This window comes from Eulemur rufifrons, chromosome 25 (genome assembly GCF_041146395.1).
Source record: "Eulemur rufifrons isolate Redbay chromosome 25, OSU_ERuf_1, whole genome shotgun sequence".
Lineage (NCBI taxonomy): Eukaryota > Metazoa > Chordata > Mammalia > Primates > Lemuridae > Eulemur > Eulemur rufifrons.
The window spans coordinates 21,443,015-21,731,372 of NC_091007.1; the positions used below are offsets into that span (position 1 = coordinate 21,443,015).

At 39.0% G+C, this 288,358-nt stretch overlaps 1 protein-coding gene across 5 annotated transcripts; it reads left to right on the top strand.

Annotated features, from left to right (window-relative positions):
• Nucleotides 1-5,925: 5,925 nt before the first annotated feature.
• Nucleotides 5,926-203,236, top strand: ZEB1 (zinc finger E-box binding homeobox 1). Of its 5 annotated transcripts, none has more exons than XM_069458678.1 (9): nt 5,926-5,983; nt 123,877-124,077; nt 169,378-169,440; nt 175,565-175,726; nt 187,060-187,262; nt 191,166-191,271; nt 196,494-198,304; nt 200,263-200,443; nt 202,538-203,236. In XM_069458678.1, the coding sequence occupies exons 1-9, from the start codon at nt 5,926-5,928 to the stop codon at nt 203,143-203,145; spliced, it is 3,393 nt and encodes a 1,130-aa protein (XP_069314779.1). In that variant the 3' UTR covers nt 203,146-203,236. The 5 variants fall into 5 exon arrangements, with proteins under 5 accessions (XP_069314779.1, XP_069314780.1, XP_069314781.1 ...); XM_069458679.1 differs by having other exon boundaries at nt 169,381-169,440; XM_069458680.1 differs by lacking the exon at nt 169,378-169,440.
• Nucleotides 203,237-288,358: the final 85,122 nt, after the last annotated feature.

The following is a 288,358-nucleotide window of genomic DNA, read 5'->3' on the forward strand; positions in this document are numbered from 1 at the left end:
CCATTGTGCCAAACGCTTGCGGTTGTCAAAAGGAATCCATTTTTCATCACATGTCACAATATGGTGTAGAAATGGTTTGCCTTTATGTCATGACAGCGGAGAAAGGCAAGCTTCCAGACAATTTCTCTTCTGACACATTTAATTCATGTGGTACCCATCTATCCAGCTTCTTTACCTTGCCCATATGTTTCAAATGGCCCAATATTGTTGGAATAGTAACGTCCAACCTTGCTCCTAGTTCACATGTAAGTTGAGATGAATTCGCTTCCACTACAGCTTTCAGCTCATCATTATCCACCGGGGTCTCGGGTGCCCACGTGGCTCATTTTCAAGATTGAAATCACCAGAACAGAACTTTTCAAAACATCGATGTACTTTGTGTTCATCAGCCACATCCTTCCCAAACACTTTGTTGATATCTCGAGCTGTCTGTGCTACATTGGTTCCATGATGGAACTCATATTCTAAAATAACACAGATTTTTGACTTATCCAGGGTTTCACAAAAATTGCTGTAAAAAGAAAAAATTGAAAGATAATCTCAAGCCAAAACATGCATTTGAAAGACTAAGGATGTACCTTCACAATAAACATAAAACAAGAAGTGTCAAAGTGAAATGTCAGCAATAACACCTGTCAAACTTAGTACTTAAGGAAATTGGACATTTTATACTTAATAACCTAATATTTGCCAGATTTTACATGCACACACATTAGAATATGAGTATGTACTTGCTCAACAAATGATACAGAACATTTACATCATATTCAAACTTCAGTATTGTAATTAATGGAAATAGCAGAATTCTTGGTTGATTAAGAAATAATGTTAAAAAACACTTTATTTCTATATATGTCTTACTCAGAGGCCTAGCAGGAAGAATATGGCACACTCAAATGGTAAACTACAGAGAGTTTAACAGAGACTATTTACAGAGGTGTGGACAGGTTTCAAGGGAAGGATGACAAAACATCCAACCAATGCCACCCCCTAGGTGTGAAGACACAGAAGGAGGAAGCAGTTTCTGGAACTTGGCAAGACCTGTGGCCACAGGACAGGGCTGTCTGACAGGCGCCATGGGCCTTGGTAGAGGAATGAAGTTATAGCTGCAGCCAGGCAGGAGGCAATGCAATAGCCTGACCTCTCTCTCTTTCCTTCCTCTGATCATTTGCCAATGCCTCCAAATTGGCTGAAACCAAATAGAAACCAGAGGGCAAAGGAGCCCAGGTGATGTGGTCCACAGAAGTCACCCTCCGAGCACAGAAAGGCAGAGAATAACAAGCATAATATGAAACGGCAAAGCATTTCACAGAGTTGGAACAATTCAAAAAATCTTGAACAAAAAGAGAAAGGGAAATGATCCAAACAGAGATAGGGCAAAGCAAGATAGAGGAAGAGAATGATTAAAAAGTAAAACAGTGGGGTAGGACACAACGTCTGATCTACTTACGTAAGTGGGATAGACAGAATGAGCAAAGAAACAGAGGCATGAGGTCTGAAGAGGATAAGATGGGTCTGACGAGGGAACTCAAAAGTTGTGGATCTAATTGAACACAGGGCATTTCTGATGGCCAGCTTTTTCATGTGAGTTTAACACAATGGTGGAACATCTAAAACCTGTTACTGACTGCAAATATTTTAAATATATACATTCCAAGGATTTAACAGTGGCAGTGATTGTAACTGAGGATCTGTGGATTACAGAAGGCCAGCATTGTAGGTCAAAGAAACAGCCACACTCTGTAACAGAACCAGTCAGCTGCTAAAAGAAGTCAAGATGCCAGAGGAAAAAAATACATAGAGACAAAAGAGAGGAAAAAAAGCAGTAGAAACCAGATATCAGACCCTTGATATCATGGTGAATATTTAAAATTCATTTAAATCAAAAATACACATGTTGCTTTCTCTTTAGTGTAAATTACCTACCTATAGTTCTAAGTATGGAAAAAAATTAAATGTTATTCATGTTCATATGTAATATTAATAATAAAAATTATAATCTATCTTATGAGGCAGTCTTTGAAAGCAATCCATTTTAATTACTGTCGTTTTATGGAAAAGATTAGTTTTACTCTTTGGATGTTCAATGACATCCTGTAAACATCTCTTTCTACGTATATCTATCTCTCTCTATATTAGACATGGTTCTGAAAAATTGCCCCTCAAATAAGAAGTTCCATGTGTTAACATTTAATGAAATGTTGTATTAAAGATAAGAGCCTTATTCCTTGGAGAAGGAAAAACTGTTCTCTGATAAAATATGTAATATGGGGAAAACATTTGTCCCTTTGATCACCTCCTGGGAGGCTTTATTAGAAGAGCTGACATGGGTTCTGAGAACAACTGTTGGTTCTGCATCACCCGGTAGTCATGTTTCCTTCCCGACTCAGTGATTGCAGAATTTGGTGAAACTGCAGCAGTGAAATGATCATTGCTCTCTTTTGTAGCACTGTGAACCACAAATCCAGAATCACAATCAAGCCATGGACTGAGGAGTAGCTTTAGGGGACCTTTATATTATGTACTTTGAGGGATAAGGTAACAAATTTATTCTTTTCCCTTAAAAAATCTACAATTAAAATTAAGTATTGAATTGAGGAGTAGCATCAACATGCTATCCTTCAATGAAATTAACCAACTTTTAATTTTGATGAAGATTACAGAAGCATAAATGGCATTTCTTAAAAGTGTTTTGGAAGTGAAAAAAGTGAAGAATGTGGAAATCACATGCTTGATGTGGAACATTATGAAATATCTACATTTTAAACTTAAAATAATTTTATGTCAAATTTTATCCTAATTTATACATGAATCTTACATGGAAAGCAAATAGCAGGTGCAAAGGGTTTATGAAAAATTTATAGAAAAACTCAATATTGAAAATATTCTACCATTTACATTTTTCCCTGTAAATTTGGAAAAGATTGTATAGTAATTCATTTTTAGAATCTCTCTCCTTCAGTCTAGATGGTCCCAGTGCTCAGCAGAAGCAGTGTTAACATTTCTTTGACATATTAAAAATAGAAGTATACACTGAATTAATATTGTATAATGGCACAATTATTGAAAACCAAGAATGTAGGATACATGTTAAACTCTTAGTATCTCCTACACTGTTTAAAAATCTCAATTTTAGTTTGTTTCTTTTATGAATTGATTCTTAACATTTTTTTCCAATTCTTTATATTTCAGAGATAAGAAGCAACCATCACACGTGCATCAGATTTAAAGTGGCAATTTATTCTGAGATTTACTTTTGCCTGCTTTCTTTGCAGGTAGATTTCACAATTTTTGAGAACGTTACAGTAAATAAAGTATATTAATCAAATATTCAACTTATGATACATATAATTATAAAATTGAAAATTTTACATTAGAAGGTTCGGGCTATCAATATTTCCTGTGCATATTTCAAAAGTAGGAGTGAGCAGAGTTATCATTTAGGAAAAAAGATTATGGAAAAACTAAAATTAAGAGCAATCAGTTTAGATATAAATAACAGTAATGACTTTCATATCCATGACTTTGACTATTCCTAAGGATGAATGTGATGAATGCAGATTATTTTATTTATTTTACTTATTTCATTGCCAAGAACAGGTTTGGGAAAGCTCAAGAATATTAGTTTATTTCAGAAATATTTATTAAGCATCTACTACGTGGCTAGGTACTCTGCAAAGTGCTGAGGACACAGAAATGAACAAGGAAAAAAAAACATTACCTGAAAAGGTACTTGTCTATACAGTTACATGAAATCTGGCCCAAGTTAAGTAAACCAGTGACCGCTAAAGGAAGAAAATGACTTCTCAGTTTGTCTCTTCAGTTTGTCTTTTCATGATTTTGAAGTGAATATGAACACAGAAGGAAGCATGGGAGGCATATATAATACTTCCTAAGTATTAAGCGTAGGTAAAATAAGTGCTAGAGGTAGAAAGTAATTTTTTCCTTTCTGGCAGGAAATCAGAGAAGCTGTAAAAATATTGGTGGTGGGTGTGGGGAGAAATTGCTGGCAAAAGGTAAAGTCTATGACCTGATTCAGAAGGCAATTGAGGAACATCATACAAATCTTAAGAGAGGAGGAAAAGATCACCATTGAACCAAGCAAAGCAAGGACACAGTTGTGACACGTACAAGTTTCAGTTAACATGGTATTGGGCAAGGACTGCCTGTACTTAAAATGATCATTGAGAATAATGATTCTAGTTTTGGCTCTAAGGATGAATGTAGATATACAGACATAATGCATAGCAAAGAGTATTTACAGTCACATTTCATGCACCAATAAATAATGCATTTACTTCTCAAAATGCCAAAGCAAATGTGGGAGAGAAAATTTTCATCTATATTCAGGATTAAACTTTCTAATTTTAAATTACCAGGCTTGAGCTGTAAATTTACTTCCGTTGAAAGGTTTGAAGAGATTATTAATGAATCTTCTAAAATTCTGGAAGGTGTTTAAAAGATTACTTTAACATAATCAAGAATCCTGCCATAGATATGGCAAAAATTAGAGGCATAAATTTGTTGAGTACCTACTAAGTGTCTACTGTCCACGTGTCAGTGTTCTCAATTTCTCTATCAATAACTTTTAAATTGTTAACTTATATCTACATTATTTGAAATACAGCTCAGCTCGTTTATTCCATAAAGTTGGTCCCAAAGGCATTTCCTCATTTCAAAGAGGCAGGAAGCAGGAAGAGAAAGCTAAATCCAAATCTCACTGAAAACTGAAGATGACTTTCTCGTGTTTGTGTTGTTATCTACATGGTCTTTCAGAAATCCCCAAACTTGTTAAAAGTCAAGGACTTAAGATAAAATCAGCAATTTATCAGTTTCAGAGGCCACATCTGTCAGCCAGTTTCTTGCCTTAAGGTCTTACATGGCGATGACCGCTCGTCTAGGTAGGAAACCAGGGCCTGTGGATACCTTAACACCCAGTCTCCACGCCTACGATCCGGGTCTACCCAGCGAGGAGCGCGGGAGGACAGGCAGACAGCAAGGGCTGGCCGGGGGCGGGGAGAGGTGGGGACGAGGTGACAGCAGGTGAGAGCCGGTGCGGATGGGGAAGTGAGACAGGCACAGCGTGGCTATTACTCATTTCGCTTTACTGGCGAGGTTGCTCACAAGCGGAACTTCTGGCCTCTCTTTCGGTCCAGCCGAAGTGCAACCTAATTGAAGCCACTTCCCATCCTGGTTCGCTTGGGGGGAAACCGTGCGTCCGAACGAGGGAAGGGACTGAGGACCGAGCAGGTCAGGTACCACTCTCGTGACGCCGCGTGTCTTCGCCGTCAAAGGCCGAGCTTCCCGATCAGTACCTCGCGGTTCCCCGAACCTGCCCTTCCCCAAGTCGAGGGGACTCCCGGGAGTCCAGAGCACTACCCTTCCCTCGGCCCGGGTGCGCCGAGGGGACAGCCAGCGTGGGATCACAGTTCACCCTTCGGCGAGGGGGCAGCCTGGCCCCCGGAACTCGCGAGGGGCCGCTCCAAGGCCGCGGGGTGCAGAGAGGATCGCCAGCGCGGTCCGCGCCCCAGGCCGCCGCGGCGGGTGTGGCCGCTTGGAAAGCGGAACGCGGCCGAACTTCCAACTTTACCTTTCCTACTGCGACGGCCTGCCGCCCCTCTGCCCACGTCCCCACAGCTTCCCAGCACCCTCCTTCCCTCCTCGTCACACCTGAGGAAAACTTTTCCCTCTCCCCTCAATTCAAACTCAGCAGTATCTACGGTTGCCGCAAACCGTCCCGTCCCTAGCAACAAGGTTCCGGCCGTAGAGCGAGCGCCTCTAGGTGTAAGGAAGGTGATGTCGTAAAGCCGCGAGTGTCGTAAACCAGGTGCGGTGGGGAGGGGGAGGGGTGGAGGCGGAGGGGTGGGGGGAAGGGGGAGGGAGGGGAGGAGGTGACTCGAGCATTTAGACACAAGCGAGAGGATCATGGCGGATGGCCCCAGGTGTAAGCGCAGAAAGCAGGCGAACCCGCGGCGCAATAACGGTGAGTGGCGGCGGGGACCGGGGAGCGGCGGAGTCAGGGGGAGCCGCGCGGCCGGGGCGCCCGGAGCGAGGGGGCGAGCCGGGCCGGGGGCGGCCGGGCAGGGCGGGCAAAGTGGAGTGGGAAAGTAGAAAGTAGTGCTCTCTGCCCCTCCGCCGCCGCCGCGCCGCGGCCGCCCGCTCTCCCTGAACCGTTATGTCTCTTACCTGGTCTCTCCGCCTAGCGGCTCCTGCCGCCCTCGCCGCCCCTGGACCGTTAGCCGCCGCCGCATCCCCGGCGCAGGGCGGGCGGCCGGGACGCGCCGGCCACTTTTCTGGTCCCGGGTGGAGCGGCTGTTGCTTCTTTCCGCACTTTTCCCCACTCTCTCGCCCTCCGGCGCCTCCCTCTCCCCTCCTCCTCAGCCCTCAGCGCTCCTCGCCTCAGCGCCGAGGCCGCGGGAGCCGAGGAGCAAACTTGTGCCCGGCGCTGACCGTGCAGAGTGGCTTCCGCGGCCGCGGCCGGCGCTGTCGCTGTGGCCCCGCGGCTCGGGCGGCGGCGGGACGGGGCGGCCGCGGGCTGCGTGTCGTCCGTGCGCGCGTGTGCGCGGGCGCCGGCGGTGCGCGCCGCGGGCGGACCGGGCTCGGCCGGCGGTAAAGTTGGGACGGCGGGCGAGGCGCGCTCGCGGCGCGGGTCCCTAAGCGCCCTCCTCCCCCGGCCGCCCCGGCCCGAAGCCCGGCCTGGGGGCTCCGGGGCGAGCCCTGCGAGGGAGCCCCGTTTTGGGGGGAGCCGGCGGGCGGCGGGGGCCTGGCAGGCGCGGGCACCTACTTGCCGCCGCGAGCTCTGGACGGCGGCGTTTGCGGAGTTGTTACCTGGGTTTAGAGACCGGGACACCCCAGACAGGTCCCTTCGGCGCAGACTCGCGCTGCGCGCCGGACAGGGCTGTGTGCGTCCGCCTCTGTCGTCTCTTTCGGTTTGGGGAAGTTGTTACCTGGGCCGGACGCTCGGAGCGCTGAAGCCGGATAATGGAGCGCGGCTGGCGCTGGGGTCCGGGGTAGGGTGGGGGAGGGGCGGGCGGACCGACGGTCGCGGGGTGCGCCCGGCTGCGGCGGGCTGTGCGGCTTTGTGCCGCGGTGCCGGCGCAGACCCCCGCTGCCTGGCGTGAGAGTTAGGAAAGAGGGAGGGAGATCGAGACCCGAACATGCGGTGGTGGCTTCACGGTCGCCTTTTCCAGTTCGGAGCGGCGTTGTAAGTTGATTGTGCCTCTGCTTATCTCGAGCGACCCTGTGCCTTCGCCCCCGCGCTCGGCGGCGAAGCGCTGCTGGCCGGTATTGTCTGGACGCCCCGCGGCGACAGGGGCGACTGCCGCGGGGCCCGCCCGGTACCTGCTCGCGCGACGACGGGCGCCGGGCCCTGCCGCCGCGGCCCAGGCTATATAAGGAATTACACGTTCGTGTCGGACCGGGGGCTCGCCTGGGCTCCTGCGTTATTTTTAAAACGAGTTTTGAGAGTGGGGAAATTAATGCGCCTATGGTGGGATGGCCGTGGCGTCCAGAAAATGAGGAAATACGTGTTTAAGTGAAAACTCTCCGTGCTGCCCCGCCCCACCCCCCGCGCCTGGGCTCCCTTTCTCCCTCCCTCCGGGATGCGAAACGCAAGCTTTTGTAACCTTTCCTGGCAATTTTAGATTTTGTGTGGGATTTCCTGTCTAGAAACAGATACGAAGATTTTTAAGCTGTTCCAAGATGTTTCCTTCCAAAACGTAAACATATTTTTAATATATTTGAGGCGACCTTAAAATCACTGCTTTCATGAGTGATTTTAATTATTCAAATAAACATTTGCATTTTAAAAACGTCTGTTAGTTATGATTGAAAGGTACGTTGGTGTCCTCATTGTGGAGAGATGACTTGTTATATAGCAAGGAGCGGAGCCTAGGCTACTGCAATTTTAATTTCCTGTTTTAGCGTCAAATGGTGTGTGTTCTATATTGAGCTGTTGCCGCTGTTGCTGATGTGGCTTTATGAAAGGTAAGTTGGTTCGGAAAGGGCCGTTCGCTTTTTACCTTATTTAAAATGTTGATCGCCAGAGAAAGGGGCTTTTCTTGTTGCTGACGACATGTGTGTGACATGTGAGTCTGAACCACCCAGCGTCTGTGCAGCTGCTGTAAACATGTTTACCTGACCAGGAAGGAATGGATTTTTCTCCTAAAGGTTCTGTGATATGAATATTATACTCGTAAGGCATATCAACAGATGACTAAAGGGGGAAAACAGCTATCCTGAAAGGTACTCGACATCAACAGGAAAAAGGTTCTTGATCGCTGCAGCAAATGGCAACTTGTGCAGGTAGAAAAAAGATGGTGTTTAGTTTTCTCCTGCATGTATGTCAGCCCCCTCCTGTCTGCTGCTTTCATTCTCAAGGGAGGGATTTATTTACCACGCTTGCTGTCAGTGTTTTTCCTTTGTGTTTGATATTAGAAAAACAGATTTGGGGCTGTTTAGCACAAACGTCTTGTCTGCAGTATGCATTACTTCCAGAAAACAAAAGGTGTTTAAGATAGCACTGTACTACTACAGGTACCTTCCATTTTCATCACTTTCAGCTCTGTCCTTGTATTTCTTTTTGTTCTCAAATCCATTTCATCCATTGCTGATGATTACAGCCATGCTGTTTGATTTAGCCTTAAATTTTGCGAATTAAAAATGAAGTTATATCCCATTGTGTTGTGAAACCTTAGGATAGGTGCTGGTTAATATTTCTTAGCAATGCAGTCGTATTTAAGTTGCAGATGTTTATTGCAGAGAATTGCTTGGAAAATGTTAAATCTTTTTAATGAAGAAACGTGATGTATACAGTGGGAGGTAGTCATAGAGATACTTTATGTTATGTGTATGTAAATAATATTTTTATTCATTTTGAAATAAGGTATGAAGATTTTACTGCTAAGCCTTCAGTAAAACATTTTAATTTCCTTTCTGGAATATATCTGAGGGTAGGATATTAATGGGAGTATCAAGTAATGTAACTTGACAGGGGTAAGCCAATTGAGCAAGGTTTGGCCAAAGCATCAAACCTTGTGTGGTAACTTTATGGTAATGATGTCAGTCATCTATAAAGGAGTGACATTAGAATTGCTTGAATTGGTTTTTGCCATTTATAATTTAATGCCTTGCTTGTTGTATTTTAAAAAGGTCTTTTCTCTTTTTCCACTTTCTGTGTGATTTTCTTTCTTTTGTTTTGTTTTGTTTTCTTTTCTTTTTTTTAATTGTTTTGGAGAAATGTCCTCTGGCTACTAATGACCACATGCTGATTAATTCACTTTAGATGGAATAGCAGGTACATATCTTCCTGTTATTACCACCATTTCCCCTTGCTGTCATTGGAAACCACCAGTAGAGGATGCTAACAAAAATGATTATTGGTACAGTAGTATAAGTCTCTCTGTCTCCTGTGTTGATTGGGACTTTCAGTATAATTCTGAGTCTTATTGTTGCTTAAAACTAGCCCTTGGTAAATTAGGCTTAAGCATTTTTCTAGTTTGTTAAGACTAGAAGTAGAAATGTTTTAACTTGAATAAATATAATTATTTATTCTATAAATATAAATTTTAGTTATTTAAATTTTGAATTGAGATTGCTATTCTTGCTTTAGAGCAGTTGTATTACTCTTTTTTTTTAAAAAAAGATTTTATGCTCTTAGATTTGGAGAAGAATATGTAATGGCCAATATTTATTTTGCATATTTACTATACTTTTAAATCTCTTCCTTTTAATTCATAGTGGGATCCCTGAAAATATATATTTTTAGATGTTAAAAGATTTAAATGGTTAAATATGTAAGGAAAATTGCAATTAGTTGATTGATAATACTCTTTAATTATTTTTCCATAACTTGTGTAGACTTAGATTGTAGATGGGTTGGCAGACAGCTACTAAAGGAGGTATTAACCAGCAGTCACTCAGATGTTAGTGATTTTTAGGTTTTATCTTTTCCATCCCCTGCAAGTCCCTTTCCTACTGGTGGTCCTCCCCTATTCCATCTCTTTACGTAAGAATCAGGTACTGTATGAATTTTAAATTTACCACTTGTAAACTAAGGAATATGTTTGCTCTGAGGTTTTAAATACAGTGAAAACTCTCTGTAGTTTGTTCATTGTTCTGTGCTTTTATTCAAAGAATTCCTACTTTCGACAAACCATGTAAAATGAAATAACTTTTACATATAAATAATTGCATGAAATTTGATATATTTAGTTATGACTATTTGTTTTGTGTCCATATAGTCATGTTAAACTTTAACCCTTTTATTAAGTGGAATGTTAGAGGTATTTATTTCCTTATTATTTTTAATGGTGTTTCAATAAATGTACCAATACCAGTACCATAATGCAATAGTCATGCTGTTTGTCTTGAATTAAGTAGGAATTACCTGAATTATCAGGTAAGCCTGCATGAATTTCTCATTTTATGGTGTCATGGTTCTTCGTGTGTGTGTGTATGTGTGTGTGTATATAAATATAGTTTTTCATATCTTGACAGGTATTTCTTTAATATGGTATTCTCCTAATTCCTGAGAGCTCAGTAGTGAATAGGTGTGATTCATTTACTTTTCTTAATGAACTGAGGAACTTTACCACAAAGTCGTGAGATAATAATTGTAGCATAGAGCTAAACATAAAGTACCTTATACATTGAAAACATAAATCATTTGTTAAGATAACTGATATACAAGGCATATATTTGGTTAATGCTTTTTTCTTCGTTTCTCTTGTCTCCAGTATTTTTGAAGTGACGGACCATCCTATGTTTGTAATTTTAGTAGCTTTGAAGCATGTGGTGAGAAGCTTCTATCAAATTGAGAATGATATTTTTAAAATAACAGCATAATTATTTCTCATAGTTGTGTTTTTGTTTTTCCCCCCTTTTTACATTCCTCTGTGTAAATCACTTCTAAGCATGTGATTAGAGCCAGATGTAAACACAGATGTAGTATCATGTGGAATTATATTGTTAGCTACTTTTAACTACCTGTATTGAATTGCAGCAGAGGAGAAAAATTATGCAAATATTGGAAGAACATAAGTATTAGTGTGCAAAAATGCAATGAGAGGTTAGAGAACTCGATAGAATTGTAGAAATAATATTTAGGATTGAAGAAGATTTTCTAATCTTTGCAGCATGATCACTAATTTATCGGGAAATTCATGTTGTTCGTTTCTAATAGAGGTATAAGCTAAAATAAAAGTGTATTGTTGATCAAAAACTCAAAAAATTTTAATCTAGAAAAGTGTCCTGATTGGGAATATGGCAAAGTGGTTTTTAAAAATACTTCTGAAAAGGGGAGATGATAAATAATTATTGAACTAGGCATAAGCTAAAAGTAAAAATAAATTGGTATGCATGTAGTAGAAAAAGTTTTGTAGCATCCCTAGTTAAAATTAAATCTGATTTATTATGTAGGAATAGGAAATCATCGTTCTTTTGGATGGGACAGTGTTTTGGGTATTGTATTGCTCAAGTAAGGATTCTTAGGACATCAATTTTAGTAAATAAAATTTTTCAGCATGATGTGAGCATGTCTGGATCTTAACTTTGATGTGGGTAGCTAATTCTGTTAGCCTGAAATGGGGTTGCTTGAAAATGTGGCAATATAGGATAGTACTTAAATAACAAAATACTCTAATAAGTAAAATTTGCCTTAAGATTGTTTTCAGAGAAAAATATTTAGTATTTAGAACTTTATTGATTTTGTTAAAACATAATGCAAAGTCTATAATAGGGGTGTAGATAAATTGAAAGATTCTGAAAGAAGATCAGAAAAAAAAGTTGAGATACTTACAGGTATGAAACTTTCTTGTTCTTATTTTTTCATTAGGAAGCTATTTTTCTGTCATTCATTTCTTCAAACAGCTTCCTGCTATTTAACAAGTTTGCTTTATACATAGTGATTGCATTTATCTGTCCATATACACTTTTCTCATAATCAGCATTATGCATATGAGACTTGATACATGGAGTTTGAAGTGTAAACTATGGCTGTTGGTAGAAAACCTTATAGTAAGGCAACCTGGGAAAATCTTCATCTCTTTTGTAGTAACAACTACATCTGTGCTGAAATTATTAGTAACAGATGTTTTGTGATCTCTTAATTCCCACCCTTCTCTCTCCTTCCCCTCCCTCATCCATATTTAAAATTACATGTGAATGGAATATAAGTCTACAAATATGTTAATTTCTCATGTTTATTGTTGTGAATTCTATATTGAAAGTCCTGTTTTCTCTTTTAAAATAGTCTAATTTTCAAATTTTTTAGATATTTTAAATAGTCAGATTTCAGTTTTCTTTTTGTAAAATGTGTCACCATTATTCTTTAGATATTTCAGTTTCTATTCATGGTCACCAGTCTACAGTATATTCTGATTTACCTTACTGTTAAGGTCTTTATATTCATTTTATTCACAATTCCAACAGGATGCTTGGTTTCGTGAGGTTTTTGTTTGTTTAAGTGATGATGCTAAGTGTAACTAGTTTGCTGATCTAAAAAAAAACCTCATAATTTTTTTGGAATTATACATTTTTAATGTGGAAGATTATCTTGTCCAAAATCATGTTTTATCTGATACATAGAAGCTGAAATTTAGGGCCTTTTAGAGTAAACTCTATGAGAGACTTGAACATGTGTTTTGAGAAGGGGTAATGAAATAGCATATGCTAAAATCCTTCACGTAGTAGATTTTCTGAACCTGGGCTCACATTAACCTTACTTTGCCTTGGATTCTTGAAAAGACTGGGGAAATCACTGTGTCTCCTTAATGTTTTCTCCTTTCTACCCTAAAACTAAGTTGCTATTCACTCCCATTGCTACATCATTTTTCTGAATTTCTTTTGATACTCTTGTTTTTTTGCATTTTGGGGGGGGAGGGGAAGACAGGGAGGGAGGAGTTGGAGTAGAGAGAAAATAATTTCATATGAATAAATATTAATTAAGAAAATAAAGTTAGATAACTTTGGAGCAGGAGGAGTTTGGAAGAATAATCCAAAGACATTTTTGCAGAAAAGCAAACATTCAAAGAGATAAAATGACTTTGCCAAGCGTACGTTGGTAGTTAGCTTGGACTAGGTCGCAGCGTTTCAGGTTCCTGGTTCAGTATTCCTTTCATCAGACCATCTGAGCATATTTATCCATGATGGTAACAGGCAAGAACTAGATGCCATGAATTATCAAATTTATCGTAGTTAAAACCAAAATGTGTAGAATGCTCATTCATCTTAGAAAAAGGTATTTCTAATACTTTTGCATAAATCTATCAAATTTAGTAGTTGATATGATTGTATCACTTAAAACATTTCTGATGCAGAGAGTTAGTATTATTAATATTCAGAGACATTCTCTCATCTGGGTCATATTTTTGGTTATGATTCCCAGTCTCAACTCTCATAACTCTGCCCTTCCTACTCTTGACTTGCACACAATCTAATGTGTTTTATATATGTTCTTGGTTAGGTAGCTATCCTTGTAAAATTTTGTAGTTCTTTGTGTGTTTTGCATTTACGTAACTACTTTGGTATATAATTTACTTACTTTACTTAGCATCGTTTGAGGTCTGTTCGTGTTGCTGTATGCACATCTAGTTCATTGCTTCTAACTATACAGTAAATACAAATTTCTTATCAATTCCCCCAGTAATGGATGCTCAGGTTGACTCTAATTCTCAGCTACGAATAATTCTGTAATAAACATTCTGTGTGTTGCTAATGGCTGTGGAAGGGTGTCTTTGGGGACATACATTCATACGTGGTATTGCTAAGTATAGGACTGTCACATATTCAGTATCACTAAATTCTTCCAGATTATTTTAAACAGCAACACCAGTTTTTACACTCACCAACAATGTAGAAGAAGTCCTATTTTTCCACATTTTTGTCAGCCTTTGGTATTATACAACATCCTACATTTTCCTAATTTGTCAGTTACATAGAATCTCGTGGTGGTTTTAATTTATGTGTCTCTGTTTACCAGGAAGTTTGATTATTTCTTCATATCCTTGCTAGCCTTTTTTGGGTTTCCCTTTCCTTGTCTGGCCTGTTTCTACCCTTTGCTGATCTTTTTGATTGAGTTTCCACTTCTTGTTGGTTTCTCACAATTCCTTGTGTGTTTGAAGTAATAATTCCCAGTGTGTCAATCATCTGTTGACTTTGTGGTACAGTCATCCTTAATTTTAATGTATTTAAATCTATCAAACTTTGGAATTTGTAGGTAATAAGTCCTTCATGATCTGTAGATTACAGATATATTTTCTTAGATTTTCTTCTATTGGTTTCATAGTTTTACCTTTCATATTTATGTCTTTAATGCATCTGGAGTTCACCTTTTGAGTATAGCACTTCTTTATTCTTAAGAGGGACAAATATAGTAGTTAAGAGTTTGAGTTGATCCTGTAATTCACTAGCTGTATCACCTTGGCCAGATTACTTAGTCTCCCTGTGCTTGGGTTTGCCTATATGTAAATTGGGCACGATAATTTGAGAACTGGGAAGACTAAATGAGGCATATGAAGCATTGTGCCTAGTACATCTTTAAAGTGTTAAATACATGTTCATTTAAAATTTTACTTCTTAAATTAAGTTTATTTATTTTAAATATATCTTGCATCAACTGATAATTTCTTGTCCTGTTGTCCAGTATTAACTCTGACAAATGTAACTACTTAGATCTAAAAGGATGTTGCTATAAAATTCATTCATTGTTTCTGTAGCTTTGATCTTTAACATTGCTTAGTTGCTCTGACCTTAGACAAGGCTGTTTGTTAAATCAGCAGTAGACTAGTAATACACACGGAAGCTTCAGCTTCACACTGCTTGTGATAATGTCTTTCAGCTTTTAAGAAGGCTTCTTTGCATTCTTTTTTAAGGTGTACTCTATTGAAAGAGACCTCACCATATCACTTTTTTAAAGGTGTGCCATATTGAAAGAGACCTCACCATATCACTTTTATGTATAATATTGAATGGACTTCAAGGATAATGTCTCATTGTTATTCCGTTGCATAGATCAAAGAAGCCAACCCCAAGAAAGCTAACCTGTATATTTGATATGGGAATAGCCTAAGCAGTATGGATTCTGCAGCTTTTCATACATCTATTTGACTTGCAATATATTTAAGAAGATGGTTGTCTTACTATGTTCCTATGGTATAGATCAGGGCATCCTAAGACGAAAGTTAAAATTGTACCCTGGTGTATGTTTGTTTTATTAATAATAAAATTTATTGAGGCATAATTTACATACAATAGGATATATCACTGTGCATGCATATTTTGATGAGTAACTACCACCATAATCAAGATATAGAACATTTCCATCATTCTAAAAAGTTCCTGTGTACTCAGTCTCAGCCAGTCATCCCCACCTCTGGCCCCAAGCAATCAGTGATCTGCTTTTAGTCACTAGAGATTAGATTTATTGTTTCTAGAGTTTCATATAAATGGAATCATATGGTATGTACTCTTTTGTCTATTTTTCTCAGCATAATATTCTTGACATTCATAGCATCAGTAGTTCATTCCTTTTGTATTGCTGAATAGTATTTCATTGTATGAGTATACTTCAACTTGTCTAGCTGTTCACCTACAATGGACCTATTAATTTGGGTTGTTTGTATTTTTTTGCTATAATGAATAAAGTTGCTGTTAACAGTCACATAAAAATTTTTATGCATATATATGCTTACATTTCTCTTGGGTAAATACTTAGGAGTACAATTACTGAGTCATATAGTAAGTATATGTTTAATTTGGTAAGAAATTAGGAAACTGTAAAGTGCTTGTAACATTTTTACATTTACAGCAGCATGTATGAGAGTTCTGGGTGCTCCATGAAGACATTTGTCCATGTTTTAAATTTTAGCCATTCTAGTAGGTGCGTGGTAGTATCATTTTGGTTTTAATTTGGATGTTTGAAGATCTTTTGGTGTACTTTCTGGCCATTTGTATATTTTCTTTTGTGATATGTCTGTTCAAATCATTTGTCCCTTTTTAAGTGGGTTGCTTGTCTTTTTATTATTGAGTTGTAAGAGTTCTTTGTATATTCTGGACCCCAGTTCTTTTTTGGATATAGCTATTTAACATGTTTTCTCCTTTTCTGTGGCTTGTCTCTTAATTTTCTTAATGGTGTCTTTGAAGTGCAGAAGTATTAAATTTTGATGAAGTCAAATTTATAATTTTATTCATTCAGGCTTTGTGCTTTTTGTATCCTTTCTAAGAAATCTTTGTCCACTCCAAGGTGAAGATTTGCTCCCAGTTTTTCTGTTTTTTTTTTTTTTTTTTAAGAAGTTTATAGCTTTAATATTTAGGTCTGTGATACATTTCAGGTTAATTTTTGTCCATCCACTGTTTTTTTTTTTTTTTTTTTATCTTCATCCATAGTCCTGCCTGAGGTAGCCTTCAGTAACTTCCAAGAGACAAAAGCTTGGTCTTAACTCAACAAAGTTTGGCATAATAATTTGTATTTCAATTAAAAAAATTTTTTTTTCATGGTCCAACTAAGAAACAATGCTCAGGATTGTAGAGGAACACAAATCCTACTTCCCTGGTTTTAAACATTTTTAAATGAGAGCAATTGCATTGTGCCTAGTCAGTGTTTTCAAGATTTTTTATGTCCTTGACACATTTTTAATATACTGAGACATACTTTTGTAAGGCTAAAGTTTCAGAGAAAGATGCCTGAGGAAAGTGGCCAAAATTAAGCAGAATGTGAATATTGTCTTCATGGTCTTTTATTTCCTACATGGTTTAACGGGTTCAGGACTATACCAGATATTTTTCAAATTACATAGCATTTATCTTTACATTGGGAGTTTGTTTAAACCTACCATTTATATTGAGTTTGTTAAGGGACATAATTTTATCTTTGACATATGTGCTTGATCTTATTGATTTTAGCTACATATTTACCCGTCACTTTGTTATAGTTAAAGAAAAAATTTGTAGTTACTTTGAACTTTTAAGTTGATGTATTTATTTACTAACTCATATTTATATTTTTCATTTCCTAAAAAATTTAGATGTCATACTAATTCCCATGTATAATAATACTTTATTTTTAAGATAGTTTTATCCATTTGACTTTTCTATTCCTTTTCATCACCCATTCCTATTCCTTGAAAATCTGTTGTAACTAACTTGTGTCTTATTTTTGTTTTCAATGATCTCTTTTTTTATATACTCCTTTTAGGTCTGGGTCTCTGTCTTGATATTAATGCGTAATTCCTTCTGATACTCTTAGGTGCACTTATAGAAAGAACATTGAACTGGGAGGTAGAAGTCTTAGATTCTAATATTGAATCTGCCATTAATTGGCCTATGAAATTGAGAAAATATTTTAATTTCCTAGGCCTAAGTTTGTTCATCTGTGGAATGAATGTGATGGATTACTGTGTGCTAGGCAATGAGTCTCTGAAAATGAAAGATACATACAGTACCTTGTCTTAAGGAGCTTACAGTATAGTAGGGAAGAAAAATAGGAAGGGAAACCTTTAGGTTGGTAACTGATGTGATATTCTATCATATATGCATAGAAGGGTTGGTGCGTAAGTGGAGTCTTACTGGATGTATGTGGGTTATCCTAGTAAAGAGATGGAAAATATGGTGCTGGGAGAATTGGTTAGCCACTTGTAGAAGACTGAAACAGGACCCACAGCTTTCACCTCTCACAAAAATCAAATCACGGTGGATAACAGACTTAAACCTTAGGCGTGATACAATCAGAATTCTAGAAGAAAATGTAGGAAAGACTCTTACAGACATTGGCCTAGGCAAAGAATTTATGAAGAAGACCCCCAAGGCAATCACAGCAGCAACAAAAATAAATGAATGGGACATGATTAAATTAAAAAGCTTCTGCACAGCCAAAGAAACAGTCCAGAGAATAAACAGACCACCTACAGAATGGGAAAAAATTTTTGCATACTACACATCAGATAAAGGACTGATAACAAGAATCTATTTAGAACTCAGGAAAATCAGCAAGAAAAAATCAAGCAACCCTATCAAAAAGTGGGCAAAGGACATGAATAGAAATTTTTCAAAAGAAGATATAAAAATGGCTAACAAACATATGAAAAAGTGTTCAACATCTCTAATCATCAGGGAAATGCAAATCAAAACCACAATGAGATATCACTTAACCCCAGTGAGAATGGCCTTTATCAAAAAAACCCAAAACAACACATGTTGGCGTGGGTGTGGAGAGACAGGAACACTAATACACTGCTGGTGGGACTGCAAACTAGTGCAACCTCTGTGGAAAGCATTATGGAGGTATCTTAAACAGATTCAAGTAGACCTGCCATTTGACCCAGCAATCCCATTACTGGGCATATACCCAAAGGAAAAAAGGTCATTCTGTAACAAAGGCACGTGTACCCAAATGTTTATAGCAGCACAATTCACAATAGCAAAGATGTGGAAACAACCCAAATGCCCATCAATACATGACTGGATTAGTAAACTGTGGTATATGTATACCATGGAATACTACTCAGCTATAAGGAATGATGAAGATACAACATCTCTATGGTTCTCCTGGAGAGAGTTGGAACCCATTATATTAAGTGAAGTATCCCAAGAATGGAAAAACAAGCATCACATGTACTCACCAGAAAATTGGTTTCCTTGATCATCACCTAAATACAAATCTGGAAACGACACCAATTGGACATCAGACTGAGGTGGGGGGTGGGGGAGGGGATGGGGGTATGCCTACACAATGAGTGCATTGCGCACCGTTTGGGGAGTGGTAACACTTGAAGGTGCTGACTCGGGAAAGGGGGGGTGGGGAAAAAAATATGAAACTATTGTTTTTAACTTGCACTGTTCACTTAATAATTTATCATGAATATTTCCCATATTATTTCATATCATTGTACAAGAAATAATGTATACATTATGAGGACATACTGTATCTAACAAGATATACTGTTAGACTCTTTGATTCTGTAAAATAAAAAAAAAAAAAAAAAAAAGAGATGGAAAATAATATTCCATACAGGGAGAACAGTATGTGCAAAAGGAACACACACAGACACACACTCACACTCACTTTATGGGACCTGTGAGCTGCAAGTCACGTCTGGTAGAACTGTGTAGGGTGAGTGGAGGAATGGCTAGAGATTAGACTAGAGAATTAGATGGGAAACAAATGAGAAAGCTTTATATTGCGTTGCTGAGTTTAGATTTTATCTTGGATGTGACAGGAAATTGCCAGAGGTCTTGAATCAGGGAGTGACATGATTATATTTATATAGAGTAATTCATAATTTTATATTTCTTTATATATTAAGTTTTAATTTTTTTTTATTTCATCTTATTGTTATGGGGGATACAGAATTGCAGGTTACATACGTTGCCCATGTACCGCCTTTCTCCCCAAGTCAGAGCTCCAAGTTTTAAGATGATTAAAAATTTATGAATATATATGCTTGCTTTACTAAAAGTGGGAAAAGATACAAAAATAAAAATGGATTCATCCAAACTCAGCTTTCCTGAGTTTTTGCTTATCAATTCTATTGATAATGCTAATAGAGTCACATAGTAATTGCTTTGAAGTAGTGCTGCCGCCACCATCACTTGTCACTGCCACCGCTTTTACCATCATCGTAATATCAGGAAAAGGCCTACACCACTAGGAGCACAAGTGGCTTAGGTTAGAGCTGGTGGCTGAAATCTACGCATGAAGTTGACTGTGCATTTCTGTGCTCTGCACTCTTATGGGTAACTGTATATTTTTATTGTTTTCTTTCTTCCAGTTCACTAAATTGCAACCCAAACAAATGTGTTGTGGATTTACAGTACTGTGGAAAAGTTTTACTGCCTTTAATTATGGGTCTCTAAAGATGTAAAATATTCTTCATTTATTACTGGTAGATAATTTTCTGGGTTGTTTCTGGCATTTATTAATGGTTCTGTGTATAGCTCCACGCTGTGAACCTGTCATTCTACTTTGATATCAGTGCTCTACCATAGATATTTAATAAAATACAGTTAGATGATTCTTGCCATTCGTTAAGCTGGCATGATCCGGTACCTGATTGCCTATGATAAATGAGGCTAATAAGTAAACTGGCTATTTTTTGTGTTTATTAAAATATCTAGGCATCTACAGAATGTGCAGATCAAAACAAAAATTTATTTACCTGAATGTTTCTCATTCAAAATAGCTGTAATTCAGGCCTGGTATATGTATTTCATATTTAAAAAAATTGAAGCTTTTTTTGGAAGTTATGCTGTATGCTACAAGATAGATTAAAACTAGTTCCTTTTTTAAGACCAAGTTCTGTGGAAATACACTTTATCATGTTTCAACCTGTAAGTTTAATAATTCTTATATAAAAATTAGTGCCTTATTTATGCATCAGCTTTCTAAATATTTCACATGTGACCTACTTTATATGTTAATTAGGGGCTTTTGTGTTCTATGTTATGCACTGTATGTTTTTTTGATAGCAAATTTAAAAATTAACCTTATTTTACTAGTATTCATTTACACCTTAGTGTATATCTTGTTCGTATGCCTCAGTTGCCTTATGTATTATTAATATGTGTGACACTAGTGAAGTTGAATGGTTATAAAGTGCTATGTGATTTTAACTTTCATCAAGTCAAGCTGATTTTTTTGGTAGGGGATATCGTCTTCCCTTTTTTCATAATAAACAGAGAGTTTTACTGTACTAATTCCATTTTTGTATTAAGCATGTGGGGAGAAAAACAAGATGTTAGTTTAAGGTTTCATGGCAACACTAACCCCCATCTTGTTCACTTTCACCTGAGTCATGTAGAGCCTGGGAATTGCTATCTGTCTTTAAGGTGAAGTCTGTAGTATGAGCAATAATAGTAATCTTAACTTCTACCATTACACTCTTGAGTGCCTGATCACCACCTTCTCACAGGTAAGGAGAGTGGTTGCAGGTGGAAGGTCTGAGTAGTAAGAAGGATAAAGAACGCAGGAAGTGGTAAATATGGGTGGGTATAGATAGACACTGAATAAAATTTGTGAAGAGAGTGAAATTATTGATTATCTGTAGGCTTTGGTAACTTACATATGCATGTTAAAGTTTCTGAGATAAAGAATAAAAATATAGAAATGGTGTATCTTACTAGTAGAGAGGGGAAATATGAGAAAAAGTTTCAATCTGGAAAATAAAGGTGAAGAAGAAGAAGAAACAGACAAGTAGAAAGCACGAAATCAGATAGTGGTAATAAAATGCAAATATATTAGTACTTACAGTACATATAAGTTGACAGAATGCTCCAGCTAACAGAAACTGGTTGTTGGATTAGATAAAATAACAAAATCCATTTATATGCTATTTATAAATGAGACACCTTAAAAGCATATAGAAAGCTTAAAAGTAAAAAAGACAAAAAAGATATGCCTGACAATACTAACCAAAAGAAAAGTTGTGTGGCTATATTAATATCTTACAAAGTTGACCTTGAAATAAAAAAAAAAACCTGCCTTAGAGAGTGAGAGTCACTAAATAATGATTAAAGGGAGGTATAATTTTAAATTAGTATGTATCTGATATTATACTTTCAAAATATATTAAGTAAAAAATAAGATTATAGAAGAAATAGGCAAATTCATCATTATTGTGAATTATTTAAAATAATCTCTCTTAATTCAGAATAAGCAAAAAAAATCAACAAAAATACAGAAGAAGATTTTAATGGGATTCATAAACCTGCTGTCGTGGGCATGCATTGAAGACTGCACCTCTCCACTGTGGCATTCTTTTAAAGTACACAGGGCACATTCACACTAATGGGTCACATTCCAGTCAAATACAAGTTTTAACAAATTTCAGTGGATCAACATCATACTGTATTCTCTCTTTACAATGCCATTAACTTAGATATAAGGTAACAAAATAATGTCCTTGTATGTTTGAAAATAAGATGTTTATTTCCAAATAACTTGTGGGTCAAACAAAAACTTGTAAGGAAAGTGAGAAAGTGTTTATAATCATAGCAATAATAAAATACTATATATCCAAACTGCCATATAGCTAAAGTGATACTTTATGGAAATTTATAGATTTTAATACTTACAGGAATAAAGGCTGAAGAAGAGGAATCACGCATTCTTAAGAACTAGAGTAAGAATAATTGAATACTTCCCTAATTGAAATGAAAAGGAAATAATAAAAATGAGGGCATAAATTAATGAACTTGAGAAAATAAAAGTAATTCAGAGAGGAAGCAATGCAACTAAAAATGGATTTTTTTGAGAATGACAAAATTAACAAATCACTGGCAAGATTAATCAGAGGAAAAGAGATGTCACAAAGAAGTATCTGGAATGAAAAAGGGGATGTTACTATAGATGTTTCAGGAATGATCAACTTTATGCTAATATAGTTGAAAGCTTAGATTAAATGGACGAATTTCTAGAAAAATATAGCTCAGACTGACTCAAGAAGTAATAGATAATTGAATTGCCTTAAAACATAAAAGGAAAAATATTCTCACAAAGGAAAATATCAGTTCCAGAGAGGTTTACCAGCAAGTTCTACAAAACATCCAAGGAACAATAATTCAAGTCTTACAGAAAGTATGTCACAGTTTTGAAAAAGAGATAACAGTTCCCAACTCATTTTATGAAACTAGAAGAAAAGTATGAGAAATGAAAATTGCAGAACTATCTGTAGCTCAAACATAGGTACAAAAATTCATTAATTAGATATCATCATACAGTAGTCCCCCCCTTATCAACATGGTTTCAGTTACCTGTGGTCAATTGTAGCCCAAAAAATTAAATGAAAAATTCCAGAAATAATTCCTACATTTTAAATTGTGTGCTGTTCTGAATAGCAAGGTGAAATCACTCTGTCCCACTGGGTCCACCCTGTCGCACCCAGAATGTGAATCATCCCTTTGTCTAGCATTAGTCACTTAGTAGCTGCCCGTTAGTCACTTAGTAGCTGTCTTGGTTATTAGATAAAAAACAAAAAAATACTCTATATAGGGTTCAATGCTATCCACGGTTTCAGGCATCCATTGGAGGTCTTGGAACATATCCGTGCTGATAAGGGGGGAACACTGTATTTGATCCAGCAGTTTATAAGAAAGTATCACATCATAACCAAGTTGGGTTTATCCTAGAATTTCAAAGTTGGTTTTATATTATAAAATCAATTTATAGAATTTACCACATCAGCTGTTCAAAGGAAAAGAATCATGTGAGCATCTCAATAGATCCATCTGTAATAAAACTCTTATAAAATTAGTGAATAAAAAGGCCCCTTATTAACCTGATGAAGGCATTTTTTCCAAAGAAAATCTCCAGCCCTGCCTTCATTACACTCAATGGTAAAGTATTGAAGGTATTCATTCCCTTTGATTGAAGACAAGAGTGCTTGTGAATGCCACTTTTAGTCAACATTGTACTAGAAGTATAGCTAGTGCAGTAAGTAAAAAAAAAAAAAAAAAAATAGAGATTAGAAAAATAAAAGTATCATTATTTGAAGATAAATATGATTATCTGTGTTGCCCAGAAAAAATCCACAGACGAATTACTAGGATTACTCCAACTTTAAATTTGGTTGCAGAATTATTATACAAAAGTCAGTTACATTTTCAGACCCTTTTCTTGCATCTAGAAATGCAATTATATAAAATGATGTGAATAAATCTAATAAACAACATGCAGTGTATTTGTGGAGAAATTGTAAAACATTGGAAGACCTAAAGAAAGTTCTAACTAAATGGCATAAATGTACTATGTTCATGGAAGAAAACTTGATATTGTAATGATGTCAGTTCTCCCCAATTTTATCCATAGGTCAATTTTATGCCATCTGATCAAAATAGCAATAGAGTTTTGTGGAACTTGACAAACTGGCCCAAAAATTTATAGGGAAGAACTAAAAGATAGTAGAAAGATACTCATCAAGGAAACTTGATTTATGATGGCACCAGAATTGCCAATCAATGGAAACAGGATGACCCTTTCAATAGTTTGTGTTGTTGATTAAATGGGAAAAAATTGAATTGGACTGCTAGCTCACATCATTGAGAGAAATCAATTCAGCTGGATTATAGATCTGAATCTATGGGTAAGTAAAACTATAACATGTTCTAAACATAATAGAGTAGAATATCTCTATGAATAAACAAGATAAAAAGGCATAAAACAGCAAAAGATTGGCAAATATGATAATATGAAAATTAAGTTTCTTTTCACTAATACCATAAAGAGAGTAGGGGCTTGGTATTTAGCACATATAAAAATCTACCAGTCAGTGAAATAAAGACAGACAACCTAATAAAAAACTGGGAAAAGGACTTGAATAGGCACTTTGTAAAAGAATAAACTCTTTTAGCCAATAAGCATATTATAAGATATTCAACCTCATTAGTAATTAGGAAAATGCAAATTAATTAAAACTAAAATGAGAAGGCATTTCACATGTCCTATATTCTCAAAAATTAAAAGCCAGATGATATCACTGTTGGTGTGGACGTGGAACAACTGGAACACAGTCTTAGGCAGGCAGTGCTGGTGCTAATGTAGATTGGCACATCCACTGGAAAATAATTTGGCATTATTAAAGTTGATGCACACACACTACACTATGATCCAGTATTTCTAAGTATATGTCTTAGAGAAACCTCTATACAGATGTACCAGATGATGTATTTAGTTGTTCATACAGTACTATTCGTAACAGAAACAACAAAATAACTCAAATATCCATCAGTAGTAGAGTACACAAATCATGTGGTATATGTACACAATGGAATGCAGTAGAGTACTAACAATGAATGAATTATGCCTATGCTCAGCAACTTGGATTATCTTGGGAATGTGATGTTTAAACAAAACAATTCATTGAAAAATATACAACATGATTTGCATTTATATAAATTCAAGAACATGCAAAATTAAGTAATGTTTAAGGATACAAATATATTTATACGTTGTACGAATCTAAAGGGAATGATAAAATTTAGAGATGGAGTAAGTTTGGACACAGTAGATATCAGAGGTCAGGTAGTGTTTTTTTCTGCTTTAAATAAACTGGTGAATACTCATATTTATGGTATTATTCTTTATACCTTAAACTTATTTTATAGAATTCTTTAATGTTTGATGTTAGTAATTATGATAATAATTGATAGCTGCTGATAATCAATATTTAATTAAAAATAGTAACTGAAAAAAGAAAAGTCAGTCATTTGGGGGAAAGTACTGTATTTGCTATGTATTTCCTACGTATGTACATTTAATCCTTGTGAGTTCACAAATGTAATCAATTTCTTTTGAGTAGCCTTAGTTTTTTTATATGATCTTTGCATTTATTAGAGCACAATAATCTTTAACTCTGTGTGATGCTCCAAAATGTATTCACTTATTTCAAGGGGTACAGGCTTTTTTAATTCTTTCACATTTTTCTAAGCACTAAATATACATGGTTTCTACCTTTATGTATTTTGTTTATTGACCACATTTTAGGAAGTTTGAGAAAATTGTACCTTACCTTATATTTTTTTCTAACTTAAAACATGTATATTTTATTCTTATTGCATTTGTGGATATAATGTTTTGTTTCAGAATATTATGATTTTATTTTGTTTTATTTATCAAACATTTAATAGCATTCATGTATCAGGTCCCATTCTAAGCACTTTTAAAATATTAACTCATTTACTCTTCTTTACAACTATTTGAGGAAGATATTGTTATCTTTGTTTGATAGGTCAAGAGAAACTGAGGCACAGAAAAATAATTGCCTAATGTCACATCGGTAGTAAATGGAGCCTGTATTCAAACCTAGCCAGTCTAGCTCCATAGTCTGTGCACTTAACCCACTAAGCTATAAAAAAAAAAAAAAGACTATATGAAGTAAATCTCTAAGGGGAGTATACCACCTTTTTCAGTATTTAATAAACAGGGTACTCTTTTTAAAGGTTGCCAGCATATTGTCAGATTATGATGAATTATATGATTCCTCTCTTTTATCTGAGAATATAAAAAGTAATTGTGGTAAATTATATACTGGACATTGCTTAAATTTACTTATAAATGAATTTTGTGTCCATATGTTCATTAGATGAGAAAAGTAGATAGGCAAAAGTACCTGTTAGTCTAATTTCAGATCTGGCCATAATGCACAAATGGTGATAGTAACCTTGTAACCTTTCTTTCTTCTTCTGAAGATGGGTTGACGAAGTTGTAATTTAACATAATAAAGTTTAATGGTAGTGGGAATAAATTTGAGAGAGTGATATTTGATTCAGTGATATTGACATGATACCTTTGGGGAAATCTTATAGTAAAATAGTTAGACTGAAATAGAGAAAATTAGGTTAGTAGTAACAGTCTTAAGTGAGGCACCGGGAGTAAAGAGAGAAGAATCAGACAAATCCTTTAGAGCAATAGTCCTTCACCCATTCAGCGTCACACTCCACTTACAGCCTTTAATCTGGAGGTTCTTTCTTGAGAGAAGATCTCATCCTATGGCATATGCTCATGATACGTATCATCTCTAAGAATTGCAGCTCTTTTTGTGCTGCATTTTGTTAGCTACTTTAAACAGCTTAACTTTTGGTGACATGTGGTTATATTGGGCAAAACACATGACCGTTAATGATTTTTCCTTTAGAGCAGAAACAATGTATATGGCCTAAATTCACATTTAGAGATTCTTCAAAAAGATATTATTTTCTATTTAATTTACTTAAGTGGACTGTTTTTCTTTTGTAAGATTAAGCATGTGTGGCATATTATAAAAACTTACTTTTAAGTCATAAGGAAAGCTCTTGCAACTGAGTAAAGACATTTATTTATTTATTTATTTATTTGGAACACAAAACTCTCCTTTATTATTTTTGGTGACAAATTAATCTTTGACTTTCTCTTTCCCTTTCATTCTCTATTCAGAGTCGTTAAGACTTACTATTTTCCTTTGACATATATCCTACATCTGTTCTTTCCGTTCTGTTCTCATTGTGACCAACCACTTTTCTTATTATCATGTCATCTTAAAATACTACAGCCAACCTATTTTGGGACTATTTGCCTTAAAAAAAAAACACTACTACCCAAAGTTAAACAAAATTCAAACATTACCAGAATACAGTTTATCAAATGCCTTTTTCAGCAATGATTAAGATAATTGATTTTGTTCTTTTTAAACTATTAATGCTGTAGAGTATACTTATAAAATCTTTTTTTTTTTTTTTTTAAGAACTCATATAAATGTACAGTTGTGCCCATCAACTCAGATTGTTTGGGATGTTCACGAAGAGCTCTGGATAATTATGATGTGTACTGTCTACATCTGGTATTTGTTTTGCTCCACTTCTCTATGAGGGAGAGTAGGTCATATAATGTATGGTGTTTTTGTATTACTTTAGATTAATCCATCTTAACATAGCACAGGAGAACAAATTATACTCCTGGAAGATTTGGGGATATAAAGTGAGAAATATTTTTTGATTGTATCTTTATAATTAATGCAAAATTGCTGTGTGACTCCATAATTTATTTGTGTGCATTTATATAAGGACCACAGATATTTGTATTACATTTTTCCTTTTAAAAATTGGGTTAAATGAATCCTCTAGGATGATTACATTATTTAATCTGTGACTTCAAGTCTCTATGTTACTGTTCCCTTTCCCTACCAAGCATATCCTGCTTTGGGCACAGGATATATGTCTTTCAGATGTCAAAACATTTAGGGATACGTATTCTGAATTATTAACTCATTTTTTAGTACAAACTTGAAACTGTTTAGAGGCTTAACTCTCTAGCAGTATGTAAGACTGGTTTTGTTGAGAGGAGTGGCAGCGAATCTTTAAGACCCACTAATAACATTTTTAGTAATAGCACTTAACCTTCAGAAAGGAAAAATAAATCATCCAACTTCTCTTTCAGTTTTATGTAACTTTACAATTTGGTACTTGATGACTTACTATTCTTGGTATGAGATGAGATAGTATAATGTAACAAACATTTAATCATTGCCTACCATGTTCAGGTGCTGTGCAAATTGCTAGGGATACAACGATAGATAAAGCTGTGGTTCTATACCTAAGGAATTCCCGGTGATGGATAGGGTTACAAAACAGATGTTTTTATATAGTACAGTCACTATAATACAGAGAAATGGAAAGACTGGCCAAAGAAAGCTTACTCAAAGAGATAATGTCTGAACTGAATATTAAAGGAAGGCAAGCATAGGGAGGAAGAACGGGGAAATTGATCTTGATGAGATTGATTGTGTGTGTATATATGAGAGTTGAGGTGAGGAGGACAGAGGGGAATGGGAACAGAGGACCAGCCTAAAGGAGAACAGGACCAAAGGCACAGGGGTGAGAAACAGCGTGAAGTATTCTGAAAGTATTAATACAAGCAGGTCTGTGTTGGTAAGAGTATAAAATAAGAGGCAGAGAGTGATGAGAGATGAGTCTGGAGAGGGTTTCTATGTCATGTTTAGGAGGTTGAACTTCATCCCTTTGTGCTTTGGGAAGCCATTGAAGGGTTCTAAGTAAGGGCCTGATTTCGTTGTATTTAGGTTTAATAGATTACTCTGGTAGCAGTTGTGGAGGATAAATTTGAAGGGGAAAAATTTGGAGGCAGGGAGGCCATATGGGAAGTAGTTGGCTTGATAAGAGCTGATGCCGGCTTAAGCTAAGATTGTGTTAATAGAGAAGAGGAAGCAGATTTCAGATTCTGTACAATTTTTGTTGGAAGATAATAAATTCAGTAGGGCTTGATGCTTGGAAATGACCATTGGGGGAGAAAAAGTAAACAAGATAAACTCCAGAGTTTCCAGCTGGGGTGACTGCACGGATGGTGATGACACCAAAGAGTAAATACATGAAAAGTCAATTGAGGAGATGAAGATGATAAAGCAGTTAGTTTCAGATATTTTGAGTTTGAGATGGCTGTGACATAACCAGTGGGGGAGCCTCTAACAAGGCAATTGACTTTTGAATCTGATGCTGTGGGATTTAAATGGGGGTTTGGGGATGGAAATTCAGGTTTAAGAATTTACCAGTTTGTAAGAGGTGATTGAAACCATAGGACCATCTAGGGAGGATGTGGGTTGAAGAGGGAAAAGGGCAGAAAATAGGATTTGGGGGAGCATCAGTGTTTCAGAGTAGAGAAAAACAAGCCCCACAAAGGAGATAAGAGAAGGAGCTGACCAAAAATAGATAATCAGAGTACCTGAGAATCCAACTGAGACTAGAAACCACACATTTTTAATGGAACAGATCTCTACAGCTGTAATTTCCTTAGATGCTTTCTGTGGCCTAAATGAGTGAAGGAGTCAGAATGTAGCATTAATCAAGGATTAATCTAAGTTTTACCAGCTGGTACAGTAAAAGTTGTGAGTGCAGGGAAACTAAGGTGTTGACGTTAGAGCAGTTTAATCAGCTGTGCCAGTGTTGCATATTAAGTGATACGCATTATTCTTTTCATTTTTAATGCTTAATTCTCACGCCAGCCACAATTATTACAGAAGAGTCAAGAATGTAAGTTCCATGAGAGCAAGGAGGTAAGTTTTTATTGTCTATTGTAGTCTCAGTGCCTAACATATAGAATGGGCTCAAATACTTGTTGAATAAGTGAGTGAATATGAGGTCCATACTATTGTTTTCATTTTACAGATGTGGAAACTGGGCAAGGAGAGGTTAAGTAACATGACTGTGTAGTGGCAGAGCCAGTTGGCAAGGGAGCCCAGAATAGGGAGCTGGTAGAAAATTGATGGATTCCAGCACTAGAGATCTCTTTGAGATGTAGTGAAAATGAAGGCATAAGAGATGTAGAAGGGGAGAAAGTTATGATCAGAGGATAAAATGTTGGAGTTCATGATTATTTGAGATGGTGCTGTTTGGGATGGTGACAAAGGGTCATCTTAGCAATGGAATGGAATAGAGGATCTTTATCATTGAACCTCTGTAGGCATCTATGTACATGCTGAAAGCTCCTGGGGTTATAATAGAAGTTTGGGTAGAGAGAAGGATTATGATACTGTCCTCAGTAAATGAGGAGGTATAATTGGAGAGCTATAGATAAGGAGCAGTAGAAAGTGGAATAGATAAATATCATTTTCCTTCTTTGAGCTCTAGCTTTTTAAACATAGGTTGAGGTTAGATCTGGTTTGCTGAAAAGACAGGGATAAACTGGGTTTGCTGAATATGATTTATCCTCTGTCTCATGTGGATAAGCTTGTTGGAAAGCTGCAAAAGTATTCAGAATATAAATACAAAAGTTTTAAATTTTACCTAGTATGCCAGCCATATTTAAGGTATGAATTCTAAATGTTATATCTCTCCCCTGCAAAAAGAGCCCTCGCTATTTTTATGTAGTATAACAGTAGAATAAAATTTGTGTGTGTGTTTATGGCAGCACATCTCATGCTTTTTTGTTTGGTAGCTGTTGGGTACACATGCCAAGGACAGTCGAAACAAAATGCACTTGCTCTTCTAAATTGTCAGCCCCCGCCCAGTAGATCGCCATTTGTTCCCAGTTCCCCAGCTGACCCTCCTACCCTCCCCTCCCCTTCCCCAGTCTCTGTTTGAATGCTTTTGTTTCAAGAAGCTCTTGAGAGCCTTTTTTCTACGTTATGTTGTGGCACAGGAAAAACTTAAATTCATTTAACACTAAACTATAGTTAACATTTTAAGTTGATTATTTTTAGAACATTTTGATAACTACAATCAATCCTGTTTCATTTTTAAAAGATTATTCAACTGATATTTCATTTGCTTTAAAAGGCTCTAATTTCTTTTCATGCATTTAGAAAGCATTGTAATTTTTGTCCTGAATGTTTTCCTTCAGAGAAATATAGAAATCCAGTAATGTATTATAGGATTGTGTTAAACCTAAGATTTCATTATTTATCACTAAATCACAGCCTTTGATTTATAGAATTTTTCATCCTGTATGGTTATGCCTGCTTATCATTTGGTTTCTCTGTGTGTATATTTTTCCCACAAATTAGTATCACCCTATGATAGCTCTTAGGAGATTCAAAGTTAATCGAATATGTTATAAAATATGTTTGTATGATGAAAAGGTTGGAGGAGATGATTTCCAAAGATGTCTTTTAGAATAGATGTATTATAATTTTGTGGCTCTCTGTGCTCTGCCCAGAGCAGAGCAATCTTCAATCTTAGTAGGCAGCAGCTGAAATACTGCTAAGTGACCTTTGACACGGAACCCATGAATGCCCCAAGTATGATTTCATTTCACCATGTTCTTTGTAAACCTAAATGCTTGTCAAATCAGATGTGTGTTTAGATCTTTTTACTGAATGTGCCTAGAGCAGGAGAACAAAGCTGGGGGTCAACTTGGCAAAATCCCCACGTTCATCTTTTTCTATTATAGAGGTTTCTTGGGGGATGCGGTGGCAGTTCTTTCCAAGGAGAAAGTGCAAGCTGAATGTAGGGGGACTTGCTCTCTTCATACTTTCGCCAGCAGCCTCACTGGGTCCTGGTGATTTTCATACATATTAAATCAGAGTAGATGGGTTGCTGGTTAGTAATTTTGGTTCCCATTGGATCCAAGTATCTCTGTTACATTACAGGCGTGTGAACTGACAAATTATATTGAATAAATAAATATATATCCATGGGCACTGTATGTGTCCCACTTTTACTTTATCAATAAATTAGACTGTCTTACAGTAGTTAATATCATAAGTTTTTCATGTATTCGTGTATGTATATAGTACATATTAAAAGATTATTTGTGGGGTTTGGGTGTAAAGTTTTGTAAATTTGATAATTTGACAATTTGTCAACTCAAGTATAAAGTACTAAAAAAACTTAAATATAAATATACTTAAATAAGCATTTAATGTTTAACAAGTGTCTTAATTTTACAGTAATAAAAATGGAAAATTCTTGAATATTATTCTTTTAAGCTTTCTGATTTAGGCTCTGATAATCTGTTTGAAAATTAGGAATGCGCTTAGGCTCACTTGACTTTTCATAGCAGAAACTATTATATCCTTACTGGTTAGAAGCTGCAAACAGTCATTTATTGTTAAAATATAAGAAGGTTGTAGGGAACCATATGACAAAAGAACTAGTTACCTTTACAGTTTGTTCGCTGTACCTCATACACTTTGTTTCAGAAGAAAAGCTCTATTCAGTGCCTTGGGTGAAAAGACCCTACCTCCCTTTAGACTCAAATTGTGGGAAATTTCTTGCTAACTTGGACATTTCAACTTGTTCAGCGTTATTTTGAACATATAGAACTCGTGAAATGGTTGAGTATTTAACAATTCATGTTTTCTTGTTTTGCTGAATCAATAGTTTAGTGATTAAATCTTATGTTCTTTTAATAGATTTATTTTAATAAAGAAGAAAGATTAATTTGAAATTTGAATTAATGAAAAGTATTACATAGAGAAGATGTCTAATAATTTGATATGGGAAAACACAGAAAATAAAAATAAATATTTATCCAGATGTTAATATATTAGAAGTTTTCTACCAGAAGAATTTGTTTTGATTTAACAATTTGAGGAAGGAAGGGAAGGGAGTTGGGGAGGTAGGTGGTCCATCCCAGATTAGCAGGTTGAATATCCAAATCCACAGGCATTTCAATAAACCATTTATGTGTTTAGCATTTTTGTTGACTAGCCTTTTCATTTACAGATTCTTAAGCCACCCCATTTAGCTGAAGATCCAAGTATACATTATGATAGATGAAAACAGATTTTAGGGGTTGGTACTGTATATTGTAATAAATCCTATTAAAGTTTTTAAAAATAGAAACATTGATTTCACCTTTTAGAATTGGTGATGGGAGCATAGACTGGTAACCTAACATTAATTTTTTTTCTCTAGATTTGCTGCATTTTTCAGCTAACGTGACTATAGATCCTAAGTGCTATGAGTTGTCCACCTATACAGCACTACTTTCCAGAATCCTTGATGTTCCCATAAAGGTATAAAGACAAAACTCAATCAAATCCTAACACTTTTTATGGGAGAGAAACTCTGTTAAGGGTTATGAGGCTCATTTTGGCCAGGCAGGAGACCTAGGGAACCTGCCCAGTTGGAACTAGGGGCCGGTAGTCTACAAGGAGAGAATGGTGAAAAGGAGACTGTGAGCAGAGACAGTGTCATTCAATTATAGGGATCATCTTGTTAGAAGGGAAATGAGCTTCTCTAGATCCCGGGGCAGGGGTATTGAAAATGCTAGGAGAGCCTAGAAAACTTTTCTGTGCAGACTAACAGAAAAAGGTGAAAACGTTTTCTTTTACTGTCAGTGCCTTACCACCTTTGAAAAAGATTTTTAAAAGACTGAGAAACAATGAAATATAGATTCTTGAAGTGGATTAAAGTGGAAAGGGACCTTAAAAATCCATCTGGATAGATTGAAGCAGAAGCTACAATTTTCTTACTGGGTTTGGTTGGTTAGAAGTGTGAACAGACATCGTTAAAATGTAAAGAGGTTATAGGGGGCTTTATGACAAAAGAACTAATTCACTTTACAATTTGTTCTCTGTACCTCATCCACTTTGTTTCAAAAGAAAAGCTCTATTCTGTGCCTTTTGTGAAGAACTTTTACCTCGCTATAAACAGAATTATATGAAATTTCTTGCTAACTTGGGTATTTCACCTACTTCAGGATTATTTTAAGAAAACAGTTGTTTTTTTCAGAATATTAGTTACAGGAACTTAATAGCAAAACAGTATTAAGAATTGTTGATATGTAGAAACCTTAAATCCAAAATAAAGGTAGCATGATATGAGTTTAGTACTTACAAATTTGAATGAAACATTACCTTTCTGAAGTATTTCAGGAGTTACTCTTAATAATTTATCTTAATTTAGATGGCTTTGGGAGTAATAATATCTGTTTTAGCAAAAAAAAATATATATAAGTGAAACTTCTGTACATCTAGTATTTTCTTCTTATTGAGGTGGATAAAGCATTCTAATGTTCTTCCTGTTATGTCTTGATAAATCAGGAACAGGCCACTTACTGAAGATACTAATGAATAATAGAAATAGTAATGAAATAGAACAAAAATCCAGTTACGAAGAAAAAGCAACCTTTTCCCACTGCCTTTTAATCTGTTCTTCATTGTGTGAAGGTAACTTAACAATCTTATCAAATTACATCGTAAGTCCCATTTCTTTTTTAAAAGTATATCCATCCATGTTCAATGATGTTAGTTATGTTCCTCAGATTGTACTTCTGCTGACTCAGTCTTTTCCTTTGGGTTAAGATTAGACAAGATTTACAGATTTTTTTTTTTTTTTTTTTTTTGAGACAGAGTCTCACTCTGTTGCCCAGGCTAGAGTGAGTGCCGTGGCATCAGCCTAGCTCACAGCAACCTCAAACTCCTGGGCTCAAGCGATCCTCCTGTCTCAGCCTCCCGAGTAGCTGGGACTACAGGCATGCACCACCATGCCCGGCTAATTTTTTCTATATGTATTTTTAGCTGTCCATATAATTTCTTTCTATTTTTAGTAGAGATGGGGTCTCGCTCTTGCTCAGGCTGGTCTCGAACTCCTGAGCTCAAACGATCCGCCCACCTCGGCCTCCCAGAGTGCTAGGATTACAGGCGTGAGCCACCACGCCCGGCCAAGATTTACAGATTTTTAAGAGTGGAAAGCCTCCAACTCCTGAGGATGGCTTAGAGCTTTCATAGATGAGAACTAGTGCTTTAAAGGAGGATACATTTTTAATCTCTCAAAACACTTCCTGCTCTGACTCAGGGGGATGGGCGGTATGTGGGCAACGTATGTAACCTGAACTTTTGTACCCCCATAATAAGCTGAAATAAAAAATAAATAAAAAACACTTCGTAGACATTTATTACAATTCTCTGAAGTAAGTGCAGTTCAGCTTTAATAATGAGGACCTTGAAGTTTTTTCGGGGGGGGGGTAGGAAACTCATTTTATTCCTACTATAAAGTGATGAGCAATGCAGTTGTTTGTTCCCCATAAAATAATAGAGGAAGAAAATAAATTGTGTAATACCATTTAAAAAAAATTAAAGCAAATGTATTTCTTAGGAAAAGTAGATCATTCTCCCGCTGTGTAACTGCCATATATTTAAAAATAAGATTCCAGTCTCATCTGTCAGTCTTAATGTGATAGAATCTCACTCAATAAAGATCTAAGGATTTATTTGATCAAAAACATTTGTTTTATGTACATTCATGTATTTTTATTACATGCATTGTTACAGACACTTGACATAGAAAAATGTATCTTTTTACACCCTTATGAAATTTTAATAAACATGTTAAATTGCTCTGTTATAGTAGATGTACCATCTCCTCTTATTGGACATCCTTTTAAAAAATTTTATCATAAATACTTGACATGAATATTTGCATATAAAGCTTGTCTAACAATTGGATTTTTATCCCAGGGTAGAGTCCCAGGAGACTCACTGGGTAGCCCTTTTAAGCCTCACGGTACATGTTGCTAAAGTGCGTTCCAAACGGCTTTATCAGTTTATACTCCCCAATATGAATTCCAGGATTCTTTTGGGGAGTTGGTGGGAACTTGTAGCAGCAAGCACCACATGGTGTCTGGAAACATGGTTTCTAATCTTTGCTATGCCACATTCTAGTTGTAGATATCTGGGTTAATAACATACCTTGTGTGGGCCTTGCTTTCCTCACCATAACACTTAGGTGAATTCTATTTTCTGTCAGCCCTAATTCTCATACTATAAAACATGGGTTTAATTAAGGAGAATTAATGCTGATATCTTACCAGGTGATTTGCCTGGGACGAAAGCGGAAGCAGGGAGAATCAGATATACCCAGAGAAGGGAGGAAGTTAGATCAAATGCACAAGATATCTGATTTATTCTTCTGGTTTTTTTTTTTTTAATCTTATGAAGAGTCCAATAAAATTATGTAGACATTTCTGCTGAGACTTAGGAATTTTAAGACAATTTCAAATAGAGAATGAAAATGTAAAGAGACAGTTGTGTCACTTTCCAAAAGAAGTTGTGTTTAGCGGAGGTTACAGAATGACTCAGTCCAAGCAAAAAAAAAAAAAAAAAAAAAAAATGCTAAAGATTTATTCATTCATTCACACATCAAGATAAAATATTTTTCTTCCTCTCTTTAAATTGATAAAATTATATGTATTTATGGTATACAGCATGTTGTTGTGATATATGTACACATTGTGGGATACTTAAGCCAATTAACATAAGCATTACCTCACATACTTATTTATTTTTTGTGGTGAGAACACTTAAAATCTACTCTTAGAAATTTTCAAGCATACAATGTATTATTATTAATTAAGAGCACCATTTGTATCCTTTAACCAGCATCTCTCCAACTCCTTCACCCTTCAGCCTCTGATAACCACCATTCTACTCTCTGCTTCTATGAGTTCAACTTTTTTAGATTCTACATTTGAATGAGATCACTTGGCATTTTTCTTTGTAGGACTGGCCTATTTTACTTAATGTAATGTTCTGCAGGTTCATCCATGTTGTTGCAAATGTCAGGATTTCATTCCCTTTTAAGGCTGAATAGTATTCTGTTGTGTGTATACCATATTTTCTTTATCCATTCCTCCATTCGTGGGCACTTAGGTTGATTCCATGTCTTGGCTATTGTGAATAATGTTGCAGTGAACGTGGCAGTGCAGATATCTCTTCAACATACTAATCTCATTTCCTTTGGTTGTATAACTAGTGGTGAGATTGCTAGATTATATGGTAGTTCTATTTTTAGTTTCTTGAGGAACCTCCGTATTTTCCATAATAACAGTACTAATTTACATTCCTAGCAACAGTGTGCAGTGTGCGAGGGTTCCTTTTTTTCAACATCCTCACCAATACTTGCTGTCTTTCATCTTTTTGATAGTAGCCATTCTAACAGGTGTGAGGCAATATCTTACTGTGGTTTTAATTTGCGTTTCTCTAATTATTAGTAATGAGTGTTTTTTTCATATACTTCTTGGCCATTTGTATGTCATCTTTTGAGAGATGTCTAGGTCCTTTGCCTATTTTTTTATTTGAGTTGTTTCCCCACTATTGAGTTCTTTGAGTTCTATATATATTTTGGATATTAACCCCTCATCAGATATATGGTTTGCAAATATTGTTTCCCATTCCATAGATTGTCTCTTCACTCTTGATTGTTTTCTTTCCTGAGCAGAGCCTTTTAGTTTGATGCAGTCCCATTTTTTTCCTTTTGCTTTTGTGTCTTGTACTTTAGGAGTCATATCCAAAAAATCATTGCCAAGGCCAATGTCAGGGAGCTTTTTTCCTATGTTTTCTTGTGGAGTTTTACAATTTCAGGTTTTATGTTTAAGTCTTTAATACATTTTGAGTTTATTTTTGCATATGGTATGAGATAAGGGCCCTAATTTCATTCTTCTTCATGCGGATATCCAATTTTCCAACACTATTGAGTAGACTGTTCTTTCTACATTGTGTGATGTTGGCATCTTTGTGGAAAATTAATTGACTGTAAATGCCTGGGCTCTCTATTCATATTCCATTCATATATTTAAAGCAAATTGTTTTGTGATTAGAAAGGTGGCAAAAATTGTATGTCATCTCAGATATGTAGGGAAGGGTAATTTGGGCACAGATTAGACCCGATTATTTCTCTTTTCAAGATCAAGAACCTTATCTTTGTCTTTATTGAAAGGAAACTTAGTCTCTATTAATAATTTAGGCAACCAAACGTCATTACTGGTTCTAGGAGAAATCTGACTCTAGTCTGTTTATGCTGATCAAGAACAAGGCCTACCTTCCAGAGACTTCAGTAAAATAAATCTCAACAGCACTCACCAGTGGAGAAAGATTTTCTTGAAACAGTTTTCTTGAACTAGTTTAAGATATTTGATTATCCACTGGAAAAATACTGGCAAAAAGTTTTGTAAATTAGCATATGATAGTTAGCTTCCTACACTAAGAATAACAAAAAATGAGTAGTTTGTTAATTTCTGATGGCCTGCAATGAACGTTATTAGCTGACTTTTTTTTTTTTTTTTTGGGTCAGTTTTAAAAATTGACACTTTGGATCTGATTTATAAAATTTATGATTAGAAATCCAAATTATTGGGTAAAATATAATTTACATTACTAAAAATGTTTTCGAGTAGAAGAAAATCACAAGTTCGCCAAATAGTGATCATTTTTAAACTTTCTTAGTCTTTGAGTTCACTATTTAGAGTTCTCTGATAGATTGCTAGAGTTAGAAATAGTGAGTTCATTGCATGACTGAATAAATAATTCATATGGCACAAAAGCAGCTTTTTCTTTCTCCCCAGTTCCTTTCTCCTCCATTATGTTCACTTTCTCTCTTTTAAAAGGCTCCTTTACAGCCAAAGAGCAACTTTGTGTGAATGTGTAAGGGCTTGGGCATAGTTTCAACCTCAGTGTTAGCTAAAAATCTGGGGTCACGTAAGAGAATGAAGAATCTGTCTTGAATGTATATTCTCCAGTAGCAACTGAAAAGAAATATAGTAGTTATAAATTGTTAGACTTTACCCTGATGGTAGAGTTCTCCTGGAAATTTCTTTTAGTAAAATACATTTTTATTTCTGGATATAGACTCTTTCTTAGTGTCTGTCTCAAAAACAAAATTAAGTTTTAAAATTTAGTAACTAATTGAATTTCTTCTAGTTTTTCAGAATCCTTTTTATTAGATTAAATAACATTGTCAGCATTAGTCTGATAAAACATGAGATTTTTAAAATTCTGTACTTGCCATTTTAGAATTACTTTCTAAGAAGCATGAAGATTATATTAATGTGGACTTCCATTTTTATCTACCTTTTATTATAGCACAAAAGTAGGAATTATGCCAGATTATTTTCTCTCTGCTATATAAATCATTGTCTAGCTCAGTAATCTTTGACAGTAACACTACTGGAGATGATGTTTATCCTTCATAAATCAGCTATGCCCTTATTTCTAATAATAAGTTATTATCTGATATCATTAAGTGGTTATGTGAAAATATTTTTTGAAATTTGCATGTATTCACATTTTATGGTATAACAAGACTTTTATGTTAATATAACAAATCTAAAGTAAGGCAAGAGACTGTAATCTAGACCCCTTTCAACTGTAAATATTTGTAAATTGGCATTTTACTGCTTTTCCAGTATACTGAATCTTTACAAAGTTTCTAAATAAGATGAAATATCATGTTTAGTATAATTCAGTGTTGTATATTCTATTGTATGCTAATTCTTCATATGACAATAATACATAGGCTATATATACATGTAATGTTTAAAATAATTCATAATACATAGGATAAAAATCTAATATAGAACCTCTATTTTGATATAACCATACTCTTTTCTGTTACCTATTTGCCTTTTTCAAATTTCAAGTTATGCCCTTATTTTCTTAAGACTTCATGATTCAGTCAATTTTAACTTTATCCATAAACAGTCATCGTGATTTTATGACACATTGTGATTTTAAGTGCTGAACCGTGTTGTTTTCTATCTAAACTAAGTGTAATCTTTAGTAATCATTTTACTATGGTTTTTCATAATGCTATTTCAGTAATCACAGAAACTAAATATTTGGGTTTTTATTGGTCATTTAAGTGCTGACACTGGTATTGTTAAAATACATTTCTAAAGAGGATAGTGTTTCAATTATCAATTGCTTCATAACAAGCCACTTCAAAGTTTAGTGGATTAAAACAACAGTAAATTTATTATTTCTCATAATTTTTTTGAAGGTTGACTGGTGAGTGTTCTGCTCTGTGTGGTCTTGGCGGGGGTGCTAGGAAAGCGGGGCAGTCCAAAATGGCCTCATTCACATGGCTGGCAGTGGATGCGGGCTGCCAGCTGGGAGCACAGTTGGGGCTGGTCCTGGGGCCGTGGTTCTCCTTAAGCATGCCTCTCTGTGAAGTTACTTGGGCTTCCTGACAGCATGGTAGCTGGATTGCAAGAAGGTATGTTCCAGAAGGCAAAGGCAGAAGCTGTAGCTCTTTTAAAGTCCAGATTCTGAAGTTACCTAGAGTTATTTCCTCCCATTTTGCTGGTCAAAACAGGCCAGCCCAGATCCAGAGGAAGGAAAATAGCTTCATTTCTTGATGAGGGGTCAGCAAGATCACTGTAATAGGCAGATGGGGCAGGATATGTTGTTGCAGCCATCTATGGAAACACACACTACCAGAGGGAGTTGCAGTTTTTGCTGAGCGTGTGTGGTTGCTATATTTCAGAAACTGGCATAGTCAGACACATGTGGATTTGAGCACTAGCTTTGCACTAGAGTCACTTAAGAGCTGTTAGCCATTTCCTTCTCATCTGTACAATAGCAACCTCACAAGCTCGACAGTTAAGTGAGATAATTTGTTTGAAAGTACACAGCATATTGCTGGAAATTCCATTATTTCCATCCTGTCGTTTTTTTCCCTGTCCTTCATGTTTGATTAATCTATGTTTGTGATTATAGTAGTTAAAGATATGTTTTTAATGATAAACCATAATTCAGCTAAAGTCTTTACCAGTCTTATCAAGACATTTTGATAGTTACAATCTAAATAAAGTTTATAAAAGTCACATAATTTATAGGTCTTCTAATCCAAGCATTGACCTAATGCTAGAATTATTTATAAATTATTCAATATAGGCTACTTAAGTAAGCTACTGGTTGGTAGAAATGTTTAAACAAATTGGCTGACTATACGTATTTGTCATAGTTCTATTCTACCTTCCATTTTGCAGGAAAATCCTGTGACTTTCCTAAGCAGTCTTTTTAGGTCAATTCCAGAATTTGTTTATGATCTAGATGATAAGTTCCTTGCCCTAGGAATCAAGATAATGAATCAGAGAAAGAAGTCTGAAGAGATAAATAATTTTTTGATGGTCATTGCTAAGGAAGGCATAGAGATAGAATACTTTCTTTGTTGAAAAAAGCATGGTATGAAATAGTCAAAGCAAAGATTTTATGCTTTATGAGTCATTTGTTTGTTCTAGTCTCAGTAGTCTCCAGCACCGCCAACCTGTCATATTGTCGATCCATAGTTTTAGTCGCCAAGTAAGGGAATCGTGGAACACTGGTACTACTTATAGAAAAATAAGTGAAAGCACATGTCCTTATTTGCTCTTTATGATAAGATTGAGGAGAATATTGATTTTAAACAGTATCTACAAAAGACAAAACCAAGTAAAATATTACATTAGAACACAATGAAAGAGTAAAGATAGACATAAAGAACATTTGGACAGTACTAATGATTAGGTATTAGAGTAACCAGGAGACTAGTGTAAAGAATTTAACATATGACAGCATTATGGATTATGTGAGCGGTGCTGAGAGGGGAAACAGGGCAAAAGTGGTAGACTTAGTTTTGTCATGTCTGTCTATTGAAAGTTAGGGGGATTTTTTTAATTTCCTCTAAATAAATCAATGTCATTGGCACCTCATTTCATCTTCTCATTTTCAGGTATTGATTTTATAAGTGATTTTTGGGAGAAGGTTTTAAGTTTTATGTATAGCACATTTTTTTGCACATAGCAAATGGTGGGCACCTTTAAAATTACCTATTTGCGTAGCACTTAATTTCACATATATTACTATATTTTCTTGACTCTAAGAGATCATCAATTGTGGGATACATTCTTTAATTTTGACAAATTTTTTTCTTTATTTTTGGAAAAAATCAAACACTTTGCTCAGGGGAGGAGGAACATTTGATCTAAGGATTATTCTGAATTACTTTTGGCCATAGGCAGTGTTGCCATATGCTGCTCTTCTTAACCTCTAACACTTTTAGGATTGATGGCATAATTCTGAGGCACGTCCAGGAATTACTTTGGCTAGGTTTCCATTTCCTATTTAATTAAATTTATTTTTTACTAATTATATTACATATCATTAGAAGTTAAATAACTTCTCTTGAAAGTCATCCAGAAGACTTTAACAGACAGATATTTGGTATCTGCTCAGAATTATCATTTAGTAAACCTTCACTAAACATAAATATGCCAAGTCATGGGCAGTTTTGCATACATAATAACTGTTTGTTTCAATGTTGCATTATAGTGATCTTTGTAAAGATATTTTAAGAGGTAATTAAGGATTTAAAATTAAGTTAAAATTCAACTGTGTATAGTTCTATTGATGCAGATAACTGAAGTGACAGATAAAAGGTATATTCTTAGTCACTGTCTTAAGTTCACATGTTGATACAAGGATACATGTGAATATAACACAAAGTATTTTAACATTATTTGTAATGCCTGGCAAGGTTCTTTTGATATCTCCTGTAAGACTTCTCTTGATTTGAAAAATGTCAAAGTGAAAATGCCTTTTAGAGTTGAGAAAGTAGATTATTTCCTTTTTTTCTTCCCAACTGTGTAAGGAAGACAGCAGGCATTGGATAATATTCTTATTAAGGTAAAGAATCTGAGTGTTTGAGACATAAGGTCACACAGTGAGTGGTAGATCTGGGATTATAAACCAGGTCTTCAGGACCTCCAGATATTTGTACTGTCTGCTGTACTGTGGTACCTTTCAACAATAATTCATTTAGCTATGGGTTATATTCAATTTAATGAGATTCATTTATTCAGCAAATATTTATGGTATGCCAGGCATTGTGTTAAATGATAGTGTAAGACAATAAACAAGACAGATGTGGTCTGTGAAGCCATATCTCATGAAATCAACAACTGTGAAAAAGACTGAAACTAACAAAGAGTTACAGCTAAGATGAGTGTTAAGGGAGAAGTTGTAAGGTGATAGAGAATTTAATAGGCAGTCTGGGATGGTGCGGGGTGCGGGGACATTGATGGTGAAGTCAGGAAAGGACAAGAGAAATAACTTTAAGGCTGAGATCGGAAAACTCAGTGTTAGTTGGCTAAGCCTAGGAATTGGGAGAAGGGTTAGACATAAAACATTGCACATAACAAGTAACATCTACAAAAGTAAAAGGAAGAAGTAAAAGGATTCTAATGTGACTTGGCATTGAGGAGAAGGAGAAATGAGTTGGAGAGGAATGCAGGGAACAGATGATGCATCTTGTTCAGGATTTTGATTTGTATCCTGAGGGATATTGGGACACCGTTGAAAGGTATTAAGCACAGGGGTATGCCATGATTAAACTTTCATTTAAAAAACATGAATCTGACTACAGTAAATTTACAAGCAGTGTTGCTAGAAGCCATTTCTGTTAAGGCCAGCTTGGAGATAATGGGTACAGAAGTAGAGTTGGAGAGAGGAGAATAGATTTGAAATTTGAGATGTGGACAAATATGGTACTTGACAGACTTATAAAACTAGTATCGTTATTGTTCCATCTATAGAATTTGAGCATAAAATAATCTGTAAAATCCTTTTAGTAATTTGTGCTTAATGTTAGGAATTGGCTATATTATAAAATACAATTTAAAAAGGATTGTTTCTTAAAAAATAATTTGTGAATTGAGCTAATTCCTATTATTTTTTTATTGGACTCCATTAAATGGAATAGAGAGAACTTAGTGTTAAAAGAAAATTTGGCATTCTAATTTGTATGTCAAAACACATAAGTAATTTTGTGCCTACAAGATGAGCAAGTCATCTTGCTCATACCATTTATTAATATCAGATTTGAAAGGGCGATTTAGGATTTAAGATTTTCCTATTGTTGGTTGATTGGTTGAAACTTAGATGAGGAATTTAAACCATTTTGTGTCAGAGAGCATTCTATTAGGAAACTCTTTTTTCATTATTTTTGTAAGAATTTATTGCTGCATCATTGGCTCTAGAAATAGACTCCTAGTTAAATTAAAAGATTTAGGAGGAAAACATTTTAGAAGCCGACTTCCCTGAATTCCTTATGAGCTGCTGTAGTTTCTCAACCAACAGTACTTCTTGTGTATACCTGTGGCTATTATTAGTCTGGTTTATCAGGGATGGCGTAGTCAGATACCTATAAGGGCCTTAACTATGAAGAATTGGGCCAGTTAAGGAAATAATATAGTCTGGTGCTCTAGAGAATCTGTGCCCATCTAAGTGGGTAAGGGGACAGCTAATATTTTACTCCACCTGATTTTGGCCATGCAAGTATTCTGGGCTCAAGTGATCCTCCTGCCTCAGCCTTCCAAGTAGCTGGGACTACAGGCACTCGCCACCACACTCAGCTAATTTTTCTATTTTTAGTAGAGACGGGGTCTCACACTTCTTCAGGCTGGTCTCAAACTCCTGACCTCAGGCTCTCCTCCCGCCTCGGCCTTCCAGAGTGCTAGGATTGGTTATAGGCGTGAGCCACCGCGCCTGGCCTGAAATACAGATTTTTAGGTAAATTAGTTGGTAAGTAATTCAAGTGTCTTAAAAAACACTCTGACCATCACTGCACAAGGTAAAATACACCTGTGGAATGTGCTTGGCCCACAGTTCTTCATTTTACAGCCCCTGCCTTATAGAAGTCTTCAATATCTACTCAAAGGTAAGAAGAGATCAAAATTATTTCTGGGTAAAGTAAATGTCAAAAGAATGAAGGAAAGTAGGAAGGGAGAAAGGGAAGGAGTTTTTTAATAAGAAGTACAAAACTAGTTATCTAGGTTACATTTTTTAGTTTAAACTAAGTTCAAAGAGAAATTCACTGTCCCCAGAATAATTTTCATATGCTTCAGAGCATACATCTAGCAACTTCAACCATCTGAACTGGGAACTCAAGAGTGGGATGAGAGTGTGTATGGTGGAGAGTGCCAGTGAACTGCAGTTTAGAGTCCAGTGTGGTTCTCAGACTGTTAAGGCTAAAGTATAGCATGAACAAGAGACAGTTGATAATCAGAGCAAAATCATGGCAATATGACTACATCATGGGCCCATGAAAGCATTACTTTACTAAAAGGATAATTTGACTTATTTTGATGATCAAGAAGAGGTCAATTTGTTTGGTACACCCAGATGTTTTAAATATCCCCCAACATATATAGTAAATAATCATTGTAGGAAATTAGGAAAATATAGAAAAGTAATACATAGTTCTTTTTAAAGCCAGGAATAGGTAAAATAGATTTTATAATTTTCTAAAGTAATTAAATAGAACTTGGCAATTCTTAATTTCCTAATAGCTAACTAATATCAAAATTAGTGTAATTTTGGCTTACCTATTATAAAATGAATATATGTTGGCTCGTATAAGAAAATACCACAAGTAGGACATACATTAGGGTTAGTTATGCCAGTGGCTCCATGGTTTTTTTCAAATCTCAGTTTGTTTTTCTATGCAGTGTCATCTTTACTTACACTGTGATTACAGAATGGCTGCTGGTTGCAATCAGGATTGTGTGTTTCCTACTCCAGATCCAAAGGGAGAAGAATTAGCTTCTTTGGCTTCCTCATGAGGAACATAGCTTCTTTTCCCTAAGGAGTTCCTGTTCACCCTCATGTTCAGCTTGCTCCTCATTGGCTTAGATTTGTTTAATTCCAGATATACCTTAACTGATCATTGGCCAGAGGGATGAGCTTACCATAATGGATTAGACTAATTGTGGTCTACCCTTGCAGCTCAGGGCAGTCAGCTTCCCCTGAGGGACGTTGACTACTGCAGGAGATGTGGATATAGAAATCAAACCATGGATCGTTAGGCAAAAAGAAGCATTGGATAGGCACTCAACATGGTTCACTATCAGTGCCTTCAGGATTAGGATTGCCTACGTGAAACACCGCTTTCCCCATCCACCTTGTAAGTGTGAGGTTGAACCCCTGGAGAATCCACTGTCTCCTGTGTTCCAGCACCATGTTAATAATAACAGAGCTTCTGAATTGATGTTTTTTTTTTTTTCTAAAAATTCTCCTCATATAATAGACATCTCTCTGTAGAATAAACCATGGGGACCATAAATGGAGCAAAGGTAGTTCTTAAATAAGTGTTACTTAAAAAATGTATTCACTCTTTCTGCTCTTCAAAGGATTTTTTTTGTCATCATCTCTGTAGTAAATAGTATCATCCTTATTTTCTGATTATAAAAGTGAAGTGTAATTTATGGGATCACTTATAAAGCAAATGAAATTTTTAAAACCTTTGTATAGAAAATGCTAATTATTTAAGTACCTAAATAATTTGACTAAAATATTTAACCAGCTGACCATATATTTTATTTCTCTCAGTTGTTAGATTTCTGAATATTAACCAAATATTTTAGTATCTGGGTCACACAGTCATTACAAACAGATCTAGGCCACAATGGCTTATGCTTCCCGGTTGCCAGCTTAGCTCTCTCTTTGACCATGCTCTGACTTTTCCTTATTTGGCTCCGTTTCCACCAAACTTTACTTACTTATATTTGCACAGTGCTGTGTTTAATTCATTGTGTAGAACTGCTCTTCTTGTGTCCTTTTTTTTTTTTTAACCTTAAATCAAGGTAACAAAGCACATAAATGACTACGCTCTTGGCTGCTGTTTTAGAATTGTCATACAAAGGGTCACACATGTTAAATTACCTACTGCAGTGCTAATTATTGTGAAACCTTGTTTAAATGCCACAGAGATTGTGTTTTGGCACTTCTGTAACATTTTTTAAAGATCTGACATGTATTCAGTTTGGTATTGAGAACCTCAAAACTTCTAAAGACCCTAGGTAAATTTAAAATGTAAAGTTTTTCCACCTTTTCATACTAAATGGTATAGCATTTTTCTTCAAGTAAGATGAGAGTTCGTAAGTGTCATGATGTAAGGATAGGGAGAGGGAAAGAAGAGAGGAGTAAATTGGAGTAACAAAAATTTCATTTTCATTTATGAAATGCTGTAGGCTCTAAAATTCCATTCTGAAACACTCTTTTAACTTTGAAAGGGATATGTTTACTGTCAGCTTCTGTTACTATAGGACCCATAGTTTTTCTTTTCTTAAAAATAAGAATTTTCTGCCTTTTGGAATTTTTAATATTGTTTTTGTCCTGTAAGTTTCCAATGCTTGGTTTTGTATACTGTATCCTGTTTGGAAGGTATAAAATGATAGCATAGATACTTCCTAAAGGTTTCTGTAAAAATTAATACTTTATTCATCTAGCATCATTGGACATTCAGTTAATAAATTTTCCAGATAATAAATGCTTATCTTTGAATGCTGGAACATTTCACCTCAACCATTCTTATTGTAAAATATCAGCCTTATGTATTTTAATGACTCATGATTGTTGATGAATATTTGTTAATACAGTGTCTTCAGGGGCCACTGAACTATGTCATAGGACTATTTTTTCTTTCAAGAAACAATTCTTGGCCAGGTGCGGTGGCTCACGCCTGTAATCCTAGCACTCTGGGAGGCCGAGGTGGACGGATCACTCGAGGTCAGGAGTTCGAGACCAGCCTGAGCAAGAGCGAGACCCCCATCTGTACTAAAAATAGAAAGAAATTATATGGACAGCTAAAAATATATAGAGAAAAAATTAGCCGGGTATGGTGGTGCATCCCTGTAGTCCCAGCTACTCGGGAGGCTGAGGCAGGAGGATCGCTTGAGCTCAGGAGTTTGAGGTTGCTGTGAGCTAGGCTGATGCCACGGCACTCACTCTAGCCTGGGCAACAGAGTGAGACTCTGTCTCAAACAACAAAAAAAAAAAAAGCATCTCTGTTTTCAAAGCTTGATATTAATTCGTATAGCTTTTAGTGTGCAGAGAAGGGTATCTGTGAATAAAGTAAGAGAAAGAAGGTTTTAATAGACTTGAAGAGCACTTCAATGAATGAAGTACTTGGGCTTTAGGATGTTTGCTTTTACTTCACTTTACTTTATTTAGCACCTCCCCTCTGCCCCAAACCCCTGCCCCTTATGCCCTAGCCTCTTGTTTAACATGGTATTTGGCAGTGTTCCACATAGTTACGTAAGAAGGGGGACCTTACACTTCGGAGCTAGACCAACATGATGGGAATTACAACTGGATTATTTAATACCTCTGGGACCTCAAGCAAGTTCACAACTGTAAAATGGGTACACCTATCTCCCAGGGTTATGAGTAAAGATTTAAAATAATGGATATTAAAAATGTAGGAAGTATTTTAACAAATCCCTTTCCTTATACTTTAAGATAAGTGACTGACTTACTTTGGAAATGGCATTTGCTTATTTTATTATAATGCTATAAGGATTAATGAGTCAAGATCCCTAAACTATGATAGCTTTTAAGATCTCTTTAATTATTCTGAAATAAATGTTATATGACAAGATAGTATTAGTTAATTTCGTTGATCAAATGAATAAAATGTGCTAGAATATTTTTGAAGATTGAAAATATAAATTTAGATGCAATAAAAATATTTTAAATAAAATAATAGAACATTTTTCAGCCAATAATTCTAATCACATTGAAATATTTTATTAATACCTCCAAAGAGTTCATAAGCTACTGAGTGCTATTTTTTAATGCAAAGGTAAAGGGTAATATTGAAACCATCTTTATATATTTAAAAAAAAAATCACAGAGTTTTCAAGGCTGTTTTGCATTTATGATACTAATGCCACAGCAGTGGTGCCTCCTATTGCAGTGAGCGTCAGAAACCTGAAACAATACTGCATAGGTGCTCTAGTAAACCACGTACCTATGTGTATGAAATTTTATAATTGTTCATGCCTTCTGTTTCACCTATTTACAGATCAGATTATAGGATAATAATTCATTTAATAAATGTACTAAATACATATCTAGTGCCACTGAGTTTTGGTAGTACCAGAGGGAAAAAAGAAAAAAGCATAGCCTCTGCCTTTAAGGAGCTGTTCCACAGTAGTATGAGCCACTTGATTGACAAGATCCATGTGTATAACATAGCAGAATTCTACAAAAACTTTTTATTAAAGTTTTTGAAAATGTGGAGTGGGAGTGAATGAGAATCACAGATATGATTGTGTTTTAAAACCTTTCTTATGTTTAAGATTAATGATGTGAAAATTAAAAGTGAGTTCAGTCTAACAAAAGTGTTCCCACTTCCGTAGGAGGGAAATTAGCTTTGTTTATTATTAAAGTTTGTCTATAAGTACTTGAAATGTTTATTCGTACAGAATATAGCAAGGCTTTATTGTTGATCCTTTTTGTTAGACAGGCTGATATTTTGAATATTTTATATACTTTACATTACAAGGTGTATCAAAATACATTTGTATGCCCTACTAAATATAGGGAACTTATACCTGTTCCCTGTCATCAAGGCTTGTGATGTGCTTGGTGCACTTTTATAGGCAGTTTGCAATTATTGACTTACCTAATGTTCACAACAAGCCTATATGCTAAGATGCTATTGTTATCTGGAGAAACTGAGGCAGAGGTAAATTAAGTAACGTACCCCCAAAATAACTTCCTTATAAACATGGTAAGAATCCATGAAAAGAATGAGGTATATTTATTTGATTTTTAAAAACCCACTTTCTAAAGGATTGCTGTAAGTAATGTGAATGATATGAATGTAAGCTGGTTCTTATATAAACTGGCATATCAATATGCTAACTCTATATAGAATACTTCAACAACTAGACCTAAGTATAGATACTTGCTATTGTTTTTAGGAAGCCTGTCACAATTCTAGGTGAAAAAGTAGGCACACACATACAAACTTAGCACCTTGAGGAAAACTTTATTACACCTTCTAAAAAACTCGCATGATTTTAGGAAGACTGTCCTTTACTATATATACACACACATGTATTTTCTTTCTCTCTTTCTGTACATACGTATGTATATACATACATATCCACACACACAGTCATCTTTCACTATTCTCAAGGATTGGTTCCAGGACCCACTTGGATACAAAAATCTGAGGATGCTCAAGTTCCAATATAAATTGGCATAGTATTTGCTTATAACCTATGCGCATCCTCCCATATAACTTAAATGATCTCTAGATTACTTAAAATACCTAACGCAATGTAAATGATAAATAAACATGTTATACTATATTGCTTTTTAATTTCTATTATTTTTATTATTTTTTATTTTTTTTCACCAAAATATTTTCAGCCTGTGGTTGGTTGAATCAGTGGATGTGGGACCCATGAGTGCAGAAAGCGGACTCTGTGTGTGTGTGTGTGTGTGTGTGTGTACGCGTGCATATTGAGATGGTACTTTGTGGCCTAATAGAATATAAGTTAGACTCCCTAAGCATATGGTTTTTGTTTTAACAGCATGAGATAAATCTTGGTTTTATATGCTAAAATATTTTATTGTCTTTTTAATAATGGTAAAAATATTTTATGGCCTTTTGTTTCCCAGGCTCTGGGCAGTGGGGTGGGGGGTGAAAGCCAGGCTGTGGTGGTGGTAGGGTGGAACTAATTTGTTTAACAAGGCTGCCTGTTCAAAAGAGTTTTGGTCGGTGATTTAGGTGTTGCCTAATGAATGCTCTGACTTTTGAGATCACTTGAACTAAAAAGCATGCTGTGCTCTACTAGAGACATCTTGTGAGTTCTGACTTTGAGTAGACAATGGAATCTCTGTAGTAGACTCAATGAGATAGAAATGGGCTCAGTTTTATCTTTACAACTAAATCTAAAAAGTGTTTCAACTATTTTTTAAAATACCGTGTTTTATTTTTTAAATTAACATTGTTTTTGATTGACAAATCATAATTATATGCATTTATGAAATACAGTGTGATGTTTTGATGTATGTATAAAATATGACATACTTAAATCAAGCTAATTAACATATCCATCACCTTACTTACCTATCATTTTTTATGGTGAGACATTTGAAATTTACTTTCTTAGACATTTTGAAACATATAATGTATTATTATTGACTCCGGTCACCTTTGTATACAGTAGATCTCAAAACCTGTTGAGTGTCTGTCTGAAACTTTGTACTCTTTGATCAAAAACTCCTCACTCCCTCCTTCCTTACCCCTCACTGCCCTACTCCCAGCCTCTGGCAACCATCATTCTACTCTACTTCTGCGAGTTCAGCACTACTAGATTCTACAAATAAGTGAGCTCACACAGTGATCTTTCTATGCCTGGCTTATTTTACTTAACATAGTATCCTTCAGATTTACCCATGTTGTCACAAATGACAGGATTTCCTCCCTTTGTAATGCTGAATAGTATTCCATTGTATATATATGCACCACATTTTCTTTATCTATCTGTTGCTGGACACTTAGGTTGTTTCCATATCTCAGGTATTGTGAACAGTGCTGCAAGGAACTTCACGGGAGTACAGATATCCCTTTGACATAGTGATTTCAGTTCCTTTGGATCTATTCCTAGAAGTGGAATTAGTGGATTATATGGTAGTTCTATTTTTAGTTTTTTGAGGAACCTCCATACTGTTTTTCATAAGGTCTGCACTAATTTGCATTCCCACCAACAATGTACTGTATAAGAATTCCCTTTTCTTCCCATCCTCTCCAACAATTATCTTTTTGATAAAAGCCATTCTAACACATGTGACGTAGTATCTCATTGTGGTTTTTATTTGCAATTCCCTAATGATTAGTGATGCTCAGCATTTTTTCATGTACCTGTTAGCCATCTGTATGTCTTCTTTTGAGAAATGTCTGTTCAGGTTCTTTGCCCATTTTTAAAATTTTTTATTTTTGTTTTAGAGACAGGGTCTTGCTCTGTTGCCCAATGTGGAGCGCAGTGACATCATCATTACTCACTACAGTCTCACACTACCGGGCTCAAACGATCCTCCTGCCTCACCTCTTCAGTAGCTGGGACTACAGGCGAGCCACCACACCCAGCTAATTTTTCTATTTTTCGTAGAGATAGTATCTTGCTATATTGCTCAGGCTGGGCTTTGCCTATTTTTAGTCTGGTTATTTGTTTTATTGCTATTGAGTTGTTTGAGTTACTTACATATTTTAGATATTAATCCATTATCAGATGTATGCTTTGGAAATATTTGTTTTTATGTTTCCCATTCATAACTTTTCTCACATATATATAGTTGGGATGAGTTATATCCCATGAAACAGCCAAGATAAAACTGTATTTCTAATGCTATCCGTGTGGCATCCATAAATTGTTAGACAATCCTATGAAAAACTGGATAAAATAGGGTTCCAGGAAGTGAAAAAAAACAAAACAGATGTCGTGCCATGGAAAATTCTAGGCAATTACCCCTTTTAGAGAGAGTTTTGATAAAATTTTACATATTTTTCAAACTCATGGTCTTAGTCTGTAAGAGTTGAGTTTAAGGCTGAGTGTCTGCCTTAAAGCTGATAGTATAAAAAAGGGAGGTATTGGGTATAAGCTAATCATGCACCTTTCTTTCCCTAACTGTATGAATTGATTCTTTGCATTTTCTGAGGTTGATGATCTGAATGTTTGAGATTTAGCATGGAGGTTAAAAAGTTGAAATTTTCCTAGTAAAATTATATCTTCTTCTGAAGTATAATTATTTCCTTCCTTGATTATAATAAACGTGTGGTTCATAAGGGGTCTTGATTTTGCTGCTGACTAGTTGTATGACTTTGGGCAAATAATGTCATATTACTGGACCTGTTTCTTCATTTGTAAAATGTGAGGTAGTGTTAAATTCTAAAACTCTTATAAGTGGATTAGGAGAATATCTTTAAAATTATATAAAAACACAAGTCATTTGCTGCTCATCATCTGGTGGAATGTGAAAGTAGCTTTCTTGTGTAGGTGTGTTACCAGTAATGTTATTCACACCAAGGGAATCATTCTGTGCTTTTTGATTCATGATTTTATTAATCTGATAGTGACTTTTCAGTACATCTTCTGTATTAAAAATTAAATTACTGCCACAGTGATCGAAATCATTGATATGAGTGAAATGAACATACTTAGAATTGTTTCTCTTGAGTTGAACCTGATTTTTTTTTTAAGGATACCTCCATGTTCTGTAATTTCTTTTGGCCAAGGAATTTATCTTTGATCTTTCACAGTGAGGACATGAATACTTCCGTAGCCATATTCTATATTTAATCTCTGTTTGCTTTGTGGGTTTCATTATGCTAAATAAGAAAAAAGTAGTTGTCTATTTTCTGCTTTAAAAATGCTTCTTGATTTAAAATCTTCTTAGAGATCAGTCTCATACATGATGAACCCATTCAAATGATTTAAGATACCCCAATGTGCTTCTTTCTCTCTTGGAAATCTAGCCATTTATGTGTCTTTACGTACCACCCCTTCTCTCCCATCACGTTTTAGATTACAAGCTCCTGGAGAAAGAAGCTTGACGTTTCCTTGGTATGTCATAGCACCAGGACAAAACTCCGTTAATCTCTGAATAGGTTATAAGTGTTTTTGCTATTGAGCATTTTGGATTAAAATTGTTGGGTAGAATAGAATAATCCTGTTTCTAGGGTAATCTAACTGGGGGTCAGTGTGATGAACTCAAAGACATAGCAGTTTTATTAAGCTCTAGGCTTTCTTTCTGAAGTCAGTTTCTTATTTAATCATAAGCTGATTATTCACCTTGTATTTTCTCCAATACAATACCTTGGTATCAGGTTATTGATAGGGAAATGTCTTTCAGGTTGTCGGTTGGATAGAGGTACATGTACGTGTACACATGTACACGTTTGTGTAAAAACGAGGACTGTGCTTAGAATATATGAGAATTGGAAGTATGTGTCATGTTTAGAACTCAACTGAGTCTTACATAGTTATCTAGTTATGTGCACTTGGTTTTTAACCTATTGACATTCAGAAACAATTTTTAAGGAAGATAGTGATATGTTCATGTTTTCATTTTAGCTTTATTCTCTTATATTTTTGCTAAAGACTTAAATTGTTAAGGATAAATAAGACCTATTGAAATGGGGCAATTTATAGCTAGACAGAAATGGTATTAGGGCACTGAGGTATATCTTAACAACATTTGGGAACAATTTAATATAGCTTATATTTGAGAAGCATCAAAACTGTATAACCCAGTAATCATAAAGCCTAATTGTCAAAAATCATGTAAATGGGCAGACGCTACAAAAAGTAGTTACAATAATTAAGAGGAACAAAGCCTAAATTGATGCAGAAAAGGGGCTATTTTTACTATAATTAGAAGTTGGTAGCCATAAATTTTGTTTTCTCAATATCAAAACTGTTTACAGGCAGAGCATATCTCTTCAGTATGATCTTTAACGTCTTACAGTATGTACTATTACAAGTAGTTGATGATTTAATAAATATAAACATTGATGATACTGTCAGAGTATTTCCAAGTTACAAGAGGTTTTTAAGAGAAGGCAATACTGTACGGAATTTAAATTTGTGACTCCATAATTTACTATGTCATTGAATAAATGTCATCTGTATCATGTGTTAATTTGAGTTACAGGATAATTGAGGGAACTTTGAGGGGAGGGATGAAATTTACTTAAAAGTGTTCTTAGAAATATTAGAAGTTTAGGAGATTTTTTTATCATAGCATTTCTTCTCAAATATATTAATAATATGACTGCTTGAAAGGATGTAAATCATATTCAGTCAATTTATTTTCCAGTTTTGAGTTGTTGCTCATTGTCAGTTGGTGGGTGTGGGAACAACTTAATAAAGTTTGGGTAATTTAGTTTCCAGTTTAAATTCTCGACTGGCAATTGGCCGAAAACTGCCGTCTGAAGACCTGGGCATCCAAAAGTCATTTTGTGATTTGTCTACTGTCTGCTTGACATAGGAAAGCACTATCAAGAAAGACTAATGGAGTGACTAAAAGGAAATCAATGGTAAGAGCTTTCATTTAAATTACTGTGTGTGTGTGTGTGTGCGTGTGTGTGTGTGTAAAGCCTACCAATTTATTATATTTGAATTAAAATTTTAGAGCTTTTAAATCTAGGGCATAAAGCCAAATGTTTGAATTGTATATGTCTATTACTTGCATTTTTAATAAAATAAATGCAAAGAATGGTTTTATAGAGAAGAGATTTTATATACTTGATAAGAAAATAGTATAAACGTGTGAAAATCAATTTTATAATTTACATTCAGCTTAACAATTTCAAGTTTTTGATATCCTTTTGTAGTCAATTATCTTTAAAAATAGCATATTATAAATATTGCTTGAGTAAAGTTTAACTTTTAAAAAAAATTATGATAAACTGAATTTATTCAATTTCATAGGTGCTTTTTACTTAAAGTAGACATCATAAATTTTGCAATAGTCTGCTGAATACTATATTATTTTTACAGCCATTGTAAAATAATAAGGGGAAAGAAAAAGGTAAAATCTCGTATACTAAAATCCATTTAGTTTAACATTTAGACCTTTAAAAATGTATGATTCCTACTTTACCTCTATGGGAAATATTAAATTTGCAAGATGAGATGTTTATACTATATAGCCAAAACAAAGTGGAGTAGCTATTCATAGGAAGGTACAGTATGAAATTTTGGTGATAAAATCAGATATCTCTCCTTGCCTTATACATGTTTACACTGAGAAAATAATTTTTAAATTTGGCTACATTTTTATATGCTTCAAATTACCTTAAACTTACATTTTTCTCCTGAATGTATTTGGTTCCTATATATTCTCTTTTTGGACATCTATGTCCTACCCAGATCCATGATTAGTTTTGTTAACTGTGGACAGGAGTGGAGGTAGTAGCTTATAAATTTTGAAATCTAAAATCTATTTGATAAGTTTATCAGAGCTTATTCCAGTATCTCCACCAACATAGTAGCTTTGTGATAACGAGATAATGGCTGATGAAGATTAGCATATTAATAACAAATTACGATTCTATTGACCATTCTATTGTCAGTCTCATGATTTTTGAGATTGACATATTTTGAGTAATTTTCTTGCCTAGTTAAAATGATTTCTTGGCTTGTCAAACTGATATTAATTGAATCTAGCCATGTTCTTAGCTGTTTTCTAGAGCTTGATAACAAACACTTCAGGACTAGTACTCATGACAAGCACCTAGACCAGCATCTGTCATCATGTAAGCATGCAAATGTTGCCAGTGAACTAAGTATTCTAGATGGCAACATCAATCCTTCAATTCATATATGTAGTTATTCAAATTTTTTTTTTTATTTTATTTTTTTTTATTTAATTTTACAGAATCAAAGAGTCTAACAGTATATCTTGTTAGATACAGTATGTCCTCATAATGTATACATTATTTCTTGTACAATGATATGAAATAATATGGGAAATATTCATGATAAATTATTAAGTGAACAGTGCAAGTTAAAAACAATAGTTTCATATTTTTTTCCCCACCCCCCCTTTCCCGAGTCAGCACCTTCAAGTGTTACCACTCCCCAAATGGTGCGCAATGCACTCATTGTGTAGGCATACCCCCATCCCCTCCCCCACCCCCCACCTCAGTCTGATGTCCAATTGGTGTCATAGACTATCTACTATGTTCCATCCATTCAGCTAAGAGCTGAGGATACAATGGTGCAATTAAAAATAGAGAAGTATTCCTAACCACTCTTGAACTTCCAGTATAGATGATATTTAGTAATTACGGTGTGGATTTAATTATGCAGAAAAATATGAATTGCAATTGGAACCAATACTAGGAAAAGATATAAGTTGCCATGAGAGTAGAAGCAACATAGTCAGTGTATAAATAAAGCACAGAACCTATACATTTATTTGTTAGAGTGAATTGATAACTTGTTCTTTGAACTTTTAAAGTTAGTAATTCTATTAAATGAGCATCTGCTAAGCAAGAGATTAGAAAGACAAACTTCTAACCATGGAGCAATACATTTTTTTATGCTGCTATTTTGTTTTCTTAGATTTCTTAAGAGTTTATAACAAAGCCACTTGTCAGAGCTGCATTCTTATGTGAGAATTTCACTTTTGGGAGAGAAGTTCTTATAGGATCCTTTAATATTACAGGAATGAATGCCATGAAGGAGGACCCAGATTTCTTCAATTGAATTTAAAGTTGTTACATGCAGACATTTTTAATGGTAGTATGATTTCCTTAATCAACTTTATCTCTTTTTAAAGAAAAGAATGTGACATTGATATTTCTAATACATACATATATATTTATTTATTCTAAAGCATATATTTTTATTACATTTTGGAAAATGGTAGAGCAGTTGGATGCTAAATGTTTATACTTTTTCTGTAGCACAGAGAAAATCTTGTCTATTAGAAAGGCACCAGTGATGTTTGAAAAATAATGAAGTTAATTTTTTCATATGTTAGATCTGTCAGCATTTTTGAAAACTTTCATTAAAAACTAGCTTTTCTTTATTCAACTGATAGAATAGACAAATTGAATCACAACGATCTAGCATGAAACTAAAATCAGAAGAGGTTACTTTTATAATAGAAGTGATTTTTCCCTAATTTACTACTGAAATACGTAAGCTATTTAAAATATGAAATAAGTATAAATGTTTTTTAAATGGAAAAATCCAAATTAAGTCAGCTGTTAACTTTTTCCTCAAAATTATGTTGAATTCAATCTCTTCAGTGACTTGTAAATTTAATTTTCCTGGATATACTCAAAAGAAAGTCACCAACCTGACTTTGAATATTCTAATTTGAAGATCTCAACTCAGAGATCTAGGCAGTTCCACTCTGTCAGTGTTGGGAGAAAGACGTCCTTATCATACTTCCCAGAAGTAGTGTCTTGAGGAAATACTCCTTACTGGGTGGGTAACATGCCTTGGAATGTACATAACATTGAGTTTTCTTTGATAGCTCTTTTGGTCCTGTGCACTTGGCTTTGATTGGTCTATGATATCGGGTGGAGAATTGAGCATTTAGCCACACAAATATATTTAAAACACATAGTTACATAAGCATTGCAGATGGACGATGATACATTTCTTTTGTGGAAATAAATTAAAAATGCCTTGTTTCTAAAATGAACAAGGGTCTACCAATAGTTGTTAATTTTTAACTATTTAACTTTTCATATAGTAAATAATACCGTGTCTGGATGTGTATGTTGTAATGTAATGTATTGGCTTCTGTTTTGAATTTGGGGACTACTACTGTGAGAAGAAATGAGTCGGAATTAACAGTGGTGTGGAATTAGAAGTTTGAGAAAAGAAAATTTTAGTATAAGTTACTATTTATAGTTGTGGGAAGAAAGGAATGTTTTCAGTTCAATATAAGGAACGACCTTTTAAATGTAGAAAATAAAATGGGGTGCCTTCCTAGATCCATTCTTAAGAATTTATGGCAGACCTTATAAAGGAGTTCTTGCTGATGTAAATCACAAGGACTTATTTGAAGGAAATTTGTGTCACATCTCTAAAAATTAAGTATTGATAATTACAATGTAAGTATATAAAATTTTATATGAAATATATATTACTAAAAATATTAAGCTACTACTTATAGTTGGAGCTCTACTAAATACAGTTAAGAGATAGAATAATAAATCCCATTTAATTCATTCTATAAATTCTTATTGACAACATGCAATATGTCAGGCACTGCACTAGGTGTTGGGAGCATAGCCATGAATAAAACTGATGTGATTCTGTAGGTCTGGAAGGGAACATAGCCATTAAAAAAGTAATTACAATAATGTATAGTGGCTGGTGACATTATAAAAACAAAGCTGTCCTTTCTTAAGGACACTTTGAGAATTGATCTGTATGTAGTATGCTAATACTTTAATCGGTTCACTTTCCTCATGAAATGAAATTGTTCATTTTTACATAAAAATTAGAAATTCTTTGAAAATGGATCTTAGAAATTAGTAGAGTCTGAAACAGTCTTATTACTTGTATAAGCTACTTGTATAGCTTATTTAAAATGAGAAACTGCTATGGAAAGATCTTCAAGTTCCTGAAGTATCTAGAAATGTGAATATGAGCATAACAAACTCATAATGCCTTTCATGTATATCATACATTATACAAGTCATTTAAGAAAATTATATGAAAAAGTTTAACATTAAAATTTTGCAAGTTATAGTAGTTAAGAAGTTGAGCTCTCTAGTCCTACTGGTAGGGTTTGAGTATTAAATCTGATATTTACAAGCTTTGCAGTCTCAGCTTCCATATCTGTAAAATGGGGATTATAAGAGTACATACCTTACAGAAAATTCAATTATTTGATGCATATAAAATGTCTAGAACAATATCTGGCATATGGAAAGGGCTCCATATGTTATAGTTAACAATAGCAATAATACTCATAATTTCCTCATCTCAAAAATGTCCTACCTGATTCATAAAATTGGGCCAACTGAAATAATTTCAGAATTGTGCTTAAATATATTATGTATATAAAATAATTATGTGTGTGTGTGTGTATATATATGAACACTAAAGAGCTAGTATCATTATCGCTGAACAAAATGTCAGTGAAACTCTTATCTAAGCTTTGGGACCTCTTTAGTTGAAGTTTAGCAGTCACTCAAAGGCCTCCTAGAGGTGCAATCTAGAGAGATTTTATAACCTAATGTTCTTTTATTTTTGCAATACAGAAATACTTATTTCATTGTAAGATGCTAAATGAGAAAAAAATATTTGAATACTACAAGTATGGTTTCCCATGACCACAGTCAGTTCTAATGTATTCAGTCAACAAGTATCTATTGAAAACTTACTAGCTATCTAGCACTTGCTGTTAATAATGTCATGGTAGCCTAAAATAATTATGCTGTCATTCTGCTTAGGCCCTAGGAAGACGAGAGCCATGTACAGAATACTTAGACTTTGAAGCACAAAATCTGAGATCTAGTTCCTTCTCTGCCACTAATAAATAGAAAGCTACTAAAATTATGAGACCATCTTAGCATCTCAGTCTCCTCATTATATATATTATACACATATATCGTACACCTACATAGCCATCCCAAATTAATTCTCCAAATTGAAATGAAAAGTTAAGCATTCATGAGGAATTTTTTTTAATTTCCAAACTGACTGAACAAAGAATTCTGTTCTGAAAAATATTTTCCATGATGCTTTCAAATGAAAATATGTCACTGATTTTTACATACGCTGTTTCAGAGCTTCTCAAATATTCCCACATAAATTATCTAGTGTTTCTTAACTTTATCACTTCTTGATCTTTTGGCTAATATCAAGTGTAGTGTTTCTTAACTTCACAAGGGAAATGTAAAATTCCTTTAGTCTGCCTAATTTTCAGACTTATTTTGTTGTTATATTGATTAAAAATCTTTTTCTAATAATAAACAGTTTTAACACATACCAACTTGTTTTTTCTACCTTTGGACTAACTTTTTGTAAATGAGTTTTAAATAAACAACAGCAGTCATTACAAACTCTGCCATTTGCAACAGTGTGGGGCATTTCTAGTTCTTCGGATAGTATCATGAGTTCTCAGAATAATTTATTAATTCATTAAAAAGTAGACTATAGTATTTTAAGGGAAAGGAACTAAAACAAGCATAGTACATATATACATACATCTGATATATGTATAAGTGCACACGTGTGTGTATACACACTTGTTTGCTTTGCCAGATGTTCTCACTGAATCACTTACACAGCATTCACTGCTCCTAAAGGCAGGGGAGTAGTTGGGACCGGCTCATTGAAGCACCACTGTATCATCCAGCTGTGCATTAGTGTTGTGGGCTGTGCCCTGATAGGTTTAGAGTCAAGTGAACATTGGGTGAAAAAAAAAATATATATATATACACATACACACACATTTATACACTATCAAAAGCTACTAGGTATGGCTGTTGAACTACTAGATGTTAATATAGTCAGAGTAATTTTCATATAAAAAATCAGACTTAAAATAGATGACTTTTATAGGCTTAAAAAAAGATTTAAGAATACCTATATTGTGAGCTTCTACATTTTAAATGTTAATTTTAACATTTGCAAGGGTGTTGAATGCAAACTTTTTGGGAAAAAATGCTATTAAATATAGAATATTAAATATTCTATAAATAGTCATAAAGAAGACTGCAGTTTATAAGAAAATATAATTAGCATAAAGAATTATTTTTTTCTTGGGAGAATTTGCTTATATTGGGGCAAAAATCTTATGTATCATAAGCAATATGCCACAGTAAGCAAATCCAGCAAAAACAACCTCTCTAATTGCTGTGAAAATAAGAGGACAAGTAGGCAATCTCATCTTACGCTATAGAATACTTTTTATAAGATGGGGAATAAGTAATAACCACTGTTGTGTGGTGGAGGTGGAGGTGATGGAATACATAAGGGGCATAAGGAAGTCTGTTTCAAACGTATTTCTACCAAGTACTTTACCCTTTAGAAGTTCATTTAAATTGTTAAAAGGAGCATGTAAATCCAAATATCTCTGTGAATGTTTGACCTATACCTGTCATTCACTTAAAACCTGAGTATCTACTAAGTGTAAACTACTGTGCTATTTTATGCTTTTCACAGGGAGCCTGTGAACACCTCATCTTTCTAATACTTAGTTGAGACTGGTAAGTCTCTTTCATAGAAGGGAATGTCAGTTGGTCAAAGAAGGAATCATTTCAATCATGGGGTAATTTTTGAGAATGCAGATCCAAGTAATGTGTACCAATAAAAGCAGAGGACAGCATGATTTTATTGAGATGTGAAGGAGGTAGGAAAATACCAAAATAAAATAACCTACTTTGAATTGGTTCAGTGTATCCTACAAATAGTTATAGTTTGTAGGGTACACTTTGGTGGATATAAACTATTTTATTTTTCTGAAATTTTATTTCCTAAAGTTGTTGGACTAAAACTTAAAAAAAAATTTCTCTACATGTACATATTTATCATGCACACAGTAACACTATGTGCAAGTCAAATTTAATTTAAAAATGGATCTTTTAAAGTGTGGGCAAATCTATGCCAGTCACAGACAGGGCAATCTATCATATCTTTTACATCCTTTCTTTGTACTGGTTGGGCATGTTTGTTATATAGTAGGGTAATAGGTAATTCTATTTTTACTTATACTAGAATATATTTGGCTTAATAGATGATGTTCTGGAGCCCTAAATTTAAAAAATTATTGGAGACAATGTCAAATATACATAAAAGAAGTAAAACTAGTGTAATAAACCTTATGGCCCAGATTTAACAATTAGCAAAATTTTGCTACATTTGTTTCATCTACTTTCTCCTCAACTATTTTTAAAGCCCAGACAAGTCTTTTTACTCCTACATTCTTCAGTATGCATCTCTTTAAAAGAAGACATTTTTCTTATATAACCAAAATACCTTTATCACATCCAACAACAATAATAATAATTACTTATCACCTTATTATTATCTCTGTATTCAGTTTCCCTGATTTTGATTGAAAAATGTCAGTTCATATTTGGGTTGTTCATTCTGAATCCAAACAAGATCCATGTAGCATTTGGTTGTTAGGACTGCTCTATAATTAAAATGTCATTTCTTTCCCACCACCTGTCTACCTCCCTCTCCCTCTCTCCCTCCTTTCCTGTTCATGACTTCATAAAAAACTGGGTAAACTCTCCTGTAGAATATCCCCCATTCTGGATTTTTCTGTCGGCTTCTCCCTGTTAACTTGTTTCTCTAGCCTCTAAATTTCCTGTGAACTAGAAATTATCTCAGAAAAACCTAATTAGATCCAGGTTCAACTTTGTTTTTGGTGTTAAGCATGGGGGGCAGAGAGGAATACTTACGGGGCTGTTCCTTCCTATTGCAGCGCATCAGGGATCATATCATGTCTGCTTGTCACACTCTGTGGATGCTGAAATTGGCAGTGGTGCCAGTCTAATCTCTCTGTTGAGGGTTTCCCATTGTCCTTTCCTCCCAGAGTTTCATTCATGGCAGATTTTTCTCTGAATCAATTCTCTCATTAGGGTTTGAAAAATATGGATTGTAAAATATGCCATCCCTTCCACATTTGTTAGTGGACATTCTTCTAGAAGAAGATATTTCCCTCATAAATTATGGCTTTTTGATTTACCTTAAAAAAATCATCCTGGAAGGAAGCCTGGTGTTTTAAATATGGTCTCTTAAATACCTAATTTAATATCCGAAGGTAACTTGAGATAAAAGGACCACATAGGACCTGAGTACCCATTTTGTATGTGATTATAGAGACTTTTATAGAATAAAGATATTTCTTACATAATTTTCATGAACATGGTCAGTATTAGGGTAACTTTATATAGTTAGCATATGTACAGTGTTGGTCCTATAACAGTTGGAGACCTTTTCCCAGTTTTACTTGGTCAAATATACTACTCTGTGAGGAGTTGTAGGTGATGAGTTGAGCTTCCAGGTACAGGGTACTTCATTAAGACAGCAAGCTGCACACTGTCACCTAGCCAGAGCAGTAGTGTGAGTGGCGATAAACTTAAATTCAGGAACAAAGCAATCATTATTTTTGTTATTAGCTTGTTCAAAAATCACCATTAACCCCATTTTATGCAAAATATTAATGAACAAAACCTGAAGTATAAATAAAACCAAAACATTTCATTTTTAGATGACATTATTGATTACCTAGAAAATCTGAGGCAATCAGTTTGAAAACCGTTATGTTTGTACCCCTATAAGAATTTTGAAATAAAAAAAATAAAAAAACCATTTGTTAAGAAATAAAAATTTAATGAAGTGCTAGATGCACTGTATCTGAAAAACATACTGGAAGAAGACCTCACTCAAAATTATAACAAACAAAATATAATACTTAGCAATAAATTTGAGGTAGTTGTTAAACCTTTAGAAAAAAAGCATTAACATACAGTGTGTTTGAAAAAAATTTAAGATTCAAATAGAAACAGTTTCTGAATCAATAATATTGGTAAATTATTTGACTAAAAGTAATTTATAGATTTTTAAGCTGACCTCTAACTTTCAGAATTCCTGGTGATTTTATTTTATAGTGATTCTATGATGAGGGGAAGTCTTGCCCTGCTAAATAACAGGTTTTTAAAGCAAACAGTGCCTAAAGCAGTGATAATGATGCAGGAATAGATGTATAACCCAAATAGCAGAAGAGATCTCTCTGCCCCTTGGAGATTTAAGTGTAAATTTTCCTTGAGGCTCTGACTTCATGGTCAGTGAGAATCAAAAGAGGTAGCCTTCTTCCTGTGACTTATGCAAATTCCTGTGACTGACTTATGATTCGGTTTCTCTGCCTCTGCTTGCATGCCACTCAGGGTTCTGCTAGTGTCAATACGCATCAAAACTAGCCCTTTTACTAGTTTCAAAAATTTAGTATTTTATGAGTTTAGAAATTCTGAGTAGGTGATAGACCAGCAAATTCTTAGTCTTTGAGCGTAACATACTGTCCACATTTATTCTCTCCTACTCACACTTCCTAAATTAATATATTTGCCTTAAGAATTCTGAAAAGTATTTTTTTTCATTTTGTAAATCATGGATTACTAGAGCACTGAAGAATCCAAAATTAGTCCCATCTACATGCAGCAACTAAATATATGATAAAAGAGTCTTTCCAAAGAAAGGGAACATTTAAACAGTATTTGCTCATTGGTGTCAGATAGGTATTCAGTGGTATAACTGCAAAATTGACTAGATAAATGTTTTCTTCCATATCTTACACAACCATAGTAATTTAAAAAAAGGTAGCACAAAGAATATCTTTACATCTCATGTTTGAAACATTAGTACAACTCACCAAGAAGACATAGTTGTATATTAAAACATTTTATTAGACTAAAATACTGTAATGATAAGGATAATAGAAAACTGTGGATCTAGACAAAAAATGTTTTATATCTACAAAGTAATAATAGCTATAGGTCACATATTATATAATATGTAAATTTAGATATCAAGATTCTAGTATACCTCGTTTAAATGAATATGACAGATTAAGAATATGAAAATAAATATGAATAATAAAGGAATGTGAGGAAAAATATTTATCCCTGCACTTATCACAAAATTACAAATTAAAAACTCTGGGATGCAGTTTTTCATTGTATTAAGGGAAATAATTTTTTTTAATATAATATTGACAAGCTAGGCAGTGCTAACAAACCCTTTTGGGCAGTAATGCTGGAATATATCCTAAGAGTCACAGTAATGTTCAGAAATTTCATAAGAACTTATTAGGAAATATTGTGCTAATTATAAATCATATATATAAATGCCCAATTTAGATACTAATTATAGAATAGTAATATAAAATTATATTTAAATGATTGTTTTTGAAGACTCTAGAACAGCACTGTCCAAGAGAACTTTCTGTGTTGATGGAAGTGATTTCCACTGTCCAGTATGGTAGCCATTAGCCACATGTGATTACTGAGCACTTGAAATGTGGCTAGGGCAACTGAGGAATTGATTTTCAAATTTTATTTAATATTACTCAAATTTAAATGCATACATGGGGCTAGTGGACACAGTATTGGACAGTGTAGTTCTAGAAATAGAGAAAAATGTTTGGTGTAAGTGAAAATAAAATAGTAAATTTATATGCATGATTACAAGTATGTAAATACCTAGGTGTACATATGAAAAGTAATATTCACAGTTGAAATATTTGTGTTGGGATTGAAGGGAATGGGTGATTTTTTTCTGTGCACATAGGAAGAGGTGATTTTTTTTTTTTAATGCTAAATTTTTAAAAGGTCAAGGTGACAATGCTGCACTTCAGCACTGTGCTGTTCAGTATGGTAGCCACCAGCCTGATGTGGCAATTTAAATTTAATTTTAATTAAGTAAAATTAAAAATTCTGTATCTCAGTTGCACTGGCCGCATTTCAAATGCATGACAGCCACATATGGCTAATGTTTACTGCTAATGTTTACTGTTTGGGGTGGTATAGATATAGAACATTTCTACTATCGCAAGAAGTTGTCTTGTATAGTGCTGCAGAAGGAAGTGGCAAAACGAATGTACTAGAAAAAGTTATTGATAATTTATTAGCCAGTAGTGTCTAGGGGCACAAGTGAATTAAAACTAGAAATTGGATTCAATAAAAAGTGTAAAGGAAGAGTATCATAAGATTCTATACTTGTAACCTAGATCAGTGCTGCTTAAAGTATAGGCTAGGAACTGGCACTAGTTTGTTAAACAATCCCTGATACAACATATTAAATGCTTGCTACTGAATTTCTGTCATTGGTCAAGATGAAAGAGAGAAAACAGATTGTTCAGGACAGTTTTGTAAAGAATTTAAAGTGAGTTGTTAGTATGGCTTAGTATACTTGCAGATGAAATTAAAAATTAAACACTAAATCTCTGAATGTGCTAAACTTAGACTTCATCCCTCCTGCTGGTGGAAATGAGGCAAAGGCTCCATTGTTCACCAATATGAATAAGAACGTTCAAGTATTTCCCAGTCGGTTCCTCTATCTTGGGAGCTTGTTTTCTCTTTTCCTCTCCTTGGCCTGGGAGAGTCAACCAGCTAGTAGAATCTCTTTATTTCAGTAAAATTTCCAGCTTTGTGTTGGCCTTTATCTCTCTTCAGCTCTTTTTGACATATTACTACACTTAGTTCTTTGTAACTATTTTCATTCCTTCTATCCAAAGTTAGTTCAAAGGCTTACAAGATGTTGAAAATAGGAAAACTTTTAAATTAAATGAGCTTTTTTGTACACTTAAATTCTTTAGCCTTAAGTTATTTTAAAATCTCTTCCTTTTTTCACATTTATGCATGATTCCCTGATATAAGATATTAAATTGAATTATTTTTGAAATACAGAAAGTTTTTTACTGCTTATAATCAAGGCATAATCTGTCAGTTAAAGCATTATTTTAGTGATGTAGGGTAAGCAAAAATCCTCAGTTCACTGTCTATTTTTTATTGTGGTTTTAACTGTACAATAGATCAGATCCTGTATCCTGAAATAAAATGCACCATACAGTCCCGTTTGAGTACCAATTCCACATTTTCAGAATTTGGGATCAAATGGAATTCAGTATTTTATAAATAGTTATTTCTTCCAATTCTAGTGGGCTTTTGTATATTGGATTTTTAAAAGAATACACATTCAATCCTTTATCAGTGCCATTGATCTGATATTGATGTCAGTATTCTTTTTCTCAAATTTCTCATTTATCAGTTGGAAAGAGCTGGAAAACGCTTAAAGGAAATAAGTATCTGTTTTAATAATAGTCCATAAATTGAAATAAATGAGTAGTATTTAAATTCTGTGTTTTTAAAAATCAAATAAAATGTATATATTTACTTAAAATAAATAAGAAAATCATATGGGTAGAATGGTATCTTCTGATTTCAGTTTAATATTATGGCAATTATTTACTGAGGTAGAATTACAGACAACCATTTTATCCCATGGCTTATATTGATTTACTCTCCAAAAGATGAAAAACAGTTAATACTAAAGTATTAGAAGGCATGTTACTTTTCATCTGTATTAATATTTTTATTCTTATATGTGATATTTAGCAATATATTTTAAAGTATACTGTGTGATTTCTGTATCTTAAGTATTCCATTCCTTTGTAGGAGTTTGGATTATAATAATACAGCATTTTCTCATAAATATTTTGAGATACTGCATTTTTAAATATATTCTTAACAGTTATTTAATATTATTAAATGTTTATATTGTTAATATTATTTTAAAACACATTTCCAAACTCCAAGGAACATTTTTAGGCTTCTAATTGTTTCATTTTATGCAAATGTCATCCTTGAGTATATTTACTAATTGGTTAACATTCTTCCTATTCATCATATTTTTTTTTTAGTGCTTACTGTATACTAGGACCTATTTTAGATACTATGAATAATCAGTGTATTAAAAAACAAAAACAAAGCCAAAATTTCTTTTGCTCATATTGCTTTATATTCTAATAGATTGATTTATTTATGATTCTGTGGCATTGAACACAAATCAAAGGGCTCCCTTGCTTTTAGTTATTAGGAAATGCTCTAATTTTGAAAATATAGGGAGAGGACAAAATTTCTGCTAGCTCTGTTTAACTCATTATTTTTCAGTGAGTTTAGCTGTATTAATTATTTTTTTAATGGAATTTACAACTATGATTATTTGGCACCCTAAAATTTTTCTATATTTTTCTCAATTTCTTACCTTCCTAGTTAAGGGGGTAGAAGTTGAACTAGTCACTTAAGGTTTTAAGTTTAAGGGGTAATATTTGAAGTATGCAGTATTTAGGAATGATACTTTTTTGAAATAGGAGAATATGATTTTTAAAATACTCATAATTTTAACTGATTTATTTTTTCAGAACCTCATTTTGTACTATGGAAAGATAAACCTGATCCAAATGGTATGATCTCAGTATAATCTTTTACTCTTCTTTCCTCCTTCAGGAAAATCTTAAACTTCCACCACAAGAAGATTATAAAGAGGTCCCTCCTGCACCAAGAAAGATCTGCAGATCTTTTTCAGTGTTCTTGGAGGTATGGGGTGTGAGAACTTGATCAGTTTGTGTCAGCCACCTTGTTCTCTAGAGGTAAGCACTGTGTAGTGAGTGCACACTCGTGGGCCCAGGCTCCTAATCTAGGACTGGTTTTGGAATGCTCCATTGAGGGTCTGAGACCATCAGATTTTCTCACAGCATGTGGCCCTGGCAGCCACTTGTGGGCAGGACATCACACACACCCATCAGGAAGTGGTTTCCATTGTTTAGAAGTAAAGCATATCTTAGGGATATATAGATGTTTTTGTTTTGTTTTACTTTTTAAAAAAATTCCAGTTATGGTAAAACTTGTTTTCCAGTTCAGTCTACATCTCAATCAATCAGTAACTTCTGGGTTTAATCTCCCATCAAGAACTCTTCTTAGAGGTCTTAAGATTTGCATTCAATAATTTTGAAACATGACAGTATTTAGGCAATCTGGTGACATAATAGCTTAAATTGATATAACCAGCTTTGAAGAATTACTTTTTATGATCTTTTTGAAGCCTTGTCTTTACATCAGGGAAAGTCCCTCAAACCATTTTGTAATTTGGATTACGCTTCAGAAAGTATGGAAACAAAGGCCATCTTAATCTTTAAAAAATAAATGATCATAAAATTTCTTATGTCAGACCCTAATTGAAAAAAATACGACTTAAAATGAGTAGTTTCTTTCCTATCTTACAGCTTTTTCATGTCTTCAGAAAATGAAGAATAAATATGTTGATTGCAACAGGAAAACTTTATGAAGGATAAATAAATTAATGTCTCTGCTTTACTACCAAACTCTAACATCAGAAAACCTTACTGTTTGCTTGTATAATTTATTGACACCTCTCAAAATGACCAGTCTTAAATTAGAATGTCATTTGGATATCATTCATTGACTATGGAGAAGAACAGAGACATTCTGATTTTAAAATATAATTAATATGAGAAGTAGGGGCAGTACTAGATAATAATAACTGGCTCCCACCAGAAGGCTAAATGTTCAGTAAAACATTTTAGATTGTAATCCCTGATCTGCTGTAGTGTTGACAATGAGAAATTAAAGTGCTGATGAAGAAATTGAATTTGTCCATATCATTTCTGAAAGCTCTTAAAGTGATCTTGGAAACTTTAGTTCTCTACAACATACGAACTTCTAATGGACCATTAAGTTTGAGAGAACTGATTTTTATCTGGCAGCCCTACCTCTGATTTGTCTTTCCAAACTATTGTTCTTCCTATACCTGTATAATAAAAGATATTAAAGAGAAAAAAAATCCTATGATGAGAAAAAAATACAACTTAGACCTTTTTTGAAAAACCATGATACCGATTTACTTTTTTGTATGTAATAGATGAGGAATTAGAACTAGTCTTATTATAACTGCTGGTAACTTTAAAAGATTTAAATCTTCAAAGTAGATATAATATAGGTTATATTAGAGAAGAAATATGGATTATTGGGTGTTTACAGATCTCTATATATGCATATAATTTTTCTGAATTTTTATTTGTGAGAATATATCTTAGCCTTTATAATAGCATAGGACAGAATAAACAAATGTGTTAACTCTTTTCACAAGTTGAGAAAAAACTTCAAATTAAAATTCAAACCTACTGAAACTGTAAGGTGGGATAGAAGGATAACTAAACAGGTTATTATTTCTTACCTAAACCAAAAGTTTGTCATAACTGAAATTTTTTTAATCTAAAAATCTCCCCAACACATACCTTTTTAAAAATAAGATCTGTCTTCCAGTAGTACATATTTTAGCAAAATATTTTAGAAAAAGAAAAGTAAAAGTTTATTTCACTATCCTAGAACTAGTGTTCTAATTGAGATCAGTTACATAGCATGTATAAATAAAATTGGGACCACTTCAGATCTTGCCTTCTGTGTCTAGAGTATCAAAAATAAGATCTTGTCCCAACAATTATTTTTTTTTAAGTTCAAATATTATGGGGGTACAAAAATTTTGGTTACATATAATGCCTTTGCCTCACCCAAGCCAGGGCTACACGTGCACCCTTCCCCCATACAGTGCGCTCCGCATCCATTAGTTGTGAGTTTACCTGCCCCAACCACCCCCTCCCACCTGCCTAGCACCCAGTGAATATTACTTCTATGTGAGCACCTTAGTGTTGATCAGTTAGTACCAATTTGATGGTGAGTACATTGTTTTTCCAGTAATTCTTATTAATAACTTATACCACCTCAATTCATATTAGACAACAAAATAAACTGTTTTCATATGATTTTGAGAATATGTTGGAGTGAAAACCCAACGTAGTAGTACTGAGGAATTCTTCCATTGAAACTAGAATCTCAGAGAAAATTTTATTTTTATATATACATATACATACTAGCATTTATTTCTCCTTTTGAATTATCTAAGAATGATTTGTCAACGGTTTCTGATTTGTTTTTCACTAGTATTTGTATACTGTGTTTTGTTTTTGTTTTTAAAGTGTTCGTAGCCAGTCCATGCTAGTCCTTACTGGAAATTTATTATAGTTTCCTTAATAAGATCATGCTCCCTACCTACTCTAATAGCTGGAGGGAGATGAGAGAAGCAGTCTATGTGTTTACCAATATTGATTTTTTAGAGATGGAACAACAAGGAAGCTTGGTCCCGCTCTCTCCTTGGAGGCATCTAGACCAGCACTGTCAAGTAAAAAAAATAATTTGAGCCACAAATATGACTATATATGTAATTTTAAGTTTTTTAGTAGTCACATTAAGAAACTAAAAAGAAACAGGCAAAATTAGTTGTATTTACATTTATTTTAACTCAGTATATCTAAAATACTATTTCAACATGCAATCATCATAAAAATTTATGAGATATTTTACTTGTTTCCATACTAAGCATTCAAAATCTGGCGTGTATTTTACACTCACAGCACATTTTGTATCGGACTAGCCACTGTTCAAGTGCTGAGTAGTCACATGTGGCTAGAAGCTACTGCACTCCACAGTACAGATTTACTAGACAAAGACTGGTATTCCCATTTGAGCTTCAGTCCATGCCAAAGTCCCCTGGATAAGCCCGTGAGCTTCACTGGTTTAGAGTTTCCAGCCTTAGCAGAAGAAGAAACCAAAACAAAACAGACTGCCCAGTTTAATTTGAATCTCAGGTAAATAAATAATTTAGTATAATTATGTCCCATGATATATTTGGGACATACTTATACAAAAAATTTATTTATCTAAAATTCAAATTTAACTTTATTTTATCTGGCAGTCCTGTTCTGGCTTAACTTGAGAAGACATCATCGGGATGCTTAGAAACTTGTTAGTCTAAAGGACAGAGAGAATCTCTTCCTCTATGGAGGATTTTGATAACTTTCCAAAAATCAGCATGTAACCCGCAAACTAACAGTAGCCCATTTCTTCCTAATTATCTAGGATGTTTAAGACAGAAGAGGAGCTTATATGACAGGGACTCAGCCTTACATATTTAAACGTTTTAAATCTAAGTTACTATATTAAGCTATGAGGTTTATGAAATTTTATGAATTAAACAATTAGTTACTTGAGTTTATAACATGTGAATTATCTAACAGCAGATTGTTAGTATCACGACTTAAGAAAACCAGTCCCCCTTTGGCAGTGATCTCAGCAGTTGTCAGGGTCTTTGCCATCTCAAGGTGTTTCCCTGCCATTGGTCTCCACTGCACTTGTCACCTAACTCTCAAGGTGTCAAGCATTAATACACAGTGTCAGGTTGCTGGATGCCAGGATAAGGCTTACTTTACAAGTACGTAAGTACCTGTAATTCTTTGCTCTTGTGTTGACAGTTGGGCCTTGACCCCGTTAACAATCAGTTCTTTTACCAGTATCTTTCATTCCTCCTAAGAGCTTCTTTGATAGAGGAACATTTTGTCATTTTTATTCTTTAACATTTTTAAGGTATTAATTTTAGTACTATTTTTGAAGCATATAACAACCTCCTTAGTAGTGTTGATCTACCCCCTTTATGCTCTATAGAAGAGACCAGTAATGTTCTCCAAGGACAGTAATTAAACCAGCTCTACGCTCCCTCTCAGGGGGACAGTTACCTTTACGAGGTAAAGGACTCTAGGTCACAGGTCTGCATCGTTACCAGTGAGGCAGGTAGATGGCAGCTGCCAGAGTGGTGTGACAGACAGTTCAGCAGTTCACAGCTTAAGCTATGGCGCATTCCAAATCCATTCACACTTAGGAGAATGTACCCAAGAGTGTGGGTATGTTTATAATTACTGCATTTCCTTCAGAGAACAAGAATTACAGGTAAGTTTTTTTAAAGCAATCCAATAATTCTTTTTAAATAAGAAATTTGAGGGTCTGAAAGTATTGCTCTTTCCCAAAACAGTCACCTAAAAGGTCGCAAATACAGCCGTCATATTATAATATTTTCCTTTCTCACTCTAAGAAGAAATTGAAGCTGGTGGTGATGGTGAGGTTGGGCGGAAACAACTTACTGTCATTTGAAAGCTGTGAATGTCACACATTTTCATGTCTAGAAATATCCTAGGTTTATGTAAGGATCTTATTTTGCCTAACTTCTAATATCTTAGGTATGAATTATTTTGTCAGATTACCACCTCCATCTATATATAAGGTATTCAGCCTTTCCTAGCCAATGCCTTTAACAGCAGTGAGGAAATTCATGAGTTGTGTTTGGGTTTTCACTTTCATTCTCAAGACTGACTTCCTTTTGTAAAGGCTTTATTTAACCTTATTTCTGAAGCCACAGTTTACAGCTACAAAAGACCTTAGATATAACCTAGTTAGATTTAAGCTTCAGAAGGCCTGTAAATCTCTTGAAGTTATATCATATTTTGTATGTATGTGTTTTGCTGAGGAAAATGTCCATAATTTTTACCATATTCTCAAAGGGTTTTGTAACAGAAAATTTGATCAACCACCACTGATTTAGTCTAATGTGATCATTTTACTGATTAATAAACCAAAGTTCAAAGAATTTAAGTAACTCACCTTCACTCATTTGAAATTTAATATTTGTGAAAATTAAAGTTTATTTCTTAAAAATCATTATTTTTAGAAGAAAAGAGCTTTTAACTTCATTAACTTGATAATACCAGCCTACATGGGAGCAGTTAGTTTGCTGATAGTTTCTCCTGTTCTGCCCTGTAACTGAACTCTACTAGTTATTACATAAAAATGGCCCTCCAATAAAGTGGGAGACTGCAATAAATTCTTGAAGATAGATTAAAAAGAAAATGGATTATCTATTATAATTTAAATCTTTTTTTCTCTATTCAAATTATTCCTCCAGAAACAGTAACTAAAACTCGAGAAAATAGGTGAATAATGTTATTTTTGTTATTTCTAATGTATTAAAAAAGTAGTTAGTTGCCTTGATAAACATCACACTGGGCATTATTGGAACTCTGTCTTGTTTTGAACCCTAGTTAAAGTTCTGTAGTAGACTGCACTTGAAGTTGTCTTTTGGTGATTAGAGTACTTTAAGGTCTTTTTGATCATAAGATGCTTTTAATGTTACAGTAATACATTAGAAATGGGAAGTAAGCAAGTTCTATATTAATTAGGAAAACCTATCTCTTTCTCAAAATAAAGGAAGTATTATTTTTTCTTTTTCTTTTCTTTTCCTGGTACTAGCCAACAAAGTTTTCCTAATTTAAGATTTAGTAAATTTGTGCCATTAATTGAATGTTAGAATAAAAAGAAATTTGGGGAATGATATACATAAAACAATTGTTTTCTGAAAGGAATAGAAAAAAGACAACATAGGACACTGCTTGTATTTTTTTACTTAAATTAAATTATACTCAAAGATTCTAAAATACATAGTATAAAGCTCATTATAGAAAATGGTATTGACATCTGAAATAGATTATAGTTCTGTTTTTGCTTTTATTTCTTTGGACATTATCATTCAAGGTGATTATCACTCATGTTTTTCTGCCGTTATAAAAGGTGACCAGATTTTGCTTTTTATCCAGGAAGAACAGTTTGTGAATGACACTTGATAGGCCACCTGTGTTATTTCCCGTGGGTAATTCTAACAAAAAGTTATATTGTTACTTTTTACCCATCAGATTGTTTTTTGCTTAATTTAGAACAGCTTAAAATCTTCTCAGGAACATTTGAAAATATTTTAAATAGTTTTTCTAAAAGTTAAGATAGATATTAAGTATTGTATCTTTTCATTGAAAGACACTGAAACAATTGACCTCCTCTCTCAGTTCGTTAAGTCAGTGGTGGAGCCTTGGTTTTCATGACATTAAAGGTAATCCAATATCTGTATATTGACAATGAGTAGAAATTTATGATTAATTTTATTTCAGAATTTTGTTACCATAGATTATTGCTTAAAATAGAACTTTCAGATAAATTTAAGAACCATTAAAAGTGACTTCTTCCTTTGTAAGATATAACATAGCTTATATCTTTCTGTGTATAAACAAGTTAGCATTTAACTCTTATTTCCTTTAAGTTCATGAATCAAAAACAGCGGTTTTATCATTTTGCTAGAGTACTTAGACTTTGAAACTTTGCCACAACTACCATGTCCTTGTATAGGAAACAAATAAGCGTATTCAGCCAGTGATCAAATACAGAGCACTGTGAGAACAGAGTGGTAAACAGACAACACATTGCCTTCACTTACAGAACTTAGAGTCTGCTAAAGATGAGTGACAGAGGGAAGACAGAGGGGATCACTCACCCATTCGGGGGTCAGAGAACAAAACTAGAGTCTATTTCAGATTTCAGAAATGAAATTTTAACTGAACCTGAGGCGTATGAGAAGTTAGTAATGCAAAATGGGCAGGCAGGAGAATTTTCTGAGCTGAGAGCACAGCAGATGTGAAAGCCCTGGAGAAAGAAACAGAGAAAGATACACTTAAGACAAAAGACTTACAGAGAGGGAAAGATGAGACTGCATGATGAAATGTCTTGCAAGTCCGTATTAGATATTTGGCTTTTGGGCTTTAGCCTAAGAGCAGTGGGGAGACCATCAGATTTGTATTATTTCTAAAACTTTTTGTTAAAGCCTAGTACACATCTAGGACAGTGAGCATATGGCAAGTATACAGCTCCTTGAATTTTCACAGACTGAACACACCTATGTGACCACGCAAAGATGAAGAAACAGAACATGAACAGCATCCCCAAAGTTACCCTTCATCTCTTCTTCCAGTCAGTCCTGTCCCCTACCCACCAATGAGAGCTCTTACCTGACTTCTTACTGTATTGCTTGTATTGTACTATTAATATATATAAATAGCAGCATATGGTATATATTCATTTGACTGAAAGAAGGCAGACACAGCAGCATGGTTATGAGATGGAGTGTGATTGCTGATCATTCTCATGGCTGTATAAGGTTTAATAGTATGCACAGAACACAAGATTTGTATTTTTCTGAGATTGCTGCATCTGCCCATGAAGGATAGAAAGTTGTGAAGTCAGTAAGCTTCACAGTAAGTCTAGCAAAGAGGTAATGGGGCTTGAGCTAGTGTGGTAGCAATGAGAATGCAGAGAAGTGAGCATATTAGAGAGAGATTCATGAGTTAGGATTTATAGGGTGTGGGGATTAAGTGGATGAGGCGATGAGGAATACAGAAGCGGGAAGGGTAACTCATGCGTGTCTGACTCGGGCAGGGTTCACCGTTGTGCCCTTCATTAAGTTCAGACACTGGAGAGGAAGTAGATGTTGCTTGCCTTTAGTGACAAAGGAGAATAATTCACTTTCTAATATATTTGAGATGCCTGTGAAACATTTCACAGGTTGCTTTATACAGTAAAATAACTGTTTATTAACTGATTTAATGAATAGCTTTACATTCATTAATAACTATGCTAAATAGTGTTCTACATATGGAAAACTGCAAATCTCGTTTTCTTGTTGTTCACCTTTAAATCTCATTTTCTAAATGTTTTTAGGAGTGGTTTCGTCCCATCTTATGCCTTTTCTTTTCTTTTTATTTATATAGAATACTTCCCCTGAAGTAGTGCTAACTTTATATGCAGGAAGAGTAGCACTTCCTATAGATATGAAAGGAAGGGCATTGATGAAATGCCTTCATACTTAAAAAATTGTTCCCATCGTTGTATTCTTTCCTTTAATCAACACAATAACCACACCTTCAAGTGAATTTGTTTATAGGAAACGATTAACCTACTTACTTGGCAAGACTTTAATAGACTGAAACTAAATGTTCATTAGGTTTTGGTAAGGGAAAGGAAAGAAAGATAAGGATGAAGCCTGCCCCGAGCACAAGCCTAGGCAGGGTGCCACAGGGAGAAAAGAACCCTGAAGGTCAGAGAGCAGGTTGGAAGCACCTAATCTTAGAGGGATGGGATGCCAAAGGAATGGGGTAGGAGCTGTTAAAGGAGGAACTTGACCATTTTACAATGTTGCCTGGGACTGGCTTTATATCCTTGGAAGATTTTATGTGAAGATGATGATAAATATGGCAATGAAATGAAACAAATGCCTAAGACGTGGTGAAATATTAAGTAGACTTAGCAGTTTACCTGATGTGCACCAGCCAGTTATGATTCAGTGCTATATTTAGACCACAAAATTTGAACTAAAACAAGGCAGTTTATTCTAATCCCATCATGTACATTGTTGGGGACAGGGGTAGACAGCTAAGTAATTGTGACCATGCTCTTCAGTTTATAGAGTTTTATCTGGCTTTGGGCTTTGTCACTTATCAAATAGTACAGTGTTAAAAATTAAATGCTCAATTTCATTTCATTGATTTTTGCCTTTCAAATTTTTGCCGCTAATTGAAGTCTACATTGAGCAACTAAATCAGTATTTTCAGAAGCCATTAAAGTTAATTTATTTAATAGTTATTTATAAAATATATCTCATATTTATAATAGTACTATAGCTTAAGATGATACTTTTTATTACTGGCAGTATAGTTGAGACATTCAGAATATACAAAACAGTGTGATAATACAATATATTGTATGATTAACTGTTTGAATAGTGTTGAAAAAGCAGTGGATCCAGAGAAAATAAATTATGCTCTGTGATATCAAAAAGGAAATAGTGAAAGTGGTAGAATTGAATTTAGGTCTTGATACATAGGTGGGATTTGAATAGGTGTGGGAAGAGCATTGCAGACAAAGTTAACATCTCATGAGAACAGGTGCAAAAGTAAATACAACATTTATTGGCAGAGAGAAAAACTGGCCAGACTGCAGCAGAAATCACAAGCCGGTATGAGGAGAGAGAGAAAAGTTGCATTAAGGTTTGACCAAGTTGTGTGAAGCCTTGAATCACTCAAAAATTCACCAGTCATAAGAGCATGGATTATTGTCTTGATTTTTAGATTATCTGCAAATATGATTTTACTTTATTTGTTACCATGTTGTAATTATATAGACTTTCATCTTTTTAGAAATCTTATGTGAAATTACATGAAGGAGTGAAGTGATTGTACTTTTAAGTTAACAGTGTCTTCACCTGGGATCCTCGGATAGGCTTCAGGGAATCTGTATCTTTCTAAAATTAAAACAAAAATTTGGATGCGTATCTTTTTGTGGAGGAAGGGTCCATTGCCTTTATCAGAGTCTTTAAGGATCTAATAGTCTAGAAGAAGTTAAAATAGCTCTAGCTCTCTTAACTTAAAACATTTTGAATCTAACTTCTTTGTGGTTTTTTTAAATGTAGGAAATTAAAACATTTAAGAGATAATCCTGAAAAGTGTATCACTTGGGTTGATTATATAGCCAGAGATAGTGGCTTTTCCTTTTTTTTTAAATCAGTTCCATGGCTTTTAGTAAAAGGATGACTAAATTGCTTTTTTAGATACAAGCATATTTCTAAGTATGCTATTTCAAGTGGAAACTTTCTACCTATTTTTGGACATATTATAGATATCCTTCCTACATAATATAAACCATTTTAAGTAAATGTCCAACTTTAATCCTAAAATCTGACTTACCTGAATCATGTTTAATCTTTTGTACAACTGTTTAAAGCAGGAGTGGGCAAATTGTAGCTCATGGGCCAAATCTAGCTGTCGGCCTATTTTTGTATGGCCTAGAACCTAAAAATTATTTTTACATTTTAAAATTATTTAAAAAAAGGATTGTAAAGGATTAGGATTGTAAAACAAGATGACAAATAGGCAACAAATATGGCCCTCAAAGCCTAAAGTATTTACTAACTGGCCTTTGTGTTTTGGTGGTTTTATTTGGTTGTCTGTTTTTGCCAGCCCTTGGTTTAAAGTAGTTCAGTTTTAAGCTCTCTGAAATATTTATGTTATTCTTCAAGTGAATATTGCTTGTGAATAGATAGTATTTTTGAAGTGGGATGTCTATTTGTATAATTCCATCAAAGTCGATTAGGTAAGGTAATCTGTTTATTTTGCATACTGAGTATTCGGCTAATAGTTTAGCATTCTAGAGTTGAAAGTGTATGAACAAAATGTGGACTCAGTGATCCATTCCAAAGAACTATGTGAATATAAAAGTAGATTTTGTTCTTCATGAATGTATTATGCAGCAACCACAATTCAAATCAGCTGACATATATTAGAATATAATTATGTGCTTTTGAAGATACCACTTGTCTTAAGCAAGTAGATTATATAAAGGCAAATAAGACAGATTTAATTGGGCAGGGCAGTTGCTAAAAAGTATATTATGCATTGGTTTATTCAACATTTATATTTATTTTTATAATTAAATATATATCAGCTTATTAATATATGAGATACTATGATTCTAACTTTGGATGAATATTGAAATACTTTTTAATGGAGGATTGTTATATGTCATTAGCGAATCTCAAATAAATGGGACAATTCTGCCTTCTCTATCATGCATCATTATTTCTCCTTCACTGCTGGATCTTTTTCACCAACATACAGATAATGCTAGGGGTTTTTTTTCTCATATTAAAAAAAATCTTGTTCCCAGTTCTCGCTCTAGTTACTGCCCCATGTCTCTCTTTCCATTTGCAGCTGACCTCTTTGAGATCTGTCGTTGTCTATGCTGTCTGAATTCAATTTCTGGAACCCCTGCCACCCCACCAAAACTGCTCTGGTTAATGACTCCCATGCTGCCAAGTCAAATGGTCAATTCTCAGTCCTCTTACTTGGCCTGGCAGCAGCATTTGACACTTTCCTTGTTGGGCTGTTACTTTTTCAATCTCTTTTGCCGATTCCCTCTTGCCTCCCCGACATCTAAATTGGCAATGCGCCAACATTTGGAATTTGGACCTTTTCCTATTTGGCTTTTTAGAGATGGGGATCTTGCCATATGGCCCAGGCTGGAGTGCTGTGGCTGTTCACAGGTGCTGTCATCACAGTGCACTCTAGCCTCGATCGCCTGGGCTCAAGCCATCCTCCCGTCTCAGCCTTCTGAGTAGCTGGGAGTGCAGGTGCACAGCACCATGCCCAGCTGGACCTTTTCTTAATTCACATTCACTTCCTTGGTAATCTCATCTAGTACCGTGGCTTTAGATGACCATCCTTTTGCCCATGAGCAGAAGTCCTTTAGTCTTAGAATGCATATAGTAAACTGAATTCCTTATCTTTCCCATCACCAAACCCACTCCTGCAATTTTTCCCACGTAAGTAAACGGCAACTGCAGTCTTTTTGTTCAGCCTTGGAGTCATCCTTGATGCCTGTCATTGTTTCATTCTACATATGGTAATTCCTCACATCTCTGTTACCTAGAAATTGTCATCTCTACCCTTAAAATATATGTAAGATCGAATCATGCTCACTATCTCCACTCCTACAATCCTGATCCAAGTCACTTTCATTTCTTACCTATGTTATTGCGAAAGTCTCATACAATTCATCTTCCTGCTTCTGCCCTAACTTACTTCAGTTCATTCTTAATGTAACAAGTAAAGTAGATATATTAAAATATAAGCCATATTATGTCACTCCTTGGATGAAAATCCTCCACTGACTTCTCATTTCAACCAAAGTAAAAGCCAGAGTCCTTAAAACTAGCCTGCCAGGCTCCATGCACTAGATCGTTCGTTACTCCCAGTCCTCAGCCACCACCCTGCTTTGCTGTGGCCATACTGGCTTCTTTGTTCTTGGAGCATGCCCAGCATGTCTTGCATTAGGGCCTTTGCATGTTCTCTCTACCGGTGACACTCTTTCCCCATGTATCTATGTGGCTCATTCCCTTCTCTCCTTGAGGTTTTTACTCAAATGTCAATTTAGTGAAGCTTTCCTAAAATTACAGATTTCTGCCCCTTTACCCCAATTCTCCTTCCTGCTATATGTTTCTTTTCTTGTAAGATCTGTTACCATCTACCATCCCATATATTTTACTTACTTTTCCCATTTATTTTCTTTCTTCTACTAGAATGTAAAGGCAAGGATTTTTGTTTGCTTTGTTCACTGCTGTGTCCTCAGCACACGTAGAGGTGCCATGCTCGGCCCATGTTACGTACGTAGTTAATATTGGCGGAATGAATGATGGAAGGCAGTTTTTCAAAATAGCCAACACAGAACATTTTTAAATAGTTCAGGGATTTTGAGAGCCCCTAGATCATTTAATAAGCACTAAAATATTTTGGTAAATGACATACATGGGACAAAAGACATTAGAAATGTGATTGTATACACTGATATTATAACGTGGAACTTGCTTTTTTGCACAAAGCCTTGGTTTTGACCATTTACTTACTCAATTTTGTAAGTATGTAATACTCAAAAAATAAATATTATTTGAAATTAAATATGATTACTATTTGAGTATGCTAAGATGTGGCTTTTTTAAAAGAATTCTTTGTCATTAAAAGTTATCAGTCACTTATTACAGTAGTAAGGAATCTTTTTAAAAAAACTGAAGAAATAATTTAGATTTACAGAAGAGTTGCAAAAATATAGACAGTGTACCCTTCAGGGTACTTGTTTTATGTTTTTGTAAGTTTACAAGCTTCGAAAACATAAAACACATATAATTCAGCCTACCAATACAGCTTTTGTTAAGGTGATTGCTTTTTAAAATAATTATTTAAAATGAACACCGTAAAACCACAAAATAATTATTTTCAAATTTTTATATTAATTTTCTGTCTTGACTACATGCATAACTATTTTAAATAATTATAGGCATAATACGAATTTCATTTTTCCTTAATTTTGACTTTTTTCATTTCATTATATTCTCCATTTTTCTTTTTAAATGACTAATAATAGATCATCTTGCTGATATATCATTATTAATAAATTGTTCTCTTCCTGCTGGACATCTTAAGCTTGTTTGTTTTGTTTTACTTCTATTAATAATATGATAGATAGTATCTTGTGCATATAACTTCTTGAATTTACCAAAATTATTTCTATAAGCTAAATTATCCACAATTAGATTGGGTAATAAAAGTCACAGGGCTTATGAGGAACATGGAGTTGGAGCACAACACCCAAAAAACTTTGTCAGTGACACATTTTTCAAAAGACAGGAACCTAATAACAGTTGTGGCACAGTCTTACATATGTTAAATGGTTAAGAAATATGTAACTACTATAATAAATACAGCATTTTACCTTGAAAAAAACCTAAAGTTTGCGTTTGGAAATGGGTGTCCGGTTGTGGTCTAGGAGTTAGTGTGAAGTGGTGGAAAGAGAATTATCTGAAGTCAGAAGGAAGGTTGCACATTGTATGCAGAGAGGGAACGTGTGTGGCTCATAACGTAGGTGACTCATGATGTAAGTGCAGAGAAATGAAGTGGCTGGTAACACGTGCACATGTGTATTTTGTTTATTCTTTTGTGACTTGGTTAAGCTGGCTGCAGTTTTATGTGTTCACCTAGGGTTTCTTGCAGATAAACTTATGCATAAGCAAATGTGAAACTCTTTTTATTGCTCACATTGTTCTCTAATATACCAATTGCATTGAAACAAATTTGCATTTTCAAAATAAGCATTATCACAAAACAGACTATACTAATGTGCTTTCCTACCAGTTTCATTATAATTCTAACATTGTACTAGATTTTTAAGCTTTTATATGGTCATTTTTTCTGATATATTTTTAATCAAATGCCTTCAGAATATACTAGTTTGGCACAGTCTTACAGATCTAACTCCGGCCATGATAGGCACTGGAGAGCTTATTTTAAAATAATAATAAAGTTTGGTTAATTTCGCAGAGCAAGAAAAAATGGAAGACAAGTTTCTTTCAAATATGACTGAAGCCAAATTAGAGGTTAGAGAAAATATTAAGAAGTAAAAGAAAAAAGAAAAAAAAAGAAAAACTAAAAACCTGGAAAGGTAGTTCGTGCCTAGGTGGAGCAGTGCCTTAAATACCAGATTAAAGAATTTAAACTTTTGGTAGACAACCAAAAGTCAGTGTTTGTTTGTTTGTTTGTTTTAACAGGAGAAGTAAAAGATTAGAAGAGGTAGAAAGGCCAAGCAGGAGGCCATAGAAAGCATGTGAGTTGGAGATGGTATGGTTGCCTTAAGAATGGAAAAGATAGTATAAATGTGAGAGGAGTTTTGTGAGATGCAGGATTTGCTATCTGATTAAATAATAAAGAAAATGTAAAATAAACGTTTGTCCAAGATTGCTCCAAAATGTTATTCTGAGTGGCTACAGAATAGTGATCCTAGAAAAAGAACAGCTGATCGATCAATCAGGAAGAAGAGCTGTATGAGTGGGAGGAGAGGGTGTTCCTGGAATGAGGAGTTTGGTTTAAAAGGAGGCCTGCCTGAGTGGGTATAGCACTGGACTGAGCATTCAGAAAGTTCGATGAATCACTGGAGGGACCCTGGACACTAGTTCATGTCTCTGGCTCTCAGTTTTCTCACCTGTAAAATAAGCATTGGGCTGCTAGATGATTGCTGAAGTTTTTTCCAGCTTTGAAACATTGCTGAGTCTTTTATTTGAACTTTATTACTCTTTTTTTCATGATTGCTTTCTAGTGACCTTTTATAAAGACTTTGGTTTATGATGAAATGAGAATAAAAAGCTCAATCCTGAATCTATTGAAGATTGAACTTTCTTTACTGAAATGCTTAACTTGGCACAGGACGTTCCAAAATTGCCATCTCACTTTATCCTCCTCTGCCAGAAGAAACTTCTTGTAGATGAAAATTGAGAGCAAGGAGAATTGGATGTTTAAGACCAAACTTTGAAAAAGCATTCTGGAATTTTTTTTAATATATACTTTTGGGGTTCTTATTGTTATTGGCTATCAATAAGAAATTCCCAATAAATTATTTAGAGTGGCATTAATATAATACAAATATAATAATGTTATAGAAATGTATGTGTAAATAAAAATATATATATAAAAATATAATCTAAGAGCGGCAGTACCATACAGAGGAAAAGTATACACTTTGGAATTATACAAAGCTTGGGTTTGGATATCAATTTTACTACTCTACTAGCTGTGTAGCCTCAGGCAAACCAATGAAAAGCTTGGTTTTGGAGAATGATTTTGTTTCTTTTAATGTGAAATGGAAATAGTAATACTAAGTTGCGGAATTGTCCTGAGGATTAGAAAGAATGCTTGTAAAGAACTAAGTACATAACCTGATAATAAACAGTAACCTTTATCAGTTATCAGAAAATAATTATTGTTATAATATGAACACTTAGTAAATACTTTTTCAAAGTCTTACCTGTATTAAACACTTACTCTGTATTCCCCTCCTGTAATTAGAGTCTTGTGTGCGTGTGTGTATATGTGTGACCATGGGATCTCTAATATTACTTTTCAGCAGCTTAAATGATTTGACAAAACTAAAGAATTATTTAAAAAATACTAATCCTATGTTCAGGTGCAGTGGCTCATGCCTTTAATCCCAGTGGTTTGGGAGGCCGAGGCAGGAGGGTCACTTGAGGCCAGGGGTTCAAGATGAGCCTGGGCAACAGAGTGAGACTCCATCTCTCCAAAAAAAATTTTTAAATTAGCCAGAGGTGGTAGTGTATGCCTGTAGTCCTAGCTACTCCAGAGGCTGAGGCAGGAGGATCTCTTGAGCCCAAGATTTCGAGGTTACAGTGAGTTATGATCATGCCAGTGCACTCCAGTCTTGGAGACAGAGCAAGACCCTATCTCTAAAATAATAATGAGGCCGGGCGCGGTGGCTCACACCTGTAATCCTAGCACTCTGGGAGGCCGAGGTGGGTGGATCATTTGAGCTCAGGAGTTCAAGACCAGCCTGAGCAAGAGCGAGACCCCATCTCTACTAAAAATAGAAAGAAATTATATGGACAACTAAAAATATATATAGAAAAAATTAGCCGGGCATGCTGGCACATGCCTGTAGTCCCAGCTACTCGGAAGGCTGAGGCAGGAGGATTGCTTGAGCCAGGAGTTTGAGGTTGCTCTGAGCTAGGCTGACGCCACGGCACTCTAGTCCAGGCAACAGAGTGAGACTCTGTCTCAAAATAAATAAAAATAAAATAAAATAAAATAATAATGATAATCTTAGAGTTTCAGCATATTCAGTTCTCAAACAAAATAATGATTATTTTTAAAGAGATGTTTCTTCCATATAAATACCTTATGCTGCTGTTGTAAGAACACTTATTATATTAAAACCACAGTCCAAATAAATCACTAGAAGGACACTTTTTAGGAAGTTTAGGTCATATAATGCAAAAACTGTTGTGATACCAATCAGGAAAGCTGATTTTCTTCTCCTTAAAGATTAGTGGCATATTTTATTTTACAATGTCTGCAACAATCTGTTGCCACACTATATGCAAATTTATTATTTGCTGATGCCAGAGCCAGAAGAATTGCCCTGAATATTTAACTGGAGGAGGATTCCTATGGTTCTCATTGACCTCCTTAAGGAATTTTATTTTTTAGGGATGTAAAGAAAGTAGACATGTTTTGTTGGCTTGATTTATAATTTTAAAAGTAGGCCTAGAAAGTTCTTTATTCAAAAACATGTGAAGGAAGGAAAAGTCTTGAGTGAGGGAACAGTGATCATGTAGCTTCAAAACCAAGAAGAAAAGATGGATGAAAATGACTTCATGGGTTTATCAAGAAAAGTATTAAACAGGAAGGCAAAATGGGAAAAGATGAAAAAAAACAGAAGAAATTTTTTTTTAAAAACCCCAGTACTTTTAGCATATATTTTATGACAAGAGCAAAAATATTTGTTTATAAAAGATATATTGAGTAATTAAAAACTGTAAAGATGCAAATATTAATGCCAAATGGTATGCTATCAGAAGACTTATTTTGCACTGGAATTAATTCAAACTGGAGTAGGATAGCTGTGCTTTCAGATTGATGACTTTCATTCCAGTGTCCTTAAGGAACAGGCATATTGCTTTTTCTCTTTTATGCTGCATTCCTGAATTTTGTACCTGGTATGAGCTCAGTAGGTGTTGTGCACTTATTATGATTTCTCAATTTGTAAGATATATTATACAATTGGTACTTAAAGCATTTTTGGCATTTCTTTTTTGTTCAATTCCCTAACTTGTAGTTGACCAAGACATTACATTCAATCATAATTGTTCCCTCGTATGGTTTGATTACATTATTACTAACAAGAGTAGGTTTTGTGTATTTGTAAAATTGATTTCTTATTTCTTCTGAGCTGAACTTAAGTTATTCAGTTGGTCTAGGGACACTTTATCAATTTAAAAAATGTGAAATTTGGACAGTTTTATTCCAGAGACCCCCATGATACATTTTGAAAACATACTAAGCCACTAGTTCTTAAAATTTATCTGTATCAGAATCACCTGGAGGACTTATTAAAACAAAGATTGATGGACCATTTCCTCATTGTTTCTGATTCAGTAGGTTTGAGGTGGGGCCTTAGAATGGGCAAAAAATTTCTAACGAGGTCCCAGGTGGTGCTGATGGTACTGTTCCAGGGACCACATTTTGAGAACTACGACACTTAACAGAGTAAGCTTTACTTTACCCCTCAAACAATTAAAAATTAGTAATATTTGAATTGCATACATTAAGGGTAATTTTGTGATTCTTTGTTACCTGGTCATACCATAAAGACCAGTAATGACCTCATCACAAGCAGTTGAAACTAATTTTCGTCTTTTATTTAAACACCAAAATCACTCCTTTGTTTAAGAGTAATTGCTTATGTAAAATCAAAATGGCTTTTTCTTCTATTTTTTATGTTTAAAAATAGCATTATTTCTGAGACTAGTACATTAAAAAATCATTTTTTAAAGTAAGCATCTTCAGGCTAGTTATCAAGTAGATCTGACAAAATAATAGAATCAACATTCTATAGATGTTTAGTTATACTACTTCCTTCAAAAGATGTCAAGTATGGACATGCCTGGAGTTCTGACTTGGGGGGATAGGTGGTACATGGGCACTGTATGTAAACTGAACTTTTGTACCCCCATAATAAGCTGAAAAAAAATGCCAAATATGGTGGATATTAAAGATTGTTTGCTAGTATATTATTGAAATTACATATTCAGCTTTGCTTTTATAAAATTTATTTTAAACATTTCAAATAAATACTTTAAAACTAGTTTAATACTGTAAAACTAGTTAACTACTTGTTAACATCCCTTATGTCTTTACTTGAAATAAAAACATTTGATAATGTTAATGACATGATAAAACTGCCATGTCTTTGCGGAAATCATATTGTATTTCTAAAATAATAAAAATACTTCAAAAATAGATGTAGAAAGTATGAAATACAAATTGCTGCTGAAAATTCACATGGTCTTTAAGGAATAAATTTATGTATGTGTTGACCATGAATAGACTGGCCTAAATTAACTATATTAAATTTTTACTGAGTTATGAAAGGTTCAGTATGTTATACTTTTGGACATTTATCACATTCTTTTTAGGAGCAGGAACAATGTACTTGAAGCGTTAATTCGTTTTATGATTGCAGTTATATTTGAAGATTATATCTTAATATAATCCTTCTTTGATTATTGTGTACCCTTCCTTTTCCACAGCCTTTTTGTTTTTTTCTCTTAAAGTCTGTGTTCTATTACAGTGATTCTTTGTCTTACTTGTTTCAGAAAGAATAAATGATTAGTTATTTGTAAATAATAAATGCAGGCTTCTGCTTACCTGCCTTTATATAGTTTTTACTTGTGTATACACAGTATTTGCCTATGCAAGTATTCATTTACTAAAAAACTTACCAACTCTCTGGTCTTAAAGTCATTTAAAAATATCTCCTTAACTGACTTTAATATTTTGGTTAAAAGCAAAATGCTTACCTCCTACTTGAGAGGATTTTTTTTACCTTTACTGAAAAAAAAAATTTAACATGTTTGGTCATAATTTAACACTGCTTACTTTCACATATTAATTACTTTGTGTAGTTTTCTGGTAAGTTAATCTTTTTATGCATTTAATATATCCTATTACTCTGTGAAGACTAGGTCACAATGAAAAGAGCTGAAGGATCATTGGGAGGTATTGCATTAAACTGTAAGCCTTGACTTGTATCTTACTGAAACTGCGTGTCGCCTTTTATTCCTTCACTCAAAGACGGTAGCAGGATCAGAGTGTGAATGTCAGCCATGCGGTGGCTGAGAGGGTGGCTTCAGAGCAAGTGAGTGCTTGACTGGAGACTGGGGAATGGGTAAAACAAAGGTGGAAAAGAGCAGGCCAGCTTCATGGGGGTGCAGCCTGTGCAGTCACCCAGGGCCAGGCTCTTGGGAGGGTCCTGTACTTGGTTTAATACTCTGCTCTTGCCATCTTGAAATTCTGAATAATTTTCTTTTCTTTTCTTTTTTTTTTTTTTTTGAGACAGAGTCTTGCACAGGCTAGTGTGCCGTGGCATCAGCCTAGCTCACAGCAGCCTCAACTTCTGGGCTCAAGCAACCCTCCTGCCTCAGCCTCTCAGGTAGCTGGGACTACAGGCATGCACCACTATGCCCAGCTAATTTTGTCTATATATTTTTAGTTGTCCAGCTAATTTCTTTCTATTTTTTCAGTAGAGACGGGGTCTCACTCTTGCTCAGGCTGGCCTCAAACTCCTGACCTCAAGCGATCCTCCCACCTCGGCCTCCTCGATTGCTAGGATTACAGGCGTGTACCACTGCACCTGGCCGAAATTCTGAATAATTTTCATATGAGGGGCCCTGCATTTTCATTTGGCACTGGGTCCCACAAATTCTGTAGCCTGTTCTGCAGCAGAGAAATAACAAAAGAACAGGAAGCAGAGATTTCTTCTGTCACTTTGGTTCTTCATTCATTCCTTTTCCCAGTGTCGCCGGAATGGGAATTATTTTTGAATAACTTATAGACATTGAAAAATGTGGAAAATTTGTCTAATTTGAAAGCAGTTGTGTGTGTATGCATGTATTTCATAATTTACCAAAGTACTTGGGAGGAGGAAGAGGAAGGAGCTTGTTAAAATTTTCTTATAAAAGTATCAAAGGTAGTCAGACTTCCAGTAGAGACTTTATCAAGTCAATATGTAATATACATAGTTTGAGAAGTAAAAAGAATTGGAACCACAGAATTATATATCTGAATTACCTAGTACATGTTCATGTAACCCATAATAGTGTTTCTTTACCCATAAAGCCCATTTCTTCATATTCAATATAGTATTGTATTATTTAGTAATTGTTCTTTCCTATTATCGTTGTTATCCATAACGTGATAATTGTTTCTTGCCTTTACAGTGCTTGTAATCTTTATTTTTGAAAGATTTTGGAAATTAAAATTTATAATTAAAAAGCCCAAACATTGTGAATTTTGAGGAGCCTTATCAGTTTCTTAATTTTATTTGATAGCTACATAGTACTCACCTATTTAAAATGGGAGGTATTGTTTGTATCACACCTAGACTCTTTTTCTAGGTGTCTTCTTTGGTAATTTCATTTACTGTACAGCCAAGCTAAAACCAAACTTTTTAACATTCTTTTATGTGTGAGTTACTTTTTATTCTAATAAATTATGGGATAGTGGGTGGGAGAGGGAATAGCCTAAGTTCATAAGGATTCTTGCAAAATTGAGTGAGCCAGTATAAGATTATTTTTTGAAAATTTTAATTCCATTTCACAAATCCCAGCTGGAATTTATTGTTTGAACTACATGATGTAGAATAAAAACTTTTTTTTTACATTAGGAGCAAAATCTTGAAAAAGATAGGGATGGGGAGAAAAATTGACACTACTTGTTTCTCCGCAGATTTCCTGAAAGTGTGTCCCACTTTTACAAAATGTCTTATTCTCTCCTCTTTTTACTAATTTCATAGGGGATATTAGTTTTTCTTATTAGATGACTTGACTTGTGGAATTTGTTTTAAAATTTATAAAGTATATATTTTTTAAGACCCCTTCTTATAGAATTCTAAGGATTCATTGGCTCAATTTTAGATTTCCTTGGCTTCAATCTCAAGTGTTAGAGCCTGTAAGAAAGTTTCTCCTGCATTTGTGAAGAATACCAAAAGAGGTATCTTAGAGAGCGTTAAGGCTGTAGGTTTAAGCAGGGAGTATGGCTGTCAGCCCAGTGAAGGGGTTGCAATTCTCCTGTGACAGAGAGCCCCTACATAAAGCCAGTTGACTTCCCTGCAATTTCTTCTCTTGCAAAAGGACAATTTTTGAGGAGCTATATAGCAGTTTTTAAATGCCATAGAATATAAATTATGGATAAAATGATTTTATTTCATTTTTATCCAAAATTACAAGATTATATATTTAGATTATATCGAAAATAAACTACAGTAGAAGCATTACTTCTATACCCAGTTTTGCCTGATATTATACACGGTATTAACTGTAAAAATGAAGTTAAGTAAATATAATGTCTGTTCACCAGATACCTAAAATTGACAACATCAACATAGAAGTATAGAAAATATGCAAGCAACTGAACAAATAGCGTAAATCAATGAATACAGTGGTAAGTGCATTTTGGACTTAATAAGTAATAAGTCCCTGTTTCTGCTGGAATAATCTAGCAAAAATTGCATCTTTTTCTTTAGCTTAGGGAAACTCTACACAGGAGGTGGAATTTTAGGCGTTGTGTAGATGATGGGAGAAATTGCTTTTGACAGGCTTCAGTGAAAAGGAAATGTGTGATTGCAGATAGAGAGCGAGGGAAGCGCTGGTGGGGCTCACAGACCAGCACCAGCTGGTGGAGAAATAGAAAGTAAACCTATTGGGCAAAGTGCTGGCCAGATTTGCCAACAGAAAGGAAAGGGACAAACATAGAGGAATAGCTGATGCCGAGCCAGCCCCGTGAGCTTGCTTACAGCAGAGTCCACTGATGGGGTTTCAGTGGTTACTCCTTCAGGGTAGAAAGTTTGAAAGAGACATAGTGTAGTCTCTAAATCAGGCTACCTGTAAAACTGTTGACGGTTATTAAGAGTACAGATATGGTCTGTGTCTTTAAAATGAGATTTGATTACAGCTTAATTTTGTTTGTAGACTGAATACTTCTATAATTTCAAAGCAATTAAAATAAATTTCACATTGATAAACATAAAAAGATGAAATGCCTTGGTCTTCCTGCCCGTCTGTGTTTCTAACTATCCCTAAGCAGCTCTGCTGGTCACCCGCTGCTGCGTCGGAGCTTGTCCGCTGCCACTTGGTTCTCTCCTGCCATGGCCCTTGCCACGTCCCCACCCACCTCCAAACTTTCCTTTCCTCTTGATGGCGCGTCCAAGCACTAGCAAATTGGGAGTCATTTTGACTTCTCTTTTCCCTTACCCTTTTTAATCCTAGATATGATCTGCAAGTTGCTTAATCTCTCTGTGCCTCAGTTTTTTCATATGTAACGTGGGGTTAATAAAACTTAACATTGTCATTTTCAGAATTAAATGAACTTAAGTTTAAAAGCACTCAGCAGGGCACCTAATAGTTGAGCTTTAGTTTTGCACATATTATTTGTTTTAACTCTCTTCTCAACTGGCAATAATAACTCTACTGAAAAGATAATAATTTAGTGAAAAAGTTTAAATGAATTGTGTTTGCCAAAATTTTAGTTTGTATTTATACCATGGATTACAATATGCATAAATTTGTTCTTGTGAGCTAGGTTGCTAGGTGTTTTCTCATTGCCTTAGTTGTTTTATTGTTTCAAAAGATGAATTGGGGCAAAACAAAATGTAGCATCAGTATCCTACATAGGACCCATAAAAACATCATTGTCTTAAAAATAAGTTTGAAAATTAGCGAGAGGGACTGCTACATGAAACTGGTCATACTTAGTTCTAATTTTAGTTATGATTATTTACTTCTCAACTAAGGCAAAATCTCTAATTCTATTAACAGATCTCCATCTATGACTTGTAATTTTAGAGGTTATGAGTTAATATTTTCGCATTTCTACCTGTAATAAATCCAGAGTATCTGATTGTGACATCCTGTTCTGTGTAGCATCATCTTGGACACTTCATAATGTTTCTGCTAAAGTCTTTGGCTGTCATTACTATCTCCTTTCTGTTATAAATAGCAGCATTGTCAACTAGACATTTTGCTATATTAAATAAGGAGCACATTTCTAAAACAATGATAAAAGCATTGTTCATACTTTGTAAAACTTAACTGTTAATGAAAGATTGGAACTGAAACTTAACGTGGGGGCGATCAGCCTCATTCACACAAGGTTATTGAGAACTAGGAATCATAGATTCCATCCAATCAGTTTTATCAGTTGTTCATTGTTTCTCATTCACAATCACTTTGCAAGCCACTTTGCCTTCCTTCATCATCCTTACTGTACAAAGAATTTGATCTGGTAGGCACTGCTGATGGTGGAAAGCCATGCCTTGAAAAGTACTCCTTGGAATACAAGGTCTACAAAGTCCACATTTTCCTTTCCTTTCCTTTTCTCTTTTCTCTTTTCCCTTTTCCCTTTTCCTTTTTCCCTTTTCTTTTCCTTTTTCTCCTTCTTTTCTTTTCCTTTCTTTTTCTTTCTTTTTTTTTAAGAGACAGAGTCTCACTGTGTCACCCAGATTGGTGTCCAGTGGCACAATCATAGCACACTGCAGCCTTGAACTCTTGAGGTCAAGCGATCCTCCTGCCTCAGCCTCCCGAGTACCTAGGAGTACAGGTGCACACCACCACACCTGGCTAATTTTTTGATTCTTTTTGTGGAGATAAGGTCTTGCTGTATTGCCCAGTCTGGGCTTGAATTCCTGGTCTCAAGTGATCCTCCCACCTCGGCTTCCCAAAGTGCTGGAATTACAGGCATGAGCTACTGTGCCTGGCCTGTGTTTTCAATATAATTAGCAGTTCAAGAGGGAGAACAAGATTTCTGTGAAAAGATAGTACAGTGCTGCTATAAAATGATGTAGCCCATTTATGTTATGAATTAAGTAAGGCTACCCTAAGAATCCTAGCTGGTGCTGCTACTGTTACTACTACCAGTACTACAGAAAATGATCTCTCTGATCCTGTGTGTGGCAAGGTAGGGTAGCAAGCAAAGCCGTTATTTATGGGTGATGAGATAACATCTCTTTTAAAGTCTTTTTGCTCATCTTCATTTCCTAACTTTTCTCAAGTAAAAGATTCTTATATACTATTTTTTAACATTTATAATTTAAAAAATAAAAAAACCTCTTTGTACTTGTTTAAATCAGATATTTTCATTTATGTAAAATTTCTGACATACATAGAAACTTTTACCATTTGTTTCATACTTTAATATACTTTGTAAGTTTTATAAATACAATTTGAGGGGGTTTGTTCTAAATACATAAAGTTAAAATTTAATTTGAATGTCAAACCTATATCTGGGATATTTGTTGCCTTTTTTGCCTTCTAAAGGGTAATCTGGAAACACTAATATTAATTGGCTATTTTGTTTCATAACCCTTTATAGATAATTTTTAGCAACAAGTGTTAATTTCTCTTCCGTTGTGAACAATAACAAAAAAGGTATTCAGAATTTCCCCAGTGTTTTAAGAGCTACCCAGGTTGACACCCAAAAATTTAAGAGGGCTTCAGAACACTGGATATCTAATTGTTAATGGAGGCTGGAATTATTTATGATAATCTCAGGTATAAATGCTAATGTCTTCTTAGCCTTCTACTCCTTTTCATTGCTGGCATAAAAATGGTTGAAACATTTGAAATTATTTCTTCAATTTCAGTTTGTGCCCTGTGCAGAAGTGTGGTTATCTGAAAAATGATTTTTTTTTCAGATTTTTAAATATGAAGTACTATTTACTATAAGTTACAAAGATTATTTTGACTAAATATTTTTATTGTTCTTGATTTGTTATAATTTAATATTTTATATCTTTGGGAAAAAAGATAATTTAGTTTTAATTATATTTATTAATATAAGCGGGCTCTTAATTTTTCTGTGTGCTGTAGACTTCTAAGCCAAAATTGATGTAAATAAATGTTAAGCATTTTCATTTTTTATATTTTACTACTGTAATACAAAGTGAAGTAACATATTAAGTTGTTTCTTACTCTCAGGTGATGGTGTGGTGACGTGTATTTTCCACTCTTGTTATAAGCTGACAGTTATCTACATAATGGTCTCGTATCAAACTAAAGTGGAAGACCAACCCTTACATAGGTCTTTATGTAAAATGTTGAATTTGAATACTGAATTAACTCTTTAGTCATTTTCCTATTAGATATTGAAACAAATTTTAAAATATAGTATTTGACTAAAGATATCAAAACACCTTAAAACTAGAAGATATTACAAATATACTTAAGTTTTTAGAGCACCAGAAAGAAAAACAGAAGTATATAGAAATAATGAATTCAGTTGCATATTTTATGGTTAGTCCAAGAATTCAACGTGGGCACATATTTTCCAAATAAAATACTTGATTATCAAATAAACATTTTCTTGATTATACCATAACAGCCCCCGAAGTTTGTATATGTGGCATTGCTCTGATTAATGAAATCGGTTTCAGTGCAGACACGTGGACTATTAGAATATTTACAAAACCATTATTGTCCAATTCTACAGCTGCTACCCTAGTCCTGGCTCTCATCTTTTTACACCTGGTTTACTAAGGGATTCCATGGGTGGAATCCATGCCTTAGTATGAATTTATTTGTTCAGTATAAGTTTGTACCATGTGACAAGCATGTATTTAAGCAATGTTTTTATATTTTCCATTCTCATTAGGAGTTACAGTCCCCATTTGGTTACCATATCAAAACTAAACTCAGCCAAGAATATAGAGGTTTCCAGATCTCACTTATTCTTACTCTTCAACACAGTGTCCTCACAGTGACAGCATAGTGTGTGTCTGTTCCCACTTCTTGGTGCATCATCTTTCCTCTTCAAGGATGTACTCCTCCTCCGCTCTTAAAATTTTTAAAAACATGACTAAAACTACTTTATGAGCTTTGAGATTCAGGTTGGCTTAGTCATCTGATCTGGAATGTTCTCTCATTCTGGATCCTGAATGCATCATCAGGAAATTGAGTATTCTATTCAATTAGTGGCTTATCACATATTGTCTTAAGGTAACCATGCTAAGCACTCTTTATTCAGTAAAATTCACATCATAAGAAAATATGTTGCAATGTACTTAATGTTTTTTTGATGATATAGAGGGTGTTTTATTGAGAAATTTAGATGAATGCTGATTAATGGAAATTTCTAATTTTTACTATATTTCATATTTGCTGTTTTATTTGAAGTTATTTTAAATATTTTATGTGTATCATATTTTTAACCAAGCAGTATCTCTATTCCTCACTCTGAGCACTTAGTATAGTACTTTCCATATAACAAGGTTTCATAAAGTGCTTGATTCATTCAGTCAAAACAATATTGAGGATCTACTACATTCCAGGCATTGTGCTGAGTTTTAGGACTACAACCATGAAAGGACAGCCTGTTCTCCCAGCCTGCTTATCGGCTAGTGGCAGAGATAGACTGGTGGACAGACAGCCTAATACAGTTTGAGTTCTCTAATAGAAGTAAGTACAAAATAGTGTGGGGTACCTAGTCTGTTGTGGGGGTGTCCAGCAAACTTTTCCAGAAGAAGTAGTGTCAGCACCAAGGAGGCAATTAGGAAATTTTAGTCCGTAATACTCTCCTTCAGTCCCCTAAATTATACCAAATGAACCTTATAATAAAAGTAACAATGTGTGTTTGCTATGCAAATACAGCTGGAAAACATCTCCAGCATACCCATCTTCCAGTGTGCCCCGCCTAAACCTTCCCATATAGAAATGCTGGAGCCACCAAGAGGAAGGGATGGCTAAGTGGAGGCAAGTAAGAGTCATCCGGAAGAAGACAGGAAGCAGGAGTATTCCTGGCAAATGCCCAATGGTTTAATTAAAAAAAAAGAAAAGAAAAAACACACACAAGGTGAGTTGGAGGAAGTAGGTCTCCAAGGCAACCAGAGTATAGATTTTATTGACGTCAGCATGGTCAGAGATGAGTTGCTGACGTAGAGCCCAATCATTGAAGGATTTTAAGTCAGTGATTTTTAAAACCTTTGTTTTCTTAGCAATAGAATTCTTAAGAATTTAAAAATGGTACCCAGTAGTTCAATATTAAAAAAAAAGGGGGGGGAATAAAAAACAAATGGCTTTGGTTTTGGTGTTGGTTAGGGTTTATTTCGTTTTGGGTTTTTGATGGGGTGGTAGAGTGGGCAGGGATGATGGTTGCTTTGGCTGCTTAGTTCTCTCTGTACCCCATTAAGGTTAGGAGTTGCATTCTAAGTCCCATTATGTTACTGAGTAGGGCTCTGTAGTTCTAACTGGTGGTAGCAATAGCTTTCATAATTTGTGGCTGCGTAGTCTCCTAGGCCTTCACTTTTATTTATTCAACAAAAATGTAGGTACAAGTTGAGTGTCCCAAATCCAAAATCTAAAATGCTCTAAAATCTGAAACTTTTTGAGTGCTGACATGATACTCAGAAGAAATTCTCGTTGGAGCATTTCAGATTTTGGAATTTCAGATTAGGATGCCTAACTAGTAAATACAATGCAAATATTTCAAAATCTGAAAAAATTCAACATCCAAAAAACATCTGGTCCCAAGCATTTCCAATAGACGATACTCAGCCTGTATTCTTAGTACTGATATTTCTCTGAGCAAAACAGACACGATCCCTGACCTCAGGGAGCTTCCAGTGTAGTGATAGAGATGGATATTAAAAAGCAATCCTTTAATATATAAGCTGTGTGATAAGTGTTGTGCAGAAAGGGTAATGTGTATTGTGAGATCTTTAAAGAAATGACATTTAGGTAGAAATTTAAGCTGGAATCTGAAGGATGAGTAGGTGGTAGACAGGCAGGAGATATAACATGCATGAATACTCTTGAGTTGATAAGGTATGTAGCAGGGGGTAAACTGGAGAGGGAGGCAGAGATTATGGAGAGCCAAGTTGAGAACTTTGGATTTTATCCTCAGTATAATGAAAACCTGTTACAAGGTTTCGAGAAAGGGAATAATATGAGATGATTTGTCTTATTAAAATATTACTGTGGCTAAGGAATGGTGATTGCAGATATAGAAAAAATAATTTTATGCTTTGTCTGGAACCAGGGAAGACCCCATTTAGCAAAAGCAATTTTAGGCAATAAGAACAAAATGTGAGGTATTAATTTACCAAACTTCAAACTATATTGCAAGGCTGTGATTATTAAATCAGCTTGGTATTGGTACAAGAACAGAGACACAGACCAGTGGAACAGAACTGAGAATTTAAATATAAGATCATCCTCATATAGCCATCTAATCTTTGACAAAGCAGACAAAAACATACACTGGGGAAAAGATTCCTTATTCAATAAATGGTGCTGGGAAAACTCAATAGCCACATGTAGAAGACTGAAACAAGACCCACACCTTTAACCTCTCACAAAAATCAAATCACGGTGGATAACAGACTTAAACCTAAGATGTGAAACTATTAGAATTCTAGAAGAAAATGTGGGAAAAACTCTTAATAGACATTGGCCTAGGCAAATAATTTATGAAGAAGACCCCAAAGGCAATCACAGCAACAACAAAAATAAATAAATGGGACCTGATTAAATTAAAAGGCTTCTGTACAGCCAAAGAAACCGTCACGAGAGCAAACAGACAACCTACAGAATGGGAAAAAAATTTTTACATGCTACACATCCAATAAAGGACTGATAACTAGAATCTATTCAGAAGTTGGGAAAACCAGCAAGAAAAAGTCAAACAACCCTGTCAAAAAGTGGGCAAAGGACATGAATAGAAATTTTTCAAAAGAAAACAGAAGAATGGACAACAAACATATGAAAAAATGCTCGACATCTCTAATCATCAGGGAAATGCAAATCAAAACCACACTGAGATATCACTTAACCCCAGTGAGAATGGCCTTTATCAAAAAGTCCCATAACAATAAATGTTGGCATGGATACAGAGAGACAGGAACATTCATACACTGCTGGTGGGATTGCAAACTAGTGCAACCTCTGTGGAAAGCAATATGGAGATAGCTTAAACAGATACCTACCTATAGGTAGACCTACCATTTCATCCAGCAATCCCATTATTGGGCATCTACCCAAAAGAACAAAAGACATTCTGTAAAAAAGCAATCTGCACTCGAATGTTTATAGCAGCACAATTCACAATTGCAAAGATGTGGAAACAACCCAAGTGCCCATCAATACATGAGTGGATTAATAAAATGTATATGTATACCATGGAGTACTACTCAGCTATAAGAAGCAATGGTGATATAGCACCTCTTGTATTTTCGTGGATAGAGCTGGAACCCATTCTCCTAAGCGAAGTATCGTAAGAATGGAAAAATACGCACCACATGTACTCACCATCAAATTGGTTTCACTGATCATCACCTAATAGCACATTTAGGAATAACATTAATTGGGTGTGGAGCAGATGTGTGGGGGGGAGGGGATTGGTGTATACATACATCATGAGTGTGATGCTCACCGTCTAGGGGATGGACATGCTTGAAGATCTGATTCGGGGGGGGAAGGGGGGGCAAGGGCAAGATATGTAATGTAAACTTTTATACCCCCATAATATGCTGAAATACAAAAAAGGAATGGTGATTGGCTAAGACAATAGCTAGAAGGAATATAGGAACATCGGTTATATGAGTCTTTTTCTCGTATCTGGCATAGTGGGCAGTCAGTAGATACTTTTGAATTAGCTGAACAATTACTATATCACTGCCTCTGTTGTAACATCTCAAATTACTTGTACTTTAATGGTGAGTTAAGTTGGATACTTTCAAGGAGTCGTGAACAGTGATGCTAATTGGTACTAATTTTTTCCTCATAAAATATCAGTACTTTGAACTGTTTCTTCACCTTCCGCAGTATGAAAGCAAGTCATTAACTCATTTATTCATTCATTCAACAAATGCTTAAACTCTGCCAGGTGGCTGAGTGCTGAGGATATAGAATGAATAAGTTAGGCCTGATATCAGTCATCATCAAGGGACTTGTAGTCTGGTTAACCAAATCTGAGCAGAGCAGGCAGTTGGCCTCATACCTACTGGAATTAGCATGTCTGTCCAGCCTCAGTATCTGGAATGTCCTAGAACCATGAGACCCCCTTAACAGTTCAACTACATCTTTCCCCTGCCTCCTCTTTGTTCTGATTTATACTACTAAGTTTCTACTTTGATGATCTTAGCTGAAAATTTCCACCCATCCTAACACATGTAGCCAGAACCTGAAGATTGAATTCTGATTTTTCTTTAGTCTTAGAGAATCTGGGACCTTGCTTAATGGATTAACCTTCTATTGCTAAATAACAAATGACCACAAATTTAGTGATTTAGAGATATTTATTATCTCATAGTTTAGGGTCAGGAGTTCAGACATGGCTTAACTGGATCCTCTCCTCAATGCTGCAATTGAGGTACCAGCCAGGCTGCATTCTCATATGTAGCTCAGGGTCCTTTTCCAAGCTCATTCAGGTTTTTGATAGAATTAATTTCCTTACACTTGTAGGAAGGCTGCTCCTTTCCATAGGCAGTTCACATAATGGCTCTTTGCTTTTTTAAAAAACAGCCGAAGAGAGAGAGCCTCTGATGCTTTGGGTCTCTGAGCTCAGGGAAGGCCCAAATCCCCTTTTAAAGGATTCAGCTGGTTAAGTCAGACCCACCTTTGATAAACACAACATCAACTGATTAGGCACCTTAATTGCATATGCAGAATCCCTTCACATTTGCCAGATAACATAATCACAAGAGTATCCATCATATTCACAGATCCTGCCACACTCAAGGGGAGGGGATTATATAAGGTCAGTGGTCACTGAAGGTTAGTCATCTTAAAATTCTGGCTGCCTCACTTGCCTTTTTGTGAAGTCTCTCACATCTTTTGGTTTCCAACAAATCATATTGGTATTATTGTCTTCATGTCTTTGATGATTTCTTCTCCATTCTCCTCCTCTATTCCACAGATGTTGAGGTTTCCCAAAATGTCCCATCAGTGGTCCAACCTGTTCTTAATACTGTGCCTCTTGTTTTCCACTGGATGAGGACTAATTTACTTGTTCTAAAAATAAAACTACTTTTTCCCAATCATTTGCTGAAAACATAAACTCATTATATAATGAATAAAACAAAGGTAACCCATAATAATATTTCTTGCCATTGTTGGGCCCATTTGGGGAGAAGACAGGGAAGCATGACTGGTTACAGCTCCTGCCACTCTAGGCAGGGTAACTGTACATAGATGGTTGGGAAGACCTTCCAGAAAGGGGGTAGGCAGTTGTGTCAGTGGGTTCGAGCAGATTCAGCCTCCCTCCATGGCATGGAGAGATATTGTCCTCTTATCTATCCCAGGCTACCTTAGGAGACTATAAGTGTAGTTGTTACTTTTATTGAGAGAGCCTAGATATGCCTAGGTTGGGGCAACCGTGCATTAATAGTATTAACCCACCAAAGGTTTGAAATTACATTGCTAAAAACAAATACATTCTTACAATCTAAGTGTAGCATTTGCACCAGAATTTTCTGTCATCTAGAAAAATTGAGTGTCTTGCATACTTAAGGCCTTCAGGCTTCTGCAGCTAATACAAGGATAGCTGGGTGTAATTTGCTTGGAGGGAGCAGTTCCCTTTCCTCTTTCTGAAATGACCTTCATCTCTCTTTTTATCTGATTTGTTTATCCGTTAAAACCCAGCTTAAGGAAAAAAGCTTAGACATTACCTCTCTGCTAAAGCCTTTCCATTTCTAGTAACCTGTCCCCAGTGTCCATCCTTGAGAAAGTCAATCCTTTTCTCTCTCTGTTCTCTACCTGGGTTGTAGGTGTTCCTATTAATTACGCCTATCATAATGTATTATAATTTGTTTATTTACATGTCTGTCTACTAGTGAGATCTTTGGGGATAGAAACTGATTTATTAATTTTCTTAACTATAGTGCATGACATATGACAAATGTTCTATAAATGTTTTGAATAAATGAATAAATCAATTACTGTACCAACCCACCTATTTCTACCCACCTGACTTCAAGTGACTACACATGACTCCCTTAGACACAGACATCGACCCTGATCAAACCTGTGTTTACTCTGATCCATGAATGTGTATTTGAACTACTGACCATCTTTTATGGACCAAGTTTGGTTACTCAGACCTAGACTTCTCTGTCCTTTTTTCCCTCCAATGACCTGCATGTATTACAGTCATAAGACCAGTCTTCCAACAGATGTTCTGGCTGAGGCAAAGCCTTTTTGTCTTTAACACCAGAGAATTCTCTGTAACACCAGAGAATAAGGGAAAAGCAAAATGCTTGGAATAGGGTGCAGTGATAGCAGGGGACCTTAATTACAGTTCTTGACATTTGAGTGAAGTTATGAAGCTATAAAATTGAAAAGTAGGAACTATCATCCCAGAAACCTTAGTTTTGGTATGGACCAAAGAAGATCTTCAGGAATCCCCATATTTTGAAATGTATAGTACATGTTTGAGATTGTAGATAACAGAATGATTTTAGAGTTGTAGAATATTTTAACCACTAAGGAGAATAATGTAAAATTTATACTTAATAGAGAGCTAAATCAGAGACAGTATCTTCAGATTATCATCTCCACTGAAGACCCTTGTATGTTTTCACTGTTGAAAAGTAGTATTAAAAATGGTACAGATGCATCATTAGATGTATGGCCTTGGAACAACACAGCTTTTATATTGGAAATGTACTTTTTAATATGAGAGAATTAATCCTGTAAAATATGACTATGGCATAGGAGTATAGAATTAAGAGGACTTGATTGGAAAATATTACATAAATTGCAGAAATCTTTATGTCGCTCTTCTGGAATATGGGCAGAAATTGGTTTGATGGTTTTCTTCATGGTCAGCCACTTCCCATTAGTACTCACCTTGTCAGAGGATACTAACTGACCACAGTTAACTAACAGCTTATGTTTAAAAGATATTTATTATGGGAAACGGAGACCAAGAGGTGACTAATTTTTGTGTGTACAGGAAATATGTTTTTAAGTAAACAGTTCTACATCCAGGAGACGGAAATGAGTGATTAAGTAGAAATTAGGATATGCATGTAATTTTTTTAAGATTCTGAAACATGTTAATATTATGCATGTTTTTCTAACTTCTTTTCTGTTTTCAAATTATTCTGATAACAAAGTTTTATGCAAAAGGTATACTTCCAAAGTGTCTTATTACCGTATAATGTAAAATGTGCGAATATCAGTGTTTAAGCAACTAAGTGGTCAAAACCTCTAATTTGTCTTTTCCAAAATGTAGTGTTTTATCTCTTTAGTTATCTATTAGCAGGTACAGTTGTGGGAAGTGAAAAAATATTATTATTATTTCTTTAAGAGATGGGGTCTTGTTCTGTCCCCCAGGCCGGAATGCAGTGGCATGATCATAGCTCACTGCAGCCTTGAACTCCTGGGTTCAAGGGATCCCCCTGCCTCAGCCTCTGGAATAGCTAGGACTATAGGTACATGCCACCACACATGGCTAATTTTTCTTATTTTTTTTTTGTAGAGACGGGGTCTTACCACATTGCCCAGGCTGGTCTCCAACTCTTGGCCTCAAACGATCCTCCTGCCTCAGTCTCCCAAAGTGATGAGATGATAGACGTGTGCTACCATGCCCAGCCAGGGTTTTTAGTTTTAAACCTTCATTAGAAATATAGTCAATTAAAAAATTAAAAATAGTCAACTAAAAGCAAATCTGATATAGTTACTTCATATCCATTGTTCTTAAGGCCCAATCTTTTTGATTTTGTTAGTCTTAGCGTTCTTAAAGGAGAAATTTTCGGAGTGTGCTACTCTCATTTCGACAGGTAATCATTGAAGATGCTATAATGATAGAAACTAATCTGAAATAATGAGGATAGTTTAGATTTTTCTTAGAGAGCCTATAATGATAAGTTTTTATAAAATGTACTTCATACAAAGCCAAATTTTTGCTTTTTTGTTATAATTTGTTGTTTTTCTTTTCTTTTGATTGGTTGGTTTCAGCTTATTCTTTTAGATCCTTGCCTACTAAGTGGTACTTTTACCCCCTTATGTACAATTTTTTTTTTGTCAAAAGTGTTCTACCATTCCATTACAGCATTTTACATTTTCTTCTCTAATCTGTTTACATAAATTCATGTTAAGATGAAATACATTTAGATTATCAGCTTTGTGGAGTTATTAATAACTGGTGGCATCATCAGTGAGACTATAAATTTTCCTTGTAGACTAGCCTTTTCACTATGACTTTGCATAGCATTGTTTCAGATAGATCAACAAATTGATTATTATATTTTACTATATCATGAATAACACCTAAGGTCTTAATAATATCAGTGAAATTTACTGGAGATGATCTTTTTTTAAGCTCCTGTGTTTAAATGGTGCTGCAATTTAGTTATTCCTCTGAGTCTACATAGAGTGCATACTTGACATAGTTAAGAAAAGGTTTTGTTAGCTTTATTCATATTGAACATTTGAGTAACACACAGTTCTGTTGTGCATTAGGATTTGAATCCCTTATGCACAAGAATATTTACTACCTTGTTTCATTTCAGAATGACCTTAAATTATTTAAAAATGTATGAGGCTATTTATAATCGACTCTATGGCAGTGATTAAAGAGGTGTGAATAATAGGTTATTGGGACTTGACAGCTCCTGGTTCGCTAAACTAGTGTTAGAACATTTATGCTGCTCAGATATATCTTATTTTTCTAAGGTGAGAATTTCTATATTGACATGTGGTTTGTTGGTATAATTTATTGCATAGGTTTTTCTCTTTAAAGTGGTTTACCAAATATTGGTATTTTATTGCTTTATTTTACATTTTAAATCTTCAGCCTAATGAATAATTTTATGGTTAATAATAATAACCTTAGTATAGGCTATCAAGCAGATAGTCACTGTACACAGAGTATTGTTCCCTATGAGGAACATTGTCTGTCTAGACCTTTCCTATAAAATAAATATGATCAAGGTTTTTATTTTCTTAATGGAAAAAAAAAAACCTTTTCTTACAGAACATTTGAAAACATTTGTTAGGTGAATATTCTGCAATTGTTACTTTGGGAGGAATGTTAGTACTGCTGAAGAAGTGTGGTAGAGCACAATGCACCCAAAAAAGAAAAGATGTATACTTCATATTTCATTGAGTCTTTATTAATTTTAAATACAAAAACCAGAAAAAACCATGAATTTGAATTAATCAGATTTGAATTAGACAATATTTTCATTTAAGAATAACAGGAAATCTTGGAAAGTATTTTAAAATTTTGAGTGAACCATTACTCAATGAGTTTTAACCATTCTCTTGGAATCAATGCATTTTGTCATCTGGTAACACTCTGAGGTGTGCTAAAGATTTGCTAGAATGCATTTTAATATTACAATGCAGTTTTCCTTTCCCAGCCAGGAGATTATGTTTCTGAAAGGATGTGGTTGGCAAAATTGTAGCAGAGAAAGGCAGAAAAAGTCAGGCCTTGTAGAAAACAAAGGTTAAGGAAATAATAAAAATTACTCTGTAGATACTTCACAACAAACCATAGAAATTCTTTAATCTAAAAAAATCCAAAATAAACCACATTCTCAGCATGACAAACTTCCTCCCCTAAATAACTCATCACTTGACCCCCTTTCCTCAGATGTGATCCGTAGCATCACAGTCTCCCACAAATGTTGCATTATGTAAGTTGACCCATCTTAAAGTTTTTAAACTATCTGGCTTGAAACCCAGTTTTTTACTTTTAAGTCTGAAAAATTATCGTGTAGCAGTCTATATTTTGATGGTACTTAGGGGAAAATTTTTCTAGACCTGATCTTCTATCCATATATTAAGAAGTTGGAGTACCAATGTTTACCAAAGGATGGAATGATTGTTTGAAGATACCAAACAGACTTGCATATGCATACATATAAACTTTTGTAAAAGTTAAATGTGGTGATGATGTATTCAGAGAACCTAGCAAGAGTTATTTATTTCTCTAGTACCATAGTGCTTTCGAGAGAACTCTAGAGAACAGTTTTTAGTCCTTTTTGTCTAATTACTCTGTGTGAATTTGAGTAGTTTGCTTAACTTCACTAAGCTTCCTGTGTCTTTTCCTTAAAAAGTGATAATAATACCAACTCTCGTAGTATTATTCTGAGGATGTTCTGGTTAAAGTGCTTTGTAATTTGTAAATTGCAGTAGAGTTGTAAGGTTTGGCTATGTTGTTGTAGTCATTGTCAACCTAAAAATTCAAGTTGGAATTTGAATACAAAGTAAGTTACCTAGAGAAAATATGGCTCTCTACCTGCTATCCTCACCCCACTCCTGTGACTCAGGTTGACAGCTGTTCTTAGCTAAGAGATGCTTGAGGAAAACAGGGCAGTTTGGAGAGCTCCCTAGGAATATTCATTGACTTCTAGTTCATTTTAGCCTTCTGGGACACTTTTCTTAAAAGACAGTTTCATATTGTAATTTCACTCCAGAGTCTTTAGATTACTAGGACATTCTGGTTATAGAAGTCAGTCTAACTTTATAAGCCTAGAGTAGTACAGAGAGCTCTCGTGTTGTTTAGGTTTTCCAATTGGGGACATCCTGTGATCCAACTGTTCCTAGTGCACAAGTTAATCCCACCCGTATCCTGTTTGTGAGTAATTGGATGGATGCCTGGAAATTCTAGTGCCAGATTGTATAGCACCTTCTCCAACAGAAATCTCTAGTTTTGAGTTTATTTACCTTCTCCCTAAACAAACACCTCTCATAGTTGAGTCTCTGTGCTCAAAAAGGCAAGAGTATATGAAATAGATTCCCTAGTTCTGTCTCCGTAGTCATGCTTGGACTTCCCATTGAACTGGATGGGACACATAGCTAAAATACAAATACAGGCTGTAGTGTCTCTGTATGACTGAGGCAGTGGGTTTTGAATTGAATGCCTCTTGTAGAAGAGATCTTTCTTTTTTTTTTATTTCAGCTCACTATGGGGGTACAAAAGTTCAGGTTATATATATTGCCCATGTCCCCCCATCCCCCCGAGTCTGAGCTTCAAGCGTATCCATTCCCTAGACAGTCCACATCACACTCATCAAGTAGGTATGCACCCATCCCTTCCCCCCAGCCCCCACCTCTGTCCGATACCCAATTGGTGTCATTCCCAAATGTGCACTTAGGTGATGACCAGGGAAACCAGTTTGCTGGTGAGTACATGTGGTGCTTATTTTTCCATTCTTGGGATACTTCGCTTAATAGAATGGGTTCCAACTCTCTCCAGGAGAACCAAAGAGATGCCATATCGCCATTATTTCTTATAACTGAGTAATATTCCATGGTATACATATACCACATTTTGCTAATCCATTCATGAATTGATGGGCATTTGGGTTGTTTCCACATCTTTGCCATTGTGAATTGTGCTGCTATAAACATTCGGGTGCAGGTGTCTTTTTTATAGAATGACTTTTGTTCTATCTTTTTATCTAAATTGTTAATAGAAAAATGCCATTTGCATCATTATAGTCTCTGTTACTACTTGCATTCTCTTTACAAGGTATCAAAATGTATGGTTAAAAAACAGATGCTTATTGGTGTGTGCAAGCTTGTCTTAATTCAGAGAAGAATTCCATTGTTGATTTCAAGGATATACATAATGGTTTTACCATTTATTACAGCATTGTGATTAAAGCCCCAAGGACCAGAATTAGTATCCTGGGTATAAATGCTAAATCTGCCACTTAGTGAAGAATTCTGCCAGGCCTGGTGGAAAGAAGATTTCTCTCTTAATTGCTGTATTCTTCTTGCTGTAATTTGTGCATTAATAAACACTGTTTCCATTGTAAGTTTTGGAAACCCAACTCAGTAGGTGTACGCTAAAAAAGAGAAGGACTGAAAAATACAAAACGTGATGGCTTCAGGTATTGGTCGATATAGCCACTCAAACTATATCATCAGGATTCAAATCTCTTTCTCTCTGTTCCCCCAATCTCCTTCTCTTCCTCCCATCTGAGATATATAGGGCTTGAACTGATTGTTTTAAAAGTCAGTGAATCTGTTGGGAATACTTACAGGCAGAATTCTTGAGGGAAGGGATTCATATAAGATTCTGGCACTCTGTTTTAGATGCTTTCTACATATGATTGCACATGATTTTGAAATCTAAATCTTTTAATTTTCTTATTTAAGCTTCTAAATTATATTTGAAACAATGTGCTATATAAGATTTATACTAGTTCAGGTATATACAAGGAGAATGAATCCAAGGTAAAATGCATGTGTGTATTTGTGTACTGGAGAAGCTGTGTGTGTGTTTGTGTGTGTGTGTGTGTGTGTGTGTGTGTGTGATGTAAAGTCACTTATTAATCATTTTCTGTATATCATGTTATTTACTGTGCTAAGCAGTTTACATAAATAACGCATTCGATCCTTAAAATAATCTTATAAGTAGTTACTATTCTCCTGTTATATGTAAGGAAAACTAAGAAGGTAACTTGGCCAAGAACAGCCAACCATTGAGTGCTTGACCCATAATTTGAACTCAAGTCAGCCTGACTCCAAAGCCTTTTGTTGCCTTGTTAGTTTATGCCCGTACAGGTCTTATTAGGAAACTGTTTCCTTCTGCAAGGCAAATACCCCCTTTTAATATAATGTCTTAGATTGCTGCTACTTACAGACATGACTTGAACGTACTAAAATTTCTTTTTTCAGTTTAATAATTACTTAGTCATATGACATATATAAATTTCCTAATTTTGTCATGCTAAAATTTAAAACAATTTGAACTGTAAAATTTGATTTTACTTTAAAAAAATTCTACCACTGCAAATATAATGTACAGTTTTTACATTTAGCTTAATTAAGGTTGTTACTTGGGAAATAAATTGCTACACATACATATACACAATTTATATGAAGTATGAAAATATGTTAGCTATTATTTGGATCATAAGCTTTTCTAGGTACAGAAACAAATTGTTCAGAATAAACTTACATAGCAAGACAAAATTGAAAACAGAGACTTTAGAAGCTAGCATTAAAAAATTACTGAATTTAAATAGCAGTTATTTTTATTTGCTTTCATTGAAGAAATAAATTCCTGTGATTCAACTTATGGTACACAGTCTTGTGCATGGATAGGAGTGATTTTGTAAGGCTCCAATCAGTACTATTTATTGCTATACAAATAGTGTATTACTTTTATGGATCATGTTTCTGCTTCTCTCACCCGAAAAGAGAATTTAAGAAGAAAATTTATCTTCTTTTTCTAAAAGGACTCTGTAGATGCATATGGAGGGGATGGTTCACAGCCGTGAATTGGCAAAGAGCTTGGGTGAATATACAGGCAGCTCATCTCTCACCTAGGTCCAGGCACATATATCATGGTTGTTGGCCATAGAAGTACCTGGTCAGAAGCCCACGTATCTCTCTTGTTACTTTCCTTACTATAAATGCGGCCTTGCCTGCGAGGGATCATTGCCTTAAACTAAACTGGAAATAGGAAGCAGCGTTCATTACACTGTAAATCTGTAACTGTTGTATAAGGAGTAATGGAGGGCAGAGAGATCTCTGCAGGCCAGCCCAAGTATGTTGGCATCCCAGAGTATTTTGTAAGATCTTGGTATGTAAAATCTCAGAGGCACATTAAAAGAAAATTTATTTTAAATTTTAGTTTTAATTAACTGGCTTTAAAATATTCCATTCATATTCTTACTACCCTGTAAGGATTATCAAGTCAAAATAATAGGTGCTAAAATTTCAAAAAGTTAGAAACCCAACAAAGCTATGCAGAAAATAAAATTCTATGAATCCCAGGTGATACTAATTCATTCAAGACAAATTTAAACATTTCATTGTTTATAAATTTAATGTAATGATTTAATGAAAACATTGCTTTCAACCACATGTACAGAACTCTTTGGAAAACTTGAAAGTCATAATTAGTAGTCTGTAATTATAAACTGTAAGACCTATTTAGTATAACCAAGAGGTAAGGAGAGATTGTCTTTAAATCTGTATTTATGGAAATGTGAAGTGAAGCAACATAAACATTAAAGTGTTGACAGAGTGGTTTATTGTAAACACATAAGGACAGATAGAGTGGAGACTGAGTACTTACATATTTGGACAGGAATATATTGAAATATGGCAGATAAACATAATCACATAGTGCCTGGCTTGTGTTATACCCTCAAATATTTATGGAGTTAATATTCAGCTCAGCAGATACTTTATTCAGCATCTTTATGCCTAAGAATATTATATATATAATGTTATGAGATGCAGTGTATATATAAATATATATAACAATATCATATTATATATACATGTAGAGATCAGTGTGCTAGTTCCTGCCCTTAGAAGACAAATCTTCTTTTTAAGGAGTTAAAATACCAAATTATACTTAGTAAGTTGCTAATTAACTGCCTGCAAAATATGGTGTAGACCAGTACTGTTGAGTAAAACTTTGATGATAAAAATGTTCTATATTTATTTTATCTCGTAGCCACTAGCCACACTTATTTATTTGAGCACTTGAAAGGTGTCTTGTACAAATGAGGAATTGAATTTTATAATTTATTTACAATTTTAATTAACTTTAATGTGAATAGATATATGTGACTAGTGGCTACCTTATTAAATGGCACAATTCTCAAAACTTAACCTATATTAAGAACCCTTCATTTGAAAATGATTGATGGCCCCACAATGCTTTTGATTACATGGGTTATATTAATATTTGTTAATATTTACTATATTCAAAATTAAAACAAATTTCAAGTGGTTATTGATTCTTAATAATGTCACTACATGTTAACGTAAATAACATTTTTGAGAAAAAACTGCTTTTCAAAAAAATTAGAGAATGACATTGTTTTATATTTTTATGAGTCTCTTTAATGTCTAGCTTAATAGAAGGCAGTTAAATTCTCATATCTGCTTCTACATTCTGTCGCAATATGTTGTTTTGGCTGAACTATGTTAAAACCTAGCTTTACACAGGTATGTAGTTGGATATCTGTATGAGGCTAGGTTTTTTTCAAAGAATCAAATCAAATCTGATAATCTGACTTGGGGGGAAAGGCGGTACATGGGCAACGAATGTAACCTGCAATTCTGTATCCCCCATAACAATAAGATGAAAAAAAAAAAAAAAAGTTGATTTGCAAAGTAAACACAAATTCTTGCATGGATATTGTGTCACTTGTTAGAAAGTAGTCCAGAATTCTTAGGTTATCTATATAGAAAATTTATTTCAGAATATAAAACTGGGAAAATATGTATTATTTATTAATTAGTATAGAATAAAAATAAGAGATGGATTATATATACTGTCATCAGTTTTTTGTAATTGATCACTAATGGAAACTTCATGACAATGTTTAGACATTTTGCTGTTTTGCTGTCTTAATGTAGTGAGAGAGACATTCTTGCTAAGAACTGTTTCCCCAAAAGCTAAAAATTATTACCACTGTGCAATATTTTGATGGAATCAATGAAGTGTGGAGGTAAAAATTCCTGGGTTCTTGTCCTAACTCTGTCACTCACTATGTTTGTAATTTCAGTAAAGTCACTTTACAAGCTTCAATTTTTTAGATTTGTAAAATTATATAATTATTTTTACTTTAGTAATTACCTCATGAGCTTTTTTCGGGAATCAAATGAGGTAATGTATATAAAATCACTTTGTATATAATAAAATTAATAAATTTAGCTACAAATAAAAAAGAATATCAGATAATTGTGGATATTCTCTGATTCCTGTACCAAAACTCATCAAATAACAGTTTCTTAAAGTTTCATTGCAATGTGGAATGTGAAACCGTATCAAAGAATTTTAAGGTTTGTTACATTAAAATCCACTGGTCTATCTTGAACTTTGAATGGACTTTTTACCTAGTCATGAACTTGTAACATCATGCATTAGTTATCTGGAATATATTGGTTCACTGAGTTGTGTAGCACTTCTAAATGTTGACACATTTCATTTTAGCATTTAAAAAAAAATCACCAGTAGTAGCACCAATCTCTTCAGAAGGGTCTTTAAAATTAGGAAGCTGTGAAACTCACAGTTGCAGTTAACACGTTTTCCAAAACTCTAATTTACATCTGAAGGCTCAAATTTTATTATTGGCAACAAATTTAGCCATTTGTTTTCCTTGAAGTGATAGGCTTACTTAGTTTATTTTTGAGAAGATGTCTGCCAAATACTCAAAAGTCTTAATAACCATAGTTTGTCGATTGGTTGTTCTATCAGGTTAAATTGATGTACCATGCAAAAAGCAGCTAGTTCAGCTGGCAACCCAAACAATTTCAGTTTTTTCCATTAGACAACTATTATACTTTGTTATCCAGCAGAAGTGTTTTATGTGTACATTCCATTTTGTTGAACAGAATATTAAAAAAGAAATATACTAAAGGTTCAATATTTAATAAAGTAATTTTTACAACTTCATCAAAGATGTTCTTAAGTGAAACTGACAGTTTTTTAAACTGGAAATGAATGGCAGTGAGGGATACGAGGATGCAGTTTGCTGCCACTGCCTTGATTCGTGCTTAGACACTAACAGTTTGACCCCCCCATTGCCTTTGTATCATTAGTGCTAAGGTCAAAAGCGTGAGAAGAGCAAATAATGCCTTAGTATAGGAATAAAAAGTTTTGACCTTCTACTATAGACAATAAAGGAGGAAAGAAATTGCTCTTAGCTAGAGTAAGTTAGGTAAGGCTCCATGCATGCTGTGCTTTATTTCTTCTACTTTTTCCTATAAAAAATAAAAGTAGGAAAGCAATTAGAATGTTAATTGTTTAACCATGTTACTTTTTAAATCATTCATTGATTAAATAAGTATTTATTGATTACCTACTTGCATGTTATTTCTATTGAGAAATGGGAAATACATAATGTGTAGAATAATGGTCATGTCGATAAAAGTTATCTGCTGCCCTTACTATAGAGCACTTGCTGTGTGCTAGGCACTGTGTTTGTGTGCTTTTAAATGCATTAGCTTAATCTTCGTGGCAACCTCAGGAGCTAAGTTTTATAGAAAGTCCACTGGATTTTGTGCCTGGCTAACAATTTTTTGTGTAACTAGAAGGTATTCTTTGCATTTCAGTTTTCCCAAGTGTAAAATACAGGACCGAGACTTACCTTCAGATTCTTTCCAGGGTGAAAATTCATTAATTAAACGTGTATTTCACAGCAGGGTAATTCTTTATTGACACGTTATCAGAATACTTATTAGGAAGCCATAAAAACAATTACCAAATCATTAACATAAACTTTTTGAAACTTTATGTCCCTTTCACTTCAAAATTCATTGATTCAATACATTTTTCACAGCACTTAATCCTTTACTGACACATTATCAGAGCACTTCATACTTGACCAAATACATTACGGCTTCAATTATCTCTGTACCTTTACCTCCTGCTGTTCTGCCTGCTACATTCTGTTCCCCAGACATCCTTGTACCGTCTTGCTTCCCCTTTGCCTTTTTCCCCTTCTGCAGGGCCAAGTTCCGACTCGTCTCAGAACTCATATCCAGTCCATCAGCAACAACCTGTTGGTTACACCCCTCCATCGCCAGTACCACCACTGTGTTTCCAACTGTGAACTCCCCTCGTCAGGACTACTGCAATCCCCACGTCATGGGTCCCCTTGTCTCTGTTTACCACACAGCCCCCAGAGTAATCTTTCAAAAACATAAAGCAAAGTATGTCATTCTCCTTCTCAACACCTTTCAGTGGTTTTCCATTGTTGTGTCATGGGCTGCGTGTTTGAACCCGCACCTTCTTCTCTACCGTTCTTACACCTTCTTGCTAAACTGCCTTTTTGTCCTTTGTAAATGACAAGCCTTTCTCTATTCTAAGCCAGGGGTGGGGAAACTGCAGCCTTAAGGCTACATGTAGGATTTGTTCTATAAAATTTGGATCCAGTCAAAAGGCTGCACTGAAGAATCTAGAAGGCCACGTGTGGCCTTAAGACTGCAGGTTCCCCAGCCTGCTCTGAGCCTCTGCACTGGCCTTTGCCTCTGCCTGGAACGCTGTTTCCAGCTCTTGGCATGACCGGCTCGCTCTTTTTCCTCCTGTGCCCACTCCAGTGTCGTAGTTTCAGAGAACCCTTCATGACCACCTGGTCTAACGTGCTCCATCCTCTCCTCTCTCACAGCAGCCTCTTCGTTTGTATGCATCACTCTTAATTTAACATTTAATTATAAACTGTCACATTTCTCTCTATAATATTTAATGTATATTACTCAATATTTTACATAAAGGTTGTATGTCTCAGAAGCAGAGAGTGTAGATATTAAATGTCTTCATTCTCCTGTCTTCTGGAACACTTAAGTCAGAGGAACTAAATTATTCATTCTAATTTGATAACTCACAAGCTTGTCATATGTTAGAATGTTTAGAAGGTCTCTGTAAACCTAAGCTCTGGTTATCTATAAATTGTTTTTAATCCTTAATTAAGAAATAAATTTCAATTCAGATTTTATTAGTATGTCCCTTGTTCTTCCATGTCCATCCAGTGAAGGAGTAGAAAGACTTTGTTTTCTTAACCAGGCTAGACTCGGAATTATTAGCAGTACCCCAGTGTTGAAATCTGGCCCTCAGAAAAGCTTCCAAAGAGGAGGTCTCCTGGTTGGGGACCAATAAGCTTTACTTAGATTATTTGTGTTCTGTCACGCCTCTGGAAACAAAGGAGAAACAGTCCTCAAACTACATCCTTGAGGTTCATGACCTTTTATTTTCATTTCTCCTATGAGTTCCCTTCCCATGGTCAAGAGTTTTAAATTACACACACTACATTACTAGTTTAAAGAAATCTGAGAGAACCAGATGAAATGAATTGGCATAGAACTGTTGTCTTCTTCCTTCATCTCATGTCTCAAAACCAGTTCAGCTGCTAATCATTGAGTCTCCAAACCAATCAGGGAAAAAAGTGCCTTCTGGGATTGCTAAATGACAAGATATTTCTTAAACTATTTTGGAAAATGAGAAAAACTGAGAATCATGCCATCTCCTGTGGTGTAGAAGCTTTTTAAACATTTGATTGTGTGTATATGTGAGATGCTATAACCTGCATTTTGGGAATATTAGTTGCCTCTGACAGGAGAAATGACATGCTCTCTACAAGACCTTCCTGTTTGACTCTGTGCAGTCTGAGGGCAGCTGCCCTCAGCCCTCGCAGCAAGGAGCAGAAATCATTGCCTGATCTTTGCTTCTTTGCAAGTGTTACCTTCGTCTTTGTTTGCATAAGTTCAGACTTCATGTGGCCATGAACAGAAAAGGTGAATGCTATTCACATTTTATAACAGATTGCCGTCTTTCATACAGAAGGAAAATAGAGCTTATTACTTTCTAATAAGAACATAAATTTTTTATTTCAAAATCCACAGATGTATACTCACAACATAATACTTATTATCTTCTTAAATGTCCTTTTAATCTTTAATTATTTTCTAAATTTCATTTGGTATCTTGATTAGCGTTTTTAATTATATTTCCTATTCACTGTTACCAAAATCCAAATAACATAAAGATAGTAAGGAAGAAAATGTTTTACCCAGTCCCCTCTTAGTTTTCTAAAGTTCACCAGTAATAACAAACAATATGCTGAATATTATTTTAGACTTTTTCTTTGCACATTTAAAATTTATCTTTAAAATTTTTTAAAGTAATATATATATTCAAACAGTATAGAAGGAATAAAAGTAGTAAAACAAGACACTCATTACCTCACTTCTTCTTTCGTATATCCTCTAGACATTGTCAATTAATGTTAAGGTACTGTATAGTATGTATACTATACTGTATTTAGTGTCATTTTCTGCAAGAACGGAATCAAACTATTTTAGAGTATTCCTCTTTATATCGCTACAAAGCACTATATCTTGGATGACTATAAGAGTTTCTGTAATTAAAAACAAGCTTTCAGATAAACATATGTATGCATTTTTGCACACGTGTAAGTTAATTTGTAAATTCCAATAAATTGTTGGATCAAAAGATAGACATTTTAAATTTTGATAAATATTGCCAAATTAACACAGCATGTAAGAGCATAATTTTTTTCTTAACTTTTGCATAAACCATGTGTTACTGGGACAATTTTTGCCAATTTATTACACAAACATCATTTATCTAGCAATTAGTACCTGCAAACAATGTTCTAGATGCAGGAACACAGCTGTTAAAAAAAAAAAAAAAAGAAAAGAAAATCCTCCCCTTGTGGAACTTACATTTTAGTGAGAGGAGACAATAAATAATAAACAAAATATTATGACAGTTAGTGATAACTGTTTTAAAAAGAAATAGAGGAGAGAGTGGGGAGTGGTGTGTGGTGGTGGGGTGTCTATAAATTTAAATAGTGAAGTCGTAGAAGATCTCACTTAGGAGGTGAAATTAGGCTATGCATAAAGAACATTCCAGGTAGTTATGTGAAGCACAAAAGCCTTGAAGCAAGAGGCATTGTGGCTGGAATGGAGTGAGCCAAGTGTCAAGTAGAAGAGTTTGAAAGAGAATAGGTGAAGGGGGGTCAGCTAAGGGAAGGGTTTTTGGTTTACAGTGAATAGGATGGGAAGCCATTGGGAAGTTTGAGCAGAGGAGTGAGGAGATTCCACTGCTGCTTTAGAAGGATTTCTTTGGTTGCTGTCTTGAGAATTAACTGTAGGAAAATAAAGGTGGCAGCGGCAAACAGGATATGAAGCAATGACAGTATTCTGGGTGAGAGTTGACGGTGGCTTCAGTAGGGAAGGGATGGTAGGGAGGTCATAGTGAGTGGTCAGATCCTGAAGATATTTTTTAAGGTATTTCCCTTCAGATTAGATACTGGATGGATATGAGAGAAAAAGAAGAGTCAAAACTGACACCAAGACTTTGGCTGAACCACTGGAAGAATGGAATTGCTATTTACTGAAATAAAAAAGACTGAGAGATCAGGTGTTGGGTTTGGATATGGCAAGTTTTCCCTTTAGACATCCAAGTTGAGATGTCAAGTAGACAATTTGGTATGTAAGTCTGGGTTTCATGGGAGAAGTTTGGGCTTGGATATAAAGCTGGAAGTCAACAAATGGTATTCAGAGCCATGAGGCAGATTGAGTTCCAGGAGATGGAGGAAAGAAACAGAAAAGAAGTAGTCAGTGAGTTCAGAGGGAAACTGATAGAATCAAGAAAAGAGATTGTTTTGAAAAGCAGGAAATAAGGGATTATGTCAAATGCTGCTAGTGGGTCACGTTAAGATGAGCACTGATAACTGTCGTTGGATTTAGCAGTGTAAAAGCTCTGCAGTCATGAAAAGAACAGTTTTGGTGGAGTGTTGTGATTGCAGGGGGCTAAGATAAAATAGGAAGAAACAAATTTAGAGACATGTGTAGGCAACATGGCAGTGAAGGGGCCTGAGGTACAGAATTGGGAAGAGTAGGGTTTAATCAAGATAAGGGTTTAGCCAGAATAGGAGTTTTGGAGCCAGAGAAGGGTAAGAAAGTTGAGAGTGTATGTGAGAAGTGATTACAATGATAAAGGATTAAACTGGGTATTTCTTCTATTACTGAGGTTGAATATCTTTTTATATGTTTTTTGGCCATTCATATTTGTGTGTGTGTTTAATTGGATGCTCTTACTGGGTGGTTCATCTTTTTCTTATGGGTGGTTAAGATTTCTCTGTATAATAAAGAAATCAGCCTTTGGTCACATGTATTGCAGGTATTTTTCACAGTTTGTCATTTGTCATTTGACTTGAATTTTTTTCTACGTACAATTATGGATTCATGTCATGCATATAACGGCCTTCCTTATTCTAAGATTGTAAAAGGATTTCCTTGTATTTTCTTCTAGTACTTTTATGGTTTCACTTTTTTTCTAAGTTAAAATCTTTAATTCATATGGATTTCATTTTGATGAAAGTCATTAAGTGGGAATATTAGTTTATTTTTCCATAATGATTTTTATTGAATAATCGCCTTTCCTCGCACTGATTTGCAAGACAAGTATTTGTTTGGAGATCTATTTCTGGGTTGTATTCAAATCCATTGATTGCCTATCCCTGGAACATTATAACTCTTGTTTCCATTTCTATAGCTTTGAAATACATTTTACTATCTGGTATGGCTAGTCTAGGTTGTCTTACTACCACCATTGCTATTATTTTTCTGAATTTTTCTGAATATTTTATGTGTTTATTTTCCCAAATAATACTAGCAGTATGTATTGAGTACATATGTACAGTACTGTACTAAATGTTTTATGTATATAGTTATTTTCATCATTATGACAACCATGTTAGGGACATGCTATTATTTCCATCTTAGAGATAAGGAAACTGAGGCATGAGAAGACTAAGTAATATGCCCAAGGTGGCAAGGCTAGTAAGTGGTAAAGCTGTGATTTGAAGTCAGGCTCCGGAGACTATGCGCACCTCTCTATATAAACTTTGGAATCATTTGATCCAAATCATTTAGAGTTAGAATCTAAAATGTCATGTTAGTATTTAGATCAGAATTACATTGAATTTATAGATAATTTTAGGTAGAATTGACATATTTATGATATGAAATCATTCTGTCCAAAACAAAATTATGTCTTTTCATGTATTCAAATCTTGTTTTATGGCTTTTACATAGAGTGCTAAAGTTTTCTTTATATAGGTTCTCCATATTTTGGTTTAAGTGTTTTCTTTCATGCATTGTCCTTTGTGTTGCTATTATTAGGATTTTTTTCTTCAATTGGGTTTTTAGCTGGTTACTGTTGGTATATTGGGAAGCTATTGGTTTTTTTCTGTTAAATTCATAATTAATCACTTACCAGATGTTCTTACTGCTAATAGTTTTTTCATTGTTTTTTTTCTGAATTGTCAAGAAATGTTATTTCACCTGCAAATAATAATTTTCTCCCTTCCAATATTTATACTTTTCCTTTTATTCTTTTTTAAAAATTGGCTTGTTCTTTTAGAATATTGTTAACTGATGACAGTAAGCATTTTTATCTCATAAACGCTTCTGATACGTAATTGTGTACCATGATACTAACTTTAGTTTTGTTTTTATGAAAAAGTATTTATCAGCAAGGAATGGGAAATTTTTTTTCTCAAATGCCGTTTAGTGTCTAGAGATGTCATTGTTTCTCCTTTACTATGTTAATAGAGTAAACTCTTGTATATTTATTAATGTTAAATAATGTTTGCTTTATTCCTTTAACGTGTTAATGGATTTAATGTTTTATTTAGGATTTTTGCATCAGTGACATAGAGCTTGTGTGTGTACATGTGTGCGTGTGCTTGTGTACTCTTCCTCAGCTTTTAGTTAACTATTATTGTTCTAGCTTCATAGATGGAATTTAGACTCTTTTCATTTTCCCCCTGTCTTTAAAAGGCAATAAAATTATCAGTCCTTTAAATATCTTAATAAATTCATCTGGGAAAACACTTGGCAATTTTTGGATGGTTAACTACTTGATATCTTCCTATGCTTATTCCATGGTCTGTCTGCCTGTGTCTTCTATAATTTTCAAAGTTCTATGAAATTATATGTATAGTGATACTCATTTACATTTTACTAGAAAGGCTTTTCACCTAGGTTTTCAAATTTGCTTAGATTTGTGAAAATATTTACAAAGTAAATGTCTTAAATTCCTTTATAGTTGTAATTAATTTAACTCCATTTTCATTTTAATATTGAACATTTGTGCCTCTTAATTTTTCTCTAGGATTAAGTAGGCTAGTGACTTATCTCTTATTGGTTCTTTAGAGATTGGGCTTTTGGGCTAATTTATCAATTACATGGCTTCTCTACTTTTTGACTCAGTGTCTACTTTTGCATTTTTTAATTTCATCTTCACACTTTTTTTGAGTTTTGTCACACTACCAATATTCCCTAAGTAACAGTTCATATAAATTAAAAAGCATCCTTTTTATAAATGCAGATATTACCTAGGAAGCAAATATTAGTTATTGATAATTGAGTGTGAATTATTTTAGTCCGAATACTTTCCTCACACACACAAAAGAACCACCTTTTCTTGTAACCAAATTTATTATAGTTTAATCTGCTGAAGACTTTGATGTTTAACTGTTTCATCTACCTTTTTGTGAGTTTTACTAGCACGGGCTGAAATTAGCTCACTGAGTGAATGGGAGTTTTGATAAGTCAGGAAAAGGGGAAGGTAACTGAGGAGGATGCTCTTGGGAGCATGTAGATAAAGTACCAGTGAAGAATGGGAGAAAAGAATAAGAAATGAGAGAGTACCAAAGGCAAATCCTGTGAATCCTCAGTAACTTTTACCTAACGAGACAGGAAAAAGTAAGGACTGGGATTCTGTAAGGATGGCGGCTCTTTCCCTGCCTTTGCCTATCAGCTTTCATTCTATTAATAGCTTGTATCTGAAGACATTGGAAACCACCAATCCTTTTGCAAGAGTAAAGTTCTATTGACTTTCCTTAAAGTTATGTTTTAAAAGATGGTTTAAAAATGTAAAAAGTTTGTGAAAATTTTACCTAGAGAGAAATTAAAAGAAACTTCCCCCTCAAATTTCTGAATCATTAGAATTTATTAAAATTTAACATGAAATACCCTAAAATCATGATGCCTACTTTTAAAGACATCTAAATTAAAATTAGATAACATACACATTGGACATTACTTATATATTACATTAAATATGTATGTTACATCATATCCTTCATTATACAGTAAAACGTATGTAGATAGTAATTTAATAATATCTATCAGGTCAAAAGCCATATTAGCATATATTTACAGTATGTACAGAGTATACTATTTATAGACAACTAAATTTCTTCTTTCCTGGAATAACATTATATATGGAAGTTTTCTCTAACCCTATGAATTTTCAGATGGCCTCTCCTTTCCATTTTATGTGCTTATTTACATTGTCTGCTTATGACTGCAGTTTTGTTTTCATTTTCCTGAATTATTGGTAACACTTCAGTATATCGAGTTGTTTATTCATTGAGGAAAGAAAGAAATATGGCCCCAGTTCAACAAATAATCCCAGACCTACCTTGTGGAAGACAATATGGCAGGGCCTCTCTTCAGGAGTGTGTGTGTGTGTGTGTGTGTGTGTGTGTGTGTCTGTGAGAGAGAGAGTTATTTTGGTCCCAACTGATGTTAAAAAACAGTGGACATACTTGTTCAGTGTCTTCACTTTTGTCTTCGTATTTTGTCATATTCATTCCTAAATTTGTGGTGGTGTCAGCATGGTGATAACGTGTGTAAAATATTCTAGTACATAATGTAGCTACAGTCCAGTTGGCTCTGAAGAAGACAAGTCAAAGTGTATGTTTTTCTGGGTGTTTCTTAAATTATGACAACATGATAGTCTGATCTATCTGGAACCAGTTTTGTTAAAAGTAGTCTGTTAACTTTTTAGGATCAGTCTTTTCTACCATAGATTTTATCTTTCTTTTCTACTATGCAGATGGGTAGTGTGTGTTTAGGGGTTTGATGGGAATGAGTAGGATGTAGCTGTGGCATAAAGTAAGCAGAACCTCCTCTGAAGAAAAAGCTTTTGCCTACCCCAAAATATGTCAAAATATGGCCTTGGTCTGTGGCTTTAATCAACACATGCCACACAGTTATCACTGAACAAGAATTGCAGGTCTCAATCAGTCTGTCCCCTACTCCTGTCCTACCTCCTTAAGCTTCTATATGTGAGTCTAACCTACAAATCAGAGCTACAGTACATGACTGTGCTGAGATTCTTTATTTGTAAAGCGTTTGGTTGATCTTGCTCTTTTTCTAATGACTGAAGTTGAAACTGTATTGCATTGTTTTGGAACTGCATTCATTTAATTTATCTAATTATTTTATTATCATAAATTTCTTAAGAAATAGATGTTTACATGGGACTTCAGTGCAGTTGATATGGTGCTGGATGCAATCAAGTGCTAAAAATAATATGTGAAAGTCTTTTAAAGGTTTTATTGGCTATAATATTACCCCAATAGTATATATAATAAAACAAATTATATTAATATGAGATTCTAATGGTTAAAATTAGAAGTCATTTGAAATGTATTCAGTAGCAAGCAGTTAAGTAGAGAATTCCAGATCCCCACAATAGGGATAGACAGAAAATTTTAAGTTTAAAACTATTTATTGTTAATGCAGCAATTTTCAGTCTGGAGGCTTTGTACATAGTAAAGTATATAGACCGTTGAATCTGGCAGACATGGGTTTGACTAAACAATTTAACGGCTACATGACCTCAAACAGGTTACTCAGCTACTGTATTTTTTTGTCTGTCAGGGAGATATAATGGTACCTACTTTTTAGGAGTCGCTGCAAAGATTCAATAAGATAATAATAGCAGCAGCAGCAAACACTTCCACACTTCTTACTGTGTATCAAACACTGATCTATGCACAGTTCATTTTTAAACCATTAGATCCTACAACCACCTTATACAGTGGGTAGTTATATCTGGCATTAAATATTAGCAAATACCAACAAGAACTACAAAAAGTCAGTGTGTCCTTAACCACATTCTAGTGACAATAAGAATGCATTGAAAATGTTACCATTTTCTGTTGAAATTTAAACTCATAGAGTGTATCATAAGTTGTATTTGAAGATTTCTTTTTTTTTTTTTTTTTTTTTTTGAGACAGAGTCTCACTCTGTTGCCCAGGCTAGAGTGAGTGCCGTGGCGTCAGCCTAGCTCACAGCAACCTCAAACTCCTGAGCTCAAGCGATCCCCTGCCTCAGCCTCCCGAGTAGCTGGGACTACAGGCATGCGCCACCATGCCCGGCTAATTTTTTCTATATATATTTTTAGCTGTCCATATAATTTCTTTCTATTTTTAGTAGAGGTGGGGTCTCGCTCTTGCTCAGGCTGGTCTCGAACTCCTGAGCTCAAAGGATCCGCCCACCTCGGCCTCCCAGAGTGCTAGGATTACAGGCGTGAGCCACCGCGCCCGGCCTGTATTTGAAGATTTCAAATACATTATTTTCTTTTATCCTTTATTTCTTAATATTTTATTATTTTAATTTAAACTCAGAATCAAGAGGGATCATCTGTGATTGTTAAGAATATATCACTCTTCAAATTAACTATATTTTATTGTATATATTTTTAGCCACAGGTTAAAAAATACAGTGGTATGGAGATCCACAAAACCAAAGGTATTCAGAGACACAAGGAAGTGTGCCTGTTATCTAAGTTTCAATAATTAATATAAGCAGTTTTCACTGCTTTTTCTCTCAGCTAAATGTGAAGCAAGACAGTGAAAATCTTTGGAGGATAGTTACTGGTCTTTTTTTCATCTTAGCCAATAAAATGAATTGTGTTTTTGGATTTTTCTTGTTTTATGTCACATATCAAAATGTGCTCTGGGACAAATCACAACATAGGTATGAAATATATTCAGTTTCTGCATTTGGGATATATGAGTTATAACCTTCTATATCACAATGGCAGCTAATACTGGGGGACAGGAAGTAGTTTGGCTAGAGTCCTGGAAAGCGATAGGTAGTCTTTAAGAGCACTTTCAGCTGTGGTTGACTCAAGCAGGAGAGAACACCCTATAGCTCTGGTTAAAATTAACTCAGTAAAGAATATGAAGCATGCACGCAAGTATTTGAACCATAATGCATATATGTCTTAAAGCCAAATTTTCAGGCCCCAAATACTCTAAATGTAAATGTGTTAAATATGCAATCTAGGGTCAACCAAACAACCTACAGCTAACAAAACTGATAATGGTAATGCTAAGCTACAGTATTATATCATTAAAGGTAAGAATAGCACCAGTATAACACCATGGCCATCTCAGGATACCAAAGAGGCACTGAATCCTTTCTTCACAAAACAGCAGGAATTTCAACAGTCCCTGTATGCAATTCGCCATGCCCAAGCATAGTGAGAGCTTTGCAGTGAGTGAAACCTTACATGATAGCCAGATCTTAATGGAGTATGTAATTGATTAATCCTCAGCAAACGCTATGTTCTAATTTTAGCTTATAGTATATAAAGGCCATCTTTAAATGACTTCAACAAGTCATTTAGTAGGTTACTAATAAGGATCCCTTTAAAGTAAAAATGAAAGTTAATAGCATTGTGCATCATTTGCCAGTAAGAGTTCCCATTCCAAATATGTGCGTCTGTTCTCTATCATATTGATACAACGAACAGACCTTCTCAGGTAATACTTATGGAAACAAAAAAATTCTGGAAGGCAATTTATTAGGTCATTAAATATGAAATGTCTGATTTTGAATCAAAAGTTTGGTTTATTATATCTCAAACACGAAGCAGTACAATTAATCAAAGTTATGCGCCTAAACTGTCAACACATTTAGGTGATTATCTTTCAAGAATGGTTGGAAAACTTAAGGAAGCAGTAGGAAGAAGAGCTGGTAGTAATTATGGCTTAGTTATCTACACAAAGCAAAGCTGCCTTTATCTCCCTTCCTCTCAATCTTATCATAGCAAGTAAGAATCATCTTGCAAATAGTAGAAAGGAGATATTCCAGTGACCATACCCAATGATGTACTAAATATTTATTTTGTTAAAGTGGTTATTACAAGGACTCTGAAGGAAAACATTAAAATTGTACTAGATTATTTGATTTAGAGAATTTTATTCTCAGCTATTACTCATGGTGCTATGAACTATAGAACTCATTCAGAATAAGTACATATCTTTAAAATGCTGACATTAAATTTTATTGAAATTCATTAAAAATTATGGCAAGAGAGCCCATTTGAAAACTTACGAATGTCAATTGTATTTTTCAGAATGACAAACTTAGTAACATTACTTAAATGATGCCTTAATTACATAGAAATTTGACTACACTGGTTGTTACTTTCTAAAGTGAATGTAGGATTAATGTGAACTACATGGGCCTATTTGACAACTTGAAAAATACTTTCCTTGTGGTAAATTTGATGATGTAATGCTGTTTTATTAGGAAAGATGGCCTCTTTTCTTAAATTGTAATGCTTTACAGATTTGAAACCCTAATTATATATAAGCAGTACCATATACAATAAACTCATTGTGGCTGGAGAGGATGTTTAATATAGTATTTAAGAGCATAAAGTATGGAATCAGAACATTGGGGTTCAAATCCTGGCCCTGCCACTTCCGAGCTTTGGGATCTTGGACAATTTACCCTGTCTCTGCCTTGGTTTCCACATCTATAAAACAAGGATGTAAGTAGTAGGTGGTAGAACTCTAATTCTTAGAGTTGTTATAAGATTATTCTAAGAATTTGATGAGTTAGTATTTATAAAGCACTCGTACATATAGTAAGTGTTCAATAAGTGTGGCTACTATAATTTGTCATTTGGTCACGTAGTGTTTAGTAAGTACTCTGTGTGTGTTGTCAAATAAATTAGTTGCTTACATTTTATAGTCTAAAGGAAAACATTATTGAATTGGAATCTGTTTTAAGTATCTTTCTTACGTTTATTTTTCTGAGGTATAAAAACTGATTTTTTTACTGGTTGGTTTTGATTATCCATTTCTTGTTTGTATTACAGTTACAAATTATAATACTGTGGTAGAAACAAATTCAGATTCAGATGATGAAGACAAACTCCATATTGTGGAAGAAGAAAGTGTTACCGATGCAGCTGACTGTGAAGGTGGTGTGCCAGAAGATGACCTGCCAACAGACCAAACAGTGTTACCAGGGAGCAGCGAAAGAGAAGGAAATGCTAAGAACTGCTGGGAGGATGATGGTATGTCTAATTTTTTAATAATATTATATTTTCTTGATTCTTTCTTAAAAAATATATTAGCTGGAAAGATAAATTGGATTAAAAGTTTGAAATTAACAGTAAATTTGTCTATTAATAAATATTAGGTATCCTAATTACTAAAAAGTAGATTTTGAAGCAGAATAATAAAGTTACTTTGACCATTTTTATAATGCATGTAGTATATTCAATTTTAGTAGATTTTACTAGCTGGGATCAAACTTTCCATTATATTGTTGATATAAATGAACCTACCTTTAATTTCCTATTGTGACCTTAAATGAAAAATCTACTTATAAACCAATGAATGTTATTTTGGCATAGTAAAAATATAACATAAATCAATGTGCAAAAATCCCAAACACAGATTTTTAGTATTTTTAGTATTTGTAAGCCTCTCATTACGTATATCAGAATATTGTAAGTAAGGTGGTTTTTCACTTCTTTTAAATTTTTACTAAAGTAAAATTTTTACTTTTACTCAAGTAAAGCATGGTTTAGTGGAAGAAGCAGTAAAAGCAAGGAAGCCCTCTATCTACTGCCCTTTTAGTGAGCAAACACCAGATGTTTAACCTTCTTCATCTGTCAAATGAAGAAATTGGACTTAGTCTTCTATTATGGCTCTAAAATTCCTTCTTTTTACTTTTCCTAATAAACTAATTAAATTATTTAGCCTGCCTTACCAGGTTAAGCACCAGTGGTATAAAAATAGGATATGGAAGTGGCAGGTATTATGAATTAGAGGGGTTGGGGATCAGGAACAAGGGCATCAGCAAAGGCAAAGAGCTGCATGCTAGAGCTCAAATCCAAAGCCAGACATAGGAGAAGATACCCAGCAAGAGTTCAAGTTCAAGGAGGTCCTCTAGACAGAATATCAAAACTAAGGCTAGGAAATCTGAGATAATGGGTTAGGTATGCAAGTCAGAGAATCTGGATAATGAAATCTGGAAATTTAGATTAAAGTCCAAGTAATAGACACAGGTTAGCATAAGTTAAAATTTCTGCAGTATCACAGATCTTACAGTTAACAAGGGACTTTTAAAATCATGTAAGTAGCCCTCTCATTTTATAGTGTTGTTCATTTGTCCATTGAGCAAGCTCTGGAGGAACAGGCTGCAAATGTGAATAAGGTTGTCTCTGTATGAACAGTGTTTATAGCTTAATGGGGAATTGAGATAAATAAGTCACAAATACATTACAGTTGGATTTCGGTATAAATTTAAAATTATATGGCAGCATCAAGGGGGAACATCCAAATCAAAGGGAGAAGGAGACGTCCTAAAATAATTTCTGAATGAAAGTGTTGATGTTGAGTTCTAAAAGACCAATAAAGGTTAATAAGGCAAAGAAGAGGGAATATAAGGTGCTTCACGCAGGAGAGGCAACATGCATGAGGCCACAGAGGCTTGAGCAAACAATGTTTGCAAAAAATGAGACCAAAGAAGTAGGGAAAGAATATGAAGTGCTTTGTGTACTAAGTCAAGGGACTTGGACTTTATTCTGGAAGCTATAAGAACATCATTGATATGTAATTTGTAAATAAATCTGGTGCAATAAGGAAAAAGAATTTTGGAGGGAAGGAGTATGAAATAATACCTTCAATAAGGAGGCTGTAATAATCAGGCAATGGTAAAGGTTTTTGAACTAAAGTAGTGGCCCATGGGATGTGAAAAGAAGGGAAATAATTTGAATGAAGTGTAGGAGATAGAATACATAAGATTTGTTAATTCTGATGGAAGGTAACAGAAGGAAGGCCTGACATAACTCCAGGTTTCTAGAAAGTAAGACTCAGAGAAATTGACTTGCTTATTTATTCTAACACTGGTTGATGGTAGGGCTATTAACCTGTTAAACTTTGATACTGAGCTCAGAAATTTTTGGAGCAAAGCTTTCTTATGTATTTATTACCCATGGACTGAATTGATCCATCCATGTAGTTAATCCAGAGTCTTAATGTGGAAGCAAGAAGGAAATAATCTATCTGGAAAAAGGAGAGATAAGGAGAATGATATAGATGAAGGAATAAAGAAAGATGAAAAAATCAATGAAGAGGTTCTGTTTCTGAAAATATGTTGGGATAGATTATTTGGACTAACCCCTTCACTGAAAATAACTAATGGTGCTATATTAAAAACAAAACCAAAAAACTTAACAATTTTAAAGAGATAAGTAGATAGACAAAAATCAAAGTGAAGACAGGAACCCATAAAAGTAAATAGAGCAGAAATCTTTCACCTCCTGGTTAAATATATTCCTAGGTATTTTATTTTCTTTGTTGCCATTGTGAAAGGCATTGAGTCTTTGATTTGATTCTCAGCTTGACTTTTGTTTGTGTATAGGAATGCTACTGATTTGTGTACATTGATTTTGTAACCTGAGACTTTGCAAAATTTATTTATCAATTCCAGGAATCCCTTGGTGGAATCTTTGGGGTTTTCTAGATACACGATCATAGCATCAGCAAAGAGCGGTAGTTTGACCTCCTCTTTCCCCATTTGGTTACCCTTAATTTCCTTCTCTTGCCTGATTGCTCTGGCTAGGACTTTCAGCAGTATGTTGACTAGAAGTGGTGACAGTGGGCATCCTTGTCTTGTTTCCAGTTCTGAATGGAAATGCTTTCAACTTTTCCCCATTCAGTATGATGTTGGCTGTGGTAACTACAAATCACTGAGGAAGGAAATTGCAGATGATGTGAACAAATGCAAAAACATATCTATCATGCTCATGGATTGGCAGGATCAACATTGTTAAAATGTCCATACTACCCAAAGTGATTTACAGATTCAGTGCAATCCCCATCAAAATACCAACATCATTTTTGCAGATCTAGAAAAAACAATTCTATGCCTTGTTTGGAACCAGAAAAGAGCCTGACTAGCCAAAGCAACCTTAAGCAAAAGAAGCAAATCTGGAGCCATCACTTTACCAGACTTTAAACTGTACTACAAGGCCATAGTAACCAAAACAGCATGGTACTGGCACAAAAATACAGACATAGACCAATGGAACAGAACAGGGAACCCAGATATAAAATCATCCACATATTTCCAGCTAATCTTAGACAAAGGAGACAGCAATATACACTGGGGAAAAGAATCCCTGTTTAATAATGGAGCTGGGAAGATTGGAGAGCCACATGTAGAAGAGGATCCATATCTCTCACCACTCACAAAAATTAATTCAAGATGGATAACAAACTTAAATCTAAGACATGAAACCATAAGAATTCTAGAAGAAAATGTTGGGAAAACTCTTCTAGGTAGTGGCCTAGGCAAAGAATTTATGAAGAAAATCCCAAGGGAATCACAGCAACAACAAAAATAAATTAATTAATTAATTTAAAAAAACAGACAAATAAATGGGACTTGATTAAATTAAAAAGCTTCTGCACAGCCAAAGAAACAATCAGCAGAGCAAATAGACAACAATAAAATGGGAGAAAATATTTGCATGCTATACATCTGATAAAGGGCTAATAACCAGAATCTACAAAGAACTCAAGCTAATCAGCAAGAAAAAAAAATCAAACAACCCCATTAAAAAGTGGGCAAAAGGCATGAACAGAAGATTTTCAAACAAAGATAGACTAATGGCCAAGAAACATATGAAAAAATGCTCAATGTATTAATGATCCGAGAAATGCAAATAAAACCGCAGTGAGATATCACCTAACCCTAGTGAGAACGGCTTTTATCAAAAAGTCCCAAAACAAGAGATGCTGGTGTAGATGCAGAGAGAAAAGAACACTTATATACTGTTGGTGGGACTGCAAACTAGTGCAACCCTTGTGGAAAATAGTATGGAGATTCCTCAAAGAACTAAAAGTACACCTACCATTTGATCCAGCAGTTTTTCACTACTGGGTGTTTGCTCAAACGAAAAAAAGACATGATATCAAAAAGACACTTGCAGTAGAATGTTTATTGCAGCACAGTTCATAATCAAAAAGATGTGGAATCAACCCAAGTGCCCAGCAATTCATTAGTGGATTAATAAAATGTAGTATATATATGTCATGGAATACTACTCAGTTATAAAAAAAAAAGAAAATTAATACTTTTTGCAACAATCTGGATGGAACTAGAGACCATTCTCCTAAGTAAAGAATCACAAGAATGGAAAAACAAACATCCCATGTACTCATTATTAAATTGGAACTAACCATCAGCAATGATGTGTACAGATGGAAGTAGAACTCAATGGAAATCAAGCAGGTGGGCGAGGGGAAAAGGGAATAGGTGAAATCATGCATAATGGGTACAATGTACATTATCTGGATGATGGACACACTTACAACTTTGACTCAAGCAGTACAAAAGCACTCCATGTAACCAAAACATTTGTACCCCCATAATATTCAAAGTTTTTTTAAAAAGTCAAAAAATCAGATCATAGACGACTCTTTGGCCCTAAGGACATTGCCTAACCAGGGAAATGTAAGATGCAGTTTAAGGCCTCTGAGAGGAAAGAAAGCCCTTGGGAGTATTGAACCACCGGAGTTCAGTAGCAGATACTCTCCTAGTGTGGATTACATCTTTACTATAAAGATGAACTTACTGTAAGGATAAACCATCTGCCATCCCTAACATCCTCAAGAGTCAGCAAGCAAAGTTGCCTTGACTAGGTATTGGAGAAATGAAAGATTATCTCTGAGAAATAGCAACCACAAGCTGTCTCGCACCAATTTAAAGCCCAAATTCAAATTGCTGGGTATTGCTGGGTAAACCTGGTAAACCTCAAGCCGTAAGTAGGTTTAGAGTAGAACTGCTATGAATACCCACAGGCACCAGGCAGAAGTAAATACAGGTCTTTTGGAGGAATATGCTTTCATCCTAGCACTATAGAAATCTCCCAAATATTGAGCAAGAAGATAGAAATATGAATGTGACTTACCAGAAACAAAAGGAAGCAGGAACTGACCCATAAAGACTTTAATTACTAGAATTATGTGATACAGGTTACAGAATGACTGTCACGTTTAGAGAAAAAAAACAAACTTGAAATTATTACAAAATAAATATATTTGTATATGGTAAATAAAATATATAAATATAATCACAGATTTTAAGAACCTAATGAAATGCCAAAAAATAAAAAATTGAATAATAGAAATTCAAAATTCAGAAGATAGGTTTAATAGCAAATTAAGCAGAGTTAAAGAAAGAATGAATGAATTGGAAAATATAGAAAATTACACTAAATGAAGCTCAGAGAAAGACATAGAAAAGTATGAAAACAAGAGACATGACAGTCCAATATATGTCTTTATTCCAAGACAAGAGAGAATAGGGCAAGAGCAATACTTGAAGAAATAATGGCTGAGATTTTTTTCAGAACTGATGAAGGAGGGTGGATGTGGTGGCTAAGGCTTGTAATCTCAGCATTTTGGGAGGCCAGGGCAGGAGGATCACTTGAGCCCAGGAGTTTGAGACCAGCCTGGTCGACATAATGAAACACCCCATCTCTACAAAAAAATTTAAAATTTAGCCAGGTGTGATGGCATGTGCCTGTAATCCTAGCTACTCAGGAGGCTGAGGTGCATGGGTTACTTAAGTCCACGAAATTGAGGCTACTATGAGCTATGATCACACCACTGCACTCTAGCTTGGGTGAGAGGCGAGATCCTGTCTCTGAAAAACAAAAAAGAAATTGATGAAGGACACCATACTTCAGACTCAAGAAGCCAAACAAACCTCAGGAAGGGTAAAATAGAAGAATGATGTGAACAAAGTTGGTGAATAAGAGATTCTAGCCCTCATTGCCCCACAGAATCACCAATTTTAAGAACCACTCACAGACAAAAATGCCTCTGTGGGAGCCCCAGAGTCTTGCTGAGGGGTTCTAGAATGCTCATGGAGTAAAAAGTGCATCGGTAATGGATGCATTGAAGAGAGAGCAGTTTCACTGATAATGAAACTGTCATACTTCCCCGAAAGTGGCATAGCTCAGTGCCAAGAGAGGCCCCTTGGCCAGCAGTTTCTCCCATGGGGAAAGTGAGAGTAAAGTGAGTACCTTTGTTGAACACTTCCCAGAAGGCTCACATTTGTCTTGTCCCACCTAGAACACAGAGGGGCTCAACATGGCTGAGTCATCTGGGTGCAGCTAGGAGCAGGGAGAAGAGGAAAGAGCACATGGCAGCCAGTGCATCTTTCTTAGTAGTCAGCTGTAGATCCTGCTCACTGGACTAAGGACTCCACTAAGGGACCCACCAATGGATCTCACAGAACAATCCATATGCAGACCTCCCCAGCTAGCCAACACTTTCCCCAGCACCTTACACACTGCCCGTGGACAGTGCTCCATGTGTTCCTGTGCATGTCCCACTTGGGATTCTGCAGGCACCACATGGATCTAAGCAGCAGGAGTGGATCTTAGCAGCTGCTCAAATGTCTTGATTTGGGAGAAGGCCCACAACCTTGAACACCTCAAAACACTTCCCTAGGGAAACTAAATGGGAAGCTCTCAGCACTAGGCCTGGTTTTGTGGGATCAAGAGAGTACATAATCCTAAGACTTACTTCCTAAGAGGAAACAAGAGTAGAGCTGGCACATCCATACCAAAGGTACAAGAAACCTCCAGAATCTCTAGTTAGGCTCCCTTGCAGAGGTCTTTGCTATGGTTTGAATATTTGTGTCTCTTCCAAAATTCATGTTGAAGCTTAACCCCCAATGATGCAGTATTAAGAGATGGGGCATTTAGAAGGTGATTAGGTCATAAGGGCTCCACTCATATTAATAAGATTAGAACATTCATAAAAGGGCCCAAGGGAACTAGCTAATTGTTTTTGCCTATTGTCTCTCCCACCATGTGAGGACACAATGTTTGTCTCTTCCTGAGGGAGCAGCAGCAAGGCACCATCTTGCACATAAAGACTGGGCCCTCACCAGGCACTGAACCTGCTAGGGCCTTGATCTTGGACTTCTCAGCCCCCAGAACTTTGAGAAATAAATATCTTTTCTTTATAAATTGCCCAGTCTCAGGTATTTTGTTATAGCAGGAGGAACAGACTAAGACAAGCTTTCTCCCCAAAGCCAGTCAGCGAAGACTGGAAAAGTGACTGCTTCTTTAAATGCAAAAAACAGCAATGCAAGTAGCATAATGAGTCAAGGAAATATGACACCATCAAAGAAACAAAATAAAGTTAGTTGGCAACCTCAAAGAAATGGAGATCTGTGATGAATTACCAGGTAAAAAATTCATAATAGTCATCTTACAGAAGTTTAGTGAGCTTACAAGAGAACATAGACAAGTAAACAAAATCAGGAAAACAATAGATGAAGAAAATTAGAATTTCAACAAAGATATAAAAGCTATAGAACCAGCCTGAGCAAGAGCGAGACCCCACCTCTACTAAAAATAGAAAGAAATTATATGGACAGCTAAAAATATATATAGAAAAAATTAGCCGGGCATGGTGGCGCATGCCTGTAGTCCCAGCTACTCGGGAGGCTGAGACAGGAGGATCGCTTGAGCTCAGGAGTTTGAGGTTGCTGTGAGCTAGGCTGACGCCACGGCACTCACTCTAGCCTGGGCAACAGGGTGAGACTCTGTCTCAAAAAAAAAAAAAAAAAAAAAAAAAAAAAAAAAAAAGCTATAGAAATGAACCAAACAGAAATTCTGGAGTGGAAGATGTCTGAACTGAAAAATTCAATAGAGAGCTTCAACACCACAGTTGCCAAACATAAGAAAGTATCAGTGAACTCAAAAGATGAATCATTTGAAATTATCCACTCAAGAGTAACAAAAAGAGAATGAGTAAAGAAAGCCTATAGAATTTATGGGACATCATCAGGTGAAGCAATATACACATTATAGGAGTCTCGCAGCAGAGAAATAGAAAGAGGTAGAGAGCTTATTTAATAAATAATGATATGAAAATTTCCAGATATGGAGAGGGAAGTGAACATCCAGACCTGTAAAGATCAAAGAATCCCAATGGGTTAAGCATATAGAGGTCTTCAGTGAGGCACATTACAATTAAATTGTCAAAAGTCAAAGACAGAATTTTGAAAGCAGCAAAAGAAAAGTGACTCATCACAAATAAGGGAAGCTGCATAAGACTGGAAGCATATTTCTTAGCAGAAATCTTTCAGGCAAAGAGAGCATGGGATGATGTATTCAAAGTGATGAAAGAAAAACACTTTTAGCCAAGTGTACTATACCCAGCAAAACCATCCTTCAGAAATGAAGAAGAGAGAAAGACGTTCCCAGACAAATAAAAGCTGAAGGATTTCATCACCATTACTTTACAAGAAAAGCTAAAGGGAATTTTCCAGGTTGAAACAAATGGACACTAATTAGCAATATGAAAACTTATGAAGATATAAAACTCACTGGTAAGAGTAAATATATCTTTAAATTCAGAATACTGAGATATTTAATGGTGGTACATAAATCACTTTTTACTTTAATGTAAAAATTTAAATAAGTACTAAAAATATAGGTACAATAATTTTTAATGGATACACAGTATACAAAGATGTAAATTGTGATATCAATAAGATAAAAATGTGGGAGGGGAGAAGTAAAAGTGTAGAGTTTTTGTATATGATGGAAACTAAGTCCTTATCAGATTAATGTAGACTGTTACTACTATAAAAAAGTTTCTGTAAAACTCATGGTAATTAAAGGAGAAAACCTACAGTAAATTCACAAAAAAGAGAAAGGAATCAAACATGCCATTAGAAAAAAAATCAAATCTCAAAGGAAGACAGCAAGAGAAGAAGAAAGGAACAAAGACACTATAAAACAGAAAGCAATTAAAAAATGGCAGTAGTAAGTCCTTTCCTATCAATAATTGCTTTAAATGGATTAAATTCTCTAATCAAAAGACACAGAGTTACTAAATGCATTTTTTTAAAAATTCTACTATAAGCTGCCTGTAAGAGACTCATTTTATCTTTGAGGATGCATCATAGGATGAAAGATAAAGAATGGGGAAAGATATTCCACGCAAATGGTAACCGAGAGAGAGCAGGGGTAGCTATTCTTACATCAGACAAAATGGACTTGAAGTAAAAAGCTGTCACAAGAGGCAAAGAAGATATTCATATAATGATAAAGGGATCAATTTATGAAGGGGATATAACAATTGTAAATATATATTCAACCATTGTTAGAGCACCTAAATATATAAAGCAAAAATTAATAGAACTGAAAGGAGAAATAGATAGCAATACAGTAATCATAGGGGACTTCAGTGCTCTTTGTACAACAATGGATAGATCATCCAGACAAAATCAATAATGAAACAGTGGACTTGAACAATACTAGACAAAATTGACCTAATATGCAGAACATTCCATTCAACAGTAGCAGAATATACACATTCTTTTCAAGCACACATGTAACATTCTCCAGGCTGGATCGTATGTTAGAACACAAAATAAGTGGGGGGTTTTTGTTATTATTATATGATCTTTTTATGTGATATATCCAACACAGGAAAATCTACAGAGACAAAAAGCAGTTTAAAGGTTACTAGGGGATATGAAGTGGTGAGAATGAGGAGTGATTACTTAACAGGTACAGAATGTTTTGGGGGTGGTGAAAAACTTTTGAAACTAGAGAGAGCTAGTAATTATACAACATTATGAATACACTCAGTGTTACTGAATATTTCACTTAAGTTTTGACAAATTTAAGATTAAAATAATATCAGGTATCTTCTCTGACACCAGTAGTATGAAACCAGAAATCAGTAAAGGAAAAAAATTGGAAAATTCACAGATAAGTGGAAATTAAGCAACACATGCCTGAACAATCCATAAATGAAAGAATAAATCAAAAGGGAAATAAAAAAAAATCTTACTACAAACAAAAATGGAAATACAACATATTAAAACTTATGGAATGCAGCAAAGCAGTTAAAAGAGAGAATTTTATAGCAATAAATGACTACACTAATAATAAAGAGAGATCTCAACTTCACATTACATCTCAAGGAATTAGGAAAACAAGAACAAAGTAACTCCACAGTTAACAGAAGAAAGGAAATAATAGAGATTAGGGCACAAATAAATGAAATACAGACTAGGAAAACAAATATAAAAGATCACCAAAACTGAGAGTTTTTTGAAAAGATAAAATTGACAATCCTTTAGCTAGAATAACTAAAAAAAAGAAAGAAGACTCAAATAAGTAAAATTATAAATGAAAAAAGAGGTATTACAATTGATACCAGAGAAATAAACAGAGGATCATAAGAGACTACTATGAACAGTTATATACCAACAAATTGGATAACCCAGAAGAAATGAATAAATGCCTAGAACCGTACAAACCCCGCAAGACTATAGCATGAAGAAATAGAAAACATGAACAGAATAATAATATTGAATCAGTAATCAGAAATCTCCCAACAAAGAAAATCTAAGACAAGATGGCTTCACTTGTTAATTACACCAAACATTTAAAGAAAAAATTCATGGCATTTTTTTCTCAAACTCTTCCAAAAAATTGAAGATGAGGGGAAAACTTTCAAACTCATTCTACAAGACCAGCATTGTTGTAATAACAAATCCAGACAAGGATACCACAAGAAAAGAAAAATATAAGCCAATATTCCTGGTAAATATAAATGCAAGAATCCTCAACAGAATACTAGAAAACAGGACATTAAAAATACCATACTCTGTGATCAACTGGTATTTATCCTTAGGATGCAAGAATAGCTTAATAAATGCAAATGAAAAATGTGATAAAACATGTTAACAGAATACAGGATAAAACTATACAATCATCTCATTAGATGTAGAAAAAGCATTTGACAAAATTCAATATCCTTTCATGATAAAGACCTCCAACAAATAAGGTTTAGAAGGAATATACCCCAACATAATAAAGGCAGTGTATCATAAGCCCATAGCTAACATCATACTCAACCAGGAAAAGCTATAATAGAAGCTTTCTCTCTAAGATCAGGAAAAAGACAGGATGCCTAATTTTACCACTTCTATTCAGCATAGTACTAGAAGTCCTAGTCATGGCAATTGGGCAAGAAAAATAAATAAAGGACATCCAAATCAAAAGAAAGAAGTTAAATTTATCCCTGTTTTCATGTGGCTTGTTCTTGTGTATAGAAAAACCCTTAAAACCACCAGAAAACTCGTAGAACTAATAAACTCAGTAATATCATAGTAATTCAAATTCAGCATACACAAATCAGTTTTATTTTTATACATTCACAAGGAACTATCTAAAAAGTAATTAAGAAAACAATCCTATCTGCAATAACATCAAAAAGAATAAAATAGGTATAAATTTAATCAAGGAGATGAAAGATCTGTACACTGAAATCTATAAAACATTGATGAAAGGAATTAGACACAAATAAAAGGAATGATATCCCATGTTCATGAGCTGGAAGAATTAATATTATTAAAATGTCCATACTACCTGAAGTGATCTACAGATTCAATGCAATCCTTATCAAAATTTGAAAGGCATTTTTAACAGAATTAGAAAATATAGCCTAAAATTCATACAGAACTGCAAAAGACCCCAAATAGCCAAAGCAATCTTGAGCAAGAACAAAGCTGGAAGCATCAGACTTTCTAATTTTAAATTATATTACAAAGCTATAGTAATCAAAACAGTTTTAGTATTGGCATAAAAACAAATACATAAATCAGTGAAATAGAATGGATAACCCAGAAATAAACCTATACATACAGCTAATTTTCATCAAACGTGCCAAGAATATACAATGGGAAGAGGATAGTCTCATCAGTAAATGTTGTTGGATAAATTGGATATCAACATGTAAAAGAATGAAATTTTGGACCCTTATCTTACATCATATACAAAAATCAATTAAAATGGATTAAAACTTAAACATAAGACCTGAAACCATAAAACTCCTAGAAGAAAACATAAGGAACAGGCTCCTGACATTGGTCTATACAATGATTTTTTGGATATGACAAGCAAGAAAGCAAAAGTAAACAAGTGGGATTACACCAAACTAAAAAGCTTCTTCATAACAGAGGAAACAACAAAATGGAAAGCAACTTACAGAATGCAAGAAAATATTTGCAAACCATCTATCTGATAAGGGGTTAGTATTGATAATATACTAGGAACTCATACAACTGAATAGCAAAAAAAAAATTAAAAAACCAAATAACTTAATTAAAAAAATGGATAAGGGCCTAAATAGACATTTCTTAGAAGACATACACATGGCCAACAGGCATATGAAAAGGTGCACAACATCACTAATCATTAGGGAAGTGTAAATCAAAACCCTAATGAGATACCACCTCACACCTGTTAGTATGGCTATGATTAAAAATACCAAAGATGACCAGTGTTGGCAAGGATGTGGAGAAAAGAGAACCCTTGTACACTGTTGGTGGGAATGTAAGTTAGTATAGCCATTATGGAAAATAATATAGAGGTTCCTCAAAAAATTAAAAATGGATCTATTATATGATCCAGAAATCTTGCTTCTGGATATATATCCAAAGGAATTAAAATCAGGCTTTCAAAGAGATATTTGCACTCCCATGTTCATTGCATTCACAATAGCCAAGATATGGAAACAACCTAAATGTGCATCAGTGAATGAATGGATATAAAAATTGTTATATATACATACAATGGAATATTATTCCTTCTTTAAAAAAAAAGGAAATCGTGCCTTCTTTGGACAACACAAATGGACCTGGAGGGCATTATGTTAAGTGAAATAATCCGGCCACAGAAGGACAAATAGTGTATGATCTCATATGTAGAATTTTAAATAGTCAAATTCTTAGAGAGAGTAGAATGGTGGTTGCCAGAGGATAAAATCATGCAGTACATGGTCCTTAAACATAATACAATTGAGCTAGAAGTAATAGTAAGATAAATAGAAAATTCTGTTTGGAAATTTTAAGAAAGATACTTTTTTAATTTTATTTATTTTATTTCAGGATATTATGAGAGTACAAACATTTTGGTTATATTTTATGTCTTTGCCTCACCCAAGCAAGGATTAGAGGCATGCCCTTCCCCTCTACAACGCTCATGGCATCCATTAGTTGTGAGTTTACCCCCCCAACCCCCTAATCCCTGGAGAATATTACTACTGTGTGAGCACCGTAGTATTGATCAGTTAGTGCCAGTTTGATGGCGAGTACATACGGAGCCTATTCCTCCGATCTTACGATACCTCACTTGAGATAAAATTTTAAGAAAGATACTTTTGAATGTGTGTTACTAGGTCAATGAAAAAATTATAATGAAAATGAAGAACTATTTTGAATTGAATGATAATGAAAATATTACATATCAGAATTTGTAGGATATGATTAAAGCAGTTTTAGAGAAAAACTTAGAACACTAAGTATGTATTTTAGCAAAGGAGAAAGACTAAGAGTTAATGAGCTAAGCATCTATCTCAGGAACTTAGAACAGCAAATTAAGCTGTTTGACAGTTTTTTAAAAAGTAAATAATGGAAAATAGAAAATAAACCTATAGTACAAAGGTCAATATAGGCAAAATTCTACTCTTTGAATACTATTAACAAAACTTTGACACGATTTATCAGAAAAATAGAGAAGATGATAAATAACCAAAATCAGGAATGAGAAGAAAGGACGTAACTACAGATACTACAGACATTGACAAGATAATAGGGGATACTGTGAACAAGTTTATGCCAGTAAATTTGAAAATGTGGACAAAATATTAGAAATTCTTAACCAGGACTGGCTCAAGAAGAATTGGAAAACATTAATAGTCCTATAACATCTAAAGAAATTGAATTAGTGGTCAAAAGTATTCCCACAAAGAGATGGTGAAGGTACAGAACTGAAACTCTCAGACATTGCTCATAGAATTGCAAATGGCGCACTCCAGAAAACACTGTGGCAGTTTCTTATGAAGTTAAGTAAATACTTACCGTACAACCCAGCAATCCCACTGAGTATTTTCCCTAGAGAAATAAAAACTTAGGTTCACACAAAAACATGAATGTCTGTGTTTACAGCAGCTCTTTTCATAATTGCTCCAAACTGGAAACAACCCTGTTTTAATCAGTGTTCTCCAGAGAAACAGAACGAGTGAAGTATCTATCTCTGTATTGATAGATACAATATATGAGGGGGATTTATTAGAGAAACTGGCTCACGTGATAATAGAGGCTAAGAAGCCACACAATAGGCTGTCTTTCAGCTGTAGAACTCAGGAAGCTGGAAGCATGGCCAAGTCCTAAGGCCTCAGAACCAGGGAAGCCCGTGGTGTAAATCTCAGTCTGAGGCCAAAGGCTGGAGAGCTCAAGGTGGGAGGGAAGTGGGGAGGTAGTGGTGAGAAAAACCGCTGGTGCAAGTCCCAGAATCGAAAGGCTAGACAGCCTGGAGTTCTGCTGTCCAAGGTCAGAAGAATAAAGAATTTTCCTTTCTTCTGCCTTTTTGTACTGTCTGGGCCTCCAGACAATTTGATGGTGCTGGCCCACATTGAGGGTTGATTTTCCCCACTCAATCGACTTACACCAGTCTCCTGAGGAAACACCCTCATAGACACACCCATAAATAATGCTTTATCAGCTAAGTATCCCTTAATCCACTCAAGCTGACACCTAAAGTTAACCTTTATAGACTCATTGTCCCTCAATAGGTGAAAGTATAAGGAAACCATAGTACATCCCTAAATGCAGTACTACTCAGCAATGAAAATAAACTGTTGACACAAGCAACAACTTGGATGAATCTTAAAGGCATTATGCTGAGTGCAGAAAACCAGTCTCAAAAGGTGACATACTGTAATGATTCCATTTATATGACGTTTTCAAAAAGACAAAACTATTCTGATGGATAACCAATCATTGGTTGCCAGGGTTTAGGTAGAGCAAGGGACCGTGACTGTAAAGGGATAGCATGATGGAGTTTTGGGTGATGATGAAACCGTTCTGTATTCTGATTGTGGTGGTGGTTATATGAATCTACACATATGTCAAAATTTATAGAATTGTACACCAAAAGAAATAACAGTAAATTTTCTCTATAATAATTGGTGTGTATTTTTTCCTACATAGAAAACTCTAGCCCAGAGAGCATCCCTAGTTAAGTTCCACTAAACATTTCAAGGAAATAATAATTCTAGTTTTAGACAACTCTTCCAAAATCTACTATAAGAGGGATAATTCCCCAACTATTTAAATGAGATTACTATAACCTTTATACCAAATCAAAGAAGAATAGGAAAGGAAAATTACAGACTCAATCAGAACAAAGACAGAAATCCCTAACAAAATATCAGCTATACTATTAATATATGTATGTATGTACGTGTGTGGAATGCAAGGTCAAAATAGCATTTAAGTCCATTTTAAATGACATTATAACAGACTTAAGAACAATCAAATATTCATCTCAACAAACACATAAAAATGTTTAGTCAAATTCAAGACCTATGAATGGGTAACATAAAAGCTAACAAATGAGGAATAGTAGATACTTCCTTAATCTAATAAAGTATATTTATGTAAAATCTGTCACATCATACTTAATGATAAAATGTTGAAAACTTTTTCTTTGTGATCAGAAACAAAGCAAGGATTTCTGTTATCACTTTTATCGGCCTTGTACTGGATATGCTACCTAGTGCAGTAAGACAGGAAAATAAATGTGTAGGGATTAGAGAGGAAAAAATAAAACTGTCATTATTTAGAAATGATACACTTATACATGTACAAAAAAAAATCTGCAGATAAATTGTGAGAACTAATCAGAGAATTTGATAAGTTTGCTAGATAGAAAACAATATACTGAATTTAAAGTCATGCCCATATATCAGTAAGAGTTATAAAAGTATGTGTATGACCACATGAAAAATTATAAACCTTTATTAGCAGTATTAGAGTATACCTTAATCAGTGGAGAGATATATTACATTCATGAATGTAATATATACATTTACACATTCAACAGGTTTCTTTTTAAGTTAACCTTCAGACTTTATTTGAATTTCATGAGTTTTTCCATGAATGTTCTCTTGTTGTTCCAGGATCCTGTCCCAGGTACCGCAGTGTATTTAGTTGTTATGTCTCCTTAGTTTTCTCTGGTCTGTGGCAGTTTCTAAGTCTTTCCTTGTTGTTCATGCCCTTGGCAGTGTTGAGGAGCACTGGCCAGGTATTTCGTAGAAGATTCCTCAATTTGGGCTTGTCTGATGATTTTCTCATTATCAGACTGAGGGTGTGGGATTTCTGGAAAGAATACACAGTGGTCAAGTGCTCTCTCTGCTTGTCACTTCATGTGAGGTGACATGACATAATTGTGATTTTTAACCTGGCATGTGAGGGACGGCCAGGAGGCTTGTGGGTAGAGTGAGGAAAGGAGAGGTTTGTAGGAAAGAATCCAACAAGGTAGTGGAATGCCAGAACATTTAAAGATCTTATAAGCTATTGAAAGTACTGTTGCTTTTATTGAAATGAGGAGACATTAGAAGGATTTGAATAGGGTAATGGTGTAACTTGATTTTCAATTTAGAGGGATCAGTGGCCGGTCTATTGAGAATAAACTACAGAGGGCAAGGATTTGAACAGTAAGACTAGGAAGGAGGCTATTACTATAATCAGGATGGTGGCTTGAATCAGGGTAGTAGCAGTAGAGACAGGGAGAGGATAGGGTCAGTAAGACTTGTTAAAGGATCCATGGTTTCGTTGTATGGTTAGGTTTGGAGGGTGTGTAATTAATTATAAGATGTTCATTATTCTTAAGTTTATTACTTCTTAAGTTAGAATCAGTCGCACTTGTATCTGTTTTTTTATTCTGACTCTGTCATTCATCATGTTCATTTCCTTCCTGTCATCCAGAAATGTGATGAGTAAGGCCAAGGACAGAGCGAGACCTTGTCTCAAAAGAAAAACCAAAACTCTGGAAGGTGGAGAGAAAGCAGCAGACAGGCTGGGGACCTCGGAAGCCAAGTAATAGCATGGCAGTGAATTCCCTGGGTTTTCTTTTAGGTTATATACCCCTCATAGATCAGCTGGGTGCTAGAAAAGTCAACAGCCTAAAAACCTCAACAGGTGCACACATACACACAAAAGCCCCAAGAAAAGCCAGCTCTCTGTAGCCAGGGGTCCAGGAAACAGCCTCATAAGACAAAACTTTTAAACAGTAACTGCTTGACTGCAGCTGAATAGCACCGTAAAACTGCAGCCTCAGCCCCCATCCCTGCCAGCAGAGGCGGAGTGGGGAGCCTTAGACTTCTGCCCTCACTGAGTTGAAGCGCCCCGACTCCTCCACCACTACCACCGCAGTGGTGCCAGTCAACACCAGTTGGGGAGCTGGGACATCCATGCCCACCAAGCGGTCACAGGAGCCTCCCCTTCCTCCCTCTGGGTCAGTGGAGACCACATGGGAAGCCTTGACTTCCATTCTGTCCCCACCTAGTGGGAAATCCCTCCCCCTCCCTGCAAAGGTGGTATCCGAGGAAGCCTAGTTGGAGGGTTTCCAGGCTTGCACCACTACACAGAGATAACAAGGGCACACCCCGGACCCGAGTGTCAGTGGAAGCCACTTGGGAAGCAGTAATGGGGCACCCGTGCCCCTCCAAGCCAGAATGGTGTCAGCTGAGGCCTGGGGTGGAGCCTGGACTCCCCCTCTGCTGAGCAGTGCGAGCAAGCCCTCTCCCCAGCCAGGGAACTGGAAGCTGAGAGAGGAGCCTAGACTTCCAGCCCCACTTGCTGTTAGCGGGAGGACGCCTGCCTTCTCCACCAGCGTGGTGTCACAGGAGGCCTGCCAAAACAGAAGATTAAATGGAATCCAGCGTCTCTGTCTCCTTAAATAATAACTAAAATGTCCACATTTCATTCAAAAATTAATCGTCATACCAAGAACCAGGATATTTCAGTATGAATTAGAAAAGACAATCAACAAGACTCCAGCACTGAAGTGACCCAGATGTTAGAATTATTTGACAAGGATTTTAAAGCAGCCATGATAAAATGCTTCAACAAGCAATTAAGAAATGCTTGAAACCCCAAAAATAGAAAGTCTCAGCAAAAAACTACAAAATATAAAGAAGCACCAAATGGAAATTTTAGAACTGAGAAATACAGTAACTGAAATAAAATTCAATAGATGAGCTCAGTAACAGAATGGAAGAAAAGAGGAAAGAATTAGTGAAGTGTTGGAGATAGAACAATAGAATTTATCCAATCTGAACGATAGAGAGAAAACACACTGGGGAAAAAAAGCAGAGTCTCAGCATCCTGTTTGGATCTAGTATTTATGTCGTCGGCATTCCGGAAGGAAAGAAGAAAAAAGGTTGGGCTAAAAGAATATTCAAAGAAATGACTGAAAATTTCCAAAATTTGGCAAAAGACATAAACCTATATACCTCAGCAAGATAAACACAAAGAAATCCATGCCAAGACACATCATAGGCAAACTTAGGAAAACTAAAGACAAAGAAAAAATCTTGGAAGCACAGAGAGAGAAATGATATCTTTACCTATGGGGGGAAAACAATTTGAATCACAGTTTCTCATAAGAAACTACAGAGGCCTACAGGAAATAGCACATTTTTAAAATGCTGAAAGAAAAGAATTGTCAACCTGGAATCCTGTGTCTTAGTAAAATATCCTTCAAGAATGAAGAAATCAGGACATTTTCAGGTGAAGGAACACTAAGAGTATGTCACCAGCAAACCTACTCTAGGTAAAAGAAGCTCTCTAAACAGAAAGGAAATAAGACAGAAATGTTGAAACAACAGGAAGGAAGGAAGAACAATAGATAGAATAAAAATATGGGGTATATACAACAAAATTTCCTTCTCCTATAGAGTTTCCTCAATTATATATGATGATAGAAGCAAAAAACATAAATATGGGTAGATAAAATTAATGAAACCAGGAAAAAAATCATCCATTTGAAGGTAATATTTTTCATTTCTTTCATACATAAACTATATTTCTAAACCTACATAAAGTATAAATGCTAGGCTGTATTTCACCTAACTTACAAAAAAATTAAAGGTTTATGTATATTACACTATGTTTATAAAAATTTTGCCTGGCCAACAGAAAAATCAATAAATACAAAATTGTGTTCCTTTGATAAACAAGTTTGGCCAACGTCAGTATCAGCCATTGAAAGCCACAAAACAAGACAATTCTGGCATTCTACAAGTTAAAAAGTATCCTCCATTACAAGAATTCAAACTATTGTCACGAAAAAGTGCACAGCAAATTTGGAGCACTGCCCAGTGGTGCAAGGCAACCAAGACTTCTGAGCACAGATTTAAAATCCTCAGCTCATTTTGATTCATAAATATAAAGGTTAGTGAATCATAATGATTCATTTAGTTGATTACTATTAAGTGGCCTTTAGTCATACATTCCAATGAAAGTTTATATAGCGGGTCTTTTGATTTAAAGAGAGAACTCCTGTCCCTATATTGTTTTTTGGCTCCCCAAAATGATCCTGTGGCTGAATTTGAAAAGTTAGTGTGTCAGTTTGAATGTGGTTGATCAAACCAAGCTGATCCAGAAGCAGAGACAAAGAACTTGAGTTCCCACAAGAAGAGCTTGCTCTGAAGGCCAGTCAGCCTACTCGGTAGAGCATCACTGTATTTACAGTTACTTTCAGGTTCTATTCTTTGATGAAACCTGTCTGCACTGCTGTTCTTGTGTTGTTGTTGGGGTTTTTTTGTTTGTTTGTTTGTTTGTTTGTTTGTTTGTTTTTTGAGCATCCTAATAATGCAATACTACCCATTGTGGGGGGGGAAAAAAAAACCCTGCAGGATGTCTTGATCATATCACCATTATAACTTCAAGAAGACATCCATATGTAAAACGTTCTGCTATTGAAAAAAGAGATTAGCAATACGTTGCTGAGAAGGCAGAGGATTGCAACTTAGGTTTTCATAAGGAAGTTTAGAAAGCCAGTTGCTTAATGAAGTTTTCTCTCCAGTTACTCGAGGATGAACAAAGGACAGTGAAGCAAAGGGCCTTTGCCACTGCTGAGCTAAAGGAAGCTGCACTGGCTGTTATCAGTTAGTTACTTTAAAACTTATAAAACAAAGGAGAAACAATAAACACAGTGGTCAGTGATGGTCAGCTGTGCTGGAGACCAGCACTCACATTCACAGATCTGTGGTCGGGGAATACAATGTGCTAGTGAAACATTCAGTGTGTAATAAGTACCTTTGAAAAGCTTTCTTTTAATGAAATCTCACATTGCGATCAAGTTCTGAAATGAAGGATTATATGGAAGAAGCAATATTTTTATTGTAGATATTAAACTAGGACATGTTCACTATCAAAAATAAACAAATTTCTAGGGTCATTAAGTGCTATTGTTCTAAAGTACTATCAACTTTAAATCTTCTTTGTAGGGAAGAAAGCATAAATTGGCAGTGTTCCAACATATCTGTATTCATCTTACAAGATCGTCTTGTGGTTCAGCCAAGAACTCTCATGCTTTTGTCAGTTAAACCTTTTAAACTATGCGTATGCATAACTTGGGAGACACCTGTTTGAAAGGCCCCTTATGCTTTCAGTTTTAAGAAAAAGTATGTAAAACTAATATGACAACTATAAAATATCATTTAATGTGTTAGTTATTTCTTAATATTTTAAATTAATGAGTTTAAAAAATGTCTCAGTAGTGACTTAAAGGCATTTTTCTCATATGTAGTTTTTAAAACTCTCTAGAAATTTGCATGTTTATAAAAATGCCAGGACAATAAAAACTTCTTTATGGTAAATATTTAAAACTCTGATCATATAGTACATAGTAATAAGGTTTTCTTGGGCATAAGTTATAATAAAATTAAGTAATCTATGCAAAGAGTGCATCAGTCACTATGTAACTAAGCCTTGAGCCAAATTGTACTCATTTCTCAAGATTCAGTTTAACCTACTCTTTGGAATTGTTTACAGCCAAAGGTGCTGTGTGATGGAGAAGAAATTCAGCACATAACTTCTAGTTTTTAATGTCCCACTGTCTGTTGAGTTCCACTTTTGCATCTGTAAAGTGAAAACACAGGGTCAGATGACCCTCGAGAGTTTTTTTAAAATCTCTATTCGTAAGGGAATCCGCTTCCATTTGCCCTATATGTTTAGCACTAATATTTAAGTACCTCATAGTAAGTATTCAGAGGTGGCGCTAATGAAGGAGTTTGGGCTTTCCCGCAATGCTGAACCTCACTTATACACCCTGCCTTCTAAAAATCCAGTCAAACAAATTTTCTACCTAGAGTACAGTGTGTATAGTTCTTTTTGTCATTAGCTTTATTGTATATAGTCAAAATATTGTTTTCCAAAGTTACTTCACTTATTTCTTTTCTTCCCCAGCTCATCTGCAATAGTCAGTTTTATTTGTTACTGGTTATATTTCGTTTTTAATTTTCCCTGTGTGCTGGGTAATTTATTTATATATGTGTATGGGAAACACTGCCATGGTTATACAGGTAAGCTATACAAAAAAGTATACTCAGAGAAGTGTCACCTTTCCCTCCACGGTTACTGACCTTTTCCCACTTTCCTTCTAATTAATATATTTGTTTCTCACAGAGCTTTGGGGTTTGTGGTTTTGTTTTGGTTTTTTTCTTTTTTCTTTTTTTTTTTTTTTTGAGATAGGGTGTCTCGCTCTGTTGCCCAAGCTTGAGTTTAGTGGCATCATCATAGCTCACAGCATCCTCAAACTCCTAGGCTCAAGCAACCCTCCTGACTCAGCCTCCTGAGTAGCTGGGACTACAGGTGATGCCCGGTTAATTTTTCTATTTTTTTGTAGAGACTGGGTCTAATTTTTTTACTTACGCTGGTCTCCAACTCTTGTCCTCAAGCAATATTCCTACCCTCAAGCAATCCTCCCATCTTGGCCTCCCAAAGTGCTTGGATTACAGATGTAAGCCACCATGCCCGGCCAGATTTGGATTATTCTAAAACTACTTTATGAGTGTACTAGGATTGAACAAACAAGTAATTATATTGAAGATAATGAGACTCAAATTTCTCACTGTCAGAGAAAGAAGTTTCGAATAAGGGAAAGAGAGAAGGCTAGAGTCAACCCTGTGGTATGCAGTTGGAATTGGAGGTATGAGTATGAACTCATGGTTCTTATTATATATAAAAATAGGTACAAAAATATATGGGGTATGTGGAGGTGTTAGTGTACATACATATATTTACTAGCTCTGTCTACTGAGAAGTCATGGAAGCAGTGACACCCAGTAGCAGTGAACATACCTAGTGCCCAGGTCTGGGATTCAAATACCATTCTCCAATAAAAGGTGCCAAGGCTCCTTGGAGAAATGGCTCATTCCAGAACTGGGGCAGAGAAAATATAAGATGACATCAGACGAGATTGGGCATGTTCAGGGTGGTATGGCCACAGTGAGATATCACCTAACTCCAGTGAGAATGGCCGTTATCAAAAAGGCCCAAAACAACAAATGCTGGCATGGATATGGAGAGATAGGAACACTCTTACACTGCTGGTTGGACTGCAAATTAGTACAACCCCTGTGGGAAATAATTTGGAGATACCTCAAAGAGCTAAAAATAGAAATACCATTTGATCCAGCAATAGCACTACTAGGCATCACTCAAAGGAAAAACAGACATTCTATAATAAAGACATCTGCACTCGAATGTTTATGGCAGCACAATTCACAATTGCAAAGATGTGGGAACAACCCAAGTGCCCATCAATACATCAGTGGATTAATAAAATGTGGTATATGTACACCATGGAATACTACTCAGTTACAAAAGACAATGATGATCTAGTACCTCTTATATTATCCTGGACAGAGCTTCAGCCCATCCTTCGAAGTAAAATATCACAAGAATGGGAAAATAAGCACCACATGTACTCGTCATCAAATTGGTACTAACTGATCAACACCAAGGTGCTCACACAGTAGTAATATTCACTGGGTGTCGGTCAGGTGGGGTCTGGAGGTGGGTAAACTCACAACTAGTGGATGAGGTGCGCACTGTATGGGGGAAGGGCACCCCTCTAGCCCTGGCTTGGGTGAAGCAAAGGCATTACTTATAACCAAAATGTTTGTACCCCCATAATGTCCTGAAATAATAAAAAAAAGAAAATATAAGATGAGCCTGGGACAGTAAGTGTAAATAAGTAAATAAATAAATAGTGATGAAGGCATGTCAAAAGAATACAGGAGCCAACTTGAAGGACTTCCCAATGGCCAAATCTGGAACAAATTTAGCAGCAAAATAAATAATGATAGCATTGGATTATAATCTATAGAATAAAATGAATATCCATGCATCCATATTGATATAAATACTTAAAACAAATATCTGGGGGAGAAGGGACAGCTCTTCCTTATTGTAGAATTAATAAGTAATGAGGGAAATGGAAAATCACCATTAGGCAAACACCATGGTTATAAATTGTTGCAGACAAGAACTATCAATAGATGCTAAAATTAGTGGGTGAAAGTATAATGATAAAAAATAATATTTGCATAATCTCAAAGTATTTTGTCCCACAAGATAATTATTAATTACAAAGAGAGACATCATGACTAGTGTGAAGAAAGCTGGCAGGTACCACCTTAACCAGGTAATCAAGGTTAACATCACCAGCAATAAGAGACAACAACTACTGGTGTGATACATTGACAAGAGCATATCACTTCAGTGGTATTCCTGCTCAGCGTGCATATCCTCAATCTAATCAGTAGAAAACATCCAAGTTGAGGGGCATACTCTAAAATAATTGCCCAGTACTCATCAGAAGTATCAATGTCAGTGCCATAAAGATACAAAGAAAGACTAAAGCAACTTGTCAAAGACAAACAGATCAGACTGTCAAATTTTGGAGGAGTATATAGAGACACGACAGCTAAATGCAATGTAGAGTACCAAATCGGGTTCTGAGCCAGGAAGAAAAGGAAAAAAAATGGGAAAAGTGGTAAAAGTCAAATAAGGTCTTCAGCTGATAGTATATTGTTAGTTTTATGTCTTTCATAATAGTGCTCTGATTATGTCATGTTCTTTTTAGAGGATGCTGGTTGAAGGGTATACAGGAACTCTGAACTATTTTTTCTGTACTATTTTTAGAACTTTTCTGTTAAGTCTAAAATTTTTCACATTGAAAATTTTTTTAAAATCCTGGTCAAAATAAAGCAAAAACCCTTTCCTAGGTTTCATTAATATACATGAAAAAAAGTTGGAAATTTAAAAAAAAATTTTACTAAACAGTAATAGGAGAAATACTGAAACATAATAATTCAGCTCACAAAATGCATAGCATGTCAGAGGATCATTCCTAGATCTCTGGCTTTTGTCTCATCTCTTTGCCTAATAGAATGTCTCATACCTCGCCCCAGAGGCAAGTTTTTTATACTCTTCCTGGTCTCCCTCAACACTGCAGGTGCCAGCTTACTTTCCCACCATTTCAGAGCTGGTCTCAAGGGACTTTGGGGACAAGGGTAAATCGGGCCAGCTCTGCCTTTCATCAGGACTTTTCTGTTCAGGTCTGGTTTGGGTTTTGAGAAACATACCTCTTTTCTAAAACACTATAGGACTGGGAAGGCTGATACAATAAGTGAACATTCAGTTGTATTCCCAACTTTTATGTATTTTATAAGAGAAATAATAATGAGAGTCCATCTACAGGCCTAATGTTAATTGCTTTCTCATACATTATTTCTTTTCATTTTTACGCAATAACTCTTTGAGATAGGTATTGGCTCTACTTTATAAATAAGGAAAGTGAGGTTGAGAAAGGTTAAATATCTTGCCAAGATGACACATTCAAGAAATGGAAAGCCAAGATTCAAATCCAAATCTATTTGATTCCACAACATGCTATTTTTATTATAGGTACAACAGAAAAATACATATATATTAAATATAACATCTATACATGAAGTACGTGCAGAGAGCAATACAGAGGTGATTTTGTCAGTGTCAATGCCCATGCATATGGAAACATCTTAAGAGTAGTTACTATGTAATATACTTCTTTTGAATTTCCCATGGCCTCCAGCAAGCGTAGGATCAATTACTAGATTACTATGATTTTCAGATTCATAGTATCTGACAAAACCAAAACAGCAAAAAGGAAACAATATTTAACTCTACTTAGCAATCTTCTCCATATCTAGCTGTTATCCTCATTCTTCTCCCTGCTCTAAAAATATTTAACCACTTGTACTGGTTTTCTATTACTGTCATAACAAGTTACCACCACTTCATGGTTTAAACACAAATTTATTGTCCTTTAGCTCTGTAGGATAAGTCCATTAAAGGTCTATTAAAATCTAAGTGTTGCATTCCCTTCTGTAAGTTTGTGGGAAGTTTCCTTTCCTGTTTGGGTGTTGGAAGAGTTAGACCCTTTTAGTTGTACAAGGACCCGTTGCCTTGCTGATGGAGAGCCATTCCCAGCTCCTAGCGGGGACCTGCATTCCTTGGCTCGTGCCCCCTTTTCTCCATCTGAAAGCTAGCAAGGCAGGTCAAGTCCCTCTCTTGCCAGTTCTCTCCTACTTCCTCCATCTCATCTCTCCACTCCTGCCTCCCTTTCTTCCACTTTTAAGAGTTCACATGAAAAAAAAGAAAAGAAAAAAAAAAGGGCTCATATGATTAATTGGTCCACCCAGGTAATCTAGGATAATCTCCTTATCTCAAGGTCTGTAACCATAATCCCATCTGCAAAGTCCGTTTCGCCACAGGGTCGGAGGATTAGGATGTAGACATCTTTGGGGAGCCTTTATTCTGCAGACCACAATCACTTCTATAAAAAAAATACCCAAATCCACAAACCACTAATATTAATAATCATAACCAACTTTTACTGAGCACTTCTGTGTGCCCAGTAATATTTTAAATTGTGTTTTGCATATTTTAGTAAATCCTCATAATACTGTAATGAGGCAAGTTACTTAGCCCCATTTTATAGATGAGGAAAAAGAGGTACAAAAGACATTAGGTAACTTACCAGAGTCACTACTAGTGAGTGAGTGTCATCTGAAATTCAAACCAGGTGGGCTAAGTCTGAAAGCTGTGCCATTGACCTCTGTTCTAACATAAGTCACACAGATGGTTCAGGACTTCGGATATTTTGCTCAACTAATTAAGGGTAAAAATACTTAGCAGACTTGTACTGTATGTAGGCAAGTTATTTATTCTCAGTGTTTAGATAAATGATTTTTTTTCCTTTCTGGCTAGGAGAGAAAATGAATGATCATGAAGGTATTTGGATGACTGAAAAATGAATGTTATTTACTTAGATTGTTTTACTCATTATCACTGTTGTATAAGAATATATGTACCTGTTAAATCATTCCTTTCAGTACAATTTAATTTTTTAAAAAGGTGATAATTATGTAATCATGCAATCCAATGGCATGCATCTCTGTTGCAGCAATTGCGATGGTGGTGTGTTTATCTCTCCTTTAAGCTGTGTTCTTAAACATTAGTGGTAAAGTCTTTTTGATTGTATATTTCAGCACCTGGCAGAATTTCTGGCTCATGGTAGGCTCTCACATAATGAATGGGTGAATGGATTAGATAGTTAATTAAATCATTTCTATAGCTGTTAATCCACTTGTACCCTGCTCTTAAAATTTAATTGATTTGAGGTCAAAATGTTTCAGACAAGGTGATCTCTAAATTCTATATGTAATAAAGATAATTCTAAGTGTCTCAAAAGAATTTGTAAATCTTCATAGAATCCCTAATGATAGTCATTGCTTATTGAACATTTGCTGTCTGCTAGGCATTGGGCTAAACACTGTATGTACTTCCTCGTTCAATCCTCGAAACAGCCCTATTAGCTGATGTCCTAACTCTATAGGTGTGGAAACTAAGGACTAGAGGAATTATATTTCCAAAAGTCACTCATGGACCCAGTAGAGCAAGGGTCTTAACCAGGCTTAATTAACTCTAAAGACTTTGTTCTTATATACTGCTTCCTTTTTTTAATTTTTTTTCTTTTCCTAAAGTAAAAGTGTTCACAAGATTTCTGGATCTGATTTCCATTTTACTTTATCAATTAAATACAAAAACATTGTGTATTATTATCAATTGGTCTCTCAAGTAACTGAGGCTAAACATTCAAAATAGTTTTAAAAATCCACAAACATTCCTATTAATCCTTTTAGACTTCCACTTACAGAATTAGATAGCACCTTTAACTAGAAAAATAAATTATTAAGAACTCAGGAATCTTTTTAATTAACTTACAGTAAAATTGACTATTTTTTATTTTTGTTAATAATGTTTTATGAGCTTTCTCTCACACACACACACACACACACACACACACACACACGTTCGTGTAGCAACCAGCACATTCAAGGCCCAGAACAGTCCATCACCAAAGAACTCTTTCTTACCAGCCCTCCTTGGTCACGTCTTCCTTCCACTGTAAACCTTGGCAACCGTGATCTGTTCTCTGTTGCTAGAGTTTTGTCTTCTTGAGAATGTCAGAAAAGTGAAATCACACAGGGTGAAACATTTTGTATTTCACTCAGCATGCCTTTGAGATTCAAGTTGTTACATGTGTTAATATCAATAGTTTGATCCTTTTTATTGATGAGTAGTACTTCATTGTATGGATGAACCACAGTTCATTAATCCATTCACCTGTTGAAGGACATTTGAGTTTCCAGTTTATGGAGATTATGATTAACAGTACTGTAAACATTAGTACAGAGGTTTAGGAGGGTGGTGACATTAAGTTTTCATTTCTCTAGAGTAAATACCTAGAAGTGGGATTGTTGCATCATATGTCAAGTATATATTTATTGTTTTAAGAAACTGCTGAACTTTTCCAGAGTGGTTATACCATCCCCTTAGTAATACATGAAAGATGATCTACTTTCTCCACATCCACCCAGCAACCATCTGACTTTATCGGTATTTTTTACTTTGGCCATTCCAAGAGGTGTGTTTCCATAGTACGTTTGGTTTTCATTTGCATTCCCCTAACGGCTAGTGAAGTTGAACATCTTTGTGTGTGCTTATGGGTCATCTGTACGTCCTCTTCAGTGAAGCATCTGCTTACGTACACCTTTTGTGTATTTTCCAACTGAGTTATTTGTTTTATTACTATTAAGTTTTGAGCATTCTTTATACTTGTAGTAAAAACTGTGGTAGCTTGTCTTTTCATTCTCTTACACTAGTCTTTTAGAGAGCAAAAGTTTTAATTTTGAAGGCTAGTTTGTCAGTTTTTCCTTTTATGGATCATTCTTTTGGTGTCATGTCTAAGAACTCTTTGCTTACCTCCAGATCATCAGGATTTTCTCCTTTGCTTTCTTCCCTTTTTTATGTCTGTGATCCATTTTGAGTTAATTTTTTAAATAAGATGTGAGGTTGAGGTGAGGTTTATTTTTTTTAACATGGATGTCCAGTTGTTCTCATACTGTTTATTGAAAAGACTGTCCTTTCTCTATTGAATTGCTTTAGCATTTGTGTTGGAAATTAATTTTTCATATTTGTATAGGACTTTTTCTGGGCTTTGTTCTGTTCTGTCGGTCTGTATGTCTCTCTTTTTGCCAAAACCACATAATTCTGGTTAACTGTAGCTTTATACTAAGTCTTAAAATTAGTCAATATTATTTTTGCAATTTTTTCTTTTTCAAAATTATTTTGATTACTATAGTTGCTTTGCCTTTTCATATAAATTTTGGCATAATCTTATCTCTATTGAAAATAATCCTGCCATATTTTGATTTGAATTGTGTTAAAGTTATAGATCAATTTGGGGAGAACGCACATATTTATTATGTTGAGGAGTCAAATTCATGAACATGGAATGTCTCCGTATTTATTTAGGTCTTTTCCTTGATTTCTTACATCAGGGTTTTTATAGTTTCAGAATGCCGATCATGTGCATGTTTTGTTAGATTTACACCTACATGTTTTTTTGTTGTTTTTTTTTTCTGAGAGAAGAACTATTCTGAACGGCTTGAGGTTTTTTTCCTTTTAGTTTCCAATTGTTCACTGCTAGTATATAGTACATGATTGCTTCATTTCCATGTGTTGTCTTGATATCCTGTGGACTTGTTAAATTCACTTATTAGTGCTAGGAGTTTTTTTGTAGACCCACTGGAATTTTCTATGTAGACAATCCTGTCCTCTGCAAGTAGGAGCATTTATTTCTTCCTTATTAATGTGTATGTATACGTTTTATTTTTTATTGATTTATTGTAAGATAATCAAGAATGATGATAGTGGACATTCTTGCCTTTTTCCCAATCTTAGGGGGAAAACATTTAGTCTCTCACCTTTAAGTATAATACTAACTGTAGGTTTGTTGTAGATGCCCTTTATTAAATTGAATAAGTTGCCTTCTATTCCTAGTTTGCTGAAAGTTTTCATCATGAATAGAAGTTGAATTTTCCAAATGTTTTTTCTTTATCAGTTGAAATGATCATATGGTTTTACTAAATGGTCATATGGTCTGTTAATATGGTGAAATGCATTAATGAATTATCAAATATTGAACCAGCCTTAATTCCCTGGAAAGACTTACTTGGTCATTTTTGTATATTGCTAATATTTGGTTGGAGATATTTATGTAAATGTTTACAAGGAATATTGATCTGTAGTTTTTATTTCTTTTCTTTGGTTTTTTTTTTTTTTTTTTTTTTTTACTGCTGTATGTTTTTGGTATCAGAGTTATCCTGGCCTCATAAAGTGAATTGAAAAGTATTTCTTCCTCATTCATTTTTCTGGAAAAGATTCTTTAAATTTGGTGTCATTTCTTCCTTTAAATGTCTGGTAATATTTGCAAATGATACTATCTGGGCCTGAAGTTTTGGTTTTGGGGGGAAAGTTTTTAACTAAAAGTCAATTTTTAAATAGTTATGGGAATATTCGGGTTATCCATTTCAGCTTAGATGAGTTTTAGTAGTTTCTGGTTTTCAAGGAATTGGTTTATTTCAAAGTTTTCAAATTTATGTCCATAGAGTTTCAGAGTATTCCTTTATTACCCTTTCAATATCTGCTAGTTCTGTAGTAATAGTCCCTTTTCATTCTTGATATTAGTAATTTGTGGCTTCCTTCTTTTTTGCTTATCAGCCTTAATAGTGGTTTGTCCATTGCATTGATCTTTTCAAAGAACCAGCCTTTTGTTTTCTTGATTTTCTTTATTTTTTAATTTTATTCATTTCTGATCTTTATTACTTCCTTCTGCTAGCTCTCGGTTTATTTTGCTCCCCTTTTCCTATTTTTTTAGCACAGCTTAGAATTTTGATTTGAGACCTTCTTTAATGGCATGAGCATTTAATGCTGTATGTTTCCATCTAAGCACTGCTTTAGGGACATTTCACAAATTTTGATACATTTTTGTCATTTTTTTTTCCTCTTTGATCCATGGATTCTTTGGAAGTGTGTTAATTAATTTCCACCTGTTTGGAGATTTTCTTATCTTTCTATTTACATCTAGTCATTCTGACTAGAGAACATACTTTGTATGATTTCAGTTCTTTAAAATTTGTCAAGTTTTGTTATATGATCCTGGATATGGTGTGTCTTCATGAATGTGAAAGAAGTTTGAATTATACTGTTGTTGGGTGGAGTGTTCTATGAATGTCAGTTGGATCTACTTGTTAGTATTGCCTAGTTCTTCTGTATCCTTGCTGATTTTTTGTCTACTTTACTGTCAGTTAATGCAAGAAGAATATTGAAATCTACAGTTATATTGTGGATTTGTCTCTCCTTTCTATTCTGTCCATTTTTGCTTCACCTGTTTTAAACCTCTGTTGTTAGAGGTGTGCACATTTTAAAATTATGCTTTCTTGGTGAATTGACCCTCTAATCATTATACGATGTTTCTCTTTATCTCTGATAATTTTCTTAGCTCTCAAGTCTACTTTGATATTAATGTTACCACTCTAGCTTTCTTTTGGTTGGTGTTTGCATGGTATAATATAATTTTCTATCATTTTTAAACTATATAACATTTAAAGTAAATTTTTGTAGATAACATATAGATAGATCTTGTTTTTATTTTTTTATTTATTTGGACAATATCTCTGAATTGGCTAGTTTAGACCATTTACGCTTAATGTAAGTTTTGATGTTTGGATTTAGGTTTACCATTTTATTATTTGTTTTCAGTTTGTTTCTTCTGTTTTTTCATTATTCTGTTCCTCCTTTCCTGCCTTCTTTTGGATCATTTGACTAATTTTTAGTATTTCATTTTAATTTATTTCATTTTTGACTATATGCCTTTATATAGGTAGTTTTTAGTCATTGTTCTTTAGATTAGAATATACTGTCTTAACTTTTCACAGACTACTTAGAATCAATATTTTACCATGCCAAGTAGAATGTATAAATCTTACCTTCATATAGGTCCCGTAATCCTCCCTCCTTTATTTTGTAGTTTTTATATGTACTACATGATTTCTCTTGTTCTTCTTTCATTTCTGACATTTTAAGTGTTCCTCTGATATCATTTCACCTTACTTATGATAATCTTCTTTTAGCAATTCTTTTATCGTAGAACAGGTCTGATGGAAATAAACTCTTACTAGTTTTCTTTTATCTGAGAATGTCTTTATTTTACCTTCATTCCTGAAGAATATTTTCACTGGAAATAGAATTTTGAACTGACAGGTTTTTCATTTTAGCACTTTAAACATGTTCTACTTTCTTATAGAATCCATGATTTCTGATGATAAATCTGCAATCTTTTAAATCATTGTTCCCTCATATATCATTTTCTCTGGCTCTTTTTAAGATTTTTTTAAAATTCAGTTTTCAGTTTGAATGATGGTTTGGGCCAAGATTTTTGAGGGTTTATCTATTTGAGGTTAAGTGAACTTCCTGAATCTATTGGTTTATGTCTTTTCCTAAATTTGGGGAGTTTTTAGACATTATTTCTTTAAATGTTTTTTTCTGTACCATATTCTTCTGGGACACCAATGACATTAAAATTAGACATTTTATTATTGTCTCACACATTCCTGAGACTGCTTTTTAAAAAAAAAATCTTTTACTCTCTGTTATTCAAATTGAATAATTTCTACTTAATTTACTGTGCAGTTCACTGATCGATACGCTCTTTCATCTCTATTTTGCTATTAAGCCCATCTAGTGATTCTTAAATTTTTTTTACTGTATTTTTAGTTCTAAAATTTCCTTTTAGTTTTTATTTATAATATCTTCTATTTTCTGTGAATTTGCTGAGACATTCTATCTGCCATTCTTTTCAACAGTGTTTACCCTTGCTTTTTGGAGAACTTTTATAATAGCTGACTTAAAGTCTTTGATAATTCCAAGATCTTTATCTTCTCAGTGTTGCCATCTTTTGATCATCTTTTGCTATGCAAGTCTTCTATGCAGTTCTTCATATACTAAGTAACTTGAGTTTGTAATCTGGACATTTTGACATTTATGTTATGAGATTCTTGGTCTTATTTAAATCCTATAAAGAATTTTGGTATTTTTGGTTTAGCAGACAACTTATGTAGTTATATTCATGCTATAAGCTCCAACCAACTTTCTGCACGTTGTGGTTCCATAATTGGTTCAGTTTTCAGAGCCTTTGAAATGCTCAACAGATCTGTCCTTTGTGTACAACCCAGTGGCTAATCTGGGACGTAGGTAGTTATCTATCCCATACTTAGGTTCCCAAAGTCTGTGATCATATTCATGCATGAGAAGTTTGGGCATAAACCCAGGAGTTCATAAACAACTTTATGGGGTCACTTTGTTGAGTTTCTCCCTTTCATGATCTCCCTCGTACTCTCAGTTCCCTGGGACTCTGCTCTTCGATCCTCTAGTCAAAATTAGGGGACTTTATTTACTCCAGTTTGCCACACACTTCCTGTAACTCTGCCTGTAGGAAGAAGAACTGCAAGAAGGCAAGGAGAGAAAGAACTCAGTGGAAGTCTGTACCACACCCTTGGGGCCACAGCTCCTCCTGCTGGAGAGGAGGAGTGCCCTCCCTCAGAGTTTTAGGTACATTCAGATCTCCCAGCTGTCACCCTTGCTTCTACCACTACTTGGAATGACCTGGAGCCTGAGGGCAAGAGAATAAAAGGAAAAAGTGGATATTTCTCCCTTCTTTGAGCCCTTTCCTGTTCCTTGAGCCTAAACTAGAGGGCTTCTCCTAGAGCTTTTCTGCCTTGCCCCAGAGCCCACTTCCAGGATTTAGGCTGCCTTGAATCCAGGCCAGGGGATACTGGAGTATCATCCTGTGTACTTTGAATTCTTGCCGTGTCGTCTTCTCCAGTCTGCCTGCTAATACTTACCTCTCAGAGTCTTCAAATAGCTGTGCCATCCGTTCTGCCCAGGTTTTATTGGCTGCACTCAGTAGCAGACACAGGATGGTTTGGACTTTCTCCATCCTAACTGAATCTGACCTCAAGTATATTTTTTCATCTTTGTCTAAGTTAACAGGTATTCATGGAGGTTGGGAATTATATTTACTATGACTTCTCTGTACAGTTACACAAATATTTCCATATATATTATAAACTAGAGAATACAAGAGGGGGAAATGAAACTATCTAGAAAAGCACACAGTGAAACATTTCATCACTAATTAAAAATTGAACTCTTTTAAGATTGAATTCAGTATGAGTAGTTATCCTTTAGCAGGGACTTTAGGGTGGGAATGGCAGAGAGCAAGCCTAGGGAAAACTTACAGAATGAGAGAGATGTGAACTGACCTTTAAAAATCAGATTAGTAGAAGTTACTCAGTTGGAATGGATAATAGCTTTCTAGGCAGTGGGTACAACTTGAGAAAAGGTATACAAAAGGTCCCCAACTTATGACATAAGGTTCAACTTACAACTTTACAATGGTGCAAAAAACAATGTGCATTCAGTAGAAACTGTACTTCAAGGATGCATACAACCATTTGTTTCTTACTTTCAGTATAGCATTCAATAAATTACATGAGATATTCAGCACTTTATGATAAAATAGGCTTTGTATTAGATTATTTTGCCCAACTGTAGACTAATATAAGTGTTCTGAGCACATTTAAGGTAGGCTAGGCTAAGCTATTGGGCTCTGTAGATTAGGCGTATTAAATGTATTTGACTTACGATATTTTTCATTTACAAAATGTTTGTCAAGATATAACCATTGTAAGTCAACAAGCATCTGTACGGGTATAAATGTGCATGGTATATGTGGATCTGTGTCAAAGAGAAGGAGACAAAATCAGAAAAGGAAAATCTGATTCAGTTAGCCACTTACTGTGCTGTATTAGAGGTTGCTAGAAAATACTCCAGTGAACCCATTTGAAATTATTAAAAACACATTGGTATGAATTTCAAAAATGTATGTTTTAGAATTTGGCACATTGCTAAGTAATCAGTCCTCTACTTTGAGCTATGCTATCCAACAATTGATAATAAGTCTTCTGGATTTTTAAATAAAGTGAATTCCATTTGCTATCCTTGTTTTTACTTACTAGAAATTTTATCTTATGGCTAAAATGAAAAAGCCATAAGCTCTTTTGATCTAAATTTGCGATATTTGCCTTTGAATTATTTTTTAATTAGACTTTTTATTTTGAAATAATTATAGATTACAAATAATTCACAAATAGAGATTTACAAATAATATGGAGAGATCCTGTGTATGCTTTGCCCAGTTTCCCCCAATGATAATACCTTACAAAACTATAATAGAATATCACAACCAGAGTATTGACATTGATACAGTCAAGATGCAGAGCAATTCTAGCACTACAAGGCCCCCTACTTTCCTTTTATACACCTACCTCTCTCCCTCCACTCTGTCCCATTTCTAACCCCTGGCTACCACTAATCTCCATTTTTATAATTTTGTTGAAGAATGTTACATAAATGAAATCATACAGTATGTAACGTTTTGGATTGGCTTTTGAGCTCGCCATAATTTCTTAGAGATTCATCTGAGTTGTTGCATGTATCAATAGTTTGGTCCTTTTTATTGCTGAGTAGTATTTCATGATGTATTTTTCAAGCTATCTTTTGCCATTGTTTGAAAAAACAAAGTCTTATTACTCAGGCACTTTCTCATTTACATATTTGCTTTGGAATTTATACTAACAGCAGAAGCCTTAGGAACATTCTAGTGTTCTTTTTAAAATTGAATTTAGGTTAACCATTCATAATGTGTTGACCTTATTAAGTCTTATAGGAAAAAATATTATGTACAAGTGTATTTTACTACTTTACTTCGCTTACATTTCCTAAACTAGAAGTAAGATCAGAACATGAGAGGGAGACTGCTGCTCGAACATATTAAGCTCAGCCCCTTGGAGAACACCCTCGTGCTAGTCCATGGACGAGCAGGAAGGAGCCTGTTCCTGGGCAGCCCTTTCTGAAGTGAAAGAAGTGTGTTCCTGTCGCAGGCCAGCATTAGGGTATTTTCTGTTTTAATTAGGCATCATGGTTTTAGTTGTTCAACCAAAAGTTCAGCCCCAATAATGAAGGAAAGAATGTAGACTTCTAGTTTTTAAATTGTGGGAAATAAATCTGGGAGCTGATTCTGAGGTATGTTAAATGCTCATCTAAAGAGCCTAGATTTTATCCCAAGCAAAGGTGAAGGAATGAAGAAATGAATAAATCATTTAATTAAATTGCAGTTTTTAATTAGCTATAATAGTAATTATAAGTAGAGCCATAGGGTGCCTGGCGGCTCCCTGGGTGGCTCCCTCCCCTAGTCCGTGAACCCACGCTAAGAGCTCTGGCTTTGTATGAACTCTGGACAGGAGACATCAACGGGAAACAGCTTGGACTCTAGGGGTTCTGCAGCGGGACGGCACTTGGCAGGGCAGGGATGGAGCTGTGCTAAGGTGAAAGGCAGCTTGGAGATGCCAAATTACAGCTTTTATTCGGCGACCCTCTAGCCGGGGAGCTACTGTGGGTTCCTGAGCTTGCCAGGCCCCCTGCTCTGGTGCCTGCCGGACCCTGAACATTTACCCCCAGTGCTGGCGATCTGCAGGCGGGCAGTCGCTGTCATGGGGTCCACAGCCTAGCTGCTGCGGAGCCATAGAGTGCCGGGTAGCTCCCTGGGCAACTCCCTCCCTACTCCATGGACCCTCTCTAGGAGCCCCGCCCTTGTGTGAACACTGAGTGCTTCCCCAGTCGCCAGAGTGTGGAGCCTGGACCTTGGGGACAATGGGGCGGGGCAGACCTTTGCCCATGGGAGCTGCAGCAGCTGGGGTGCTGAGCGAGCAAGGGTACCTCCCTGTCCCCCTAGCCAGTGTCTTTCCTGCAGAAAGAGCTAGAAACCACCGCTCGAGAGGAAGAGCCAAAAAAAGAGAGAGAGAGAGACTTTCTGCCTGCAACTAGTGTGAATCCTGGCTGCTAACTGAAAGTCCACAACACACTGACTTAACCCACCAAACCGGTCTTAGGTCAAACCAATCCTCTGGGGCTGGACCCATCAGGAGCAGCCCCCCAACTGAGGTAGAAAAAACTCTAAATAATACACAACAGTCTCCCCCTCCTGACAAAGGAAGCAACATACCTAGATTGCTTCATAGCCTAAGAGCAGAGTACAAGGCATGCTGCTATGCAAACTAAAGCTGTAAGAAGAGATCTAACGATTGATCCAGATGGGAAGGGCTCAGCAAAAGAACACGGGGAGTATAAAGAATCAAATATAAATCTCGCCCCCAAAGAGGAATACCAGCTCTCTACCAATTGACACAAACCAGATTCAAAATATCAACACGTCACAGGAAGAATTTCAATTATGGATTATAAACAAGTGGAATAATATACAAGAAAAAATGGATAACCAACACAAAGAAATCACAAAAAAATCCAGGATTTGGAAGAAAAATTCACTAAAGAAATTGAAATATTAAAGAAAAACCAAGCTGAACTCCTGGAAATGAAGAATTTATCCAGGGAGCTACTAAACACAATGGAAAGTCTTAAGAGCAGGGTAGATCAAACAGAAGAAAGAATCTCAGAGATTGAAGATAACTCTTTCCAATTAAATAAGTCAGTCACAGAGATAGAACAGAGAAATAAGAGAAAAGATCAGAGTCTACAAGAAATGTGGGATTATGTGAAGAAGCCTAACGTGAGAGTTATCGGCATTCCTGAGGGTGAAGAAGATAATAAGCAAGGGTTGGATAAGCTATTTGAAGACATAATTGAGGAAAATTTCCCAGGCCTTGCTAAAACTCTAGATATACAGGTTCAAGAAGCTCAAAGAACCCCTGGAAGATTCATACCGAATAGGAAAACACCACGCCATGTAGTCATCAGACTGACCAAAATATCCACTAAAGAGTCCCTTCTTCAAGCTGTAAGGAGAAAGAAACAAGTAACATACAAAGGAAAGCCCATTAGAATTATGCCAGATTTCTCAACCGAAACCTTACAAGCAAGAAGAGGTTGGGGCCCCATTCTCACTCTTCTGAAACAGAATAATATCCAGCGTAGAATCTTGTACCCAGCTAAGCTAAGTTTTCTATACGAAGGAGAAATTAAGACATTCTCAGATAAACAAGGACTGAGGGAATTCACCAAGATAAGACCAGCCCTCCAAGAAGTACTCAAAAGAGAGTTACACACGGACCAGCACAAGAAAGACCCACAAATGTAAAACTACTCCAGAGCTAAAGATCAAATTCCAGCTACCACAATGGCTCAAGAGAGAAAACAGCAATGAAGTTCTACCTAACAAGATGAACAGAATTCTGTCCCACTTATTAGTTCTCTCAATAAATGTGAATGGCTTGAATTCCCCGCTCAAGAGACATAGACTGGCCCAATGGATTAAAAAAACACAAACCAAGTATCTGCTGTCTTCAGGAAACTCACCTAACCTGCAAAGATACATTTAGACTGAAAATAAAAGGATGGAAATAGATATTTCAAGCAAACGGTAGCCAAAAGAAAGCTGGTGTGGAAGTTTTAATTTCCAATAACTTAGTTTTTAAACCACCAAAAGTAATAAAAGACAAAGATGTTTACTATATACTGGTGAAAGGCACAATTCAACAAGAAGACATAACTATACTTAACATATATGTACCCTACTTAGATGCACCCAGATTCATAAAGCAAACCCTACTTGATCTGAACCCAATGATAGATAACAATACTGTAATAGCTGGAGACTTTAACACCCCACTGACAGTACAGGACAGATCCTCCAAACAGAACATAAACAAAGAAATAATGGACTTAAATACAATGCTAGAACAAATGGGCCTGACTGACATCTACAGGACATTCTACCCAAAATCCACTGAATATACATTCTTCTCATCAGCTCACAGGACATTCTCTAAGATTGACCATATCCTAGGATATAAAGCATGTCTTAAAAATTTTTTAAAAATACAAATATACCATGCATCTTCTCAGGTCACAGCAGAATAAAAGTAATAATGAATCCTAACAGAAATTCTCATTCCTACACAAAGTCATGGAAGTTAAACAACCTTCTCCTGAATGATTATTTTATAAATGAAGAAATCAAAAGATTCTTTGAATTAAACGACAAAGGAGACACAACTTATCAAAATCTATGGGACACAGCTAAAGCAGTCTTGAGAGGAAAATTCATTTCCAGAAATGCCTATATCAAAAAGACAGAAAACTTACAAATAGACGACCTAATGTATAGCCTCAAAGAGCTGGAGAAAGAAGAACAGACCAACCTCAACCCCAGCAGGAGGCGAGAAATTATTAAGTTCAAATCAGAACTAAATGAAAAGGACAACAAAAAAAACCATAAGGGAAATTAATATAACAAAAAGTTGGTTCTTTGAAAAGATAAACAAAATAGACACACCTCTGGCTAGACTAACCAAGAGCAGAAAAGAAAAATCTCTAATAACCTCCATCAGGAACATGAAAGGAAAAATCACAACCAATGCCACAGAGATACACGATATCATCTATGAATTCTACAAAAATCTTTATGCACACAAGCTGGAAAATGTGGAGGAAATGGACAAGTTTTTAGAAACACATAACCTTCCCAGGCTGAACCAGGAAGAAATAGAATTCCTGAATAGGCCAATATCAAGAACTGAAATTGAAACAGCAATAAAAAACCTTCCCAAAAAGAAAAGCCCTGGTCCAGATGGGTTCACACCCGAATTTTACCACACCTACAAAGAACAGCTGGTGCCCATCCTACATAAACTATTCTCCAATATCGAGAAGGATAGAATTCTCCCCAACATGTTTTACCAAGCCAACATGACATTGATAGCAAAACCGGGAAAGGATGCAACAAAAAAAGAAAACTACAGACCAATATCTCTTATGAATATAGATGCAAAAATTCTCAATAAAATCCTAGCAAATCGTATCCAAGTGCTTATCAAAAAAATAATCCATCATGACCAAGTAGGCTTCATCCCAGAGATGCAGGAATGGTTCAACATACGTACATCTATAAATGTAATTCATGACATAAATAGAAGCAAAAATAAAGACCATATGATCCTCTCAATAGATGCAAAAAAAGCATTTGACAAAATTCAACACCCTTTTATGATAAGAACGCTTAACAAAATAGTCATAGACGGGACCTACCTAAAAATGATGTAAGCCATATATGACAGACCCACAGCCAACATCATACTGAATGGGGAAAAATTGAAAGCATTCCCACTTAGAACTGGAACCAGACAGGGCTACCCACCATCCCCATTACTTTTCAACATAGTATTGGAAGTCCTTGCGAGAGCTATCAGGCAAGAGAGCAGAATCAAGGGAGTCCAAATAGGGAAAGAAGAGATCAAACTCTCACTCTTTGCTGATGATATGATGTTATATCTGGAAAACTCCAAGGATTCAACCAAGAGACTCCTGGAATTGATCAATCAATTCAGTCAGGTTACAAAATCAATACACACAAATCAGAGGCATTCATAAATGCCAATAACAGTCAATTGGAGAACCAAATTAAGGACTCAATACCCTTCAGAATAGCAACAAAGAAAATAAAATACCTAGGAATATATTTAACTAAAGAGGTAAAGGACCTCTATAGGGAGAACTATGAAACAGAGGAAGGAAATTGCAGAGCATGTAAATAGGTGGAAAACCATACCATGCTCGTGGATCGGAAGAATCAACATTGTTAAAATGTCTGTACTACCCAAAGTGATCTATAGATTCAGTGCAATCCCTATGAAATTACCAACATCATTTTTCACAGATATTGAAAAAATACTTATACACTTTGGATGGAATCAGAGAAGACCCCATTTAGCAAAAAGCAATTTTAAGCAATAAAAACAAAATGGGAGGTATTAATTTTGCCAGACTTCAAACTATACTACAAGGCTGTGGTTCTTAAAACTGCTTGGTATTGGCACAAGTGCAGGGACACAGACCAGTGGAACAGAACAGAAAATCCAAATATAAAATCATCCTCATATAGCCATCTAATCTTTGACAAAGCAGACAAAAACATACTCTGGGGACAAGAATCCTTATTCAATAAATGGTGCTGGGAAAATTGGGTAGCCACATGTAGAAGACTGAAACAGGACCCACAGCTTTCACCTCTCACAAAAATTGAAACACAATGGATAACAGACTTAAACCTTAGGTGTGAAACGATTAGAATTCTAGAAGAAAATGTGGGAAAGACTCTTAAAGACATTGGCCTAGGCAAAAAATTTGTGAAAAAGACCCCTAAGGCAATCACAGCAACAACGAAAATAAATGAATGGGACCTGATTAAATTAAAAAGCTTCTGCACAGCCAAAGAAACAGTCACGAGAATAAACAGACGACCTACAGAATGGGGAAAAAATTTCGCATACCACACATCAGATGAAGGACTGATGACAAGAATCTATTTAGAACTCAGGAAAATCAGCAAGAAAAAATCAAACAACCCTATCAAAAAGTGGGCAAACGACATGAATAGAAATTTTTCAAAAGAATATCTACGAATGGCTAACAAACATTTGAAAAAATGCTCAACATCCCTACTCATCAGGGAAATGCAAATCAAAACCACAATGAGATATCACTTAACTCCAGTGAGAATGGCCTTTATCAAAAAGTCCCAAAACAACACATGTTGGCGTGGATGCGGAGAGACAGGAACACTCATACACTGCTGGTGGGACTGTAAACTAGTGCAACCCCTGTGGAAAGCATTATGGAGATACCCTAAACAGATTCAAGTGGAGCTACCATTTGATCCAGAGACCCCATTATTGGGCATCTACCCAAAGGAACAAAAGTCATTCTATGACAAAGACACCTATACCTGAATGTTTATAGCAGCACAATTCACAATTGCAAAGATGTGGAAACAACCCAAATGCCCATCATTCATGAATGGATTAGTAAACTGTGGTGTATGTATACCATGGAGTATTACTCAGCTGTAAGAAATAATGATGATATAGAATCCCTTTTGTTCTCCTGGAGAGAGTTGGAACCCATTCTATTAAGTGAAGTATCCCAAGAATGGAAAAACAAGCACCACTTGTACTCACCAGCAAATTGGTTTCCCTGATCATCACCTAAATGCACATTTGAGAATAACACCAATTGGGTATCAGACTGAGGTGGGGGATGGGGGGAGGGGATGGGTGTATAACTACATGATGAGTGCGTTGCGCACCGTCTGGGGAATGGTCACGCTTGAATATGCTGACTTGGGGGGATGGGGGTGGGGGGATGGGGATGGGGGTGGGGGGAGGGGATGGGGTATAACTACATGATGAGTGCAATGCGCACTGTCTGGGGAATGGACATGCTTGAAGCTCTGACTCAAGGGGATGGGTGGTACATGGGCAATATATATAACCTGAACTTTTGTACCCCCATAATAAGCTGAAATAAAAAAAAATAAAAAAATAAATGTCATTTTAACCTTTAATATCAATGTCATACTCCACCTTTAACTTTGTTTTGATTTTCATTTGAGGAGAATAAAGGGCATGGATACATAATAATCAGTAACTTCATTACCATCATATAATTACCCAACTGGCTTACTATTTATTTTAGTTTAGGAGTTGTACTGGAGAAGGAAGAAAGAGGAGTGTTACAGGTTTATAGACACTTAGCAAACACTGGTGTTTATCCTACAAGCATTGTAAACACTTTACTAGGAATTTTTAAATTGTCATTTTGCTGATAGTAAGTATAAAATGAGACTTCAGCAGAAGTTAATCTCATCATCTACTTTAGACAGTATTTTTTATGTTGATCTAAAGCTGTCTATGCATATTTTAACTTTTTTAATATAGTAATCATCTTTAAGTACTAGTATAAAAATTAATGAGTAAAGAAAACCTGCTGAATAAATCCACCCTACAATCCAAGGCACTTAAAAGAAATATGTAATTTAATAGTGATGCACAGATTTTACTTGATTAGTGCTCTATTTTTCGATTTAACAATCAAACGTAAGGGAAATCTAAATCAAGACTTTTGAATGACATATTCAGTGGGATTTGATTAGTGTGCAGATAACTACACTATGTTTTAGTATGACTAAGGCTTCTGATCATAATTATGACATATACTCTGCCACTAGTTAGAAAAATCAGTTTTAAACTCCTTTTTCCTTTCATATATACACATGTTCTTAATAGACTATTATAATAAATAAAATGTACCTGAATATGTAAAACATGCTTTTTGCTTGCCAAGAAGTATGCATTTATTTATAATAAGAAATGTGCACTCTGAACCTATTCCATATAGACTACTATAAACATTGAAGTAGCAAAAAAGGATAACAAACATCTAAAAATATTTTCAGTACCACTATATTGTTTATTACTATTTATCAGTGGTTAGAATAATGAAGAGTAAAAGAAAAAGTGTAGTGCCTTAGGTGTTTACTTTGGGCACAATGACATTTGTTCCAGCTTTTCTGAGTTTTCTGGTACTCTGGTTAGCCTAGTGAATGTACAGTGGAAAATGGGCTTTGGAGCCAAAGAGACCTGCATTCAGATTCCACTTCTACCACCTAAGAGCTGTGTGTCTGTGAGAATATTATTTAACTTTGCCAAGCCTCAAGTTTTCCAACTTATAAAATAAGTTGTTGTGAAGGTTAAAAGAAGTAAGTTATAAAGCATCTAGCACAGTGCCTAGAACATAGAAATTTGTGCTTTGTAGAAGTGAAAAAATAATCTTATCACCGATACATAGAATTCTTTTCCTAAAATACCACTAAAGTTTGAGTTTGCTTGTAATCCTAAAATATGGATAGTTTCAGAATATCTAAATCTACACTGATTTTGCTTCTTTAAGATATCTTTGTGAGTTTGATGAAACTACTCACTTAATTTATTTAAAAAGCTTTACTTTTCAAGGACACATTACCATATTTATAAAGGGAAAAAAATCCAAATTCAATATAATCTGTACTAAAAGTTTCCTTTTCAGATTTCTAGAAGTAAAAGTGTTTGTGACACATGGAAGTTTGTTTTTTTTTTTTTGTTTTGTTTTGTTTTTTAAGGATAGAAAGAAGTAAGAAGTTTCTTTTACTTTTCCCAAGAGAAAAAGGGAAAAGGGCACCACACACAAGTGAAAGAAAGGAGGAGTCCTGGCTCTGAGGCCAAGTGGCTTGCACTTTTTATTGGGGGGTTTTAAAGAGGTAAAGGAAAACTATTGCTGTAGACTGATTAGCAGGAGACAGCTGTAAGATGTTAGGGTGTTCGTTTTTCCTTTTTCTTCTCCTGGAGACTATCTTATCAGTTTCTCTGAAATGAGTTCTGGCCACACTGGTCTAGTGAATATAAAGGAGGAGGATTTACACTTCCTTTCTGTCTGCTCAGCTCTTTTCAAATGTCATGAAAACAATCCCAGTGGGTGGTTAATTTTCAAAGACAGTATGTTAAGACCCATGTGATTAATGTTACTGACAGTGAGTTAAGGTCCCTGCAGTTAATCTTAGAGATAGCAAGTTAGATAATTTATTCTTCTTTATTAGATAGTTGATTAGCAAGGCCATCCTTTCAGTAAGTAAAGAATCCCATTTCCTTTCTTTTCTTCACTATATAGTCATGTTTCACATTTGAAAAAAACTCCTTTCCCTCATGGTAACCAAATGACTGCAGCACTTCAAGGCTTCATGTCACATACACCATTATCCAAAAGGAAAGAGGGAGCTATTCTTACAGAGTATTAAATAAGATCTCTGAAATTCATCCTAATATTATGTATAAGTCATGTATCTACCTTTGAAACACCCATTGAAGCTAGAAGGATGAAATCTTCTGAATCTCTTAAGCTAACAAGTCCAGCCCTGTAGGTTATGGTGGGATCAGTTTCTTCTGAAGTGGGTTAACTGGTGGAGGAGCGATGGCTACCAGAAAAAACATGAGGAATTTAGGACCTCCCAAACAATGTTGAATAGGAGTGGGGAAAGTGGACATTCTTTCCTTCTTTGCGATCTTAGGGGAAAAGGCATTCCCCATTACACGTAATGGAAGCTGTCAGGCTAAAGAATTTCTCTTATTATACCAGTTCATTTAGAGTTTTTATAATGAATTGTCATTCTCTGCATTTAATGAGATTATTTTTTTTGAGTCCCTTAATATGTTTAATTATATTAATTGTTTTTCACATGGTGGACTTACTCTGTATTTCCTGTATAAACCTCACTTGGTCATGATGTGTTACAGCTTTATACATTGCTGGATTTGATTTCCAGACATGTTTGGAATCTTTGTGTCTATGTTTATTAGGGATACTGGTCTGCAGTTTTCTTCTGTAATAATATGATTTTATCATTTTTTAAAAACTTATTTTTAAACTTTATGTCTCTCTTCTAATTTTAGACTTCTATTTAAACTTTGACAGGGTAACACATCTTTACCAAAATCACAAATTCCTTTCACTGGCAATATGTCTATTATATACCACAAAATTGCCTGAAAGTTAGTGATAACCCACAAATTTCCTAAATTTCAATTTTTATCGTTCAATTTAATACTAAAGATATGAGTCTCTGTCATTAGGGAATTCAATCTCGTGTTTTAGAAATACTATTTAAAGAAAACACTAGAATAAAGCCTTTTAACTGTGAGTAGGTTTTTAAAATTGATACTATCATTATCTAGACATCACCTCAGAGTGCTGAGATTATCAGATGCACCGATCTATAGTGTGGTATGTTGTTCGGCATCCATTGCCTCCTTCCCTGTTACTAAATTCCTGATTTTTTCCTGGAAATATTTTTTTAATTTTTTAATTAATTTTTATTGATATATAATAATTGTATATATTTTAGGGGTACATGTGATATTTTGATACATGACTACAAAAATTTGGTCATTTTATTTAATGACGAAATCAGAGTAATTGGGATATCCATCACCTCAAACATTTATCTTTTCTTGGTGTTGGGAACATTACAGAACTATTTTAATCCCGTGTTCTTTGATTTCAGCAGGAAAAGAAGGGCAAGAAATCCTGGGGCCTGAAGCTCAGGCGGATGAAGCAGGATGTACAGGTACTCTCTTGCCGTTTTCCTTTGTGCTATAGTCTTTGAAGGAGATCTTGGGTGTCACTAGGTTTTGCATTTGTAAGTCCTGAGTTTAGTCTATTTTCTTCTCTTTTATCTTGCCCTCCTTAAATGTTTAATTACTTAGGCATATGGGGCACTACATAAAAAGTTAAAAGTAAATATTCTTTAAATACAATGTGAATTTACAGATTTATGTAATATGGCATATAGATAATCCAAAAATAATTGTTCGAGAGGTTTAACTCCAGTCAAATTTTTGACCAAAGTTACAGAAATGCAGATATAACTATTTTGAGTTTCATTACTAGTTACCAGGATGTGCTTTGAATTGCCCACAAGACAGAAAGCAAAAGAAAAAACAATAAGCAGATATCATGGGTTATCTATAAACTAGATGAGAATCATGAATATTGATGATTTGAGTGAACATGTCACAGCAAACAAGAGAATCATTTTTTTCTTGTAATTTCTGTGATTGAAAAAGGCCAAAATGAACTTGAATTGTAGTAAACAAGGAAATTTGCTTCTAGGTGACTAAAAGTACATACTCCCTGAGACTTAAGGCTATTCCTCTGTAATGGATTCAGATCAGATTTAAGAAGCAAAAGAGTAAGTGGAAAATTTAAATCGGATCTTATGTATGATAATACCAGCCACTTTTTATTGTGTCCCCTAAGTCAGCTAGAACTATGAGTGTAAACTTCAAAAATGAATTCCAAATTATTAAAACATTTCCTCAAAATACTGTACTTAAAAGTAGTATAATTGTACTTTGTATATTCAACCATAAATTAGGTGTTTCTATCATAGTTTTAATTATATTTTTCTTTTTCCTTTTCTTCTGTGACTTAACATTTATAAAAAACAATGGTGATATAGCACCTCTTGTATTTTCCTGGATAGAGCTGGAACCTATTCTACTAAATGAAGTATCCCAAGAATGGAAAAATAAGCACCACATGTACTCACCATCAAATTGGTTATAGATTTTTTTTAACTTTTCAGTACATTTATTTCATAAAGTCTTATAAATTTCATTGTGTAAGATGAGTGTGATTCATGGTTAAAAATTTCAAGAATAGATTTTCATCTGTAATATAAACATTAGTACTCTCATACTTGTCAGCCAGTTGCATAAAACAGAGCAAATCTTTATGCTTTTACTAAAGGCAAATTCCAAATTAATGAAATAATAATGGACTATGTGATAATTTGTGGTACCCATAGCCTAAGATTTTATATTCTGCCCCTAGCTTGGTTCTGTGTAACTTACATGAATAATATATTCAGATATGCTTGGTATCAAATATTTGTCCTGCTAAGCTATAAAATATTTAAACTGGACATTTGTTATTAGTAAAATAGTAGTGTTAATGAACACAAAAGAATGCTGTTTATTACTCTTTTAACTAACATTAAACTTTGGTGACTTATAAATATATTACCAGAGTTACAGAAAACTATCCTTCTAGGCAAAACACTAATAAAAAAGGTATTCATAGTTCCAACTTTACAGTATTTTGTCTGATAGTTTGCTCTTCACTATAAAAATAAATTAATTATTTCACATTGAAGTACTAAGTTGTATGTAAATTTCCTCCAAAAAAAATTGCATCGAGAAGGCAGAGTAACCTTGTGTTAACCAAAGTTGCTGCTGAATTGTAAGGTCTCCCTTACCCTCAAGAAGACCCCTGCTGCATTATTTCCCTGGGACACAGAGAGTTGGGAGTAAGCAAACATTTAACAAAGCTCCAATAATTGTAGCTCTAAGAAAAGAAAGATGGAAACTGAACTTGTGATACTTTTGAGCAGTTAAACTTTAAAATTATGTTTTGCCTTTGCTTTTGTTAACTTCCTTGACTTCTAGGGAACAATGTGCTGACAAAGTAAGCAACATTATACAAAGATCACCATCATTAGTTCAGAACTGTGTCAGATCTTTTCTATAGCTGATTTCCTTTGGCAATTCATGGAGTTAAGAAAACTGTAGTCAGAGCTAAGTATTTAGAGAGTGAACAATTCACCCAAAACATCCTTTGTTCTTTCTCAGCATCCTTTTTTTCTTGTTTATGTAGTCAGTAGTTTTGCAAAGTTTCAAAAAGGAGGATAAAGGTAGGAGGAAGCTTGAGGATACTTTATTCTTGGTGGAAAATATAGAGATAGATAAACTTAGGTAAATAAAAAGATATTTAGTTTTTATATTAAATGTTTGCTCTCTCCAATTTGTGTTTATAGCCCTATAATTCTATACTTTGACAATCAGTTCTGAGTTTTGTCATATCTAAAAGAAAACTAAATTATTATTATGTTTCTATGTATTTGTTCATCTTCTTAATATTTAGATACATAAGTTTATCATTTTAAGACCAGGAAATTTGCTGTATAATTGGGCTTCTGACACTGCATTTCCCAACATTTTAAATTTTATGGGTAAAACTGCAGGATTTATGGTCTCAGCTTTAAGTTGGGCTTGGTAAATAGGGGTTCATGAAGACAGTGTAGTTGAATGGAAAGAGCCTAGAATTTGATACCAGACACCTAATGCCAAATTGTCTGTCCTAATAGTAATACTTTTCTCCTATGTGATCTTGGAAAAGCAGTCTACCTTTTCTGACCCTAACTTTTTTATTGAGAAAAATTTTAATTGTGAAGTCATAATGTGCACCTTGCAGGACTGCTTTAAGGAAAGTAGCTAACAATTACTACTTGTACTTCCTACGTGCCAGGTACAGTACTAATAAGCACATTACTATATTAATTTAACCCTCACAGCAACCCTTAGAGGTGCTGTTATAATCATCTAAATTTTATAGTATGTAAACTGATTATATACTGCCTCATAAATTTCTCATAAAGTAGTTTCATGTTTATTTCTAGAAGGAGAAGTATTTAGCATTAATTCTGTTTCTGTTTTTTGTGTAACATTGAGATAATTTTATTCTCAAAAATATGAAATATAATTTTTGTTATAACCTAGTTACTCAATTCTTTATACATCTTCAGAATTATATACCAAGAGTTATGGCTATCTATCAATAAAAATATTTCAGTGTCCTATCAACTAATAATTTGATTAAATACTTCTTCAATTTTGTTTAAAACAAAAATTCAAAGTCACCTCATTTGCAAAAGAATTTGTTTCCCAGTCTTTAGAATCATTCACTCCCTCATTTTCTAGAACATATACCAGAAAGATTTTACCAGTGCTTACCAAAGGACTAATGATAACTGTTTTTTGTTTTTCTTAATGTTTTTCTCACTTACATTTACCTTGTTTAATATATTCAGAAGTGGTTGGGGATATTGAAATATGGTTATTTCAGTATCATTTGCCAATACCTGTTTTATAAAAATCCTTTTACTACAGGTGCTATCTTTTGATTAATACCTTACTTCACCCAATTTCTGTAAAATTTCTACTTAATATCCTAACTAGCAAAACCAGTTATCACTGTCATACCAATCAGCCAAATCAGACTGACTTTCTGTCAGGAAAAGAAGGTGTCTTCATTTTTCCAATTCGAATAAATGTGTCAATACACATTTTGAGAAATTTTATAAAATGTCCTCAATAAGAAAATGTATGAGGAATATAGAAATTATAAATAAGGAAGACTATATAGAGTACAAATAAATACATCTTATAAAAATAGCCAGTAATGAAGTCAAGATTAAGGTGATATGATATGATCTAATTTTTATATTATAAAAATCCATCTCCAAATAAGTACACTTAAAAAAAAATCAGTGTCATATATAAGTTTATAATTTATTAAAGTAGCAAAGTTTATGTATAAAATATAGACTGTATAATTCTGAGAACTATTTAAAAATCATTCCAGAATATATGTAATTTTTGTTACTAGGATATAGAAAATATAAACATTTTATAAGATAGAGATTGTAATTTAATTGAAATAAATATTTATTTTAACCATCTTGTCAAATCTAAATGGAATCTATAAGAAATCCCATAAAATGTAAATTTCATTTGTGAGTTTTATCTAGTTTAACTTGAAAAATTGAAGTTGCATGGAAAAGACTTAATGTTGCTGACTTGTATTGCTTTAGCTGTTCAGAAATGCTTATTGTTCCAGCTAATGACAGATCCTAGCAATGATGTTTGAGAATATTCTTTGCTTTGCTCTCATCAGTCTCTTGAAGAGCAACAAATTTTTTAGTAATAGGGGGCTGAACAGGTGAAGTCATTAAAAGAAAATTACATTCCCTCTCCCTGGCCATATAACACAGTTGATTTCCCCTTCCCACCATTTCAGTTGCCATGCTTTAAGACTAATAAAAATTCATGTAAAAGGAAAGACTAGAAAACCTATAGTGGTTTTATGTTGCCTTGCTAATCAGTAAAGAGGGTTTTACCCAATCAATATTTTAAACTTTTCTCCATTTGTACCCTGGAAGTTTTTACACTCCAAGGCAAATACACCATATTAATTTAATGGATGGATGGAAAAATAGGTCTTTTTCTCTTTTTTCTTTTGAGAAAGTGAAGCAAGGGATATTGTGAAAAAGGGAGAGCAGGGAGAAGAACCTTCAGGATGCTAAGAAAGAGTATCCATGGAAGCTGAGGATCTGGGAATTGACTCACTTAAAACCAACAGTATAATCTCACCTCTTAGTTACCTCTGGATCCAATAACCCGAGTTTGGTTACCATGAACTAAATACAGTTATCGGTATATAGTAGTTGCTAAATAATTGATAGTTATTGGCTGTAGGAGGAAAACAAATTATGGATCAGCATTATTATGTCATTGGTTCTTAGATTTTAAACAGCAGCCACCCTGATGAGTTCAGTTACTACTACTGTGCAGGAGATTTAGCAAGACTGTCTTAATAACCATTGAACAAAAAGATGCCCATACATCACCATTTTAATTTAGCCCAATTTCAGTGTACTGGGAAGTGCTGTTTTACAAATTTAGAACTGACAGTTCAGTCTGAAGTCTATAAAGAAGTCAGTCGTGAGACACTTGGGAGCCATACTAACCACTACAGCTGCCACCAGCATGGTCTGGAGCAGTGCGGGAGATGGGGAGAACCACAGCGCAGCAATGCTGCTTTGGAAACGCGACCGCTCTCGGCTGCCTTCGGAGAGTGAAAACATTCTGTTATCTCTTAAACCTTTCTAACTCAGGAAAAATTGCCTCTGCCTTAATCCCATGGTTAAACGTTTATTGAAGCAGAGAGAGAGAGAGAGAGAGAATATATTCCTGTCTGTATATGAATACTAGAAGAGTTGAGAAATAATTTTCATCGATTTGATACCCTCTTATTAGAAATCTTCCTAACTATAGATAATTATTAAAGCTATTTTCTAAGAAATCATATAACTGAACTGAACGTCATAGTGGTTTATATGAGAATGATTCAGATTTAAAGGGCAATAGTCCCTTGTGATCTGTGGGGGATATGTTCCAAGGTCCCCAGTAGACTGAACCTTATATATACTATGTTTTTCCATATACGTACGTACCAATAATAAAGTTTAGTTTATTAATTAGGCACAGTAAGAGAGTAACAGCAATAACTAATAATAAAATACAATTATAAAAATATACTGTAATAAAATTATGTAAATGTGATATTTCTCTCTCTCAAAATATCGTCTTGTACTATACTCACCTAATTTCAGACCACAGTTGACCACAGGTAACTGAAACCAAGGAAAGTGAAACTGTGGCTAAGGGGGGACTTCTGTACAACTTTAAATAAACATTAGGATATGATAGATTTTTAGGAAAGTGACCTTTGAGAACTAAAGTTTTCTTTTTTCTCTGCTTTATCATTGAGAAAGAATTCAGTCAACTATATTACTTTCTCTGTCTTTTATTTACTAGAAAATAGAAGTTTGCCTCTATAACTTGAAAGGGATATTGTGAGAATTTCAGACATTTATAACATATTTATAAATCAAAAGGACTTCTTACTAGATCACAACAAAACAAGTGGAATTCATTTTTAGTTTTCAGTAAATATTTCATAAAAATTAAAGAACAATTGTGTGTTTTAAGATAAATAATTTCTTGTTTAGAAAAACTTTATAACAACTTTGGTGAAATTGCTTTTTATAAAGTATGCATTTCTTTTAGTAAAAGATGATGAATGCGACTCAGATGCAGAAAATGAGCAGAACCATGATCCTAACGTTGAAGAGTTCCTGCAGCAACAAGACACTGCTGTCATTTATCCTGAGGCACCGGAAGAGGACCAGAGGCAAGGCACACCAGAAGCCAGTGGTCACGATGAAAATGGTAAATGGACCTCAACTGTTGTTTTTCCTTCCCTCTTTAAAACACCATCATTTCTGTTATTTCTGTTACTCTATTATGGGAATCTATTCTATAGGGAACATTTTTGAGGATGAAAATTTATTGCAGGTGCCTATAGAGAGTAATCTGTTTTATTAACAGGACATTGTCCATGGTAACAGTACAAGAATAAATTATTGGCTGCTTGTGTATATAGTTGTAATGCTACTCCATGTGGAATGCTTAGAACAGCACTTGGACATCAATTTCCATTTATTTACATGGCAGCAGGCAGCAGAAGTGAGAACTAGGATGAAACTTACTGCCCTTTGATTCTTTTCCACTATTCTTTTAAGCAAACAAAACATGGTTGTCTGGTTCAAAACATACGAAACTGGAAATAATGGATTTTCTATATCTGATTTAGTCCTCTCTGATATGAACAGTCAGTGTATAGAGCAGGGAAAATGTAATAAAAATGTGTTCAGACTCTCCTGAAAGGAAATAGCTGTCATTCTGCCCAGCCACACACTATAAGCACATGAAAATAGCATAGCATACAAATGTTCGTATAAGAAATTTTATGCAAGAGCTGTATCAAGACTAGGAAGTTCTTTGAAACGTTTAGGATCCTTAAAGTGTTAAGATCCTAACTCTGGTTTTATTTTTCCATGGTTCCTAGTTGAGTGGATAGATTCAGTTTAATATTCAAATAATCAACTTGGAAGTTTTTGGAAGAAATCGAGAAGGATGATATTAAAAAAAACATTCCATTGCAGAGCGTCAACTGTATCTTCCTTAAGTCAGGAATCAGCTATGAAAAAGAACAAAAACAGAAGTTTCACTTCAGAATAGACAGGATTTTCTGTAACTAAATTGATAACAAAGGAAGTAGTAGAGCACTCTAGAACTGTATTCCTCTAGTGTGTTAAATGGACACATTTCTGAAGAATGTAGACTATAGCCCTGAGAATACTGCATTTCAGCTAAATCGTTAGCTCTCCTTGAGCTGTTTGCAGATTTTGAGAGTTCATAGTTTCTGGCATTATAATGCCAATGCCTTAGGCTCTAACATTTGTACTTTCTTGGTTGTTTCTTTCTCTCCTAAAGAAAATGTGTTACCATTTTACCAGAAGAAATAGATTATAATAGAAATGAAAGGGAAATAGAAAAATTAAAAAATATATATATGTGTATAATTTTTATGTGACAAAAAACTTTTAGAAAGCCAAATTGAAAACCAAAGAAATGTTCCATTACATGGGTCAAGGTTAAAACTTGTAAAGTTTGCCATAAATGAACACAATAATCTCCTAAAAATTGGGGAGCTAACTATTCTGTATTAGTATAATAAAAAGTCTGAATTATAGAATATGGTGTTAATTTTTATTCATTACTATCAGATATTTCATGTAATTTAATTAAATGCTAATAAAGTATTTTAAAATAAATATTCTGTCATACCAACACCATTTGTTTACATATAAAAAGTGATTATCTTCAAAAGCTCTTAAGCTTTTAAATTTTTGGTAGATTAAACATGCCCTCCTGCACTCTCTCCTTGTAAGTTGTCAATGGGCAAACTTTATTCCAACAGTTTGAATAATCACAAATTTTGAATCAGTGGGGAACAAATATAGGAGATTTTTCTAGAGGTTTTATATGTCAAGTAGTACTATCAGTTTGAAATGTTTATGTCGCCTACCAAAGGAAAATTAGGGTATAAAATTAAAGAAAATTAAAGAATTTTGCCTTGAAAGCATAAGAATACTCATAGTCACGGATACTTAAAGAAATTATAAACAGTTCAAAAAATGGTCAGACATAGGTTGGTTTTATTTTTAGTAGTATTGAATTGCTGCCTTAACTTCATTATAAGACTTATAAAAAGGAAACTTTTTTTCTACATGACAAACCTTCATTGCTAAAAAATTTTTTTAAAAACAAAATTCCAATGTTTTTTTAAAAAAGAAACAAAAACTTTCATTTATCTTTTAAACCTACTAATTCTATAATTTATTATGCCAAATATTTAGATTTACTTTTCATTGTTTTATGCTAGTGGCCTAAAAGTATATATTCATCTCATATGTGTGAGAAAATTCAATAGATATTAATCTATGAAAATAATAAGTTGCTGTTAAAATATGAGCAACCTGTGATTTTATAATGATTAATATTTTGTTAATTATAAGGAATGATTATTAATTGTAATTATAAGGAATGAAGATGAAGAAAATACGAGAGCAGACAGCTCTTTGACACTGTAGAGTAGGCGCAGCTTAATAGAAATCACATGACATTGTGATTTCTGTTAACAAAATATTATTTCGTTAATTAACGAAGCAATATTTCTAATAACGAAACACCCACAGTGGTAGATGTTGACTTTTGTCATTGTAACCAGCTAAAATCAATAAGATGAACTAGGTGTTCGGGCAAGAAAAAGGTCCCAAATGTTGATTTTCCACTGGCTTGCACAAATAGGGAATTCATAGTGGACAAAACATAACACAATTTCCAAAAAGTTTCCTCATGTAGCTAATCCAATCCTCAAAGAAGAGGGTCATGTTAGAATCATCCCAATGGAAAACTCTTTGGTTCCAGTTGCCTTGTTAGCTGGTAACAAAAGATACTATCATAAACTGTGGAGCCTTGGTTATTTGCTTTTATTCATATATTTGATACATATTTGGTTTTTTAATTTTTTATTGATACATAGTATTTATATATATTTATGGGGCACATGTGATATTTTCTTACATGCATAGAATGTGTAATGATCAAGTCAGGGTATTTAGGATGTCTATCACCTTGAATATTTATCATTTCTATGTGTTGGGAATATTGCAAGTCCTCTCTTCTGTTTTCAAATATAAAATACATTTTTGTTAACTGTGGTCACCCAACTCTCATGAACATTAGAACTTATTCGTACTACCTAACTGTATGTTTGTACCAATTAACCAGCCTCTCTTCATTCCCCACCTCCTCCACACACACCGTTTTCATCCTTTAGTAACCATCATTCTACTCTCTACCTCCATGAGATCAGCTTTTATAGTTCCCGCATATGAGTGAGAACATGCAGTGTTTGTCTTTCTTTACCTGGCTTATTTCATTTCACATAATAACCTCCAGTTCCATTCATGTTGCTGAAAATGACACGATTTCATTCTTTTTATGGTCTAATAGTATTTCATTTTGTGTATATAACACATTTTCTTTACCTATTCATCCATTGATGGACACTTAGGTTGATTCCACATCTTTGCTATTGTGAATAGTGCTGCAATAAACGTGGGAGTGCAGGTATCCCTTTGATACATTGACTTCCTTTGCTCTGGATAAATGCCCAGTAGTGGGATTTCTGGATCATATGGTAGTTCTATTTTTAGTTTTCTGAGAACTCTCTATATTGTTTTTTACAATGGCAGTAATAATTTACATTCCCACAACAGTGTGCAAGAGTTTCCTTTTCTCTGCATCCTCACCAGCGTCTGTTATTTTTTATCTTTTTAATAATAGCCATTCTAACTGAGGTGAGATGATATCTCATTGTGGTTTTGATTTGCATTCCCCTGATGATTAGTGATGTTGAACATATTTTTATATACCTTTTGGCCATTTGTATGTCTTCCTTTGAGAAATGTCTATTCTTATCCTTTGCCCACTGTTGATGGATTGTTTTTTTACTTGTTCAGTTGTTTGAGTTCATTATATATTCTGGGTATTAGTCCCTTGTTAGATGAATATTTTGTCCTCCAATTCAACCAATTGTCTCTTCATTCTGTTGAGTGTTTCGTTTGCTGTGTGGAAGCATTTTAGTTTGATGAAATCCCATTTGTGCAGTTTTGTTTTTGTTGCCTGTGCTTTTGAGATCTCAGCCATAAAATCTTTGCATAGACCAGTGTCCTGAAGTGTTTCTCCTATGTTTTCTTCTAGTAGTTTTATAAGGTCTTGCATTTGAGTTTTTAATCCATCTTGAGTTGATTTTTGTGTATGGGGAGAGATGGGGTCCAGTTTCATTCTTCTGCCTATAGGTATCCAATTTTCCCAGCTGTATTTATTGAAGAGGATATCTTTTACCCCAGTGTATGTTCTTGATGCCTTTGTCATTGGCTATTAATATGTGGATTTACTGCTGGGTTCTCTATTCTGTTCCATCGGTCTGTGTCTGATTTTATTCCAGTACCATGCTGTTTTGATGACTATAACCTTATAATATATTTTGAAGTCAGGTAGTGTGATACCTCCAGCTTTGCTCATTTTTCTCAGGATTGCTTGAGTTAGTTGTGCTCTTTTTTAGTTACATATGAATTATAGAATTATTTTTTTTCTATTTCTGTGAAAAATGACATTGATATTTTGATAGGGATTGCATTGAATCTGTTGATTGCTTTTGGCAATATGGTCATTTTAACAATATTAATTCTTCCAATCCATGAGGATGAGATGTTTTTCCATTTGTTTGTGTCCTCTTCAATTTCTTTCATCAGTGTTTTGTAGTCTTCCTGTAAAGGTCTTTCACCTCCTTGGTTAACTTTGTTCCTAGGTATTTTATATTTTCGTAGTTAGTGTGAATGAGATTGCCTTCTTCATTTCTTTCTCAGCTAGTTTATTATTGGTGTATAGAAACACAACTGATTATTGTATGTTGATTCATATCCTGAAATTTTACTGAATTTATTCATCAGCTGTAAGAGTTTTTTGGTGGAGTCCAGGTTTTTCTAGACTCATATCATCTGCAAAGAGAGACAGTATGACTTCTTTTCCAATTTGGATGCCTTTTCTTTCTTTCTCTTGCCTAATTTCTCTGGCTAGGACTGCCAGTACTATGTTGAATAAGAGTAGTACAAGTGAGCATCCTTATCTTGTTCAGTTCTTGTAGGAAAGGCTTTCAGCTTTTCCCCGTTCAGTATAATATTAGCTGTGAGTTTGTCATATATGACCTTTATTATGTTGAGGTATGTTTCTTCTATGTCTAGTTTGTTGAGATTTTTTATTGTGAAGGGATGTTGAATTTTATCAAATGCTTTTTCTCTGTCTATTGAGATGACAATATGGTTTTTGTTCTTCATTCTGTTGATGTGATGTGTCACATTTATTGATTTGCGTATGTTGAACCATCCTTTTGTTCCTGGGATAAATCCCACTTGATCATGGTATATTATCTTTTTGATATACTGTTGGATTCCGTTTTGCCTAGTATTTTGTTGAGAATTTTTGTGTCTATATTCATCGAGGATGTTGGCCTGAATTTTTGTTGTTGCATCTTTTTTTTGGTTTTGGTATCAGAGTAATGCCAGCCTTATAAAATGAGTTAGGGAAAATTATCTCATTTTCAATTTTTTGGAATAGTATAAAGAGAATTTGTATTAGTTCTTCTTTGAAAGTTTGGAAGAATTCAGTAATGAATCCCTCTGGTCCTGGAACTTTCTTTGTTAGGAGACTTTTTATTATTGATTCAATTGTATTACTCCGTTATTAGTGTGGTCAGGTTTTCCTTCTTTCTCATTCAATCTCCATAGGTTATATGTGTCCAGGAATTTATCCATTTCCTCTAGGTTTTCTACTTTGTTAGTGTATGGTTGCTCATAATAGTCTCTGATGATCTTTTATATTTCTGTTGTATCAGTTGTAATGTCTCCTTTGTCGTTTGTGATTTTATTTGGATCTTCTCTATTTTCTGGGTTAGTCTAGTTAGTAGTTTATTGATTTTGTTCATCTTTCCAAAAACCTTTCATTTTGTTGATCCTTTGTATTTTTTTAAGTCTTTATTTCATTTTAGTTCTGGTCTGGTCTTTATTACTTCTTTCTTTATACCTACTAATTTTGGGTTTGATTTGTTCTTTTCTAGTTCCTTGAGGTGTACATCATTAGATTGTTTGTAGAAATCTTTCTACTTTTTTGATATAGGTGTTTATTACTTCTCTCTTATAATCTTCCCTCTTGGCATTGCTTTTTCTGTATGTCATGGGTTTTGGTATGTTGTGTTTCAATTTTCATTTGTGTCAAGAAATTTTTTAATTTCCATCTTTTCTTCCTTGACCCAGTGGTCATTCAGGGAATGTTTAATTTCCATGTATTTGTACATTTTCTAAAGTTCTTCTTGTTATTGATTTCTAGTTTTATATTATTGTGGTCTGAGAAGTTACTTGATACGATTTTTATTGTTTTACATTTGTCAAGACTTGTTTTGTGTCCTACAGTGGTCTGTCCTGGAGAATGTCCTATGTGCTGATGGGAATCTGTATTCTGTAGCTGTTGGATGAAATGTTCTGTAAATGTCTTTTAGATGCAGTTGTTCTAAAGTGCAGTTTAAATCCAGTGATTCTTTGTTAATTTTCTGTGTAATGCTGAGAGCGGGGTTTAAGGGCTCCAACTATTATCGTATTAGATTCTATCATTAGAATAGATATAATATTTGTTTTATATATCTTGAGTGCTGCAGTTTGGGGGTGCACATATGCTTAGAACTGTTATATCCTCTTGTTGAATTGATCCCTTTGTCATATACAATGACCTTCTTTGTCTCTTTCACTTTTTTGACATAAAGTCTGTTTTATATGACATAGCTACTTCTCACTTTTGGTTTACATTTACACAGAATATTTTTTTTTCTGTCCTTTTACTTTCTGTATTTATAGGTGAGATGATTTTCTTATAGGCAGGATATAGTTAGGTCATTTTTTAAAATCCACTCAGCCATTCTTTATTTTTTAAGTTAAAAGTTTAATCTGTTTGCATTCAAGGTTTTTATTGATATGTGAGGGTTTAATCCTGTCATTTTACTAGTTAATTTCTGGTTGTTTTACATATCCTTTGTTCCTTTTTTCTCTCTGATTGTTTATCATTGTGTTTGGTGGTTTTCTGTAGTGATAACATTTGAGTCGTTTCTCTTCCTTATTTATTTTTGTTCTACCAGTGGGTTTTATGCTTTTGTGTATTTTCATGATGGTAAATAATCATCCCTTCACTTCCAGGTATAGGACACCCTTAAGCATTTCTGTAGCTCTGGTCTAGTGGTGATGAATTTCCTCAGCTTGTGCTTGTTTAGGAAAGACTTTATTTATCCTTCACTTACAAAGGATAACTTTACTGGGTATTGTATCCTTGGCTGGTAGATTTTTCTTTCAGCCCATTGAATATATTATCCCATTCTCTCCTGGCCTGTAAGGTTTCTTCTGAGAAATCCACAGTTAGTCTGATGGAGGTTTCCTTATAAATGACTAGACACTTTCCTCTTGTTGTTTTTAGAATTCACTCTTTTTCTTTGACTTTGGACAGTTTGACTATAACGTGTCCTGGAGAAGACCTTTTTGAACTGTATCCTTCAGGGGATCCCTGAGCTTCTTTTATCTGGATGTCTAAATCTCTTGCTAGATTTGGGAAGTTTACAGCTATTATTTTATTAAGTATATTTTCTATCCCTTTCATTTTTTCTTTACCTTCTGGGACAATTAAAATTCAAATATTTAGTTGCTTTATGGTGTCCTTTGTGTCACATAGGATTTGTTCATAACTTTTTATTTTACTTTATTTTTGTCTGACTGGGTTATTTCAAAAGACCTGTCTTCAGATTTTGAAACTCTTTTTCTGTTGGATCTAGTCTATTGTTGAAGCTTTCACATGTATTTTGTGTTTTATTCAGTGAATTCTTCAGTTCCAGAATTCCTATTTGGTTCTTTTTTTTTTTTTTTATCTGTCTCTTTGGTAAATTTCTCATTCATATCCTGAATTGTTTTACTGATTTCTTTGTATTGTTTTTCTGTGTTTTCTTGTATGTCACTTAGCTTCTTTAATATCATTATTTTGCATTCTTTTCCAGGATTTCATAAATTTCTTTTTGGTTGGAATCTGTTGCTAGAAAATTATTGTGTTCCTATGAAGGTGTCATATTTCCTTGCTTTTTAATGTTTCCTCTGTCCTTACTTTGGTATCTGTGTGTCTGGTGTAACAGTCACTTCTTCCAATTTTTTGTATTCGCTTTCATAGGGGAGGATTTTCCCTGAAGATGTTATCTATTAATATGGTGTTGGCTTTGATTCTGGGTACATGCTGTAGTGTAGCTTCTGTATTATTTCTTTGGCTCTAAACAACATCTGTGGTATTTGTGATTCCCTTGGTGGCTTAAGGTGTGGTTGTTAGTGGAGGCTGTGGTGAAGTTTTGCTGGGAATGAAAACACCAGTGCGGCCGGGCGTGGTGGCTCACGCCTGTAATCCTAGCACTTTGGGAGGCCGAGGCGGGTGGATCGCTGGAGGTCAGGAGTTCGAGACCAGCCTGAGCAAGAGCGAGACCCCGTCTCTACTAAAAATAGAAAGAAATTATATGGACAACTAAAAATATATATAGAAAAAAAAAAATGAGCCGGGCATGGTGGCACATGCCTGTAGTCCCAGCTACTTGGGAGGCTCAGGCAGAAGGATTGCTTGAGCCCAGGAGTTTGAGGTTGCTGTGAGCTAGGCTGACGCCATGGCACTCACTCTAGCCCGGGCAACAGAGCAAGACTCTGTCTCAAAAAAAAAAAAAAAAAAAGAAAACACCAGTGCCCAGGCCAGTCCTTGGGCCCCAGTGGTGGCAGTGGCAGGCCAAATGTGCCTGTGCTTGGGCCCCAGGACAGCACATGCTGGGTCCAAGTGGGCTAATTCTTGGGCCTCTCAGGCAGCTTGCTCAGGTGCTGATAGTGGCAGCCGTGGGCCAAGTGGGTGGGCAGGTTCTCAGGCCCCTGGATAGCCGGCATGGGTTGGGCAATGGCAGTACCACTGGCAGAACAACTCTCTGGTTCCCAAGCACTTCGCACTGGTGCGGTGGTGGCTGTAACAGCTTACAGGCTAGGCAGACCTGCTGGTGGTCTGTGTGGGTGGGTGCTACCAGCTGTAATTGTGCTGGTAGGTTGGGTGGACCCGACCTCAGGGCCACAGGAGGAGTGCTCAGTTGCCAGCATCATTTGACGGGGCTGGGCAATCCTCGGGCCCTGGAGTGCTTTGCCCGTGTACTGGGGGCGGAGTGCAGAGCCTGGCCAGGCGGACCTGCCCTTAGGTTCCCTGGTTGTGTATGGAGACACTGGCTGTGGTAGGAAGGGGCATGGTGATCCTCAGGCCCCCGGCAAAATGCTCAGGTGGAGGCTCCAGTGGCCGTGTTGTGACCCTACTACTGGGGAGGGCAGGGTTGCATTTAGTGGCAGCAGCTGTAGGCAGGTATCTGGGAACATGCTTCAGCCGAAAGTGGTGGCTGCGGGCAGAGTAGCTTGTCTTCAGGTCCTTGTGGATGCATGGCAGCTCCACTGCAGAGGGCAGGGGGGTTGCTGCCAGTGCCTCCTGCTTTGGCTCCAGTGGTGGTAGCCCACAGTGGCAGCAGGTGCAGGTGGAGGAGTCTGTCCTTGGGGCACATGAAAACACACTCAGCTCCACTGCTGGGGGTAGCGGGGTTACTACCAACAGCTCGTGCTTCAGCCCTGGCTGCAGTCACCAAAAGTGGTGGTGGCTGTGGGCAGAGTCTGTCACTGGGGTTCCAGGGATGTGGAGATGCAGAGGCTGTTGGACCACTGGGCTCTCAAAATGGTGCCTTGCTGTAGCTGCTTTGGTCTTGGGGGTGTGTAGGACCCAGCGTGAGCTCCCTCTTTGGAGAAGTGCCATCACGTGGTCTCCAGGTTGCTCCCTATGTTAGTCTCAGGGCCCAAGAGGGTCTCTTCCGTAGCAAGGATTGCAGGAGTCTGCAGTGGGAACGTGGACCACTGGAGGTCTCTCACTCTCTCCCGGAATTGGGAAGCCTCTCCAGGCTCCCAGACAATCCTGGCAGAGCAGGCTGCCTTGCTTCCCTCCTCTTCTTTGCTTCAGGTGGTCCTGTCACTTCTTTGTTAGATGCCAGTGTTCTCTTAGATGATCTATTCAGAGTGTGATTATCTACTCATTGTTTGTTCTATTGTGGAGGAGATGAGTACCTGATGCCTCTAGCCAGCCATCTTAAAGCCCCTCCCTCAGTGTAATTGACTAGCTATTTAGAGTTCAGGCGCTCAGTCCATTATTTGCAGACTGGTCCTTAAGAAAGACATTTAATTTATATGATTCAAATTCCAATAAAGTTGTTATACATGTTCATAAAGCATTTGGATATTTTTATGAAATTATGTTTTTCTATAAGGAATTCAAAATGAAAGTAGAGATGATATTTACAATAGTATATCACTTAGGAAATAAGTCAGATATGAAAAACTCCTCTTAGTTAAATAACAATGGGCAAAGTATTACATTTTAGGATTGTCAGGTTTCGACAGTTTTGTGTGTAAAAGTATAGTTCATTCAGTAAACTCTAATTTATCCATCATGCTTTTGTTTTCTGAAAGTTACGTATATCCCTACATGTGCAATTATAGAGCAGATTTGTCAGTTATTTCAATAGGGGAAAGAACAGAAGGATCACTCATAGGAGGCTTTTATGTGCCAGGCCTAGATCTGGCCCTTGTCACTCTTTGTCCCCCAACCCCATACACATTCGACCTGGTCTGAACTCAATCATATGTCCATAATTCCCTTACTCTTTGATGACAATGACTTTATAGTGTCATTTTCAAATTCAGACGAATAAACATTAAATAATGATACAATTGTTACCAATAGGAAGATTCTTTTGTAGAGTACAATTCCACTTTAATATGTATACATTTACAAATGTAATCTACAAATTCTAATTTTACTTTCATTTTTCTTTGTCTAGTTAACCGTACAACAGAAGGGAAGAATTATAATTTAGTGGAGAAGATAGTGACTGGAAAGTTAGACAGCCCATGTTTGAATCCTGACTTCGTTTTCTGGCTCTGTGCCTTTTAAGTTATTTAACGTTTCTGCTGGGCCTCACGTTTTTCTTTTCTTCTATTCTTTTTTTTTTTGAGACTGGGTCTCACTTTGTCACAGGCTGGAGTGCAGTGACTCGACCACATTCACTGCAGCTCCTAACTCTGGCCTCAAGCAATTCTCCTGCCTCAGCCTTCCAGGTAGCTGGGACTACAGGCGCGTACCACCATGCCCAGCTAATTTTCTTTTTTAATTTTTTGTAGAGACAGGGTCTTGCCGTGTTGCCCAGGTTGGTGTCAAACACCTGGTGTCAAGCTATCCTCCTGCCTCAGCCTCCCAAAGTGCTGGGATTATAGGCGTGAGCCACTGCACACAGCCACATTTTCTCTGTTATAAAATAGAAATGAGTATGATTGTATTGTTTTGAGGATCAAATGTAAATTGGGTAGCACAATATCCGGTACATAGCATAGGGACTCAGTGGAAACTTTGGTAATATTTTCTGCATGTTTTAAGCTTATAATATATGATTTCTTTTACAGGAACACCAGATGCATTTTCCCAGTTACTCACCTGTCCGTATTGTGATAGAGGCTATAAACGCTTTACCTCTCTGAAAGAACACATTAAGTATCGCCATGAAAAGAATGAAGATAACTTTAGTTGCTCCCTGTGCAGTTACACCTTTGCATACAGAACCCAACTTGAACGTCACATGACATCACATAAATCAGGAAGAGATCAAGTAAGTGAATGACTGAGAGTTCACTAACTTTCTGAGTTTTGAGGACTCAGCCCTCAGTGGAAGGCGGCTAGGGTTTTAATGTACTTAAAATTGGAAAGACAAGCACCACGTGTACTCACCATCAAATTGCTGTTAACTGACTTAACTGACCAACACTTAAGTGCACATGGAGCGGTAACATTTGTCGGGTGTCAGGCAGGAGCGGGGAGGAGGGGATGGGTGTATTCATGCCTAATGGGTGCGGTGGGCACTGTCTGGGGGATGCACACACTTGAAGCTCTGACTCGGGTGGGGCAAAGGCAATTTATGTAACCTAAACATTTGTACCCCATATTATGCTGAAATAAATATAAATAAATAAGTTAAAAGGACAGTGCCTTATCTGCAGCCTTATAAAAGTGAAAGTGATTATTTGAATTATCTGGTCATTTCTGAGTTAAAAAGCACATATGAACTTATTTTAGAGATAACTATTTTTTTCAGATAAGATCCTTTCCATCTTGATGTAATTTTTTGCTTATACCAAAACAAACAATTCTCCAGGTTTAGAAGGTTTCAAACTACATTTGACTAAAATGTTCAGTGTAGGAAAAGTAGATATTGGTTACATAAACCATATTATACTAACCAAATTGAGAATAAAATCAACCAGTGAAGTTTAATTTTCTTTGGACCAGTGACTATTCTCAGTGAAAGCTACTGTGGTTTTTGCCCTATAGTAAGGGGATTTGCCTCCTCTAAGAGTGTAAAGTTTGTATTTTTTATTCTGAAGACTTAGTTTTCATATGGTTTATTCTACTTCTATGTCACTATTCCTCAATTTCTGGAAGTATAAACCAAGACTATTTTGTAATGGTAAGTTACATTTAAACTGTTGGCTCTAAGGAATAAAGTCAAAGAAACTTTTACCAATTGTCCTTTTTACAAGGTTCTGATAACTATCAACAATCAAATTAATTTTGACTTAACACTAACTTTAAAAATCAAATAAATATTCAATTGCACAGGGCATGATGTGAGGGTATATTTTGAGGTTGAGGTGCATGTCCAGTTTCTAACACCAAAGGATTATGAGTATCTACAAACCTAAATGTGTGAGAACTTCACCCTGCGTATGTACCTGCTAGGAGTCACATATCCCACAAAGAACAAGTTAGACCATGTGTTAATATGATGGCTAAACCAAACAAAAACATTGTAACAGGAGAGGGATGACTGAGCACAGTTCAACCTGTTTTCTTAGGACTCTGGCAGTAACATTCATGAGGTAACAAGATAATGGGGAGAAAGTGGCAGTCAGGGAACACAGAACCAAGATTTCACAGGGTTATGGTTAAGTCCGTGCAGGAGCACTTGAGGTGGGAGACAGCAGCGTGAGCAGGACGGACTTGGCACAGAGAAGGGGCTACCCAAGACAAACGCCATCGCCTCACCGAAGGCCCTGCTGAGCAGTCCCGCCTGGGACGGGACAGAAGAGTCCTGACACGTTGCAGCACAGGGGAGGCTTGGGAAGAGACCTATTCACGTGACGTTTAGGAAGCAGACCCATTCTGTAACCACTGCCACCAGATTTGGTCTATGTGTTGGGCCCTTGTCAAAGGATACAACAAATGGAACTGGTAGTGAAAGCAGAAGATGCCATTATAATTAAAAAAAAAAAAAAACTCTAAAGTCTTTGGGCATGAAAGCCACTTTTGTGATTTTTGTGGTGCAGACAAATGTAATGGGTTTTATATATAAATGGGTGAGACGGAGGCCAGGAAGGAGCTGTGATAAGTGTGGGGGCCAGTAATATGAGGAAATACAACTGGGAGGTCTGGGAAGCAATTCAGCGTGAGAGGCAGTAAACTAAAGGGCAGAATGTCTGCCTTGCTGGCCTTTGAAAATCACACTGCAACCACATGATAAGCATTTCCATGTCTTACTGATTTATTTTCTCAACAAATACTACTTGAGTTTCTATTATGTGTTAGGTCCTGTTCTAGGTGTTAAAGGCACAATAGTGAAAAAGACAAAGTCCCTGACAGTAGGGAGCATGTATGAGTAGGTGATATCAAACAAACAAACGGGTAGTATCAAGAAAAATACAGCAGGAGAAGAGGACAGAAAGTGATGAAAGCCGCTAGTTTTTACAGGGTAGGGGGACGTTTCTGGGAATGGGACATCTGAACTGAGGTGTGAATGCAGTGAGGACCCAGCGGCGGACTGTCTGGGGAAGGGCGTTCCGTCCAGAGGGGACAGAGTGAGACACAAAAGAGCCTTGAGGCCAGGCCTTGCAGGTGTGCCCTGGGAACGGCAGGAGGCCAATGTCAGTAGAAGGGAGAAAGGTGAGGCCAGAGAGGTCTTGGGGGCCACAGGAGAGAGGCCCTGACATAGGCCACGGCAAAGACTGGATTTTATTCCCAAGTGTGATGGGGAAGCCTGTGAAGGATATTGGATTTTTTAAGGGAACACTGATTTGGGTAGAGAATAGATCAAGTGACACAAGAATGGAAGCAGGGAGACAATTCAGAGGCTGTTGCTCTAAACCGGGCCAGAGGTTGTGTGGCCCGTGTGGGGCATGTTGGAGTCAGAATATATCCAGACGGTTTGCTGATGGGTTGGGTGAGGGTGGAAGAGAATGAGAGGCATCCAGGATAACTCCAGTTGCAGGCCTAAGCAGCGACCAGATGAACGAGGATGCTGTTCACGAAGACGCAGCACGAGGGAAGGAGCTGGTTTGCAGTCGGGAAATTAAGAGTTTGGTGTTAGTCACGTCAAGTTTCAGACGCCTACCACCCTGCAGCAGGCAGTGTCAGAAGCCGTTGGCTGTAATGGTCTGGACTTGGGGGAGAGATTTAGGATAGAACTAGGTATATAAATACCATCTATTTGGGATTCTAAGCCATGGGTTTGGATGAAGTAGGGCCTGGTACTTACTCTCTTTCCTTCCTGTGGAAAAGACAGAGGAAGGGAGGTTCCGGGTGGGTGAGTGTGAAGCAGGTGGTGTTGAGTTCAGCCTGTATAAAGATCGAATCTTAACAGTCAGAATTAATGGACACATAGCCAAGGAGAAAGGAACAGTGTAAAGCAAAGCAAGGAGAGAGAGGAGCCATGTGTGTGCAACGCGCTGTGACTTGCCTCATAACTGAGGTGCGGACTTCTCACGGAGAGCTGATGAAGAATCATCTTGGAAACTCAAGAGCTGTAATCTTGGAATCTACAGACTCAGAGTCTTTATTCAGGGGCTAATGGGGATCCTTCAGATGTTTATGAGCAGGAGCTGATACAATTCAATTCAAGCAATGTTTCTGTAAGATTAAGTGTGAAGAATACATTTGAGATATATAAAGATAGGAATTTGATAAACCATACAGAAAGCTATTATAATAGTCCACATTTGGCTGAGAAAAGGAAGTATTTTTTTAAATCATCAGGTTTAAAATACATTTTGGAACATAAGAGACACAAGAGACAGGATAAGGTACCGGAAAAAACCTGCCTTTTCTTCTGTTCAGAGACCTAGTTCTTCTGTTGCGTAACGGTGCTTTAGACAGATTATTAAATATTCTTGGACTCAGTTTCTTTATCAAAAAAGTAGAGTGCAAACAAGATAATCTCTAGCTCCTAGTAAAGTGTATATTACTTTATTTTGCTAAATACTATATTTTTCAATAAAATATGACTCTGATACTTTAAATTAGAAAGTGGAGATTTTTCTCTATGTCACAATTCTTTTTCCCAGTATCACCATCCTTTGGGTAGTAATTTCAAGTGTTAGATTTTTGTGACTGCTACAAATTGAAGCTTTTAAGAAATAAAACAATCATCAAACTCACCTGAAACATTACTTATAGCATATTGGATGTTCTTTAGTCTAAAGTTCTTTTGCCTTACAAATAAAATACCAATTTTTTCTTACAGAGACATGTGACGCAGTCTGGGGGTAACCGGAAATTCAAGTGCACTGAGTGTGGGAAAGCTTTCAAATACAAACACCACCTAAAAGAGCACTTAAGAATTCACAGTGGTAAATATTTGTTTTTTTTTTTTTCTATACCCTGAATATCATAGCATATGTGGTAATAAATAAATCTGTGATAACATGAGATCTACGTACATGGTCAGAAACTCCTCGCCTTTCTTTTAGGATAAAGACTAATGTGGAGAAATTTTCTGTTTATAAATGGTTTTTTATTGGATTCTTAACCTTTGACTGAAAGGTATCAAATTAATGTAATATGACATACTCCAGAGTTCCTTATCAGAAGAAAACAGCATATTTCAGCAAGTACAACTTGAAACTACTTCAGCTTTCTGATGAATGTTAATTTCATTGCCTCCTTTGCACAGTTAACAAGGGGATGAGAAGGCACATAGAGATAGGACCTGCACAGAGGAGTGGGGGGAGGGGACCTCCACGTGAGAGGGCAGAAACGGACTCCAGGTGGGGTGGTGCAGAGGACGCGGCGTGGAGGCCGCGAGTTGGGGCTGGAGATGAGAGGACTGCGCAGTGACGAGAATCCAAACGGAAAATGTGCCCCGTCTTCACCTTTCTGTTCCACATCATTTTCTAAATTATTACTTCACAAGATGAATACTATCATATGATGAAAGTATTATACCTATTTTAGAAACTTACAGTAAACAGAGAGCTATATTTGCATTTCTTTACAGACTCTACTTGAACAAAAGCTTATAAAGAAAACTTAGTAGCATCCCACATTGTACAATGAAATCTGTGCATTTCCCCATTGATTTTGATATGTTATTATAGATGTAAATAATTTTAGTAAAAAAGAACTGTTGTGAATGGAAATTATGGGTGTTTGCACATTGCTTATTTTATGAAAATTATTATATTGACATTTATATTTTACAAACATCTTTCTACAAAATAGTATAGTTGGCTTTGTGGAAGGTGGTGGGTGATACCTGTGTTTTATTTTGGAAGTGCATTTCTAAAAGTATTATTGTATTGCTCATTGAGGTTAACACTTAAATATGAAGCTGAAGTTACCACTTGAAAATGCTCAAACCAAGATTCTTACCAAAACATTTATTTATTTTCACACATTAATCAATGTTTCTGAAAAGTACAAGTTGTCAGCCTGCCACAGAAACCTATTTCTTAGCTCCTAGATATTGAATAGCTTTATCAATAATATATTTTTAATAGCCTACCTTCTTACCAGAAATGATTTGAAGGTAAAAGTTATAGCTAATTCAAGAGAGTCTTTAAAATGTTGAAATTGGGGTAGAGGAAGGAAAATAAAATAAAGATTAGAATAATATTCATGTACAAAATTATTTTGTCATACTGCAGTCTTGTAGGAGGATTCATCGTATCTATAAATGATACAAAGTTGGAAAGCATAGATCATAACACAATAGTCTAGAAACAAGAAGTTAAAATGTAATTGCAAAATCCTGCATTGATATTTAAAAATCAGTCTCCGGTTCTAAATGTGAATGGTCGGAGCTCAGGCTGAGCTGCCAGCCTGCTGCTGCTGCCTCCAAGGCCAATGCAAATTTAGGCAGATCGTGGAACACAAAACTCCACTGTGCTCTGCACTGTTCATCCCTTGTGTGCTTATTCCTGTACTGTTTTTAAAATTATTTAATATGAGACTTTGTACCTTTAATAGAGCAATAATTTTAATTTAAAAATATATAAGAAAAATTAAGAAAGTAAGACTGACATGAAATAAGTGTATAAAAACAAAAAAAGGTTGTGAAATCCCCTACACATGTTGGAAGTGGACCACAAATTAGTCTCTAAGCCTTAGGAAGTAAAAAAAAAAAAAAAAAAAGAAAGAAAGAAAGAAAAAAACTACAGTCAGTAACTAAGACCCAGGGTGTCTATGAGTAAAAAGAATCCGTTGCTAAAAAAGGACTACTGTTCCTGATAGTCCCCAGAAAAAGTTGTTCCTTGGAGCATCATAAAGATGAAAGAGCAAAATATAATTTATATAATCCTCAGAAATATCTGCATAATAATACAGCAGAAAATTTGGCAGGGTTTCTTTTTAAAATCAATAGAAGCCAGTGATATTTCACCGAGGTACAATTTTAAAAAAAGTATTTCTCCAGGGTGGCCGCTGTCTGATGGTCTGGTTTGTTCCCAGGAAGATTTGAAGCAGGCCTTACCCACAGTGTCACCTCAGGACTGCGGCCAATCTGCAAACCATTGATTACTCATTTTTGAAGAGATAAATACAGAAATTGAGAGTAAGCACTTAATACCAAGACATTGCTGTGACATTTTCTTATAGTTTATAAAATATTGGTCCACAGTAGATTGGAAATTTAAAAGAAATCAAAAATACCACTGGTCCTTCATCACAGGAAGTTTGAAAAGCACTGTTTAGAATTTCTAATAATTGATAAACTGCATTTCCTTCAGGACACCTCTATATTTTTTTTTCAGATGAGTTTTTAAAAGATGTTGAGGATCAGGGTCCAAAATTATGCTCCCTAATATTACTTAGACTGTTGCTATATACTGATACTATGAATTTTTAATAATGAACCCTATGTAGAATCATGAGTTAACAATTACTTGAACTTAGGAGCTGAACTATGATGAGAAGGCTACCGTACCTCTACTCAGATTTGAGACAAAAGAACACCTGCTCATGGGCTATGGTCCTCTCCAGAAAATAACTTTGAGTCTGTTTTATGGCCTTGGTAACTTTAGCCTGGAAAACTTTTCTATCAGATACAACCAAACACCCACCTCAGCCATTTAAAAAAAAAAAAAAATCTCAGTATTTATTGTATATCTAACTTTGAGTAGTGAAACTTTCCGATGTAACCTCTAGGATAAACTAGTTGCAAACCCTAAACTTGGTAGGTAACTTAGGTGACATGCTTAAACTATAAACCGTAAGTTTAAGAAGTTAGAAACTAGAAGTTTTCTAACAAACATAGTGACTTCTGGCGTTTGAATAATTGTTCTGTAGACCTTCTGGTAGTGATAAAATAGTAAGGTAATTCCCAACAATAATAATAATGATAAGTAGCATTGGTGGCACACTTAACCATGTTTAGCCACATGTTAGTTAGTTACATGCATTAACTCATATAACCCTATAGGATAGATTCTATTATGTCCTCTTTTTTACTGATGAGAAAATTGAAGCTCAGAGAGCTTAATTAACTTGTCCGACGTCACTTAGCTAGGACACAGCAAAGCTGGGGCCGTGGTGTGCTCTCTGCACCTACTGTCCTCTGTCTCCCTGTTTGTGAAGGTGAATGAGTCTATATTACAGATGTTTATCTTCCTAGTGTCTCTTTCAGGAAAATAAGCATGTAGTTAATCTAAAAATGTTATCAAGTAATTAAAAATCTTAAAATAGAGATATACTAGAATATTTCCCTTGTTTTAGCCCCATTGGAAACTTTTATCTGATGCATTTTGAGTGTTGAATCCTATTCAGGCATTACGTTGGAAAGACAGTGATAAACTGTAGAATATCCAGAGGTAGGTTAACAAGCAGGTAAGCGCACTGAAAAACACATCCTGTGAGGATATATTTAACCTGCATAAGGGAAGTTCAAGGATACATAAGGCAGCTCCTTATCAATGTGAAGGTCTGGCTCGTAAAAGAAAAGTCGTCCTTGCTCCGCGTGGCGTCAGAAGGGCAGACTGGGTGGGAAACAGGCAGATGCCGAGCTCGCTCTGGCTCAGTCACTCAGCCTGTCTCCCAGTAGAACTGTTTTGTAAAAGAATCACTGACGTTTGATGAGCATACTAAGTAAGAGTTTTGCTGTATAATCTCCTATTACTCCTCTAACAATCCAATGAGAATGTTTCTGCATTTACATCCCAAAACCCTGAAGCTTGGAAAGTTTCAGAACATAGTATGTGACAGAGCCAGGATTTGAACCCAAATCCATGGTCCTCATCAGAACCAGATGTCTGTCTAGCAGGTCGTAGCTCCCTGTTACTAAAGGAGTTCAAGCAGAGGCCAGCTGATGTCCAGGATGATATGAGATGAACTCTTTATTGAAAAGGAGGCTATACTAGAGGGCTTCCTACAGCCCTTCTAATTCTAATATCTGATCTTCAAATAATCATATTTCTGAGAAAACGTAACTCACATTTTCTAACTTTACCGCATTGAAGCTTCATTGCTAGCCGGGCTTACGTTGACTTTCTCTACTTTCATCTTAATTCATAAAAAGGAGGAGAGGAGAGTTTTATTTCGATACCGAGTAGACAAATCAGCCTCATCACACTTCACAGTTCAGCAATTGGCCATTCATTCAGCCAGCAAAGGCTGAGCGAGCATCTCTGTGGCCTGCGCCGTGACAGGCGCACGGGATGACCCGGGTCCCCACCCTGTGACTTGGAAGTGAGAAGTCAGTGAATTATAACTAAAAATAACAAAATGAAAACTTAGGCTTGTATGAAGATATTCCGTTTTCCTCAGTGCTTTTCAGAATTTTCCACCCAAGGACCCTCATGGCCGAGGAGGACTGAGTGCCTTGCACCCTGGAGCATCTAGGCGGGCGGCCGAGGCCTCCGCAGGCAAGACGCTGTGGAGCTTTCCCACAGTCCACACAAATGTTGCATTTTCCCATGGTATAATCTGTTTTAATACAAAAGGAATATTTTACCGCATCCACTGTCACTGGGCCTGAAACTCCAGGTGCCCTGCACGCCCACCAGAACGTCTGTCTCTGGGGTAGGTCCACTCCAGGTTAGTCAGCCAGTGCTTATGATAATACTTCATATTCAAAGTTTTCCTCACGTTAGGAAAAACCTGTTCAAGAAAACCTTATGGATGTGAGAATTTTTGTCAGTCAAGGAGAGAGAGTCATACTTGTTAGGTCTTACGGGGGATTTTACTTACTTTTCTTTCTTCTAATGTTAATTGCTTCTACAAATGGTTGAATAGAGTAAAATACACTAAATTATACAGGTTGGTGAAACAGGATAAGAAAAAAATTACTTTAGGGAGTAGGATATAATTCTTTTTGGTATTTGAGAATTATTTGAAGTTATAAGAGTTGGCAGAAAAGTTTTACACATATGCTGAGAAGATTCCCCGATTGGTTAACACATGTAGTTCCGACTGGTGTTTATAACATTTATGTAGGTTTTGAACGTAAAATGATGATTCTAAATAAAATTGTATTCCAAGCATACTCTTTCTTAAAACTGATATTACTTGTTTTAGGGAAAATGTGGATACATAAAAATTTATATTTAATAATTCAGTGAATATAATTTTTTTTGTTCAGGAGAGAAGCCATATGAATGCCCAAACTGCAAGAAACGTTTTTCCCATTCTGGTTCCTATAGCTCACACATAAGCAGTAAAAAGTGTATCAGCTTGATGCCTGTGAATGGGCGACCAAGAACAGGACTGAAAACGTCTCAGTGTTCCTCACCGTCTCTCTCAGCGTCGCCAGGCAGTCCCACTCGACCACAGATACGGCAAAAGATAGAGAATAAACCCCTTCAAGAACAACTTTCTATAAACCAAATTAAAACTGAACCTGTGGATTATGAATTCAAACCCATAGTGGTTGCTTCAGGAATCAACTGTTCAACCCCTTTACAAAACGGGGTGTTTAGTGGTGGTGGCCCATTGCAGGCAACCAGTTCTCCTCAGGGTGTGGTGCAAGCTGTTGTTCTGCCAACAGTTGGCCTGGTGTCTCCCATAAGTATCAATTTAAGTGATATTCAGAATGTACTCAAAGTGGCAGTAGATGGTAATGTAATACGGCAAGTTTTGGAGAATAATCAAGCCAATCTTGCATCCAAAGAACAAGAAACAATCAATGCTTCATCCATACAACAAGGTGGCCATTCTGTTATTTCAGCCATCAGTCTTCCTTTGGTTGATCAAGATGGAACAACCAAAATTATCATCAACTACAGTCTTGAGCAGCCTAGCCAACTTCAAGTTGTTCCTCAGAATTTAAAAAAAGAAAATCCAGTCCCCACAAACAGTTGCAAAAGTGAAAAGCTACCAGAAGATCTTACTGTTAAATCGGAGAAGGACAAAAACTTTGAAGGGGGAGCGAACGATAGCACTTGCCTTCTGTGTGACGACTGTCCCGGAGACCTTAATGCACTTCCAGAACTAAAGCACTATGACCTGAAGCAGCCTGCCCAGCCCCCTCCGCTCCCCGCAGCAGACGCTGAGAAGCCAGAGGCCTCTGCCTCGTCAGGTCCTGGAGACGGCAATCTGTCTCCCAGTCAGCCGCCTTTAAAGAACCTCTTGTCTCTTCTGAAAGCATATTATGCTTTGAATGCACAACCAAGTGCAGAAGAGCTCTCAAAAATTGCTGATTCCGTAAATCTACCACTGGATGTAGTAAAAAAGTGGTTTGAAAAGATGCAGGCTGGACAGATTTCAGTGCAGTCTTCGGAACCATCCTCTCCGGATCCAGGCAAAGTGAACCTCGCTGCAAAGGGCGATGATCAGCCTCAGTCCGCAAATGCAGGTGAGCCCCAGGACAGCACAGTGAATCTGCAGAGCCCCTCGAAGATGACAGACTCTCCCGTTTTACCAGTGGGATCGGCCAGCAATGGTTCCGGAAGCAGTACATCATCCCCATCACCGCTCAACCTCTCCTCATCCAGAAATGCACAGGGTTACGTGTACACAGCAGAGGGTGCACAAGAAGAGCCACAAGTAGAACCTCTTGATCTTTCACTACCAAAGCAACAGGGAGAATTGCTGGAAAGGTCAACTATCACTAGTGTTTACCAGAACAGTGTTTATTCTGTCCAGGAAGAACCCTTGAACTTGTCTTGCACAAAAAAGGAGCCACAAAAGGACAGTGGTGTGACAGACTCAGAACCAGTTGTAAATGTAATCCCACCAAGTGCCAACCCCATAAACATTGCTCTACCTACGGTCACTGCCCAGCTGCCCACGATCGTGGCCATTGCTGACCAGAGCAGTGTCCCATGCTTGCGAGCACTCGCTGCCAATAAGCAGACCATCCTGATCCCCCAGGTGGCTTACACGTACTCCGCCACCGTCAGCCCTGCAGTCCAGGAACCACCCTTGAAAGTGATCCAGCCAAACGGAAATCAGGTAAAAAAAAAAAAACAATGCCTCCATTCTGAACCTGGCTAGTAAAATGCTAGTTTTACTAATTTCAATTAACTTTTTCTGATGAAAATCAGTCACTGTAGTGCCAACTAAGTTGTTACAACTGTCATTTTTAAAAGGATCAGTGTTTGCTTTAACATTTGTGGCATGATGTCTTCAGTTGTTTGCTAATCCAAGGTATTACTTAATCCATTTAAACTTCAAAATGTTACTCTACTTTGCAAAATGATTTATAAGTCTAAGCTAAATACCTATTTGAAGTGAGAAATAAAAAAGAAACTTTGAAATACTCAATAATGGATTTCTGTTTTTATAGCTAAATTCCTAAAATTAGTAATAGTTTCTGCCTTGATTATGATCATTCACAGGTTCACACCAGGCAAATTTAGCTGTCACTTTTATGTACTAACACCTCTGTTAATAAAAGGCTTTAATTAAATAAGAACTAAGTATACAGAGAACTCATATAGTGAATTTACTGATCATTTTGTGAGCCATGAATAAAGTATTCAGTCATAATTAATATATATGGGGAAATACGGCTGCAAACCTCTGTATGGCTCTCCTCTTGGAGTATCACTGGTGTTCACCAGAACAATGCTGATCGGTCCAGGAAGAACCCTGAACTTCTCTTACTCACAACTCCATGATAGTTTTTATAAAGCTGTTGTGTGTCTCATTGTCAAGACTTTTTCCATGACACTAATGATGTTTCCCCATTTTTTCCTTCAATTTCTGAAAGAATCAAATGAATGCTACAGATAAATTTGATCTTTTTTATAAATATTTGCCTTAAGTAGGTACAGTTATAATAATTTCGGTATCCTGCTCAAATGTATATTTGCTGCTTTTGATTTCCCTTAAATATTGCTACTGATTGGGTTTTCTGCAGTTGTAACTCTTGAAAAAATTTTCATATGACCATCGAATTCATCTAAATTTTTAGTGTATAGTATAGAACGCTTTGCCCGCCTTTGAGTAGAAAAAGAGCCACTTTTAACATTTCATGGAATCATGTGACGAGATCAGATAGCAATGAAAGTAGAGTCAGGCTATTTCAGCACCGCTGGCAGCTCACAGATGACCCTGCCTTATAAAGCCATGAGACATGTGGAAAAACCTTCACCTTTTAGAAAATTTGTGGGTTTAGAGGCAATAGAATGGAATACTCTAGAAAAGGCAGAAAGATCTTAGAGGACCCAGTTCCACAACAGGATCCCTGCAGGATAATTCTACCTACAAGAGAGCCTGCTGCCAAAAATTATCTCTGTGAGACTGCCTGAATTTTTTTTATGCCGCTGGAGTTCTAAAGATGCATTTTGACTAGTACATATTCCTGTTTAAAAATATAGACCCTCCGGTACTGTTTTTTCCATCTTGCTCCTCAGAAAAGTGGTAGAGCAAACCTTTCTCTTTTCAAGTATACCATGGAGATTAGTTCCAAGAACCCTGAAGTTCTGGAGGATACAATTTAAAGACCACTTTTAAAAAAAACAGTCTCTTGATTTTTGCTTAGAGAAACCTAGAATGAAAAAAATGAAGGTAAATGATGCAGTTAGTAGTAAGTGATTAAGTAGCAAACTCATAAATCAAACCTTCTGCAAATTTCTCATGAAGATTTACATAGAACCAAGTAAATTTTGTTACTACACATTTTAGATTCTTTCTTTTTGGTGTCCTTTCTTTTCAGTACCAGCTTAGCACGTTTTTGCTATAGTTTTGACTACATTATCCCCAACCTCACTGTAGTCTGTACCAACCCCCACCTGGGGTCCAGCCCCACCCTGGCAGCCCATGAGCGGTGAGGAGCAGTACGCCTGCTTTGGTCAATTCAGTGAGAGCATAAATCAGAGTAATTCTTTAACCCATGCTTTTATTTTCATCACTTATTTATCTTTTAGTTTTAAATTAAATTTTTTTTTACTCTTTTTTTCTTTTAGGATGAAAGGCAAGACACTAGCTCAGAAGGAGTATCAAATGTGGAGGATCAGAATGACTCTGATTCTACACCACCCAAAAAGAAAATGCGGAAGACAGAAAATGGAATGTATGCTTGTGATTTGTGTGATAAGATATTCCAAAAGAGTAGTTCATTATTGAGACATAAATATGAACACACAGGTATGTCCAACATATTATCCTTTTTAAAGGTGCCTATAATACGATATACTGAAAAATGCTAAATTAAAAACTAAAGTTCTTAGAATTTTCTTGTTTTTCACTTCTCTGATCTTTCCACTTTCATCTGTCTGCCCACTTCTACCTAGTTTTTAAGGTGTGTGCCTTTGTTTTTGTTTTTGGTTTTTGCCCTAAATACTCCTCTACTAACTTAATTCCTTCAAGCTCGCACAGCATTTATTCTGCCCACATTCATTTCATGCAAGCTTGTGCTGTATTAACAAAGTCGGACCCATTAATAACAGATATGGGACCGGTGGGCTAAAGTCCCAGGGAAACAAGATCTGGCTTCACAAAAGAAAAAGCTGCTTTATACGCATGTGGCACGCTGTCCTGGAAAGTGATAGGGTCCTTGTCACTTGAAGGTTTCAGACAGATCTTTTGTGTTTAGAAAGAAGGATGCTAAGATCCCTTCCAACTCTGAGATCCTATAATTCTTCCACAAAATACACACTTCTTAGGCTAACCCAGGGCCTGGCACACGATGGCTCACAGCCCAAAGGTGAGCCCCTACCTGTTCTTCTGTGGCCTATAAGCTAAGAATGCTTTTTTAAAGCATTTTAAATGATTGAAAAAGATGAAGAAAAGAATATTTATGACACATGAAAATTATGTGAAAATCAAATTTCAATTTCCCTAAATGAAGTGAATTGGAACACAATTTGCACGTTGTCTGGCTGCTTTCGTGTTCTTCTACAGTGACGGAATTGAGTAGTTGAACTACTGTCTGGTCCTTTACGGAAAATATTTGCCAACTCCTGCCTTATCTGAATCCTTAACTCAGTGGAGCGCTAGTAACTTTTAACAACTGGCTCTCTGAAGGGTAGGGAAGCCCTGATGGGTAGTGTTTACAGTGTTTATGTTTTTGTGGCATAAACACTCCCACAATGGCTGATTGCAGGCTTGAAGGTGATGTCGTTCAGCTTACAGGATTCCTAAAAATTTAACAATACACTCTCTCCAGCCAGTAAAAACTGGCTCCAGCACACCCCGGGTTCTCTAACTTGGGTTGCTGGAGAACGGCTGGGTGTATGGTGAGCTCTTCCGTCCCCTACCCTTTCTTCCCTGCCCACCCCCCGGCCGTTTTGGCTACAGTATCCATAGTTATCTTTCGGATTCTTATCAACTATTTTAATTCATGTCCTACTCTTGTGAGAAAAGATATAGAGACCTGTTTTCCCTCCTTCAATCTGTAGATTCAAAGATACATGCAGTGACACTTGGCATTTCTTGGAGTTGAAAACTAGTATTACCTAAGGAAAAGTTGCACCTCTCAAAATAAGCCCCTTGTAACTCATTCCTCTGGCCGTTTCCACTGGGATCTGAGAAAAATTAGAAAATCTCCTTCCTCTTTGGGCAACAGTTAAATATTAGCAAATACCAAAATGAAAAATATATATGAAAAATACACTGTCCCTAAAAATAGAAAAAGCCATTTCTGCATTTGTTAACTGCTTGATGGTGCTGAAATTGGACCCTGTCAATCCTGACTGCCATGAGGCAGTTGCCAGTTGTTCCCGCGTCCAGGCAGCGCGTCCCTGCAGCCCACGCATTCTCAGGAGGGCAGTGATTTAGGGGCAAAAACGATCTGAGATACGACAGTGCTTTGTGGTTTTCTACAGGGCTTCAGTATATAAAGTGCATATATGCGTTGTATCCTACGTAAAAGGCATATATGGAGCATTAAAATTGCATGGGGGCGGGCGTTGTGACTAGGAATAAGATGTCTAAAAAGGGTCCTTAAGTGTGTGGTGGGGGCTGACGATGGGAAAACCCAGTGAGCAGCGCGTGTTCGGGTTTGGGGCGCTTCCACCCCATGCAGCCCCCCACTGCCCTGCCCATCTGCAAAGCGGAGTCTAGAGCACCCGAGTTTCTTGGGCAAAGGACAAACCAAATTACTGTACTACCTTACGGAGAGTTCTGGACCTGGAAGTTTTCCCAAAGTGAAACTGATAGCCTTCCCCTTTCCCCAAAAGCCTCCCGAGGCTTCGTGGGCTGGGTCCCCGTTCGTTTCACAGCCGCGCTGTCTCGTTGCAGGGAAGAGGCCTCACGAGTGCGGCATCTGCAAGAAGGCCTTCAAACACAAGCACCACCTGATCGAGCACCTGCGCCTGCACTCCGGGGAGAAGCCCTACCAGTGCGACAAGTGCGGGAAGCGCTTCTCGCACTCGGGCTCCTACTCGCAGCACATGAACCACCGCTACTCCTACTGCAAGCGCGAGGCCGAGGAGCGCGACGGCGACGGCGACGGCGACGGCCACGCGGGGCGGCCGCGCGCGGGGGGCCCCGGGCAGCCGGGCGCCAGGGCGTCGCCCTCTCAGGGGGACTCGGATGAGAGGGAGAGTTTGCCGAGGGAAGAGGACGAGGACAGCGAAAAGGAGGAGGAGGAGGAGGAGAAAGAGATGGAAGAATTGCAGGAAGAAAAGGAATGTGCAAAACCGGAGGGGGAGGAGGAGGAGGAGGAGGCGGAGGAGGAGGAGGAGGAGGAGGAGGAGGAGGGAGAAGAGGCGGAGCTCGAGGGAGAAGCAGCAGCAGCTGAAGGTCCGGTGAAGGATGAGGGAGCTGTGAGCCCGGCAAGCAGCTTGGAAGGAAAAGTCAGCGAGGATAGCGAGCAAGTGTCTGAAGAAAAGACAAACGAAGCCTGATAGCTTTTCTAGGAGGAAAATAAATTCTAAATTGGTAATGAAGTTTGTTCTATATTATCCATGCTTTTCTTGGAAACACAGTAACCTGTATGCTGTGATTCCTGTTCACTACTGTGTAAAGTCAAAACTAAAAAAATACAAAATACAAAAAAAAAAAAAAAACCCACACAAAAAAAAAATCCGGGTGTGCCTGAACCTCAGACCTAGTAATTTTTCATGCAGTTTTCAAAGTTAGGAACAAGTTTGTGACAACAAGCAGATTAGAAAACTTAAATGACTCAGAAAGCGAAGATTAACAGGTTAAAGGAAGCTGATTAGATAAGCATCTGGCATGGTTTTATTTTATCAGTATTAATTATCACTCTTATGTTGGTTTATTCTTAAGCTGTACAATTGGGAGAAGTTTTATAATTTTTTATTGGTAAACATATGCTAAATCCGCTTCAGTATTTTATTATGTTTTTTAAAATGTGAGAACTTCTGCACTACAGAATTCCCTTCACAGCGAAGTATAACGTAGTTCCAGCCCATGCTGACTACCTTTTATAAATTCAGTCTAGAAGGTAGTAATTTCTAATATTTAGATGTCATTGTAGAGCATATTAACATTTAAAGTGTATTGTTAGCCTTAAGAAAGCAGCTGATAGAAGAACTGAAGTTTCTTACTCAAATGTGGTTGAAGTGGAGTTCAGAAGGTTGTCGTGACGTTCTGACTGCAGGGACTAACAGTGTTCATACCGGGAAGGACAACAGCGTCGTCAGGATCAGTGTCTGTGATTGTGTTGGAGAATGTGGTAACAGATATGAAGGGTGTGACACGAAGCTTTGTATCTCCTTTGGCCTTAAGCAAGACCTGTGTGCTGTAAGTGCCACTCGCAGTATTTTCAAGGCTCTAACCCGCCTTCACCCAGTGCGGGGCCTACAATAACTAGCATTTGTTGATTTGTTTGTTGTATCAAAATTCCCAAATAAAACTTAAAACCACTGACTCTGTCAGAGAAGCTGAAACACTGGGACATTTCATCCTTTAATTCCTCAGTATTCATTTTGCGTTAATTGACTCTCAGAATTTCTCTACAGAAACGAAAGGGAAATTTTCTAATCTGCTTTATCCACATACTTGCATTTCGCACGTGGACATGCCATTGTTATTTGGCTCATAACTGTTTCCAAATGTTAGTTATTATGGACCCAGTTTATTAACATTAGCTGATTTTTACCTATCAGTATTATTTTATTTCTTTTAGTTTATAGATCTGTGCAACATTTTTGTACTGTATGTCTTCAAACCTGGCAGTATTAATACCCTTCTTACTGACATATGTACTTTTAGTTTTAGAAAACTTTTATATTTATGTGTCTTATTTTTATATTTCTTTATTTATTACACAGTGTAGTGTATAATACTGTAGTTTGTATTAATACAATAATATATTTTAGTATGAAAATTTGGAAAGTTGATAAGATTTAAAGTAGAGATGCAATTGGTTCTCTTGCATTGAGATTTGATTTAACAGTGTTATGTTAACATTTATACTTGCCTTGGACTGTAGAACAGAATTTAAATGGGAATGTATTAGTTTTACAACTACAATCAAGTCATTTTACCTTTACCCAGTTTTTAATATAAAACTCTTAAATTTTGAAATTCACTGTGTGACTAATAGCATGACGCTCTGCAGTTTTATTAAGAGATTAGCCTAACCATAAAACTCTCATTTCCTTAGTAAGCCAAATTAGGATTACCTTATATAAACAGTGTTGGGAACAATGTTTAACATTTTGTGCCAATTTGTTCCTGTATTCATGTATGTAAGTTACAAATCTGATTCTTCATTTTTAAGTTCCTTGTTACACCATGGTCATTTTCTAGTTTTTTACCAGACTCCCCCGTCTCACAATAAAATGCATCAACAAGCCTGACTTGCTGTCATTCTTTTAATCATTATCACTATTTTCTTTGGAAAACTCTCTGTGACATGGGAGTTACACTGTCATCCTGCACTTGATTCATCTTGAGCTGAGTTTGGGTAACACTAAATGCTTTAGCCATTCACCACTAAATTATGAATTTTCTTGTGGCTGAATGTTTCTGGACAGGTCAGGGTTGACAAGTAAAGGCCTGCTCAGACATTGCTCCTTCTTCCTGAACCCCTTAGGACCCCAGCCCTATCCCGTGACTTCTTGTTCCTCAGGTCCCTGCAAGGAAGGCGGGGCTGAGAGGCCTTCTAGCTCTCCCGCAGCCCGTGCCTTTCGCATAGCGCTTGCGCAGTCGGTTACACTCCTGCCCCTCCAGGAACAACGTCTGTCCTCGCCACGCTCGCGTCCCCACTGCCTAGCAGAGCACTTGGCGCTAGTTGGTACAACAGATATTTGTTGAATAAAAATGTAATTTGCATGTTTATGAAGCTCAGCTATGTTTTCATTACTCTTTCTGCTTCTAATCCCACAATATATATGTTAAATGATTTTGACAGTTTGATGATTTTCTTATTAGGTATTACTAGCCCGTATCACATCTCATATCAGAATGCCTTACACTATCTACATTTAAACTCAAGTTTGGCCTTAAATAATATGAGTAGGAAAATAAAATATCCATGTACATTCCACAGCATGGTAGAAAAGAAAGGGGGCATGAGATTTTTTTAATCTGTCCCAACTCAAAAATAGCCTTGACAAGGGTACTATTAAAGTGTGATGATTATATTGACATGAAACAGTAAACTTAGAACAGATCAATGGGAGAATATACTAGGACAATATATATGAACTTTGTCTATGAACCAAAAAAAAATTTTAAAAAGCAGAAGCTCCTCTGCTCTAGTGAGGAAAAATCTAATCTGTTCGACAACAGCAGAATACACTTATTTTTCTAACAACACATGGGACATTCATGAAGGGGAACCTTGTTATGGGCCATAAAACAACTCTCAAGTCTAGAGGATTGCAAATTATTTTCTCTTGATTAGAAAAGAATTAAACTAGAAATCAGTAGCAGAACTGTATCTGGAAAATCCCCCAAATTATTGGAACATTGGTAACACATTAAGTAGCCCATGAGTGTTAAAAATTACAAAAATATGAACTAAAGGAAAATGCAACATATCAAAACTTGCAGCATACAGTGAAAGTACACATGAGAAAATTTATATCATTAAGTGTTTATATTAGAAAAGAATAAAGGGCTCAATAATATAAGCTTTCACCTTAAGAAACTAGAAAACAAAATTAAACCCAAATGAAGCAGGAGGGAGGTGATAAAGAAATAAATGGGATAGAAAACAAAATAGAGTGAATCGATTAAATCAGAATTTGGTTTTTTGAAATATTAGTAAAAATGGATCAAAGAAAAAAGAAGAGGCATAAATTACCATTATCAAGAATAAGGAGATACCCGTACAGGTCCCACAGAGTAAAAGATTAATAAGGAAATATTATGAACTTTATGCCAATAAATTTGACAACTTAGATGAAAATGACACATTTCTTGAAAGACACAAACTACTAAATCTCAAAAAGAAATGGCCTAAATAGTACAATATCAAATATATTAAATTTCTAGTTTAAAATCTTCCCATAAAGGAAATTCCCAGCTTCACTGGTGAATTCTATCAGACACTTAAGGAAGATACTATACCAAGTCTACATAATTTCATCCAGAAAACAGAATAGGGGAAAACACTTCCCACTTCAGTCTGTAAAGCCAGCATTAACCTGGTGTCAAAACCAGGCAACGACATTAAAGAAAAAAAAACAACACACATATCCCTCATAAACATACATGCAAAAATACTTGGAAATCAATTTGACCCATATATCGAGAGGAAAATGCATCATGACCAAGTGGGATTTATCCCAGGATTACAAGGCTTTTTGAGTGTTCAGAAATCAATTACAGATACTCCTCGACTTATGATGGAGGTTACATCTCAATTAACCATCATAAGTTGAAAATACCATAAGTTGAAAATGCATTTAATACACCTAACCTACCAAACATGATAGCTTAGCCCAGCCTAACTTAAATGTGCTCAGAACACTTAACATTCACGTGCAGTTGGGCGAATCATCTAACACTAAGTGTTGGATACTGCACACAGGTAGGCTTTTTGTAGACATGGTAAGATTCAAAAACAAAACACAATATCCCAAAAAACACTGGCAACACAGTGCAGTGTAGAGTACCCGTTGTTTACCTTGTGATCACGTGGCTTGCTTCTGCCTCCCGGCATTGCAACAGAACGTCATACTACATATCACTAGCCCAGGAAAAGATCCAAATTCAAAGTATGGTTTATATCATCATAAAGTTGAGAAATTGGAAAGTCAAACCATCATAAGTCAAGAACTGTCTGTAGTGTAATTTACTGTATTTACAGAGCAAAAAGAAAAAACATAATCATCTCGATAGGCCTAGAAGAAGCATCTGACAAAATTCAACACCAAGTCATAAAGATTCTCAGTAATATTGGAATAGAAGGGAATTTTTTTAACCTGATAAAAGGACACCTATAAAATTCCTATAGTTAACATCATACTCAGTGTGAAAGATTCAATGCTTTCCTCCTACAATTAAGAACAAGGCAAGAATATCTGCTCTCACACTTTTATTGAACATTGTACTGGAGGTCCTACCCAGTGCAACATTAAAAAACATAAAAGGCATACAGATTGGGGGGAAAAGGAGTAAAACTGTCCATTTGCAGACTGTGTGGTTGTCTAGGTAGAAAATGAGGAATTTGCAAAAAAGGAACTAGGAGAGGTGAGTGTGAGATTACAGGATACAAGGTCATAATGCAAAAATCAATATTCTATATAGTGATAAAATAGAAATTTTAAAAATATCAAAAATATGAAATATTTAGGGATATGTAACAAAACGTGGGCAAAACCTGTGCACTGAAAACTACAAAACATGCCTGAAATAAAGATGCAGAGAAAATGGAGAGAGATTCCATGTTCATGGATCAGAAGACTCAATATCATGAAAGTGTCAATTCCTCCCAAATTTATCTATAGATTTAATGCAATTCCAATTGAAATTTCAACCACATATTTGTAGAAATTGATGCCAGTTCGACACTTATATGAAAATGCAAAGGAATCAAGTAGGCAAAACAATTTTTGAAAAGAGCAAAGTTAGAGCACTTACAATACCTGGTTTCTTTATTTTTATAAAGCTACAGTAATCAAGAAAATTGTATCAGGCATGAGAATAGACATATAGACAAAGAAAATAGAATTGGAGTCAAGAAAAGACCCACCCATACCTAGTCAGTTGATGGTGCCAAGGTAATGCAATGATGAGGTATGGATAGATATGATATCCATGTGCAGGAACATGAACTCGATCCTTACCTCACACCATATACAGAAATTGATTCAAAATTGATTATGTATCTAAATATAAGAGCTACAATATAAAACTTATAGAAGAAAACAAATTCTTTGTGACCTTGGGTTAGGCAAAGATTTCCTAGATAAGACTCTAAAGGCATGAGTCATGGAAGGAAAGAATTGATGGAGTTCATCAAAATTTAAAACTTCTCTTCAAAAGATACTGTTAAGAAAAATCAGAAGGGAATACACAGACTAGGAGGAAATATTTGCAAAACATATATGTATATACCCAGTAGAAATTAAAGCATATGTCCACACAAAAACCTATCCATGAATGTTCATGCCAGCATTATTTATAATAGCCAAAAATACAAACAGCCCAAAGGTCCATCAATTGATGAATGCTTAAAGTATGGTATATCCATGAAGTGGGTACTATCCAACCATTAAAAGGAATGAAATTTGATACATGATACCACATAGATGGACCTTGAAAACATTAAGCGAAAGAAACTAGTCACAAAACACTACATATTATTCATTTATATGAGAGTCCAAACTAAGCAAATCTATAGAAAGAGAAAGCAGATTCGTGGTTGCCTAGTGCTGGGCGTGGGGGAAGAATGGAGAGTGACAGCTAATGGGTATGAGTTTTTGTTTCTGTTTTTTTTTGGGGGGGGTGATGAAAGTGTTCTCAATTAGATTGTGGTGGTATTTATACAGCTCTGTGAATATACTAATTCATGGAATTATACATTTTAAGTGGGTAATGGTAAATGAAATATATCTCAATAAGGCTGTTAAACTATGTGTATATACATGTTGAATATATAAAGAATTCTTACAGTTCAATAACATAACATAATTTTTTAAATTGAGCAAAATTTTAAAGAGACACTTTACCAAAGAAGACATAGATGGGAACTAAGCACGTAGGAGATGATCGACACCGTTAGTCACTAGGAAAAGACCAGTTAACACCACGATGTGCTCTATCACTACACAACCAATAGAATGGCTGAAATTTAAAAGACTGTCAGTAACAAACACCAAATGCTGGCCAGGATTTAGAGCTACTGGAACTTTCGTACATTACTGGTGAGAATTCAAAATGATACAACCACTTTAGAAAATAGTTTGTCAGTCTCCTGTAAAAAACACATATCCACTCCTTGCTATTTACCCAAAATAAATGAAAATATGCGTCCACTCGAAGAATTGTACTAAGATGTACATAGCCGTTTTAGTCATAATAATCAAACTGGAGATGGCCCAAATGTCTATCAGCCCGTGAATGAATAAACCATTGTGTCGTACCCATACAACGGAGTGGCATCGAGTGGTAACTCAGCAATAAATAACCACAAACGACCTGGACGCTTAGCAATAGGAGGTGTGCCAAGTATAACTTGATGGTGTGCTGGCTACACAGATAAATCAATTTGCCAAAAGTAACCGGACTGCTGAGTTTAAAATTGTATGAAAATTATAGCTCAATAAAGCTAATTTGTAAGCACATGGGACAAACCAAAAAACGAACTCAATCTCTGAAGCCATGAGAAAGCAGAAGCTCTTATGCCCAAGTGAAGACAAAAGCTCTTTTACACAAAAATCATCTAATTTCATTAGTTCTAAAGGAGGTAGATACGTTATTCTAAAATCGATTCTTGGAAAAATATTTTCAACCTTAAACTGGTTTATAAATAATAATTCCATACAATAAAATATCTCATTTACTGACTTTGATGTACATTTCACAGTTTACCTTTGAAAAAATGTCATTACTGAAAGCTAAGGCACTTCCGAGTGTTAACTTGTTGGGATTTTATTTTGGCTGAGATATACATTCTAATTACACCTGCTGTTAGATGTCTTTAGGCTAAAGTAAAATAGAAATAATTCAATGTAATAGCTAAACTATTAAAATGGTTATACTTTATCAGAATAATAGAGGTATATGATTTGTAATTTGGGGACAAGTTATCCTTTTTAATGTCAACCTCACCTAACCCTCATTTCCTGTATTAATTGAAAACAGACCAAAAGCGCTGGCTCTGCGTTCTAAGTTCGCATTCGGGATTTGCTGCCATTGTTTTTGTTGAGCAACTCAGTAAATCAGTATTTTTGTTATTGGATTAGGTTTGTTTTTCTTTCTGTCTTAGCATAGTAGAAAGTGGGAAGGGAAAAAGTATCTTCAGTACAGGCATATTCAAGGCAAATTACAAGTTAGATTTTTTTAATCATCTGGATCTTCAGAAAACACTGTGTGCTTCTGTTGCTGAAATCTAGACCTGCGGCCTCATGTCACCTCGAATCCAGACAATGGCCAGAGAGCGAGGTCAGTTCTGGAGCCAGCGCACACTTGGCTTACTCTGGAGGGAAATGATTTTCAAAAAGGAGATGGAAATTCAGCGTGTGAAACGTGGACGCAGAGCTGTCGTGATGGAAGAGAATGAAGCCGGGAGACCCCAAGCCCAGCGGCCCCCGCAGCCCAGAGCCAGATTGCAAAGTGTCTTTAGAGCTGCGGTCCCCAACCCCGGTCCCCAGACTGGTGCCGCCCCTAAGCCCTGCAGGCACCAGGCAGAGCTCCGCACCACCCCCCACGTCGTGGAAGAATTGTCTTCCATGAAACTTAGGAAGGGGACGCCGGGCAGCAGGAGGTGGGGGACGGAGCGGGGAAGCTTCGTCTGCGTCCCAATCCTCGCGTCACCGCCTGAGCCCCGCCTCCCCACCACGGTGGAAAAACTGTCTTCCATGAAACTGGTCCCTGGTGCCAAAAAGGCCGGGGACCGCTGTTCTAGAGCAAAGGTTCCTGGAGAGGTTGACAGAGTTCACGCTCCCCGGAGCCTCCCGGGAACTGCCCTAGATGGGCCAAGCCCACGCCCCTCCCGAGGTGTGGACGCCCACGTGGTTGGCACCACGTCCCGCTGAGATGTTTGTGCATTGGAAGAAGACAGGATTTTAGAAATACTGTAACTTTTAGAAAAATGCTTTCTGCAAGAGTATAACTAATTTTAGATGATGATAGTATATTACTCATATTTAATATTAGAACCTCAAGGAGTTATTGTTTTCCAGTTCCTCAAAATAGTAAATTATGACTAGCAAGTGGTCAAGGTCATCTATATAGAATCATCAGAAACCCTGTCTGTGAATTATGCAGAAATGATTGCATGTGATGAACATGAATCCCAATGAAAACAAATCACAGAGCTTGTGTTGGTATAAATTAAGGTAACTTTTGGCCAGTAATTTTATCTTTCACTGTCTTAAATGAGGGGAAAATTCTTGCTCCAACCCACTTCTCAGAGATACACCGTAAGATATGCAAGATCTATAAAAGTGTGCTGGCCACTTGGCAAAGACGTAGATGGAGAACTCTAAGCCCGTGTGTGTGTGTGTGTGTGTGTGTGTGTGTGTGGACACACCCACGTCCGCACGGACGCATACACACTGCGGTTCTCTACTGACAGGTGAGGACATCTGTGAGTCCCAGGAGGAAAACAGTATCAGGGCTTTGATTCCGCCAGGCAATCAGACGCTGGACAAAGTAGAAACACACGGTCCTCAGGCAGCAAGGCGAACGCTGGGCTGCCGGGTCCACCGGGTGTGGGGAAACGTATTAATAACGTTGCCGTTAAGTGCACAGCACCGTGGAACCCAAACCCGCAGGGAGCAGCTGCCGGCAGAGCCCGCGGCCTGCGCCAGGGTCCCCAGAGATCCCCGACGGGGACACGATCGCAGGTAAGGAGCGCTCTGCTCCGCCACGCGTCGTGGAGGGAAGGCCGACAGGGCTGCGAGAAATTTCCTTCTGCTTCCCTGGGGTGGTCGCTACATTCAGAAGGGACCGAGCCCACAGGAGCAGGGACGGACTCGCTGGCCAGAGACGCAGGGATTCTCAAGTCCGTTCATTAGTTCTTTTTCTTTTTCTTTCTTTCTTTGTGTGTGTGTGTGTGTGTGTGTGTGTGCGTGTGTATGTATGTGTTCCTTTTTTATTGTGGTAAAATATACATGACATAGAATTTACCATTTTAACCATTTTTAAGTGCACACACTTGGGTGGCACTAAGTACACTCAGCGTTGTGTGACCAACACCACCATCCACCTCCAGAACTTTCCCATCAGCCCAGACAGAACCTGCACCCGTTAAACAAGAACTCCCCAACCTCGCCTCCCCCCAGACCCTTTAATAACCCCTTATACCTTCTGTCTCTATGAATTTGCCTATCCCGGGTATTTTACAGTAGGGGAGTCACACAATGTTCATCCTTTTTTGTCTGGATGATGTCACTGAGCATAAAGCTTTCGAGGTTCTCCCATGTTGTAGCACGTGTCAGAATTTCCTGCCACTCGGGGCTAAATGACACCCCAGTGTGCCCGTGCTCCACCTCCTGCTTCCCCACTGATCTTTCGGTGAACGCAGGGTCCTTTCCACGTTCTGACCGCGGGACTGATGCCGCTGTGAACACTGGTTTGCAAGTGTCTGTTCGAGTCCTTGTTTTCAGTTCTCCCGGGTGTATACCTAGAAATAGAACACTGGATCATACGCTAATTCTGTGTTTAATTCTTTGAGAAACTGCCAAAACGTCTTCCACAGTGGCTCTACCATTTCACATGCCCTTCAGCGACGCACAAGAATTCCGATTCTTTCACATTCTCACAACGCTTGTTATTTTCTGTTTTATTTTGTTTTTTGATAGTAGCCATTCTAGTTGGTGCAAAGTGACATCTTGTAGTTTGATTTGCATTTTCCTAATGACTAGTGATGTGAACATCTTTTCATGTACTTACTAACCAAATGCTTAATTTATCTATTAATATCTTCTTTGAAGAAATGTCTATTCAGGTCTTTTGCCCATTTTTGAATTGGGTTGTTTGAGGTTTTTCTATTGTTAAGTTGTAGGAGTTCTTTATATATTATGGATATTAATACTTTATCAGATATATGATTTGCAAATATTTTCTCCCATTCTGTAGGTTGTTCTTCACTCCCTTGATAGTGTCCTTTGATGTACAGAAGTTTTTAATTTTGATGAAATCCAACTTATCCATATCTTCTTTTGTCACCTGTGCTTTTAGCGTCATATCCAATAAATCATTGCCAAATCCAAGGTCATGAAGCTTTTCTCCAATGTTTTCCTCTAAGAGTTTCACAGTTTTAGCTCTTACAGTTGGGCCTTTGGTCCATTTTGAGTTAATTTTTATATATGGCATGAGGTCAGGGTCCAACTTCATTCTTTTGCATATGGGTATCTATTTTTCCCAGCACATATGTTAAAAAGACATTAGAATAGTCTTGGCCCCGTTTGTCAAAAACCCATGGACCATTATGCACGTATTAATTTGGGGGCACTATGCCTGCTCTCAAATCCATTCTTGCTCCAAAAAAAAAAAAAAAAAAAAATGAGATATAGGGTGTGCTGGATACAAGGACCCACAGTAGGTAGTCTTTCTCTTTTACTAAATATTGGATCAAAATTTACAATTTAAAAATCTGAAAGGGCATTTTCCTTCTGGAATACTGTTTGAGGGTGGTGGTAATTATGCACGATTGAATTATGATAGGTAAGTTTTACATTTCTAATCCCCCTGATAAAAGGAAAAAAAAAACTGACAAGTGAATTCAGCTTAAATTTCAGCGAAGAACGGCTAGCATTTTTTAATTGGTTGGAAGTTTCGCTTCTTTATTTGTTTGTTTTGATATCAGGCTAATAGTTTAGCAGAATATTTAACTAACTTAATGTAATGTGTCTGACTAGATACAGGCTCATTATTACTTAGGGCAATTGTGATATATGAGAAGATTCTTTGAGACAGTTGCCTTTTCCGCCAGTATTGACCAGCTAATGCTGCTTTATCTTATCATGGACTTTCCTAGGTTATTCATCTTAACTGTATAAACGTTGTAGCTGGTTCACTCCGTCATTCGTACTACATTCATTTAGTAGTGTGGACATACATCTGTTTCCTTGGCCAGCCCCTCTTCCTCTACCTGACCTCAAAATGTTGGCAGACCCAGGACTCCCTTACAAGCTCTCCGTGGTCGCCTCTTCTCTCAAACGTGGATTCACTCACAACGTAGCTCTGATCCCTAGAGCTCCGGCTCATATATCCAACTACCAGCTCCGTGAATCCACTCTGATGACCAAAAGACATCTCAAACTTAACCAGGTCCAAAATGACCCTTGATTTCCCCACCCTTGTCCCCAACTTATTCCTGGCCTATCCCTCCCCACCCCAGTGAAAACCAGTGTCTGCCCAGGGACTCAAGCCGAGTCCCCGAAGCAGGGAGCAGGCCCCGAAGGAGAGAGGGCGAGAGCCTCTGCCCTGAGGAATACGCAGCCGCCACCGGCTGGGCGTCCTCAAATTCAATTCAGTTCAGATCTCACAGCTTGAGGGCTCAGTCCTCAAGACTGCCCCCACCTCAGTGCCAAGCTCAAGGCCCAGGTATTAATAGTTTTACCTGTGCTTCCGACTGACCTGTTACAAATCAGCCTCCCGCCACCCCCTCCTTAGGTGTGATGAATTTACTAGAACAGCTCACAACTCAGGAAAGCACGTCACTTACAATCACTAGGAGACTAGAAAGGACAGAAGTCAGGAACAGTCACACAGACGAGGGGCCTAGGGCAAGGGATGGGGGTGTGTGTTCGCCTCCCTGGGAGCTCCCCAAACCTGGTTCACGAGTTTCCACCAAGGCTTCACCACGCGGGCCTGATTGCGCCACTGGCCGCTGGCGATCGAACCCCGTCTCCAGACCCGCTCCTCTCCCTGGAGGTCAGGGGCTGGGGCTGCAAGTGCCGACCCTGCAATCACAGGCAGGGCCAGCGCCCCCTGAGGCGCCCCCTGAAGCCACCGTGCTGGCATCAGCTCAGATATGCTTGAAAACTGGCTTGTTGCAAATAGCAAGGCAGCCCTTTCGCTCAGGAAGCTCCAAGGGTTTCAGGAACTCGGTGAAAAGATCAAATACAGTATATTTTTGTGATATTATGAAATATATATTTGGTCTTCGTCCCAGTCTCCCTGCATACGTCTCCTAAAATCCTTGAAATCTTCCAAGCGATGCGGGTTCTTGTATGCTGATGCCGGCTGAGGGCTGGCAGCGCCCGGGGAGCTTCAGGCGAGGCCTGGTCACCGCCGGAAAGATCGAGGCAGGATCGGACGGTTGGCACTTCCAGCCCTTTCCCCAGGAGGGCGGGGCGGGGCTGAAGGTCAAGTTGATCACCGAGGCCGAAGGCTTAATCAATCGCGATCACGCAGTGAAGCTTCCGTAACAGCCCCAAGGACCGGGTTTGGATGCGCTTCCAGGCCGCCGAAACCGTGGCGGTTCCTGGAGGGGGTGCAGCCCGGGAGGGCGCAGAAGCTCCCACGCCTCCCCCCACCGCAACCCAATCAACAAAGTGGGGGCCCGTGGGAAACCCCAGACTCGGCCTGGAGGGCGCAGGCGCCCTGGGCCCCCAGCTGCGCGTGTGGCCGCCCGTGGGACCGAGTCCTTAACCGTGGGGTCTGTGCTAGCTCCAGGTACGCGGGGTCGGATCCGAACGGAGCCGCGGGACCTGCAGGTGGCCTCGTAGAAGCAGAGAACTGGCGGTTGTTGGAAAGACGCAGCAGTCCCGTGGCCGCTCCCACCGGAAGGACGAGGAAACTGTGAGCAGATGTGAAGGGACTTACGCCGGGTGGCGGAGCCCCTGGGCCCGCAGCGCAGGCCGCCTGACTCGGCCCCGCATCCGTCACCCCTCCTGGCACAGCCCGCCGCGTCCGCCCTCCCCGCAGCCCCGGGTCTCCCGTGCGCCGTCACCGGGACGCCCCTCCCCGTGCCAGGCTCGCGCCACATCGCGTGAAGCCGGTGCCCGTTCCCGCACGCCGCCCACCCGGTTCCGCGCTGCAGCCACGGGAACCACGCACGCTCCTGCCACCGCGGCATGGCGTGGCCCCCAGAGCCACCGCGCCACTGCGGATTCCACGGCTGCATTGGCACCGAGGCCGGCGACCCGCAGGCTGCGCCCAGAGTGGCCGGAACACGCGGGCAGGCTCGGGACGATTCTGACGCTGACTGTGGCTCGAGGACTCTGGACAGCCTTGCGGGGGTCTCCCCGGGACGCACACGTCCGTCCGCCCGATCCTCCCGCCCGCACCCGCACGGCGGCTCCCGACTGGATCCCTGCACTGTCGTCCTGTCGCAGGGTCCGCTTCCCGAGGGACCCTCCGACGCCTCCGCGGGGCTGAGATCACGTAGCCCTGGGCTCGGCCTCCAGAGGCTTCGTCGGTGCCTCCCTGTGACATGTGACACGTCCTACCTTGGGCTGCCGTCGGGGTCTTATTTCCCTGCTGGTCTGGAAGCTTCTCTCAAGGCTCTGAGTCCACTTTCTTCCTTCTCCACATCTAGCAAATGGTCAATAAATATTTGTCGACTAAATGGATGAATAAATAAAGACATGAGTCGGGGACGCGGTGCCGCAGGGAAGCCTTTCTCGAAGCGGGCTCTCGGCGATGTCAATCGGTGCTATTTGGAGTTAAAAAAAAAAAAAAAAAGAAAAGAATTCCATAGTCAAATAAGTTTAGGAACTGCAGAGTGGAACAAAAAATGAACAGGTGTCTCTACTGTAAGAGTTCTCAGGGCGTGTAATGTGCTACTGTTGTTTTGTGACGCTCCGGAAAGCCGAGTATGTACGTGATCGCAGGACTGGCGCTCCGCGGAACCGATTCGGGTTGACGTAATTAGGAAGACCCCGCAAAGGTTCCAGGTGTGCCGTGCATCTGGGCTGAGCCTCAAAGAATTGCACGGATTTCAGAGGGCCAAGGCTGAAGGAGGAAAAAGGTTTTCAGGCAGCATTTCCTACAAGGCAGGAAGGCATGAGGCACGTCCAGGGAAGAGCACACGGATTATTTGCCTCTAAGATTCCTGTAGGAGCCAGAAGTGTAGCAAGGCCAGGAAGGAAGGCCACGGGGCAGCTGTATTCAGACTGACCTTTGCACGGTACCATACACTGTGAAGGGTCTGCACCAGGAAATGATGGAATAAATGGTGACAAAGGGAATCACTAGTTTTAATTACAAAGCCATATTGCACGTGTAATGGCTTGGCAAGGAGAAGCCCATATGGTGCAATCTCAAGTTTCATATCCAAGGCAATTTGTTTGTCGCATTGCTAAATCCATAGTCATGATAAGGCTTCTGTTATGCTTAATGTTCTAGTGTGCAATAAGTGTCATGGAAAGAATCTATTAAAACCTCATGAGGATGAACAAATTCTTTTGCACCCACGTCATTGGAACAGAAGCGGTAAATCGCGCCCTCAACTTCTTGACTCTTTCTTGGCTCAGATTTGTAAACTCTGCTCATATCTTTGGGACAGCTAAAGTTTGCATCCTTTAAGCAAGCCTTAAGCCTAAATTCTGTTCCCTTTGAGAGATAGTTAGTGCTTGTGGGTATTATCTTTCACACAGAAAGCCAGGCTACGTCACAACGCGGAGTCACGCACCTGCCAGCACATGCGCACTGCTGACTCGGTAGGTCAAGGTGCGGAGGCCGCACACGCTGCTGCGGAGTTTGCGCTCTTAGGCAGCCTGATGGTTGCAGATTTGAAAATTTCCTAATCAGCGCCCTTTCACTGAATTTATTTATTTTTTGAGACAGGGTCTCGCTCTGTAGCCTGGGCTAGAGTGCAGTGGCCTCATAATAGCTCACTGCAGCCTCCAACTCCTGGGCTCAAGCGGTCCTCCTGCCTGAGCCTCCCGAGTAGCTGGGACTACAGGCGCCACCCACACCAAGCTAATTTTTCTATTGTTTGTAAAGTCAGGGTCTCCTACTCCTGACCTCAAGCAATCCTCCTGCCTTGACCTCCCAGAGTGCTAGGATTACCGGTGTGAGCCACCACGCCCTACCTGTCACACAATTTAAATGAAGAGAGAATACTATTTCATAAGTAGAAAGTATATTAATCCTCAGTACTAAATGATAGGAAAGTTGAACAAATTTTACTCTAGATGTAACATGTTCCCTTGGATTAGATGATCCCAAGGAATTATTTTAAATTTAAATTACATTGAATTTTAAACATCAACATTTTGGGTTTTGATTATCTCAAATCAATGTAAGGACAAGTTCAACTGATTCCAAAGCCAACATTTGTTATGGCACTTTGCAGTAAGTTAGAGAGGAGTGTTTCCTGAGGGGTCTGTTCAGACATTAACACATTGACTGCCACACTAGAAAGGAAATTTTTTTCCTTAGGGCCACAGTGTTTTATTGCAAAAATAGAATAAAAACTTTGAAAACAAAATGATCCTTTCTAATTTAATGAAAAATTTGTTGTTTTTTATTGTTTTCTGTGCGTGAGTTATATGCAATTAAATTGTCAATATTAATTGTAACAATGAGAACATCAACAAGTAAGATTTTCAGGAACCAACTGCAGGGTTTTGCCCAGGGGGCCCCGCTCACGTAACGTGTGTGCTGCAGCGTGGCAGCGTGAGTTGCCTGCGCACCACGCGGCTCCCACGGCAAAGAGACGTGTGAGTTACAAATGCTTCATGAGGCCCTGGGCTCAAAACTAGTGTGAGTTAAATACAACTCACATGGCAGTCCATGTGCTAAACTATGTCTTTGCAGTTATTCTTCTTGAATGCAAATAAGATTTATAGCTTTCAATTTGACTTTTTGTTTTTCCAATGTTAATGCTTATCTTTTAGTTTCTAACCTAGTTTCTCAACACTTCTCTGTCTAAACAGAAAACCAACCCCACTGTGTCAGACTAACAGCAAAGAGAAACTCGTGACTACAGAAATCCATGGATGAACTTATTTATTCTGTCTCTTCACTCACACTGGCTCCCTGAGCCCAGGAGATTTGTTTATGCTGTTCCCTCTATATAAAATGCTGTTCCCTTTCCTCCTCACCAGGCTAACTCCTGCCACTTACTCAGAGAAACCTTCCTTATAACTGAGTCGATGCTTCTTTTATCATCTCTCATAGCTTTTCCCCACTCCTTTCCAGAACTCATGACAGCTGTAACTTTTGTGTTTGTGTGATTATTTAATAGTAGCCTGATTTCCCCTGGACTCCCTGAGATAAGGGATCTGACTGTCTTTCCTATCACGTAGTATATGAAATTACATGCAATGTATATGCTTTAAACCCTTTAACATGACTCCCAAGAAGTTGTCTGGTTTGGAAATTCCCAACGAAAACTGAAAAGAGAACAAGGACTACTAAATAGTGGAAAAGTTTTGCAGATTTTTAAAGAACATTGGATCTGCTTGGGCCAGTATAAATACATTCTAAAACGAATCTGCCTAATCAGGTAGACAAAACTCTGGCAAAACTGCACAAGAAAAAAAAGTGATACAAATCAAATGAACGCTGAATTAAGGATGGAGAAACTAGAACACAAGGGAGATAGAGCAATGACAAAAATATTCAGAACTTAGCTTTCACTAATGTAGAAAATGTAGACAAAATAAATAAATTCCTGGAGAAATATAAAATGCCAAAAAATGCCACAAGAAGAAAGAGAAATATGTGACAGATGAATAATTATTAAGGCAATTGAATTAAAGTTTGCGAAAAGTACCCAGACCTAAAGGCTATTATGGACACATTCTACCCAGCTTTCAAGAAAGATGTCAGAGAAGTCGAACTCACCAACTCATGACACCAAAAATGGCAGGGTGGCAGTCTGCCCTCAGTTCTTGGTGTGCTCTTGGCCAAAAAATGACCAGACACACCAAAATGTCAAGTCCAGACTGTTCCCCCATCCTCTGGGTCCTTGCTTGCAAAAATCACCAGCAAGGCCAATGCGACAGAGTAACCCCAGGCAGGAAGCAGTTTCACACGAGCGGCTCCTTATTGTAGAACAAAACGGGTCTGTCTCTGCGAGTGGAGAGAGAGAAACCAACTCACTCTCTCACTGACCGACCCACCCTCTAACGCTCTGAATTCTCGGACTGTTTGCTTTTATTAGCCGATTGGGGGGGGGGGCTCTCAGGAGGTGTGGGCTGTTAGCCGGTGATCAACAGGTGATCATTTGCATATAGGAGCTCCCTCTAAGACAGCCCACCTGGGGGGTGGGGGCGATCCGCAATGCAGATTAAGCTAAGGGTGTAATAATTACCCCTAGGCTACTCTAGGTCACCTTCTAAACCCTGTCCTGCCTGGGCTGGGGAGTTCCCAGATTGATAACGCGTGCCCTCCTTGCCCACGTGGAGCAGTTGCTCGGGATAGGATTGAGGGTGGGGCAGCACCAAAATGGAGCACTGGCCCTTACCGTTCTTCCCAGGTGGGGCAACTGCTCGAGACCACACCAAAGCAGGGCACCCTTGTCCCAACAAGAGCCAGAGATCCTAACTATCTACCCAACAAAAACAAGTTCCCTGGCTGGGCGCGGTGGCTCACGCCTGTAATCCTAGCACTCTGGGAGGCCGAGGTGGGCGGATCGTTTGAGCTCAGGAGTTCGAGACCAGCCTGAGCAAGAGCGAGACCCCATCTCTACTAAAAATAGAAAGAAATTATATGGACAGCTAAAAATATATATAGAAAAAAAATTAGCCGGGCACGGTGGCGCATGCCTGTAGTCCCAGCTACTCGGGAGGCTGAGACAGGAGGATCGCTTGAGCTCAGGAGTTTGAGGTTGCTGTGAGCTAGGCTAACGCCAGGGCACTCACTCTAGCCTGGGCAACAGAGTGAGACTCTGTCTCAAAAAAAAAAAAAAAAAAAAAAAAAAAAAACAAGTTCCCTGTTATATGCTTGATTCCGAAATTGGATAAGGAGAGTACAAGAAAAGTAACAGTTCTTTCTACTCACGAACGCTAAACAAAATATCAGCTCACCGAGGACACTGGTTATTGGTAATGATGCTGCACCAGCAAGAAGGTTATTATTGGAAATTTAAGCATGATTTAGCATCAGAAAAGCAGTCATGCTAAGTAAAGGACTACAGGGGAAAACTCATATGATTATTATAACATCTGCAGAAAAGTACTAGACAACATTCTACACCCATTGATAATTTTTATTTTCAAAAAAATCTCAGAGCTAGGAATATAAGAGTACTTTTGCATAGTGATGAAAATTAAATACCAAAAAATCAACATACTTAAGAAAAACATTGCACCTAATAGGAAAACCTAAATATTCCCTTAAAGATTGGAAATGACTACCATTACCACTGCTACTTAATCTAAATCCGGAAGTACTGACAATCGCTATGAGATAAGACAAGGAATAAGAGCTAAAAGAATTTGAAGAGAAGAGCTGAGCCTGTCCCTCTTTTTAGATTTGGTAATCTGCGCAGAAAACCCAACAGGGAACTTTCGGTTTCCAGCTGCACATGTGAGGAGCTTAGAAGTCATCACTCCATCCTAACAAGTAAAAAGCTGAATACACTGAGAAATCAATACCTCTTGCAGGTCTGTAAGAGAAGTGAAGTCACAGGGCAAACCACTGTCCCCTGCACTGAGGAGTCACGTAGGCAGATACAGAGAATCACAACCTACAGGACCAGCAATCTCCGTGGAAACCAGTGCCTGGGAGGACCACTTGGCCGTGATTCATAAATGCTCAAATTGGAGAACCGAAAACTCCAGGGGGACCCAGTCACAGGGGGCCCCACACTTTTGCCAGTTTTACTTTCAGGAGTTCGACCAGGTTCTTACAGTAACTATTAGGAAAAAAAAAATCCCCTTGTGCTTCTAGCAGGAGGAGGGGAGAAGAAACCATTTTGAAATATGCCAGAGTTTTCCATTCTTTACAAGGTCCGCCCTCAGGGGAAAGTGCTTGGCCAGAGCCTAACCTGTTGGAATTTTATCAGAGCCTCAGTGACCTAGGGGAAGGGGATTAGCCAATGCCAGCCCACTCCAGCCATCCTCAGGGGATGAGGAAAGAACTGAGAAACAGCTATGAAGTTCACAGTCCAGCAGCACAGCTCACTGAAAGACTGAGCCCTAATCGTAGGACTGTAGGACACTTCTCCTCCCCTGGACCACCACCCTATGAGGCGTATTTACAGCTCTTTCTTTTATCGATTACACCCTATTAAGAAAAAACTACAAGGCATAATGAAAGGCAAAAACATATTTCAAAGACCCAGAGCAAGCATCAGAGCCAGACATGGCAGAGATGTTGGAATTATCAGACCAGGAATTTAAAACAACTATGATTAATATGCTAAGGGCTTTAATGGAGTAGACTATTTGCAAAAATATATGATCAATGTAAGAAGAGGGATGGAGATCCTGAGGAAGGACCACAGAGAAATGCTAGAGATCAAAAACACTGCAACAGATACGAAGAATACCTTAGATGAGCTCATGTGTAGGCTGGACATGACTGAGGGAAAAAATCTCTGAGCTTGATGATCTATCAGTAGAAACCCTCGAACACTGCGGAAAAATAGAACAGAATATCCAAGATCTATGGGACAACTACAAAAGGTGTAATAGGTACATAATGGAAGTAGCAGAAGGAAAAAGACCAAAAGGAACAGAAGAAACATTTGAAACAACAATGACAGAGAATTTCCTCAAATTAATGTCAAACAGCAAACAGCAGACTCAGAAAGCTCAGAGAACACCAAGAAGTAAGGGTAAATGCAAAACCTACACCTAGGCATATTATTTTCAAACTACAGAAAATCAAAGATAAAGAAAAAACCCTGATAGAAGCCAGAGAGAGAGGGGAAAAAAAACACCTTCCATATAGAGAAGCAAAAATAAGCATTATATATCCAACTTTTCCTTAGAAACCATGCAAGTAAAAAGTGAGTAAAGTGAAATATTCAAAGTGTTGAGAGTGAGGGGGGAAAAAACCCACAAACCTACAATTCTGCACCCTGTAAAATTATCCTTCATAGTTGAAGGAGAAATACAGACTTTCTCAGGGAAACAAAAATGGAACGAATTGTGTCCAGTAGACCTGCCTTGCAAGAAATGTTAAAAGAAGCTCTTTAGAGAGAAGGCAAATAACGTAGGTCACAAATTGAAGCTCAGACTCGGGGGGATGGGGAGGCATGGGCAATGTATATAGCCTGATCTTTTGTACCCCCTTAATGAGCTGAAAAACAAACAAAAAAAAAGAAATTAAAAAAAAAAAGAAATTGGATCTACAGAAAGAAATGAAGAGTATTGAAGGAAGAATAAGTGAAGATAAACTAAAATTTTTATTTTTTTATTCTTAATTGATCTAACAATTTGAATAGACTATTCAAAATAATAATAGCCACAGAGCAAGATGGTGACTGGGAGGTCCCAGACTGTACTATCCCCCATAGCAAGTTCGGCTAGCAGCTACCCACAGCCAAGAGCACCTTGGTGAAAACACTAAAACTTGGAAATAAGCCAGAGACACCTGCATGGACCACAGAACTAAATAAAAACTGCATTAGAGCTCTGGGTGGAATCTTGGGATGCGGCAGAGGCTGGATGTCCAGCTCTGGCTCTCTTTCCCCAGTGTGCGAGCTGCGGGCCTTGGGGAAGCCCCTGTGTGTGTCGGGGGTGGGGGGTGGGTATGATATGGTCAAAATTAGACTTTTTCTATTATGTTTCTAATGCAGCAGCTTCACCTAAGCTCAGGGTCCTTTCTCAACCCTGCTTACCTGCAGAATCCAAATAGCCGTACGACCTGGCCAGGGAACACATCCTGAGGCCTGGCCTCAGCAGAGGATATCGCAGTGCCCAGCCCACAGCTCTGCCTGGTTGCAGACCTCAGCCAGCGATCTCCACAGACAGCAGAGCTCAGCCAACTTCCCCACCTGAACTCAGAGCAGAGGCAGCGGCCCAGTGGTTCAAAAGTAAGCTCTGCCTGCCCAGGATCTTTACTAGCTGGCCCGTCATGAATCACAGGCTAGACTAAATAGTGAAGGTTTATCCCTGCCAAAGAACACATGTAAAAGCCAGAAGAGGTGACGGTCTCTTCAAATGAACAGATACCAGTGCAAGCACACAAGGATTACAAAGACTCAGGAAGTCATGACACCTGCCAAAGAACCTTAAAAAGCTCCAAAAATGGACTCTCAAGATATCTATGAAATGACAAAGAATTCCAAATACTCATCTTAAAGTTTAGTGAACTACAAGAATATACAGATTAAAAATTAAATAAAATTTGGAAAATAGTACACAATCAAAATGAGTTTGACAAAAAAAAAAAAAAAAGGAAAAAGGAAAAAAATAGAAATCCTAGACATGAAGAATACTATTACTAAACTGAAAAATGCAATGGACAGCTTCAACAGCAGGCTTGATCAAGCAGTAGAAAGAATCAGTGAGCTTTAAGATGGAACTTTTGAAATTATCCAATCAGAGGAGCAATAATAAAAAAGGATGAAGAAAACCTACGGGAACTATGAGACACCATCAAGAGCCCTAACCTACACATAAAAGGAATTCCAGAGGAATAATGAAAAAAAAAAAAAAAAAAAGGTCCAGAAAGCATATTTAAAGAATAATGGCTAAACACTTCCCTAATCTGTGGAAAGATGCCAACATCCAAGTATAGGAACCATAGAGGTCTCAAATCAAGTTCAACCAAAGAGGAGTTCATCAACATACATAATAATCAAACTATTAAACATCAAAGACAAAGAAAAAATTCTGAGAGCAGCAAGAGATCAGTGGATTTTTCAGCAGGAAGCAAGCAGGCTAGGAGGCAGTGGCATGATATAGTCAAAGTACTGAAGGAAAAAACCCTGCTAAGCATGCGTACATTACACAGCAAATCTGTCTTTCATAAATGAGGGAGAAACAAAAACTTTCCCAGATAAATAAAAGCCAAAAGAGTTCACCAACACTAGGCCTACCTTACCGGAACTGCTAAAGTGGGTTCTTTAAGCTGAAACAAAAGGCCACTAACTAATAACAAAACTTACAAATGCACAAAACTCAATGGTATAATAATGCAGAGCCATATTCAGAATATTATGGAACTGTAATGGTGGTATGTAGAGCAACTTTATTCATAGAATGAGGGTTAAAAGACAAAGCTATTAATAGCAACAACTATAGCTAAAATAAATTACAAAATGATATAAATTCTGACATCAAAAACATAAAATGTTGGGGGAAGAGTAAAGGTATAGAATTGTTGAATTCAATCAAAGTTAACTCATTATCAGCTTGTAATAGACTGTTATAAGTATAAGATGTTTTATGTAAGTCTCATGGTAACCACACAAAAAAATCTACAGTAGATGCACAAAACAAAAATAGAAAGGATTCAAAGCATATCACTACATAAAAGCATCTTTAGACTACTTCACCCAACAAAAGCAGAATACATTCTTCTAAAGAGCATATGGAGCATTCACCAAGATAGATCACATTTTGGGCCATAAAACACACCTTAACAATGTAAAAAAAATAGAAATCATACAATTTCTTCTCTCAGACCACAATGGAATTAAACTGGAAATCAATGACAGAATGATAATTGGGAAAGTCAAAAATACATTGATATTAGGCAACACATTTCTAAATAATACATAGATTGAAGAAGGAATCTAAAGAGAAATTTAAAAATATTTTGAACTAAATGAAAATGAAAACAGAATTTATCAAAATTTGTGAGATGCAGTGAAAACAGTACTTAGAGGGAAATTTGTAGTGTTGAATGCATGTATGAGACAAGTAGAAAGATTAAAATCAATCACCTAATTTTCCACCTTAGGAAATTAGAAGAAGAGCAAATTAAATACAACATAAGAAGAAATAAAAAATAATAAAAATTACCGTAGAAATCATCAAAATTGAAAACAGAAAATTAATAGAAAAAAATCAATGAAACCAAAAGCTGGTTCTTTGAAAATTTCAACAAAATTGATAATCCTCTAGCCAGGCAGAAAAAAAAAAGGAGAGAGGACAGAAAGTACTAAAATCAGAAATGAAAGAGGGGATATCACTACAGCTCCCAGGCACATTAAGGGACTAACACAAGAATATTATGAACAACTCTGTGTCCACAAATTTAATAACCAAGATGAAATTGACCAATTTTTCAAAAGACACAGTCTGCCAAAACACTTGAAGTAATAGACATTCTGAATAGGCCTATTTTTATTAAAGTGATTGAATCAATAACTGAATCACTAATTAATAACATTCTAAAACAGAAAGCACCAGGCCCAGATGGATTCACTGGTGAATTCTGTCAAACATTTAAGGAAGAAATTATGCCAATTTTCTACAATCTCTTTCAGAAGATAGTAACAGAAGGAATATTTCTTAATTCGTCCTATGAACCCAGCATTATCTGAAAAATCAAAACCAAAAAGAAAAGAAAGCTACAGACCAATATCTTTCATGAACACAGATACAAAAATCCTCAACAAAATATTAGCAAATTGAATCCAACAACATATTTAAAAAGTTATACATCATGATCAAGAGAGATTTATCCCAGGCACACAAAGCTCATTCAACCTTCTAAAATCAATTAATGTAATCCACCACATCAATAGGCTAAAGAAGAAAAATCACATGATCATATCAATAGATGCAGAAAAAGCATTTGAAAAAATCCAGCACCTATTCATAATAAAAACTATTAGTAACTAGGAATCAAGGGAAACTTCCTCAACTTGATAAAGTATATCTACCCAAAAAACCCTACAGGTAACATCATACCTATTGGTGAAACTAGACACTTTCCTATGAAGATCTGGGACAAGGCGAGAATGTCTGGATGTCCTCTCTCACCACTGTTTTTCAGCAACATACTGGAAATCCTAGCTCATACAGTAACACAAGAGAAGAAAAGAAAAGAAAGTAATTAGGAAAGAAGAAATAAAACTGTCTTTGTTTACAGATGACATGATTGTCTATGTAGAAAATCTGAAAGAACTGACAAAAAGCAAAAACCCTCTTGGAACTCACAAGCAATACAACAAGGTTGCAGGATACGAGGTTAATAGACAAAAGTCAAAGGCTTTTTATGTACCAACAATGAACAAGTGGAATTGCTGGAACAACTGGACATTCACATGTAGAAAAAAAAAAAAAAAGAATCTAGACACAGACCTACACCCTTCACAAATATTAACTCAAAATGGATCACAGACTTAAATGTAAAATGCAACACTATGCAACTTGAAGAAGATAACATAGGAGAAAATCTAGATGACTTTGGGTTTGTCAGTGGCTTTTTAGCTATAACACAATCCATAAAAGAAATAATTGATAAGCTGGACTTCATTAAAATTAAAAATTTCTTCACTGCAAAAGACACTGTCAAAAGAATGAAAAGACAAGCCACAGACTAGGAGAAAATATTTGCTAAAGACATATTTAATAAAGGACTGTTATCCAAAATATGTAAAGAACAATATTTAACAATAAGAAAACAGTCTGATTGAAAACAGCCAACGATCTTAATGGACCCCTCACCAAAGGAGATATGCAGACAAGCATATGGAAAGACACTCCACGTCATATTTTATATGTCATCCGGGAAATGCAGATTAAAACAAGCAGATGCTGCTATACACCCATTAGAGTGACCAAAATCCAGAACACTGACAACACCAAATACTGGGAAGAATGCAGAGCAACAGGAATTCTTTACTCATTCTTGGTGGAAATGCAAAATGGTACAGCCACTTTGGAAGACAGTTTGGCAGTTTCTTACAAAACTAAACATACTCTCACCACGTGATCCAGCAATTGCACTCCCTGCTAGTCCCACAAAGGAGCTGAGATCTTATGTCCACACAAAAATCTGTACACAACATAGCAGTTTCATTCATAATTGCCAAAGCTCGGAGGCAACCAAGATGTTTTTCAGTCCATGAGTGGATAAATGAACTATGGTTTATCCAAACAATATAATATTATTCATTGCTAAAAATTAATAAGCAATCAAGGCATGGAAAGACATGGAGGAAACTTAAATGCAAATCAGTAAGTGAAGGAAGTCCATCTGAAAGGGTTACAAACGCATTCTATACGACGTTCTGGAAAAGGCAAAACCATGGAGACAGTAAAAGGATCCGTGGTTGCCTGCAGTTGCCAGGGCTGGCAGGGAGGGAGGGAAGAATAGGCAGAGCATGGAGGATTTTTAGGGCAGTGAAACTACTGTGTGATACTATCATGGTTGATACACATCACATGTCATTACACATTTGTCCAAGCCCATGGAACGTACAACACCGACAGTGAACCCAAATGTAAAGTATGACCTTTGAGTGATAATGTGTCGATGTAGGCTTATCAGTTACAACAGACGTCCTACTCTGGCGGGAGACGCTGACAGCGAAAGAGGCCCTGTCTTCACGGGGGCCGAGGGCATGTGGGACGTATCAGCACAGATCTCTCTATTTTGCTGTAAACCTAAAACTGCTGTAACAATAGTCTTCAAGAAAAAAAAACAGGACCATCAGGCAAATTATTATAGCTAATAAGAGATTCATCAATATTGAAAAAACATCAACTCACAAAAATTAATAGTCTTATTCTTCACCTATGATAGGTAACATTGACATATAATAGAAGATACCATTCACAATAGTTACAAAAACTATAATGTACCTAGGAATTCATCTAATAATGTAGAACAAAATTAAATATTTTTAATGGATACAAAAGAAAATCTGAATAAATGGTAATATATACTATGCTCATAGATGGATAACATCCTAAAGTCGATTATTCTCTAATTCATCTTTAAGTTGAGAGCAATTGCCTAACAAAGTTCCAGCTGGATTCTCTGAGGAGTTGAAGAGCAAAGGGGGGAATCTATTCCAGTGGATATTGACACAATTCAAAACTGCAGTAATAAAAATTTGGTGCTGGTATGAGAACATGCCAGTAGAAAAGGGAGCCGAAAGCAGAGTTCGGAAGCAGAGACAGTCCCTCCTTGCTACTCGTAGATTCTGTATTTGTGAACCCACCTACTTGCCAAAATGTATTTGCAACACCAAAATCAACTCTCACAGGCATGAGTGGTCATCCCCAGGCATGCACAGAGTAGGGGACGCTTTGAGTGGTCCCACACGCGCGGTCCCAGCTCTCAAACCGTAAAACAAGGGTCGTTTTCATGGTCTATTCAGTGCCACGTGTTTCACGTGTCTGTGCATTTTGCTGGTGATTTTGCTGACTAGGATGCTCCCCAGGTGTAGTGCTGAAGTGTCTGCCTAGTGTTCCTGAGTAAGAAGACTGCGGTGCACCTTACAGAAAAAATACAGTGTTGGATAAGCTTAGTTCAGGACTGAGTTGCAGTGCTGTGGGCCGTGAGTCCAGTGTTAATGAATCCATGCTCAGTAAGTACATCCAGGAAAAGCGAGAGGAAATCCACCAGTCTTCACGCGAGGCTGCTCCAGAAAGTGCCACAGCAACGTCTAGAGTGCGGGGCGGGGCGTGGAAAAGGGGGAGAAGCAGCCAGATTTGTGAACTCATGAGATGACGAACGACAGGAAATTTATGTGGACAGCATTGTGAAACTGAAATCCAAAAAATTTATGTTCACATTACCAAGGGTCGGGAAAATGTCAAACCCCTCTCGGCAGGTGCTGGCTGCCTCGAAGCTGCAAGAGGCAACACAGTGTGAAAAATGTCAAACTCGCAGGCAAGGCAGGCTCTGCAGATCACGAGGCTGCAGAGCAATGTTTAAAATACCTGTTGAGCGTTAGACAGGAAAGGGATCACGTGGAAGAGCTTTTCGACACTGATGAGATGGGCTTGTTTGAAAAGGATGTAGGCAAACAAACCTACGTAACACAACGTTGTCCAAAGCCCCTGGCTTTACATAATTCAAAGACCCTAAAATTAATTATTTGTAAGAAATGTGTACAGGCACACCTCATTTTATTGCACCTCACTTTATTGTGCTTTGCAGATATCGCATTTTTTACAAATTGAAGGTTTGTGGCGACTCTATGTAGAGTCAGTCTGTTGGCACCATTTTTCCAACAGTATGTGCCCACTTCACATCTGTGTGTCACATTTGGGTAATTCTCACAGGATTTCAGACTTTGTTATTGTTGTTACATCTGTCATGGTGACCTGGGATCTGGGATCTTCAATGTTACTGCTGTCTTGGTTTGGGGAAGCCACAAACTGCACCCAAGTAAGGAGGTGAACTTCATCTGTGAGTGCCGTGTGCGCTCACCGCTGCGCTGACCAGCTGTCCCCCACCTCTGTCCCCTCCCCAGGCCCCCCTCTTCTCTAAGACACAATATTGAAATTGGGCCAATTAACAACCTCACAATGGCCTCTAAGTGTTCAAATGAAAGGAAGAGTCATATGTCTCACTTTAAATCAAAAGCTAGAAACAATTCAGGTTAGTAAGAAAGGCATGTTGAAAGTCAAGGTAGGTCAAAAGCTAGGCCTCGTGCGCCAAATAGCTGGCCAAGTTGTGAGAGGAAAGGCAAAGTTCTTTTTTTTTTTTTTTTTTTTGTTTGTTTGAGACAGAGTCTCACTCTGTTGCCCAGGCTAGAGTGAGTGCCGTGGCGTCAGCCTAGCTCACAGCAACCTCACACTCCTGAACTCAAGCGATCCTCCTGTCTCAGCCTCCCGAGTAGCTGGGACTACAGGCATGCGCCACCATGCCCGGCTAATTTTTTCTATATATATTTTTAGCTGTCCATATAATTTCTTTCTATTTTTAGTAGAGATGGGGTCTCGCTCTTGCTCAGGCTGGTCTCGAACTCCTGAGCTCAAACGATCCGCCCACCTCGGCCTCCCAGAGTGCTAGGATTACAGGCGTGAGCCACCGCGCCCGGCCTAAAGTTCTTGAAAGAAATTAAAAGCACGACTCCAGTGGACACACGAATGGTAAGGAAGTAAAACAGCCTTGTTGCTGATATGGAGGCAGTTTGAGTGGTCCGGGAGGAGGAGCAAACAGTGATGACACTGCCTCACGCCAAAGCCTGATCCGGAACAAGGCCCTAACTCTGTTCGAGTCCGTGAAGGATGAGAGAGGTGAGGCGGCTGCAGTAGGAGGATTGGAAGCCAGCAGAGGCTGGTTATGAGGTTGAAAGAAAGAAGCTGTGTCTGTAACATAAAAGTGCAAGGTGTAGTGGCAAGTGCTGATGTAGAAGCTGCAGCAAGTACCCAAAAGACCTAGCTAAGATGAAGGTGGCTACACTGAACCAAAGATTTGCAGTGGAGACGAAAGCAGCCTTCTATTGTAAGATGCTATCTAGGACGTTCATAGCTAGAGAGGACAAGTCAATGCCCAGTTGCAAAGCTTCAAAGGACAGGCTGATTTTCTTGTTAGGGGCTAAGGCAGCTGATGACTTTAAGTTGAAGCCAATGCTCCTTTACCATTGTGAAAATACCAAGGCCTTTAAAAATTATGCTAAATCTACTTGACCTGTGCTTTATAAATGGAACAACAAAGCCTGGATGACAGCACATGTGTTTCCAGCATGATTTACTGAATATTTTAAGCCCACTGTTGAGATCTACTGCTCAGGAAAAAAAAAGGAATTTTTTTCAAGATGTTACTGCTCATTGAAATGCAGGTGGTCACCCAAGAGCTCTGTTGGACACGTGCAGCAGGTGAATGTTGTTTTCATGCAGCTAACACAACACCCATTCTGCACTCCGTGGACCAAGGAGTCATACTGGCTTTCGAGTCTTACTATTTAAGAAACACATTTTGTAAGGCTGTAGCTGCCATAGACAGTGAGTCCTCTGATGCATCTGGGCAAAGTACATTGAAAACCTCTGGAAAGGATTCACTGTTCAAAATGCCATTAAGAACATTCATGATCCATAGGAGGTGGTCAAAATATCAACGTTCACAGTTTGGAAGAAATTGATTCCAGCCCTTATTGATGACTTCGAGGGGTTCACGAGGTCAGTGGAGGAAGCAGCTGCAGGTGTAGCGGAAGTAGCAAGAGAACTAGAATCAGATGTGGAGTCAACAATGGGACTGTTCATCTCATGATAAAACTTGAACAGGTGAGTTGTGGTTTCTTGAGACGGAATCTACTCCTGGTGAAGGTGATATGAACATTATTGAAATGACAAATGATTCAGAATATTCCAAAAACTTGGTTGATAAAGCAGCAGCAGGGTTTGAGAGGATTGACTCCTATTTTGAAAGTTCTACTGCGGGTAAAATGCTGTCAAACAGCTACACATGCTACAGAGAAATCTTTTGTGAAAGGAAGCATCAATCTACTTGGCAAACCTCATTGCTGTTGTATTTTAGGAAATTGCCACGGCCACCCCAACCTTGGAAAACCACCCTGTCGGTCAACAGCCGCCAACATCGTGGTAAGACCCCCACCAGCAAAAAGGCTTAGATGATCATTCGCATTTTTTAGCAATAAAGTATTTTTTAAATAAAGTATATACATTTTTTGACATAACATTATTGCACGCAATAGACTACAGTGTAGTATAAACATAATTTTTATATGTACTGGGAAACAAAAAAATTCATGTCACTCGCTTTATTGTTTATTGTTTCACATATGATAAAGTTGGCACCACGAATGAATGCTCTATTGTGGTGGTCTGGAAGAGAACCCACAATGCCTCCCAGGTACGCCTGAATGAAATAAGCGGCGTTTAAGCAGAAACGCAACTCAAACAAGGTTATATGTCGATTTGGCTGATAAAACGTTGCAACCAAAGGCTCAGAGAAACTTAACCTGTTTTCCCTGAGTGGAAGTGGTTCCCTATTTGCTCACTCAGGGTTTGTGGTGACTTTTTAGATCCTAACTACTGTGAATAATGGGAATGGATCCGTGTGTGTGTGCGTGTGTGCACGTGTGCCCGTGTGTGTGTGTGTGTGTGTGCACATGTGTGCCCGTGTGTGTGCACGTGTGCACATGTGTGCCCGTGTGTGTGCACGTGTGCACATGTGTGCCCGTGTGTGTGTGCGTGTGTGCACATGTGTGCCCGTGTGTGTGCGTGTGTGCACATATGTGCCCGTGTGTGTGTGCACGTGTGCACATGTGTGCCCGTGTGCGTGTGCGTGGGGGGGTCACATATGATAAGGTTGGCACCACAAATTAATGAGAAAAGAACAGATTATTTAGTAGGTAGTGGTGAGAAAATTAACTTACCATATGGAAAACTAAAACTAGCTCCCTATTTATTCATTTATAAAATTGATCCCGGGGGCAACAAACCTATAAGACTAATGGAAGAAAATGTAAGAGAATATCTTCGTGATGCAAGGGCAGAAATGGACTTTTAAGCAACACACCAAGAAAATAAAACATAAAGTAAAAAATTGATACATTTGACAGCATACATGTAAAGATCTCTTCATCATAAAAGACACAATAGTCAGAGTTATTTAACATAGACTTGAAGAATATTTTCTATATATAATTCTGATTCATTTCCAGAATATCCAAGAAATCCCTGGAAATGAACAAGAAAAAAAAACAAAACAGGAAAACCTATAGAAAAGTTTGGAAAAGGATCTGAATAGGAACTTTACAGATGGGAAATCAAAACGGCTAGGAAAATATCAAGGGATACACAAGCCCACAGTTAAGGACACGCAAATGAAAGTCACAGTGAGATCCCATTCATCTTATCGGAGGAAGCTGATGTGGATTAAATCAAGTAACAGAACGTGAAAAAGACAGGAACCCCCTTGGGCTGCTGCTGACGGGGGACAACCTGGCCCAGCCCCTGCCAGCGTGGGGTGAGGCCAGTTATGCCCGTAGCCTTGACCCGGCCGTGCCCTGGCCGAGCGCGTAACCCGGAGAAACCCCCACAGAGGACTCGCATGCTGGCATGTAGGCGGCAGCCGTTTGTTCTTACCAGAAAGCTCCGACATCTGAGTGTTTGCTATTATGCGAAAAGAAACCACTGGAATGCGTACCATCGAACTCTAGGCAGAATTAGAAACTGCAAAATAGACCTGCATACGGTGACAGGAGGAGGTCTGAAAACATAATGTTGAGGGGAAAAGGGAGAGGAAATAGAATAAAAAATGCACATCACATATATTTTACAAAGTTGCATTTGGAGAGTGGCCATAAAAATCTGAAAACATGGGCCGGGCGCGGTGGCTCACACCTGTAATCCTAGCACTCTGGGAGGCCGAGGTGGGCGGATCGTTTGAGCTCAGGAGTTGGAGACCAGCCTGAGCAAGAGCGAGACCCCATCTCTACTAAAAATAGAAAGAAATTATATGGACAGCTAAAAAATATATATAGAAAAAATTAGCCGGGCATGGTGGTGCATGCCTGTAGTCCCAGCTACTCGGGAGGCTGAGACAGGAGGATCGCTTGAGCCCAGGAGTTTGAGGTTGCTGTGAGCTAGGCTGACGCCACGGCACTCACTCTAGCCTGGGCAACAGAGTGAGACTCTGTCTCAAAAAAAAAAAAAAAAAAAATCTGAAAACATGGATAATACGTATTTTTATATATTGAGTCTCTTTGGTTATTTCTTCTGGGGTACAGTGAAGGCACAGAGTCACTGAGTGTAACTCAGAGACATAAATCAGCAGAGCCAGCACGTCCCAGACATGGCGCAGGACCGACAAAACGCTGCATTAATGCATTCCTCTCCATTTTGTATTAAACTGTGAATCTCTAATTCAGGACACCACCTCCAGCATATCACGCATTTTAACGCAATATCACTTAACCATTTATTATGCAGATTTACATGTTCCCAGACTATAGCCACGTCGTGTATCTATCAGGATCTATCAAATATATGAGAGCACACGCCTATGAGGAGAACAGGAATGGGTTAAAGAGAAAAAAGGAAAATAAGAGAGGGGTGTGGACTGGTGATCAAAGGGTGTGTCGTAAATAGAAGAACGAAATCATCTCCACTCTTCGTACTTGAGTTTGGAGCCCAGCCACGGCCGTGTCTCATAAGACATGCCCAGAGTGGACTTGCCCTAACGCTAAGGGACACAGACAAACTGGAACCCCCCTGGTCTACATGTTTTTACAATGATTGCAGCTGTAGACAGTTTTTGGTAAAAGAAAATCTGTTTCACTCTGTCTTCACTAAATAATTGTTCAATGCATCTTAACGACACATCAAGGCCTAGTACAAAACCCGAAACTATAAACTGTCAGAAAAAAGCACAGCCGACCTTGGCACAGAGCAAAATTTCTTAGACACGACGCTAAAACACTGACAATCCAAGAAAGACAAACAATGGAGACATTGGACCTCATCAAAAGTAAGACTTTGGCTCTTCAAAAGACGCCACAAAGACACGGAGAAAACAAGCCACAAACTGAGAGTCGGTGTCTGCGAGTCACGTGTCTGAGAAAGGACCTGTGCAGAGAAAACGCAGAGATCGCTTATGACTCCCCAGACAAGCCGATGTTTGAAACGGACGGAGTATTTGGATAGAAACGTCACCGGAGGAGGCGCACAGATGGCAAACGAACACGTGGAAACACGCTGGACAGCACCAGCCAGGAGGGGACTGGAGTTAAAGCCAGGGCAGGACACTGAAATGCCACCACATACGTGTTAGAATGCAGGGAGAAGCGTGACAACAGCAAGCGCTGACAAGACTGGGGCGTACAGGGAACCCCACACATTGCCGTGGGGATGCAAAGTGGTACCGCCGCCCCGGACACAGCTGAGCAACTTCTCGTAAAGTGAAACACACACTTACCATTCGGCCCGTAGTCTCACTCCTAGGCATTTACCCAAGGGAAATGAAAACTTACGTTTGCACAAAAACCTGTATGCAAGTGTTTCCAGCAGCTTTATTCATAATTGCCAGAATCTGCAAACAACCCAAATGTCCCTCAGGGGTGGGAAAGATGAACTGTGGCCCATCCCCACCACGAAACGCTAAGCAACAGGAAAATGAACGAGGGAAGGAAACTTAACAGGAAGAGGCCAGACGCCGCTCTGGAGGCGAGAGCTACAGGAGGGAAAGCAGTCAGTGTTTCCGGAGGCTGGTGGGGAAAAGGCATCTGGGGAAACTTGGAGAGGTGATGGAATGTTCTATATCTTGATTGGCATGGTGGTTACACAACTGTATACATGATGTCAAAACTCACAGAACTGTCCACTAAGAGGGTTAATGTTACTGTATGTGAATTATGCCTTCGTAGGAAAAAAAGTAAGAAAGACAGAGACCATTAGGCTTGAAGGGACGCCAAATCCCATGGCACTAAACGGTACCTGCCTGTCTCCAGCAGATCCCAAAGCAGCCAGCCTACGCCCTGCACCCTCTGGCTGACGCCTGCCTCTGCCCTGCTGAGTTCTGCCCCTGAAGTATTTCCCACAGATCGCTGTGAGCATCCGGCTCACCTTGTTCCTACCCTCTTTTACCCACTGCCTAAGACACACACGCATGCACACACACACACACACACACGCACACACACACACGCGTGCACGCACACGCACACACACAGGCACACACACGCACACACGCAGGCTGCCCTTTTCTGCCTTTCCCCTCTTCCTGACCCCTGCTCTGTTGCCCAGGCTTCCTTCAGGGAGTCCCCACCTCCAAGAGGGAGCAGCGTTGAGCACCTGGAGGAAAGCTTGCACTGTGTCCAGATACCTCATGGGACAGTCAAGCTTTTGTGAGTGACCCAAGACCCTAAATTTCCACCAAGCAGAGCACCGTTCTGCAGAGAAGCAGCCCAATGAATAAAGAACATACAGAGCATGCCCTGGTCCTACGCTGAGGGCTGTGTATGGTCTCCTTGGAACAACTTACTCCCTTCAGGGTTGCAAACTGGGCCAGGGGTGTAGACAGAGCCAGTAGAGGCCTGGATGTCACCCACCCTGAGTGTGCTGTGCCTGAGGAGGGACAAGGCACAGCTGAGCACCAGCCAGCCCGGCAAACCACGCCGCCGTGGCTTGGCTGTGACCCCAACCCGCGTGTGGCATCTTAATGCCCGGTGCGATGGGGTGAGGAGGTGAAGCTTCAGGAGGTGAATGAGTTAATGTCATCGTGGGCTGAGTGAGTGGTCTCGGGGGTGGGTTCTTGGGGAGAAGGGTGAGCTTCTCTGTCTCGTGCGCTCCTTTCTGCCTTCTGCCTTCCCTCCGTGGAGGCCCTTTGCCAACCTCCCAACTGTGAGCCCAACAAACTTCTTTTCTTTATAAACGTCCCAGTCTACGGCATTCTGTTATGGCAACATCAGAGGGACTCGGGCACCCACCCTCTTCCTTCAGGTACCCAGCTCTGCGGCGCTGTCTCGACACTCACATACGGCATCTTGTCTTGGAAAGTCTGACGCAGACTCTCCCATACCGAGCTGCAAAGCCTCATGAGAGCAAAGCAAGGACTTCTCCTAGGACCTCACCGTTACCAGGGAAAGAAGCCAAAGCCTCTCACGTTGCAGGACTGCCGGTTAGTCGTGGAAGAGGCAGTGAGGGGGCGGAGGCTTCTTGCGCATCCGCTAGGTATTTGGGGGGAACACCAATTCCCCCTACGCATACAGGAGTCTCTGCCAGCCCGCCCCAGCCTGAGCCCCTACCCTCCCCGGACCTGGCCTCGGCCTCAGCATCCTTCCTGGCACCAAAGACCAGCCTGAGGCTGCAGACACCAGGGCCACAGATGATTGGCAGGGCCTGGGCATTAACATGAGCTGAAGGTAGAGTGTTCAACAGGGTGTCTCTGTCGGAATAACCCAGGGAAGATCCCAGGGCATTAGGTTTTCTAGACCAGAGAATCCAGCTTCTCCACTGGTGGACTCCTTGGCTCCAGGGTAGGCTGGGGGAGCCCCAACCTCTTCCTCCTGCGGTGGTGGCTCAGCACTCTCCAGAGGTAAGTGGTAGGACTGTCACCATTGTCCTGTCCATCAGCAGCTCATGGAGGTCAAGGGAGAAGCGGCCCGGATGTCACCCCCTGGCTTAAACTGCTAGGGGTTCCCCGGAGCCTTCAGGGTTAAACACAGACCCTCAAACTGTGGCTGAGGCTCCTGACGGCCGCCCACCCCCAACAGCCAGCAGGCCAGGCCCCAAATGTCCTCATCCCTCAGCCTAAAATGTGCCCTCCACCCCCTCCTTGCCAGCCTGGCCAAAGCCCCTCACTCCTCGCACTTCTCTCCCCGCGGGGGGCGGGGGGGGCTCACTCGGCTGCCCGTGCTGTGCCCTCCCAGGGAACTTAACACAGCACACCCTCGCTGGGCCTGGTGGCTGTGTCCTCCTCTGCACGGCCACCTCCAACCAGCGTCTTTCATCTGCGTCCTCATCGAACCGTTCTTTAAAAATACGTCAGACTCCCGGCTGCCTGCAGCGAGCCTACCGGAAGCAGGGGACGGCTGAGATGACGTGCTGGTGTTGAACTAAATACAGCCAAACCACGCGGCCCAGGTGGTCCGTTGTGACCAGGCCTGGAGGAGCACATAACCTTCCTTTCATCTTGGGTCTGTCCTCTGCCCCGAGACCCTCCCTTCAGTACACGTGGTCTTGGGCAGGCCTTTCGTCCTGTGTTTGTGAGACATCCTAGGACGACGTCCAGACCCCTGCAGGCCCTGTCCATGTGACAGGTCTCCCCGCCGGGTGTCTGGGCCTCGGACGCATGGCGGTGAGTGGCAGGGGCTTTCTCTGTGAAGTCTCGCAGTGAGTCATCAGCCACAGCCTGGGGACGACAGGGCTTCCCTGTGTTGCAGTGTGACTCAGGCTCGCTGCAGATGACCTGCAACAAAGGAGAAGTTTAGCGTGCTGTGATCGGCCGAGCCTGCCCTAGACCCCATGGCAGGGCCTTTAAACAAAGACCTGAAGACCTTGCGGCCAGGTGGGGTCAGAAGAACCAGCCGCTGCCGATAATACGTGTGTTGCAGCCACGGGAGCTTCCGGGCACACTGTGTCCCACGGTCCCGTCTACCTGGCTGGACGGAGATTTGGTCCATGACCTTAACTGACACCAGAGGCCAGGGCGGGTCCAAGGGGCGGAGGGATGAGGAGGCTCTGGGGTTCGAAACCTCAAGGAGAGCATGGAGTGAAGTCAGCTACGACCTGCCACAAGTCACTTAACCTCTCCAGAGCCCCGTGTCCTCATCTGTGGTCTCTCTGCCTGAACACCCCAGGGAAGCATCCCAGGGCAAGTTTTCCAGACCAGAGCGTCGAGCTCCCGGTGGGGGGGTGACAATCCTTCCGATGAAATGAGAAAATGTCTACGAAAGCAGCTGTGTAGCGTGGCAGGGAGCCGCACTACTTTCTGAGGCCCCGTCCCGTCCTCAACTGCATGTGTCTGTGACACGCAGCTCAGAGGGGCCGGCGGCTCCGTGACTTGGCAGAGGGGGTGTGGGCCGAGCCCAGGCTGGAGCAGTGCCGGGGGGAAGAAGGAACTGAATGGGGACAGACAAGCCATCTTCCTAATGACACAAGCACACGTGAGTCGCACACCATGGAGAAATGTAAGCACATCACACAAATGGCACGTGCGGTCCTCAGTGTCTCAGACACCTCCGAGGGAAGTCGGTTCCTTTGCTTCCAAAATCTGAATCCATAGTGGGTCTTTCAAGGCCAGCAAACTGCAGCAAGCCTGAGGCCAGCGCATCGTGGCGGGTGGCCGGCGCAGAGGGCCGCGAGGCTGTGAGACGGGTCGCTGGCGCAGAGGGCGGCCAGGCTGCGAGGGCTTCCTGAAGCGCGTCTGGGCTCTCAGTGCAGAGACACACGGGACGCTGAGCTTTGCTGTCTCTCACGCACGGTGGTCACAAAGGGAACCTCCCAAATCCCCAGCACGGCGGTGAAGCAGCCACGTGCAGAGCTGGCGGGCAGAGAAACCGGGAGAGGCAGCAGGGAGGCCACGGCTGTGGCCCGGTGGCTGGGAGGGCAGAGCTCTGTGGCCCTGCGGGAGCCACGCAGCAGCCACACCCTCGGGGAAGACAGAAGTGAGCCACTTGGTCAGGTGGAGAAGACACTTGTGGGCAGATGGAGACCAAAGTCAACCAAGGTCAAAGGAGGGAGGAAGGGAGGCCGTGCTGCCTGGCCGTGTCCTACACACCAGAGCTGCGAGGGCCACAAGGCCCAGAAAGTTCCGATCCTACTGGAGGGAGACTCTCCCTCTTGTTTTTGTGTTTATGGCCTTTCCCTTGTAACTTGTTCAAAGAGCTGAGGAGTTTGGTTTGTGTCTCACACCCTTATCTCAATTTCTTTCCTATTCACTGATTGTTTTTTCCAGCCGTGTCTCCAAGAGCCATACACTGTCACAGAACCACTCGGGGACAGTGACTAAAAGGGGAACTTGGCTGCCTGGGCTTTCCCTTCATTTCTCTGTCATTTCGCCTCTGGGGCAAACCCAGAGAGATGAGTCTCTGTCGCAGTTTGAGAGCCAAGAACCCCGGAGGGCTCGTCTGATCCCTCAGCCTCCCTCACGCAGTTCATAGATTTACCCAGAAATCAGCCTTTCCTGTCTGTCTGCGGCACGATCGTATCACCTGCCTCGGCTCCTGGAGGCCTTGGCCTTAGCCTGACTTTAATGCGGAAGGAACAGGACGCAGCCCCTTTAGGGGAACCAGAACGTCTCAGAAATGTCCTTTCTTCCCGTTCCAGCTGCGCCATGATGACATTTACACAGAATGGGATGAGATAATAACATTTTTTGAGAATCCTGATTGCCCAGCTCTGTGCTGCAGAATGAAATTAGCACAATTTAATTACAGATGACAAACGGCCTTGCTCATCTCCGCAGCGCAGAAGCCCCCAGAGCCCTCGCTGGCACCCGCCTCCCGACCTCCGGGCCAGAGACCCTTCTGTGGGGCCCACACGCCCCCTCAGGGCCCCCCAGGATGGAGTGAGCCGGGTCAGGCTTCCTCAGCTGTTTACCTTAGCAACGGTTGCCAGGGCCGGTGGATTTGAATTGCTGGAGCAGATGGGGCAGGGCAGAAACAAAGAGCCCCAGGGAGCACCTAGGGTGCCGGGCTCCCAGCCCCCTGCCCCAGAGCACGGGGCCTTCACTGGGCACAGCCTCCCCTGCTCCTGGTCACCTGGTGTAACCTGCAGCTGCCTTGCCGGTGTGACCAGCCCTGGAAAGCCATGGGCAAGCCCGCCCGCAGGGAATGCCCCTGGTCCTCCCACAGCCTGCCCCAGTGCCATGCGGGTCCCTTCTGCCTGAGCTGTGGCCACCCGTGCCACGAAAAGGCAGTGGTCTCCTGGTGACAGTCACTCCTGCCCTGTGGCCTGTCTGCAAGCCCAGGGTCTGTCTGCAGTGGCCCGTCATGTTTCCCCAGCACGTCCTCCGAGCAGGCCCTGCGCAGGCGCCGGGGACCGGGTGCACTGGTGCAGTCGGTACCGCCCCCCAGAGCTCCTATCTGATCATCTGAAAGGACAAGACAGCTGCTGCCCTTGCCCCGCAACGACCGGGGATGTCCCTCCTCTTCCCAATCCAGAAGCGTCCTTGGATGCAGGAGCTTCCTGAGCCGCTGAGCAAACAAACGTCTGACAGCTTTTGGCCTCTGTCTTCACCCTGAAGCGCATGAAGGTAGCGCTTCCCGAGACGTGAGCAAAACAGCAGCTAAATATACGCTCCTGAGTGACAAAGGGCAGGGCGATGGAACGGGCGTCCCCACACAGGAAAAGCCACTTGCTAACAAACGGGGGTGTGGGGGGAGCCCGCTCCCGCCCTGGCTCTGCAGGGTGGGCCCAGAGAAGCTGGGCGTCCTCAGGGAACGGCGGTTAGCGCGACAGCCCAGGGGAGGGAGGCGGCTTCCCGAATGAGAGCTCTGCAGAGTCACTACCTCTGATTTGTCTGTGGACAACGACAGCGGTTATTTCACTGGAAGACGCGGATATGCAGGATCTACGGAGATGGAAGAAACCGGCCTCCTCTCTCCAACCCTGTGGGTCATTTTCTCTCATTGGCCCTGAGTGAAACCGCTCGGTCAGGCGTCAGCTTACTGCCCTGTACCCCAACACGACATGGTGGCGGGTGGGGGTGAGGTGGGGGCGGGGGATGCGCCCTTCCAGGAGCAGGAACCTGGGCTTGGGAAGCGAATTCTGCAGGGGGCGCGGCTGCCTGGGGCTCACCTGAGCTCTCGGGCACTGCCCCTGCTCACCCCAGGGGGACACCCCAACATGAAAGCAGGGCGCCCTGCAAGGAATTAGCCTGCCGTCCCCAGTGCCATCCCCTTTCCCTGCTGGGCTGGTGTGAGGGAACAACGGGACCCCCAGCGGTGCAAGGGGAGCAGGAAATGCCAGCTCCCCGCCCTGCCTTGAGCAGCTGGGGGCTGGGTCTTGTTTGTGCCAAGACCTGCCCAACTGCTGGGTGTGTCCAGGGCCCTGAGAAGAACGAGGAGGAAGAGGAGGAGCGAGAGGGAGTAGCCCCTGCGCCCCTACCCCAGCTGTGGCCCCCACCTGCGCACACCCACATGTGACAAGCTGAGCAGCCACCCTGCCGCCTTCACCAGGCTGCGAGCTGGAAGGACCACAGGCCACCTCAAGCCCCAAAGCCCGCAGATGCCAGCCAAGGGCAAGACCACCAGCGATGGGAACGGGAACCGCGTCCTGGCCCCAGACTCTGCCCCAAAGTTCCCCAGCAAACTTGCCTGAGGCCTGCAGCTCCCTGGGCCTCGGTTTCCTGGTCTGGACAACAGGGACTGGGTGTCTGGACAAGAAGTAAAAGCTCCGCCAATCGGGGCTGGTGGCTCTGCTCTGCTCGCCCCCCAGCCCCCAGCCTGGCCCCGCACTGGGCGGTGAGTTGAGGTCACGTCCATTCTGCTCAGCCCAATTAATCTTCATTCCAGCCTCCCCCGGGCAGGCCGGGCCCTGACACAGGCCCTGTGATTTCATCTGCTTCTCAGGCAGCCAAGGGTGAGATGCTGCCGTTGTTTCCCTCTCTGAAAGCTGAGGATTAAGCACTTTCTTGGCTGCTAAACCAGGAAGAGCGTTCCTGGAACTCTTGACGACTTCCCTGCACCCCTCCTGTGCCTTTTTCTCCCTCCCTGCAACAGCAGGGGACAACTGCCAAGGGCCACTTGGCCATTCCCATTGCCGCCAATAACAATCTTTTCAGAAGCTTTCCTCCTGGAATCTGCCGCAGTTTAAATTGTACATATCCTTTGATTTGGTGTCCACAGAAAGAAATACCTGAGGATATGTGTGCTAGACTGCTCAGTGCAGCACTGGCTACAGTGACAAAAAAGGAAATAACGTTTATACTCAGCTGAGGGGCAGCAGACAAAATGCAGCACACCCATGCTGTGAAATCCGTGCTGTACTATGAGACATTGTGCAATTTGAAAACGAACAGCTTAGAGGCACATATAAACAAGTTCACTAAGTATTGGAAACAAGCAGAAAGTACTGTGTGTAGAATGATTTCATTTCTGTTGAAGAAAATCAAAAGTGGGTGGGGAGGCAGAAAAGTCTGCATGTTTTTGAATGACTCCCCAGAAAGGCATGGAAGAATACACAGCCAGCTGTTCATATTAGTCCCCTGGGGGTGTATCTTCGTATGGCTTGACATGTTTTAAGCAAGTATTTTGAAATTCAAAAAATCAATATGGTACAAAAGTTTAATGGAAAAAAACGTGGCAGAGGCTGCCTGCTGTCCCCTCAGTGCTCGCTCACCCCTTCCTGCACGGCCACGAGTCTCCTGGCTGGCTGGGTCTGCGGCTGCGTTTCGTTTCTCGCCTCCCGCCCGGCGCTGAGCTGAGAGCAGAGCTGGTAACGGAGGGGCGAGGATTTCCCTCCCACCTGCTCCCTCCTGCTCTGGGGGCGTGGGCGGGAGGCTCCAAAACCTCGGGGGCGGCCGAGCAGGCGCCTGGAGAGCTCGGTTTGGGGATGACCACAGGGCCATTGTGCCACCGAGTACTTTCATCTGGACTTTTGCAGAAGGAAAGAAACCATCTTGTTTAAGCCACTGTTATTTGGGGTCTCTATGACACACAGCCAGATAAATCCTACCTAATACTAACATAAGAAACAGAAAAATTGGACTCCTTCCTGGTCCTCAGAGATTCTGCCGTGATACCACGCCCAGGGACAGATGGGAACACATCCAGGAACTTGAAATACCGGAGGGTAACAGCCAGAGGGTGGCAGGCCGGCCTCGGATGCAGGATTCTGGGTTAGTACGCGGCCCTGAGCCACGCTGCCTTTGGTCCCAGCTTGGGGCCCCCTGGAAGGGAGGGCTGGTGACCTCAGGCCCGCAGGCGGCCAAGGACAGCCCCGCAGGAGCACAGTTCTGGGCGTGAACGGCCGCCCTGCCCTCAAGGCCCGTGTCCAGATTGGGCCCAGGGGCCTGCTCAGGGCCTGCAGCCCTTTCTGCCCCTCCCCTCCCTGTGAGCTCAGTCCTTAACCTCCGTGGCAAGGCTTTCTGGAAGGAAAGGCGGTGTCTGCGGTGAGTTTGGCAAAAACTGAGTTTTAGCTCCTTTGTGTTAAGCCCCTCGGCTGCAGTTTCACCGTCACCTGCAAGGTGCGGCCGTCTCAGGGACAGGTACCGACCTGGATGCGGGAGGGGAAGGCTGCTGCCTCCTCAAGGGCGACCGTCGGGGGCGCCCTCCAGGGCCTCTGCGAGAGGAAGAGGAAGGGAGCTTCATCCGCAGTGGGACGAGCCAAGGCCCGGAAGCCAGACGTGCGCTCCCACGCCTCACCTCGTTGCTCCAACTGCCCACGTCTGCTGGCGGACAGGAGTCTGGTCAAACTTGCAAATTCTCTGGAATGAATCTGACTGACCAAATGCCCATTTGGTCCCTCACCGTCCTATGTCCTCCCCACGTGGACTCCAGGGCTGTTCTTTGGGGGTTTTCCAAGGGAAGAAAGACCAATGCTAAACTCCACAAAGGCAGCTATTGGCTGGAGGCCTCCGCTGTGTCCCTGAGGTGCCCGCAGTTCCTTGACACGTACACTTCTCCAGCATGGCTGAATCTTCCATGAAGCTGTTAAGGAGAGTCTCCAGCTCCAGCCTGCCAAGAGAGCCTTATACAATGAACCTGACCGTGAGAGTGACATCCCACGACCTTCGTCATACTCCATCAGATGGGAGCAAGTCACAGGTCCTACTCAGGCTCAGGGGGGTCATACAGTCATGGACTTGAGGAGGTGGGTCACAGAGGCCACCCCAAAATCTCTCCAGCACAGTCTATAGAATTTGTTTTTGAGCAATGGCCGCAAAAATGCTTATATAGAATTTTAGGAAAAGATCACAGTAGGGAAAAGAGAGGCAGGGTCCAGTGAGGAGAAGATATTGCTGGGCCAGGGCCCGCAGCTAAGCAACAGTTGCTAAGGCCCCCAGAGCCCACGTCCCCAGCCCTGCTCAGGGCCCACTGGCTTAAGTAAAGGGAGGTGCCGGGGTGGATGAAGGACTGGCCTTTTTCTCATGCAAAGAAGCATAGACCCTTAGAGCTCAAGAGACATTCGTTATCACCTACTCTAGTTCCTCATCTTGAAAATTTTGCAAAACCGAAGGTCCAGGGAGGAGAGGTGACTTGTCCTAAACGACACAGGTGGCCATGAGCAGATCTACTCCTGGAAACATGTTTCAGTCAACCAGCTGCAGGGGCCACCGTGCCGGGCTGCTGCTGGGCAGTGGGGATCCAGGATGAAAAAGACTCGGGCCCCGGCTGGAGGGGTCACTGTCCTGGGCCCCTGGTCACACCCTCACACTACGGTCCAGTGCCCCAGCTTCATCTTTTACGAAGATGGCTGTGCTGGCTCCAGCTACATCCAGGAGGGACCTTCCAAGGAATACCACTGAAAAAACATTCCCTGCAAGGCCACATGGCATGGACAGGTGGATCACACCTGCAATGCTAGAAGTGTGGGACATGCAAATGCACAGCTCCAGCCAGAAGGCCACGCTAAGAACTAAACCATGGGGGCACAGACAGACTATGATTTTGCTGTTCAGGGGAAGAAATGACGTGTCAGCAATTAGGAAGTTTAGGGAGAATTGCCCTCGGAGGCTGGATCAGGACTGAGACAGGCTAGGAGGAGAGGGAAAGCAACATAGCGGTGCCTGGGGCGTTATCTAGCTTCAGTGGAGGGAGATTCTAGAAGGGTAAGTTGGAATCAGATTATAAACAGGTATAACAATCTAATTTGAATTGATACCTACTTAACTTTAATCACACACAAAAAGTAATCCTATACAGCTCCATCCTCTCCATGGTATTGTAAAAAATTACAGCTTTGTACATTTAGTGCCCAATAATACAGTTATAATTATTTTATACATTTTTCTTTTAAATCCTGCAGAAAAATAAAGAGGTTACAAATCAAAATTGCAATAATATTTGCTTTTAAGTTTGCTCATATATTTCCCTTTACCAGAGATGTCATAAGTTTTGAACTACTGTCTAGAGTTCTTTTATTTCAACCTGTAGGACTCCCTTTAGACTTTCTCACTGAGCAGGACTAGTGGCAAAGAACTCCCTCATCTTTTGTTTATCTGGGAATATTTTAATTTCTCCCTCATTTTTGAGGGATAGTTTTGCCATATATAGAATTCCTGTTTGACAGGGTTGTTTTTTTTTTCTTTCAGGACTTTAAACAAATTACACCATAACCTTTTGCCTTCTATGGCTTCTAATGAGAAATCAGCTGATAACCTTATTGAGGATCCCTGTATGTGATGTCACTTTTCTCTTGCTACTTCCAAGATTCTCTCTTGGTCATTGGTTTTCCATAGTTCTATCATTATGTGTCTTGATGTGAGTCCCTTTAGGCTGATTCTTCTTGGAGTTTGTTGAGCTTCTTGAATTTATAAATTCATGCCTTTCCTCAAATTTGGAAAGTTTTCAGCCACTATTTCTCCAAATAATCTCTGACCTATTCCCTTTCTCTTTTCATGCTAGAGATGTATAGTTTGGCCACTTAAAAGTGTCCCACAAGTCCTTTCTGTTGTGATCACTTTTCTTCACTTTTTTTTTTAGGCAGGGTCTTGCCAGCTCTGTCACCCAGGCTGGAGTGCAGTGGTGTCATCATAGCTCACTGGAACCTCAAACTCCTGGGCTCAAGCATTCCTCCTGCCTCAGCCTCCCGAGTAGCCGAGACTACAGGTGTGTGCCACCATGCTCAGCTAATTTTTCTATTTTTTGTAGAGACAGGGTCTCACTTTGTTGCCCAGGCTGGTCTTGAACTCCTGTCCTCAAGTAGTCCTCCAGCCTCAGCCTTCCAAATTGCTAGGATTACAGGCATTAGCCACTGTGCCTGGCCTTCTTCTTCTTCTTTTTTTTTTTTTGCCCTCTTCCTCAGATGCAGTACTTTCAATTGTCCTATCTTTAAGCTTGCTGGATCTTTCTTCTGCCTGCTCCAATATGCTGTTGCACTTCTCTAGTACATTTTTATTTCAGTCATTGTATTTTTAAGCTCCAGAATTTGTTTGATTCTTTTTTATAATTTCTATCTTTTTTTTAATATTCTCATTTTGTTCACATATCATTTTTCTGATTCCATTTAGTTCTTTGTCCATGTTCTGGCTTAGCTTTTTGGCTATATTTAAGATTATTGTTTTAAAGTCTTTGTCTAGTGCTTCTGAAGCCTAGGCTTCTTCAGGTACAGCTTCTTTCAATTATGTTGTTCCTTTGAGTGAATCATGCATTCTTGTTTCTTTGTATGCCTTGTGAGTTTCTTTTGCTGTTGAAAATTTGGCATTTGATTATTATAATGTGGTAATTCTAGAAATTGAATTTTCCCCCTTCCCTTAGGATTTGCTCAGGTCCTTCTTTCTTTCTCTCTCTCCCTTACTTTTTTTTTTTTTTTTTCCTTTTCTTTCCTTTTTTCTTTCTGGCTGTTGTTGAAGGCTGTAGTTGTAAATTTGTTTTGAGACTTTTTCAAACAACTTTTGCATAGACTATGGCTTGTTATGTGTGGTCACTGAAGTTTCTGTGCTTTAGCTTATATTCAAATAATGCTTTAACAAAGATTTCCTAAATGCTGGGAGCTAAAACAAACAAACAAACAAAAAGCAACCCCAAAAAAGAAACTAAAATGAGCAAACAGCTGCCTCTCACAGTCTTTGCAGATTGGCTCTGTGCTAGAGCCACTCCTTACCACGGGGGCTTGCTTTGAGCCTAGGGATTAGCCCAACGTAACAGCTTAATGTCTTCCACGATGTTTCTGAGCATATATCTTGCCTGGGCATTTGCATGAATTTCTAAAATCTCCTGTATACGTGACTGTTTTTGAATATTGTAATCTCCTAAAGAGTCTAACCCCAGTTTCTTCTCCAGGCCTTAGATTGTCCACTGTATGTCTCCACGAGAATCTCTTGCCCCAGGCACGTCTGGCTTTGTGAATGCCTTGCGGCTTTTCCGAGCAGTGACTGCTGATTTCCCCTTTGCCTTCTGAGTATGCGGAACAGAGACTAGCACATTACATCAGTCTTCAAGTGTCCCCCAGGCAGCTTAGAACAGATGTGCACAATAATTTGTAAATAAGATCTTTGTTCCCTCCAGTTCAGGGGGGTACTTGGGAACTCAGCTGCCTGCTCAAGACCAAAACTACCACTGTGCTGGGTGTAGTGGGAGGAATGGGGGAATGGCGAGTGAAAACTCCACAAAACTTTCCTTCCATTTTGAAGGTAGCTCTTTCTTGTTTATACATTTGGTTAGTCGCTGTAAACCTCTGACTGTTTTCTGGAGCTCATGCAAAGTTGATTAGGACAGCTTCTGGGGTTTTGTTTTTGCTTTTGTTTTTGTTTTTATGCTGTGTATGTGAGTAAATGAGAACCTGGAGTCTGTCATTTTGCTGATGTCACTCTTGGCTACATGACACTGGACACAGGTGCTGAGAACCTGAATCAGATGGGACAGCTGTCATGCAAACGGAAAGGAAAAGCTAAGTTCATTGTTGAATTCAGCAAACATTGATTAAGCATTCACAATATGTAAGGCAAAGTTGCAGGTACTGGCACCTAGAACAGCAGGGAACAAAAGAAATGAGATCTTTGATTCATTTATTAGTTCATATAATAAACATCTATTAAGCTCCATCCATATACCAGGCACTCACAATACAGAAACTAATGTAAGCACCAGCCCTCCCGTCACAAAGCTTAGCATTTAGGTTAAGTGGCAAATTCATGCTAAACCATAAAGAGTAGAAACCAGATATATTATTGCCAAACTACAAGAGGAGAGATAATGGAAAGACACTTTCCTTGAAAAATGGGCAGAGGGGGAGACGAAAGGAGGGGGAGAGAGAAGGAGGGTGGGAAATAGCACTCTGGCGGCAGATATAGGCAACTAGAAGGGCAATGATGGCACCATGTGATGACAGAGATGATGGGGAAGTGTGGGGTCCATGGGAGTCGAGAGGCTAGGAGTGGAAAGGGCTTCTCAGGGGCAAGTTGTAACTATGCAGATACTTAAGGATGAACGAGAGGTAATCAGACGTGGTTAAGGCGTTGCAGGCAGAGGAAAAATACATGCAAGGACATAAAGTCAAGAGAAGGTTTGCCATATTCCAATAACTAAATGAAGCCCATTTGGTCCAGCTATGGGAGTCTGTGAGTCATGAGAGGGGAGCCAGGAACCATGAGCAGGACCAAAATCATGCAGGATCTTTTAAGCCAAATAGAAGAGTTTTAAATGATCATAAGAGCAAAGAAGACTCGCTGAGGGGTTAATAAAGGAATGTCATGAAAATGGGGATTTTTAGAAAGATGACTTTGGCTGCCTTGTAGACAATAAACTAGAGGCCAGTTAGTTAGGGGCCACTGCAGTAATAAGACAATAGAAGGTGGTGATGTCACCTTGGCTAGTGACCAAGAGAATAGAAAAAAAGTGAATGGAATAATTAGGAGACTGAATATATATTTTAGAGATTGGATTGGACTGAGGGTTGAAGAAAAGGAAAGAGACAAAAAGGATCCCTAGGTTTCTATCTTAAGCGACTGGTGGATTGAAGTCCTATTTACTGAAATAATCTTAGGAGCAGTTGGTGCCTTGCCCAGACCACTTTATAGCCCAGGACACCCCTCTGCCAACTACCAGGGCATTGCCCTCGGCCAAGCACGAGCCAGGAGGTGGCTCACACAGGAGGTTACACCCCACCCCCATCCCAGAAACCTGCAGCTAAAGCCCAGCTGGAAGGAGGGTGCAAAAGCCTGGCTCCTTTGCTTCCAGCTGCTTCACGACGCCCCAGGGCTCCCTGAGGGACCCCCTCCCTGCTTACGTTTGTCCCCCTGCCCATCCTGCTTGCTTCACTCCCTGTCTCCTGAGTGCAGCCCCTCAGTGAATCACAGGCACCCCAATCCCTGTCTCAGACTCTGCTTTTAGGAAACCCACCCTAACACAGCTGGTGCCAGGAACACTCTTCAGAGAAAATTCGAAAGATGAGACTGTGGAGTGGATCACTCGCCAGCTGGCGGGCAACACGGGCCCCACGGTTCACGGCAGAGTCGAGTATGAAAAGGCCTTGGGCCGAGGCAGGGGAGCACCTGCTGAGAATTCCACCTGTGGCGACCCGAAAGGTGACGCGGGCTAAGGCAAGGCTGGTCTGTGCAATCTCTCTCGCATGTGAGAGGCAAGGCGCAAATACCATCATGAGAACCGCGGGACTGATGGCGGCTGCGAACACCACGGATGTGCTGCAGAGAGAAAGCGACAGGCTCTGAATCAGTTACCAGTTCAAAGCAGAGCATAAGAGACAGAGGCTTCCTTGGCAGCGTTAAACAACACAAGGAAAACGTCTCCTGTAGCCAGAGGGAGGAGCAAGCTGAGAACCCAGCTCAAGACTTTCAGAAAAGCAAAGCTCTCACATTAAGCCAGGGCCTGATACAGACTGAGAGGGACTGTGTGGGACTGAGATGTGGAGTGGGGCTTACCGAGTAGATGCATTCGAGAACCTTCCAAGTCCCTTAAGTTCCCCCTGCACGTTCTGAGTTTTCAGAAGCGACTCACTCCACCTTGTTAGAGGGCGGCAGCCTTCCCTTACTGAACGCCACACAGACGCCTCGGATTAGGCAGATGCCCTACAGAACAACATTTGGTCTCTTAGAATCTTCTCCCTTCCTTTCCTCCTTCTCCCTGGCCACCAGACCAGTAACTAGGGCTAAGTCCAGGGCGGACCCTGTGGAAAGTGCTCGGCCCGCTAAGGGAGAGGAATTATGTACCAAAGGAGCTGCAGGATGGGACCCGTCTCATACTGGTGGAGAAACTGCTGCAGCGGTCAGTTCAGCCAGGGTATGACAGTCACGGCAAGTGCCTAACCAGGGAAGAAAAAGCCAAAGCCATCATGCTCAAGCAGCTCACACCATATTTGGGGACACTAGCTTTCGAATATGAAGACACCCAGAACACACACAGGATAAAGGGAATAAATGTCTGCCCCAAGAGTCCTCCCATTGCCCTAACTTCTGCCAAAGGTGCAGCACAGAACTCTAAGCGGCATCAGCATTTACAGGGTGGGCAGGACAAAAGTGGCCCCTGAATGAAGACTGGGCAGGAACGGCCAGAGGGAAGGCAGAAAGCCAAGAGCGGAGGAAGGGAAGAGGTGACCCGTGGCTGAAATCATGTCCCTCTAGAAAGTGACCTCAGCGACTCACTTCCTTCCCCTTCCCTCCAGCCACAGACCCGGTCCCACATCCTTTCCTGCCTCATTTTCCAAAGTGCACAGGCCAGCAAGTGCCCTAGTCCCTGCCAGGGGACTGAGGAACCAGGCTCTCCCCTCCCACTCCGCCTCTGCCTGCATCCTCTCACCTGCTGCCACCCAGGAAAGGACACACAGAGGTCCCCTGCGGGACCAACCGCAGGCCCGGATGCTCCCGCCCAAAACACATCCAGCTGCCACCGTGCCTGGAACAGCAGCACCACCAACTCCTTCAGTTAAGGATTGTTCTCCCCTTTGGCGTCTGTCTTAAAATGTTAATGTGCCTGAGGGGCGACTGACTTTCTCTCACACTGACTTGTTGAGAAGAGCAGCCACCTCTCTGCTGTGCCTTGGGAGCACCCGGGACTGGCACCAAGAGATGGTTTAGGAAACAGGCAGGGAGGGTGGAGGGACTGAGAGAAATCTTAACACAGTCTGCAATTTCGTCCCGCATTAAGCTCACCCCTTGGCTTGGGTCCGGGGGGAAGGATTAATAAATAACTCATTTGTAGCTGAAGCTACAGTCATATCCCATTGGCCTCCATCAAAATTTACATGCAGACATTTTCCAAATAACAGTGGGGAAAGTGAGAAGATCGGCAGAGGTAATGTCCTGCAGACACTACTGGGGGACAACTCTGAGGAATGTTCTGGTGATCTCCCAGAGGCTCTCCAGAAGGACTGCCCCCAGCACTAACCCACTCAGTTCTGCATCTCTTACTGATCACTTGGAACTCTGTCTGGATCACATATGAGAAATACTACTCGCACCCAAATTCTCGTTTCAGATTTTCTTTGGGGGGAAATCTGGATGAAGTCACCATACATCATAGATCTTTCCCTTTTTATTTGCAATACCAATGGAGAAGGAAACAAAGCCACTGGCTCCTAAAAAATCCGCAGACCCAGAATGTAGAAATGTGCATTACACCATTTGACCCAGAAATTCTGCTTCTAGTTTACCCTAAGAAAACTAACAGTATGAAAAATGTCTGTCTCAGGCCGTATATCACTATGTAGAAGAGTAAAACTTGGGACGCAACTTAAATTTCCAACAATAGCAATTCAGTTAATAAATTATGGTATACCCTATGTTGCCACTAGAAATGATGCAGATTTTTCTACATCCTTCTATGTCTAGGGAAAATTAAGACAAAATACGGAACATCATGTGCAGCGTAATCTACTTTCGTAAATACACCTACATACGTACCTGTCCATGTGCACAGACTCTGGAAGGACGACAACAAAATGCCAACAATGGTTGTCTTTGGGTAGAACTGGGGGCTATGGATCATCTTCCTGTCCTTCCTTATGCCTTTCTGAATAGGAAAAAATATATAATTTGTGATTTTTAAAAAACGTTTAAAACTTGAAAAAAATTGTAAAGAGAAGTCAATGGCCTCAGCCACAGAGAACTGAATTCCACAGTTCGAACTCCTGTTCTCCCAACAGGAACTGCTGGTTTCGCCACCTAAGGGAGGCTGGAACAGAACCACGGAAGGGAACCGTCCCACGAGCCGGGCCGCCAACGCAGCCGCCAGCTGGCAGCCCCGCACGTCGCGTCACGTGGCCGGCACGCGTGGCTCGGTCTGGCTCAGAGGCGGCGCAGGGCCGGGTGCAGCTTGGGGTCGCCGTCACCCCCCCTCCAGGCCATCCCCTCCCCCAGCCGGCCCTTTCCAGCGCGCGCCACCTCCAGGAGCGCCGCGTTCCCGCGGGAAGACTCGTTGCCATGGCGATGCGAGCCTTCCCAACCCCCCGCGGGGCGGCGGGAGAAGGGGCTTGGGGCGGGGGACGTTAATTAGGGACACGAAGAAAGAGGGCAAGGCGGGGCGAGGAATGGAGACGACCCTGCGGAAGGCCGGGTAGCTGTTCCTGTCCCCGCCCGCCGGGCCCCCGTGCCGTGGCGTCTCGGTGTTCCTGTCAGCGACTCCCGGAACCCCCGGGCGGCTGCGAAAGCCCCGCAGCGGGCGCCGGAGCGTGGCTTCACCCTCGCTGCTCCTCCCGCGGGCCTGGGGGCGGCGGGGCGGGGCGCCGGGCCGAGCTGGGACCCCCGGGTGTGAGGGGCGCGACCACCCAGCAACCCCGGGACGAGCCGCGCGGCCGCCACGCCCGACAGGAGGGGGCGGGGACGAGCGCGGGGCGGTGCTTGCGGGTGGGCGGGGCCGGAGGGCCACGCCCCTTCCCGAGTTCTCTCCCGGGTGCCCCGCCCCGCCGCCCGGGGCCCCGCCCACTCCCCAAGGCGCCCGGTTCCCCGGCGCCTCCCCCGCCGCAAACCCGCTCCCACACCCCGGCGCTCCGTCTCGGTTACCCGCCCCGGGGCGGCTGCGGGGAAACTGCACGCGCGTGGCCGGCCGGCCCGGGAACCCTTTCGCCTCCGCTCCGGCAGCTCTTTGATTGCTCGGTCTCCCGGCTTCCAGCCCCGGCCGTTACTCACCTGCAAAGCCCCGGGGGCCTCCTGGCTGGGATCCGGGCCACGTGCACGCCCAGCTGCGCCCTTCCTCGGCCACCCCAACCCTCGAGCCTTTGGGGAGCGGGGTTGCAATGAACCTTAGATTTTTCCAAAGGAGTGTTTTTCCTCCAGCCTCTCTGTGCACCCACCCACTCCAACACCTGGCGTTTCCCTTCGACTACACCCTCCCCACCCGCGCCCGCCAGCGCGCGCGCACATACACGCACGCGCACAGGCTACTTTCCCTCCCCTCCGTCCTCCGTCCCGTGAGGAGTCAGCCCACCCAGCAGGCCACGGCCCAGACAGTCCTCCCACAGCTGCCCGTCCGCCCACGCGCGGGGCTCCCCGCACCGGGCCGGGCGGAAGCGGTGCTTTGACAACCCCGGCATCGTATTTCATAAGTGAGCCAAATGGAGAAAGGATTAGCTGTTTCACCCAATAAGCCCACATCTGTAGCTACATTCTGCCTGGGATAAAATTACCCTGGTTATTAATCCTTCTGCTTTAGGGTATAAGCTGATCGCCAGCTGGGGTCAGGAAAAAATTCCACCCAGCTCCTTCTCCCCTGTCCCGTGCCCCAACTCCTGAGGAATGCCGCCGCACGCTTAGGTCTGCAGACCAGATTCAGGGTCACCGACTGAGGCACGTCTGAGAGAGAAGAGCTCCAGTGTGTTCTGGAGAGGACATCCCTCCTCTAAAGTAAGTACGCACTTTGAATCTACTTTGGGTAAGACATCATCCGTCTTCGCCGTGGGGGACACAAAGACCTTTCCGGCGTGGCCCTTGCCTTTTTCATGCCAAGAAAAGCTGAAGTGTGTGGTCAGAACCTGCATGTGGTTTCTGGGAGTTCGTGCCCTGGGGCACCCTGGGCGTACCAGATGGCCTCAGGGAGCGCAGTTTGGGGACGGGCAGTGTTTGCTTGCCTGAGGCCAGCAAGGATTGGAGCCATTTCCTTCCACCTCAGCCCCACGCGTGGCCTCTCCCTGCAGTGAGTCATCGGGCCAGGCCAGAGTAGCTTTGCTTCTGGTCTCTGATCCTTTCTCTTTTGCTCCCCGAGCTGCAGGCCCTGTAGACTTTGAGGGGTCTCCATTTCCGTGGTGGGTCCAAGAGGAAGGAGCAGGTGGATGGCCGGGGTGGGCTCCCTCCAGCCTGTTGGGTCTGGGGCTACAGCGCACAAAGCAGTGACATCCTGAGGGGCCATTTTCCTCAGTCACTTGACACTTGGCATTGTGTGGCTGACCACATGATTCAGCCTCCAAAGTGGGGCTTCTCAATGACAAAAAGAGGTGCCACTGTTGATAACTTCATGGAATTTTCCTGGGCAAACCAGGATGTGTGCTTCCTGCCTGAGGGGTCGTCTCCTCTGGGTGTCATAAGAGGCACTGCTGAGACACAACCGGTTGCCAGCCGTCTCCTGATGGGTTCCCGATCTCCCTGCCTGCTTCCCTGTGCTCACCCGTCCCCTTCTGCGGGCTGCTCTCCCCCTGCAGCAGCCCTTCCCCCAAGGCACCTGTATGTCCATCCTCCAACCTTGGATGAGCCCCACTACAAGTTTTTATTCTGCTATGTCCATGACGCCGGGTGGTACCAGAGATCGTCATCAATAATGGTTGTTAAGTGAATAAATCTGGGTTGGCCCCACGACACAATTATGCTTTCTACCCTCAGATGTTTCTCAACATTGCTCAGTCCTTCCATTGGCTTTCTGGATCCACCTGGTAGAGTCCCAAACCTTCTATAGCCCAAATCAACATCTACCCCCTGATTCATGGTGCAGACTCTAACTTCACCAAGAGCAACAACAACAAAAACAACCGAACAAACAAAAAACAACTTGGGATGTGAACTTCTCAAACTTTTCAAACTTTCCTCCTCCTCCAAACTGTGCCTCTGTACAGACACCTGTTATTTTGTCTACCAGACCGTCTCCTCAATGAAAACTACCCCTCCTTCCACCCCATCTGAATACTCAAGATGAGAGAAACGTTAATTTGCTTCACTATAGTAACCATTTTACTACCTATATGTACCCGATATCATATTGCAAACTTCAAATATGCACAATAAAGTTTATTTGAAAAAAGAAAACTGGAAAATTGAAAGTAATACATGTGCAATTAAAATCTACAAGTAAATAGATAAATTCTCAAGATGGACGAGTGAGAACTTTTCTCTAGAATTTTGGGTTTGGAGCCAAAAGGGTCAGTCCAGCCTCTTTCCCACGGCTGCGGTTGTTGAGATGTGACATTTGGGAGTTCATGGCAGCCTTGTTTCCCCACCGGGCTGAAGGAGCAGAGGGCCTGTGGGGGCCGAGAGAAAGAGGAGGCAGGTGTGGGAGGGATATGAGCACAAGCGAGCGAGTCCTGGTCTTGGTGGTCCAGCCAGGTACTGTCAAAAGCCTCTTTACCTGCTTCCCAGAGAGAGAGCCCCTCCTCCTGCCTCTGGCTGCCTCCTCCTCCTGCACGTGATCCGGTCCCACCTGGACACCCTTGTTCTGTCACTTGCACCACTTCTCCTGAATCTTCCATCATTTCAGGGACACGTTTGTTCCAAAACTAAATCAACAAAGGTTTTCTTTCATCTCTGTCCCTCCTCAGCGTCTGCCCCCTCCTTCTACACATTAGTTCTATTTTCTCACCTCCTACTTCACTCCCAATCCACTGCTGCCGTCTTGTTCCATCTCTTCTTCCCGCTCTCCCGACCCCACTGTCTGGACGGGTAGCGCCCTGCACGGGCTGTCCACCTGCCCGCTTTCACGCAGCGTCCGTAACCACCTCCTCTTTTTCGAAATTGCGACTTCCCCGGATGGTTTTCCTCCTGGTGCTTGAACTCACGCAGAGAAGCTTGCCCTGCCAAAGCCGCACCACAGCAGTCAGGATCTAAAGCTCTAGATCTTTCTAACGTACCTCTCGCCCCATAAAAATGCAACTGGCATGTGCCCGCTCTCCTCCTGCGCTGCTCAGGGAAGGCTGACTCATCTAACGAGATCGCTGGAGCTAAGGCGCTCAAGGGTGAGTTATTTTGATATTTTGGTAACTGCTCTCAAAGACTTAGCTTAGTGTCTCAAACTTAGATTATAGTGGAGGTGGCTGGTGAGGAACAGGGATGGGGCGGAAGAAGGGGGTTGGGGATATATTGTTGAAAGTCTAAGAGTTTTTGAGATATTTAAGTTTTGTATTTTCACTTTAATGTTAATCAGTGTTTGTGCATTTTAATTTGCTGTTCTCTTGGCACTCAAGTACACCCACTTTTAGCAAGTGGGGTGTCACCTCAAAGAAAGAGAATTTTTCCTTCTAACATGAATCTCTTTGTTCCTCAAATTGGGAATTGCTGACGCAGGAGCAGGCGCCGTGGGAATGGGAGTGTTGGCATGTCCCTGGCAGCGCCAAGGGGACAGACGCAGAAACGCAAGACCGGGTCCTGCCCTCAAAAACTCGCAGCCCTGCTGGGAAAACAACACAGGAACACTGAAAACAATGAACTACAATGAAAAGTGACACTGTGTGATGTGTCACACGGTGATACATTGTTAGTGATGTGGATGCTGCTTCCACGGGAGACCGGAGAGCTTTGCCCGCGGGAGTGATCGATGACGCCTCCTTGCAGGGCGAGGGTCTTGGTAGTGATGCTGGTCTTGGAATTGAGCAGGACCTTAAAGGAAAGTCAGGAGCTTTATAGCCAGAGCGGGCAGAGAGAAAGAGATTGGGATTCCAGGTATGAAGGACGTCCAAGAGTCCACGAAGTATGGAGCTTGGAGATCAGACTGGACCGAATGGGGGGTTCTTGGGGGACACAGTGGAATGCTTGCTTACCCATTCTCAAACTGAATGCATCCATGGGCCATCAATACAGCAGGGATACCAAAAATTTTGTTTGAGAATTTATTATGGGAGTTTTTTAAAGCATCAAGAAAGATAGCATGGGAAAGATCAGAACAGAGTTGGACGTCCTTATACTTACGTTATGGCTTTTGATACTGTTTTATATTTACTTCTATGGAGGATAGAGGTGACACACCATGATCGCATCAGAGTTTGTGACCTCTGTATCCAGCTCTTTAGTAGAAGATAAAGTTGGGGTCACATTTTGGAAGACTTGAATCCCAAGTGAAGCAGACGGGCTTTGCAGATCTTTATGCACCGTGGGCTTCAAGGGCAATGACTACCTCAGGTTCCTCGGTCTCTAGAGCAAACTATTTCTGAGTTCACACCTCGTCTAATACTGGGTTTCCCATCCTTTATTGCGTAGTGTACGTTTATAAAAAGACATACGTAAGGGTTTTTTGTTGTTGTTGCAGTGACTAAGCCTTTTTGGTTCATTACCATTGGTGACTGGCATTGATGGGAAGAGGTGACGTCCCCTTGAACGCAGAGCCTCCCTTGCAGAGTAACGCCTGAAACAACGGGTCATGTCTATTACCTTTATTAGCTTGACAGTCCTGAGCCAGCCGTGACGCTGTTCACACACTGTCTTCATTCCTCCGTGTTACCACGATGCTACTAGATCATTCGGCGCTGCTGCTTGGGATGGGGAAGACGTGTGGTCCTGAGTCACAGACGGCTGTGCAGTGAGTGCCTATGTGACCGATGAAGGAGGATTCGTGCTGAGAAAAGGTGTCCCGAGACTGGCTCGGGGAAGGGCAGGAGGAGGGCTCTCAGGAGAGATCAGCTGTCCCCTGCCCCGAGAGCTTTCTTACCAAGACCCCGTCGCCCTTCTCAGTAGCATATTGCAGCGTCCCCAAGCCCCAGGGAGAAGGTCCTTGCTTGTGGCTCGCTCAGCTCCTGCACGCTGCAGGTCAGGCCCATCTCGGCCGCCTGGTTCTTCAGTGCCAAGTCTTTCTCAGGGTCGTGGTAAGACTAGAGATGCTCCTCAACTTACAGTGGGTTACATCCTAATAAATTCATCCTAAAGTAAAAATATCGTAATTTGAAAATGCATTTAGCATACCTACCCTACCAAACATCGGAGCTGAGCCTAGCCTACCTTAAAGGTGCTCAGAACACTTACGTTAGCCTGCAGCTGGGCAAAATCATTTTGCACACAGCCTCCTTTACCAGAAAGTGCTGAATAGATCACGTAATTTATTGACTGCAATACCAGTATCGGTTGTTTACCGTCGTGGTCGCGTGGCCAACTGGGAGCTGCGGCTCACCGTCTACCCAACACCTCGCCCATCTCCCACTGAATGTCGCTGGCCCAGGAAAGGATCGACATGGAAAAGTGGAAGCATGGTTTCTACTGAACGCATAGCACTTTCACGGCTCTGTAACGTCAAAGTATCTTAAGTCAGGACTGTCTGTGTTGCTACAGCCGGTCCAGGATTAAAGTCCCCAGAGGGCCCGTGAGCAGGAGGGAGAGGCGCTTACAGAAAAGCCCTCCAAGGGGAGGGTCTGCAGGAGGCTGCGGGCCCTGGGGACTCACTGAGAACGAGTAATTACACTGAACACAATAGCGTGCCGGGCCAGTGTCACTGCCCAGAGCGAGGCCCTGAGTGAAGGTGGATGGCTTCGATGATCTGGGCATCGTGACCAATGGCCACTGCACCTGCTCTGGAGGAGTGGGGAGGACGCTAGCCCGAGATTAGTCACTCACGCCATCACTGAGTGGGGAGTGCTTACGGCCTGGGGTAGCCAGGGGGACAACAGGGTCACAAAAGCACAGGGAAACCTAGAGTAATCGGGTCACCATTAGAAAGAAATGGGCAGATAGAACACCCAGCCCCATTTTTAAGGCTGATTTGCGTAAAGGTCTGAACAATTGAAGCGGCCCAGGTAGGAATGGCTGGTGGGGTCAGTCCTTGGAAGAGCCCAGACTAGAGTATGGCCCAGGCCTGGGGACCGTAAGGGTAGCCCCAGACCAGAGGAGGAGGGTCTCAGAGGCACAAGGAGGGAGATACCACAAAATGGGGTGAGGAAAGGAAGTGAAGACTAATGAAAGCAAGCTTCAAGAAGAAAATAAAGCAGTGCGCAATTCCTGGCCTTTCCTACAATTTTAACCACAGTTTTTCATTATCTCTGTTCTTCTCTGCCCCCAGATTACTATGGATGTGTGTGCATGTAAGTGTTTAACGGATTTTTTTTTTCTTTAAGAAATGTTTGTGTATGTGCAGCATTTAACACATGGTATATAAAAATGTTTGTTGAATTAATAACAATAATAGTTAACATTTACTGCACTTTGTCTACTTCAGGCAGTGTGTTAAATGCTCCACATGAATAATTTGATTTAATCCACATAGTCATCCTATGAGGCTTTTAAAATTCCTCTTTTATGGATTCAAAAACCTGAGGGTCGAATAAGTGAAGTAACCTGTTCAGCTAGTAGGTGACACACACAGGAAGAAGAGAGGGGAGAGAGGAAAGGAGCAAGAGAGAAAGGGAAGAAGGAGGGAAGGAGGGAAAGGGGGAGGAAGGAAGGGAGGGAGAGAGAGAGGAAGGAAGGAAGGAAATACCTTAAGGAAGGGACATGAGAAGTCTCCCATGATTTCTTTTGAAACTCATTTGTCTGGACACAAAAACATGCCTAGCACGTGGATCCACTTTAATTCCTCTTAACCACCAGGTGCTGAGTGCTGTAAAGTGCTGCGAAAACTAGCTCGGCCTCAGCTGGGACTGAAAGGAAATAAACGACAGGGCAGGATTTTCCATGAACGTAGAAAATACAACACAAGCAGCCCTCGCTGCCTGGGCTGCTGACTCCTGCCGCCTTCAGCGACAGCACGGAGACAGTGGGACAGAGAGATGCTCACCTTCCAGGTTGCTGATGGTCGAAAAGCGATTCTGTGAACCTCATGCAAACAGATTTCGTTCAGAATAATGACAGTAAAAACCCTTGAGAGACTGAAGGGAAACATGAGTAAAGGAAAATAAAGGTTAGATAACCCCACAGGAATGCATACCAAATGATCTGCCTCAGGTGCAGAGAGGCAGAACACGATACTGACTCTGAGCTACCTAGCAGCATAAGCAATAAGGGAAATAATTGTTCAGAGAAAGCACAGCTTTTTCAGATGTTGAAAGCTTGGGTATTTTTTTCTGGGCCAACATCCTCAGCAGCATCCTGCAGTGTTAGAAAATGTCATGTTTATGTCTTTGGATTCCACGCAGGAGATTTCAGCCCCACGGCAGCTGCAGGAGCAGCATCCTTGGAGGACAAAGAAGCCAGGGCCTCACTGATACCCTGGAGGATGGAAAGGGCGTTTATTGCTACTACCCTTACTGCCCCTTCCTTGGAACCACACCCGGAATCGGAGGAGTAGCAGTGGGTTTCAAAATGCCACTCTGGTGGTGCCACTGTTGGGAGCTTCACTCACCCCATGGCCTCAGCCCAGCATGGCCCAGGACGGGGGGACCCGGTCACCTGGGATCGAGGCCTGAAGAAGCCAGAGAATGGCCCAGGGAGGAAGCAGGTGGAGAAGTGCAGAACACCCCTAAGTGTCAGCAAATGTGGACTGAGAGAAAGTGGCCACGCAAAGCAGTAGGAGACAGAGACCTGACCGCTCCTCCTGGCCTGCTGCCTTTGGGCCCAGAGAGCAGCCCCTCCGTGGCTGGCAGCTGGCCAGACGGCTGCTGGGCAGGCCCTGCGGATGGCGACATCGCATTGTGACTTTGGTTCAATTAACAAGGGCTGGACATTTTATGGACCCAGGACTGTCCCAGGAGAGCCACATGTACGAGCTCAACTCACCCCACTGACAACGCTGAGCTGGGCATTTTTATTGTTCCCATTTTCAGATTAGGAAACTGAGGCTCACAGTGGAGAGGCCTGGGAAATACACCTTCCCTGAGTGTTCTGTCGCCGCAACGTCGCTGCTGCTGCAGGTGTGGAATCAACAAATGTCTTCCCTCCCCAGGTTGGTGGAGACAAGTTGGCCTGCGCCCCATTCCCAGCGCTCCCCCAATTCAAAAGAAAGAAGACTTGCCAGGGCAGAAGCAGACCTTTCAAAAAAAATTCATTGGGGAAAAAAAAATGGATCTCTAGATCATGAAAATGTCCTTAAATTACTGCATCAAAGCAAGTGGCTTTCCTCCTGTCCTCCCTCTTTCCTTTCCTCCTTCCCTCCTTCCTTCCAGCCCAAGTATCTATGGAGTTTTTCCAGTGTCCCCTTTCCCAGGCTGTGGGGGGTTTGACGATGACAATAACATGGTCCCTGCACACAAGAGCTCACACTCTGGTGAGGAGACAGGACGCTGGGTGGCTTCCCCACGCTTGTTTGAGGGGCTGGCTCGGGAGCCCGTGGGGTGACGGAGAAGCAGAGTGAGCAGACGCTGAGGTTAATGTGTGACCCGGGGCCCTGGGAGGGCGGGGCTGCCCCAGCAACCAGAGGCCAGGGTGCAGGGCCAGGGGTTTGGGCTGGATCCCAGCAGGGGCTGATTTTGTCTAGAGACAGAAATGTCCAGAGACATTGTTGGTTGATGCCACTGGGGTGGCATTTGGTGGGCTACTACTGGTGGGAAGAGGCCAGAGATGCTGCTAAACACCCTACAACGCACAGAACAGTCCCCCACGACAAAGAATTGTCCAGCCTAGGAACCCCTACACTACAGTCATGAGGAGCCACGGAAGGTTCTAGGCAGGACAATGAAATGATCAGAGATGTGTTTTTAGATCCCTTGTCAATACTGGAGAAGCTCAGAAGGGCCGGCTGCTGGAGCCGGGGAGCTGAGGGCCGGGGTGGTGAGAGGTGCACCGAGGCAGCTGGGATCACAGCAGGCCCAGACCAGGCCTCCGGAGTCCTGGCCCAACCTCGCCTCCCCCAGCCACAGGCCTGCCACCTCTCTGAGCCTCCTTGCCTCACCTGTAACACAGGCTCTCACGCACACCGCCTGGCCTGATTCCTGTGTTGCTGTGATGACCAAATATAATTGCACCTACAAAAAAGCTTTATGAAGTGAAAAAAACGTAGGCATTATTGTACTATAAAGAGCATCTTTTTACCAATTACACAATTATTATAGGCTACTTATAGTGAAGTAGAAAATATAGCGAAGCAAAAAGAGGAAAATGAAACTCACTCATCATTTCACCATCCAGAAATAACGCCGTTAACATTTAGGTGTGTATTTTTAGCTTTCCAGGCGTGTGTGTGTGATTTTTCATTAATAAATGGAATCCTGCCTTCCCCACAAATTTATATTACAAATAGCCTCTCATATCAATAAAATGTTTCTACTCTATTATTCTGACAAAGAGTGTTCTCTTATTGTTAGATTGTTGTGTCATTTCAGATTTTGTGCATTTACGGACGTTGCTAGGAACCACATCTCCTTGTTGGTTTTAATTCAGTGAAAGATGTGGAGCTGAGCAGTGCCTTGAGTTCCCACCGGCGGCAGCAGGGCAGGGGCCGGTGGGAACCGTGGGGAAGGGAGTCGTCCCTCCTGCTGAAATGAACTGACAGCAGACAGCCTAACAGGAAACAAAGGCACGCACACCTATTCGTGTGCGTAAGCGTGGGAGCAATGCGGAGCGTGAGACTCGGGGAAGAGCTAGATGCTTGAGGCTTAAATGCCCTTTTCCCAGGGAAGAGGGAAATGGGAGATGTGGGCGATTTTGAGGGGTAGAAAATGATTTTTGGGAGACCCGAATGAGCCCAAAGTACAGACAACAGCCTGGGAAAAGGCTCCTCTGGGCCCCGGGGACATGGCGCGCAGGTGAGGGCGGAACTGCGCTGTGAGCAAAGGTTGTCTTCTCAGCAGCTGGAGGCTCCCAGGTAATCTCTTGCAGCTGCTCTCAGAAGGGCAGAGGAAAAGTCTGGCTGGGTGTGGTGACGACTTTTAGTCTTATTTTTTCTGCTGATTAACCGTTCCTGGGTATTTGATGTGATTTCTAGGGAGGGGGTCTTAAGACGATTGCATTTCTTCTGGAAGGAGTTTTTCTCGGTCAGACAAGGGAACTTGCAGAGAGAGTCCTTCCCCATGCTTGGGGCGGGGGGCGGGGGTCTAAGGCCTTGTGATGGCTTTAGTTCAAAGCGCTTGGCAAGCCAGAGCAGGGCACTCGGGACATGTTCTCTGACCCCAGCAGAGTGTCTGTGCGGGACTCGGGCGCACCAGGCGGATGGGGGTGGCCACTGCTCCCCACCTGGATGGACGCATTGCCTGCACTTGCCCCTGCGTCATGGGGACTTTGCTTCCTGCTCAGGAACTGGGGAAGGTGGGCCGGTGCCCACCAGGACAGCCACATGGTGCATTTCAAAAGTGACACAAATGCCTCCTAAAATCCACCTCAGCAGCCCCAGCCGAGGCTGTGTCACCAGAGCTCAGCCGACTGGGAACAGTGGGCCTGTTACGTGCTTGACTCCAGCCGCCAACCGGGGACTTAGAAAGGACGACAGCTCAGGGATCCGGGGCATCCCTCGCCCAGGAAGGGGCTGAGCTGGCCCAGCCGGGGATGGATTTACTCTGCTTCATGCACACTCTCTGGCCCCCTGTCCCCCCGCAGCTGGGGCGCAGGGCCGAAAGATGGGGCCCTAGCCTGTGGCGCTCGGTTCATCCATCCCACAGACAAATTCAAAATGTGCTGAAAGCTACGTTGCGGTAATGTCTGGACCAGCGAAAAAACAGAAATCACCTAAATGTCCAAAACTAATTGTGGGACTATTATCAATGGCACATTAATTTCCTGGAATATTAATCTCTCCTTTTAAATGATAACTGCTCAGACTATACAACCACATCTAAAATTCCTACGACAGACTGTCAGGTGAGACAAGCAGGACACAGGATTGTATAGAGAACAAAACTGTGTTTAAAATTAGTATTTGCATACGAAAAACAACAAATAGTTGCTCGCTTAGGTAGGTTCGTGGCGGGGGTGGGGGTGGGGGATTTTTCTCCCTTCTCTGTTTTCTAAATCTTCTGCAATGCGGCGGTGACTACTGGCACAGTGACTGCTGGCGCGGTGACTGCTGGCGCGGTGACTGCTGGCGCGGTGACTGTGCGTGCGTGCAGGTGTGTGTGTGCAAGGAGGTGTTCCGTTCCGGGTCCTCGCCTTGCACACTGCTGGGGGTGGCGGTGGAAGACCAGGAGAGCAGAGGGCAGAATCTGGGCCTGGCAAAGGGGATCGCTCAGTCGAGGAGGTGACCAGAGGAGTCACAGCAAGGGACGCAGTGCCCCAAGTAGCCTGCTTATGCCGTCCTCGGGGATCGTGCCGGGGCTGACATGCCCAAGATTGAAATTTTCTCCCCATGGAGGGAGCTCTGAGGCGACACAGAACTTAGTCCCCGACTGGACAGGGTACGCCCAGGAGAATGAGCCACTCCACTTCCACAGACACAGCTGGGACCACGCCGGGCAGGTCCTGACTTCCCGAGGTCGTCTGTCCCCCAGGGGCTCCTGTGGTCCCCACCACATGGTCCCAGACCAGGCAGAAAGAAGAGGGAACCTCCCGCAGGTGACAGTCTGGGTGCTGGCTGAGTCCTTAGCTGATATACTGGGCTCTAGAATTTTCCTGCTCCCTCGGACACAACTGCCTGGGAGGCCCCCCACCTCCCGGACTCGCCCTCTCCACAGGCCGCCCTGGGCCGGTCAGGGTGCCTAGCGTGGGCCTTCCTGCTTTGGCTTCTTGGGTTGCCAGTTCCGAAAGGGAGAGATGGGGGAGTCCCCACCTCCGGGACCCGCCTTGGGGGACTGTCTCCTCGCAGGCCTCAGAGGTCGGCAGCTCCGCCTTGCCTTCTCCTGGCACCCAGGGCCCGCACCCACTGCACAGAGAACCTGCCCTCCTCGAGGCAAGGCAGCCCAGCAGGAAGCGAGGAGAGAGGACGCTGAAGGCCAGGCTGGGGGCGAGCGGGAGCCCAGACAGGGACAAGCGAGGATGGGCAGAGGCGAAAGGAAAATGACTTTGAATCTGTGGAATGAAAGATCCTTCCTGGCCCAGGTGTCGCTGCTGAGCCCGGCACCCCCGGGGTGTGACAGAAGCAAGGTGGCAGGGAGAGGGGCATGTCCTCCGCGCCCGTGCGCCCCATGCGTGAGCCCCGAGAGGACTCAGCTGGCACGACCGTGGGTGGAGACGCTGGGGGTGAGGGGGTCCCAGGGTGACGCCGCAGGCCGGGCTGTGAGTTATTCTTACCAGGAAACAGAACTGTGTTCCCTTCGCAGCTGTTTGAAAAGTCCTCTGGTACTGGGGACGGCGGGCCCAGTCGCGCTGTGCTAACAGGCCAGTTTCGAGCCAGGTGGGATGTGTGACCCATGGGGCCACCACTTCACCCTCCGGCCCACCAGTCACTTCTCAGCGACAATTCCCAGGGCCCACGGGCCTCTCCCACAGTGCTGCTTGTATCAGGACGTGACCGCGAACTTCAGCGAGGAGAGGGTGGCAGAGAACACGCGCTGGGACCAGAAGTGTCACCCAAGGCGGAAGGGCGTCAAGGCCTTGGCCTTGGCCGCGTGGGCTGGGCGGGTTTCCTGCCAGACCATCCCTGAGGAGCTGCAGGAACATTCCCTGACCCCGCAGCCCCCTGTGAGGGGAGGGAGGGGCCGGCTCACCTAAATGGCTGCGCACACCTGCCCGGCCGGGCACCCCTGGGCCCGCGCACTCCCCTCTGAACTCCTGCGCATTCGCCGCGGGCACTGCCCGGGGGAAATGGTTTCCCTTCTTGCCTCGGGCTCTCACGGCTGAGGTGGCTTTGCCCAGCGTGGTGGGGGACTGGCCAGGGACAGCTGGGGGAGAGGGGCCAGGGAGACCCTGAACCGAGGAGCATCTGGGGAGCCCAGAGACAGGAGGGCGGCACCACAGGGGCCCGCAGAGGCTGCCGCCGCCGGGCTTGGCTAGAGTAGGATTATGCACCTGTTTAATCTGGAGAGAAAGGCGGCGAGTTATGGCTGTTTTGCTCTACCACGCCCCATTAAGTATTCCCGGAATCCAAGTGCAAAAGGAACCGAATAAACCTCTGCGAAGCTGCAGGCTAGGGGTGGTCTGGGGGGCGGGGGCGGGCCCAGCCGGGCGGTGGGACAGCAGGGCTCTGAGCGGGGTGCCGGCCCCCTCCTGCCCTCCGCCTGGGTGTGTCTGGGCATGGCTTATCCCGGCATCTGCAGGAAGTCGGGGAGAGCAGGGTGGCCTCTGTGGGCGCAGCTGGCAGGCTGACTTCCTGCGCTGGGGCCACCAGGGTCTCCAGGGAAGCAAACGCTGTCGGACTCACAGGCACTACGCTAAATGCTGCGGACGTACGAACGCATTTATTTTATCCTCCCAACAAACCAACAAAGTGAGCATTATTATTGCCCCCATGTTACAGATGAGAAAACCAAGGCCCAGGGAGGTGAAGCGGCTTTCCCTAGGCACACACAGCAAGCAAGGCGCAGGCCGGGGGTCTGAGCCCGCCGTCTCGTTCCAGAGTCCCTGCCCTGGACCAGCACACGGCACTGTCTCTTTAACCGTGTTTTAAACCACTTATTTGGCCCAAGACATGTTTAGCAGGCCACGCCCGCCCTGCCTGGCTGTCACCGACTGGACTGGCTTTCCGTCGGGGTCAGACACCCCCCCCTTGGCACGGCCAGCCCAGCACCTGGCAGATCACCCCAGAGCCTGTTCCCTGTGGGGTTCCCACCTCAGGAAGCGGAGAGTCATCAAGCTCGCCGGCCATTCAAAAGCTAACAGGAAAGGGTGTCCGGGCCTTGCTCCCAGCAGCTGAGGCCAGCGCCCCCGACAGGCCAGTCAGGTATCTATCGAGATCATGAATAACTGAGGTCTTTCCCTAAGGGGGCTGGGAAGGCCGCGCACCCCCATGCCAGCCGGAGCCTGGGGCACTGACTGCGCGCTGAGGGCCCGGAGGGCTGGGTGGTGGAGCCCGGAGGGCTGGGTGGTGGAGCCCGGAGGGCTGGGTGGTGGAGTCGTGCTCCCTCGCTGCTCCCTGCACGTCCTTAAGGCTGTCTGCCCCTCCCCGAGGCCAGAGCTGGTCGCTCTCAGCACCCCAGGAAGAGGCCTCCTTGACCCAAACTCACCCTCACCACCTGCTGAAAGTGGCCACGTTACTGAACTCTCTGGAATACAGTCTCTTTTTCTCCGAGTGACTCATCCAGCCTCCTCACTGTTACCAGGAATATCTTCCCAAAACACGAATCAGATTAGGTCTCTCCCCTGCTTCAAACAATGTTGAGTCTGATGGAGCCAGCTGCCCACAGGATACAGCCCCAGTGTCCCACAATGTCACACAAGGCCCTTCACAGCCCGGCCCGATCCCCTGGCCTCTGCCTGCTTTAGCCAGCGCGGCTGACCGTCATGGTTTCCGGGGTCAGTTATGCTGCTTCCCCTGCCCGAGACCCCTCAGCCTGGTGTACATCTCCTATTCAACCCTCAGAACCCCATTCAAACACCTCCTTCTGGGGCTACACTCACCCACCTCTGTCTGGAGGTAAAAAAAAAAAAAAAAAAAAAAAAAACTAGCAGAACCTTTGCAGGTGCCCCTGTGTCACGTTCATTCACCGAAATGTCTGTCCCTGCACTCTGATGAGCTGCTTAATAGAACGTGGCTGTACCTTTGTGTTTCTAGCACCCATGACCAAAAATGCCGTTGAAGTGCAAATGTTTGGGAGAGAGAAACCCATGGAGCCAATAATCCCCATTAACCAGCAGTGTGAAGGCATTTCTTCAGTTAGCTCTAGCGGAGAACACGTTTGGAGAGATCCAGCTCCCAGACGGGGGAGTTCCGATGGGACGGGAGGGGACTGTACTCTGGGGTAGTCTGGCCATGGGGACTGGGGCCACTGAGGGGCTGCGGGGACTTGGCAAGCTGGAGGGTGAAAACCAACATTTGTCAGACTCGAGGCTTTCCCCCGGCCAGCCCTGCCCAAAGGAACCCGTTCTGCCGCCCGACTCCTCTGCCCTGGACCCTGCCTCTCCCACTGTGGCGATCCTGGCCTTTGGTGTCCTCCTCGTGACAGTGCAGACAGCAGCCCGGCTCCTCCTCCCCGCTACTGCAGTGGGCACAGGTCGCCCCCGTGTCCTCTGTCCTCCTGTGGGCAGCACCTCCCCTCCCTGCTGGCTCCTCCTCGCCCCCCTCCAGCCTGGACATCACCGCAGCTGCTGTCGGAGGCTGTGACGCCTTTGGAGCCAATCAATCCGAGTTTGAATTCTATCTCAGCCTAAGTCTCAATTTCCTCAACCGCAAGAAAAGGGGCAGGGCACCACCCCAGAGGGCCGGTGGGAGAGGTAGAGCCAGCGTGTGCAGAGTCCGGGTGAGCAGTACTTGGTAGCTCTGAGGTCCGGAGGTCTCCTGGCGCGTCCCTTCATGTCGGGAGCCTGGTCAGAGAGGTACGTCCAGGCCACCTGGAGCCGCAGCGTTGCCGGCGTGGACACCGCCCCGTGCACGGCTGAGCAGGGCAGGGTGCAAGCCCATTTTTGTACGAAAAAATAAAGCCGCACATATAAATGAATACACCCAGAAAACATCTAGAAGGATAAATACCAACATATGAACAGTCTTGGGGTTATGAGTCTTTTTGTTATGTGTTTATCTACTTTTTTTCCCATGCACTGAGTAACAATAAGAAAGAAAAATTAAACCACATGTGGTTGGAATCTGCGTGCAATATGGGCCTTCAGTTCAAAGCACCATCTGGGATTTGTGTGTCAAAGAAGCGTGGTTTCCAACTGCAGCTGGCTGCAGCCTCCGTGTGGGAGGAGTCAGGGCAGCTGCGCACGTCCCCGCCTCAGGAAAGTCCCCGCGTGGGCAGAAGGCCAGCGCCCCGCGCCCCGCCCAAAGCTCAGGCTTCCCCGCAGCCACCGCATGGCAGAGGGGCTTGGAAAGCGGATGGCATTTTTGCTTCAAACACACTTTCCACGTGATAAGTAGTATTTTGGATTTTTATTTTTGAAAATTAAGTTACATTTCTAATTCATTTAGCTTTATGTCTAAAAGAATACTCTAGGACAACTTGTGAAACAATGTCATTCTGCAGTTCAAACTCTCACTTCTTTGTATCTGTCTGTTTTATCAGTTGGTCCATTAGTTGGTTTTCTTGAGGTAAGAAATGCCTCCACTCATTAGTGAAACCTGGTTCCATCAGGACAAACGACACCACATTTATTTCAGGATAAAATCCTGACGCTGTGGCCTCCTTCTTTGGCACTGACATGCTGGAATGTACCACAGCAAAGGAGGTGATGACATTTCTGTGTCTATGAAAAGCATGTGAAGCAGTTTTGTGGGGTGGTTTCTCATCAGCCCTGCTCAGAGTCAAGGCAATAGACTAAATTAACTCTTGACGGTCTTTTCAGTTCTGCACGTCTACCAAATTTATTGCAGGGAGGCGTTCTCTTTACGTAGTTCCTTATCCCTCCATGAAGGAGAGATTGGAGGAAAATTTGGCCCAAATTATTTTAACATAAAGATTAGCCAAGTTTAGGTGCCAAAGATTCAAAGTAAGAGTTATGAATCATAATAAAAATCATGTCTTCAAGAGACAAAGTGATCTGCAAGGTTAAGACTATCTAAAATATATCTAAAAATAAAAATTTTACAGCGTAAGGTAGTTTTAAATGTTGGTTAATTCAGCTACTCAATTACATCATCAATAACCCAGATTCTTTTAGTCTTTCTCCTCTGCCACCTCTAACATCTTGCTCTTTGCCTCATGGTCTCAGGACAGCTGCAAAAATTTAGAATCATCACATCCTCAAGCAGAAATGTCCAAAAGCCTATTTATAAAGCAATCATGGACAAGAAGAATGTAGTTATTGTGAAGTGAATCATGAATCCCTGCCCAGGGCTGGAAGGCGAACTTCCTCCTTAAAAATAGTGGTCTTGGTACTTGAACAAAATCAGCATTTGGGAAGATGGAAGAGGAAAAGACTGGATGGGGGGTAGTCCACTAAGAAGAGCTGTCACGAAGATGGATATGAGATTTATAATTGATAACACTCAATGCTAGAAGACAACAGAGGAATTCGTTTATGGTTCTAAGTGAGAAGTAATTCAAACCTGAAAAGCTATACCCAGCCAAACTATCAATCAAATAGGAGAGAAAAATAAAGTCAGTTTCAGGTAGGAAGGAACGAGAAAGTTCATCTTCCATAAACTTTTTGAAGAATAAAAAGATGTATTCCATCAAAGCAAAATTGAAACCCAAGAAAGAGAAATATCTGTGATTCAGCAAAAGTGAAATTAACCTAAGAATGCAACGAAAATAAATTTTAGCTGGAAACTCTGCAGCAGTTCTAGAAGACAATTCACTCAAAATTAAAATGAGAAGTATCAAAGGACTCCACTGTGTATGTCATCAAAAGGCAAGTGGGTTCCGTTATGCAATTCTGTGACTAGGAATGTAGAAATTTTGATCTGATGAAAGCATATGTTTCTTTTTTCAACAACAATAAGGAAAATAGCTATAAATGCCAGGGAACATAGTAGCTGTAAAATATCATAGTACAAATATGAAGCAGAATTAAAAGTGGCATGACATTGAGCAATTGATTTTAACTATAAAAAGAACCCATTTGGCCATGAGATTTACAAAATTTTCCTTCTGGTAGCCCAGTGGAGGGAAATAGGGTCACATTTCTTTTGCTATGGATCTAGTCATACTTTTGGCGGGGGTCATCAATAGATGATTATATCATCGTAACCTTGCAAATGCTATTTTTTGTTCTACACCTTTATAATCAGTCTATAGACAAGTGAAGCAGATTAATTATAGTCACAGAACAAAATGTTGACATTATAAGTTTTAAAGATGCTGCAATGTTACAGCTGATATAAGTTGAGAAGGTTGAAGAAAAAAAGTAGGAAAAAAACAAAGGTGTGCTAATTTCTCATATATTTAGGGAGGATAGTTAATAAAACATGGTCTGAATAAATATTTAACAATGTCCAAACTATAGCAATGAACACTCAAAAGCTGTAATTATGATCTCTAAATGCCATTTTATACTAAAAGTAACTAGAATTTGGGGGGAAATATTAATAGTTAATCTGGGCCGGGGGAACCCAAAAAAGTGTCCCATGGGCCTGAGACATCTACTCATACCAGAAAATGAGGAGAGATCAAAGACTCTTGGAGTCAGGTAAAAAGGACTCAGGAATGAACTTGGAGAAGCTTTCATTGGCCACAGACAGGACAATTTGAACATGAATGAGAACTGAAACACAAGGATTTAAAACACATGAAACATGAGTTCATCATGATACTAAAGGAAAAACTCAGTGGTAACAACTGGAGGATTCTGGGAACCAACTCATCATTTTAAAAACTGGTAATGAAACAAGTTTTAAAGTAATTAAGAGTCAAGCAATTATCTCTGCTTTTCCTGTACCTGAGGATAACCAAGTTGTCAAGGGAGAAGTTTCTTTCTATAGAAGCCTTCCAAATCTTAGGGGAATAAGGACTGGGAGACTTATTACTACCGCAATGAGTGAAAGGGTTTAAGCGACAGTCATCAAGGACGGCCGGACTCGTTCAGGGAGATGATCCAACACGATGTAGCTCCTGGTGGAGTTAACAGCACTATGTATGAAGTATTCGTGCCAGAAAATGTTTAATAAAATCACAACCTCAGTAAGTCTCTAGATCTAATTACCAATTTTCCAGAAACAGAAGGGATAGAAGAACATGTTAAATGACACCATTGAGTTGCAATCATCAAAATTCAGACGGTGGAAACTCTACAGGTCAAACAACTCAGTTTTTTTAACTGCAGTGGGAAGCAAAAGAAGGACGAGAAACCTATAGATTAAAAGAGACTAAAGATACTGTCAATCAATTGTAGTATAAGGATTTTATTTCTATCCTGATTTGAACAAACTAAAAAAGAATGACATAGTAAAATTTCAACAGTAACTGACTATTAAGGAATTATTGTAATTTTTTTAGGTGTGGAATGGCATTGAGCTTATGTTTTTTCTAAGAGTCGCTATTTTTAAGAAATACATATTGAAATATATAGATAATATAATATGATGTCTAAGATTTGTTTTAAATAATTGGTGGAGGGGAGTGAGTGGGGAGAGGGAGGAAGCCAGGTGCTGGACATTCAGGGGCTGACTGTATTCTTGTCTCGACTTTTGCATATGCTCGGAACTTCCCATATTAAAATGTTTTAGGAGATGAAGAGTTGCATGTCATTTACAGCTAAAGATTAACCACTAGAAATCCCAAAAATATGATGTCAGATAATAATCAAATATCGAGAGACAGAGGCACAGGGTTGACGGGAGTTAGCGGAAGTGCACTCACTCCTGGGAGAGGAAGCCCGGCACTACGGCGGGAGAATCGGGGCATGGAGATACACACAGATGCTTTAGAATTATGGAGATAACCACTAGGAGCACTTTAAAGTATTTATTAAGAGGAGGAGGATGGAGGAAGGGAAGCTTTCCCTTCTCATTTTACATTATTTTATATAGTGTGATGATTTTAACTTACGCATATATTGCTTTTTATTGTGGTAAAATACATATAACAAAATTTACGATTTTAACTATTTTTAAGTGTACAATTCAGTGGCACTAAGTACATGCACAATGTTGTGCAACCATTGCCACCATCCATTTCCAGAACGTTTTCAGCATCGCAAACAGAAACCCAACAATAACTCTTCCCTTCCCTTCTCCCCAGGCCCTGATAACACTGTTCTTTCTGTCTCTCTGAGTGCGTCTCCCCTAGGTACCTAATATAAGCAGAATCATACACGATTTGTCCCTTCGTGTCAGGATTATTTCACCTGGCATAATGTTTTCGAGGTTCATCCATGTTGTATCATGTATCAGAACTTCTTGTTTTATTGTGATAAAAAAATATATAACATAAAATTTACCATTTTAGCCTTTTTTAGGGGTACAGTTCATTTTTATCAAGTATGCTCACATTGGTGTGCGACCATCACCACATCCATCTCCAGAACTTTTTCATCATCCCAAACAGAAACTCTGCACCCATTAAACAATAACTCCCCGTTCTCTTCTCCTCCCAGCTCCTGGAAACCACTGCTCTACCTTTCTGTCTATGAATTTGACTACTCCAGGAATGTCACACCAGGGGAATGACACCGTGTTTATCCTTTCATGTCTGGTGTGTTTCACTTGGCACAACGTTTTGAAGGTTTTCCATGTTGCTCCATGTGCAGAATTCCATTCATGTTTAAGGCTGAATAATAGTCCATTACATGTATGCACCACATTCTGTTTATTCATTCATTTGTCAGTAGACATTTGGGATGGTTCCACTGTTTTGTTATTATAGACAATGTTGCTATGAACATTTGTGTACAAGTACCTATTTGAATTCCTGCTTTCCATCCTTTCATGTATGTACCTAGGAGTGGAATTACTGAGTCATATGGTAATTCTATGTTTAACGTTGTGAGGAGCTGCCAAACTTGTCACAGCAGCTGCACCATTTTATAGTCCCACCGACAATCCACAAGAGTTCCAATTTCTCCACATCTTTGACAGCACTTGTTATTTTCTGTTCTGTTTTGTTTTCTACAATAGCCATTCTAATGGGTGTGCAGTAGTATATCACTGCAGTTTTGATTTGCATTTCCCTAATGACTAGTGATGTTGAACATCTTTTCATGAGCTTATTGGCCAATTGAATATCTTCTTTGGAGAAATGTCTATTTGAGTCCTTTGTCCATTTTAAAATAGATTTATTTGATTTTTTTGTTGTTGTTGAGTTGTAGGAACTCTTTATATATTCTGGATATCAACCCCTTATCAGAAATATGATTTGCAAATATTTTCCCCACTCTGTGTGTTCCCATTTTACTCTGTTACAGTGTAGTTTGATACACAAAAGTTTTTAATTTTGATAAAATCCTGTTTATCTATTCTTTCTTTTCTTTCCTTTGCTTTTGGTGTCACATCCAAGAAGTTATTGCCAAATTCAATATCATGAAGTTTTTTCCCTATGTTTTCTTCTAATATTTTTATAGTTTTAGCTCTTATGTTTAGGTCTTTGATCCATTTTGAGTTAATTTTAGTGCTGGCTGTAAGGTAAAAGTGCATATATTGCTCTTAATGTTTAAATATTTAAACATAAAATGTTTAAATGTCTAAATGTTTATATTTAAACATTAATAAATTAAGATGTAAAGGTATTCAACATAGCTAATGCAATAGGATGACTGTTCTCTTCATGAAATTACCCCTTTACAAAATTGAAGTAATTTAGTTACTTTGTTTTTTTTATCCACAGAAACTCACAGTTTTGAAAATCACATTGTTCTTTCCACCTTAAGTTTTGTAATCGCCTTCTGTTGAATTGTACTGGAAAGTCCCAAATAGCCACTGACCAAAGGTCACCAATGACTCTTTTCCACAGTGCTCTGGAAAAATCTCAACCCCTGACAGAGCTGGTGGTTTCCAGCCCTTTGCTACCCGGGAAGCTTGGCTTCTCATTTGGCTCACGAGGAGAGGCAAAAACAGATTCTGTAAGCCTAGTGCACTGCACACAGTAGGTGATCAACAGAGTCTGCTGCGTGCGTGTGTGGTTGGCTTACTGACTGTCACCACAGGGCACTGTACTATAAGAATAAGAGGGCTTCGCTCAACTCGCCCTGAAACAGCTTTTGAAAAGAGTCATCCCTGAACACCTCTGAAGTCCTGAAAATCCAGGACAACAATGAAGGACACGTACTTCACGTCTGTGATGTCCGAAACAGCGCCTTTGGGAGGCCGGATTCATGCCACTGCAGAGCCGAATTTCCACCGGCTGTGCGTGCTCTTGGATATTGTTTTTTAATTAATTCAGTAGTTCATTAATTCTTTCATTCATTCAATTCTTTCTGTTCTGAAATGTACCAAGTGGTTTTAATTTGTGCAGGTGACTGAGTGGTGGCACAGAGAGGAGGTCACTGCCACCGGAGGGAGAATTTATCACTCACAGCTCCCAAGAGAAGGGGGACAGCATGCCGTGCAGGGCCCCAGAGGAAGCCTTCAGGGTGGTCTGGAAGGGGAAGGGGAACTCTAGGCTGGAGACTTTACCGGGGTTTCCAGGAGAAAAGCCAGGCGTGGCAGAGTAGACAGCAAACAAACAGGCTAGCTTAAGTCATCCCAGTGGGCTGTGGGCCCTCAGGGTGGTCTCTGGTTACTTGGCACCCAGCCCTGGGAGGATTTAGGGAAGGGGAAGTGTTGGTTTGTTGTGTGAGAGTCAGATAAGAAGGTGGTTGAGGCTTAGGCTCGGGTTCCTTGGTTTGCATATGGAAAAAATGGGCTCCGGCCACCAAGCTCTAAGAACCGGTCAGCCCTGGGAAGACCCCAAAGGCCAGAGCATCAAAAATACAAAAAATAAGAAAATATAGTTAATAACATTGCCCTCATGACAAATGGATGCTGAACAATCAAATTCAGGATCCAAGAAAACACAGAACGCCTCCATATCTTATTTAGGGCCTGAAAATATAGTGGCAAGAGGCAAAGCCGTGGAGCATTTTGTCTAATTGCACAATGAGGAGGTCCAGGTACGTGATCTCTTCGTGCTGTTACCCGCCGCATAGTGTTTCCACGGGAGGTGGCGTCACGTCTCGGGGTTGCTAAGTCCTTGCTAAGGATGCAACTCTTGGTCATAGCGTTGTCTGCACTGGGAAAAAGATTTTAAGTGACCAGATCTGTGCTGCTGTCCAGGAATGCGCCAGGGACGTAAGTGGAGCTCGGGTCCCCAGCCACACTCACTGTTTCTCCTGGACTCAGGGCTGCAGGGTTCTCTGCAGAGACGCCCACTTGGCCGGGGGCGGGAGAGACCCAGCCCCATGATGCCGCAGAGGCCGAGGACCCTGTCCACCCTCCGGAGACCAGAGGGTGCCCCCGCCCTGCCCTCGCTGAAGGGCAGACAGGTGGCCCCAAAACTGCAGGTGGTCAGAAGGTCCCGTGCTTGCGAAGGGGGGAGAGAGCTGTGCTGCACTTTCTTTCTCCCGCTCAGTTTGGCTTCCTGCCTTTATCACAGACCTACCCACCGTCCTTCTGTCCTTCCGGGCCACTCCAACCCCAGCGCCACTGCCCTCTGCGGGTTCCAGCTGCCCGTCTGCATTCCTGCTGCTACAGTCCCTTTCCGGGGAGGTTTCCTCTCTGAGCGTGAGTTCTGTAGACGTGCTTTGACATTTCCAAATACTCGGAAAGTTTGTGTTCTGTTTTTCTCTCTACCATTTTGTTTTCTCACTTCATGGCACTGGAGTCAGAAAACACGGCCCAGATGGTAGCGAAGCTTTGGTGTTTCTCGAGGTGTGTGGATGGTCTAGTCTGCGATCGCTCTTTGAAAACGCTCCCTGTTTGCTTAAAGAAAAATGTTTGTTCTTTAATTGTTGGGTAAAGCGTTCTATGTATCTGTGAATGGTGGTGTTCAAATCTTCATTGTTACTAGTTTTTTTTTGTTTTTTTTTTCGTTTTTATCTGGCAGTTTATGAGAGAAATACTTTAAATTCTCCTTTTGCAAATGTGGATTTGTCAATTTTTCTTTGAGATTCTGTCAGTTTTTGCTTTAGATGCCTGAAGGCTGTGTTGTTAGGTGCATATGGGCCAACAAGGCGTCCACACTGCTACCCGTGTGTCTCTCTGGGGACCTGCACGCTTTGCCAGTGGGCAGTGCTCACCTCCGACCATCTCCCCCGCAGCAGAGCGCTGCCACCACCCGCCGCCACACCACTGCGCTCTCATCCCGCCATGCTTCCCCACACCGGTGGCCCGGGGCCCCGCACACGGGGCCTCTCTGCCTTGGGGGTCTGTCAGCCCGGGAAGTCTGGGCAAATACGCTGACAAGCCTCCAAACCCAAGCAAGGGCACGAATATATTAATGAGCATCTCTAGATGTTTGAAATTTTGTAGTGTATTAATAGAAAATTTAAGGCACAGTAAGGCGACAGATGGGGGGGGTTGCCATTGAAAAGACAGTTTGTCACAGCTCTCAAGAGGAGACGGAGGCCGCAGCAGGACAGGGGGTCACACAAGGGAGTGCTGGGGTTGGTCGGGAGGTAGAGGAGGCGAGAGGAGCCTTCTCTGTGCCCCGCGGCGGGCACAACCACGCGGGGTAAGCGGCTCGGGTGTCCAGCGTGGACAGCGTGGCAGGCCCTGGGCACAGCTGCTGCCTCCCGGCGTCTGGAGCCTGGCCCGGAGTGAGCAGAGCAGGTGCCCGGCAGCCCAGAGGGACAGCCCCACGAAGGAGCGGGCTGGTGGCCTGTGTGTGGAGACAGGCAAGGTGTTTCCTGTCTCTGGGAGTGGGCGCCCTGGCCGAGCAGCCCCTCCGGTGCTGACAGGGCCCCCAGATGTCAAAGCACATCAAAGACACGGGTGACACAGGAGGGTGCTCGTTATGCAAGGTGCTGCCCCAGGGCTCTGTCACCTGGGCCCCAGCAACAATGGGAGATTGGCACCTCTGGCATCTTCCCTTTAGAGAGGGGGAAACGGGCCCACGGGGACGAAATAACGTTTCCAGGGTCACAGAGCTAAAACATAGCAACATCTGGTCTGACTCCAAAGCAGTTTTCTAGCCAGTTTCCAAAGAAGCTCCAACATGAAAAGAGGCTCTACCCAAGTAGGAGGCGCGCCCTGCTGTTCCCAGCCCCCGACATCTGGGAATTCGCTGTCTTCCCCGGGACCCAGTGACAAGGTCCCCCGGTTGGTTTCATGCCAAGGGCTGGACCCCTGGCCAACGGCCTGCCTGAGCAAGATTTGAGCCCACAAGGCCAAAAAGACAATGAGGCTGTAGTCCCTTCGGTCATACAGAGAACCGAAAGGTCAAGGCCGTGGGTTCTTAGGGCCAATCACCAAGTTCCAGGCCCCAGCGAGAGCCCCTGTCTCAGACCCGCCCAGGGCTGTGCCGACCAGCCTGAAGCAGCACCGACCGCCCGCACTCTCCGAATCCCCACACCCGGAGGCGGGGCTGCCACACTCAGGAGCAAACGGTGTCCACCAAAGGCGCCTTCCAGAGGGGTCGCCGTGCCAGGCTGCCTCTTCTGGAAGTGGTTTTTGCCGCAAGATCAAACCACCGAGAAAGTCAACCGCCCCGTATGAGAGTCACTCTGGTCTTCGAACCACTATGTGACCAAGCTTGGTGACCCATCTTGCTTGACAGTTTTAACTCAGAACAGCATTGGACCATGTCAAAAACCTAAACCTACCCGCAGAGAATTTTTTAAAACCTAACATTGGTTTGGTGTTTCACATTTTGCAGAGTCAAATTTACACGTGCTCCCTTCGTCCTTCAGGAAATAGAAGTGTCATTTCTAATCCCATTTTGTGTGTGAGATTTGGTCTCTGGTGAAAATAGCCAAAGGTATATACAACCAGCCCTGCGATCCATTATTTAAAAAACACCCGAATATTGCTGAGAAACAGCAACAGCGTGGGGGTGCGTCTGCAGGGTCCTACATGCGATGACTTCCAAGGGGAGCCCCTCACATCAGTGTGTGAGCTCTGCCCGCCTACAGCAGTTACACGTTTCAGTCACCCTCACACATTAATGACCCACCAGGTATGGGCACACATAGAATGCACTAGAAGGGCTGTTTTGGAACAGTGGAATTCTTCCTTCAAGTGACAGCTCGTGCAGAAGCCCAGTATGTTATACAAAACTTGGGTTGATTAAATTAGAGCAAGATGGAGCAGCCTCAGTCACCTGGCTGCTCTCCACCCTTCCTCTCCCCACGTGCCCGGCCCTGGGAACCCTGGGGCCCCTGGTACCACAGCTACAGAGTCATTAAAGGATTGGCTCAGCCTGTGCAAAAATTCATTCTAGAACATTATGTTTGACTAGCAATAGTGGCTTTTTGATTCAAGGAGAAAAAAGGTAGATAATCAACTCAGAGAAGCAGTAACTACTGGAAAAAATGCAGCCAATTAAACAAAGATTAATTGCATTTTGAAGATTAATCATATTTATGCTCACGGAGCACAAAAGTATGTATAGATTAAATGTTTGAAAATACACAACAAACTTCCCAATCCACGCTTATTGCTACTGTCCACAACAGACAGGGCTCATGCTAAAAACAGTGGAGAAAAGCTGTTTCCTCTCTTCCACTCGACTTCTCTGGGCCAGAATGGGCATGTGGCAGGCGGCCCCAGCAGCCACAGGGACCCCGCAAGCCCCCGATGCAGCACGTGCCTGGCAGATACTGGTGGTTCCTAGTGGTTTCTTTGGGTGGTAGCTTTTTTCAATAGGATTGTGATCTTCCAAGGAGCAGAGAAAGTTGGATTCTCTTAGGGCCTCAGAGCCCTCCCCACCTCCCACCATGAGGCATTGGAGTCCCTGGAGAGACAAGACGCACTTTAATTGACATTTGTGGAAACCGTGGCATTTCCATGGCCTGGAGTGCAAATCAGTACCTAAGAATCCTCAGAGACACGGCCGAGATTCACCTGGGAAAGTGTCCACTGGGGCTGGAGCTGGCAGTGGGGAAGGACGGTGTAGTTCCTGGAAGTCGGCCCAGAGCAAAACTGTCGCCTACAGATTTGCCTGCCCACAGGGGCCCGCTGGCCTGTTTGACCACCCCAGGTGACGAAATGACGCAAACGGCAGTGACATGGTCCTGAGTACTAAGCGCTGAGTGTTTACTATGCCTCCTTCACTTCATCTTCTCAAGAACCTTCGCAGGAGCTAGGTGCTCCCGGTCCCACCGTGCTCGTGGCCAAGGAGGCTGAGCTCTAGAGAGACGGGGTCGCCTAATCTCAGGGCCGGGAAGTGCAGGTTCCTCAGACTCCTGAGTCCTCGCTCATGGATGTGACCCTGCCGCCTGCTACACTGGGCGGGTGTAGACCAAACACAGACTCGGGTGTTTGGTCTATTTTATCGTGGGACATGGAGCGTGGCCGGATGAGAATACAGTCCTCCCACCTCCCCAGCCCTGAGATGCTTGTTCCCAAGCCCGGCCTGGCAGGTGCTCACGCCCCCGGGAGCCTGCGAGGGGTGACTGGCGTGCTGGCCGGACCGGGCCACCGGGACCTCGGTCTGCTCTGCGCAGCCACCTCCCTCCAGCCATTCGCCTCTCGCCTCTCCCCAGAACACACTGCCGAGACAGCCACTGAATTTCCTAGGAACACGTGGGTTTTACTGCTCTCTTCCTGCTTCGGGGATTTGGAATACATTTGTACGGCTCTTGCAAAGGCCAAAGATAAGGCGTGGACTGCAGCTCTTACCCCTCCTGGCTTCCTCCAACTTTCAGGCCTTTTAATACAGGAGTGGGCGAGACTCCACCTGCCACAGCTGAATGTGCTGCTTAAGAATCTGAAAAGAACCCAGACAGTCTGGCCAGAACCCTTGGACGCTGAGACTTTCCACAGGGCGTGGAGCATGCTCTGCATTCTCCTTTTAGGTGAAAAAAAATTATCTAAATAAAAGGAGGTGGGAAAAAAACAGTTAAACAAAACATTTATGCGTGTCCAGAGAATTTTAAAAAATGAATAACAGCTTTGGGGCTTTGGGTCAAAGTGATGTGGTGAGTTTATCTTTCGAATCTCCCCTGTTCTCCAAGCCTAGTGGTTATAAATAACCTTTTCCTACATAAAAAACAGGGCCACAATTAGAACCAAAATAAACAAGTCCAAGGATAAGAAAGTGGACCAACACATGGTGGCGAATGCTGATGTCACAGGCCTGTGGGGCTCCGGGCAAGAAGGGCAGGAGCTGGGTCATGGGGCACTGCCTGCGTGGGGAGCCGAGGCAGGTGGGGACACGGCGGGGCTGGTATCACGATGGGACCCTGGGGACGGGAGGGACGCAGAGGGCGGCCAGGCCGCCACCCAGGTGACCTATCACAGGAGGAGGGAGGGGGAGTGGGAGGCGGAGAATCAGAAAGGGTTCCCAGCTCGGGTGAACCCACAAATCAAAGTGCTCCAGGCCACAAGAAGGGCGCACTGAAACCCGCTCTCTGTGACGCCATCTCAAAACGAATTTAAAACGAGTGTGCGGAAGCTCTTGAAGACACAGAGAAAGAGCGAACCGTAAACTTCGTGAGAGCTTAGAAACAAAACCAGGAGGCAAAGAAATTAGGAAAGATAGATTTGCAAAAGAATCAACCAGAAATCTCGGGAAAGAGGAACATAACCATGGAAACGGCGACGAGTACAGGACCCCTGGGTTGGGTACGCATGCGGCGCCCCCTCGCACACAGGGACAGCCACAGCATGGCGCGGTGGGACATTTGGGGTCAGGATGCGAGAAAAAGATGCTTGGCCACCAAAGAGACGCTCCAATGAGTGCGTGAGAGAGAGAGAGAGAGAGAGAGAGCAGGGGCGCAGCACAGGCGCGAGGGTGTCCCGGCCCGGTGGCCGCGGGCCAGCGTCGCCCGCCCTGGGCCTTGGCGGCCTCACCTGCTCCCCGAGGACAGCGATGCCGCCGCAGGCTTGTGGCGGAGACCACGGACAGTCCATGTTAAGTGCTCTCCTTAGAACCTGCAGCTTGTCGAGGAAGGAGAGCACACCAATGCCTCTTTAAAAAGAGTGTTTTCATATAGTTCAACATAAATGAATTAAATAAATCTTAAGTACTCATAAAAAAAGTAAAATATTGTTTTTAATAATAAAAAGGATCGTGCTGTCTTACACGCTCACCTTCACTTGTTGTCAAAGTGCTGTATTCCCCGGGTATTCCGGTGGGAAAACTCTCGTGCAGACAGGTCGTTGCCGACCCCACTGGCCGAGCTTCTCTTGGGAACGGCCTGAGCAGCCTGGTCCTTCCCTGCGGGGACGGCTGCCCCGCGCGGCTCCAGGGGATCGGGACCAGACGGCCTCGCTGCGGTTCCATTTGCGCCCTTGGCAGGAGAAAAGTGCTTCCAAATGACTTAATCCTGTTACCCGCTGGGGCCTTCCTTCTGAGTGCTCCCTCCTAATTCAATGGAAACTTATCAGTGTTAGTAAATGTCCGCGTCTGCTGCAGCCCCGGAGCGGGTTTGCCGCGCGCGCCCGTCGTCTGATAAGCGCCATGCCGCCTGCCCCGTCTGCCGGGAGCGGGCGCGACACGGGGCTGACGGCGGGGAGGCTCATTTCCAGTAGTGATACCCGATCCCCACGGGAAAGTAAGAGCCCTGATTCAATGACACAGAGCAGAATTCGATTTCCCGACATAAACAGAACCAGAAACACCTGGGCACAATTGGCTGGGGCGGCACCGGTGACCTCGGAAAGAGCAGCGTCGAGGTCAAGAATTTCCTATGTCCAAGGTGGTCTGGGCATCAGAACCGAAGGAATAGCCTTAATGTAAGGAAATAACCTGACGTTTCTCTTCTTTATTTACTTATCTGCAACTTTTCAAAAATTATGAATTATTTCAAACACCCAAAATAATAGCGTTTTGCCAAATTTACATCAGGTCAATCGATCTAAGAAATAAAATGTCATAGATATGACCAAAACCTCACCCCAAAACATCCCCCACTCTCTCTCCCTAGAAATAGCTACTATCTTTACGTTAACATGCATTTTATATATTTTACAGTTATATAAATAATTTTATATAATATTTTAGTATATATTTTACTACATATCCATTAGATACCCACAAACTAGGTGCCTTTATGAGCTCTAAAACTTACATGAATGGTCTCCATCTCCTTTCACATCTTGCTTTTTTCACTCAATATTTTGTTTTTGAGATTTCATTCATTTATTTTTGCCAGAAATAATTACAGTGTGCCCACAATGGACTAGCAGCATTTTAGGTACTGGGGAGGTGGCACTGGGAAACAAAAGAGAAAGACAAAACCCCTCGTGATGAAAGACACAATAAAAAAGATCAATAAGTAAAATATATACTACGATATATATAAAATGTAGTGTGTGTGAAAAATACACTACGGCGATAATCAGTGCTAAAAAGAACATTTAGGGAAGAAAAGGGACTAGGGAGAGTGTATGTGTGGGCGGAGCGTGAGGCTGGCGTTCTAGGAAAACTATGTGGTTTCAGGTCGGCCTCCGGGTGGCCTGGCGCTGTGTAATGGCGACTCTGTCACACAAGGCTGGCTGCAGTGCAGACCCTTGTTCACGGCTCCTTCAGGAAGTGCACCGTCACAGCTCACGCACATCCTCAGCCACACTGTCACGCCGCCACCCTACGTGGTGGCCCCGGTGTACGTCCCGCCAGCACCGTGTGGGATTTCCGTCTCCCACACGCTTGCCAGTTCTTACTACACTTGCAGACGGTGCCGTCCTGAAGGGTGCGCGTGACAACTTGCCCCTGTGTCAGTCTGCACTGCCCTGATCAGCAGTGCCCCGAGCTCCGCACGCTGACGTGTCTCCTTTCTGGAACTGTCTGTCACTTCTTCTGCTCCTCTTTCTGTGGGGTTGTTTGTCTTAATTTGCTTCATTTATATAATCTTGTGAATTAGTCCTTTTCTCTTAGAGAAATTGAAGATACGTTTTCTATCTTTGTGGTTTGTCTTTTTACCTTGTCTATGGGATCTTTTGTAATGCGGGATTGACACCAACGCAATCAAAACGATCAAGCCTGTTCTTTGTCATTTGTGCTATTTGTTTCTTCCTTTCTTTCTTTTTTTTTTTTTTTTTTTTTTTTGAGACAGAACTCTGTTGCCTGGGCTAGAGTGCCATGGTGTCAGTCTAGCTCACAGCAACCTCAAACTCCTGGGCTCAAGCAATCCTCTTGCCTCAGCCTCCCAAGTAGCTGGGACTACAGGCATGCGCCACCATGCCCAGCTAATTTTTCTATATATATTTTAGCTGTCCATATAATTTCTTTCTATTTTTAGTAGAGACGGGTCTCGCTCTTGCTCAGTCTGGTCTCGAACTCCTGAGCTCAAACGATCCGCCCGCCTTGGCCTCCCAGAGTGCTAGGATTACAGGTGTGAGCCACCGCGCCCGGCCTATTTGTTTCTTAAGAACTGCATTCTACCCCAATGCCATAAAGATACTCTGCTATATGTTCTTCTAAAAGTTCTATAGCTTTTCATACAAGTCTGTAATTTATCCAGAATTCAACATTTGTGAATAAAGATTATTTAAAATAAAACACCTATTTTTTCTTTTTCTGTATAGATAGTCAATTGTTCCAGCACATTTTGTTGAATTGTCTATGGATTCCTGTTAATTAAGACCTCTGTCAAATGGCAAGTTTTCAAACATGGGGCCTGCCACTGTCACCACTTCTATTCAACATAGTACTGGAAGTCCCAGTCAGAGCAATCAGTCAAGAGAAAGAAATAAAGGGCATCCAAACTGGGAAAGAGGAGGTCAGACTATCCCTGTTTGCTGATGTTATGATCTTATATCTGGAAAACCCTAAAGACTCCACCAACAGACTCCTAGAATTGATAAATAAATTCAGCAAAGTCTCAGGTTACAAAGTCAATGAACACAAATCAGTAGCATTTCTATATACTAGTAACAGTCAAGCTGAGTGTCAAATCAAGAATGCAATATCATTTACAATAGCTGCAAAGAAAATAAAATGCTTAGGAATATACTTAACCAAGAAGGTGAAAGAGCTCTATAAAGAGAACTACAAACACCAATGAAAGCAATCATAGATGATACAAACAAATGGAAAAATAACCCATGCTCATGGAGTAGAAGAATCAACATTGTTAAAATGTCCATACTGCCCAAAGTGATCTACAGATTCAGCACAATTTCCATCAAAATACCAATGTCATTTTTCACAAATCTAGAAACAATAATCCTAAATTTCATATGGAACCAAAAAAGAGCCTGAATGACCAAAGCAATCTTAAGCAAAAAGAACAAAGCTGAAAGCGTCATAGTACTTAACTTCAAATCATACTACAAGGCTATAGTAACCAAAACAGCATGGTACTGGTATAAAGGTAGAGACATAGACCAATGGAACAGAGTAGAGAATCCAGAAATAAAACCATATATCTATGACCAACTGATTTTTGACAAAGCAGACAAAAACATACACTGGGGAAAGGACACGCTATTCAGTAAATGGTGCTGGAAAAACTAGATGGCCACATGCTGAAGAATGAAACAGGATCTCTATCTCTCATCATATACAAAAATTAACTCAAGATGGATTAAAGACCTAAATGTAAGACCTGAAACCATAAAAATGCTGTAAGAAACCATAGGAAAAACTCTTCTAGACATCGGCCTAGGCAAAGAATTTATGACTAAGACCCCAAGGACAAATACAGCAACAACAAAAACAAATAAATGGGACTTACTTAAATTAAAAGGTTTATGCACAGCAAAGGAAATAATCAACAGAGTAAATAGACAACCTAGAGCATGGGAGGAAATATTCACAAACTATACATCTGATAAAGGGCTAATATCCAGAATCTACAAAGAACTCAAACAAATCAGCAAGAAAAAAACAAATAACCCCATTAAAAAGTGAGCAAAAGACAGGAACAGACTTTTTTCAAATGAAGATATACAAATGGCCAACAGACATATGAAAAAAAATGCTCAGCATCACTAATCATCAGGGAAATGCAAATTAAAACCACAATGAGATACCACTTTACACCTATTAGAATGGCAATTATTAAAAAATCAAAAAACAATAGATACTGGCATGGATGCAGTGAAAAAGGAACACTTATACACTGTTGGTGGGACAATAATACAACCTCTATGGAAAACAGCATGGAAATTCCTCAAGGAACCAAAAGTAGACCTACCATTCAATCCTGCAATCCCTCTATGGGGTATCTACCCAAAGGAAAGAAGTCATTATATCAAAAAGACACTGGTACCTAAATGTTTATCACAGCACAATTCACAACTGCAAAAATATGGAATCAATGTAAATGTCCATTACTTGGTGAATAAAGAAAATGTGATATATATAAAAATATATGTATATATGTATATGTATACACACACACACACCATGGAGTACTACTCAGCCATAAAAGGGAATGAAATAAGGTCTTTTGCAGCAACTTGAATGGAACTGGAGAACACTAGCTAAGTGAAATATCTTAGGAATGGAAAAACAAACACCACATATTCTCACTGATAAGTAGGAGCTAAGCGACGGGTACGCACGGTCATAAAGTGATGTAAAGAACATCGGAAACTAAGAAGGGGAGGGGGCAAGGGATAAAAAATTACCTATTGGGTACAATGTATGCCATTCTGGTGACAAGCACACTAAAAACCCTGATGTTAGCATTATATTAATACAACTCATCCATGTTACAAGAACACTTGTACCCCCCTAATATTTTGCAACAAAAATTCTTTTTAAAAAAGTGGAAACCACCCAAATGTCCATCAACTGAAAAATAGATAAATATAATGTAGTATATTCCCACAATGGAATAGCATTGAGCAATAAAAGGAAATGAAGTGCCAACACATCCAACAAAACAGATGCTCTTGAAAACATTACATTAAGTCAAAGAGATCAGTCACAAAAGAACATATGTTGTATGATTCTATTTCGATGAAGTGTCCAGAAGAGACAGATCCATAGTGGTGAAAGGAGACTGGAGATTGCCCAGGACCAGGAGGGACAGGAGGACTAAAGGATGTCACCTAAAGTATGTGGAGCTTCTTTATGGGGTGATGAGAATGTTTTAAAATTGTGGCCATAGATACATATCTCTGTAGATATACCATTAATAAAACCACCTGGATTATACATTTTGAATGGGTGAGTTTTATGGCATGGGACTTATTATCTCAATAAAGCTGTTAAAAAATATATGGGGCCTGTTTCAGAATCTATAGTCTGTTTTTCTGTCCCACACTAGTTCCACCATCTTTATCACCACAACTTTCTAATAAGTCTTTACCTGGAGTAACAATCTCCCCTCCTTACTTGCCTTCCACAGATGTGCCTTGGCTGCTCTTGTTTTTTCTACTCTACTGTAGTAATTCTAGGATCAACTTGGAAAATTCCTATCGGGAATGGATTTGCATTGTGTTTACAATTAATTTAGTAGAACTGTTAGCTTTGTAAGATTGAGCCTTTCCATCATGAACATATCTCTTCATTTATGTAGGTCTTGTTTGATATCCTTTGATAAATTTTATAACTTTTCAGGAAGACCTAGCACAGTTTTTGACACATTACATCCTATGGCAATTTTTTTTTGCTCTGGAAAATGGTGTTTGTAATTGCATTTAATAACAGTTTGTTGCTGGTGTATCAAAGAACTATGAGGTGTCACACATCAGCCTTATAGCTAGCA

Coding starts and splice junctions, on each gene's coding strand:
- ZEB1 (XM_069458678.1), top strand. CDS start 5,926: ATGGCGGATGGCCCCAGGTGTAAGCGCAGAAAGCAGGCGAACCCGCGG. Junction 169,441..175,564: donor GGATGAAGCAGGATGTACAG/GTACTCTCTTGC, acceptor CATTTCTTTTAG/TAAAAGATGATGAATGCGAC. Junction 187,263..191,165: donor ATAAATCAGGAAGAGATCAA/GTAAGTGAATGA, acceptor TTTTTCTTACAG/AGACATGTGACGCAGTCTGG.